This window comes from Taudactylus pleione, unplaced genomic scaffold, assembly GCF_031769625.1.
Source record: "Taudactylus pleione unplaced genomic scaffold, aTauple2 ptg000039l, whole genome shotgun sequence".
In the NCBI taxonomy this organism is placed as follows: domain Eukaryota; kingdom Metazoa; phylum Chordata; class Amphibia; order Anura; family Myobatrachidae; genus Taudactylus; species Taudactylus pleione.
This window is the reverse complement of record NW_028284441.1, coordinates 13166676-13455033: the sequence shown is the minus strand read 5'-3', so window position 1 is coordinate 13455033 and position 288358 is coordinate 13166676. Positions and strand designations below refer to the sequence as shown.

Sequence of the window (288358 nt, the reverse complement as noted above, 5' to 3'; positions counted from 1 at the left end):
GCTAGGCAACCTAGGCGTCAGCCTAGGGCCCGGCAGGTCCCAGGGGGCACATGGCCCCCTGAAATCCGGCCCTGACAATTACAGACAGCCATCAGTCTTGTTGCTATTACTGGCCTAAGCACATTCTGCGATCGCACGGCCAGGCTTAGGGACGCCCTCTATGTCTTAGAGAGCAAAGGCAGAGCGAACGCACACCAGTCTAAAGACACCTCCTTTTCCTTTGCCGCACACGTCATCTCCAGGAAGTGTATGATTAATCAGTAACATCGAGACCATCGGAGCTGCACGCAGCTCTTGAGGTAGACCCTACCCTGCCACAAGCAGGTGACGTGTACAATGACACTGCCATGCTAATTATGCACGGCCAAAGAACAGCATTTTGACGCTCAGAAACGCCAGCGTTCACACATCCACTCCCCCAGTTTCCAGGACATTCCCCTATTACCACCCACAAAATGTGCTATCTGTCACTCAAAGTAGCGCTCAGCCTGTGTACTACGAGCGCACGATTCCTGATTGCAGTGACTGGCTCGAGCACGCGCACGGCGACGCATATGTATGCGCAAACGATCGACAATCACCCATTGCGAGCGATCGCGGCTTAGCGTCCGGTTCTGAATCAGGCCCACTGCCCGAAAGACCACTATCATAACTCTAACCAGGACAACTGCTAAAGAATGAGAAACTGGTGTAAGATTTAATTTATTGAACATTTTACTTACCTTCGTTTCCAATAAGCTGAGCTAACTCCCGCTGGCTCATTGTAGCTGCTGATAAAGTGCCAAATAAGATGAAAGGTACAGTAGGTGCACAAACTAACAATACACAACAAACAGAAAGACAAAGCACAGATGTGATTGTGCGCTGAACTCCAGTAAGTGGTGAGGCGCTGGTAGCGTACACTAGTCTGCAGTTCTCTGCTGTGAGGCCTGTCTCATGCATCAGCAACTGCTTCCGCTCAAGAGTGCCACTGATACTGCTGTGCGCTGGGGTTTTATACCTGGCCATACAGTGGGCACATGTAAATATGGCATGCGAGCGGCAGTTGGTGATGGCTGTGCTTCACATCAGCTCTCTGCCCTATACCCCACATCATCATCTTCCACTGATATCACACAGATACACATCAGGGAAATCAGTGGGAAATGACATCTTAGTGCTGAGGGGTAATTACACCAAGAACAGGGCGGTTTGGGGCCTCTACTGATACCATCTCAGTACTGTTGATGGACCCATTGAGCTCAGCTGTCATTGCTACTGCTATACCAATAAAATTTGCCTCAATTGCGCTAATAAAAATGAGACACTGGAGATCTAATTATGGAAAATCACAATATTTTATATGTGATAAGTAATCCTCTAACTTTTCATATAAAATATATATTGTTACACCAGACATATAAAATGCACAGAAACAACAATACTACACATACAGTCAAAACTCCATGCAAAAATAAAAATAATAAAAAACACTTGTATGAAATCCTGGATCCAGTAATAAGAAAAAGTATCCACAATGATAAAAGATATATATATATATATATATATATACACATATAGAGACCACTAATAGGTCAGATATCACAGTCTGATCCTTGTATTATTGTATTATTGAACAGTCTGTAAATACTCATCCAAATGATATGTGTGACGCGGCACAAAGTATCCTCTACACGGCCCGTACCAATAGGAACAGATCTCCTGTGGCTCATTTTTATTAGCGCAATTAAGGCAAATTTATTGGTATAATTTTCTCTCTACACTTAAATAGTACGGTGTTTGGGAGCTATCACAAGGCACTCAGCTCAATTGCAGCTATTATATTATAGTTACATCTTAAAGATTTTTTAATCTATTCATATGAGCGCCTATATTGCCTATTTTATTGCTGCTGCTTTCTCTGCTCCTCATTTGGTGATCTCTGTGGCCTCATGTAGTACAGAAAAAGTTATATCACCATGAGCAGAGTTAAGATGCCCACACACATACCGACTTTTCATCCAATTTGGCTGATTTTGACGAATCGTGACGACGAATCAGGTAATAAAAGTACAAATCGTGAGTTAATACTCACGAGCACGATGCCGATGCATGTCCCCGCTCGTCGTTCCTCGCATCCTCTGATCTGCCGTACTGTAGGGCAGATTAGCCAACCTGGAACACGATGGGAGCCGATCGTGAGGGGTTTTTCCCTCACAACGAATCGCATGATTCATCGCACAATGCGTAATTTGATTGACAGCTTCCTGTGCATGCCCCATCGCCATCTTGTGCAGCATCGTGTATGGAGGATGATAGATGCACTTTGGGAGCCTGCACACTGGAAGTCTTGTTTTGTTGGAAATATTTGTACAGTTTAAATGCAACCACACTGACCACCAATATGTGCTCCCCCACTGCCCACCAATGTGTGCCCCCAGGTAATAAATGCATGACCCAGCCACCGCCCGCCATATTGAGGCGGGCGGTGGCTGGGTCATGCATTTAAGCTCCCACTGCCCACCAATGTGTGCCCCCAGGTAATAAATGCATGACCCAGCCACCGCCCGCCGTATTAAGGCGGGCGGTGGCTGGGTCATGCATTAAGCTCCCACTGCCCACCAATGTGTGCCCCCTACCTAACCACGTCATGGGGCCACCTAATAATTAATTAGAAAACCAATCAATTTTTTTTTTAATTAATAGACAAAAATATTTAATCCAGATAAACAAATACATTCCAGGAAGATTATTCATATTGAAATAACATATTATATTAATATGTATATTATATTAATAATAAACATGTTTAAAAATCAATTCAATAAAGATAAAATAAAAATAAATAAATAAACATGTATTTAACAAAATAATCACCATACATTACATTTAAAAACACACATTATTTAAAGCTGGGGTCTTCTACCTTTTGGTCTACAGCTGTTGTGGAACTACAGATCCCAGGAAGACCTGTCACCCACCCTTGGGAAATAACAACATGTTAAAACTGTTTTTAGGGCATCCTGGGATCTGTAGTTCTACAACCCTGGATGCCAAAGGTGGAAGACCATGACCAAAGGTGGAAGACAAAGAAAAATATTATATTACCAAGAAATTAACACATGACATTCCTGTAAAAGAAAACACGATTACAATACCATAACAAACCTTTAAAAACCTGTAAAAAAGAAAATATTAAAACATTCAAAATGTTAACTATAACAACATTACATTTTTAAAACCTGTAAAAAAGAAAATATTCTTCATAGATAATGTCCATGGATAGTGACCGTGAATTCGTTACAGGATTCATTGAAATCCTGCACTTGAAAGAGTGCCTGTGGAAGATCAGTTCTCTGAAGTACCACAACAAGTCGCACAAGTTGGCCGCACTAGAGGTACTTCTGGAGTATACGAAAAAGTACATTACTGATGCAGACCTGAAAACTGTACGGCAAAAGATTCAAAATCTCAGGACAGTGTACATCGAAGAAAAAAAGAAGGTGGATGACTCCAAAAAATCAGGAGCGGGCACAGATGAAATATATATTCCTGCGATGTGATACAACCATATGATGTCATTCATCAGTGATCAAGAGCCTCAAAGGGAATCTATCATCTTGATGGCTGAGCGTGAGGGAGAAGAGGAGGTTGCTGAAGTCTTGGTAAGTAGTGACACAGTTTAAACCAAAATCCTTAATGTTTTTGTTGTTAAATCTCAAATGTCCAATTTAGTCAGTAGTTCACAGACAGTCCTCCTACCATGGTACAGCACCTGGTCCATTAAAATAGGTCATGTACTCCTCCCTCAGTTCTTTGGCATGTGCGGTGGATGTTGTTGTAATTGGTGGGGCAGACACATATGTCAAATGTTCAATGTCCTCCAGGGGGTCCTACATCTTATGGTCTAGCTGGGACTGGTCTTCGTTGAGTAGATTTTCTTTGCAGAAAGTTGTGCAGCACACAGCATGCCATCACGACCCAGTCTATCTTCAACACATGTAGATTGATGGTGGTGTGGAAAATGCGGAAGCGGTTGCTCATTATTCCAAACGCATTTTACACAATTCGCCGTGCCCGGGATAGACGGTAGTTGTAGATCCTCTTCTCTCTGGTCAAACCCCTCTGTGCAAATGGCTTCATCACATGTTCATGTAATGCAAAAGCCTCGTCTGTGACGAAAACGTAATTTAGGCCGTGCTTTGTCTGGTCCAGTGAGGGCAAGTTGAGGGTTTTGGTGGCGAGTCTCTGGTAGAAAGCCGTCTTTTTGAAGGACCCACCATCCGAAGCACGGCCATTCTTGCCGACATCCACAAACAGAAATTCGTAGTTGGCATTCACCACTGCCATAAAAACGATGCTGAATAATCCTTTGTAGTTGTAGTAATATGATCCTGTGTTGGCAGGTGGGTTGATGCAGATGTGCTTCCCATCAATGGCTCCTCCGCAGTTAGGGAAATTCCAACATTGTTCAAAATCTTCCGCGATGCTGGTCCACTCCGCCATGATGTTAGGAAACTGTAAAAATAGTAATAAAGGGGTTAAAACATGACTATAATATATATATTTTTTTTCCTATATAGACTCCCACCCAAGACCCTGATTTAGCAGCCACACCGGACCTCAGTCTGCTCGGTGGTGACAGTGAGCCGGAGAATACCACACAAGTGGAAACTCCACTTCCACCTGGACCCTCATCTTCTTAACAACAACCGCAAAAAAAAAAAAAAACAGGAGAGAAAGGAGAACCTTGCTGAATGTGAGGACAATTTTTTTCAAAATGTAGAACGGCTGCTGTAGAAACCCCCTGATGCAATAGATGATTTCACAACTCATGTGGACAGCACATTGAGAAATATGGATACAGATATCCAAAGAAATTTTCTCAGGTTAAACTACGACCTGTTGAGTCGCTGTATGTGCAAAAATATCTCCAATTCTACATACATAGGAGACCCAATGCTATTTTCCCCAGCCCCAAATAGGTATGTCCACCCTCCCCCTTGCCCAGTTAGATATTACTCCCCCACCAAGCACCCAAGCACCAGCACGACCTTGTATAATGCTCTGCTGGATGCAGTGGATGAGTCGCCCCAATATACAGAGATGTAAATTTTTTCTTGCTTTTAATATCACCAAATTTTATTAATTCTAATAGGTGCTTGCTGCATGGGATAGGGTGGTGATGACGACATTTGGACAAGGTCACTACACACATGGCAGAAGTACACATTGCTGGAAGCCGGGGCCACAATCTATGCTTGTGCCATGGGTGTATTGGCCTGTTCAAACTGGCGTTTGACCCACCCTATCACATACAGCTGGCTAGCTATTGGGATTCATAAAATTTGGTGATATTTAATTTTGTTGTTTTTTTTTCTTGCTTTTAATATCACCAAATTTTATGAATTCTAATAGGTGCTTGCTGCATGGGATAGGGTGGTGATGACGCCATTTGGACAAGGTCACTGCACACATGGCACAAATACACATTGCTGGAAGCCGCGGCCACAATGTGTACTTGTGCCATGTGTGTATTGGCCTGTTCAAACTGGCGTCTGACCCACCCTATCACATACAGCCAGCTACCTATTGGGATTCATAAAATTTTTTGATAATGTTCTTTTGTAAAACTGTTATAAAAAAAGGATATTGCACACAGTTTAGTGCACACTTTCAGTTGCCTGCAGGTCAGTGCACATTGTACTGAATGAAGGCTATTTTTTGCTTTATGTTGAGTAAAAAAAAAAAAAATTCTTTACACAAGAAACCAATGTGTGGTGTTTTTTTAACTTATCTTGCAATACTGGTACTGTAGCACTTTAACGATGGCTTTGCAGGTCTCCGAAATGATGACGCCCAAGGACTGAGGTGAGATGAGTGTCCCAAACTTCAGGTCTTCAAATGACCTTCCTGTACCTCAGGGTAGCCACCAGTCTCTCTTCAGCAGGGTTTGCCTCCGCCACCTTGTGTCCTGTCTCTGGATGTGGGGGGTCACCAGATGCAGCAATTCCTGGAAGGTGGCTTCATCCATGCGCAGGTAGTTACGATAGTCGTCCGGGTTGTTCTCCTTGATCTCCATCAGCAGGGACATGTGAGAGCGGGTATCCCTTTGTAGAAGCCACTCCTTGGTCCAGCATGCTCTCGTCCTTCTTCACTGGGCCCTCTTCCTAATCTCCCGGACACCGGCTTAGGTAGGTAGCACACACTTGCAGGTAGAATAAACTTTGTAAAAGGCAAGCCAAATACAAAGAGCACAGTAGCAATGTACAGGATTCAGCAGGAATACACCTAGCCTCATCTAGTAGCAGAGCAGAATGTACACAAGTTTAAAGGGTGCCTGCTTTTTATATTCCCTAGATAGCCCCTCCCATTGTTATGGCTATTTAAATTTACCACCAATAGTCAAGAGCCTGTTTTTGTTTTTTTTTAAACTCACGATTTGTTATGGCCAATCTCACGATGCGTACGATACGATAGATCATGAGATCGTAAAACAGATTGGGTGTCTTTTTTCCAAAATTGTGATCACGACGGCAAGGGAGCTCCCGTGAAAGTTCATGAGGAAATTGGACAAGAAATCGTATCGTGAGCACATCGGTATGTGTGTGGGCACCATTAGTTCAAAATACATGTTAGTAGAATACTCCTTTTGTAGCACCCATTTCTATCTATCTATCTATCTATCTATCTATCTACACAAACAAATTCGGTCAGTCAGCACTCCTCATGTCAGCATATAAAAGATACAAATGCAGGTGCCTTCCAAGCAGGTCTCACAGGAGATATGTACAAATACCATAAAGTACTGTAGACAGCAGCACTCACTGCAATAATGACCTGATTCAGGTTGGTTTGCAAGGCTGTGTTCACACACACACAGCCAGCCAATGTTTGCATTCTGCGCATGCGTATAAGACGCAAATCAACCACAGAAATCGGGAAGCAATCGCAGACAGCACGCAGAGTCTTCACACAGTGAGTGACAGGAAGTGACCGTTTGCGGGTGGTGACAGGGGGTGGTCAGGTAAACACAGGCGTGCCTGGGCCTTTAAACGCTGTTACAGGGGCGTGCATAATTAAGCCCCTGCGGTAGCATATGCTGGCAGAAGTCTAGATGGCGAGAGGAAGTTTAGTAGTTTGTGCGGTAGGGTCAGGTCATTCACAACTGTGCGGATGGTTTCGATGTTACTTCGATGGTACCGATGTTTGCACTGACTTGCGGATGCATGTCATGGGAAGTGGGCGGCTTTATACAGTGGTGGGCGTCTTGGCATAGTGCTTTGGTTGCTGTGCGATTGCATCCATTATCATATTTTCGCAGAGCGCGGTGCATGCAAAATCAACCTTGTGAACCAACCTGAATCAGGCCCTAAAGACAAGTCAGGCAGCAGGGCACTACCAACGTCTCAGTGTCAGGATAGGGCATAGAGTGCTGCCATAAGCTTTATAGGTATAATATATATATATATATAATACATGTGGTCACTGTCAGATGAGCATTATATTCCATTTTTGTTCATTATTATTTGTATGAAGGTCTGTAACTTATGGATTTTTTTCATATATCACAATTTATATTTTGATTCACCTAAAGGGCGCAGTTCTTGAACAGTATATGACGGTGCAGTTATTACTAATTAGTGAAAGAGTAGAGAAAAGCAAGTGGATTTACTGCCCCTAATTTTGTACAATCATTTGTGAACTGCAAAAGTGGAAAACAGCAGCATAAATGTGTGATGTTCTGGGTTGTTTGTGGACCCGGGGTGGTAGCAGGAGTGATCACAGAAGCAGATTTAAAAATAAAACTAGAATTTTTAATAAGTGCTTAAGTAGACAGATAATGGCAGTAAATAAAAGTCCAGGAATATATAATGTGCACAAGAGTTCTGTGGTGGGAGTAAAAGGGTTAATGTCCAAGTAGAAACAATTAAAGCTGACCAGGTGTGCAGGTAGTGAAACTGAAAATAATCAAGCCAGGTTTGCAGGTAGTGAACTGAAAATAAACAAGCCAGGTATACAGGTAGTGAACTGAAGCGCAGGATGTCAGCAGGCTCAGGCACTCAGGTATGGGCAAGGGTGATGGAGGAAGCGGGGTAGTCCAGTGGGAGCTAGGAGCTGACAGGCAGACAGCGAATTCACAGGAACAGGAAAGCACAGAGAACTCCCTCTCAGCTAGGCTGAGATACACGTTGCACTGGCAAAGAAGGAAGGCACTGACCCTTCCTAAATACCCCATGCCGTGCTGTTACTGGCCGGAGGGAACATGTGACTCACCAGGATTGGCCAGCCGCATCACATGGCCAGAAGGCAAGATGGCGGCGCCCATGCCAAATGAAACGGAGACACCGCCAGGCCTCACCAGCGCAGAGTGACAACAGGGCCGCACAACAACGCGCGCAGCCAAAGCCCCCCGCCAGACACCAGCTCCGCCACCAGACAGGCCGCGCCACAACGACCTCACAGGTAACACCCGCCTAGCGCCATGCTGAAATACCCTGGCCGTGACAGTACCCCCCCCTTTTGGGGTGGCCTCAGGACACTCACCAGGCTTCTCCGGATGGGCAGAATGGAATCTCCTGATGAGCGTGGGAGCGTGGACATCACGAGCATCGGTCCAGCAACGTTCCTCTGGACCGTAACCTTTCCAGTCCAACAAATACTGAAGATGACCTCTGCGCAGACGAGAGTCCAAGATCTGGGCGACTTCAAACTCAACTCCTCTCTCCGTCTGGACTCGAGGAGAAGCAGGTAGAGCATTATGGAACTTATTCAGGACTAGGGGCTTTAATAAGGAAACATGGAAGGAATTGGGAATTTTTAGGTATGGGGGTAACTGTAAACGGTAGGCCACTGGATTAATGACTTCTGTTATGGTGAAGGGACCGATGAAGCGGGGTGCGAATTTCATAGACGGAACTCTTAGACGAAGGTTCCGAATGGACAACCAGACCTGGAACTATTCTACGCTTCTTATCGGCCTGGGTCTTATAGCGAGAGGATGCCTTCAACAAATCAGACCGTACTTGAGTCCAGATGGCAGCAAAATTCCGCACCGTGTCCTCCACGGCCGGAACATCGAAAACAGGCAGGCTTCGGAATTCGGGAACATCGAAAACAGGCAGGCTTCGGAATTCGGGAACAGGTTGTATATGAAGGCCATATACAACCTGAAATGGCGTTTGGTTAGTTGACGAGTGGTAGGAAGCATTATGTGCAAACTCAGCCCACGGCAGCAAGGCAGCCCAATTGTCCTGGGAAGATGACATAAAAATTCTTAAGAAAGTCTCTAGATCTTGATTAACTCTCTCGGTGGAGCCATTGCTTTGCGGATGGTAGGCCGTGGAAAAGTTTAACTTCACTTGAAGAACAGAACACAAAGCCCTCCAGAATTTTGCAGTAAACTGCACACCACGGTCAGAGACAATTTCAGCAGGAAGGCCATGTAGACGAAATATGTGTTGGACAAACAACTGTGCCAGGTCAGGGGCAGAAGGTAATTTCTTCAATGGTATATAGTGGACCATCTTAGAAAATCGGTCTATTACAACCCAGATAGTGTTGAAACCTTCAGAGACTGGCAGGTCTGTGACGAAATCCATGGAGAGATGCGTCCATGGACGTGATGGAGTAGGTAATGGAAGCAATTCCCCAGCTGGAGCTTGTCGTGATGATTTATGCTGGGCACAGGAGGAGCAGGAAGAGATAAACTCCATTACATCTGCCTTCATAGAAGGCCACCAATAGTGTCTTTTCAGGAACTCCAAGGTCTTCCGAGTGCCTGAGTGCCCTGCGAAGCGAGAGGAATGTGCCCAAGTGAGAAGCTGCATCCTTAATTCCGGGGCCACAAATGATTTTCCCGTAGGAGGCTGAAGTTGTAATGCGGCGAAAACTCTTGATTCCAAGACAGGGGTATTGCTTTGATTTTCAGATTGATCATCACAGAGGAGAGATCTCGATAGGGCATCAGCCTTCTGATTAAGTGCTCCAGACCGGAAGGTCAGGGTGAACTAAAACCTGGCAAAAAATATTGCCCAGCGGGCCAAACGAGGACTCACACATTGGAGGTTTTTGAGAAATAGGAGATTTCTACGGTCCGTAAATACAGTAAATGGAAACTTGGCGCCTTCTAGCAAATATCTCCATTCCTCCAACGCCAACTTTACAGCTAGTAGTTCTTGCTCACCTATGGCGTAGTTCCTTTCGGCAGGAGAGAATTTTTTAGAAAAGAACCCACACGGATGGACTCGGTTGTCCTCATAATGTTGAGACAAGACTGCTCCCACAGTTTCAGATGATGCGTCTACTTCCAACAAAAAAGGCCTGTCCAGATCGGGTTGTCGAAGAACTGGTGCTGAGATAAAGGCCTGTTTTAGAAGATGAAAGGCAGACTCTGCCTCAGGTGACCATTGGGCAGGATTAGCACCTTTGCGGGTCAAGGCTGTAATGGGAGCCAGCAGTGTAGAAAATCCCTTAATGAAGCGTCTATAATAATTTGCAAAGCCCAACAATCTCTGGATGGCCTTCAGTGTCTGAGGTCGGGTCCAATCCAGAATTATATTGAAAAAATATTACCAACAAAAATCCTCGGGCGCTTAAAGATAAACTAGACCTCAAAAAAATAGTGCAATACATTTAAGATCTCTTTTATATCACAATGACCCCCTTCTTTTTTCAGACTCGTACCAGTAGGGATGGTCTACTATAAAAAGTATTCATACCTTGAAAAAGATACAATAGTATCGAAACGCGTTGGTGGAGGAGCTGAGTGAGGACTTTTTTGGACACTTCCCAGTTGGTCCGTCTAACAACTACCGGGGACGCCTGAGATTTCGGACTTATGCTTTGTTGTCTACTGATTGGGTAGACCAATTCATCTGGTGAGGGTCCATTTATTCCACACTCGCATTTGTTTCATTCTTTATGTTTTAAATCTGTATTTGGAATTAAAAACAGTATTACACTATTTTTGGAATTATTTCTCTCTTTACATATACAACGTTGGAGATTGTGTTTATTAAAAGAAAAAGGAAAACCATTTATTCGGAAGAGAACTTACAAGTTTTAATACATGCTGTTCTGTCTACTTTTTATAGTAGACCATCCCTAATGGTACGAGTCTGAAAAAAGAAGGGGGTCATTGTGATATAAAAGAGATCTTAAATGTATTGCACTATGAAATTTCTTCTGTTTTTTTTTTTTTTTTTTTGAGGTCTAGTTTATCTTTAAGCGCCTGAGGATTATTGTTGGTAATATTTTTTCAATATATTTCTGGTGGAGTGTGAGTGACACTTTTTTACCTTCAACCACGGGTTGCTTTAGGGCGCACGGAATATTTTCCACTATCTTCTGATCCAATCCAGAATTGCCTGTACCTTCTTGGGGTCCATTTCTAAACTGGAGCCAGATATTACATAGCCGAGAAAAGGTACACTGGGCACTCCAAAGACGCACTTCTCCAGTTTGCAGTAAAGGTGGTTTTCTCTCAAACGGGTCAGAACTTCTTTAACATGTTCTTGATGTTTAGCCACCGAGGGTGAAAAAATCAGTATGTCATCCAGATAGACAACAACAGAAACATATAACAGATCCCGGAAAATCTCATTAACGAAACTTTGAAAAACAGCAGGGGCATTACACAATCCAAAAGGCATTACTAAATACTCAAAATGTCCATCTCTGGTATTAAAAGCGGTCTTCCATTCATCGCCAGCTCGGATACGAATGAGGTTGTAAGCCCCTCTTAGATCTAATTTCGAAAAAATGACAGAGCCCTTGACCCTATCAAACAACTCAGTAATCAGGGGAAGAGGGCATCGATTCTTTACAGAAATGTCATTAAGGCCTCGATAATCGATGCATGGTCTTAGACCACCGTCCTTCTTGCCAACGAAGAAAAACCCAGCTCCGGCAGGTGATGTAGAGGGGCGAATGAACCCCTTTGCCAGGTTGTCCCGGATGTATTCGGTCATGGCTTGAGTCTCAGGCAAGGACAGCGGATAGGTACGACCACGAGGTGGTATCTTATCAGGTATCAATTCAATTGGACAGTCCCATTCCCTATGAGGGGGTAAGATATTTGCTTGTTGCTCAGAGAAAACGTCGGCGAACATCTGATATTCCTTGGGAATGGCAGAAGAAACTAATGGAACTGTCTTTCTCACAGGTCGAATTTTTGGAAGACAGGATTTCTGACAGTCCATACCCCATGACAGAATCTGCATAGAACTCCAATCAATCCTGGGATTATGTTGACGTAACCAGGGTAGACCAAGAACAATTTCTTGAGAGGCCTCTGATATCACCAGGAATTTTAAGGGCTCAGAATGAAGTGCCCCAATTCGGACCAATACTGGTTGAGTCTCTTTGGTGACTATCCCGTTAGTTAGAGGGCGTCCGTCTATAGAGGTCAGAGAGATGGCATGGTTGAGAGACAAACAAGGAATCTGAAATTTATCTATGAAACTAGACGTTATGAAATTTCCGGCTGCTCCCGAGTCAAGTAGAGCAGTAGCAAAGACAGGTTTGGGTTTAAGATCCAAGGCTAGGGTAATCGCGAAATCTTGAATTTTTGGAGACGGGTTCATAACTCCTAACTTGATGTCTCCAGGGTCAGTTAGGATTTGGCATTTCCCGGTTTACGCGGCAGGAGATCAGCAGGTGACTGGACTCTCCACAGTACAGACAGAGGTTCTTTTGCATTCTTCTCTGACGTTCTTCTTTAGAGAGGTGTGTATGATTCACCTGCATAGGCTCCTCTTCAATAGGGGAAGGAATGGGACGGGTAGAAATGGAGGGGGTAAATGACCTTTACCGGTCAGTTCTGTTTTTTTCAGCCTGACGTTCCCTGAAGCGTACGTCAACTTTGATACACAACGAAATCATGTCGTTCAGATTAGTAGGAAGCTCTCGAGTGACTAGATCATCCTTTAGTCGGTCTGACAACCCATACCAGAAGGTCGAGGTGAGGGCTTCCTCATTCCATTTGAGCTCTGATGCTAAAATTTTAAATTGCACGGCATATTGACTGACAAGACGGACCCCTTGTCTCAGTGTCATGATGTTTGATGATGCTGATACAGTGCGCCCAGGTTCATCGAAAATCCTCCTGAAGGATGACACAAAGCCTATGTAATTATCCAGCAGCGGATCTGAGCGCTCCCAGAGTGGGGAAGCCCATTCCAAGGCCTGGCCGGATAACAGAGAGACTATATAAGCCACTTTAGTTCTTGCAGTTAGAAAGTTGTCAGGCTGCAGGGTAAAATGTATGTCACACTGATTTAGGAATCCTCGGCAGAGTTTAGGGTTGCCATCAAATTTACTTGGTAAAGGAAGATGTAAGCGGGGAGATGATCTGCCTCCAGGGGTAGAAAAGGAAGTTTGCAAACTATCCTGTCGCTTGGACATCTCTTGCAGAAATTGAGCCATCTGATGCTGCATGTTTTCCAGATTTTCTAAACGACCAGAAATGCACCTGAACAAATCCACTCCTGACTCCTGATCCGTGGCCGGCTCCATGTGGCCAGTGCAAACTGTGATGTTCTGGGTTGTTTGTGGACCCGGGGTGGTAGCAGGAGTGATCAAAGAAGCAGATTTAAAAATAAAACTAGAATTTTTAATAAGTGCTTGAGTAGACAGATAATGGCAGTAAATAAAAGTCCAGCAATATATAATGTGCACAAGAGTTCTGTGGTGGGAGTAAAAGGGTTAATGTCCAAGTAGAAACAATTAAAGCTGTCCAGGTGTGCAGGTAGTGAAACTGAAAATAATCAAGCCAGGTTTGCAGGTAGTGAACTGAAAATAAACAAGCCAGGTATACAGGTAGTGAACTGAAGCGCAGGTTGTCAGCAGGCTCAGGCACTCAGGTATGGGCAAGGGTGATGGAGGAAGCGGGGTAGTCCAGTGGGAGCTAGGAGCTGACAGGCAGACTGGCAGACAGCGAATTCACAGGAACAGGAAAGCACAGAGAACTCCCTCTCAGCTAGGCTGAGATACACGTTGCACTGGCAAAGAAGGAAGGCACTGACCCTTCCTAAATACCCCATGCCGTGCTGTTACTGGCCGGAGGGAACATGTGACTCACCAGGATTGGCCAGCCGCATCACATGGCCAGAAGGCAAGATGGCGGCGCCCATGCCAAACGAAACGGAGACACCGCCAGGCCTCACCAGCGCAGAGTGACAACAGGGCCACACAACAACGCGCGCAGCCAAAGCCCCCCGCCAGACACCAGCTCCGCCACCAGACAGCCCGCGCCACAACGACCTCACAGGTAACACCCGCCTAGCGCCATGCTGATATACCCTGGCCGTCACAAAATGCTCTTTGGTGATGCCAGGCTCCGCTACCTTTCTGCCAGTACACCTACAGTAGTTATACGGGAAAGTGTGTGTATTCTGAGGGCCCTATTCATCATCGGGGGCCATATGGCTCCCGATGATTAAGTATCCACCTTACGGTGGGGCATACTTAAGTATCCACCTCTAAGCAGGGGATACTTATCACTGGAGCAATTCATCATTGCTCCGGTGTGGGGACAGCTGCTCTAAAAAGCAGCTGTTCCCGAAATTAGTAGTGCAGCTACAAAAGTAGCTGTGTTACTTACTTGTCCCGGCTTCTTCGCATGTGTGACCTGAAGTCACCAATGTGCAAAGCCGCCAGGGAGTCAGGGGCCTACTCATCAACCGATAAATGGCCACCCGGTAACCATGCGGAAACGCTAGTTTTTGCATATTTTAGTTACCGGGCCATTCATCATCACGGATCCAAAAAGGTCCCCTGATATTCAGCAAAATCCGAAAACTGAAAGTTTTTGGAGTTTGCTTCCGAGAACAAGCACCATCTTCAGATGGTGCTTGTTCTCGGATCCCTGCTCCTTCCTATGGGAAAGAGTTCTCTCTGCCGCTTACGTACTACCTACATTGGCAACTGTGTGCATGCGTGACCTCGGATCACGCATGCATAGCCGGGACAACAGGGAGGAGGTAAGTAATGCAGCTACTTCTGTAGCTGCGATACTAACCGAGGGGACAGCTGCTTTACGGAGCAGCTGTCCCCCGCACCGGAGCAATGATGATTTGCTCTGATGTAATCTATCCATCGCAGCGAGTTCAATACTTCATCATGGGAGGCCAAACGGCCCTCGATGATGAATAGGCCCCTCAGTGAGGAGGTGGGAGAGGGATACATTTCCTCTTCTTATCCCATAGGAAGGAGCGGGACTACGAGAACAAGCACCATCTGCAGATAGTGCTTATTCTCGTAGGCAAACTCTGACAATTTTCAATTTGTGGAAACGCTAGTTTCCAGGGTTTTCGGGCCATTTAGGTATGATGAATAGGTTCCACAGGCAGAGACGGCAGCACCTTAAATGTTTGCACTGGCTGATGGCATGAGTTAGGTCCAGTTCTTATATTTATTTTGAGCTCCATTAAACCTAGATATAAGTTGATTTATCGGTGAGAGAGAGTTAAATAAAACATTTCTTCTACTACTTACTGAGATGTTTGCTATTGTATTTGTTTATTCTTTTATTTTTACTTCACATAAGGAGGAGACCTGCTGTGTCCTTCAATAGGATTACAAAGGGGACATTCACAGTGTACCGGAAAAAATATGTCTCCTCACAAAACTTACTATTAGTAGTATTTTATACAAGGCAACTTCTAATTTAAGTAAGCCCCTTGTCCTGAGATTCCAATCTCCAAATATGTATAGGGGGAGATCAATATGTATACTTGCAATTATTACAGATGGCTATATATACACTTGTCTTCTCATACAGAGCATACAGTAGTACACAGGGGTTGGTACAGGATGCCTGTCAGGGGCAGAAGTATGGGAGACAATGGAGGCGCCTGCCGCCGGGCGCCAGCACTGAAGGGGCACCTCCTCCATCACCCACAATATATTCACCCCATTTAGGGCTGTAAATATGGGGGATAGGGGGGCACTAAATTATAACTTGCCTCCGGGTGTCTGGGATGAACTTACGCCACTGATGCCGGTGTTCGGGATCCCGGTGGCCAGAATCCCTACACTAGCATCCTGATAGGGGTATCCTAACCCTACTCCTACCCCTACCTCTAAACCTAACCCTCTCTCCCCACTGCCTAAACTTAACCCTCCCACCGCAGACTAAAGCTAACCCCCCCCCCACAGCCTAAATCTAACCTCCTCCCTGGTGCCTAATACTAACCCTTCCACTACTTCGGGGGTCAGGGAATTTTTTTATCTTTTACCCCAAAATATATTTAGATACGCCGATGTTACCCCCTTGATTTGAAAGGAAGGAAATCATATAGTAGTGCCCCCATATAATGCCCCTGTAGTAGTGCCCCTGTAGTAGTGCCCCCATAGTTATGCCCCTGTAGTAGTGCCCCCATAGTTATGCTCCTGTAGTAGTCCCCCCATATAGTGCCCCCATATAATGCCCCTGTAGTAGTGCCCCCATATAATGCCCCTGTAGTGCCGCTTGTACAAAAAAAACACTTACTTTAATCCCCGCTCCTGCATCCGCCGCAGTCCTGTCCGTCTGGCTGCTCCTCGGAACTATGGGAGAGATGTCATGACGTCTCTCCCATAGTGCGCATGGATAGAGCCGGAAGCTGGAGTTCAGAAGAGAACTCCAGCCTCCGGCTAACACGGCGCTGCAGGGAAGGTGCTGGACGCCCGCTGGTAATAACATCTCGGCGGGCGTCCGGCTTAGAGCCTCCCTGTGGCACAGCCGGGCATGCATATGAATCATTCTATATTATAGAATGATTCATATGCATGCCCGGCTGTCCGTCCATTACCCCAAGGAATTTCATTTTTACCCCACGTGGGGTAATTTACCCCTGTTCCCCGACAACTGCACTACTTACTGTCGTGATGCTGGCAGTAGTTATGATGGCGACGGGTTTCTGACTGGAGTTGGAATTTTGGTGCCGGCATTCTGAGTGCCAGCATCCCGACAGTCGGGATTTAAACTACACCCCTTATACAGTATATAATACAGTATTACTAGATAATAATACTCATGATGTATAAAATTTATTCGTAGCATATTAGAAACTGTACAGCATGAACTGGGCCGGTTCTAGACTAAGTGGAGCTGAGGACAAGATTTTCCTTTGGCGACCCTCCTCACTGCCCCCATAGCCTCACACACACACATGCACACTACTACCATAGCCACAAACAGACTGCCCTATAGGCTCACACACACAAACTACCCTCATAGTCACAAACACACTATACCCTCCTAGCCATACATGCCTACCCTCTTGGTTTTCGCAGGAGGCTCCCGATTTTTCAGGTAACCCCCCGCACCCCCGGAAGGGTAGGCATTTCTCCCGCATTCTGCCCACTTCCTAGTGAAGTGGGCAGAATGAGGAGAATTCTGGTGGCGATCGCGGGTCTCCGTGTAGGGGGCGGGGCTTAAGACGTGATTCTACATGAATCATGTTGTTTGGCCCCGCCCCCTATGTAAATTTTAATCAATCGCGGCAATTTTACCGTCACCCCCCCTGCTGCTTCTCTTACCCGGGCTTCTCCCGGGAAGAGCAACTGAAAGGTAGGCAACTATGCTCCTAGCCTCATACACACATACTGTACACAAGCACACGCAAACACACGCACACACACAACAATGCCCTCATAGCTGCACACAACACACACACTGGCCACAAAACCTCACACACAAACTACCCTCATATCCACACAAACACACACTACCCGCATAGCTTCACACACACTGCCCCTATAGCCTAACATCAGAGCCGTAACTAGGGTAGTGCGACCTGTGCAATGGCACAGGGCACCGCAGGGCAGGGGGCGCTGTTTGGCCTGTCAATTTTCCTGTTTATTATCATTCTCACTTGTAGCTTCCTCTTCTTTTATCCCCAGCATCTCCTGGCCTCTCCTATCTCTTCCCTGGCCCTTCCCCATGAGACCATGGCCCTTTTTCAGGTGCACTTATCATATGTCTCTATTTAAAAAAATGGGGGAGGGGCCAATGCTCTCTCTGGCACAGGGCACCAAAAAATATGAGATATGGTAAGAACTTACCCTTGTTATCTCTATTTCTACAAAGTCCATAGGGTTCCACAGGATACCTTGGGGTATAGGTGTGACGTCAGTCGCAGGGCACCAAAGAGTTAAGCTTTCAGCCTCCCAGGATGCACTAGGTCCCCCTCCTATACCCCGCCCCCGAGCCAAGGCACCTCAGTTAGTTACCAAGCCATAGGCCGGAGGAGGAGAAGGAAGAGAGAGAACAAAGATCTGGACACATACAAGAATCACATTCTCACCAGAGGGAGACGGAAAACCGGTGACCAGAGCAAAGCCCATCTGCAGCACAGGTGCGACAGGGCGGGAGTCCTGTGGAACCCTATGGACTTCGTAGAAATAGAGATAACAAGGGTAAGTTCTTACCATATCTCATATTTTCTACTTCAGGGTCCATAGGGTATCCACAGGATACCTTGGGGATGTCCCAAAGCAGTATCCTTGAAGGGTGGGGACGCTCCTGTGCAGAAAGGAGAATCCGCCGCCCGAAGGAAGCATCCTGAGAGGCGAAGGTGTCAAACCTGTAATACCTCACGAAGGTATGGACAGAGGACCATGTAGCAGCCTTGCAGATCTGGACTGCCGAGGCACCATGTCGAGCTGCCCACGAAGGACCCACAGACCTAGTGGAATGAGCCTTCAGAGAAGGCTGAACCGGTAGGCCTTCATGAAGATAAGCTTCAGAAATAGCCATACGGATCCAGGCTGCCAAAGTTTGCTTTGAAGCAGGCCAACCCTTTTTACGGAAGCCATAGAGGACAAACAAAGCGTCCGACTTCCTAAACGAAGAAGTGCGGTCAACATAAGTCCTTAAGGCCCGCACAACATCCAAAGAGGCCTCACCCACGGAAAGACCCGGTGAGTTAAAGGCCGGAACAACGATTTCCTCGTTAACATGAAACTGGGAAACAACTTTGGGAAGAAACTCGGGCCGAGTGCGGAGTACTGCCCTGTTCCCATGAAAAACCAAGAAAGGGGGTCTACAAGAAAGAGCCCCTAACTCAGAAACACGTCTGGCCGAAGCAATAGCCAGAAGGAAAACAGTCTTAGCTGTTAGCCATTTAAGATCCACTGATCCCAGTGGTTCAAACGGCGGTCCTTGGAGAGCCCTCAGGACCACAGCCAAATCCCAAGGCGCCACAGGTGGAACAAAGGGCGGCTGAATGCGGACAACACCTTGCATAAAGGTGCGCACATCCGGGATTGTAGCAATCCTACGGTGAAACCAGACAGACAGGGCCGAAACCTGTACCTTTAAAGAAGCAAGGCGAAGCCCATGATCTAGTCCCGCTTGCAGGAAGGCGAGAATCCGAGACAGACGAAACTCCCGCGGTGCATAACCCTCGGTCGACACCACTGGAAGAACGTATGCCACACGCGATGGTATATCCTCGCGGAAGACGGTTTCCGAGCTCGCAACATGGTACGCACCACAGAGCTAGAAAACCCCCGGGACCTCAGCATGGCCGTCTCAACAGCCACGCCGTCAAAGACAGCCGAGTCAGGTCCGGGTGACGACAAGGACCCTGAGACAGGAGGTCCGGTCGTAGCGGCAACCGCAGAGGACTGTCCACGGACAGACCCTGAAGGTCTGAGAACCAGTGCCGTCTGGGCCACGCGGGAGCTATCAACAGGAGCGTCCCTCCTTCCTGTTTGAATTTCCGGATTACCCGTGGAAGAAGGGAGACCGGAGGGAACAGGTATGCGAACCGGAACGTCCACCGGACGGACAGAGCATCCACCAGAGACGCCCCTTCATCTCTTGTGCGAGACCCATACACCGGCAACTTGTTGTTGTGCCGGGACGCCATGAGGTCGATCTCTGGAAGACCCCATCTGTCCACCAGTAGTTGAAAAACGTCCGGGTGCAGGGACCATTCCCCCGGATGAACATCCTGGCGACTTAGAAAGTCCGCCTCCCAATTGAGCAATCCCGGGATGAAGACCGCTGATATGGCCGGAAGATTGCGCTCCGCCCAAACCAGGATCCGAGACACCTCTACGAGAGCCGCCCGGCTTCGGGTTCCTCCTTGCCTGTTTATGTAGGCCACGGTGGTAGCGTTGTCCGACTGGACCTGTACCGGGTGACCCTGGAGAAACCGATGTGCCTGCTGGAGAGCATTGAAGACCGCACGGAGTTCCAAGATATTGATTGGAAGCTCCGCTTCTGTCGGTGTCCACCTGCCCTGGAACAGATGTGGACCCGAAACTGCTCCCCAGCCCCGAAGACTGGCGTCCGTTGTCAACAGGACCCAATTTGGAACCCAGAACGGACGTCCCTCGCTGAGGTGGGTCGTCTGTAACCACCAAGCAAGGGACAGGCGAACCTCCGGGGTGAACACAATCATCTGGGACTTCAGAGACTGAGGCAGCCCGTTCCACTTTGACAGGATCAGGTGCCGCAGAGGTCTGGAGTGAAACTGGGCATATTCCACCATGTCGAACACCGACACCATGGAGCCCAGTAACCTCATCGCCGAGTGTAGAGACACCCGGCGGCTGTGCAGACAACTGCGCACCCTTGACTGTAAAGCAGAGATCTTTTCCTCCGTCACGAAGATCTTTTGCTGTCCCGAGTCCAATAAGGCTCCAAGATGCAGAATCCTCCGAGACGGGATTAGAGTGGACTTCTGCCAGTTGATTAGCCAGCCGTGCCGTTGCAGCAGGGCAATGGTCAGGTTCAAGTGGCGTAACAGGAGCTCTGGAGATCCCGCCACCAATAACAGGTCGTCCAAGTACGGCAACATGCGGACTCCCTGCAGCCGCAGAGAAGCCGCCATGACCGCATTCACCTTGGTGAAAACACGTGGTGCTGTCGCCAGGCCAAAAGGTAACGCCCGAAACTGGAAGTGGTCGCTGCGGATTGCAAACCTGAGGAACTGTTGATGGCGCAAAAGAATAGGGACATGCAGGTAAGCGTCCTGTATGTCCAATGACACCATGTAGTCCCCAGGTTCCAGTGCCAGAATGATGGACCGTAGGGTCTCCATCCGAAACTTCGGTACCCACAAAGACTTGTTGAGTGCTTTGAGGTTGAGAATCGGACGATACGACCCATTGGGCTTCTGTACCAAAAAAAGATTTGAATAGAAACCCTGGCCCCTCTGGGAGAATGGAACAGGCACTATAACTCCAGCCTGGAGCATAGTGTGCAATACCTCCCGCAGCTCCGTAGCCTTGTTCCGGTCTGATGGTAGACCCGTGGTGAAGAATCGAGCCGGGGGTCTGTGCCGGAAGGAGAGGGCGTACCCGTGGGAGACCACCTCCAGAACCCAAGTGTCTGTCGTAGTGACCGACAAACACCGGGCGAACTGCAGCAGGCGGCCTCCCACCCTGGGATCCCCCAAAGGGAGGCCCGGACCGTCAGGCCACAGGCTTGTCATCTGGCTTGGGGGCCGGACGTCTGGTACTCCATGCCTGTTTCCGGGGCTTGACCGATTTCTTAGGGCCAGCCTGTCGAGGAAACGACTGTGGTTTGGGCCTGCCCTGGGCCCTAGATGACCGAAAGGACGACGGTCCAGAACCAGAAGGAGCAGCGGCCGACGGGAGACAAGCAGATTTGGCTGCCGCCAGCGTGGCCACAATCTTATCCAGATCCGGACCAAAGAGAACTTCTCCGGTAAACGGCAACGCTTCCAGACCCTTCTTGGAATCTGCGTCCGCCTTCCAGGATCGCAGCCACAAGGTGCGACGAGCAGCTACCTCTGCTGAATAAATTCTAGACACCAGAGTACTAATGTCTAGAGCCGCCTCGTTGATGTAGGTGGCCGAATCACGGAGATTGCCAATCAACTCCGCCTGTTCGGCCGAACAGTCGGAATCAAAAGAAGCCTCTAAAGAATCCGCCCAGCGCTCCATCGCTCTAACAACCCAGCAAATGGCCATAGCCGGCCGTGCTGCCGCCCCTGCAAGGGAATAAGCGGACTTCAGGCAGATTTCCACCTTGCGATCCGTAGCATCCTTAAGGGAGGACATGGATGGCATCGGCAATGTGGCACTACGGACAAGACGGGTCACGTGAGAATCCACCTGTGGAGCAGATTCCCACTTAGCAAAATAATTATCCGCGAACAGATAAGTCACCACCAGGCGTCTCTGCGGCTGGTATCTTTTGCCAGGTTGTTTCCACGCCTCCTCTAAATGGTCCACCAACTGACCCGAAAGAGGAAAGACTGTGGCATCGCCCTTCACATCTTTGAAAAAGGCATATTTAGACTTAGCCGCTGGGGGAACTTCGTCCTCAATCACCAAGGCTGTGCGGACCGCCCGAATAAGTCCAGGAATATATACTTTGGACTTAGCATCAGCGTCCTTAGTATGGAGAGGTTCCTGATCATAAGGATCCAGAATCTCCCCATCATCAGACGTCCCTTCGTCATCCTCATAAGGAGCGGACAGAGACGCCACCGGCCGTTTATGAGGCCGCATCACAGACTCCCCTTGCAACACATCCGACAAGTGCTGTACAGAACTCGTCAGGGAGTTAACCCACGCTGGCTCCTGAGAAACCAGGAGCGGGGAAATAGGGAGACTGTGGGGTACCACCAATTGTCGTGGGAACCCCTGCATGGGTGACGACACCACAGACTGCTGGGACAAACCCATCGGAGTAAACGCGGGCTGCGGAGCTAACTGGCCCACTAAAGCTGTTAGCGCCTGAGCGAAACAAGCCCAGGGCGGCTCCTGTACCAGTGCTGTGACCGTAAGAGGCCGCGCCATGGACAAACACTGCCGGCAAAGGCCCTCCACGCTACCCTCCCCCTCCGCTAACGGTACTTTGCACGTGGTACACTGTAGCCGGAGGGGAAAATCACTTTCAGACATGATGGCACCACGTATGTGACCCCTCTCACCAATTATGTATTAAATAGGCGAGAGACCACCCTGCAGCACCGCACCGCAAGGGCTTAGCAGAAAGAACAGGGACAGTAATAAAGCTGACAGTTTTGAGAAGATAAAGTTACAGGCAGCAGCGCTAGCACAGTCACATACAATGCAGAGAAATAACAATTCCTGCACTAACAGCGCTGATCACTCAACTACACAGACACAGTGCCTGGTAGGACACAGCGCTGCATACACAGACCTGAGCCACAGCGGAGGAGAGGTATGCGGGGGGACCCAGACCACGATGCTTCCTTCCAGGCTTCCAGCAGCGTTCACCATGCGTTGCAGAGAAGATGGCCGCCGAGGAGCAGAGAGAAGCTGGCCTGGGGGAGGAGCGCTGACACAGGACCAGTCAGCACAGTGCAGAAAGGGCTGTGTGCAGCGGGGGAGGCGCCGGCTGTGAGACAGGGAAGGCGCGCTCCCCTGGCATGCATTTAACCCCTGGGACGCCGCAGCGCTACCGCTCTGCTGCGGTCCGCTGTCCCAGGGGGTAGTGGAAGCGCAGGTTGGTCGCCTGGCTCCACGCTGCAGCCAGTCCCCAGGGAGCCCCCTGCCTGGGGACTTAGGACCATGTGATCAGCGGGGACCCACCGCGGGACCCCGCTGCTTACCTCTGTCCCCCTTGAATCCGGCCATGGTCCGGAACATCTGGGGTCACCGCTAGCTGTGACCCCAGATGCCCACCAGCATCCCCGGATCAGTACCGGCGTTCTGGTACCGGCGGGGTGTAGGGAAGACAGCATGGACGTCAGGACTGACTGTCCATGCTGTTCATCCAGATGTGCAGCCACAGCTGCATGAAGAAAAAGCTTCAGGGGCTCTTCTAGCCCCCACTCCAACAGGTGCACCCGACTCCGGCCGGGCACCAAACTAAACTGAGGTGCCTTGGCTCGGGGGCGGGGTATAGGAGGGGGACCTAGTGCATCCTGGGAGGCTGAAAGCTTAACTCTTTGGTGCCCTGCGACTGACGTCACACCTATACCCCTGTGGATACCCTATGGACCCTGAAGTAGAAAGTCTAGTTACGGCTCTGCCTCACACACACACTGCCCCCATAGCCTCACATGCACACACAAACACTGTCCTCATGGCCTCACACACACAAACGTTGTCCCCATGGCCTCACACACACAAACGTTGCTCCCATGGTCTCGCACACACACAAATGCTGCCCTTATGGTCTCACACTCACAAACGCTGCCCCCATGAACTCACACTCACAAACGCTGCCCCTATGGCCTTACACGCACAAATGTTGCCCCCATGAACTTACACACACAACACACAAACGTTGTCCCACATGGCCCAGCACTGTGGTACCACCTCATGCAGCTGCTCCGGCCTCAGAGTTCTCACACTTCTATGTGGGGAGCCGCAGCCCACAATACAGAGGAGAAGTGGTGGTTCCAGGCACCATAATTGGGCAATGGAGGGGTTTTGGAGGGTTGAAAGCAGTTGCTGTGCTGCGGTGCATGGAGTTACATGTTCTTGGTGGTCCATCTCATAGCTATGTGAAAGAACAACCGTACAATTGTATGCAGTGGGGATATTGACAAGCATTATGTCAACACAACAGATGTTGGAGCCCTGTTGCCAGGATCGTTGCTGACAACGTTAAAAATGTTACACATGCTGCTCTTACTGCATGTTTATAGTTAGATTATCAATACCGTTAAAATACTTTAAGTCACATTTTAACTTTTTCAGTATACTGGTGTCGGCAACAGCTCCAACATAATTATTGCCGAACTGCCATATGTATTCCCATACAACAACAACAAAATGTACATTCAATAAACAAGGACAAAATAAGTTATCTCTTACCTGCAATTGCCGCCTTGAGAACTGGCTGCAGTTGCCTGTTGCTGTTGTCAGTTCCATTGGGGCTTGTAAATCCTGGTTGTGGGCCTGTCTGGAAAAAAAAATCACCTCTTGAAAAGCTAAACAATAGGGGAATTGGGGATGTAGTTTGTAAGCCGACGGTCTAAATCCCGACGTGGTACTAATGAGGTGTCTAAATCTAGACACTTGTCATTAACCAGACGCCAGAAGACCGACGCCCGGCATCCCAATCAAAGAGATGCTGGGCGCGGACAGCTGCGCGGGGGGGGAGAGTTAGGTTTAGAGCTCCCAGGGGGACTTAGGGGTAGGCACCCCCCGGGAGGGTTAGGGTTAGGCTAGGGGAAAGGGGGTTTAGGTTAGGCTAGGGGAAGGGGGGTTTAGGTTAGGCACCCCCGGGGGGAGGTTAGGGTTAGGCTAGGGGAAAGGGGGGTTAGGGTTAGGCACCCCCCGGGGGAGTTAGGTTTAAGCGGCGGGGAAGGGGGGGTTAGGTTTATGTACTTAGAGGGGGGTTAGGGTTAGGCACTTGGGGGGGAGGTTAGGGTTCGGCACCCCTATGGGAGGGTTAGGGTTAGGGGGTAGAATTAGGTTAGAACATACTTACCTTTTGACAATCAGGATTTTCACCCTTGTCGGGCTGCCGCTGTCGGGATTTGAACCGCCGGACGCATACCTACTACACTCGGGGAATTGAAGTCTGTGGGATGTGCTGCTGCTGCAGAAATATTGGCCATTTACGGTGGTGTTGTCATTGCAAGTTTTTCCTCGCGATGCCATAGGATGCAATGTGCCATTTCAGAACGGCACATTGCTTCCATTGCCCAGAATTATATTCCCCCCAATAAGTGAAAATTCTAGGCCCCCTTCCCGCCAACCAGTCCTTTAATCTCCATCTGCCAACCGACCAAAAGCACTAGCATGCAAAGGTCTATTTCATAGACTACTCCCTCCATATCTCTCATTTCTCCCTCCATATCGCTCACTGCCCATTCATACAGGGGCGTTTTAAGAGAGTAGGGGGCCAGTGTGCAGCCTCCATGTTGGCCAGTGGCAGCTCCAGAGGTGGGGCTGCAGCACAGTTCCAAAATTCAAATAGGGGAGCCCCACCAACTGTCCTTCCAAACATCGCTGGCTGGGACTCACTGGTTCGACTATTTAAATTTGGACTGTGCTGCCGCCCCACCTCTGGAGCCGCCACTGGTTTGGGCCTCCTCCTCTCTGGCAGCCAGTGATGTGCGGTCAGGTGAGGCAGAGCCTTTCCTGTCATGCTTCAGTATACTCTGGAGTTTTGGCTATGAAAACTATAATAAAAATGTAAAGAAAATATTATAATGCCGTAGGCGTAACTAAGGGGGGTCAGACAGGGTGCGGGCTCCTGGCGCCATCGGACTGGCGGCGCGCCGCTGGCCATCTGGCGTCCAGGTCAGTGGATTGTGTGTATGCGGACCGCGCTACACAGTAACAAACACACGACTGCTGGTGCCGAGTAGTACACTCATAATGTTCACTCTAGCTCCGGCGCGAGACAGGGCGCCGGAGCTAGAGAGGGCACGTTCGTGCGCGCGCGACCGAGAAGGGGGCGTGGTCATCAAAAAGGGGACGTGGCTATAAGATGCGTCCCCTTTTCTTCACTCTTGGGGGCACTTATAAACACGCCGGGCAGCCCCCAAGCCCTGCAGACAGGGAGAATAGATGCCGGGCGCATGCGCCCGGCGTCTATTCTCTGGTGGTCACCGAGTCACCGCACATTTCTTCACCCGCGTGACACTGCGACCCGCGGTTGAAGACGGTTCCCGCAGGCTGTTAGAGCAGGGCGCTTTTTGCCCTCCTTCTGGAGGGCAGGGCGCTTTTTGCCTTCCAGAAAGAGGGCAGGGCGCCGCGCCCCGCTAAAACAGCCTAGCGGGAACGCTACACTCATACTACCCGGTGGCGGTGTGTTTGTTTTAGCAGCCAATGAGAGTCAGACAGACTCTAATTGGCTGCTGCACCCAGGGCCGGAGCTCACTCATGAGCTCCACCTTCCGGCTCCCGCACTGAGTGAAGGGAAAGACGTCATAACGTCTCTATCATAGTGCTGACCAAGAGGGAGGACGGAGGAGTGGACAGCGGCAGGCGTGGGGATTCAGGTTAGTGTAACTTTGTCTGTCTGTTTGTGTCTGCGTGTTTTATGTGTAAAGGGCACTGTATATTGGGCACTGCATAGGGGGCACTATATAAGGGGCACTACTGGGGGCACTTCATAAGGGGCACTACTGGGGGAACTATATATTGGGCACTACAGGGGGCAGTGCATAACAGGCACTGTATAAGAGGCACTACTGGGGGGCACTATATATTTGGAACTACTGGGGGCACTATATATTGGGCACTGTAGAAGGGGCACTACTGGAGGCACTGTATAAGGGGCACTACTGGGGACACTGTATAAGGGGCATTACAGGGGGCACTGCATAATGGGCACTGTATTGGGACACTACGGGGGACACTGCATAATGGGCACTGTGTAAGGGACACTACTGGGGGCACTATATATTGGCCACTACTGGGGGCACTGCATAATATGCACTTCAACAGGTGGCATTGCATAAGAGGCACTACTACTGGAGACTATGCATGAGGGGCACTTCTACCAAGGGCATTGTATAATGGTCACTACAACAGGGGACACTTTATAAGGGGCACTACTACTGGGGGCATTAAGGTGCAAATGTAATGGAAAGGAATGCTCCCAAAGTGCTGTGTCATGTTAACACGCCCCCATTTTTCAGTGGCTATGACCCTTGTGGCATGTGGCCACGCCCACTTTTTTGGCACGCGCACATAGGGAGGGGAGCTCCATTTTTCATCTTGTCCTGAGCTCCAAATACCCTAGTTACGCCACTGCCTATAGCAGTCACATTACCACCTGATACCTCTATAGCAGTCTGATTGCCACCTGAGTCCTCCCCACCCCATAGCGGTCACATTGCCACCAGAGTCCCCACCCCTCATAGCAGTCACATTGCGACCTAACTCCCCACTCCCACAGCAGTCACATAGCCACCTGAGTCCCCCCCGCCCCATAGCAGTCACATTGCCACCTGAGTCCTCCCCACCCCATAGCGGTCACATTGGCACCAGAGTCCCCACCCCTCATAGCAGTCACATTGCCACCTGAGTCCTCCCCACCCCATAGCGGTCACATAGCCACCAGAGTCCCCACCGCTCATAGCGGTCACATTGCGACCTAACTCCCCACCCCACAGCAGTCACATTGCCACCTGAGTCCCCCCCGCCCCATAGCAGTTACATTGCCAGCTGAGTCCTCCTGTACACCCATAGTAGTCACATTGCCACTTAAGTCCCCACCCCCATAGCAGTCACTTTGCCGCCTAAGGGCCTGATTCAGACCCGTTCGCTATCTGCGTACGCTCGCTGGATGTGTATGCAAATTTGTCAAAGTGACGCCACGGGAAGCGATCGCTCGCCAAGGCATAAGCACGACCACCATGTCTTAGCGAGCGGCCACTTTCTCTGAGCGTATGCCCAATCGCACAGGCAGAGCCGCCCACCAGCAACACGTCATCTCCAGGAAGTGTATTAAAACATTGGTACATCGAGCACCATCGGATGTGAACGCAGTGCTTGAGGTAGCTTTACCCTGCTGCAAGCATTGCGAGGAAATCAGTGTAAAAAAAAGGCAAGTGACGTGTACTACCATGCTGCCTGTTAATTATGCACGCCTCTAAAACGGCAATGAAACACTCAGGCATGCCTACGTTCGCATCTCCAACTCCCCGTTATTAGTGTCCTGCCCCTGTTACCACCCACAAACGGCCTCTCCTGTCACTCATTACCCTGGGCTGCCTTTGCTGGGCGAGCGAGAGGGATGTGATTGCATTGTGTAGTTCGCGCACGCGCAGAACTAAGCGTGCGCTTGCGCGTACATAGATTATCGGGATGCTTGTGAACGCACAACGCGATCGAGTGGCTCTGAATCGGGCCCTAAGTCCCATCCTCACCCGCATAACAGTCACATTGCCACCTGAGTCCTCCCCACCACCCATAGCAGTCACATTGCCACCTGAGTCCTCCCCACCACCCATAGCAGTCACATTGCCACCTGAGTCCTCCCCACCACCCATAGCAGTCACATTGCCACCTGAGTCCTCCCCACCCCATAGTGGTCACATAGCCACCTGAGTCCCCTCCCCTCATAGCGGTCAGATTGTGACCTAACTCCCCAGCCCCACAGCAGTAACATTGCCACCTGAGTCCCCCTCTACACCCATAGCAGTCACATTGCCACTTAAGTCCCCACCCCCATAGCAGTCACATTGTCACTTAAGTCCCCACCCCCATAGCAGTCACATTGTCACCTAAGTCCCATCTTCACCCCCATAGCAGTCACATTGCCTCCTGAGTTCCCCCCACCACCCATAGCAATAACATTGCCACCTGATACCTTAGGTTCTTACCATTATGCTATGTTCTGACTGTGACAGGCTCCTGTTGCTGCTCCACACTCTGTCCTGGCCCTCTGCAGTTGTTCAGATCCTCAGACAGGAAGAGAACACACATGGGTGTGGCTTCTGATCTGAGGCTGAGCACAGGGGGTGTGCATTCTGGGGTCGGGGCTGATCCCTGATCCTGTCTCAGATCCTGTCTCAGATCATAATAAAGAGAGGATGGGGCACCCCGGGGCAGGGAAAAAGTATCCATCACTGACAGTGGGCTGCAGGCCAGAAGTTCAGCCGGTGCTTGGGGCGCAGGGTTGCGTCCTTCTAGGCTCCGGCACCCCGGGCGACAGCCCTGTCAGCCCAAGACTTGAGCCATCCCTGAGCATGCACTGTGTAAGGAGAGCAATGTGTATAGCTCTGTATGAAGATATATAATACTATAGATGATCTATAGTATTATTTATTAATACTCTATTATACAGCATGCACTGTACTCCATACAAAGGCATCAATGAGAAATTCATTGCATAAACCGCTGGAAGGTGGGCGTGAAGTAGAGATGGAAATTAATTTAATTCTGAAACATTGCTGCCACCCAAACCATTTCCTTACACCGCTGGCTAACTGGAGATAAAAATGGGAACACAACGTGTAAGTGACGCAATAGGGGGCTCTGAAAGAACAGTACTGCGGCAGCAGCGGAAATCCAGCGGTGAGCTGGATAGGCAACTTTATTATGAAAATAGTAGAAAAGAACAATTATAAATGGTGCCTAATCTAATGAAATATTTCACAATGGCACATCCACAGTCAATAAATTTCAATTGTGTCCATTAAATAAAAAAAACTACTCTTAGGGGTATATTCACTAAAATGAGAGTTTTAAGAAGTGGAGGTTTTGCTCATAGTAACCAATCAGATTTTAGCTTTTATCTTCTAGAAGGCGCTAGATAAATGTTAAGTATCTGATTGGTTGCTATGGGCAACATCTTCAATTCTAAAAACTCTCACTTTAGTAAATATACCCCTTACTCTTTAGATAATAGTCTGATGAATGGGATTTGTTGCCTTTTTTATCCGATTTTGTATAATCACTTCTCCTGATGTATCAATTTCTCATTGGGTACCTCGGATAATAAAATTTCAGGTTTTTCACTGTCAAAGGTAAAAAAACAGAAGAACATAGTGCAGAATTGTCTAACACCACAATGTAGGTTTATTTATACATCACACTTACATGATAAAATATTAAACAAGCATAATCATTATCATGTGAGTGTGATGTATAAATAAACCTATATTGTGGTGTTTGACAATATTGCACTTTGTTCTACTGTTTTTTTTACCCCGCCCCCTATATATTTTTTCCTTTGGGTCCAGTTTTCTTCCCTCCCTCACATTTTTATATATTGATTTGTGTCTGGTCATCTCTACTCCCCTCCCCTATATATTTTTTTCATTTGGGTAATTTTAAATATACCATACACTACATTCCTCCACACCATTATTATTATAACATATGCCTGGCACTATATTTAAGTAACATTAAAACACTGGGAATAGTGTGTTAGAATAATCCTTTAGCAGTAGTGATCAGAAGGTGTGTCATATATTACTCTTCCATAGGAAACAGCAAAGGAAAACAACAAATGAACCTCTGCTTTAATGATGACCTTACAATTAGCCTGTGGGGTCAGCAAAAAGTACACTGAGCATAAATAAAATATACCTTTTGTACAAGACAGAAGCAACTGGACATAGCAATGGCCAAATTAAACAAGACTGCTACAGTTGCTGACCTAATTGAATCTTCAGATCTTGTCTGTATTACAGAGACCTGGCTAGACTAAAATGTAGCACCTATCTTGGAAGCAGCAGTTCCAACAAGTTATGGTGCATACACACGATCAGATTTTTCCTTCAGATATGAACGATAACGATTTAAAAATCGTTCAGTCGTTCATATCTGAAGGAAAATCATTCATATCTGACATGCCTGAACGATGAACGATCAACGATGCGCGTTCCCGATGGTCAGATAACGATTTCTGACATCTCATGGGTTTGCAGTCAGACTTGGACGATTCCATTCATTTTAATGCAGTCAAAAATCGTTCAATCGTTCAAATCGTTCAAATCGTTCAAAACTTTGTTAAAATCGTTCAAATCGTTCAGATCGTTTAATCGTTCAATCGTTCATCTGACAAATCTGACAAGTCTGACAAATCTGACCGTGTGTACGCTCCATAACTCTGTCATTCACAACCCAAGACTTAATTAACCACAGGGGAGGTGTGAGTGGCCATCTGCTTTAAAAAACCACTTAAACTTAGCGTCCACCCTATGGAAATTACTCACTCATTTGAGTGCATTGCTGCTCGGAGTTGAACAGAATTAGGATTCAGAGTACTTCTCATTTACCGCCCCCCTGGAGATGGAAAGATATTTCTACAAGAATTTGCAGATATTGTTGCTGGACTAATTCTGGAGCATCAGAGATGGCTCATCCTTGGGGATTTCAATGCATGGGTTGATGATGAGCTCTCACACCTTGGCCAAGACCTCCTGTACACAATGAATGCTCTGGGCCTCACACAAGTCATTCCTTCTGCTACACATATAAGTGGTCACACTCTTGATCTTGTCTTCCAGATTGAATTAGAAGTCTCTGACCTCTAATTCACCCAGTCACGTGGTCAGACCACCACTCAATTCGCTTCTCAGTCGCAACCCCTTGAAATAGAACTGTACCCATGGAGTTGACAAGGTATCATCCAAGGAGGGGCATGACCCCCCAGGCTCTTGCAGCAAACCTGAATCTTTCTGCGGTAATTGGGGCCCATGAAGATAGTTGTTCCCTAGTCCATTACTATAACAGGGATGTGACAGCTGCAATGGATATTATTACTGTGCGTATACGACCCCGCATACCACACCGTCAAGCTCCTTGTTTTGACAATAGTGATAGGGAACTCAAGAAAAGGGGTCGTAGACTTGAAAGACGATGGAGGAAGATGGTAGAGGATAAGGTAACACTAATCAAACATATTGGAGAATATCAATCAACAGTCCCCATGGGAAAACAGATTTCCTTTCAAATGAGATCAAGGCAGCAAACAATAGGCCAGCTCAGCTTTTCTGTACAGTGGAGATGCTTTGCATACCAACATGCCTGCAGCTTGATGAAACCCTCTCCCAGTCATGATGCATTGAGTTTGCAAAATTCTTTGCAGATAAAGCATTCTCCATCCGGGCTGGAATCCCCACAGTGCCATCAAAGGAGTGCCAAAGCCTGCCAAGGTAAGCCAATTGTCTTCATGGAACAGCTTTGACATAGTGGATGTAAAAGACATTGCTAAAATTATCAGAATGTTGCAACCCACCACCTGTGATCTGGACCCTGCCTCGACCAAGCTTCTCATATGGTGTATGGACATGATTGGCCCTGTAATTGCACAAATAGTTAAATACTCTTTGCAAACAGGCATTTTTCCAGAACCACTAAAGGGAGCAATTGTTATACCACTTCTTAAAAATCCTATTTTAGACCCCGACTGCATGACCACCTATAGACCAGTATCAAACCTGCCTTTTCTAGGAAAGATCATTGAGAAAGTGGTGGCAATGCAACTCGAAACCCACCTGTCTACCCATGATATTTATGATCCATTCTTGTCAGGATTCAGGAGAAGACATAGCACTGAAACAGCTCTGGTATGTGTGCTTGATAATCTTCTGATGGCAAGAGACAGAGGTGATTGTTCAATCTTAATCCTTCTAGATTTCTCTCTTCAGTATTTGATACATGGACGACGGGATTCTAATTGAGCACCTGAAAAATTACTGTGGACTGGATGGCACAGTCCTTAGCTGGTTCAAATAATTTCTGACCGGCAGGTCACAGAGAGTTTCTACTGGAGTAAACTCTTCATCACCAGTGCCACTTCCATGCGTGTGTCCCACAGAGTTCTATACTATCTCCCATGCTTTTTGCAGTATACATGCTACCATTGGGTGAAATAATCAGATGTCAATGGCCTGGTCTACCACTGCTATGCAGATGATAAATTACTGTACCTGTTCTTTGCTCCAGGCACAAAGGACCCCATAACAACCCTAAATGGCTGCCTAGCTGAGCTTCAGGAGTGGATGAGTGCCAGATGGCTGCAAATGAACCCTGATAAATTTCCTGACTCATTTGCTATTGTGTTAGGTGAGTTCAATAAAGCAAACTTGCGCAAAGAAGTTAGGAAGTACAGGCAACATGTCACGTGCCCAACTAGAGAGGGACGCATGCTGGACCATTGCTATAGTAAAGGATGCTTATCGTTCTTTACCACGTGCGGCACTGGGGCTCTCTGATCATTGCTTGGTCCATCTTCTCCCGAACTATAGGCAGAAGTTGAAGTGGTTAAGCCTAAGTTAAGTCCGTGAGGAGATGGACTAATGAAGCTAAATCTAATCTTCAGACCTGTTTTGAGTGTACCAATTGGGGTGCTTTTGAGGCAGCAGATATTGACTTGGATCGACGAATCGATGTTGTGACATCATATGTTGACTTTTGTGAGGATCTGTGTGTGCCTACAAGAACTTTTCTTTCCTACAATAATGATGAACCTTGGTTTACTGCGAAACTTTGACAGCTTCGCCGTTCCAAGGAGGAGGCATATAAAAGTGGTGCTAGGGCACAATATAATCAGGCAAGGAACTTGTTAGCCAGAGAAATCAGAGCTGCAAAAAAAAGTATTTTCAGGTAAGCTGACAAAGGAATTCTCTTCCGATGATTCTGTGTCCGTGTGGAGGGGTATGCAGGCTATTACCAACTATAAGTCAGCATCTTCTCTCACTGTCACAGGCCAAAATTTAGTCGTATGCCTGAATGGTTTTTACTGTAGGTTCAAAAGGCCGGGTCTTGCTCTGAAGTCAGGTATAGACACGTCCCTTAGTTCTGCGGAACCTCTTCTTCCTGTCTCACTTGGTACTGGGAGTAGTTTACCAGGGCTGTGGGTCAGTGAGGATGAGGTGGCCAGGTTGTTCAATAGGTTAAGGCCCAGGAGGACTCCTGGTCCGGACAGTGTGTCCCCTCTGTTTTAAAAACCTGTGCTAGCCAACTGGCCCCTGTCTTTACGGGTATTTTTAATAGGTCCCTAGAGGAGTGTGTAGTCCCATCCTGTTTTAAAAACTCAAAAATTGTGCCGGTCCCAAACAAGTCCTCCATAACGGGCTTAAATGACTATAGACCAATTTCTTTAACGTCTGTAGTGATGAAAACCCATGAACGGGTTGCTGAACTATTTGAAGAGGTTGATAGGTTCCCTGCTGCGCCCCATGCAGTTTGCCTATAGAGCAAATTGATTAGTTGAAGATGCTGTAAATATGGGGTTACATTACATTTTACAGCACCTTGACCTAACAGGCACCTATGCTAGGGTGCTGTTTGTGGATTTTAGTTCTGCTTGCAATACCATTATTCCTGAGATTCTGTCCTCTAAAATGGCTAATTTAGGGGTTTATACATCCATGTGTCACTAGATTGTTGTTTTCTAGTGGGCAGGAACCAGTATGTTGAACTGGGGAAGTTTATCTCAAGTACACGGAAGACTAGTATTGGGGCTCCTTTCCCCCCTGTTTTTTCTCCTTGTATACGAACGACTGTATTTCTGGGGATTCATCTGTTAAACTTTTAAAGTTTGCTGATGATGCCACGGTCATAGGCCTGATTAACAGGGAGGGGGGGGGTGAGTCCACCTATAGGAGGGAGGTGGATCAGCTTGCAAAATAATGAGGCAGGAATGACCTGGAGTTAAATCCTATTAAGACAGTAGAGATGATCATCGACTTTAGGAAACAGCCTCTTATTACATCTCATTTGATCCTAGCCGATGTTGCTGTATCGGTGGTGGACTCATTCAAATTCTTGGGTACTACAATCTCCTGAGATTTGAAGTGGGAGAAAAGAACAAGTGTCATTGTAAGAGTGCTCATCAAAGGTTGTATTTCCTTAGACAACTAAGGAAATTTGATGTCCCTAGGGAACTGATGCTGCTCTTTTACTCTGCAATAATTGAGTCTGTTTTGTGTTCCTCGATTGTTGTATGGTATATTGCGGCCAGTGCACGTGATAGGGCCAGGTTACAGAGGTTAGCCAGATCTGCGGAAAAGATTATTGGCGTGGCCTTGCCTTCGATCATTGACCTCTATATGGCGAGGGTTGGGAAACGGTCCATAAATATTGTGGCAGAAGTGGCCCATCCCGGCCATGATCTTTTCCAATTAGTTCTGTCTGGTAGACGATATAGATCTTGCCGGGTTAGGACCTCGAGACATGCAAATAGTTTTTTCCCGCAGGCAATTATGCAGTTAAATCATTGACTAATAATTGTTTGTTTAGGTGGTTTTTTATGTATTTTTATTGTATTATAACTTTTTTTTTTAAGTTCAGTCATATTGATGGTGATATGGTGTTTTGTCATTGGTGTGTAAACTGAGTACTTGGTCAGTGGTTCCGGAGTCAAATTCCATGTATATGTTTTAACTTTGGCAAAATAAAGTCTGATTCTGATTTTAATAAAACAGAGGTCCTTATGATAGGTCACAGGACAAGGCTACAGCCTAGCCAACCAACGCTTGGGGGTTCAGAATTACAAAACACTGAACATGTGCAGAATCTTGGTGTTGGACTGTATAGTACCTTGACACTTAAACATCAGGTATCAGCCACGATCAAATCCTCATTCTTTCAACTGAGGAACATAGCCAGACTCAAGCTCTTAATGCCCTCAGAAGATCGGCCTAAAGTCATACATGCATTTATATCATCACGCCTAGACTACTGCAACACCCTCTACCTTGGTCTCCCAGCAAAAACACTGCACCACTTGCAGATGGTACAAAATGCAGCTGCCAGGCTATTAACCAACCAGTCCCGTTCCTGCCACATAGCACCCATTACCTACTCCCTTAACTGGCTGCCTGTCAGATGACGAATTGTTTTCAAGATTGGCTTACTTAGTTAGTTTTACTAACTTTCAAAGCTCTACATGACCAGGGCCCAAGGTACCTGAAGCAGCTTCTGACTCCTTACTGTCACACTCAATTACTGCGATCCATCGATGAAGGACTATTAACAGTACCTAGAATCTCCCGGAATTCATCTGGAGGTCGAGCTTTCAGCTTTGTGGCTCCAACCTTATGGAACGCACTTCCCCACACAGTTCGAGAGGCCTCCACTCTAGAATCCTTCAAAAAAAGACTCACCTATTCATTCAAGCATTTCACTAATGTATCTTGTTAGGCTTGTTTTGTATTTTGTACTGTAAAGGCAAATGTAAAGCACTTTGAGTCCTTTAGGAGAAAAGCCCTATATAAATAACTATTATTATTATTATTATTATTATTATTATTATTAATAAAATATGATGTTCATCAAAATGAACTACAAATTCCACGAGGAAGACCTTTACTGGCAATTACGTCAAAGTTCAGAGGCACCTGTAATGTTGGATTCCAGGGGGAACAAATTAATATGGTGGGTAGATGATGTAAACACTGATGAGGGTGAGGATGATAATGGCGACAACATCTTGCCTCTGTAGAGCCAGTCTGTACATAGAGATCATTGCCAGCAATGTCAGCTGCCCATTGGTAGCTTGTTTTGTGGGGGCCCAAACAAACCAATCACTTCAGCCGCAAGTGGCAGCCCCTGTCGCTGAAGTGATTGGTTTGTTAACTGTGCATGTCCTGTTTAATATATATAACATAAGGGTGGGTGGGGGCAATTCCGTCTTGCACTTCTTTTCTTTTCATTATTCGCTGTTTGGGGAATTGTTTACTGTCTTTTTGTGTAGATGACAAACACTTTTATAGTTTATTAAACTGCCATCTTGTCTGCCACTGCAGTGCCACACTGTGTCCTAGATGTGCCATGTTGGAAGCTGTACTGCCACAGCCACTAAAATCTTTGACATGCAGTTGCTGAATGCTGAAAATGTCTCTTAATGCTTATGGCAACAGACAGCATCTCCTGCATGCCGCTTTATTTATTTTTTTAATTCGGAACCACCAATTTTATTTTGTGGAAAAAACATGGGACCTGTTCACCCAGTTGTTGTAATACTCTCCCCTTCTCACTCATAAATTTGCTTCAGAATGAAAAAAATCTTATTCAATTTAAAAACTAATCAATTCTTCCTTCCTTTCTCTGCCTTCAACTACATACATACTCCATCTCCCTCAGGCCACTTGAATAATGAAAACATTCTTGTTTTTATTTTTTGGGATCATATAGTTTATTAAACTGTTATCCTGTCTGCCACTGCAGTGCCACTCTGTTTTATAGATGTGCCATGTTGGAAGTTGAACTGCCACATGTTTGTGCCACCCATTGCTGTTGCTAAACTTAGGGAGTCATTCAGACCCACTCGCAAGCAGCAGTACGCTCGCAAGTGTGTCGATGTTCCCCACTGCGCATGGGCATGATGGAGGGAGCTCCGTCGTGCGCATGCGCGAGACCCGGACTGCGACAGCCAAGCTGTCGCTCCGGGTCTCGCACCAAAGGGGGCGTGCTGTCGATGTTGATTGATAGCACGCCCCTTTGGTGGGCGTGCCGGGGGCATGCCTGTCAGACGGAGGCGTTCCCATGGGAACGCCTATCGTCTGAAGCCGGCCCCACTGACATCACTAGTGATGTCAGTGGGAGTGATTTTGGCTCTGATAGAGCCAAAATCACCCCAGGGCTTGTGGCAGGGAGACCCTACCGCAGGGTCTCCGTCGCAAGTCCGATGGTCACGACGGTCAAGACCATCGCGACCATCTTTTTGGACGCTCGTATATGCTGTGGGTGGTGACCCACAGCTATACGAGCGTCCAGGAGGATGCTCCATTTTAATGGAGGAGGACCCCGATTCAGAGCGAGCGCTCTGGTCAGAGCGTCCGGCTCTGAATCAGGCCCTTAGTCAGCCAGCTAGATCGGTGCAACCTTTTGGATAAAACAATATTGTGAGCTGTGAGGTGGTCAAAATTGACTGGAAATCAATGTTATTGATTTTTGTAGGAACAGCACCTTGACTGTAGTCCCCATTGAACTCCAATGCTGACAATATTGTATTGATTCTGAGCTTGACACTTCTACATCTGTGGCAGTATATTTACTTTCAAATGCTAAGGCGACAATCTGTCAAAGTAAGTGGCAAATCTGTGTGCCTGAAAGTGCAAGCCTATCCTGCCTTCTGTTCTTGCATCTGCAGATGCAGCTGTCATCATTAGTATTAGCACCTGCACTGTCCTATGTTAGGTGAAAAAGATCTGTCAGAAACAGGCTTCCCTTACCCATACGCCTGTCTCCGAAGCATGTGGAGATTTAGATGCATGCCCACCGCACTGCCATGACTGTCAGGATGTGGCCTCGGATTGGCCGCTACTCACCTCTGCGCTGGTTTCCTTGGGCTTAGGTGTCCAGATGCTGGGACTGGAGGTTAGTGGTGACTGACTGAGTATTCTCCCTGGCGTCCGCTAGAGCTTCTGTGCATGCGTCCTGGTTTCCGAGGTGCTGGGCATGGGCACAGCCATGTTGGTTCATATCACCTGACTAGTCTCTCCCAATGGTAGTCCTGTTGTCACTCAGCTGATCCTCTGATCCAATGATTAGCTACCCAGGGGTATTTAAGTCTGACTCCAGTAATAGGAAACTGCTGTTCAACTTCGATGTTACAGTGACTTGTGATTCTCACCAGTGTTGCTCTGTGTTTTCCTTTCAGAGTGTTGCTTCAGCCCACTTACAGTTCTCTAGTATTCCTGCATTAGCTTCCATGCTATTTTCTGTCTGAGACTTGGGCCCTGATTCAGAGCCAGACGCTCTGACCAGAGCGCTCGCTCTGAATCAGGGCCCACCTCCATAAATATGGAGCGTCCTCCTGGACGCTCGTATAGCTGTGGGTCACCACCCACAGCATATACGAGCGTGCAGGATGATGGTCGCCATGGTCTTGACCATCGCGACCATCGCTACTGCGAGCAGAAGCCTGCGGTTGAGTTTCTCAACCGCAAGGCCAGGAGTGATTTTGGCTCTATCAGAGCCAAAATCACTCCCACTGACATCACTAGTGATGTCAGTGGGGCCGGCTTCTGATGGTAGGCGTTCCCTTGGGAACGCCTCCGTCTGGCAGGCATGCCCCCAGCACGCCCACCAAAGGGGGCGTGCTGTCAATCAACATCGGCAGCACGCCCCCTTTGATCAGACACTACGAGCAAAGGAAAGTCCTTCGCTCGTCGCGTCTCGCGCATGCGCACGACGGAGCTCCCTCCGTCGTGCACATGCGCAGTGCAGAACATCGACCCACTTGCGAGCGGACAGCCGCTCGCGAGTGGGTCTGAATCAGGGCCTTAGTTCTGTCCCAGTACTCCTGTCTTGTATGTTTCTATGCCTGTGTGTCTTGTAATGTTTTGCCATTTCTTCTGCAATTTCCCTGTGTTACTGAGGTGTCAGATTACCTGCTATTTCTAATTAGCTCCCAGCTGCATTTCTTAGCATTCCCAGTTTGTCCACTCTGCTCTGTGTCTTCTCTGTGCAAATCAGCACCTATATTTCTAGCAATTCCCAGTATATATCTGTATCCACTCTGCTTTGTGTTTGTCTGTGCAAATCAGCACCTGGATTTCTCAGCGATTCTCAGTACATTTTCCAGTATTCTCATGCAATCCTGTGATTAGGATCTCTACAGTGTCCTAGCATTTACGATATGGTTCCGGTCTTCTGCCAGTCCCAGGTACCTGTCCATGGGGCCGCGACCTGCTCACTTGGTGCGGTGAAAACCAAATCCCAATTGGAGGGGTCACTGGAGAAAACCACCAAATGAGTTAGACTCCGCTCCTCTGGGCAGGTCTAGCCAAACCTGGGTTCGGCCGCAACTAGGAGACCTAGCTACACCTGAACCCCCCCAGCTCACCGTCTTCCATAGAGGAACACTTGCACCGAATCATGACAATGACACTCTTATCAGAAACAGCCGCTCCGTGTGATTTGATGCTGGTCACCCAGTTGGCCCCAGAAACGCATACATAATGTTAGTCTCCGCTCACACATAAGGAGTTGGTAGACTCTCTCTCTCCTCACAGACTGTGGGGTCTATTTATCAAGCAGTGAAAAGTGTGGAAAACTGAACTAGTGGAGAAGTTACCCATAGCAACCAATCGACTCCTACAGTACCTATTATTTTATAAACTGTATTTGATAATAGACTGTATTTGATAAATGCTATTTGAAAGCTGATTGGTAGCTAAGGGCAACTTCTCCACTGGTCCACTTTTGCACACTTTTCACTGCTTGATAAATAGAACCCTATATGACTGTGCCATTTGTCTTGTTCCCATAACTTAGTTACCTGGGGAACACATTTGTGAGAATCTGGAATAAAAAGAAAGTTTCAAAACAAAATATATTTTTTTTCTTTTTGAAGTAAAAATTGTATTGTTTTGCTTTCTTGTTAAAACAAACTGTCCCACAGAGCAGACAAGCACAATAATCAAAAATAGAATGGTGATTATATTTCTATTTGCAATGTAATAAAACACTGTATGTTACAAAACAAATCTAATGTACAACTGTAAACATTTTTTTTTGCAATTGTTTGGAGAATGGCCTGTTGCTATTTCTTTTGGGGTTTTTTATATGCATTGTCCAAAGTTATAACACTCTTCCTGCGGGAAGTGTCTGTGACCAGGCAGGAAATGTTTGTACACATATACAAATATTCTCATGTTATATGCTCGCTAAATAGAGCACATCTATTATCACTGATCTGTCATATCAGAATGATAGCGAGCGGGATATTTACATGGCAGTCTTTGCAGTCAAGTGTCTAATGCGTTTGTTCCTAGTTATTAAAACTGATTTGCACTTTTCCATCCATTAACTTTTGAACAGGAAAGAGGACCATCATTTAATCACACTTTCCTACTCCCTCTGGATTCCTGGGAGACCATATTTTGTGGCGTTATACTGGGCTCACGAGAGAGTCGATAATCCTCCTCTGTCCAGCCTGTTTCTCCAGTGAAAATTATGATGATATGATTCATGAAACGACAAGATTTCATTATGGTGATGAAATGATTTGTGTTAAATATTGACACCATGGTCTGGCCCTCCCTACATGCTCTCCATACATAAGGAGAATGATAAAACCTAAATGTTGTAGCTTTATGAGCACCAAAGACACATAAAAATAAATACCAACACAAATCAGCTATATAGAGAGGTTTGGCTAGTTACATTACCAGTGATGGCAAGTTACATTACCAGTGATGGCCAGTTACATTATCAGTGATGGTCAGTTACATTATCAGTGATGGCCAGTTACATTACCAGTGATGGACAGTTACATTATCAGTGATGGCCAGTTACATTACCAGTGATGGCCAGTTACATCACCAGTGATGGCCAGTTACATAATCAGTGATGGCCAGTTACATTACCAGTGATGGCCAGTTATAATACCACTGATGACCAGTTACATTATCAGTGATGGCCAGTTACAATATCAGTGATGGCCGGTTATATTACCAGTGATGGCCAGTTACATTATCAGTGATGGCCAGTTACATTACCAGTGATGGCCAGTTACATTATCAGTGATGGCCAGTTACATTACCAGTGGTGGCCAGTTACATTACCAGTGATGGCCAGTTACATTATCAGTGATGGGCAGTTATATTACCAGTGATGGCCAGTAACATTATCAGTGATGGCCAGTTCCATTACCAGTGGTGGCCAGTTACATTACCAGTGATGGCCAGTTACATTATCAGTCCACCCCACCCGGGAAGCAATCGGGAAGCCGATTGCCTAAATACCAGCAGCCGGCTTCCCGACTGTCATATCACGGCAAGGGTGAAATGCCGGGCGTCTAGATGTAGACGCCCGCATTTCCCCGATGCCGGGAGACCGGCGCCCAGCATCCCGATCGTAGTGATGCCGGGTGCCGCGAGCGGACAGCAGCGGGGGGGGAGGGTTAGGTTTAGGGCTCCCGGGGGGGACTAAGGGTTAGGCACCCCCCCGGGAGGGTTAGGGTTAGGCTAGGGGGAGGGAGGGTTAGGGTTAGGCACCCTCGGGGGGGACTTAGGGTTAGGCACCCCCCCCGGGGGACTTAGGTTTAGGCAGAGGGGAAGGGGGTGGTTAGGGTTAGGCACTTAGAGGGGGTGGTTAGGGTTAGGCACTTGGGGGGGAAGTTAGGGTTAGGCACCCTTAAGGAGGGTTAGGGTTAGGGGGGTTAGGTTAGGTTAGTACATACTTACCTATCCACGATCGGGATTTCCAGCGCTGTCGGGCTTCCGCTGCTTCTAACTCTGCTCTTGTCGGGCTGCCGCGAATCGAACCGCCGGCCATATGGCCGGCGATATTTCATACCCATTGCCCCCACCCCAACCCCCCCTCCCTCCTACCTCACAGCAGCACAGCACACGCTGCTGTGTACTGAGCTGCAGTGGGAGGCTGCCTGCAACAGTCTTCAATCTATGCCTGTGGGGGGGAGAGATCACACTGATCACACCCCTCTTGGCTTTGCACTGGACTGAGGGGCTCACAGTGCCCCCCTTCCCAGCACGCTGCAAAAATGAGTTTTTAATGCTTTTTTATCCTAAGGGGGTTAGGCCATGCCGCTTACAAACGGGCCCGCCACAGCTTTCAAAGAAGTAGTGTTTTTCCCGTGAATCACAAAAATGCTTACAAAAATAGAGCAACTTTGCCCACCGAATCTTTCCATATGCTAACCGAGGTTTACGAGGCAGATGATATGTCATGTGCTATAGTTTTTGAATGGTACATAAATTTTAGTGATGGTCGCGAGGATGATTAACGTCCCGGAAGACCTTGTACATCAAAAACAAACAAAAATGTGGGAAAAATTTAGAAAATTGTTCGAATTGACCTCAGCATCTGAATGATAGCAGAAATGGCAAACATCGACAAAGAAATTGTTAGGCAAATTTTGCATCAAGATCTTAACATGAAAAAAGTTCATGCTAAGATGGTTCCAGAGCTTCTCACTGCCGAGCAGAAAGAAAATCAAAAGCAAATTTGTACAGACATTTTAAAACAAATTCAAGATGATTTTCATTTATTAGATAAAGTTATTACCTGTGATGAAACATGAATCTTCCAGTAGATCCTGAGACAAAACGCCAGTCCATTCACTGGAAAACACCATCATCACCAAGAATCAAGAAAGCACATCAAAGCAAATTCAAATTCAAAGCCTTGTTAATTGTTTTTTTTTTTTATATCAAGCGTGTTATTTTGGAAGACTGGGTTCCAGACAGTTCAACAGTGAATCAACATTACTACAAAAATGTTCTAGTAACTTTCAGGGAAAGAATCAGAAGATAGAGGCCAGAGTTGTGAAAAAATGGTTTCATCCTCCACCAGGACAACGCACCAGCCCACACAGCTCTCGTTGGGCGGGATGTACTAACCTTGCGGTGTACATCCCCTCAGTCATCACAAAATGATTAATCACATATGCGATTAGTATCGCAAAGAACAGCTCTTTCGATAAGAGCTGCCCTTTGAGAAGCAGCTAAAGCCGGGTGAGGGGGTCTCCATGGGTCTCCGCCCCCTCCGAGCCCCGGGAGCTTCCTGCTGGTGACCTGTGCAGAAAGTCCCGGGCTCCTCCTCGATGCACCCGGAAGAAGATTAGGAGGAGAAAGAGGCGGAGGACCAGGACGAATACGGGCCGGCAACCAGAAGTTTGATGTGAGTGGGGGCCAGTGCTGGGTGACTGCAGGACAACATGGCGGCGGCAAAGCATCGGGAACATGATGCGGTAAGAAGCCCATAGGCTTCTATAGAGTAACGCCAGGTTTTTCTGGCATTACCCTCCGCACCGAAAATAATGCGGCCAGGGCTTAATACATATGAAAATGCGGTAAACCCCCCGAAAAAACGGGTTTTTACCGCATTTTTCCTTTAGTACATCCCGCCCTCTTTGAAGTAGTTTTTGGCTGAGAAACAGAATGCAGTGCCAGAACACCGTCCATACTCGCCAAGCCTAGCACATTGTGACTTCTTTATTTTCCCTAAAGTCAAATCTGTACTCAAGGGAACCGTTTTGCATCAGTTACTGAGGTAAAGAAGAAAACAACAGAGCTGTTGAGATAGATAATGAGCTACAGCATGGCTTTGACCAATACAAAATAAGAATGCAGCGATGTGTGGATGCAGAAGGTGAGTAGAATAGAAGGGGAAAGGAGTTAAAATGTGCTTAACATAATTATACATAAATTATAGCATCTGTCTTGTTATTTAATAGCCATACCCTGTATATATATTTATTGTATGATTTTTGTATGCAGTTATTTATAAATTATTCTTGATTAATGCATATTTATGAAACAGCTACACACAATATAATCATTTTATTACTCTGTTCCTGTTATCTACCAGTCGACAGAAAATAGTAATTTTCACTTTTGTAAAATTGAGGCATCGGAGCTATTCAGCAGTGGCAATTCAAGAGATTTCACAAATATCTCCTGCTTATCCTTCATCTCTGATCCTGGTGCTGTCCTGTTACTATAGTATGGGATCTTCAATCATCAAACTCCAAAAGCAAAGTTTTCAGAGTTTGACAGCAGGAATCAACAATACGCCATCTTCAGATGGCGTTTATTCCCTGGGCCTCACCACTTGTTATGGGAAGAGGTCTGGACTGTGAAGAGGGATCCAATTGGATTCCTCTGTCTTGTGTACCCTGCGTCCCGTCCGTAGTGCTCATGTGTGAACTTAGGCCCTGATTCAGAGCCGGACACTCTGACCAGATGATTCTCACCAGTGTTGCTCTATGTTTTCCTTTCAGAGTGTTGCTTCAGCCCACTTACAGTTCTCTAGTATTCCTGCATTAGCTTCCATGCTATTTTCTGTCTGAGACTTGGGCCCTGATTCAGGGCCAGACGCTCTGACCAGAGCGCTCGCTCTGAATCAGGGCCCACCTCCATAATTATGGAGCGTCCTCCTGGACGCTCGTATAGCTGTGGGTCACCACCCACAGCATATACGAGCGTGCAGGATGATGGTCGCGATGGTCTTGACCATCGCGACCATCGCCACTGCGAGCCGAAGCCTGCGGTTGAGTTTCTCAACCGCAAGGCCCGTACTGATTTTGGCTCTATCAGAGCCAAAATCACTCCCACTGACATCACTAGTGATGTCAGTTGGGCCAGCTTCTGACGGTAGGCGTTCCCTTGGGAACGCCCCCGTCTGGGAGGCACGCCCCCGGCACGCCCACCAAAGGGGGCATGCTGTCAATCAACATCGACAGCAGCCCCCTTTGATCAGACACAATGAGCGAAGGAAAGTCCTTCGCTCGTCGCGTCTCGCGCATGCGCAGTGCAGACCATCAACCCACTTGCGAGCGGACAGCCGCTCGCGAGTGGGTCTGAATCAGGCCCTTAGGTCACACATGCACAGGAACGCTGACTGGTGAGACATGTAATATAACATTTTGCCTCTAGTGTTTTAGGGATAGCGAGGCAGCTGATTTGAATTGCACCAGTAATATGATACCCACTCGCGGCAAGTATCAAGGGGCATATGGGGCAATATTAATGACTTTTCCCCTAAATCACATGACATAATAATTCTAATTATTCCTGGGGAACTACAGGACTTTATTTGTAGTATACTGTATGGCATAATTAATACCATATATGGTGTCCCTCCCCGTGGTGACACCCAGTGCGGGGAGGGATGTATTGTGTGCGGCTAAGCCGCGTGCTGACAAAAAGTGGCGTGGCTATGCAGGAAGGATGTGACCACACATGAAGGGGCATGGCCTCATGGCCCAAACCCCTGTTCTTAACACTCGTGGGTGGAGGTGGTAGGGGTGCCGGAGGTGCGGACTGCCTTGTGTGCAGTGCCGGCTCCCTCACTGTGACAGGAGCAGAGTGCTGCACTTAATGATACAGTGCAGCAACCAGCTCCTGTCACTGAGGGGGAGTTGGCACCTTGGTAACATCCCTTGTTGAGTGACACCCGGGTGCAGCCCCCACCCCCCTTGTGACACCACTGTCTTATACTAGTCATGCAATGTCGGACATAACAGGTTTTATCTGCCCAGTACTAAAGATATACCTGCAATTATATATATATATATATATATTTTAGCCCATGTTGCAGTAAGAATCAAGCCAGGGAGCGGAGCTCAGAACCTGGATAGCCCCGACAGCCGTTTCGTGTCTACCTTCATCAAGGGACTTCATGTCTACTGTGCGATAGCCAGTATAAGTACCTGCCAAAATTGGCACGATGACACCTAAAGTGAACTCACCTGGATCCGTTCAGTGAGCGGCGGCGTCCTCCATGGATGCAGCTGCACGTGCACGGTCAGGCGCGGCTCACCCACGCGACACGCGTCGCACCAAAAGTGATGCAACCCATGTAACCAAGGGAACAACATACGCCGTGACCATGACAACGGACCCCAACATCCGGAGGACGGCGCGGCACGCAAAGCGGATCTCAGGGGAAAACACTGAATATAAACAATCAAATACATGAGTGTAAACTTGAACAAACCACCATATTGACATATAGAAATAAATGTCCATAATGACATATAGCAATCACTCATGTTACGTATCATTATTTAAAATAACTGACCTGGATATAGAAATTTCCAAAAGAAGCTAGTAAACCCTTCTAAGATACCAGCCAATAGACTGACAGAATGTATGTTAACTCTATATAAAGCACACAATTAGTATAAATAAGAGCGCATCAAGTGAGTGGAGAGCACGACCTAGCTAATCAAAATTGAAACAATACAAACTACCTCTGCGTTAGCTATCTCAAAGAAAGGCTGAAAACGTGAATTCCTCGTTTAGTCCATTGGGCACCATGGTCCCAAGCTTGTAAATCCAACGACTTTCTTGTTTTAACAACAATTTGTGTCTATCTCCACCTCTTTTGAGAGGAGTTATATGGTCATAGGGCATATAACTAAAATCCAAAATAGAGTGCCCTGCTTGTACAAAATGTCTCGCCACCGGAGGGGTATTGCCTTCTAGTTGATGTGCCGACATCAGTTCCCGTCCTGCTAGCTCTGCAACTTGGTTAACTCCTTCTAAAGGCACATTCAGATGTACAGGTTGTGTGAATTGTAGATTTATGAGAATCAGCAATAGTTTCACACACCCAATTGATGGAACTATATATAATTTACAACATAGAATGTGTTGTGAAACCAAGTTTGTGACATATTTAATTATATGTCCTTGCAATAAAATATACATAGGAAAGACAATCCGCATGTTGAAAGAACGTATATCAATGCATAGATCATCGATCAAAAAAGCTTTTAAACAACTAGAAGGCAATACCCCTCCGGTGGCGAGACATTTTGTTCAAGCAGGGCACTCTATTTTGGATCTGGCTTGATTCTTACTGCAACATGGGCTAAATTTGATAAGTATTGCCTACATAGCTTGTTTTTGATTCCCTTGTGAGCATTTATGAACTTTGTCCTCTTCATGCACTGTCTCAAGGATTAAAAGATTTTATGGTGATTGAATATGACGATGTGTGCTGGTCTGGTCCCTTGTTAGCGTGCTATTTGGGACCTTTTTTTGATATCTGCTATATCAGACCGGGCAACTTCATTTTACTGCAGCAACTGTGTGCGTTCCTGTTTTCTCTCTCTCTCTCTCTCTCTCTTTATATATATATATATATATATATATATTACACAATGTCGCAAATCATACATAAATCAAAGGATCGGATGCCGGATCAAACGTATTGTATAAATCCAAAGTCCAAAAAAGACAATCCGCACTCCATTTTATATGCAAAAAATCATCATGTTTTATGATCAAATATTTTTATCTTGGCATCAGATCCAATAATTCAAAGTACCATAGTGCAAAAAGTGCAAATAGGAGAGAGACAAAGGGCCTGATTCAGACCCACTCGCAAGCGGGTTGATGTTGGCCAAGTGCGCATGTGCACGAGGGAGCTGGCTCCGTCGTGCGCATGCGTGAGACCCGCATAGCGATGGGCAAGCCGTCGCTATGGGTCTTGCTACAAAGGGGGCGTGCTGTCGATGTTGAGTGAAAGCACGCCCCCTTTGGTGGGCGTGCCGGGGGCGTTGCTGCCCAGACGGAGGCGTTCCCATGGGAATGCCTACCGTCTGGGGCCGGCCCCACTGACATCACAAATTATGTCAGTGGGAGTGCTTTTGGCTCTGATAGAGACAAAAGCACTCCAGGGCTTGCGGTAGACGAGACCCTACCACAAGGGTCTCGTCGCAAGCCCAATGGTCGCGATGGTCTTGACCATCGCGACCATCTTTTTGGCTGCTCGCTATAGCTGTGGGTGGTCAAAAAGAGAGGGAGGGTGGGTGGTCAAAAAGAGAGGGAGGGCACTGATTCAGAGCGAGCGCTCTGAAAGAGCGTCCGGCTCTGAATCAGGCCCAGAGTACTTATCATGAGAGTCTAGTCATCATGGGAGGGTCTGTGGCAGAGGACCGGCAGCATGATGACCGACAGCCGTTTCGGTGCTAACAAGCACCTTCTTCCAGGGGCAGAAGAGTGAGAAGAGTTAATGAAATGGAGGTGGGGGGGGGGAGTTTACTAGCAGCCTTAAAATAAAGTTTCTCTCCTTTCTTAGTGAAAGTATAGAATCAATTTCTTTGGCACTCCTAGCTAATGCTGGGTACACACGTAACTGACTTTGTGGCTGTCCGGCCGATTTGGTAAGCTATACACACTTACCAATCAGCCTCTTGATCTGGCCAGACATCACAACTGGACGGTCACCAGTACACACATGCAGATGTAACGATATCGCTGCAAGATATATGAGCATCGGCTGTGCTGCAGGGCTGACCTGATATGTGAATAGCGTCGTTCACAGATACATTCGCCGATCATACGAACAATGGGCCTTATACAGAGTTGTATGCTAATGCAAACGCATATGTGAATTATGCCACTTAGCAACTCCTCTAATATGCTAATGCATCAGACGACAGACTTTGTATTGAGACGCCCACCGGAGTGTACACAAACGCAGATCCAGAAAACATCGACTCCTCGAGTGAGTCTATGGTCACTCAGAATGGCCGTAGTAACTGAGAAACTGGAGCTTTGTTCTCTGCATGCGCGATCGCAGACGCTGGCTATTATATGCCCAAAAAACAGCCCCAACACGCCCACGTTTTGGCCGAAACTCCTCGTAACCGCCTACATATCGGTCTCTTCCTGTCAGTCAGTTGCAAGTGAATCCTCACAGCGAGTACGATCGCAATTAATTCGCAGCACATGTGCAATGCGGCTCTGATGCATGCACAGACCATCGATAATCACTCAACTGCTAAACTCTAAATTAGGCCCAATATATATACAAGTGTGTACCCAGCTATACTTACAATGTGATATAGGGGATTATTCATGATGTTAATTATCGGGATCCAAACGGACCCCGATAATTAACATTCTAACACGCTGTGGCTGCCGGAGCAATTCATCATTGCTCTGGCGCGTTGACAGCTGATGCAAAATCTGCTGTCCCCGTAAGTGGTTTGACTGCTACTCTTCGGAGCAGTGAATGTTTTCACTGCTTCATTTGGAGCAGTGGTGGAAGTGCGCATGCATGACCTAAAGGTCATGCATGCGCACAAGAGCCCGATGTCCGGACAGGGGCGGGGGGATCTGAAAGTATCCCTCTTCGCAACCCGGATCTCCTTCCCATAGAGAAGGAGCGGGTTGTGAGCCCGGAGCAGGAGCATTCACTATCTGAAGATGGCGAATGTTGCCGCACTTAAGCTCCGAAAAAAATATTATATATTCGGAGTTTGATGAATTCTGTTCCCATACTAGTATATGGGGACAGCGGCCATTCCGCAAGAGGAAATTAAGTAGGAGATTTCTGTGATATTTCCTGCTTTATTATGTTTGATTTTGCACAGGCAAAAAGAAAATAAAAAATTCCTTTGTGGGGCACTCTTTATATAGTTGGATCTATGATATGGTTATAGTAGTTGTAACTTTTATTACATGCATACCATGTAAAATAAGATAAATCATGGTAGGTACCGTAAACAAACAATGATATATACACTATGTATCTCATTGTGAGCAAGCCAGATGGCGAAACGCACATAAACTGAAACCGCTTAACACGGACACCATCAGCTGACCAACTGACACGCTCCCGGCATTATCGCTGATTCTGCACTGAGGGGGCCTCCCTCGGTCAGCACGAACAGAACGGCGGCTGGACATAGCTTAAGGGGAGTAAGTTACAGGCAGCTGATAACAGCTGAGAAGGCGGCTGATGTGAGAGAGTGATACCCGGCACAATACTTATATGCAGACAGGTCTCTGTACAGGTACAAGCATTATACTTTTCTCCTTTCTAGGTGGCGACCTGACTGATCTGGGTGAATTTGATCTCTGCAATACCAATGGCATCAGGAACCATCTAACTCCCATATATAAGATCTTTAACAACCCACCTCTATACTTTACTTTCCATGGACACCAGCCCCCCTCCCCACTCTCTCATCAGTTGTCCAATACTAGGCATTGTGTACAACAAGTGAAAGCAGAAGTGGGAGACACTTATATGTCTTACTTTCACTTATTCTAATGCAGTCTAAAAAAACTTTTTGACCTGCCTGCTGAAATGTAAACTTTTTCCTCACAGTAACAGATAAGGACATAAAACCAATGTCCTTAAAATAATTAATATTAGGATTGATATGTCTATGCGAACCTTCATGATTAATGTGTAGTTTGAGAATATTATTTCAAATCCGCTGATGTAATAGTAATTTAAGTGACAAACAACCAGTCATAACTGATAAATGATAGCTAGAAGCTGATTGGTTGCTATGACCAACTTCTCTATTTTATCTCACTCAAATATTTGATACATCTCCCCCCTTCTGTTAGTGGACTTATTGGTCATTTGTGCAGGTAATTTTTCTGTGACCATGGCAGATTTTTATTTACTAGAGAGGTGCGGTTCAACACACCCGTACTTTGGGCTTCTCAGTTGAATCGAGTTAAATCGAGCTTAGGCCCTCATTCAGAGCCGGACACTCTGAGCAGAGCGCACGCTCTGAATGAGGGCCGTCCTCCATAAAAATGGAGCGTCCTCCTGGACGCTCGTATAGCTGTGGGTCACCACCCACAGCCTATACGTGCGTGCAGGTTGATGGTCGCGATGGTCTTGACCATAGCGACCATCGCCACTGCGAGCCGGAGCCTGCGGTCGAGTTTCTCAACCGCAAGGCCCGGAGTGATTTTGGCTCTATCAGAGCCAAAATCACTCCCACTGACATCACTAGTGATGTCAGTGGGCCGGCTTCGGACGGTAGGCATTCCCTTGGGAACGCCCCCGTCCGGGAGGCACGCCCTCGGCATGCCCACCAAAGGGGGCGTGCTGTCAATCAACATCGACAGCACGCCCCCTTTGATCAGACACAACGAGCGAAGGAAAGTCCTTCGCTCGTCGCGTCTCGCGCATGCGCACGACGGAGCTCCCTCCGTCGTGAGCTCCCTCCGTCGTGCGCATGCTCAGTGCACACCATCGACCCACTTGCGAGCGGACAGCCGCTCGCGAGTGGGTCTGAATCAGGGCCTTAGATCACTTGTGGGGTTCTGAATAAACAGAGTCCTGAAGTTCCAAACTTAGATTTAGAAGTCTCAGCTTTTGGATTGCATATAAACAGGTCCAAATTACAACATTTTATCTGTTTTTATCAATTAAAGAAATCCAAAACCAAAACAGAAAAGAACCAAAACACTTGATGGTGGTTTTGACAAAACTAAAATACGGGGGTCCGCGTACATCTCTACTTTTTACTGCATATGGTTCTTAAAACTTAGTTGGTTCAAAGCAAACTCACATTTGTACCTTATCGACATCTAGCTGTTATATAACTTGGAAAATAAAGAAACGCCAACGCTATCATCAGTTGTTTCTTTTTTAACCAGATTTTTCTAGTGATTATTGACATTCTTATAATTATAGCTGTTCTTCTTCAAATTGTAATCATTATCATTTGCTGTGATGTGATGCATGTCATAATCCCTCATTGTAAAGTTCTGTGCATTACGTATGTATTTTCTTTCCTACAGATATGATGGAATGATTTTATAATGTCTACTATTATATACGAAGATTTCATCACACAACACGATAGTCTCAAATGACTAATTTTCCATGACCACAACGCACACCTCTTAATGGAAAACTTTCTTTTAAACTCTCTTAATGAAATGTGTACGTGCTTCAGAAAGCACATGCAGACACTGTGCCTATAAAACCTGGCACAAATATACTGCCTACACACAGGAAACGACTGTAGTTGTATAGGCTCGTTTGTGCTGCAAACCACCATTACACCACTGATTGTTATATCTCCTATGCTGCTACTAAAAATAGATAAATCACTATATTCATACTAAGAATATCACTTTTACCATGAAACCTATAAAAATAGACATTGGGCTGTAGTTCATGCTGCAATACTACATACTAGTCACCATTAGAGAGAGTTGTAGGTAGATGGAGTGAGTGGGAGCATGTAAAAGACTACAGGCACCTTTGTCACTGTGTATATTTGTCAGACACTAGCTGACAGCTGCAATCCAGTGCACACAGGCTCTTGTGTATGTTTGTTAGATTAGAAGTGAACTTGAAGTGAGCTGCACTTACTTACAATTGTTTTTCATAGCTGTGCTACAGTCAGGTGCATAAATATTGGGACATTGACAGAATTTTCATATTTTGGCCTCTATTCACCACCACAATGGCTTTGAAATTAAACAAACAAGATGTGCTTTAAATGCAAACTTTCAGATTTAATTTGAGGGTAATTACAGCCAAATCAGGTGAACGGTGTAGGAATTACAACGGTTTCTATATATGCCTCCCACTTTTTAAGGGGCCAAAAGTAATGGGACAAACTAAACAATCCTAAATCTAACTTTCACTTTTTAATACTTTGTTGCAAATTCTTTGCAGGCAATTACAGCCTGAAGTCTGGAACGCGTAGACATCACCAGACACTGGGTTTCATCCCTGGCGATGCTCTGCCAGTCCTCTACTGCAAATGTCTTCAGTTCCTGCTTGTTCTTGGGGCATTTTCCCTTTAGTTTTGTCTTCATCAAGTGAAATGCATGCTCAATCGGATTCAGGTCAGGGGACTGACTTGGCCATTGCATAACATTCCACTTTTTAGCCTTAAAAACTCTTTGGTTGCTTTTGCAGTATGCTTCTGGTCATTGTCCATCTGCACTGTGAAGCGCCGTCCAATGAGTTCTGAAGCATTTGACTGAATATGAGCATATAATATTGCCCGAAACACTTCAGAATTCATTCTGCTGCCTTTGTCAGCAGTCACATCATCAATAAATACAAGGGAACCAGTTCCATTGGCAGCCATACATGCCCACGCCATGACACTACCACCACCATGCTTCACTGATGAGGTGGTATGTTTTGGATCATGAGCAGTTCCTTTCCTTCTCCATACTCTTCTCTTCCCATCACTCTGGTACAAGTTGATCTTTGTCTCACCTGTCCATAGGATGTTGTTCCAGAACTGTAATGGCTTTTTTAGATGTTGTTTGGCAAACTCTAATCTGGTCTTCCTGTTTTTGAGGCTCACCAATGGTTTACATCTTGTGGTGAACCCTCTATATTCACTCTTGTGAAGTCTTATCTTGATTGTTGACTTTGACACATATACACCTACCTCCTGGAGAGTGTTCTTGATTTGGCCAACTGTTGTGAAGAGGTTTTTCTTCACCAGGGAAATAATTCTTCTGTCATCCACCACAGTTGTTTTAGTTGGTCTTCCGGGTCTTTTGGTGTTGCTGAGCTCTCCGGTGCATTCTTTCTTTTTAAGAATGTGCCAAACAGTTGATTTGGCCACACCTAATGTTTTTGCTATCTCTCTCATGGGTTTGTTTTGATTTTTCAGCCTAATGATGGCTTGCTTCACTGATAGTGACAGCTCTTTGGATCTCATATTGAGAGTCGACAGCAACTGATTCCAAATGCAAATGTCACACCTAGAATCAACTCCAGACCTTTTACCTGCTTAATTGATAATGAAATAACGAGGGAATAGCCCACACCTGTCCATGAAATAGCTTTTGAGTTGATAGTCCCATTACTTTTGGCCCCTTAAAAAGTGGTAGGCACATATAGAAACCGTTGTAATTCCTACACCGTTCACCTGATTTGGATGTAATTACCCTCAAATTAAATCTGAAAGTCTGCAGTTAAAGCACATCTTGTTTGCTTCATTTCAAAGCCATTGTGATGGTGAATAGAGGCCAAAATATGAAAATTCTGTCAATGTCCCAATATTTATGCACCTGACTGTATATTCTTTTACACTACCATGTGTTTGTGCCGCTGCTCTGTCGCTTAGTTTAGCCAGCCAGCTCACTGCAGCCTCTGGTGGTTTTAAAAAGAGCATCCTGGACTCATTGGGGCTAACCTTGGCCTTTCACATGCTTAGTATGGAATTAGCTGCAGCTGTTTGTGCCAATCACAACAGCTGCAGTTAGACTATGAGATACCAAAAGGACCAATCATCAGCAGTCTGCAGATTTGCAACAGCCAATGAGATCAGGTCTACATTGTGAGTTTGATCCAATAGAAGGACAGGAGTGAGGACTGCGGGCAGGATGTACTAAGCCCAAAAATATGGTAAAACACCCAAAAATGCAGTTTTTGGGCGTTTTACCACATTTCTCATACAGTATGTACTAAGCATCCAGAATGCGATGCAATCAAGTGCTTCGACCCGGTGGGTAACATCACCTTTAGATGGCGTTATCCAATAGAAGCCTATGGGCTTTTTTTGGGACACCCCTTGAGAGGGATCCAATCGGATCCCTCCCAGCTCCCCCTGTGGTGCGCATGTCCTTCTGCGCATGCGTAGAAGGACACCACTCCAGAGAGATTTCTGGATCAAAAACCCGGAAGCCCGTCTATCGCAAAGGACAGATGCTACCGGGAGAGCTCTCCTTTGCAATTTTCTAGGTACATACCGGTGATATTGTCGCTGGTATGTATTCGATAATTGTTGGTATGTACGGCATCATGGATGCAATGTTTAGTACATCCCGCCCTGTAGGAGAGAGCACATGGACATACTGTAGAATAGATATGGGAAAAAAAGAGAGCTGAGGTGAAAAATGCTGTTTGTTTGGTTGATGGAGGGGAATTGGGGAGAGAGTCCTTGGGGGAGAAAACAGCTGCTGTTGAAGATTATGCAGTGGAAAATGCGATGAGAGCAGAACTACAAGCCAAGCACAGCAGAAGAAGAAGAAATTGAATCAGCTGAGCTAACAGCATTGGAACAGGTACAGTCTTAAAATTAGTGTGTGCTTTTGTGTCGAGCACAGCAATGTAAACTGTATTTGTAAATAATAAATTAAATACACTATAAGTTTATGTGAATAAGCAGCACTTTCCAACCCAACCGTAATTTATTTTATACTAATACAATTTGACTACAAAATAGTGTCTTTTGCTGGCCTATTGCTGCAAGATTTTTTTTCTGCTTTATAGTAAAATCCAGCATTTGGAAATTCCTCTCTAGAAAGCATATGTTTGCTCCTGGCAGCAGTGAGCATTTATTGGCAGGTGGCCACGCGGTCTCTCTTTTGCATAGCATGGGCTGAGGATCTCTTATTCTCTGTATTGTATGATATCACTAGAAAGCTCTCTCTATTTTTATTGCAGACAATAGAATGCTCTCTGTATTTAATGCCAAACAATAGGGCACTCACTGTATTGCATACCGGTCACTGGGATACTCTCTGTACTGTATTACGGTTACTAGGATTCTCTCAATTTCATGGTTGTCACTATATTGCTTTCTGTATTGTGTAGTGGTCATTTGGATGCTCTATATATTGTACGATGTTCACTGGGATGATTTTTGTATTATATGGAGGTCACTGAGATATAGGGTTATATTTACTAAAGTGCGAATTTACAAAAGTGGAGATGTTGCCCATAGCAACCAATCAGATTCTATATATCAGTTATCTAATACCTTCCAGGAAATGATAGCAAGAATCTAATTGATTGCTATAGGCAACATCTCCACTTTTGTAAACCCACACTTTAGTAAATATACCCCGCTGTCTTTATTCTATGGTGGTCATTCGATCGCTCTTTGTATTCTATGGACGTTTTTAGAATGTTCTCAGTATTATATGGCAGTTACTAGAATTCAATATGTATTTTACATTAGAATACTATCTGTATTATGCATGCTACATGTATTATATTGGTTTAACAAGGATGCAGTCTGTATTATACACAAGGATGATTTCTGTCTTATGTATAATTCACGAGAATGCTTTTTTGAGTGGTATGTTACTAAGGGGAAGATGTATCAAACTTTCTAAAGAGGAAAGGTGGAGAATTGCATATATCAATCAGTTCTAGCTATCATTTTATAGCTATCATTTTATATAATGTACTTGATAAATTATATTTAGATGCTGATTGGTTATTATAAGTAACTTCTCCATTTGCCTCTTTAGAAGGTTTGACACATCTCCCCCTAAGTGTTGAGTACAGGTTGGCAATGAAATTTATTCTTTTCTTGTACACTGCTGGGGAAAATGTATATTTACCCTTCCTACTTGTGTGTTGGCCCAGCCTACATGAGCCCAATTTCACACTTTTTTCCAGAGTCACTTTAAGTTCCTAATCCACCGCTGTACCCAGGCATACAAACAGCTCATGGGCTGAGCCATAGAGAAGAATAGGTCTGTTGCAGAACCATTGCTGACTTATTGTACAATGTTGTATTTCTTTAAGTGATGTGCAGTGAGGTAAGGCAGAGCCTTTCCTGTCATACTTAGGTATACTCCAGAGTTTTTTTGAATATAAAAATTATAGGAAAAATGTAAAAAAAATATTATAAATATCTTCTTTGTATTATTCTAATCATTTTTCTAGTCAAAACTCTGGAGTAAAACATGTATGGCAGGTGAGGCACTGCCTCCCCTGTCTATCTTTTACGCACATCCCAGATCAAAACTCACCAAATTTCCAGCACTAATTAATTTTAAAGCCTACTACAGTATTCATTCTGAGGGCCCCATTTATCAACGATACATAACCCCATTAGCACTCGCTAAAGGAGTTCAGTCAACCTTTCAATATTTAACAAACAGCGCCCCCCTGTTTCTTTACAACCCGTTTCCAGTACCTCATGTTTACATATGTTAGCATAGTGATGATGTTATTCTTTGCTCTTGACATCTAACCTACTGTATATTGTGTAAATTGTACAATGTGAAAGATGTAAACAATCTTCTCCTATCACATGGACTGTGTCGACATTCTGTATGTTTTTATATAAAAATTGGAGAAAAGTACCAATAAATGTAAGTCCAACTTATTAAATATACCCTTAATCAAAGCAGTAAACCAGAGAAGCTTTCCACTTGCATGCTTTATGCATTGAAGTGGTCCGGGGGTTACAGGCTTTGGGATTATTTGCAGTTCAAGCAACATAGTTAGATGTATAGACTTTGCTTCATATAGATAAGATAATTCTGCTACATTTTAACTGTGTAGTTATGCTACATTAGGCCTGGCCTTTCCTAGAAAAATGTACATGCATAGACTTTCTGGGTGTCTTGTGACTGAAATATTAAGTAGGTCTAAGCAGAATGTTCAATTGGAGAGGGCCCCATTTAACTACAAACCTAAATATTACCAACGGCATATTTAGTTTAGTATCGCAGTGATACAAACGAATATGCCACTGGTATTCATCATTACTTACCACACCGGCGAAGTCCAGTGACGTCCTCCTCGTCCACAGGGTCCTACTCTCAGCTGCTGGCAGCCTATTGCTGCCTGCAACAGGCTACTCTGTCATGCACATGTGCGATGGTCAGTGTGTGCATGTGCATGACTGTTTAAGCAGGCAGTGCCTGGAAGGCTTCGCTGAAGCCGGAAAGAATGCTGCCAGATCCCCATTGCTGTCAGTAGTGACCACATCGCTCTCGCCATCTTTTAGTGACAAACATCGGCAACATCAGTACCGCTGTTTGTTGAATACTGAAAGGATGACATAACCCCTTTAGTGAATGCTAAAGCAGTTACGCGCTTTTAAATGGGGCCTAGGCATCCTAGAAAGCGGGCAGAGGTGCAGGACTGCATGGTGTATGTCAGAATATCAGAATGCAAGGTCTGGCAGCCTTAGCTCCAATCAAGGATTAACCCTCACTATGCCACTGCCACCACGACACATACAGGTATCAGTAAATAATTATAGCAACGGAGAGCACTGGGATAAAGAAAACACTTAACAGATCCAAGTGTATATTAACAGTTTTATTGGTACAATATATTGCACTTACACCAGTTGCGATAGAAAAGCATAAACATATATCAAGCTGTACAGTATTCTCTTAAAACATAATTATTTTGTTTTTATGTCCAACAAAAAATGTGTATAATACTAATAGTATCAAGCTGATATGTATGCAATTATTTAGTTGTAATAACTTGTAATCAGTAATAAACTAATAGTAAATAAATGATACACTGTAAAAATAATATAAATATACAGTAGTAAAAGGCATACAATAGTAGTGTAATTATATAAAATTAATAACCACAATAGTCATAATCAACAATCAATATTAAAAGCATTATTCATATTATAGCAAATCAGTCAATTTCCAAAATTATATTAAGATCAAAACCATCATTAAACTACATAGAAAGAAAAAGGGTCAATTCAATAGATCTCCCTCTTTCTGAAAATATCCCTATAAAGTATATATATGTTTTATCTTTATTATGTTGCTGATGTTCATAGATGTCATGATGGCACTAGATGTCCTACATACTGCAACTCACATGTGCAGGATAACAGAAGATTGACAAATAAAGTTGACTTTTATTGGTAAGTAGATTTTTATCTTGCTTCCCATAGATGCGCATTGTGTGGCTGACACTGGCGGGAGTGCGGAGGGAAGGGGTGTACTTATGTAAGCCATGTACAGTAAGGGCATGTTCATGTAAATGCTGACACAGGACCAGCACAATACACCTGTAATTGTTGTTGCCAGATGGCGGATGATTATGGTGCATTGTTTCTTGGTCAAAAATAGTTACAAATAAAAGACTACCCATCATTCATGAATTTAGATTGTCATAACCTGGAAAATAGACACAGGGGATGTACTTGAGACTATTTTACAGTATTTACAGAAAAACATTTCATATGTGAATATAGAGCAAGAGGGCGCTCCATAGTGCTTTAAACGGTTTAATTTGGAAACATATCAAACAAAATGTTCTATAACATTTATATTATACTCGTACCAGAATAAAACAAAGTAAAAGCGTATAGTATCACCCTGGGCCTGATTCAGACCTGTTCGCTAGGATGCATTCAAATGCAGCGTCAGCAGCCAAAGTATGCAAATCCTGCGACCGCTAGCAAAACATTAGCACGCCCACTATGTCATGCCGTGCGATCGTGGTATGTATTAAGACATCCACCAGCCTGTCACAAGACGCCCACTTTCCCTTAGTAACATAGTAACATATGTCATGTCCAGGAAATGTATTAAACAATCGGTAACATCGAGTAACATTGGATTCATACGCAGCACTTGTGGCTGACCATACCCTACCGCAAGCACTGTGAGTGCTGCTGTGTGTAATTCAGCTATGTGACGTGTATGCCGATGAATCGTCTTAATTATGCACACCCCTGAAATGGCGTTCAGATGCACAGACACGCCTGCGTTCGCCTTTCCACACCTCCGTTTCCATCGACCACCCCGTCACCACTCACAACTGACACGTCCTGTCACACATTCTAGCGGAGCGTCTGTATACAGGGTGCGATCGCTTTGCGATCGCATGGACTGGTTCGCGCACGCGCACTGCGTCTTATATGCATGCGCAGATTGCAAACATCGGCAGGCTACATGCGAAAGCAGCCTAGCGAACGGGTCTGAGTCAGGCTCCAAGTCCGCTGTCATCAGTGTCTGCAGGAGGTCCTGAACATGATGTAACCCCTTCAGCCATAACATTAAAACCACTGACAGGTGAACTGAATAATATGATTATCTTATTACAATGGTACCTGTCAAGGAGTGGGATATAATAGGCAGCAAGTGAACACTCAGGGCCTGATTCAGACCCGCTTGCGAGCGCTGAGCGCTCGCAAGCGGGTCGATGTTGGCCCAGTGCGCATGCGCATGACGGAGCCGGCTCCGTCGTGCGCATGCGCGAGACCCGGATAGCGACGGCCAAACCGTCGCTCCGGGTCTCGTACCAAAGGGGGCGTGCTGTCGATGTTGAGTGACAGCACGCCCCCTTTGGTGGGCGTGCCGGGGGCATGGCTGCCCAGACGGAGGCGTTCCCATGGGAACGCCTACCGTCTGGGACCGGCCCCACTGACATCACAAGTGATGTCAGTGGGAGTACTTTCGGCTCTGTTTGAGCCGAAAGCACTCTAGGGCTTGCGGCAACGAGACCCTACCACAAGGGTCTCGTCGCAAGGCCGATGGTCGCGATGGTCTTGACCATTGCAACCATCTTCCTGGCCGCTCGCTATAGCTGTGGGTGGTCAGCCACAGCTATATGAGCGGCCAGGAGGCCGCTCTAAAAATCAAGAAGGACGGCCCTGATTCAGAGCGAGCGCTCTGTCAGAGCGTGCGGCTCTGAATCAGGGCCTCAGTTCATGGAAACCAGTGAACCAGCAATAGAGTCATGGGCGCCCAAGGCTCATTGATGTGCATGGGGAGCGAAGGCACATTTGGTCCAATCCCAAAGAAGAGCTAATGTAGTACAATTTGCTGTAAAAGGTTATGCTGGCTATAATAGAAAGGTGTCAACACACAGTGCATTGCAGCTTGCTGCGTAGGAGACTGCGTAGCTGCAGACCGGTCACAGTGCCCATGCTAACCCCTGTCCATCGCTGAAAGTGCCTACAATGGGCAAATGAACATCAGAACTATACCATGTAGCAATGGAAGAGGGTGGCCTGGTCTGATGATTCACGTTTTCTTTTACATCATGTGGATAGCTGGGTGCATGTGTGACGTTTACCTGGGGAAGAGGTGGCACCAGGATGCACTATGTGAAGAAAGCACGCAGGAGGAAACAGTGTGATGCTCTGGGCAATGTTCTGTTATTCAAGGTGTTGACTTGGCCTCCAAATTATCCTGATATTAAGCTGATCAAGCTTCTGTGGGATGTGCTGGAATAACAAGTCCAAGCCATGGAGGCCCCACCTCTCAACTTACAGGACTTAAAGGATCTGCTGCTAACGTCTTAGTGCCAGATACCACAGGACACCTTCAGAGGTCTTGAGGAATCCATGCCTCGGTAGTTCAGTCTGATGGGTAAATTTACTAAGATTCGTGTTGATCTCGATTTGTCCCATTTTTAAACACTGATAGGATCGTTCAAAAGTGGCCGATTTTTTCACTTAAAAAATCGTGAATTTATCAAGTTTACGGTTTTGACAGGATCGAGTTGTTTGATGGTGTATTTGATCGATCCTGCCCATGTTGAAGCCCCGAGTTCCCTGCCGGACTTTATCTCCTGAACAAGCAACCTGCACATATCAGTGAAATATGTGTAGGCTTGTTGTTTTTGTTTTTCTCATGTTAACGGTTAAATTTATAAAAATAATTTACATGGAGTCCCCCCTCAAAAGCATAACCAGCCCTGGACTGGTCAGCCAGTCCTGGTTCCTAAAATTCCTGGGGAAAAAATGCGCAGGGTTCCCCCGTAATATAGGAACCAGAAGCTGGCTGCAGGGCCAGTCCTTGTTTTAAATATAGGGGGAAAAATGCATATGGGTCCCCCTATATTTAAAACCAGCACTGGACCCAAACCAACCAGGGCGTAATTGCTGTACCTGGAAGAAAGATCTGATACTCACCTCCATCCTTGCGCTGCTCTCTGTAGTATCTCAGTACTTGGCAACATAACAAACCGAGTGTCCCTAAGCCGAACGGACAAGTATTGGTATGTGTTGTCACACATACCAATACTTCATGAATGCCAGCTGACGGGCCACTTCGGACACTCCCACGGCCCGCCAGCCAATCATAGGCCGCTTTACATATAGCTGCGACCCACGTGTAACCAGCCAATGTAATTCCACAAGTGCCAAAGGGCAGGCATGCTGGCACCTGTAATTCCACTGTAAATACAATAGTTTGGAACTATTTAACACATTATTACCCCCGTACTCACTGCTCCAGGGGTGCGGGGAAGAGCCCTGGGCTTCGTCCTCAGCCTGGGGTTTCAGGAGAGGGGGGACCCCTTCTTGGGGGAGTCCCCACCTCCCCTGAGATCCCCGGCTTGGCCTGACCGGCTTGGGGTGTGAATGCTTTGGCCATGGAGACCCGGTGATAGGATCTAATGCCTATGGCATTGCACCCCGGTCGGTTTGGGTCCAGTGCTGGTTGTAAATATAGGGGTACTCCTATGCATTTTTTCCCCCCCATATTTAAAACCAGGTCTGGCCCTGCAGCCAGGTGCTGGTTCCTAAATTATGGAGGAACCCTACAAGTTTTTTTCCCCGGACTTTTAGGAACCTGGTCTGGCTGACCAGTCCGGGGCTGTTATGTCTTTTGGGGGTGGACCACAGGTAATTTTTTTAATAATTAACCCTTAAAACAAAGTGTTCATTATTAAACATACACAAATCACACTGATTTGTGTATGTTTGATGGAATCTCGCAGCTCAGGAGGTGGTGCATTTGCAACTTCTATTTAGTCCCTGATTTGGCTGCAAAAACAGCAGAATAGAGCAAAACAAATAATGGAAAATTCCTGATTTAGGCTGAAGTGAATGAAAAGTACTTCCGATTTGAGCCAATGGTGTATTAATTTCTAGTGATAAACACGGATGAATTTGAGGCATTAACACAACCGATTTCACCTCCAAAAGATGAAAAAAATCACCCGAGTTTAATAATAGTAAATTCCCGATAAGCAAAAAAGTTATATTTTCACCCGAGTTTGCAATCTCTGACCAACACGAATCTTAGTAAATTTACCCCTGAGTGTATATAACTGTGAGTATGGCTGTACTGTCACATTACTACCAAGAAAAACACCCCACTGGTTATGTACTGGGCTGATTATTGACTCAGGGCATCTACTGGTGTGTACATACATTGGCAGCCGCACACACATGTCCCAACAAACACATGTGGAGGTAACGAGCCTGTTAAATCAGGAGTGAATTGGGCTAGGGTGTCTGAAAGTATAGTATTTACTTGTATTATGCTATGCATTGCTTTGGACCCGTGAATAATGAGACTGACAGGTATAGGGTTTAGAGAGTTCCCCATATCAATAGACTGTAGGTTATTTTGTATGTAAACTGTCACTTTTGTCTGAGGGTGAATAATAGGAAATGAGAGGATGCAAGTTAGAAGATTATGGTCAGTAAGATGATAATGATTAAACAGAGCAGAAGCTGGTAAAATTACAAGAAATAAGTGACCACCTTCCTGTGTGAGGAGTAGATAGACTGAGAGAAACTTAAAAGGAATGGTCACATATAGAAGAACTTATGTTGAGTTCATTATATTATATATCATAAACTCAGGCATAATAATACACGCATGAAAAAAGGTGCAATACCCAGTGTATGCTGAGTGGGGCTCATCCCAACATGCACCCAGCTCAACAATAGTATATGCACTAAGCCTACACCAGGAGTAACAATAGAATTGAGATGGCAGCAAATGTTAAGTCACATTATCAAATGTGTACATAATATAATACTGCAAAGTGTCAGGACTGTGGCCCTGATTAAGAGACAATTACCATTTTTTTCTCTACTGCACATACGTTATAAGTCACACCGCGCATTTACCGCAAAGGTCCTGCGATGGCGGAAGCAGTGAGGATTTATGCACAAAGTGATTGACAGGCAAGGACTATTTGTGGGTGGCAACTGGGGGTTGGGGACTCAAACACAGACGAGTCATGACCGGTTCGGAGGCTTGTTATAGCTTGCGATTGTGATCCTGTCTGCTGTAAATATGGCTCCAGTGTCTTACATCTAACAGCCATTCTGTGTGACCATACAGTTATGGGCCCCATCCATCTGCGATGGATTGCCGCGATCCCGCGATGCTGCAACCTGGCATCGCGGGATCGCAGGAATCCAACATGTTGGATTTTGCCGTTTTGCACATCCGCTGCATACGGGAACGCAGCCAAGATGGCATTTGCGGCCGTCTCTGAATCCAGCCCTGTGTTATTTATAAAATGAAAGTCTCATGCATAGGGATATAAAACCGGGACACAGTAGCGAGGATCTTGCCAGCGCAGTCAATCCGCACCACACCATATTACATAATCCTATAATAAGTGAATTATATTGCTGTGAAGGCAAAATATAAACTCTACTGTACATAGAATTTGGTCATGTTTGGATATTTAAAGTACATTTAAGTTCATAATTTATCCTGACTAGGGGTCTGATTCAGTAAGGATCGCTATTGTGATGGCAATAGTGATTACGCACGCAGTCTCACTGTGAAGTTATGCTAATGATTGCAATCACAATGCCATACGCAGCCTACCATAAGGACGCCCACTATACCTTACACACATCCGTAATACTTAGTAAGTTTGTGAAACCATCGGTAACAAGTATCATTGCAGCCTCACGCTCACTTGCACGAGGCCTGACCTTACTCAGAAATTGCAAACTTCATCGCACGTAGTGAAATCCCAAGCTGCGTATGGCATCGCTATAGATAATTTATGCACGCCTTTGCAACAGCGTTCAAACGCACTGGTACGTCTGCATTTTCGACAACTATCCCCCCGTCACCACCCCCAAATGGTACTTCCTGTCAATCACTCTGAAATGGGTCTGTGTAGTCCCAATCGCAGTGGATTGCGCAGAATGCAACAATCGGCTGTTTGCTTGCGTAATCGCAGTTGCGATCAGGTAATGAATCAGGCCCTATATGCATTTTCATTTAAAAAATGTGTCTACTAAACAAATTAAGATATATTTTTAAAAACTTACATAGATGATGTTCCTTCACGTGTATTTTTATCCCTTATACTGCAGGGTAATAGCATATTTTATATTTACTATTTGCAGGAGGCAAAAACAGACTTTATAATACAGTATTTAGTACAGTCTGTGTTGTTGACTCTGGGCCTGATTTATTAAGGATCTCAACTGCAACACATGCAGTTGGCCAATTGTTGCGTACTGCGCATGCACCGCAGTGCGCATGCGCGAAGGACACACTGCGATCACACTGCGATTACGCAGAGTACAGGAAGCCTGAGGAAGCAGACAGATGTTGTGGGAAACACGTTGCTAAGGAATCTATTTACTCTCCATTCGTTCATTTTTTGACTATTTTTTTAATTTTTTCTTTTTACGTTTTAATATTTTTATTGCATTTTATTGAAGTTTATATTTTACATTATTGAAAAATATATGTTGTTATGTATATTTGTGTTATTTGGTGGAATATACCACACCTAATGAAAAATAAACACAGTTTTATTTGGTAACACTTTCCTTTAAGAGTGGTTTTTCCAAGAGCATATAATTTTGATCCAGAAAGTATTTTTGTGATCCACGTATTTGCACATAACACTGACGGACATCGGATTTCAGAAATAAATGTCCAAGGCTTTAATTATATCCCATTCAAGGTGAGTACACTACATACATTCGTAGGACTAAAGCTGGCCACACAATAGACCAACTTTCATCCAACCATCCAACTTGTTGATTGGTTGGAATGAAAATCTGGTAAGGTATGAAAGCAAATGACAATCAGCAATTTTCTCCCAAATGCCGGAAAATGGACAAAAAACAGTTGTTTGAAGAAATTGTTTAGGTTAAACATTTAACAAACTTGTCTGAATGACCATTTTCATCTGTTTTCTGGCATTTAGGAGCAAATTGCTGATTATCATTTACTCTCATACGTTACCAGATTTTAATTCCAACCAATCAACAAGTTGGATGGTTGGATGCAAGTTGGTCTAGTGTGTGGCCAGCTTTACTGTAAATTGTGTATATTGATCGGGTGTGGTATAAGAGATAGACAGTTATTAGATAGACAATATTTAGATAGACCACAGATGTTAGACAGTCAATAGGTCGACAGGTACAAAAGGTTGACACACTAAAGCTAACCGTCAGGGTAGATGCCTTACCCTAACCGTCCTTTCTAGTGCCTAACCCTAACCCTCCTGGTGTGTAAACCTAACCCTCCCTCCTGGTGCCTAACCCTAACCATCGGGGTAGGTCCCTGACCCTAACTGTCCCTTCTAGTGCCTAACCCTAACCCTCCAGTAAGTGCCTAACCCTAACCCTCCCTCCTAGTGCCTAACCCTAACCATCTTGGCAAGTGCCTAACCCTAACCGTGGGGGTAAGTGCCTAACCCTAATCCTACAGTAAGTGCCTAAACCTAACCCTAACACTAAAAACAACAAAAAAATCATGTCGATCATTTTTGTGTTGACCATTTTCATGTTGACCTTTTGACCCTGTCAACCATTTGTACCTGTCGACCTTCTTACATGTCACAATTTAGTGTGTCGACCTATTGATTGTCTAACATCTGGGGTCTATCTAGACATTGTCTAACTAATTACTGTCTAATTACTGCCTATCTTCAGTCCGGAACCCATACTGATCTGCACCATAGAGGCTTGTTATACAGTATGTGTTTCCCCCACTAAATACTTTGGAGCCATTCATCAACAACACTGGCAAGATCTACATTGCATCTGGCAATCACCATAGGACCACGGTGAAAATTGTGTCACTTCAGAAAGGGTGAGTGCATATTCACTTCCTATTTATTTATTACCAGTTATTTATATAGCGCACACATATTCCGCAGTGCTTTACAGAGAATATTTGCCCATTCACATCAGTCCCTACACCAGTGGAGCTTACAATCTATATTCCCTATCACATGCGCGCAGACAAACACACTAGGGTTAATTTGTGTTGGGAGCCAATTGACCTACCAGTATATTTTTGGAGTGTGGGAGGAAACCGGAGTACCCGGAGGAAACCCACGCAAGCACAGGAGAATATACAAACTCTGCACAGAGGTGGGAATCGAACCCATGACCTCAGTGCTGCGAGTAACGCTAATCATTACACCGTCTGTGCTGCCCATGAGAAGCAAGAGTTTTTTTACGTTATTACACTATATTGTTGTGTCTTCTTTTTTCACATAATCAATTGAGAGCAACATCACAATAAAGTCATAATTGAGAATAGACCCAATATAGCGCCGAAACCATTCTTTCATTCCAAAAATCTCCTTTGAAGGGCCCAGTTGAAAAGCTCCTGCTGTTCCTGGCTGCATATCTGGACCTATTTCCATATCTTATAGGATACTAGGATACAAGTGCAAAATATAAGAATAAAGGAAGATATATATATATATATATATATATATATATATATATATATTAGGGATGTGCAGGCTCGGATAGGTTCGAGTTTGCACGTGGAGTTTGGATTTTTCCCTCCAAAAAAACGGAACTCAGAAAGAGGCAAAACGTCATCTTGCATGGACGAACATCATCATTCCTGGACAAAAGTATACAAGAATCTCTCAGTGTACAACAAAGAGTGAGACACAATCTGCCTTTAGCTGAAAGAATCGCTTTACGCGATCTCAGTAAAAATGAGCAAATTACGATTAGAACAGCGGATAAAGGCGGGGCAGTGGTTGTGCTTAACACTACTGATTATGACGCTGAAGTAAGGAGACAGTTGTCAGATACTGGTACTTATCGATTGTTAATTGGTGACCCGATAGTGGGTTTTAAAAACAGATTGGATTTGGTCTTGGATGGTGCGTTAAGAATGGTTGGATTAATGAAGCTGTTTTTGGCTTTTTGACAACGGAATATCCGATATGTCCGATTTTGTATTTACTGCCCAAGATCCATAAATCCCTTGATCATCCGCCTGGACGTCCGATAATTTCGGCACGCAATTCTTTGTTTTTTCCAATTGCCCAGTATCTTGACAGCTTTCTCCAGAAATGTGTCATTAGGACTGACAGCTACCTTAGGGATACACAAGATCTGATTACTAAATTGAGGTCTTTACCTTTAATACATAATGGTTTTTTGGCCAGTCTCGATGTATCGTCGTTGTATACTGTGATTCCCCACACGGAGGGAATGATGGCAGTTAGGATGGCTCTCTTGAATACACATGTGGGATCTCCACCCATTGAGTTTCTAATGGAGTTATTGGAGATGACGTTAACATGTAATTATTTTCGATACGGTGACCGATACTATCTCCAGACGGCGGGGATGGCGATGGGCAGTAATATCGCACCAGCCTATGCAAACATCTATATGGATTCGTACGAAAAAAATTACCTGATTCCGCCGTTTGGAGATAGTATCGGTTTTTACCGTCGATTTATCGATGATATTATTTTGATCTGGAAGGATTCTGAGGATTCTTTATTGAAAATGTTGGAATGTCTTAATCACCTAGATTCGCCAATACGATTTACCATGACTTATGATAGTGTCAAAATTAATTTTTTGGACATTACTATTTTTGTCACTGATGCTGGCTATGGCTACAAACTCTATAGGAAACCCACCGACCGTAATACGCTTTTAAACTACAAAAGTCATCATCCAGTTGCTCTTAAGAGAAATTTGCCAATTTCACAATTCTTACGAGTTTTTCGGAACAATTCTGATCCTGAGATGGCAGATGTCCAGATCGGTGAGATGCGACAACGTTTCCTTGAAAGAGGATATAACTTGAAAAATTTGAATATATGTTTACAAAAGGCCAAAAGGCCAAAGATGGACGTGCATGTCGACTGCCCGATTGATATTAGCTTGATGAGTCAATATATGAAAACTCTGTTAGTTACATCTTCATTTAAATTAATGGGTTATATGGTGACGTATACTTGTTTGTCTGCGTCACCGGGTCCCTAGTGTTCTTGTATATTACTTTGTGATTTGATTGATCCGGGCGCTAGCATCGACGGATGAAGTGCAGGAAGCCTTAACAGCGGTTGTCATGACTGCTGTATTAGCTTGCGTGCCACTTGACAGGAAATGGTACCGACTTGCGTTCCACTTGGTAGGAAGTTTGGGGAATTGACACGCACGCTAGCGGGGGATGCAGCTCGATTATACCTGTAAGGTTTGTTTTTATATATGTGTCTGTTAACATGTTTTTTTTCATTACTTTTAATTTTTTAGTTAATCTTTGATTGGTATTATTGCACAATTACAAATGATGTCTTCATGTCTCTATATGTTTGTATTGTTTGTACTCACATGATTGTGAGGGAGGAGTCTCTTAATTGGACAGGTATATATTGATGCAAAGTACTACTTGGAATTGTACCTTGACAAAGGTCCATGGCTAGGACCGAAACGTCGGAGCTTTACTATGATGCTGTAAAATTTTTTTTAAAAAGATGAAATAAAAACTCATTTTAGAAGACTGGTGAGTGCACCCCCTTTGTTCCTACCCCAGCAATTGGATTTTCAGACGTGAGTGTGGACTAATACTGGACTTTATATATATATATATATATATATATACTGTATACAATTCCACAAACAGACAGGTATCACTTTAACTTTTGCTCCCTTGCAGCCTGCTGTTTGATGAGCGTGACTGAAGATGCTCTGGAGACTACATCTTACAGATATTTCCGGGCGTGGGGAAAGGAATCCCTGAAGAGGTTGAGCCTACTCATCTTGTACTTTATCTAAGAAAACTCTTCACCCAGCCCTACCCCAGGACCCCTGAAGTCCATCTTCTTCTTGACCGTGCTCATCATGCACTACGTCCTCATTCACAAGACCAATCCCAACCTAGGGACGTCATAATCAGAATACATTATTTCACCGCCAAAGAAGCCATAATGAAAGAAGTCCGTAAACTCCAAACGATAACCAACGATAATTCTTCCATACAACTCAGGTCGCTTTCTGAAACTCAATCCCTACTCTCTACTTTGGGTCTCACCTCGGACGGAACCGTGACTTCTGCTTTACCTCCTATACCACAGAGGTCCTCCAGAGCAGACCCCCATCAGCCCCCAAGGTATAAAAGGTCGACCATTCTCATCTCATCCTTGCCACCAGTTCCACCCTCCGGGACTTGACTCTCTGCACCAGGTATATTTACTGTTCCTCCACCTTTTTGTAATTGAGGGATCACTTTTGGTTCTCTGATTCAATACACTGTATTCTGTTTGTTATATTAGGTTGTTCGATATGTTATGTTATTGTTATAATGGCCCTCTGGGTTGCCTTCTCGGCTCCCCCTTGGCCTCCCCACATTTCCTAACCTTTCTTCTGAATGTGTTCTATGTGAGCAATTCACCATATTATCTGTTGGCTTTTTTTGTATTATCACTGTGTTAATTATGTTTCTGTATAATTTTATTACCTTGATATTTATTTTAGTCTATTAGCATTGCCTATGTTTCTCCCTGATTTTTATATACCCTCTCTCCTTACCCCCCCTTTTTTTTCTTTACCCCTCCTTCTCTGTTCCGCACATTCTGTCTCCAGTTTGTTTTCTCAGGTCCCTCAAGAGGGGCCTCTCTCCCTCTCATATATACCATCCACATGTTGCACCTTCCTGCTGCCCAGCCACACCTCCTTAGGGCTTTTAGCCCTTCAGCTGACCTATGTGCTTTGTTGTCACATAGTATCGTTTCCTAATGTCAGCACTGTTGGTCCCGGCCTACCTTGCTGAGTGACCATTTACCCTGTTCCCCCCTCCAAGTCTTCCCCCTTCACATTTTCGCATATACTCTTTACCTGCATTCTCTCCTGTCTTTCTAACCTTTTATTACCCCTTTTAACCTTTTCTGCATTCTCCCCTGCATTCTTACTAGCCCCCACTCTCCACTCTGCTGCCCATGGATCTCTGTATCTTATCTTTTAATGTGAAGGGGCTTAATAGCCCCCAGAAACATGGAAAGCTTATTGCTTCTATTAAACTCCTCCGGGGTGACTTAATCTTCCTAAAAGAAACTAATTTTTTTGCATGGCTCTCACCCAGAACTGCCCACCCTGACACATATCATGCTTGTGATCATGCTACTAAAAAGCGTGGGGTCACGATCTTATTTGCTTGCCATCTCACCTTTGAACTCTCTGACTCATTCACGGATAAGGAAGGCCACTTTCTTATCTTAGTGGGTAAGCTTAACAATAGACTGTGTACTCTTGTAACTGGTTACGCTCCTAACCAGGGTCAACATATATTTTTCTCCAGGCTAGACCCCATCATTTCTCGTTTCCACCAGGGAGAACTCCTTGCTGCTGGGGATTTCAATACGATTCTAATTATTACCTTAGACCATTCTGCTCTTGTGGCCGCGTTTTCTCCTTTTCCGGACTCCTGGCATTCACGAACCCTCCTCAGCCTCATGAAGTCCCAGCTCCTTTATGATTCTTGGAGGATTAAGGAACCATCTGCTCGTGAGTATACATTCTACTCTCACCCACACAATTGATATTCTCGCATTGATATGATCCTGCTCAGCCATGACCTTACTCTTCATATTCATTGAGCCCAGGTTCACCCTCTCATTTGGTCCGACTATGCTCCCATCTCTATTGACATCTCTGGCTTACTACCCCGCCCTCGTCCCATGACTTGACGTCTTAATCACTCTCTACTCCATAACCCAGAAGTACTCTCCTTCATCAAATTTCACATTAAAGATTTTTTTGACCTTAATGATCACCCTAATATTTCCAGAGCTACTCTTTGGACAGCATATAAAACATTATAGCGGGGGCACCTTTATGGCTTCCAGGAACAAAAAAGAATCACTTACTCAGATCAACGAACTCTCTACTGGACTTCACACCTTAGAAACCATAAACAAATCCGCTGCCACTCCTGCAAACTTGACTGCCCTCCAAGAGACCAAATTCAAACTTGAGCTCATTCTCTCTAAACAAGTGGCTAAGCGCCTTATATGGCTTCGCCAAACTTTTTATGAGAAGGGAGACAAAGCGGACAAAATCCTTGCAGCTCGCCTTCGTTCAGCCAGGACCCACAAAAATATTATTTCTATGCGCAACTATTCACAACCCAGCAGCTATTAGGACTGCCTTTCAGTCCTACTATTCTAATCTCTACAACCACACAGCTCCCTCCGATACGCCATTATCCATGCCTACTTCCCAACTAATTTCTGACTTTTTTGCTAAGTCCCAACTCCAATGCTTATCCAGTGGTGCTCTCGAGCACCTCAATGCTGAGATTTCATCTGATGAAACTGAACAAGCTAAACGAACCCAGAAATCTGGTAAGTCCCCCGGCCTGGATGGGTTCATGGCTGTGTATTATAAGAAGTTCTTGGATCTGCTTGGCCCCCACCTGCTCACGCTCTTTAATAAAGCCTTCCAAGGTACCTGTTTCCCCCCTGAAATGTTGGAAGCCAGAATCGTTGTGATCCCTAAGAAGGGTAAAGACCCGTTTAATTGCACCAGCTATAGACCCATTTCCCTCCTTAATCTTCATTTAAAGATTTATGCTAAGATTCTGGCAAACTGACTGAATGCCCTCCTTCCCTCCCTAATCCACTAGGACCAGGTCAATTTTGTCCCTGGTCATCAAGCTAGGGATAACACCCGTTGTGCCATTGACCTTATTCATATCGCAAACACCAGGAGATCTCCTACTATCAAGCTCTCCCTCGATGCCGAAAAAGCGTTAGATAGGATCTCCTGAAGGCTGCCCTCGAGGCGTTTGGCTTCACGGGTGACTTCCCCACAGTGGTCCTAACTTTGTATTCTGCTACTTCTATCACAGTTCTTATCAATGGTACCCCCTATGACCCATTTTTCATTACCCATCAGGGTTGCCCCCTGTCCTCTTTGATTTTTGCCCTTGTGATAGAGCCGCTTGGCTCTCAAATCAGATCCCATCCAGATATATGGGGGGTGCAGGTGAGGCGCACTCACTCCAAGATTTCTCTCTTTGCAGATGATCTTGCTTTCAATAACTCAGCTGTTGATTTCCCTTCCCAACCTTTTCACTGTCCTGCGGCCCTACAGTGCCATTTCTAATTATAAGATTAATTACTAAAAATTAGAAGCCATGCTGCTCCATCTGTCCCCTCAAATTACTTAGACCCTTAAGGCCGATTTCAAATTTAAATGTTAACCTAAACAGATTCGATATCGGGGAATAAATCTCACTTCCCACTATGACCTCCTTTATCATGAGAACTTCCTATCTCTTTTCTCCAAAATGCAAGCTGACCTGACCTCCTAGAACCGCCTCATGATTTCCTCCTGGGCATAATCATCTCAGTTAAAAAATATTATACCCAAGTGGCTCTACTTCTTTCGAACACTTCCTGTGGAGTGACATCCAAAAAGCTCTGGTCCATTTTATTTGGATTCACAGACGCCCCCCAGAGCTTAGCCGCTGTTTTGAAAAGACCAGTAATTGTAGGTGGTATCAAACTTTATTACCTAGCTTCCCACTTCTCACAAATTGTTACCTTTTTCTCACCCCCAGGGTCCACTTCCTGGCTAGATCTAGAAGCTGCCTAAATTACCCTTCCTTATCTAACCCCCATATGGGGCTTATCCCCTGCAAAATGCCCTATCACCTCAAAACTGCTTCCTACCCTTAAATTGAATATCTCCCTTTGGGATCAGTGCTCACTTAAACTAAACCTTACCTCCCCAATTTCCCCCAGGTCTCTTATTTGGTTCAATCCCATGTTTCTCCCTGGGTCCTCTACTAAAAGAGCATATTCGTAGTCTAAGGCAGGCCTTAAATTCCCTGTAGATTTTTCAGACAGGGCCAATGGTTGTCCTTGTCAAAACTTCAACAAGAATGCCCCTCTCAAATACCAAGCCCTTTTGTATTTTTTCAAATCCGTCATTTCTTATGTTCCTTACCCCCTACTTGGGTCCTTAGGGACCTAACGCCTTTTGAACACCTCTGCAAATATCATCCCCTAACTAAAGCCCTGATCTCCCAATGTTATTCTATTTTCCCTGATATAACCCTCTCCTCCCCGAGACTTCATGAGGCTGAATGGGAGAAAGATCTTGGGTCTCCTCCGGATGAGGAGACATGGGAAGAAGTGAGACAAGGGATTGCTAAATGCTCCATCTCTATCAACCTCATATAACCTCATATAAAATGTATTATCATTGGTACTATACCCCCGTGAGACTCCACAAAATATTCCCCTCCTCATCACTTGACTGTTGGTTGGGCTGCGGCCACAGTGGCACTATGCTAGACATCTGGTGGACAAGCCCAAATATTATCCCCTTCTCGGTTCATAGTCTTTTGAACTCCCTTTTGGAATCCTGGGTATTTTTGTTATGCTACCCAACCCCAACCCTTGATACATTTTTTAAAAATATGACTTTTGCATATCCTGTCGGTGGCGAAATCCCTGATAGCCCTCAACTGGAAAACTATTCCTCCACCATCTCAATCTGCACTTAAATGCGAGATTTGGCATGTGGCCATTATGGAGGAGATAACTTATTATCTTCATGATTCAGGCCCTGTGTCCAGAGACTCACAAGTGGCTGTGCTGGCAAAGTGACTGTATAGGTGGCACACTGCACGCTGATGTATGCTGGGCTATACTCTGCTAATTAAGTGGCTGTGTAGGGAGATTCACAAGTGGCTGTGCTGGCAAAGTGACTGTATAGGGGGCACACTGCACGCTGATGTATGCATGCACTGGGAGGCAATCGGGAAGCCGACTGCCTAAATACCGGCAGCCGGCTTCCCGACTGTCTTATCTCGGCAAGGGTGAAATGCCGGGCGTCTAGATGTAGACACCCGCATTTCCCCGATGCCGGGAGACCGGCGCCCGGCATCACGATCGTAGTGATGCCGGGCACCGCGAGCGGACAGCCGCGAGGGGGGAGGGTTAGGTTTAGGGCTCCCGGGGGGGACTTAGGGTTAGGCATCCCCCCGGGAGGGCTAGGGTTAGGCTAGGGGGAGGGAGGGTTAGGGTTAGGCACCCCCGGGGGGGACTTAGGGTTAGGCACCCCCCCGGGGGACTTAGGTTTAGGCAGCGGGGAAGGGGGTGGTTAGGGTTAGGCACTTAGAGGGGGGATTAGGGTTAGGCACTTGGGGGGGAAGTTAGGGTTAGGCACCTCTAAGGAGGGTTAGGGTTAGGGGGGTTAGGTTAGGTTAGTGGATACTTACCTATCCACGATCGGGATTTCCAGCGCTGTCGGGTTTCCGCTGCGTCGCACTCTGCTTCTGTCGGGCTGCCGCTGACGGGAATCGAACCGCCGGCCATGCGGCCGACGTTATTTCATACCAATTCCCATGCACTGTACTCTGCTAATTAAGTGGCTGTGTCCAGCTGTACTGGTAAAGTGACTGTATAGGGGGCATGCTGCGCTATAATCTGCTGATTAAAGTGACTCACAAGTGGCTGTGTGTACAAAAAAAAGTTTAAAAAAGTAAAAAAAACTTTCAAGAAAGTTAAAAGTTTAAAAAGAAAAATAAAAGTATTTTTGGTGCTGTACCCCACTGTGTATACAAGCACCGTGACTCCGTGGGTCTTAGCCCTCTGTGTATATAAGCACCGTGACTCTGTGGGCCTTAGCCCTCTGTGTATACAAGCACCATGACTCCGTCGGCCTTAGCCCTCTGTGTATACAAGCACCGTGACTCCGTGGGCCTTAGCCCACTGTGTATACAAGCACCATGACTGCTTGGGCCTTAGCCCTCTGTATAAAAGCACCGTGACTACTTGGGCCATAGCCCTCTGTGTATAAAAGCACGTGACTCCTTGGGCCGTAGCCCTCTGTGTATACAAGCACCGTTACTCCTTGAGCCTTAGGGCCTGATTCAGAGCCGGACGCTATTTGCGCTCGCTCGTTCAGAAAAAGGGGCTGGCTATTTAAATTGAGCGCTCGCTCTTTGCAGTCTGTTGACGCCTCTATGTCTGAGCGAGCGTCCGAAACATGCGCTCGCTATTTTGTAAAGACACCCCTTGGCCGCTCGCATCATACGTCATCTCCGCTATTTATTAGATTAATCGAGTACATCGAAAGGCGTATGAACTGCTCGCTATTCTTGTGGTAGCATTTTCCTACTGCAATCATGCAAGCAGTTCAGACTAAAAGACAACCAAGTGACGTGGTCGATGACGCTGCTTTGTTAATTATGCACACCCTTAAAACGCCCGTTTTGACCGTTTGGCACGCCTGCGTTCAGATCTTCACTCCCCGTTTTCAAGCACCTTCCCATTACCACCGACAAACGCCTCATCCTGTCACTCAAATTAGCAGGCACTCGCTATTTTGCGAGCACACGATTTCCGACCGCACTTACTGGTTGGCGCATGCGCATTACAACCCATACGCATGCGCAGATGTGTGAACATCGCTCGGAGCGAACGAGCGGCCGCTTACGAGCGGCTCTGAATCAGGCCCACAGCCCACTGTGTATACAAGCACCATGACTCCTTGGGCAGTAGCCCTCTGTGTATAAAAGCACTGTGACTCTTTGGGCCGTTGCCCTCTGTGTATACAAGCACCGTAATTCCTTGGGCCTTAGCCCACAGTGGATACAAGCACCGTGACTCCTTGGACTTAGGGCCTGATTCAGACCCGCTCGCGAGCGCTGAGCGCTCATAAGCGGGTCGATGTTGGCCCAGTGCGCATGACGGACCCGGCTCTGTCGTGCGCATGCGCGAGATCCGGATAGCGACGGGCAAGCCGTCGCTATGGGTCTCGTACCAAAGGGGGCGTGCCATCGATGGTGAGTGACAGCATGCCTCCTTTGGTGGGCGTACTGGGGGCGTGGCTGCCCAGACGGAGGCGTTTCCATGGGAACGCCTACCGTCTGGGGCCGGCCCCACTGACATCACAAGTGATGTCAGTAGGAGTGCCTTCGGCTCTGATAGAGCCTAAAGCACTCCAGGGCTTGCGGCAACGAGACCCTACCACAAGGGTCTCATCGCAAGCCCGATGGTCGCGATGGTCTTGACCATCGGGACCATCTTCCTGGCCGCTCGCTATAGCTGTGGGTGGTCACCCACAGCTATACGAGCGGCCAGGAGGCCGCTCTAAAAATTAAGAAGGACGCCCCGATTCAGAGCAAGCGCTCTGTCAGAGCGTCCGGCTCTGAATCAGAGCCTTAGGGCCTGATTCAGACCCACTCGCGAGCGGCTGTCCGCTCGCAAGTGGGTCGATGTTCTGGACTGAGCATGTGCACGACGGAGGGAGCTCCGTCGTGCGCATGCGCCAGACGCGACGAGCGAAGGAAAGTCCTTCGCTCGTTGTGTCTGATCAAAGGGGGCGTGCTGTCGATGTTGATTGACAGCACGCCCCCTTTGGTAGGCGTGCCGGGGGCGTGCCTCCCTGACGGGGGCGTTCCCACGGGAACGCCTCCCGTCAGAAGCCGGCCCACTGACATCACTAGTGATGTCAGTGGGAGTGATTTTGGCTCTGATAGAGCCAAAATCACTCCGGAGCTTGCGGTTGAAAACCTCAACTGCAGGCTCCGGCTCGCAGTTTCGATGGTCGCGATGGTCAAGACCATCGCGGCCATCAAACTGCACGCTCGTATAGCCTGTGGGTGGTGACCCACAGCTATACGAGCGTCCAGGAGGACGCTCCATTTTCATGGAGGCCGGCCCTCATTCAGAGCGTGCGCTCTGCTCAGAGCGTATGGCTCTGAATGAGGGCCTTAGTCCACTGTATAAACAAGTACTGTGACTCTGCAGGCCGTAGCCCACTGTGTATACAAGCTCTGTGACTCCTTAGGCCGTAGCCCACTGTGTAAACAAGTACTGTGACTGTGCTGTCCTACTGCAATGTGTATACAAGCACTGTGACTCCTTGGGCCGTAGCCCACTATGTATACAAGTACTGTGACTCTGCTGGCCGTAGTCCACTTTCCCAAGGACAATTCCATCTTGCACTACCTTTTATTTCTACCACTGCTGTGTGGCAATGTTTCATACTGTAGATGTGCTTTAAACTGCAGTGTCTGTCGCTTAGTAACCAATTGACTGTAAATGACTGGAAATTAATGTTATTGAGGTTAATAATACGCTAGGAACAAAAAAAACCAAATTATGTGATTTTAGCTTTTTTTGGCAATTTTTGTAAAAAAATCCAAAGACAGCCATGGCAGGTTTGGCAAATCCAAATCCAAAGCCAGACGACGAATCAGAGCCAAATCCAAATCCAGCAAAAATGGTCCGGCGCACATCCCTAGTCTCAATACATTTACAGATGACTGCATGCATTAGCATATTTTCGCACAGCAGCTGCATACGGGATCTAAGAGGGATAATTGATGTTAGTGTCAGACAGACTAGGGAGTTTACTTACTAAGCATTGAGTACTCAAAATTGGCGCTTCTTAACGTGTTTATGCCCAAATTTTAAAAGAGCAATGATTTTACTAGCAAAACACGGATAGTAAAAGCATTGCCCTTTTAAATTTCAGGCATAAACATAATCGGAAGTTGCAGGTTTTAGTACCCAATGCTTACTAAGTAAACCTATAGGATTTGCTTTGATGCTTTATTTATTTTACTGGTTAATAAAATTAGCTGATCTTATTTGTGCCAAACCACTGTACTTTTGTGTTTGACTGGCAATCATGATAGAGTGCAATCATCCGAAGGTTTGTACCGAAGGTTTCATACACTTCCTGGAGATGATGCGCAAGTGGGCGTCTTATAACAGGCTGGCGGGCGTCTGCATACACAAAGCAATCGCACGCCATGACATAGTGGGCGTGCTTATGCCTTGCTGGGTGTGTTCCGGATTTGCATACGCTGGGTGCAAGCAAATGCATCTAACGCGCAGGTCTGAATGAGCGCCTCAGTCAATTGCTTTCATACTTTGGAAATTAGACTCTTTGATAACGCCTCCCTAGAGGTGAAACTGGCCAAAGGACTACTCCCATCTGTCATTTGATACTATTGTACTATGGGCCTGATTCAGACCCGTTCGCAAGCGCTGAGCGCTCGCAACCGGGTCGATGTTTGCCCACTGGGCATGCGCACGACAGAGCCCGCTCCGTCGTGCGCATGAGACCCGGCTAGCGACGGGTGCTCCGTCGCTCCGGGTCTCGCACCAAAGGGGGCGAGCTGTCGATGGTGAGTGACAGCTCGCCCCGTTTGGTGGGCGGGCTGGGGGTGTGGCCGTCCAAACGGAGGCGTTCCCAATGGAACGCTTGCCGTTTGGGGGCGGCCCCACTGACATCACCAGTGATGTCAGTGGGAGAGCTTCCGGCTCTGTTAGAGCCGAAAGCTCTCTGGGGCTTGCAGCCACGAGACCCTACCACAAGGGTCTCGTCGCAAGCCCGATGGTCATCAACCTGGCCGCTTGCTATAGCTGTGGGTGGTGATCTACAGCTATGCGAGCGGCCAGGAAGGCCGCTCAAAAAAAAAAAAAACGCCCTGTTTCAGAGAGAGCGTCCGTCTCTGAATCAGGCCCTATATCTGTGCTGTACACTGGATCCAGAGAATAACCTGTCACCACTTCTGCTGCTGCTGTGAGACTGGTTTGTGTGCTCACATCAGGCTTATCTGTTCCCTTGTGGTGTTAGTACATAGCATATATATATGTGGAGATTGCATTCTGCATGGATTCCCACTACAGCTGGACAGTATACTGGTAATTTGGAATATGTACAAGTACTGTACAATGTTTTGGAGCATACAGTATTTAACCAAAAAGCAGCTATAAGACAGGTGATTTGTCCATTACCTGTGGCAGGTATACGGACAGCTTTTGTGGTGTATACAGACGGAGATTCCATTTACTGATTCTATTAATTTAAACAGCGGTTTATAGTACATCTTATTTTACATATTTATATTTATGTGTGAACTCTATTTGGTATATGTTGTGTAAATTGTGTATTAAATGTGGTGTTTTTGTTTAGTAACTTGTGTGTCCTGATTACATCATTCTGTCATGCCAATACCTTTGTTTTTACATTATGGGGTAGATGTACTAAGCCTTAGAGAAAGATAAAGTGGAGACAGATAAAGCCCCTATACACGGCACAATTTTTTACACAATATGGCAGTTTTTGATGGATCATAACAACCAATCATATAAAAAGTGGTGTTTTCATACACAATTACGATGCCGATGCGCGTCCCCGCCGTCATGTATCGTCATCGTAGTTCAAATGGTTTTGCAGAAAGATTTCGACCGATCGACACGCCGATTTCGACACACATCGTTCGCAGTTTTGCTGATGTACGATGTCCCTGGCCTCTCCCCTCCTCCATTGGAGGGGATGTATTGTGTGGTTATTTGCTGCATACGATACATCTTAAACGATTTGCTATCGTTTAAGATACATCTAATCGTATGGTCGTTTGTACAATTGTTCCTTTTCTTTACACAAATCGTACAGAATGTCAAGAGAAGAATTTTCAAGGGAAATCGTATGCGAGATCGGATCTTATACAAATCGCACCGTGTAAGGGGGCCTTTAAAGTACCAACCATTCTGGTCCTGTCATTTTCAAACACAGCCTGTAAAATGACAGTCGGTTGGTACTTTATCTCTCTCCATTTTATCTCTCTCCAAGGATTAGTACATCTCCCCTTATAAGGGCAGTACCACACTATTGCTTATTTTCTGTCCACTTTTGTTGTTATAAAATGCATTACCTATAACATTCGTTGCGGGGCTGGGGGGTTAAGCAGTGGAGTCATGTTATTATTCACATTTTAAATACATAGACGAATTAGGAGTCTGCAGGAAGTGAGTATACTTGGGTAGTTCCACAATCACTGACTTGCAGAGTAAGCTGTGTGTGGGGGTTTTCTGCACCAATGCACTGGAAGTAGTAAGACTGTGTGGGCTAGACTTTGCATAGTTCACGCACTTGGAGGTGGGAGCACATTTACATATTAGTATTACACGCTTGTAGCTGCTTCATGTTCTTCTAAGAGAGATATTTTGGTAGGAGGATATATATTCCACGAAAGTGTGGGGAGGAGGAGTTGAATGGGTGGGTACATTCTAGCAGTGAAGTGTGTTTACTGGGAAAATGAAGTGTTTTGGCATGCCCTGTGCAGTCTGTATAGCAAACACTATTACTATAGAGGCTGTTGTGCTGTAAAGGACCAGCCGCTCTCAGAATTGTCGTGTTTAGTTCTCTGATTTATCGCATAATATGGGAACACATAACTGTTGTGGATTGCTGATTTTAATGGATTTCCTCATACAAATAGCAGCTAGCAGAGGTGGTGAGTACGATTTGTATGTCCACCAACATACAAGATTGGTATCTGTTGTTGATTGATAAAACAGTGTTTGCGTTTAATTCCAAACCTCAGGCAAGACAATGTAGAAAGAGTTAAAATAGCTGACCTTATGACTAATCTTACACAAGACACATGCGGCATGACTGCTACTTCTGATATCTGATGCATGACTGTACAGGAAAAGCTACAGAGACAGTCTGTATTGCTAATGCATCAGAATAATTGTAAGTTGCTTTTGTGGGGCACATTTAGTGGAAATATATGGTGTTACAAAAAAAATATGTTCTTTATGATTTCCTATAATTACAAAAACCCCAGATAATCACGACTACTGCGCTTTTGATATAAGATGCCTATTCTTAAGCTGGCCATACACCAGACCAACTTTACTCCAACCATCCAACTAGTTGGTTGGAATGAAATCCGTTAATGTATGGGAGCAAATGACAATCAGCAATTTGCTCCCAAGTTGGTGTATGGCCAGATTTAGAGTATGACAAAGGTGGGGTTGGTGCTGAATAAAGGTGCATACACACGTAACGATTTTATAACCAACGATTATCTGTCAGATTTTCCCTCGAAAAGTGAACGATTTTTTGAAGTGTAATGAACGATTTTTACAACGATGAACGAAAAATGTTCCTTCCCTTAATGAAAATCGTTCTGTTGGACAGTCTGAAACTAACTACAAACGGGAGCGCGCTTGAACGATTTTCGTTCATCGTTATAGCTGAGAAACTGAACAATTTTTTGAACGATAACTACATCGTTATAGTTAAATCATTTAAAAAAATCGTTACGTGTGTACGCACCTGTAAGGAGACAAATATTGGCAGGTGGCAGAATTTAGAGGCAAGGTTGCTGGGGTATACATAATTTTGTATAACATTTAGATTTTTTTTTTAGAAAATAACACAAAGTTTAACTTTTTTATTAACCATGCCATTTTTTTTATATACAGTTACATCTACAGTATTTTGCATTTCACTATTTTTTCTTTTTGACTCTTTGGGGACACTCAATAGATAGAACAGGCTTTTACTATTAAGGGGGAGATGTATATATTGTAAATCCAGTGGAGAATCCTTGATTTAAAAAAGAAAAAAACACAAACAAACAAAAAAAAGCACAATGCTTGATAAATAATACCCTGAGATGTACTGTATCAAGCCTTGGAGAGAGATAAAGAGGAAAAGTTGCCCAAAACAACCAATCAGCTTCTAACTGTCATTTCGAAGACCGTGCTAGATAAATGACAGTTTAGAAGATGATTAGTTGCTTTGGGCAACTTTTTCACTTTATCTCTCTCCAAGATTTGATACATCTCAGGGTATTATTTACCAAACATTATTTAATTATTTGTTTTAACTCAAGGATTCTCCACTGGAATTAAAACAGCAATTTGATTAAAGCCAAACTAGCATGTAGCGTTGGATAATATTTATTCACCAAACCATCACTGAAAGTTGACGAATGTTTAATATAATGCTTTCTAAATTATGCCCAATATGTTTCATCATGTTAAATAATGAAAAGAAGCAAAGAGAGGCTCAGATTTCCTGTTGCCGCAGCCAGTTTGCGGTAGTGTGGCTGCTAGGTGCCTAGTGTACAAATTAAGGCCCTCATTCAGAGCCACTCGCTAGCGGCAGTACGCTCGTTCCGAGCGATGTTCGCACATCTGCGCATGCGTACGGTTTTTAGTACGCATGCGTGAACCAGTCAGTGCGGCCGAAAATCATTTGTACGCAATATAGCGAGTGCCTGCTATTTTGAGTGACAGAATGAGGCGTATGTGGGTGGTAACAGGGGAAGGTGCTTGAAAACGGGGAGTGGAGATCCGATCGCAGGCGTGCTTAAAGGTCAAAACGGGCGTTTTATGGGTGTGCATAATTAATACAGCAGCGTCATTGACCACGTCACTTGGTTTTTTTTAACTCAGAACTGCTCGCAAAATAGCGGTTGAAAAAACCAACCACAAGAATAGCGAGCAGTTCATATCCTGTTCGATGTACTCGATTAATCTAATAAATAGCGGACATGACGTATGGTGCGAGCGGCCAGGGGGCGTTTTTATCAAATAAACGAGCGTATGTTTTGCTCGCTCGTTCAGACTTAGAGGTGTGAACAGACTGCAATGTGCGAACGGATCATTTGCATAGCCACCCCTTGTTTTTGAACGAACGAACGCAAATAGCGAACGGCTCTGAATGAGGGCCTAAGTACGATAGCATTTTAGGGTTAGGATGGGATTGGGGAACTTGTGGTTATCCAGCTGTTAACTAAATACAAGTCCCAACAGGGTAAGCACAGAAGTTGCTTTTCTTTGGGTTGTAAGAAATAATAGTAGGGGCCTATTCATGATGTTAATTACCGGGCCCCGATAATTAACATCCTAACTCTCCACGGCTGCAGGAGCAATTCATCATTGCTCCGGCGCGGTGACAGCTGATGCGAAATCAGCTGTCCCCGCGAGCGGCTTCACTGCTCCTTTTTGGAGTAGTGAATCTTTTCACTGCTCCTTTTGGAGTAGTGATGAAACTGCGCATGCGCGACCTACAGGTCACACATGCGCACAAGAGTCCCGACGTCCGGCGGAAGGAGCTGGACAGGGGCGGAGGGATCCGAGAGGCTCCCTCTTCGCAACCCGGAACTACTTCCCACAGGGAAGAAGGGAGTTGCGATCCCGGAGCAGGTGCATTCACCTTCTGAAGATGGCGAATGCTCCCGCAGTATAATATTTTCGGAGCTTGATGAATTCTGTCCCCATACTAGTGTATGGGGACAGTGGGCAATTCCGCAAAAGGAAGGTAAGTAGGAGATATCTGATTTAACTTTGTGATGAATGGCCAGATAACTTTTACAATTGCAGGTGAAAATGCACATTTTGTAAAATTTAAGTGATGATGAATAAAGATAAAATGTATCCTGTAGTGAGTGAGATGTTTAAATTGTCTCAGACATTATGTGGCAAGAGGCAGCCCCGGTAATGTACAGTAAATAAGGAATAATTTGACCAAAGAGTCAGGAAATGAGCTATGGTAATTGTGGTGTATTGTAGTAAAGAGAATCAGGGCTGTGTTACACCAACAGGGGATTATCTGACTCATGGAAAAACTATCTCTGTAATGATGAATTAATTAGCAAAGTAAAACAAGGAAAGGGAGAAAAAAAATACAGTTACCAAAATTTCATAATCATTTCAATGTTGTTGCTGAGCTGGTCACCCAGTATAATTTCAAGGTTAGCCTTGGCACTCAACTGCTGTGGAACTAAAAATTCCAGCATGTCCAGCCACAGTGTTGATGTTAGGGCATGCTAAAACTGTGACAGGGCATGCTGGGATGTGTAGTTCCACAACAGCTTGAGTTCCACAGGTTGCCTACCCCTGATCTAGGTGGGCTGTAATACAACACAAGACGCTGTGATATTTACTGACCTTATAAATAATACACTTTTTAAATTGACATACTCCTTTTCAAAAAATATTCACTTAGAAAGCATACAGAATAGGAACAGATGGTAATAATTATATCTAAGAAGCAATAATCTCTATAAGTGAGGGAGTCTGAATGAGAGAAAATGACACAGAGGCTCCCGATAATTAACATAAAGAATATGCCCCTTAGAGCCGTATTCAGTTTGAGCTGACCCGCAATACTTTTTCGACTCCCGGACTTTCCGCCTACATCGCCTGTTGTGCATGCGGAAAAGTATCGCGCACGTGCCCGCGTATCCCCGTATTCAGTTTGAAAGTATGCGAAAACGGGACCCGGCGAAACTGAAACAAGCAGAAAGTCCTGTCAGATTTGGGGAAATCAGCCTGACACCCCCCAAAAGTTGCTCTGATATGGGGGTTAGCTATGGTTACCCCCGATTTGGCTTGCTGAAGGTATTTGGTGTTTTGAAATGGGCTCAATAGCTGCTAAATAGCGTTTTTGTACAAGCGGTGAAGAATAGTATTCAGGAGGGGTTTTTTTGCAGAAAATAGCTTATCCCAGCAAATTTGGGGTACTTGAAAATGGGGGCCAGCATATTTTAAAATTGCTAAAGTTAAGTTTAAAAAATCGTGAAAAATCCACCTGCTACAAGCCAGTGCAATGAAAAAAACACATGGGGCATACTTGGGGACCACCCCCAGAGTCTAGTTCACTAGTTTTTAACTTTGTCCCCCAACATTTTTTTTTTTCGCTCCCAAAATGAAAGTGATTTTTTGGGGTGTTCTTAAGTGTTTTTTTATTTACATTTTAATGCAGTGTACCTTTGGGGGACTGTCTGAAGGCTGCACGGGGGTTCCCGCAATGTTGCACCCCAAAACCCCAATTCTGCACTTTTTTCCGCCTGCTATTCATAGGTGAAACTTTTTCGCCTATTGCATTGACTTTCCACTTAGGCGGAAAGTCTTTAAAATTGAATACGGCGATACTTTTCCGCCTGGCGAAATGACGTCGTCGGCGAAACTTTTTTGCCGATTCCGGCTTTTCGCTCCAAATTGAATACGGGCCTTAGAGTAAATTCAGCTAAAAGGTACAAATTGTTGCAATACTATGTTGCTCTTTCAAATTAGATGCCCCGCTTAGCCCTTTATTTGTGATGATCACCTGACAATAACACTACAGACATCATAAAAGTGGGCGTCTTAGTACTTGCACATTCAGCCACACAGATGTACATAAGGGAAGGAGTTTGATGACCGAGTATGCACAGTAGCAAGGCTGGGTCTCAAGTCCGGAAGCAAAGTGATCACATTAGCAATAACTGAACTATGTATGTGTGTGTATCTGTATATTGCAGCATTTCCGAAGTATCTGTTATTGCAATGTGGGCTTTATGCAGTGGTGGGTGCTGTTGTGGCATTGGCCGCAAAGTCTCAGGGCCCGGAGAGAGAGCAGGGCCCGGGTGGCAGGGTGTGGATTTGCGCCGGGCCGCCAGTAGGTTGCAACTGGTGCACCAGGAGGCAGGCATGGAGAAGTGAGAACCAGCGCCGGAGGCATTTCGAATATGGTGCTGGCCGTGAGCCAATCGAAGCTTGTGGAACGATAGACAATCAGGAGCGGCCCCACAACTGCTCTTACTGTCCAGTCAAATGCATTTTTGCTTCACCACCACCAAGCATGATTACCAGCTCTGAGAGGGAGAAGGCCCAGCTATATCCTGTCCCGCATGCTGCAGGAGAATAACAACAAGTACTGCACTGACTGAGAGGGTATGGGTCATGAGGCCACAATGGCCCCAACACTGTCCATGCTGCTTGTCACTACTACTGTAACTACAACCCCCCCCCTCTACCTACTGTGATGTCACGTATGCTTCAGCCTGTAGTGACCAGGCCTCCCTAGTGCATACTTGCCAACTCTCCCTTATTGTCAGGGAGACTCCCTGAAATAGTCTCCCACTCCCTGTCTGCAACTTATCACCATTATGAAGCGGCTATATTAAAAAAACATATATACATTCAAATTGGATCATTAGTATCATCTCCCTGCATTGGTTATAAGCAGGCTTGCCTACCCTCCCGATTTGGCCGGGAGCCTCCCGATTTTCGGGTGCCGCTCCCGGCCCCCCGGAAAGGCAGGCAAGTCTCCCGGAAGCCTCCGACCCTCCCGTCCTCCCCCCTGAAAAGATCAGAAACCCCCGCAGCGGGAGAGCCGGTGACACGATTCACGCTGAATCGCGTCATCGCGGCCCCGCCTCCTGCTTCACACTGCCGAAAATAATTGCATTGTGAAGAGGGGCGGAGCCACGATGACGCGATCGTGCGGCTCCGCCCCCGGCTCCACCCCGCAATGTACCACCAACTGACTGGCCCGCCCCCCGCTCCGCCCCCAATAACCGGCCCCACCCCCCCGCTGTTAGCCGACAATCAGCTCCCTCCGTTAAGGCTGGAGCTGATTGTCGGCAAGTATGGTTATAAGGCACAATGATCCCTATGGCTACATGCATTTTCTGAAAAGTATTAGGGGTATATTTACGAAAGGTCAATTTTAATCGTTTTTAATCTATCAAAATCGATCAACATCGATGTTTTGTTTCTGGGGCTAAATCACACATTTACTAATACTTAAAAACGAATTCAAAAGATGACTGTTAATAAATGTGTGATTTAGACCCAGAAACACAACACCGATTTTGATTGATTTTAAATAGATTAAAAATCGACCTTTAGTAAATTATACCCCTTAGTGTGTTTTCATCAGCAAATAGATTTTACTAAGTGCTTTTGGGCTCATTTACATTTGGATGTAAGTCAGTGTATGACGCGTCTCTCAGATGTAGCAGCACACATTACCGCCGCGCTCATAGGTGCTGCTTTCACAATCTCCCTGAAATACTTTTTCAAAAGTAGGAAAGTATGGTATATAACATATGTGGAGCTTAATGGAATTGACTAGAAGCAGCCCCATGTGCAGACGAAGGTGCTAGAAGCACCATGTGCCAGGGCTGTGCTCCCTCAAGCCCTCAACGGGAAGGAGCACTGGTCTTGCGGCTGGGGATATATGCATGAACTGATACTGGATGTAGAGCATAAGTGGGTGATGTCCCTTTATATGGCTAATGTGTCCCCTTGCGGTTTGGTCACGTTACAAATAAAGATGGGAAGGTCTATGTGAATTCAAATAATCAGGTTTACTTCAAACAAGTCTCATAAATGGTCTAAAAACATAAAGTAGCAGGATAAACAACCAATAGGTAAGCAGTTGAACTGGCATAATGCCACATATAAATGAGTCTGCAGCTTGTGTCACTGTAAAGAATGTCTCAATATTAATCGGTGCAAGTGTCAATCTCCTGAGCAAGAAAGGCGGCGTCCTGTTATCCGCTCTAATCAATGTCTAATTAGGTAGAGTCCGTGTACTCTATTCCGTTGCCCAGGATGTCTTCAGGGCAGATATGGAGAGGGGCCACCTGGGTCAGAAGCAGGGACTCTGAACCGGGATGCTGGCATCTAAGCAGTGGACTGAAGGAGCGGCTTACTAAATAGGCCAGAGAGGTGGAGCTGTAGCTGAGGAAGAACTGATGTGACAGAGTGAGGTTGGGGTCCTTAGAGAGGCGCCCACTGCTGAGACAGGCAGAGAAGAATACAGGAGTGACCGGAATTCATGGAGAGGGTGGAGAGCTGGATTGACAACCAATTGAGGACAGGAAGAGGAGTGGGGGGATGTCATGGCTGCCGACACTTGAGACTCCTGGAGGGAGGCAGGCCTACTAGGCACAATAAACTGGGGTGGTCTTAGGTGGTCTTTCCATGAAACTCAGTAGCACAGGATAAAAGTAAAATAGAATTTATTCACAAAAGAATTATAATCAGCAAGGTCTCATATAAAGTCTCAAACAGCACAGAGATTCATATATGCAACAATAAGTATAGGAGAGAATCCCCAAATATATATAAGCAGTCTTTAGCATATAAGAACTAACGTGGTAGGGAACCCCGAGTCCAGTATGAGGCTAACACCTCAGGATGACATTAAGGACCGTTGCCAGGGTAGGACCTTGTAGTAATGGAAATACGGAGCAGAGCAGACCCTGCAGAATAGTATAGTTCCGGGACAGGGCCGAGCCCTATAGTGCAGTGAGAGATGAAGCAAACTTGAGCCTTGTGGTATAGTGAAGACTGAGCAGGGTTAAGCCCTGTAAGGCGATGAGATTCCAGAACAGGGTTGAGCCCTGCGGGGTGGCTAGAGTTCGTAGCGGGGTTGAGCCCCGTAATGCAGAGAAGATTGAAGCAGGGTTGTATCCTGTGATGCGATGGGATTCCGGAACAGGGTTGAGCCCTGCAACATGGCTAGAGTACGGAGCGGGGTTGAGCTCCGTGATGCGAAGATTGTAGCAGGGTTGAGCCCTGTGGTGTGGCTAGCGTACAGAGCGGGGTTGAGCCCCGTGATGCGGAGATGACACTGTAACAGTGCAGTTGACAACTGTAACAAGGACAAGTTCAATATCTACAGTAACGGAAAGACAGCAGGTAAAGTGCAGCAAAATGATGAAAGCACAATGATGGAGCAAAAGCAATACTTAGACAATAGGAATGCTGGGCTCTGTAGTGCAGAGAATAACTAGCATCAGAAATACATCTAGAATATAACAAAGTCCACAGCAATCCATAGGCACAGCGGGGATCTGGCAGGAGTCCAAGAAAAGACCTGAAAGCAACATTGCACAGACACTGAGACACAGTTAGTAACAGGCTTTATACTAGAGGTCTGTGATCCATAGGAAGTTTCAGAACATGTGACCCAAATGGAATCAGGTTTGAAATAATGAGCAATGATACCTGGGAAACAGACGATCACTTTAACACTCTGGGCCTGATTCAGAGCCGGTCGCTCTGACAGAGCGCTCGCTCTGAATCAGGGCCGTCCTTCTTGTTTTTCAGAGCGGCCTCCTGGCCGCTCACATGGCTGTGGGTGACCACCCACAGCTATAGCGAGCGGCCAGGAAGATGGTCACAATGGTCAAGACCATCATGACCATCGGGCTTGCGATGAGACCCTTGCGGTAGGGTCTCGTTGCCGCAAGCCCCAGAGTGCTTTCGGCTCTAACAGAGCAGATGTGGATGTGTTGCCCAGGGGCGGATTGGGCCACCAGGACAGTGGTATAGCTCCCGCTGGGCCAGTCTCATGCACCCCTCTGCCAGGCCGGCTGACACTGCTTGCGTTCACTCTCCCTGTATTTTTTGCATCCAACTCAGAATCAAGCCCTATGAGGAAGGATCCCGACCCCCTCTGCAGACCCTACCCCCTCTGCAGACCCCACCTCCATTAGGGCTGTTTCCATAAATTTCCCGGGCTGGTTTTCCATCCCAATCCGCCCCTGGTGTTGCCTATAGCAACTAATCAGATTCTACTTATCATTTATCTAGCACCTTCTAGAGAAGATAATAGCTGGAATCTGATTGGTTGCTATGGGCAACACCTCCACTTCTATAAACTCTCACTTTACCCCCTTCACTCTGCCCCTCAGTGCAACATTACAAGAGGCTTTTAGGAGCTATAGCAAAATCAATTAGTGAAGAAACAGTAAAGACAGTCCACTAGCTACCAATTCCCTCCCTAATCTAGAAAGTAAAAAAATCACACATTACCTTACTTTGGAGATGCAATTTTTTTGTGTGAAGCACTATTAGCTGGAATAGCCTCAGCATCCCAAAATACATAGACAACTCTGCCTGCATCAACATAACTCTCCAAATTTTATGTTAAAAATCCAGCTCGCACCTTCTTGCGTTTTTTGAAGGTGCAAGTTGGTGCCGGGACTCGCAAATGTAGTAGCCTGCATACTTTTGAGCTCGAGGCTACTACACTATGCAAATGTGTTTGAGTATTTCCTACAGTATGTAAGCTCACACCTTTTAATGCAACTAGCCAGGGGCGTATCTATAATGGGTGTGCGGGGAACACGGGTCCCTGGGTCCAGGGGGGCCCTGCACCGCACACCCTGCACCCATAATATTACTTACCTCTCCGGAGTCCCACGTCGGCATGGCGGTCTGGCGCTGTAAAATGACTGGAAAATGGCGGCAGCGGCTATTTTCCCGTCATTTGCGCATGCGCAGTACAGGGAAAATGGCCGCCACTGCCATTTTCCCGGTGACCTGTGTATACATTATAGACTCTGGGCACACTCTAGTGCCCAGAGTCTATAACTCCGGCGCTGGCCGCACAGTGCGCTGCCGGCTGCCAGGCGGAGAGAAGGGGGCCCGTGTCGGAGACTGCACACGGGCCCCTTCCTCTCTAGAAACGCCCCTGTGACTAGCATTAAAAGATGCGAGTTATACAGAAGCCTTCACAGATCAGTGAGATTCGTGAAGGCTTCTGTCTGTTTAAAAAAAAAGGTGACACTAACATTTAAAAAAAAAATGATGTGTCCCCTCCCACAGAAGCATAACTAGACCCCAGCTCTGTAGAGCCTGTACTGGTTTATAAAATACAGGGGACAAAATGCATAGGGATCCCCTGTATTTTAAGAACCAGCACCGAGCTGTATAAAGTCTGTCCTGGTTCTAAAACTACAGTGTCCAAAATATGTAGGGGACCCCTGAATTTTAAGTACCAGCACATGGCTTTTCTGAGCCGGGCCTGGTTCTGGAAATTCAGGGGACAAAATGAGTAGGGGTTCCCTGTATTTTCAATAACCAGCACCAGAATCTTTCTAGCGTGGGAGTAATGCCACAACCAGGGGAACCCTTTCACTGGGTCCCCTTTCCAAAGCATTACCCCTAACTGCTAGTCAGCCCAGGCCAGGGATCCCTGGGGAGAAGGGAACCCCCCCAATAAAGAGGTCCCCAGCTCCAGGGAGCTATCCCTGGCACCTCTGGCCGGTGGGTGCCGAGTTGATTATGTGTAGTGTAATGTTAAAAATTGCCAAACTAATATTGTCTTTTACTGGCAAACTTCAGGCAGTAATATATGCAAGTGAAGCACTCGCACTCTATTACATTGCCCGAGTTCTATCTTGAGAATGGGAAAACATCTGTATGCGAGATGCTTTTTTGCGAGTTATAGAAAAGGCCAAAAAATTTGAGTTGTACTTTAGTCGCACCCTATTACATTTGCGAGTGAGTAAAAAATGCGAGTTTAGTGCAAAACTCGCATTTTTTACAAATTCGCATTCTATTACATTTAGCCCAACATGTTTTGAATTTAGAACAGTGGAGCAAACAAATGCGTTTTTGGGCATGTATATATATATTTGACAAGACAAAAAATAAGGTGACAGCGACCTCTGTCACTATTGGCTTTGCGTACAGGTCTGAATTAGGCACTTATTAACTGTAATCAGTTTATAATAAGTTTGTGACTATGGGCCGTATTCAATTAGACTGCGAAAACGAGTCACGTCATTTTCGCCATTTCACTTATCCACATATTCAATTTCAAAGACTTTTTGCAGGTGCGAGAAATCTTTGTCAAAAACCGGGGATAAGTTTTCCCCACTGAATAGGTAGCGAAAAAAAGTGCAGAATTGGGGTTTTGGGGTGCAAACTTTGAAAAAAGTACCCTGCACCCCTTGGAATGTCCCCTAAAAGTCATCTTTGTCAAAAAAATTTAAAAAGTTCGATAGGACACTCCAAAAAATGTGGTTTAGTTTTGGAGGACAAACTAAAGAAATTGCGAAATAGACTCAGGGGGGAGGTCCCCAAGTATGCGGCAGGTGTTTTTTTAGAATGCGCTTGGTTACGGCAGGTGGATTTTTAATAATTTTTTAAAAATCACTTTAGGGACTTGCACCCAGTTTTCATGTACCCCAAATTTGATGGGACTAGTTATTTAAAAACAAAAAAATGAAGCTAAATGCTATTCTTCACCACGTCTTTAAATACGCATTAAAGCACCTGTCGCGGCCGTTTAAAAACCCCAAGTACCTTTTGCAGGCCAATTTGGGGGTACCCATAGTGATCCCCCATGTCAGACCATCTTTTGGGTGGTGACAGGCTGATTTCCCAAAAAGTTACAGGACTTTTCGATACTTACCTCTTCGCTGGGTCCCGTTTTCGCCGATTCCTAATTGAATACGGGGATACCCGGTCACGCACCCGATACTTTATCTCCAGGAAAACCTGCAATGACGGCGAAAACTCCAACCTTGGACTTTTCGCCTCAAATTGAATTTGGCTCTATAAATGGAAGGGTAATTACTAAAGAATAGGGAAGTACTTGGTTTCTGAAGAAATCTTGAATTCTAAAACAAATTAATGTTTAGAACGCTGGTGTCACAAAGTAATGTCACATTGCTAAATACTTTCCATAATACTTACCTGTGAATATGGCCCTATAAATAGGAGTGGTAATTACTAAAGAATAGGGAAGTACATGGTTTCCTAAGAAAACCTGTGAAAGGATCCTTTATACAGGCTCTTAAAATAAGAGTTCCTGAAAAATAAAGAAAACATTTTGTTTAAAACTTCTGTCTATTAATATAGATATTGAAAACAGTATTAATGTTTCTTGGTACAAGTTAATTTACACAAAGAGAAAAGTCTGTTTGCGCTAATAAGACACTATTTACTATAAAATAATGAAATAATCAAGGGGTCTGATGTTCACTAAACAACATATATAAATCTATTAATATATTTTATATGCAATGCATATTTATTCAGACTAGAATATGACTAGCCATAATGTAAACATTAATATTTAGACATATAACACATACATAAATACCATCAAATGCTGCATATAAAAATACATACAACCAATAAAACGACTAAAATGATCACAATAACTCCATGGAGATCTCCAAGTCTAATATGTGAATGACACTGTGTTTTCTAAAAGGACTCAGGGCCTGATTCAGACCCGCTCGCTAGCAAGCGATCACTCGAAGGGAACGATGTTTTTCAATTTGCGCATGCATGCAGTAGCGGCTCCAGACACGGGCAAGCCGGTCCGTCGCCCGGAGCGCTACTGTTTCCGGAGGGCACAGGAAACTCCGACCTCCCTCCCAGCGCTATGGGATATATTTAAGCTCAGGGGGGAGGGAGAGGAGGAGCGAAGGGGCGGCAACACAGGACGGCGCTGGGCGCAGCACAGCCTAGCGCCGGCCCTGCATGCATCATATTGTGCGAGCGATCGGGAAGCACTCGCTCGCCAAGCATAGACAGCCCAGCTGAATGAGTGACAGGTCAAGCCGTTTGTGGGTGGTAACAGGGGCAGGCGACTGGAAACGGGGGAGTGGAGGTGCGAACGCAGGCGTGCCTGAGATTCTTAACGCTATTTCAGAGGCGTGCATAATTAACAGGCAGCGTCATAGGACATGTCACTTGGTTGAAATATACACTGAAGTGCTTGTGGTAGGGTATAGTCAACCTCAAGCGCTGTGATCGCATCCGATGGTGCTCGATGTACCAATGGTTTCATGCACTGCCGGGAGATGACGTGCGCAAGTGGGCATCATAAGACAGGTTGATGGGCGTCTACAGTATGTACGAGTGTATTGCTGCATTCTGTGTGGGTATCAGTGCATACTTGCCTACACTCATGGAAGTCGCACCCCTGGAACTGTAGGCACTTCTCCCGCATCCCGCCCACTTTCTAGTGAACTGGGCAGAATGGGGATAAACTTATCTGAAATCCGCAGTCTGTTGTTATGGCGCACATCCACTAGGCGATATTAATGTGCGATTGCACGATTACGCCATCGTAATCATGCAATCGCTCATTAATCATGCACAAATCGTGCACTACAATGTTGGAAATTACCAGCGATGTGCGCTCCCGTTGGTCGTTTCCGACATCAATCATCGCCCGAACATGACGGTCAATCTGACGATAACGACAGATTGTCCATGTTCGAGGATGAGGGAGGGTCCCTGCACTGAACGACTAATCGTTCAGTGTAGGCACTGCAGGGGATGGGGAACGACGATACGATTACGATGTTGTAATTGTACTGTATTTCCCTAGCCGCCTAGTAGATGTGCGGCTTTAGAGGGCGGGGCTTAATGATGCAATTATATGTTAATTGTGTCATTTGGCCCCGTCCATATTAAAATATGCGTAATTTGCGGGGTTTCACCTTGAGGGGACGGGGCCCCATCACTTTCCGACTGATGCTTCTCCCGGGGAGGGCAGATTAAAAGTCGGCAAGTATGCATCTGTATTTCTTTCAAATGTGTGGATATCATTGTATTGCTGCCCTCTAGGTGTACATACGTACACCTATTGGGCAGCACAGACGGTGTAATGATTACCATTACCGCCTCACAGCACTGAGGTCGTGGGTTAGATACCCACTACAGCCCTAACTGTGTGGAGATTGTATATTCTCCCTGTGCATGTGTGGGTTTCCTCCGGGTACTCCGGTTTCCTCCCACACTCCAAAAATATAATGGTAGGTTAATTGGCTACCAACAAAAATTAACCCCATTGTGTGTGTGCATGTGGTAGGGAATATAGATTGTAAGCTCCACTGGGGCAGGGACTGATGTGAATGGCTAAATATTCTCTGTAAAGCACTGCGGAATATGTGTGCGCTATATAAATAACTGGTAATAAATAAATAAATCTGTGTATAGCTGCCCTATGTATGGGTATCTGTGTATTTCTGCTCTGTGTGGGTGTACATATCTACTTTGCTGATCACTGGGTGAGTGGTTGTGTACTGCTTCCCTCCATATGGGTATCTGTGTATAGCTGCCCTCTGTGTGGATGTACGTATCTGTATTACTGACCACTGGGTGGGTAGTTGTGTATTGCTGCCCTCTATATGGGTATCAGTGTATTGCTACCCTCCGTATGGTCATCTGTGTATTGTTGCCCTCTGTATGGTTATCTGTGTATAGCTGCCCTCTGTGTGAGTATTTTTGTACTGCTGCCCACTTTGTGGCTGTACATATCTGTGTATTGCTACTCTCTGCGTGGGTGTACGGACCTCTATTGCTGCTCACTGTGTGGGTATCTGTGTGTTGCTGTTCCCTGTGTGGGTGTACATTTTGGTGCATTGCTGCCTTCTGTGTTTATGCACATATCGATGTACAGTATAAGCATAGTACTGTATGATGGTATGGTAAGTTATGATAAATACACTGTGCAGAGGATCAGTGCTGCTGACAGGCACAAAAGCAGTCTTGCTGCAAGTGTCTATCGCAAGATCTAGACCAGACCACATGGGACATGTAGTCGGCATCCTGGCGGTCGGAACGCCGGCACTCAGGATACCGATGTTGGAATCCCGACACCAGTTGAATCCCGGCGCCAGAATCACGACTGCCGGCATTCCTATGGTAAGTATTAGGGCTAGGGGGAGGGTTAGGCACTAAGGGGAGGGTTAGGGTTAGGCTACAGAGGGGAGTGTTAGAATTACACTGCGAGAGGGGAGGATTAGGGGGAGGGTTAGCATACTTACCTTCAAGGTGTTGGGATTCTGACTGTCGGGATGGCGCTGTCGATATTCTAACCGCAGGCATCCCGATCGCCGGGATCCCGTACCCAACCCCCATATGGTACTAGCATGCCTCCAGTTGCTAATCCACAATCTCCCATGAGGACTGAGGTCAATCGGCAGAACTTTGCAGGACCCATTACAACATTTTGGAGAGGCATAAACCCCAATACTTTCGATGGCAATTTTTTCTTTTATGAATTATTATAATTTATTATAAAGTTAAAGAAAACTACAGAGAGGAACATACTGTAAGATAGTAAGAGACAAAGAGAAGATATACAATAACAAGGGATTAGAGTTAGACACCCAGCAATGGAGTTAGTAGCAGATAAAAGACCTACAAAAAGAAAGCTAGCCTTAGGGTGGGTTTGTATCCGCATCATATTGGCATGTATCGCTCTCCAAACTACCTGATATAGTGGTTTGGAGTGTTATAACTTAAATCAGTGGTGATAGGAGTTTGAAACTGACACCACTTTCAAACTACTCAACTTCAGAACCACAGGTGTGGTAATGCTCTTCTGCCTCTCACCAGACGGATGTCTTTCCCCTTCATTTCTAGTGGTTACAACTGGGATCTCTCACTGCTGTATCATCTATGACTTTGCTAATTTCTCCTTCCCTCTATCATCTTCTCTACTTTAGCTTCTCCCTCCTTCTGTCAACCCTTCAGTATCCCATTGTCACTCCTACAAACCACAACCATGACTCTATTGATCCAATCTTGTTTACTGCTTCCTGGGCTCTCATCTCTCCCATCTCCAGCCTCTCCTGCCCTGAAAAAGCTGTCTCTCTACACAACATCTCACCTCTGCCCTTGAGTCCACTGCTCCAGCTGTTACTCACAGCTTTTGTCCAGAAATGCACATTCACTGCAGATTGGTAACTCTGGAAATTACACTTGCATGATGATTTCTTCAACTTTAAATTCATACTCTCTACCCTTACACATGCTAAACATTCCTATTTTATGTCTCTATTATCTTCCCAATTCTTGCTGCCTCTTTGACACCTTCAACTCTTTCCTTCTCAGTCCTGCTCCTTTTCTGCCCTTGACTTTGCCATCTCCTTTACTTGCAACATTGATACAATCGGCAAGGACATTTCATCCCCCCCCAACCTCCTCCTTTCCCTTTCCTTGCTTCCCCTACCTCCCCTCCCACCTTGTCTTCCTACTCTCATGCCACTGGGGTTGAAGTCCATGTCCTCCTCATCATCTCACACCTCCATTTGACTCCACGACCCTATCCCTTATTACCTCCCTACTCTGTCTCTGCTGCCTGCTCTCTTCTTGCCCATCTCTTCAACATGTCCCACTCATCCATCACTGTCCCCTCCACCCTCAAACAAGCACTTGTTTCACCCATTTCTAAGACACCCTCACTTGACCATGAATCTCCCTCAAACCCATCCTTTTCCTCTCTTTTGCCTCCAAGCTCCTTGATGGAATTGGTTATCTCTGACTCGCCTCATATTCTCCTCAATCCTGTACCCTCTTCAATGTTGTTTCCATCCTCCCCGCTGTACAAAAAACACACTTACTGAGGTCACTAATGACCTTTTGACTGCCAATGCCAACAGACACTTTCCATTTTCATCCTTTCTTGATCTATTTGCTTCCTTTGACACTGTCAATCACCCACTTCTCCTTCAAGCTCTCTATTCCAGTGGTCTCCAAGAATCTCTCATCTCGCTAACTGTTTCTTTTCTATCTCTACCATTACCTATAATTACTCCTCCCCTGTAATGGGAGTGCAAAAATGCTGAAAGCCATGTTTTGTTCAGTGCTTTTATGAATGTGTCAGGCATTAGACAGTGGTCAGACATTAGGTGGTACAAAGTAATGTGAAAAGTAGGCAGGTCTTATATCTCGAAGGCATTGTCTTTAGTATCCATGCATGCGATAGTTTGTTAAAGCTTTCCTATCAGTATTTAGCCAATAGTATAGTTGGTAACAGATTTATACCCATATTTGTAAGTGGTGTCTGGAGCTCACTGGCAGGCTGGTATAAGAGTTCAAGACAAAGGAAATTAATTAGTCTTTCTCTTGATGCTGGACTGCAGACAGTGCAAGATACTAGCTCCACGGATGTTGGAGGGGGCTATATTCTAAGCAGTGGAGATAACAAGCAAGTTAAGTGACTTTTAATAACATATTTTGTTTAACTTTGTAATAAATATCTTTTTAACTGAGATATTTGTTTATTTGGCTTGATTAACATCTTTGTATCCAAGAATCTTAACTTGTTTCACCAAGAACATTACTGGTGTCAGAGTGGGATACAAAGAATTGATAGCTATACATCTGCTTAGGATGTGTAGTCGATGGTTTAAGGGTTGCAAAAACCCATGGTAAATTCCCTTCATGGTTCAGTAGCTTTGGACACTCAGTCTCATTCTAATGAGAGAGGTGTGATCTGATCAATCACAGTGCATGTTGTATATCTCACTATGGGCTCTATTTACTACAATCCGCATATTGAAAGCGGATTGTAGTGTGATATTACCGAGTGAATTCGCATTGCGAATTCAGGCAATATCACAGGGATTTACTATAAATCCCTTGCAGGGACAGAGCTTGCGATAAAGCTCTGTCCCTGCGGATCCCATCCGCACTCTAGTCGCGGTATTTTCGGAAAAAATACCGCGACTAAGAGCCCGCGCATGCGCCGACCCACCGTCGCTGCTTCCCCCCACCGATGCTATGCCCCGCCCCCCATGATCGCGGACCCCCATGACCCCCCCTCCCTCTCCGTAACCCCCCCTCCCTTCATTACCCTTACATGCATCCTCCTGGCCTCCGGTGATCTTCTCCAGGCTTCCCGATCAGGTGATCTCCCATACTGCACTGGGACCCGATCACCTGATGACCGGGCAGCAGTGCACTGTGGGAGACCAGCTGACCAGAGAGGAGCCATCACCGGAGGCACGATCACCGGTCCCTGGATTCAGGTAAGTAGAAAAAAAATGTTTCAATTTTTTTTTTCTTTTTTTTACAGCAATCAGCTTGCGGTCTGTTTAGACCACACAGCTGATCACTGGGGCCGGCTCCCGCCTCTGCTCTCCCCGTTAGAGCAGAGTGGGAGCCCGGTAACTGGGGGAGACCCTGGATAATGCCACCTCCAGGTGGCGTTATTATCACAGGGCTTCCCCCGGTATTTTTTTACAATTTATTTTTAGTAACTCTGGTCAGACCACATTTCCCATTACAATTATGGGAAATGCGATCTGCTTTACTAAAAATAAATGATACCTAGGGGTTGGAGTAGAATTTTACTAATTCTACTCCAATTGCCCTGTAATAACTACAGGTGAAACTAAAATAATGTGAAAAGGGTGTGAAAACACCCTTTTTCACTTTATTTTAGTAAAAATAATGTTAATATATAAAGCCCTATCTGTTTTACTGTCTTTGGCCCTCATTCAGAGCCGCACGTTAACAACAGTACGCTCGTTGCGTTCCGATGTTGACTAACCGCGCATGCGTCGGTGTTACACCGCGCATGTGCGTACAGCAGATTGCGAGCTTTTTTTCTCTCGTTCCTAAAATAGCGTACAGGAAGTGACATGTCAAATGTGATTGACAGAACAGGGCGTTTTTGGGTGTTGACGGGGGTGGAGATGAAAAAACGCAGGCGTGGCGAGGCGTTTTTGGGGCGTACATACATTAGCAGATGCGAACGTCAAATGTGTTCGGACCGTCTCATACGTCACTGAAACATCCGCTTTCCCTTCAAAATGCTCGCACAGCTTAGGGTCAGGATTACTCAACCACATTGGCGATGGCCTTCTCCTCCGTCCCGGGACTCCACGATGGTGCAGCGATTAATCGCGGCTGGTCAGTAAAGTAATTAGTGTTGGATTGAAATCCGGCTTGGTATGTGTTTGGAAAGCAGTTTATTGGGATAGCACAAAAGCGTACGCAGGTGGAAATCAGAGCTGCTAATGTCATGATTACATAATCAATTAGCGTACATTTTTGGGCTTTTATTTTGGCCACAATTTGGTGGTTATGGCCTATTGTAACAATAATGTCATCATCTTTTAATTAGCTCCCCTTTTTTTTGGTTTACTGTGGAATTTGCATCGCTATGTGTTTTTTTAAACGTTCCTTAAAGAGGCCTTTTTTTTTTAAAAAGAGGGTCAGTTTTTGCGTTTAAGGCCAGGATTAAATGTAACCCATTTGTACAATAATGTCACAATACAATGTCAGTGTTTTGTTTTTAATTTATTGTTTACACACAAACAAATTGGCATAATATTGTATTGCCTTTTTTTGTGGCCAAGATATTTGATCAAAAAAAAAAAAAAACATAACTACTAACATAAGCGTAAATACAAAATTTAAAAACATTTCACAAGAAAGGAGAGGGAAGTTTTGACCAGAAAGGAATATGAGCCAAGCACAGAAGGAAAGTTGGAAAAGTCGCCATTGCTGTCACCGTTTTCTCGCCCGTTTGGCTGGGTGAGGGTGGGCGCCAGACCGGGTCCGGGATGCCATCGGGCTGGCCTGTCCAGAGGCAGATGTTGTGGCCTCTGGACTAGGCACAGGGCTAGGCACATTTGGAGGATTGCCTGATGTTGTGCCAGAGGTGGAGGATCTGGATGTTCCGGCAGGAAGGGAGGTCGGCTCCACCATGTGCTGGCGAACGAGCTGCTCCAGGGCATCGGCGATGCGGATGTTGGCCCTGGTATTTTCCGCCAGGGCCTGAGCAATGGTCACGTTGGCCGCAGCATTTTGCTCCAGGGCCTCAGCCACCCGTATCAGACTGGCGTCCATCCTCTGCAGAATCTCCGTATGGCAATCCGATTTAAAATTGAGTTCTGTGAGGAGGCCCACTGCCTGCGAGGGGGCACGCCCTGGACTGGCTTCTGCAGGGTCCTCAGCCGGATGTACTGGTTCCTCCCCTGCAGAGGCAGCAGAAATTCTGCGGCCAAGGCTCCCCTCTGGAGCAGACTCATCCGCCTCTGTCTCTGTTAGGAAATTGGAGAAAAGACTCACATTAGAATCTACATATTGGCACAATAGCATTTCTGAGTTGGTGACATCACAAGACTTACCTTGGCCAACATGAGGAGCCGCAAAGTCTGGCATGTCCGTATCCATGTTGGACACGCCAAACACCTCCACAGCCTGCACACACCCCTGTGCCATCTCTTCTAAGTCTGTCAACTCCAATGACACAGGGGTGGGACCCCCACCTGTCCCCCTTGCATGCCTAGCCCTGTCGGCAAGTTTTTGTTTGAGACGATATTTTAAGTCTGCCCATCTGTGGAATGAATTTGGAACCATTATCCTTTTTTTTTACAATGGGGTTTGTTTATAGGATGGGAAAGTGTTTACTTACCGCCGTTTGACATCCCGGGCTAGACGGACATAATCACCCACCCTATTGACAGCAACGGCGACCTCCTCCCACATTCTCCACTTCTGGCTTTGGCTCATATTCCTGGCTGCCTGGGGCAGGATGTCAACGCACTTCTGGATCAAAACCTCCATCTCCTTGCTTGTGAAATGTGGCTGCCTTTTTTTTTTTGCAGCTTTGGCGGGTTGACTGGGGCCAGCAGTCTCTTCCATGTCATCCTCCTCACCTATTTGGGTAAATATGCAGATTTAGCCACTTCACAACTTGCACAATATTATGTTTTAAAATACTCATTGACACAAAATGCATGAAGGCCTTACCGCCGCAATTTTGACCATTGTTTCCCTGGTTTGAAGCCATGTCTCTGCTTCCAGCATGAAATCATCCAGAAATTCTATGTGATTTCGTGACGTATTTATACATGCGTCGTTAGTTTGCGGCCGCATCATTGATTGTGCGTCCCTATGATTCATCCTTAATTTGTGCGGGAAAATAAACACTATTTATGGCTTGGTGTGTGTGGATTCGAGGTGGGGTTGTTGGAGTGTTGTCGGTTAAGTGGTTTGGATTTGGTTGGTTGGTTGCGTTTGGAGGATTTTGGAGAGTTGTTTTTTTGTTTGTTTTTGCTACATTTCTTTGGTTTTTCCGTTCGCATTTTTTTCATTTTTTCAACATCCTTTCCTGATTTGGTAAGTTTTGTGCATTCAAATTTGTGGCCAATTGGTGTATTCTTCTGTTTTGTGGTTAGTTAATTTGTTTAACACTCATTTCATATTTTTTAGTTTTTTTTTGTTTTCGGACCCAAAGAAGTTTTTTGAGGACATCTTATATATTCGAGTTGGGTAAGTCCATTTTTTGTCTTGCATTTGCGAATGAATTACGGCATTTTTGACTGTTGGTGTAGCGCCTTGCATTTGCGAATGAATTACGGCATTTTTGACTGTTGGTGTAGTGACTTGCATTTGCGAATAATTTACCGCATTTTTGACTGTTGGTGTAGTGACTTGCATTTGCGAATAATTTACCGCATTTTTGACTGTTGGTGTAGTGACTTGCATTTGCGAATAATTTACCGCATTTTTGACTGTTGGTGTAGTGACTTGCATTTGCGAATAATTTACCGCATTTTTGACTGTTGGTGTAGTGACTTGCATTTGCGAATAATTTACCGCATTTTTGACTGTTGGTGTAGTGACTTGCATTTGCGAATAATTTACCGCATTTTTGACTGTTGGTGTAGTGACTTGCATTTGCGAATAATTTACCGCATTTTTGACTGTTGGTGTAGTGACTTGCATTTGCGAATAATTTACCGCATTTTTGACTGTTGGTGTAGTGACTTGCATTTGCGAATAATTTACCGCATTTTTGACGGCTTATTCATCATATAATCCAGTTTTGCTTTTCCCTTTTCCATTTTTTGGGTCCATTTGAACCCTATTTGACGTACGGTGTGCAATGTAGTTTTCATCGATGGCCAAATGTGTTTTTCCGCTATTTTCTGTGTTGGCTTGCAACAATTTTTAAACAAAAAAAACACCCTCTAAATTTTTGAAGTCTCATTGTTGCCTTTTTTACAGTTTATACGTATCATGACAATACCCCGGCATGTAAGCAGCTATGGATGGTATCAGAAAGCTAAGTTGTTTTTTCTTACTTTTGGGGTGGGTCAAAAGCCTTACATTGTAAACTTTGAATTTCAGGTAGATCTGGGGCGAATTGTTCTGGCCCTGCTCCCGGAAGACGACCAACCTCAAACTCGTCCCAGGCGTAGGCATCGTAGGCATGCAAGGCCCCAGATATTTCGAACACGTGTCACCCTTTTTGGAATGCCCGATGATGAGGTTTTAAGACGCTACCGTCTACCTCCCAAAATCATCATAGACACTCTCTCATTAATAGAAAGTGATCTTGAGCGGCAAATTGACAGTCCAACAGCAATACCACCACTGACGCAATTTATGGCGGTGTTACATTTCTGTGCCTCAGGATCGTTTCAAACAACGGTGGGAATAGTGGCGGGCATCTCCCAATCCTCCTTTTCCCGGATCCTGAGGGCAGTGATGGAGGCACTTTTCAAGCACCTCCATCATTTTATTAAAATGCCTTTGGATATGGGTGCCCTTAGTGTGGCCAAGGCCAATTTTTACCAAATAGCTGCCTTCCCACACATCATAGGGGTTGTGGATGGTACTCACATACCACTTCAGCCTCCAGCACGGCTGGAGGCAATATTTAGAAACAGGAAACACTATCACTCCCTGAATGTAATGGTGGTATGTGATGCCTCCCTCCAGATCCTGTCCCTGAATGCTAAATTACCCGGAAGTGCTCATGACTCCTTCGTCATCCGGCAATCAGGGATATGGCAGAAATTAACCAACCTACAAGCTGGTGATGCGTGGCTTCTGGGTAAGTGGAGACCTTTAGTACATAACAATGTTAAGCTTGATACACAGTGTTCCTGATGTGGTCTATTTTTGTTCACAGGAGACAGTGGATACCCTTGCATGTCCTGGCTGCTCACTCCTTATTTGGCTCCCACACCAGGGCCACAAAGTGCGTATAATTCCGCACTTACAGCCACCAGGCAAGTGGTGGAGCGCTGTATCGGCCTTTTAAAAGGCCGATTCAGATGCCTCCACCGCTCTGGTGGCGAGCTCATGTATGTGCCGGATATGGTGTCTAAAATTGTGGTCCTGTGTGGGATATTTCACAACATTGCCATAAGGAGTGGTGTCCCAATGCAGCCAGAGGATGCCTTACCTGAGGATGGCCCCCCCGAGGTTGGTCGAAGGTCAGTATGTGGGGGGGCCATACGCGATGATGTGGTGGCCAGATTTTTTAGGTAAGTTTGTTCAAAACTCCAGTGTTTATACCTAATGTGTTTGTTTTTTTTGGCAAACATCTAATTTATTTTTAATTTTCTCACCATCTTCTGTTTGTTCACATAATCTTTGGCACTCCAACGCTCACTACTTCCTGCTACCCTTACCAAACCTGGATCTGGTCCTTTTGGGCATATATTCTGGAACCCATATCGCAACGCCATGTTTGTGGAATCATGTTGGCATGGTCCTTCGTCAACCAGTTCTTGATTTTGTGTTTTTATTTAATTTTTTCTTGGTATGTGTTGTATTTGAATTTATCACTGTGTATTTTTTTTGGGAGTGACCACTTTGTTTTCTCTGTTATGTGGTGAATAAATGTTTGAAGAGTGAAATGGTCTTCCTTTTTTGGGACGTTAACAGCAAGTGTAACCAGGTTAACACAAGTTACATTTGACTAAGGGGTAAACCAGTACTGACGCCAGTTGAGCAAAACTGAAATATGTTTTCAGCTTTCCAATCCACACCAAAAGGAAGCCTGGCCCAACCTTGGGATTTGTAAGATTGGCCTAAGCAGCTTGCGCACCAAGTAGGAACCTGGAAAATGTAGAAATCTGAAATTGACACTACACCCAAAAAGGGAAATTACATTGTTACTGTTATGTGTTTCTGGTGTCTGTTTGACATACAAAGACAAAACACAATCTAACTTTTAAAAAAGGGAAATCCTTGCAGGAACTTATGTCAGGCTAAACTATCTTGGTTTTGGTTTTTAAAAATGAGCCACAACGTATATTTGTCTTTAAAAATTTATTGGGCAAATACAACAAAAAAAAAAAAACTAATGCCGAAGGAGGCCAGACAGCCGGTCGAGGGCCACCAGAAGGCCGATTACTTGGTGGCGCATCTGCCCCACAACATCCGCCACCTCTTGCCGACGCCTCTGTTCCTCTGTGGGTGAGAAAAGTGTGTGGGTTAATACAACAATAGGGACTCCACAGAAAAACATTAAAAAAAAAACAAATCACTCCTTTTCCCAAAAACATAAATAAAAGGGTGGGCTGGCAAAAATACAAGGCCTAGGTACAAATTCCCACAGGTATGATATGTGTATGCTTAAATCACCAGGAAGAGGTAAAGGCAAACCTTCACAATCAACAAAAGTCAAGCCACAAAAACACGAAGAAAGGCACGACACATGATTACATACAAACAGTTTGTGCTTTAAAAAAAAATAATAAAAAACATACCGGGAAACAAATCGGGAGCTCCGGCAAAACCTCCATGATCCTCCTCGGAGGATCCGTCATTCCTCAAAGAATGGGGCGGAGTTATGCTGGACTCCGGGGAGGGGGTAATTGGAAGAGGGGTGGGTGGAGGAGAGGGGGAAGTGGGACGGAGGGGAAGGAGGCCCGACATTTCCGGGAGAGGGTCTGGGAAGGATGGGGAGGAGTGGGGAATAGGGGAAAGATTTGGGGTGGAGTGTTGGCTGGGGGTTGGGGAGAGTGGGCGGGAACGCCGACGTTGACGGCGGAGTCTTGGCTGTCCCCCTAAAATATGTCAAATAAATTGCGTTTAGTTTATGGACAAATCCGGGCAAACAAACAAAAAAAAAAAAAGAAAAAATAAATAAAACCAAAAAAAATAGCAGTAGAATTAAAAATTCATAAAAAGAGGGAAAACATGCAGACGCAGATATGAGTACAAATAATAAATAGAACAGACTGGAAAACATGCAGACGCAGATATGAGTACAAATAATAAATAGAACAGACAGGAAAACATGCAGACGCAGATATGAGTACAAATAATAAATAGAACAGACAGGAAAACATGCAGACGCAGATATGAGTACAAATAATAAATAGAACAGACAGGAAAACATGCACACGCAGATATGAGTACAAATAATAAATAGAACAGACAGGAAAACATGCACACGCAGATATGAGTACAAATAATAAATAGAACAGACAGGAAAACATGCACACGCAGATATGAGTACAAATAATAAATAGAACAGACAGGAAAACATGCAGACGCAGATATGAGTACAAATAATAAATAGAACAGACAGGAAAACATGCACACGCAGATATGAGTACAAATAATAAATAGAACAGACAGGAAAACATGCACACGCAGATATGAGTACAAATAATAAATAGAACAGACAGGAAAACATGCACACGCAGATATGAGTACAAATAATAAATAGAACAGACAGGAAAACATGCACACGCAGTTTGCCCCACAAACACAAACATTAAAACCACAATACATAACACTTACTTGCCAGGATCTGCATGCGAAAGCATGCCAGCAAGCGGGGCGTTCGCCGTTGCAGGTCGGACCACCTGCGCTCCAGCTGCCCGATGTTGCGGCGTGATCCGAAGGACCGCAGGCGGGACCGTACCTCCGCATACGCGGAGCGCTTCTGCCGGTTGGTCATGGGTTCTGGCTGGCTGGTGATCCGGCGATCCATGACCTCCGTAAGCACCAGCAGCTCACGCCTGGTGAATGCGGAGGCTCTCATGATGGCAATGGTGTTTTTCTTAAAAATCATTTTTGATAAAGTGTGTAAAAATTTTCTGATTGGCTAATGTATTTTGGAAATTAACAGGAGCAATTTTATTGGTTAGTGTATGAGTCATGTGTTCGACAGGGCCAGAAATCTCTGGAGAGTTAGGATAGGCTTGATGCAGTGACATGCGTAAGCAAATTTAAATAAAGAAATGAACCCAGGGAAATATGCGGGGATCCACAGCAATAGTACAATTGTTTAATTGTGGTTCACATGTTTTTTAAACAATAAAAGCGAATGTTTCATCCGTACGTATTCTGCGGGTAAACACAAACACAGACAAGAGTAAAGTTTCTTGCATTGTGTTGAAAAAAAACAAACAATTAAGCTAATTGATACATTGATTGGCATGATACGATTGATGGAGGTAGGCAGAATAAAGGAGCAGGTCATCGACATCTGACAAGGCCACTTCCTGTTTATACTTGTGCGTGCGTTCCTTTCAAGCCATTTCGGGGATGTACGCTCGCTATTTCGTACGCTCGTTAGTTAGAGGAGGGGTCGTCAGAGTTTAGGGAGGAATTTTAGATGCGAACGAAAATACGAGCGAGCCATTGAATTTAAATATTTTTGTACGTACGCCTAACGTACGTGCGCCCGCTTGCGTGCGGCTCTGAATGAGGGCCTTTGTCTTTCTGAACAAATAAGAAAAAAAAATGTCAAGGTTTTTAGAAAATATGCTATTTTGGTAAGGGAAAAATTGGAAACTCAGCTGTCTGATTTTCAGAGAAATGTACGTGGTTATGAAAAAACTCTGCATAATGTGAACAAGCAGTATGTTGTTTGTGAGTTATGAGAGAACAATGAAATGTTGATTTCTAAAGGGATGCCTTCCGAAAATGCTGTCCAATCTGGCTGGTTGGAATGAAAATCTGGTAAAGATTGGGAGCCAATGACAATCGACCATATGATCTTAAACACTGGAAAATGGGCAAAAATTATTGGTCAAATCGGTTAAATTAATTTGATTTAACCAATTTATCTGGATGACAATTTTTGTCTGTTTTTCAGTGTTAATGAGCAAATGGTCGATTGCCATTGGCTCCCATACATTACCAGATTTTCATTCCAACCAGCCAGATTCGACAGATATCTGACAGATAATTGTATAGTGTATTGGTGCATACACACGGTCAGATATGTCAGATGAACTATTCAACTATTTAACAAATGATTCGAACGATTTGAACGATTTCACACAGTATTAAAATGAATGAAATCGACCAAATCTGACTGCAAACACATCAGATGTCAGATATCGTTATCTGACAAACGGGAACGCGCATCGTTCATCGTTGCAGGCTGACATGTCAGATTTTCTTTCAAATATGAACGATTGAACAATTTTTTAAATCGTTATTGTTCAAATCTGAAAGAAAATCTGACCGTATGTTTGCACCATATTCCCAGCATAACTGATAGAGAGAGGAACTTGAAATGTAGAAGAAAAGAGAGAGGTTGTATTTACTAGGCACACAAGAACCACATTAAATAAATCTTCATTTTTAATTGAATATGTTTAAAATTGTTATCCAATTTCCACTGGGTAGGATAAAGTCAACAGTGAACTTATTTAACAGCATACATTGATCCTATTCATTTTTTTATATCCATATGCCTGTACTAAAAGTGTCTATATAAAAAATGAATAGGATCAATGTATGCTGTTAAATAAGTTCAATATACTGTAAATGATTCAGGTGATCCAGTTTTGCAGCTATAAATGATCCTGTGTAAAGGCCCCATACATCAGCAATCTGAAAACCACAATTGAACAATTTAAAGATTTATTGCCCGATTTTAGGATCTCCCAATCTTGCAATCTGCATCCATACATTACAGATCTTTTTCAGTGATTTGCAAATCGATTGCAGTAAACACAGATCTTCCAATCTTGAAAGGCCCATCCTTTTACTAGTAACAGTCTGCAAATCTGCTGATCATGGCCCTGATTCAGAGCCGGACGCTCTGACCAGAGTGCTCGCTCTGAATCAGGGCCCACCTCCATAATTATGGAGCGTCCTCCTGGACGCTCGTATAGCTGTGGGTCACCACCCACAGCTATACGAGCGTGCAGGTTGATGGTCGCGATGGTCTTGACCATCGCGACCATCGCCACCGCGAGCCGGAGCCTGCGTTTGAGTTTCTCAACCGCAAGGCCCGGAGTGATTTTGGCTCTATCAGAGCCAAAATCACTCCCACTGACATCACTAGTGATGTCAGTGGGCCGGCTTCAGACGGTAGGCGTTCCCTTGGGAACGCCCCCGTCTAGCAGCCACGCCCCCGACACGCCCACCAAAGGGGGCGTGCTGTCAATCAACATCGACAGCACGCCCCCTTTGATCAGACACAATGAGCGAAGGAAAGTCCTTCGCTCGTCGCGTCTCGCGCATGCGCACAACGGAGCTCCCTCCGTCGTGCGCATGCTCAGGGCACACCATCGACCCACTTGCGAGCGGAGAGTCGCTCGCGAGTGGGTCTGAATCAGGCCCCATGTCCATACACTAGAAATCCAACATGTTGGACAATCTGATTTAACAATTCCAATCACTTTTTGGTTGCAATCTGCGATCTGTGAAGCCCATACATTGCAGATTTTTATACACAAATGATTGCAAATTGCAAAAAGTTTGCAGATAGAAACATTGAATGAATCAGAAGATTCCTGTGTTATTAGAGAATATCTTGATAGTCACACATTGTTAGAACAAGAGTATGATTCTGAAATATACAGTATGGATATGAATGTGTGCATGGGGCAGTATTGCCAGATTAATTAGAAAATGAGGTTTCTGACAACATGCCATTGGTTTGTGAGATAAATGATGATTCATCTGAATTACCAAGCACTGTCCAGTTTGCTATGTGTGGTAGGGATGGACATCGATGGTCAATGTTTGCCGACCATCGATGTTTTTCATTCGATGCTAGTGTTTTACCATTCGATGGCAGCATTCCGATGTTTGCTGCCATCGAATGGTAATCATTCAATGGTGTTGCGATGGTGGCTTATTTTCTTTCAAAACTAAAAGCTCTCCCTCCCCTGGCTGCTGTGTTCTGTGTCTCCTGCCTCTGATAACCTTCCTGGCTCATGTTGCTGGGATCGTTGGAGGCTGTCTCTCATTGCCTCAGACCTGGCCCTCCCACCCCTCTCTGCTAGCTCTGATTGGCTCTCTGAGACAGCGAGAGCCAGTCAGTGTGCAGTCCTGGCCCTGCAGCTGCTGTCACTCACAGACACACACAGAGGGACAAAAACGTTTTAACAGCAGAGATGGAGAGTGATTTCTCTGCTGGTGCTGTAAGAGGCTAGTTTTCTGTGTGTCATAAGTATGTTTTAAACATGTTTTTACACTTCACTTTCTTGTTGCTTGTTTAAGTGCCCACAGCAGCAGCAGCAGTGTGGCAGTGTTTCCCATTCTCCTCCTCATCCTAAATCAGCTGTGCCTGCCTGTGCCTTGCCTGGGTTTTTTTTTTTTTTACTGTGTCTGAGCCCCTCCCCTAACCCCGCCCCTTTACTATTCATATGAATAGTTTTCACCATTGAATGTTTTTGATGCGATGGTTAGTTACCATCGCATCGAAAGATTCAATGGTGGAAGCACTGCCATCATATGATGGTGGGCTTCCGATGTCCATCCCTAATGTGTGGTGAACTGAACGAGAATCAGGAAGTGCTTGAGTGTCCATTAGAAAGGGTGGGGCCAAGTGGTGATGGGGGAGTGGTTATTATGCCCTGAGTGGAATGTGACTTGTTATAGCTGATAAATGAATGTATGCCTTCCACATAATAAAACCAATGGTGGATTATAATGGGAGTGCAAAAATGGCTGCTGAAACCATGTTTGTTCAGTGCTTTTATGAATATGTCGTGCATTAGATCAGGGTTTCCCAAACACAGTCCTCAAAGCTCCCCAACAGTTCAGGATTTAGAGATATCCATGGTTGAGCACAAGTGACTTAATTAGTACCTCGGTCAGTTCGAGTTAACCACCTGTGCTCAACCATGGATATCTCTAAAACCTGAACTGTTGTGGAGCACGTTTGTGAACCTCTGCATTAAATGGTGTATCAGGCATTAGGTGGTACAAAAAGAAAGTGAAAACTAGACACATCATATATCTCCAAGGCGTTTCCTTTTAGTATTCACACATGCATTAGTTTGTTAAAACGTTCTTATCGGTATTTAACCAATAGTGTAGTTGCAAACAGATTTATACCCATATTTGTAAGGTGTGTTCAGAGCTTACTGGCAGGATGGTACAAAAGTTCAAGACAAAGCAAATTCATCAACCTTTCTCTCGATGCTGACCTGCAGCCAGTGCGAGATTCCAGCTCCACAGATGTTGGAGGGGGCTCCTGGAAATAAACCATTTATATTCTAAGCAGTTTAGCTAACAAGCAAGTTAAATTACTTTTAATAATATACTTTGTTTTAGTTTGTAATAAATATATTTTTAACTGAGATTTTGTTTGTTTGTCTTGATTAATATCTTCTGTATCCAAAAACCTTATCTTGTTCCACTGAGAACATCCCCATTCCTTTACCTGAAGGCATTCCCCAGGAATACAGCCTTGTGCCCTTTTCTTCTCAAAATGGGCTCTATTTACTACAATCCGCATATTGAATGCGGATTGTAGTGTGATATTACCGAGTGAATTCGCATTGCGTATTCAGGCAATATCACAGGGATTTACTATAAATCCCTTGCAGGGACAGAGCTTGCGATAAAGCTCTGTCCCTGCGGATCCCATCCACACTCTAGTCGCTGTATTTTTGGAAAAAACACCGCAACTAAGAGCCCGCGCATGCGCCGACCCGCCGTCACTGCTACCCCCCACAGACACTAAGCCCCGCCCCCACGATCGCGGACCCCCGTGACCCCTGCCCCCCCCACAACCCCTCCCTCCCTTCATTACACTTACCTGCATCTTCCTGGCCTCCGGTGATCTTCTCCGGGCTTCCCGATCAGGTGATCTCCCATACTGCACTGGGGCCCGATCATAGTGCTGGTCTCCCATAGTGCACTGTGGGAGACCAGCTGACCGGAGAGTAGCCATCACCGGAGGCCCGATCACCGGTCCCTGGATTCAGGTAAGGAAAAAAAAAATGTTTCAATTTTTTTTTTTTTTTACAGCAATCAGCTTGCGGTCTGTTTAGACTACATAGCTGATTACTGGTACCGGCTCCCGCCTCTGCTCTCCCCGTTAGAGCAGAGTGGGAGCCCGGTAACCGGGGCAGACCCTGGATAACGCCACCTCCAGGTGGCGTTATTATCACAGGGCTTCCCCCGGTATTTTTTTACAATTTATTTTTAGTAACTCTGGTCAGACCACATTTCCCATTACAATTATGGGAAATGCGATCTGCTTTACTAAAAATAAGTGATACTAGGGGTTGGAGTAGAATTTTACTAATTCTACTCCAATTGCCCTGTAATAACTACAGGTGAAACTAAAATAATGTGAAAAGGGTGTGAAAACACCCTTTTTCACTTTATTTTAGTAAAAATAATGTTAATAAATAGAGCCCTTTATAACTTCCTCTTGGTGAATTAATCAGCTTCTTTGATCTCCAATACTACCTTTAATAGCTTATTTTGTAATGTCACTTCACTATTCTGCATTTGGATCCATTTGGGAGGAGGGATTAATATTTTGCTCCTGGTTATGGGAGGTGCTGAACAGATCTTGTCCGTGTGGTCCCAGCAAAGTAGGAAGCCATTGATTCATAGCCGGCAGAGGAGGACCAATAGAGGAAGCCGGGAAGAGGCTGTTACTGTAAACTAAATGACCAAGGACCTGATTCACTACGGATCGCTATTGCGATAATGCACGCAGACCTGCTGCAAAAATATGCTAATGTTTGCAATTGCAAAGCCAGCATAGAGATGTCCACTACCGCTTTCGAACATCCGTAAGGCCTCGCAGACCTGCGTATACATCGGTACCATAGAGTAACATCGGCCCCTCATGCACAATTACAACAGGTCTGACTGTACTCAGAAATTGCACTGTCGTCGCCAGGGCCGTAGAGAACCCGGCTGGGCCCGGGTAAAGGAGTGGGCGTGGCCTAATCGTGGGAGGTGTGGCAACGCCCCCTTGAAATTTTATTGAATTTTTTGTTAAATCACTTTTACAGTCCGCGTAGCTGCACGCTGGGGAGGGGGCGCTGTAAGCCCCCCAGCCTGGCGCTAAACAGTGGGGGGGCGCGATCAGTGTGATCGCTTCCCCCCACAGCCATAGGAGACTGCTTGCAGCTACTGCAGCAGCCGGAGCAGTCTCGCACTGCAGAATAGCACAAGCTGTGTGCTGAGCTGTTGTGGGGGAGGGGGAGCCCCTTCTAGCAAGCCTGGGCATGGGCAAACTGTACTCGCTACTCCCCCCTCTCGGCACCCATGGTCATCGCACTCAGTGAGTACTCAAGATGCTTATGCCGTAGCAGTGGCTAATTTATGCATGCCTAGGAAATGGAGTTCAAATGGACAGACACGCCTGCATTTATACAACCACTACTCCATCACTACCCCCCAAACACTGACGTTCCGTCGCTCAATCTGCGATGGCTTTGTATCTGCATAAGTGATTGCAGTGCGATCACAATGCTAACTCACACACACGCACTGCGGTGCATACTTATGGTGAGTACACACCATCGGCCGATCTACGTACGCTGTTGCAGTTGTGATCCATAATGGATTGGGCCCCAAGTGCTGCACTATGGCAACAGGCAGTGCGCGCCCTATGCTCCCCCCACCGGCCACCATTCGGCGGGCGGCATAGAGGTGGCTGAGGGGCGAAATGAAAGGGTCCAGATCCAAATGCTTAGCGGGCCACACAGTGGTGTCCCTCCCTGAGGTGATACCCGGTGCGGGGAGGGATGCCATGCGCACGGCGTTGCTGCGTGGTGCCGAAAAGGGGCGTGGCCTCGGGAAAGGGGTGGCCTCGGGAGAGCCTCATGGGCCGAACCTGGTTACCGGTCCGTTGTCAAACTTATCACTGGGGTGGTGGGGGGGGGGCGTCGGCTCCCTCGCTATGACAGGAGCCGACTGCTGTAACTTAATGCTGCAGTGCAGCACCTGGCTTCTGCCACTGAGGGGAAGTCTGCACCTTGGTGCCACCCCCCGGGCATGTGACACCCCGGTGCGGCCTGCACCCTCCTTGTGACACCACTGGGGCCGCATATTGCCTGCAAGCTGTATTTTTCTCACCTCTGTCTTAGCAAGTAAACTCTCTTGGACAGGACCATCTTTCATCATGTTAGTCCCTGTGCTTCCAGTGCACCTTGTTTCTTGTCTGCTTGTCCCATTCATTGACTCTGACACTGTGTGGTCGCCCTTCACTGGGTAAAATCTCCTGGAGTCCTGAACTCACCTCCCTTGCCTGACCAGATGCAGTGAGTTACCCAACCCTCTACCCTTGTCCAAGTCTTAACTAGTTTATTTCTTGTTGCTGTTCCAGCAATAAATCAACATACATTAACTGTACCTATGGTATGACAAAATGTACTGTTAATTTGTATATTTTCTATACAGTGCTGTGGAAACTAAGTGGCACCTTAAAAATAAAATATAATAAAAATTGCATTACAATGTTTAAAAATATATACGATGATCACAAATGCATTTTCCAAGCAGTGAAGTGGAAAATGTATCCAAACAGGGCCGTAACTAGGGGTGTGTGAGTGGTGTGCAGGGCCTTGGAAGCAGCACCATCACTGCCCCATGACACCCGCGTCTAGCTTGCACTGCTGCCAAGCCACCCAGAACATTCAGAGGACGCTCCAGGAAGGAGATTCGTTAGGACAGTGCTTTACTTCCTGAAGCTGACAGCTCTGGCCCCTAGGTGTGATGTCATGATGTCGCTAGTTAAGGGGGCGGGGGCAACACCGGGAGGTATAGAGCCCTGTTCTGGCCTGTGTCCAAATATGTCACCTATTACCATTTAGCCTCATATTATATACAGGAATACTGTATACTATTTTATAAGAGAAAGTAGTTGAACTACATAGTGCAAAACAATAATGAAACATGTTGTACCTATGTTCCATTATGCTATACAAACAGCTTTTCTTTTGTTCTTTGCTTCCTACACAGAATATCTTTCTCCACCAACTGACTTGTCTCTAAAAATGCGTGGGATGTTTTATTTGTTTTGGGAATGGAAACCTCCCAAGGAGAACTGCACATTTAAATATAATAGAAAAATGACTTCATCAAGCAATGTAGACTCATCGGAGGTAATTTGTCTGAAATTTAATTTTTTCTCATTTTATATCATTCTGTCTATAGTATATTAATGGCTTGGAACCATGACTATTTTGTCATGTACCTATGGGCCAGTGCTGTGTGATGCCTCTGTTGCTTTGTTAAGAATTGTGAATATAGTGATTGTTGATCCTTTAGCAGAGATTACCAAACTCAGAGCCTGATTCAGCAGCATACGTAATTGCAATTACGTACGCAGATCGAGCAATTGTTAACCATTGCGTATGCACCAATTACGGAAGCACTGAGGAATCCATCGCAGAGTGAGTGACAGGCTGTGAGCATTTTAGGGGGGGTGACGGGGGAGTGGTTTGAAAAACGCAGGCTTGCCTGTCCGTTTGAACACCGTTTCCTGGGCGTGCATAAATTAGGCACTGCGATTGCATACACAGCTTGTGTACTCACTGCGTGCGACAAGACTTGCAGTTTCTGCGGCTGGTCAGACCTGGTGTGAAGGTTGCGTGACGGGCCGATGTGCGTCAATGGTACCGATGGATACGCAGAGTGCGAGGTTGTACGGATGTGAGAAAGCAGCAGTGGGCGTCTCTATGCCGGCTGAGCTGTGGCAGGCATTAGCATACTTTCGCAGCTGCGTTCCGTGTGAGTTCGCAGCTGCGTACGCAATAGTAAACTCACTAACGTGTATTATTGTGTTACCATATAATACCTTCTTAAATACAATGTAAGTTATCTTCTAAAATAAAGACACAGACAACAGTGTTGGCATTATAAATATTTTGTCAAATTTTTTTTTGACAAGTCATTACATTTTTAGACTACAAGTTAATACTAATAATGGTGACGGCACAAAAGAACGCACAGAACAATAACCACCAAACGGCTCAACACAAACACGCACACACAAGCCAAGCATTGGTGATCAACTCTCCTTTAACTTCAACCACCGGTCCAGGAAGTATAGCCATTTCCCTTCCAGGTCAATTGGCTGTCTCTTTACTCCACTTCAATGAGAGCGCACCCACTAAGCCTACGTATTAACATAAACTAACTCCAAGTGTCATTCCTGTCTGCCAAGCGAGGCCTAAACCGATGCGCCGCCACCATAACTCAACCCTGTAACAAGATACCCTCAATCAGCAGAAAATTAGGCAATCCTGCAGGACTAAAATGCACGCCATCTCCACGAAACAAGTGTGCATCGCGGAATTGCATAAACACAAGCTCCACTATACCACCAGCATTCTCCACTATACCACCAGCATTCTCCACTATACCACCAGCATGCTCCACTATACCACCAGCATGCTCCACTACACCACCACCATTCTCCACTACACCACCACCATTCTCCACTACACCACCATCATTCTCCACTACACCACCATCATTCTCCACTACACAACCACCATTCTCCACTACACCACCACCATTCTCCACTATACCACCAGCAATCTCCACTACACCACCACCATTCTCCACTACACCACCAGCATTCTCCACTATACCACCACCATTCTCCAACATGTATCTACAGTATTTTACCTTCCCCCTAGCCACAACCAACTGCACCAGAACCAACATTCCTCCACACACTCCTGCGGACAATGAAAGAGCACACAACTGGCAGGAAAGCAGGGCTTCTGTTATCTATCAAATGGATCTAATGACAATAGAGTGCAAATACAATGCAGTTTGCAGACTTAAATTAGAGATGAGCGGTTCGGATTCTGTGGAATCCGAACCGCTCCGAACATTGGGGATCCGAGTCCACCCGAACCCTGTTCGGGTGTTCACCGCCTGACTCGGATCCCCGTTCGGGGCCGAACGGCGGCCGCCTGATGTCGGATTCTCACTAGAGAATCCGACATCAGGGCTCCTATTGTGTAGGGCAGAACGCTGTGATAGCGCTCTGCCCTACGCAGACACAAACACACAGCCGTCAGCGGCAGCTGTGTGTTTGTTACAGCAGCCAATGAGAGTCACACACTCTCATTGGCTGCTGTACGGAGGTAGCCGGCTGGAGCTCACACATGAGCTCCGTCTTCCGGCTCCCTCCTCAGCGTGTGACAGCAGAGCTGACGGCGCGGGAGCGGGGATACAGGTAAGTTACTGGGGGGGGGGGCATACTACTGGGGGGGCCTGCTACTGGGGGGGGGCTATACTACTGGGGGGGTCTGCTACTGGGGGGCTATACTAAGGGGGTGGTCTGCTACTGGGGGTCCATACTACTGAGGGGCCATACTACTGGGGGTGGCCAAACTACTGGGGGGGGCATACTACTGGGGGGGTTTACTACTACTGGTGGGGGCTATACTACTGGGGGGGGTCTGCTACTGGGGCGGGTCTGCTACTGGGGGGGCCATACTACTGAGGGGTCTGCTACTGGGGGGGCCATACTACTGAGGGGCCTGCTACTGGGGGGGCCATACTACTGGGGGGCTTACTACTACTGGGGGGGGCTTACTACTACTTGGGGGGGGCTTACTACTACTGGGGGGTGCTTACTACTACTGGGGGGGGCTTACTACTACTGGGGGGGGCTTACTACTACTGGGGGTGCTTACTACTACTGGGGGGGGCTTACTACTACAAGGGGGGCTACTACTGGGGGGGCCATACTACTGGGGGGGCTGCTAATGGGGGGCATACTGCTGGGGGGGCCTGCTAATGGGGGGCATACTACTGGGTGGCATGCTAATGGGGGGCATACTACTGGCGGGGGCCTGCTAATGGGGGGCATACTACTGGGGGGAATTCTACTGGGGGCACTGCATAGGGGACCCTACTACTAAGGGGACTGCATAGGGGACACCGCTACTGTGGGCATTGTGTAAAAGGGGCACTACTGTGGGCATTGTGTAAAAGGGTCACTACTGTGTGTCTTAACATAAATAAGAGACACTACTTTATGGTGTAATGTGAATCAGGCCCTATGTGCGGTGTAATGTGAATAAGATTGTGCACTGTGACTCCTTGGGCCGTAGCCCACTATGTAAACAAGTACTGTGATTCTGCTGGCCGTACCCCACTGGGTGGGTGCACTACTTTTCATTTCTGCCACTGCTGTGTGGCAATGTGTCATAGATGTGCTTTATACTGTGGTGTCTGTGTCGTTGTGCCGCTGCTTTGTCGCTTAGTAACCAGTCAGCTCACTTCAACCTTTGGCCAATAATGTTGAAAACAATATTATAAGCTGTGATATGGTCTAAATTGACTGGAAATTAATGTTATTGAGGTTAATAATACTCTAGGAAGAAAAAAAAGACCAATTTATGTGATTTTAGCTTTTTTTGTCATTTTTGTAAAAAAAATCCAAATCCAAAGCCAGTCACCGCAGTTTGGCAAATCCAAATCCAAATCCAAAGCCGGACGACGAATTAGAACCAAATACAAATCTGGCAAAAATGGTCCGGCGCACATCCCTAACTTAAATCATTCCCAATGAAGGGTAGAGAGGAAAAAATTGTCTGCAATTGTTGCACAGAATTAATTATAACTTTGATTAGTCTTGAAAATATGTATAGAAATTATACAGTCCGTGAAATATTAAAAGAAATTAAAGTGTTATATAGGTAAAAAAAACGTGTAATTAAACTAGTGTCTCAGCACAAAACCGGTGTTTCCAATATTTTTCTGAAATATATGGTAGTATCCTGGATATCTATATATTATCATTCATTAAATCTATTACAATAGTTATTTAAACCGAATGCCACTCTGTCAGTATTATTTCAAACTTGCCCGGCTTGAGCTCTGAAAAAGCCAAACAACGCTGCAAAACATGATAAACTGGTATTTTGTAACCGGGATACCTCCTTGTGCATCAACCATGTCCCATCCCATCGCTCAAAAGTACGCTCCAGCGCCACCGGACATACCGCAGGAATGGGATATGGTTGAAGTGAAGCCAGTGCCTTCTACCAGCCTGGTCCACACCGGAGCACCGTATAAGGCCTAGCATTGCTTCCAGGCATATAAGTTACGTCCCCAATAGTGAGTGGTGGGCAGTGGCGTAACTAAGGGGGGTCGAGCAGGGCGTGTGCCCTGGGCGTCGTAGGACCGGCGGCGGAGGAGGGTGCCGCCGGCCACGTTACCGACCCGCCCTAGTTGGGCAGTGTAGCGCCAACCACAGTGTGTGCGGTCAGTGCTACACATTTACAAAGGACCGGCGCTAGGCTTCCCTCCGCCCAGCGCCGGTCCTTTGCTGCACAGCCGAGACCTTCCCTCCCCCTGAGCGCTTACCCATTAGCACCAGGAGGAGGGTGGGAGGCAGGCGGTCTCAGGCTGTGCAGTAACACACACATCGCCGCCAGTGCGGCAGCGATGTGTGTGTTAACCAGCAACCAATGAGAGTCAGATAGACTCTCATTGACTGCTGAGCTCCCACTGCAATTTCCGGCTCCTGCAGTGGGTAATGGGAGAGACGTCATGATGTCATGACGTCTCTCCCATAATGCAGAGCGCGCCAGCCCGGGAGGACTGACATGCGGCGCCGGGAGCAGAGGCTGGAGCCGGAGCGTGGATTCAGGTAAATGTATTTTTTTAACTTGTGTTGTGTGTCTGCACATCGGGGGGCACCATTACAGGGGGGAGCACTACTGGGGGCACCATTACAGGGGGGGAGCACTACTGGGGGCACCATTACAGGGGGGGAGCACTACTGGGGGGCACCATTAGTGGGGGGGACAACTACTGGGGGTGGGGCACTACTGGGGACTACAACTGGGGGGGACTACTATTGGGGGCACTGCATCGGGAGGGGGAACTACTACTGGGGGCACTATATAAGGGGCTTACTACTAGGGGACTACTACTGGGGGCACTAAATAGGGAGGAAAACTACAGGGAGCACTGTATAAGGGGCACTGGATAGGGGGGATCACTGCTGGGGACCTGCATAAGGAGGACTACTACTGGGGGCACTGCATAAGGGGGGGGACTACTGCTGGGGGCACTATATAAGGGGTTTACTACTAGGGGCACTGCATTGGGGGGACCACTAGGGGCACTAAATAGGGAGGAAAACTACAGGGGGCACTGGATAGGGGGGATCACTGCTGGGGGCCTGCATAAGGGGAACCACTACTGGGGGCACTGCATAGAGGGGGGGACTACTGCTGGGGGCACTATATAAAGGAGCACTGCTTAAAGGGAACCACTACTGGGGGCACTTCATAGGGGGGGGCACTGCATTAGGGAGACCACTACTGGGGTACTGAATAAGGGCAACTAATGAGGGGCTGCATAAGGGGGACCACTACTGGGGGCATTGCATACTGGGGGTACTGTATAAGGGGAACTAATTGGGGGCTGCATAAGGGGGACCACTACTGGGGGTACTGTATAAGGGGCACTACTATGGGCCTGCATAAGAGGAACCACAACTGGGGACATTGCACAACTGGGGGTACTGTATAAGGGACACTACTGGGGTTAAGGTGCATATGGAAAGGAATGTTCAGAGTGATGATAAAGGGGTGTGTCATGTTGACACGCCCCATTTTTAAGTGGTGCGCACACATAGGGGGGGCTCCATTTTTACATTTGCCCTGGGCTCCAAATACCCTAGTTATGCCACTGGTGGTGGGTCAGCCATTTTAAAGGGGGCAACTAATTCTCAGACCCGTTAAGCGTCATGGGAAAAAAACATAATTGAAAACAGCAAGCATACGAAGCTGAAAATAAAAACAAATGGAGGGACCGCATCCAGCAAGTAAAGAAAGCATCATGGACATATCAATGGGACACCTGCAGTCAATCGCTTTAAAGGGTCGCCTGGACCAACCCTCTGCATGCCCCTGAAATTATGAAGGCCCATCATACAACGCAGAGAAAATAGACATGCATGCTAAAATATGCTGTAACACAGCGAGTGAGTGCCCTGGCGAATACAGATCCCAAATAAAAGTCAGCATGACGCTCTGCAAGCTCTTACATGCCTGAGCCACCGAAACCTGAAAAAACTCCCATTCCTGTTTTGTTTTTTTTAGCCAAGCCATCTGCTAACAGCGCAAAGTCTTGGGGCAATGGTTTGTGTACCAGGCACAAGCCTGGCAACAAAATGTACATTAAGCAGCAGGCAACACAGAACAATTTATCCTAGCAAACGAACAACTGGAGAGAGGACGAACTCTCAGGTCAAGTGCGTGCAATGCGTCCAGGGTGCTGCAACAAATTATACTTGCATTACCCAAGAGGTCCCCCTAGAGTTCTAAAGCGACCATAATGGGGAACAGCTCAAGCAACAGCATGTTCTTAGTGAACCCCTATGCAACCCACGTCAACGGCAAAGTGAAGCGCACCATGAACCGTTGCTGTAAGCTAAAAAGCCAGTACGACAGCAGCGTCAGTAAAAATTGGAGCTGAGTGTTACTGCAGGAGCACTCTGCCACCTCCCTATGGGGATATACTAGCTGTAGCCAGCACCACATATGACCAAGGCGTATCGGGGATGCTGTATTAAGGAGATCCGCCGTCGACAGCTAAACGACTGGGGGCAGATCCAGATTCGGCACGGAAGTAAGCCTTTTCTGGTGACACGGGTTTCAGGGGTAGCACCCCGCAAATATAATAAAAACCCGCCTGCCAATTATGGTAGGAGCAATAGGCCTCCTCACCTCAATCGCTGGCCAGCTGCTCAATTGATGACCCAGGCGTGGAAGAATGGGATGCTAGCAAAGGGGTCAAAATGCTGGCCCGAGATGACAGCGTATGGAGTGCAGCAATAGCAGCAGCTGGGTAAGAGGGTGGGGGGGCACAGCCACGGGAGACAATGCACCTGACGCAGATGTAACAAAGCCCAAGGAGTAGCGAGGGTGGTTCCAGTGCTTCATGAAATGGACAGAGGGTGCCATACCGAATTCCGGAAGTCATGGGGTGTTACATAGTATAACGGCCGCCTGTTACTTTTTCTCTGTTAGTTTGCACTAAAACCTAAAGAGGTGGATATTTATTTATTTATTGTTATTTATTAGGAGACCTGGATTAATAATAATGGTGGTAGACAGAACATGAATAGTAGTACTCACATTACTATAGGTGCAATTATATTTTCGAAGTAGGAGCATAGCTAAGAATGTAGCTTAACATAGGTGTTCCCACTCCAGCGAAAGCTGCTTAGGGCAGCAATTGCAGTTATATGCTGTGCACCCTGTGGAATTTTACTATAGCACATGTATTCTGCCAATATAAGTTAAATGCTCAGAATAAATAATACAATCTCTTCCATCAATTGAATCAATGATTCAAAGGAGATAAAAGTCAGATCCCAGGTGCTATACATAAATAAGGCAGTGTCAAAGCAGCTACCCATTAATGTCAGATAGTGCATCACTAAAGCGTTCTATTACACCAAATAGGACTTCAATGCCCAGCAGAAAAAACTGCACCATGGTCCCAACTCTGGTAATAACTGACACAGTGTTGGGCAGCTGACCAGGCAGCACCCTGTATCGGCGGAGCCAGGACTGCCTAGCTCTATGCATGGGAGACTAAATAACTGCTGGTTTAACTGCGTACTGCAGTAGTGGAGAGCCCACTGCTACCGGTCACACACACGCGACCTCTGTGATATATAGGAGGAGCCTGCCTGTGCCTCCTGCTTGGGCAATCCTAACAGCCCTTGTTTGTAATGAGGACAGGGCTCAGTGGCAAATGCGGAATGTCTACAGAGGGGGCTTTCAAGTGCCTGATTTTTAACATGTTAACAGTAAGAGGGCATAATCAGCACTTACACCAGCTATAACAGGCATCATACGAATATAGGAATGAAATAATTCTGGCATATACAGGACCAGCAAACAATTATATGTAGAAGTGGATCCATCTTGCCTGAGCTGAATTATGTTATTTCATATGTGGGCTCCATTACAGATCATCTGAGCAAGTTGGGGAAACTGGGGGAGGGCAGAAAAAGAAACCGTGCACTGCCCTGGACATAGATGTACAGATTGGTCCCCTTATGTACTGGATAGGGTATTATTCAGTATTAATAACTGAACCTATAGATGGGCTATATCAGTGCACCCCGAACAGTACATGTTTTCCAGATGACCTCATTGGTGCACAACTATATTCATTACTGGCTGTCAATTTTACTACTGGCTGACATTTGAAAAATCAACAGGGACTGTAGGTGGCCAGTTATTTAATAAGTGACACTGAGGGGATCCTAATTTTCCATGGCCCCCTATAATCTAGGGCACTACCTGGGAGGGGCTGCCTGCCGCACCTAGCGCAGTATAATGATGGGGAAAGGCCACGCCCCCTTCGCGGCCCCACAACCACCCGCAACATGCAGCTGCAACCCAGCAGCACATAGTTAGCGGTCACGGTGGCAAGCCACGCGCGGCCGCGACTGTGCTCATAGTGGCCAGTAGAGATGGCTAGTGAGTGAGTGTCTCAACACACTGACTCGAATCATTCAGATGAGTGAATGACTCGAGTCACTCAGTGTTTGGTGAGTCGAGACACCCACCTCCCTAGCCTCTCTGCCAGTGGGAGCCAGAGTGAATGGCAGCTCCGCCCCCTACACTGCTGATCCGACCTGATAATACTTCTCTACTGTGTCAGATCAGCAGTGTAGGGGGAGGAGCTGTTAGCGACTGCAGCTACTGCCAGGGCTCAGGGCAGTGCACTAACTCTGCTGAGTCAGTGCAGAGGCTTGAGCTGGGCTGCGGGGGGCGGAGCTGTCAGCGACTCACTGAGTCAGGCAGCTACAGCCAGGGCTCGGGGAGTTCACTGACTCAGGAGAGTGAGTGAGAACCCTGAGCTGTAGTGCTGGTGTGATGTACTGACTGGTTTGTACAGTGCTGCACCACTAGCACCAGGTTCAGGTGTGTTCGGATTGCTTCGGTGGCCGATTTCCCCGTGTTCAGATAGGACACACCGTGACAGAGAGGCAAGCCTGAATTCCCCTTTTGCAGACACAATGACCAGTCAGGAGGGAAGGTGCAACGCAATTTTATTGTTTGTTAATATTTAACAACAAATGATAGGAAATATTTACCATATACAGATGGAATGAAATTAATTACACTATTCCATGACAAGGTATTTATTTATTACCTCCGCGTCATCTACCGGTGACCCCAGCTGGCAAGCATGTGAAACCAACAAGAACCACAATTGCTGCAGAACTTTACTTTACCAAAAAAACAAATGAGAGACCTAAATATGACACCTGCTGGTCTAGTTTGAATCAATGGTGCTCCGGCAGTCTATAGCTGTGTAATACAGTCTGTGTTAATGCTCCCTTTTTGCTGAGAATAACGTGTGAAAAACACATGCAGGTTAGTCTTATATCAGTAGTGCACCAGCAGCCTATAGTTTAAAAATACAGTCTGTGTTAAAGCTCCCTTTTTGCTGAGGAATATCACATGCAGGCCAAGCTTGTACTTGTAGTTTTCCAGCTGTAATGGCTAACAGTTCATGCAGAGTAAATGGCCCAAGCTCAATAAAGCACACGCAAGTTAGGCTGGTACTTGTAGTTCTCCAGCTGTAACGGCTAACAGTCTATGCAGAGTAAGTGGCCCAATCACAATATTGCACATGCAGGTTAAACTGGCGCTTGTAGTTCTCCAGCTGTAACGGCTAACAGTTCATGCAGAGTAAATGGCCCAAGCCCAATAAAGCACATGGAAGTTAGGCTGGTACTTGTAGTTCTCCGGCTGTAACGGCTAACAGTTCATGCAGAGTAAATGGCCCAAGCACAATAAAGCAACTGCAAATTAGGCTGGTACTTGTAGTTCTCCAGCTGTAACGGCTAACAGTTCATGCAGAGTAAATGGCCCAAGCACAATAAAGCAACTTTTACTACCAGAATTGCCAGCCGGGGTTACACAGGGCTAAATAAACAAGTAATGTACATTACATCACCGGAATTGACAACGCAACAGATTCACAGTAAGCATGCACCTTTTGCTAATGAGATGACAGCACAAGTAATATAAATTATATCAGCATGAATCGACTTTGAAATGGATACCGGGCCAAGCAGTTGGTATAAGAGACAATTTACATTAACCCCAATATCAGTAAAGATTAAACAGAGCCAAATACATATCACATGGCATTACATTTACTTTAAAGCTAGACATAAAATACTTTGTACATCACCCACAGTGGCATCGGACATGAGCCGACACCCGTAGGGCACGTCGCCTCCTGGACATGAGCCAGAGGTTCACAGGAAAGAAAATTACCACCAATACAATACTTGGGAAAAAGAGGGGGTGACCTATCTTTTACTTCCCCCCCCTATTTCATCACTACACACACACTTTACCTAATTTAAAACACTATGACCCCTTTCTATACCCAGTTGTGTGGGAGACTAACTCCCCAGTCCCAGCTTTTACACAAAACCTGGTTTCCCAGTCTAATCATGGTTAGCCACAAGGTAAAGGATAATGCAATAGACCCAGGGGACCAAGATAGGATAGGTGTACAGAGGGGCAGGGCCTTAATGGAGGGACAGAGTATAGGGAGATTCTGGTATGATCTCACCCCTGGCAGTGGCTATTCAGCCTCCTCTGATGTCCAGGGCAACTCTGGGATGCACAGCACCGCACCAGAGTTCCCAGCTGCAGACCTCCGGCAGGTATTTTACAAGGAGAAACAGGTGCAAAATCCCTTTCCACAGGGGCTCTGTCCAGCAAACACACACAGCAACAGGAGGAGTAATGAAGCACTCTTCCCCTTGGGCTGTCTTTTCTTCTGCCTGTGCGGGTGCCAGCAGGGTTTTCGTCACTGGCGGGAGCTTTTCCTCAGCTGGGGCTTCATCTGCGACGATGGAGCGATGAGACCTCCTTCCCAGACAGATCCTCTTCTCTCCCAGCTTGCGCAGACTTCCTCATGTGGCTCCTCCTGATAACAGGCACTTAGGAAGGCAGTCCTTTATTCAGAGGGGGCTTCTTCCAAAGCAGGGTGCTCTATGCAAATCCCCAGGCAAGCTTCCTCCAGGGACTCACATCCAGCATCAGAGCACCTCCCCTGGCAGATTGGATAGGTAGCCTTCTGGGCTAATATGAAGTCTGGTAATTGTAATCCAGGGCAACATTAAAGTTATAGCATCCTTATTTTTACAGCTCCAAGGGCAGTCCACTGATTCCTTACAGACAGCACCAGGTGCAGTATTTGTAATCCAGGGTAAATGAGAGGGGCTACTGCTCCCCTATTTATACAGATCCAGGGACACTCCACAGCAACTCATCACCGACAGCATACCAGGTGCAGTATTTGTAATCCAGTTTAAAGGAGAGGGGTTTCTGTACCCCTATTTTATAAATCCAGGGGCACTCCACAGACAAATCCTCCCTGACTCCTTTTCCAGAAATTCTTCCCCAGACTCTTTCTACAGAAATTCCTCGCAGACACAGCACTGACAGCCTAGAGGAAGGTAATTTATAAACTCTCCCTCAATCTCCTCCCTGTCAGTCTGGCATCTATGAGTGGACAGAGGGGACTCAGCAACAGGCCGCCTACAGGGATCTCTGCCTGGACACCCAGTCTACCAATCAATGGGGCAGGATTTTCCCTCCTAAATGGGTCGCTGACCAAGGGGCACTTTCTACCTCCCTGTCTGCTCATGCTCAGTGGGGTTCAGGGAGAGCAAGGTCAGTCAAAGTTCACTATACCTGCCTATTATATGGAATGGGGCTGCAGTATATCTATGTGTACATACATAAAAAAAAATATTGGGGGACCCCTATTTGGGAACAAACTTGGGGGTACCACACTGGGCTGCGGGGGGGCGGAGCTGTCAGTGACTCACTGAGTCGCTGGCTCCCCTGCTGGCTCCAGTGCTTGCTCTATCATGAGGCTCAACTCAGTGCAGTGAATCGATCTGCCCATCCCTAGTGGCCAGGAGACCTCAATATGGAGGCGGAGCCAGCGGCCAGACATCTGGCCGTGGCCCCGCCTGCTGTACTACAGCCGCCACGTGTCTTAATGTGCCGGGGCATAGCGGGACTCAAGACCAGCCGCGACCGCAGCCTGCCACTGGTCCACAAGCACAGAGGAGGAGCCATCGGCAGACTGCTCAGCCGTGGATCCGCCCAAGGATGACCGAGCCACGTCCCCGGGCCTAGTACGGACCCGGGCGCAACGGCTACGCCAGGCAGCAGGCACAGAAAGGGGGATAGGAGCAGCGCGAGCCGCCACCCACCCCATGACCAGGAGGGCCGACGACCATAGCCGCAGTCGCGGCCCTGCTGACTGTATAACGCGCAGCCGCCGGGTCAGCATCAGCACTAGCTGACACTCGGCGGCCGCGAGGGGGAACTGGAGGAGAGCCTGCATCCGTAGAGCTCCCCTCCAGCAGATATACTGCCAGCCGGGCGGGGGGAACAGAAGAGCGGTGCGGGCGGGGGATGCTAGGACCGATGAGGAAAAGAGATTAGGTAGAGGAAAGGGATAGGAGAGATGGCAGGGACAGGGAGGTGAATCAAGCAAGAGTGGGATGAAGAGTAGAAAGCACTAAAATATCTAAAGCTGTAAAAGTACTTCCCTGTCCTGGAAAAAACTGTAACAAAGAAGCAGATTTGCATACAACACTCCATTAAATACTCTTAGACCACTCCCCATGACACATTCATTGGCTGCATAAGACCAGCTAAACTTAAAGGGGCAATATCCAACACGTTATTAAACTGGCAATACTTAAAACACTCGTGGTTTAATGTCCCTTAGGCTTAAATTGACAGCCTTCAGTTTTACTGATCCTCACTGAATCAGACCCTCAGTCCTCAAGGTACTGTATCCAATGGTTCAGGTTTTAAGAAGAGATGTGCGCCAATCCTGTGCTTTGGTTTTGGCTCTAATTCGTCATCAGGTTTTGGTTTTGGATCTGTATTTTAAAAAAATTGGTAAAAACAGCTAAAATCACAAAATTTGGGCCTGTTTTTGTTGATACATTATTATTAACCTCAATATTTCCAGTCATTTGAAGTCAATTTTGACAACCTCACAACTCACAATATTGTTTTCACTTGTTCACCAATATAGGCCAAAGGCTGCGGCGAGCTGGTTGGCTAAACTAAGCAACAGAGCAGTGGCAAAAACGCACTGCAGTTTAAAAGAATATAGGACATCTATGAAACATTGCCACACAGCGGTGGCAGACAGGATGGCAGTTTAATACACAATAAAAATGTTTGTTGTCTACGCAAAAGGACAGTCAGCAATGCCCCAAATGGCACATAATGCAAAGAAAAGAGGTACAAGATGTAATTGTCCTCCCACCCACCCTTATGTTGTATATTACACAAGAAATACACAGTTTAACAAACCAATCACTTCAGCGACAGGGACTGCCACTTGTGGCTGAAGTGATTGGTTGTTTGGGCCCCCACAAAGAAGCTACCAATGGGCAGCTGATATTGCTGGCAATGATCTCTACATACAAACTTGCTCTAAGAGGCAAGATGTCGTCGCCATTATCATACTCACCCTCATCAGTGTGTACATCATTTTCACACAATATTATCTAGTCCCTGCTGGAATCTACCATTACAGGTGCCTCTGGACTTTGACGTAATTGCCAGTAAAGGTCTTCCTCATCGAATTTGTAGTTCATTTTAATGAACATCATCTTTCCACATTTGAGGAAGTAGCCTTCTACACCCATCACTGGCAATGTTCCCGGTCATGCTGAACTATTTCTGAGTACACACTGGAGGGTGGGCAGCTTAACTAAAGCAAAGCCAGTTTGTGCAAGGGCCTCCAAATTGCCTTTTTTTCCCTGCCAGTAGTCAAAGGGACTATCTGACATGCTTATTTGGAAGCTGTCATTGAAATAATCCTCAACCATTCTTTGAATGGTGACCATAACGGATGGAGTCTCAGTGGAGGTGTCACAAATTTTTGGCAATTCTTTTTTTACACAACCAGATGTCAAAATGTTGTGTTGACTCATCAGCATCACCAGTGGGTTCTTAGGAAAGCTGAAGTTTTTCCCGACCGCCTCAGTTGCCGGAGAAACTGAAATAGGAGACGTTGTCATGTCACATGCCACTTGAGCTGACAACTTGCTTTCTAAGAGCACTTTGCATCTCTTAATAGCTGTGTCTGTTGGGAAGAAAGACACAACGTATGACTTAAACCTAGGATCAAGCACAGTCCCCAAAATGTAGTGATCGAATTTCAAGATGCTGACAACCCTTAGATCCTGGCAAAGTGAATAAAGGACTCGATTGGCGGAATTGCTTAATTTCAGCTCCTCCATCAGTTTTTTTCGAGCTGCTTTTCCAAAATTCGAATTAGGGGAATTACCTGACTCAAGCTGGTGGTGTCTGAACTCTTTTCACAGGTGACTTTAGTACTTTGCACAACACAGAAAGTATTTTCCACTGCACTGGAGTAAGGAAGATTCTCCCTATGTCATGACTCATGTATCTTTGGATGGCTTTTTGCTGTTCCTCCATCCGCTGAAATATATAACGGTTGTAATTCCACCTTGTTACTACCTATTGCTAAAGCTGGTGGCAGGGCAAATTAAACTATTTCCGCAGGTGCTGCAATCTTCTACATGCAGCTGCTGACTGCTAAAAATGTCCCAACATTTTTCGGGCCACTGACAGCATCTCCTGCACGGCCCTGTCATTTTTCAAAAAATTCTGCACCACCAAATTGATTGTGTGAGCTAAACATGGGACATGTTTGAAATCACCTAGTTGTAATGCTCTCACAATATTTGTGACATTGTCAGAACTCACAAATCCAGAGGAGAGTCCATGCAGAGTAAGCCATTTGCAATGACATCCCTGAGTTTTTCTAAGAGGTCGACACCAATATGCCTCTTGGTGAAGCCGGTGATACAGAGAGTAGCCGGCCTCTGAATGAGCTGCCGTTGTTTGTTAGATACCGCTGCTGTTGGTGCTGCTGAAGGCAATACACCACCCAGTGGGCTGTCATGTAATCTTTAGCTTGCCCTGTTCTCCTTGTCCACATATCTGTGGTTAAGTGGACAGTGAGTACAATGGCATTTTGGAGGCCACTAATTAAGTTTTTTTTTAACGTCCATGTATATATCGGGAATTTTCTCGTGAAGTGGAATCTAGTTGGGATTTGGTATTGGGGACACAGGACCTCAATTAACTGTCCAAAACCCACTGCATTAATGGCAAAAAGATCTAATACTAGCATAGCTATTATGGCGTCAGTGATCCACTGTGCAACTGGGTGACAGCTGTCATACTTGCTTCCTCTATCAAAGGATTGTTTACAGTCAATTGTTTTTTTTATACTACTACTAGTAGTAGTCTACTTGATCTCCTTCTTGGATGAAGATCCACTGCCAGCAGCAGCAGGCCTAGCACTCAAGAATTCTTCTGAGGAATCTGGGATAGGGGAGTCATCCTTATCAAACTGGATGCAGGACTACTTCCGATCATTTTTGAGGATATTGATGATGATGTTGGTGGTGGAGATTGAAGTTACTTGGATCTAACTGAGAGAAGGGAGCTAGCTGATGCTGGACTGCTTGTTATTACTGTTTTTAGCACGCATTTCTGATTTTGCCAAAAACATTTCATGAATGCGCTGCAAATGATGTAACAGGGAGGAGGTTCCTAGATGGTTAAAGTCCCTACCTCTACTTACTGTCTCTTTACAAATTGTATAGATGGTAAGACAATTGTCAGATTTGGGTAAAAATTAATTCCACACATACATAAGAGGTGGATTTTTTTTTACTTATGCCCAGGCATGATAATGGTCTTCTTATCACTGGCAAGAACTGCTTTCATCATCAACATCCTCATCCTCAACATCATCAATAGCACCGGTGTCAGATACACAAATATCCCCCTCATCCTGTTGCACTTCCACTGTGGCATCCTCAATTTCTAGGTCAGCATCTTATTGACTTGTGCTGCTAATTCCCACATTGGCAGAGGGTGAACAAATGATGGAAGGAAGCTTCTCTAGGAGTACAATATCAGAAAGGTTAGGCTCACACATAGCACTCGTGGACACACTTAGACTTTCCGATGTTTGTGATGTTTCTGAATAACACACAGTTTGTTTTACTGCCTTAGTGTTTTTTTCCACAATATTCCGGTTTTTCATTTTTTTTTACACCTCTTCTAGACTCTTGCATCGTCATGTGAGGCAGAAGAAGATGCCTGGCTGACAGCAGTTGCAGAATCACCACTCAGAAATAAAGTGTGTGATGTATGGCATGTTGGGAATTTGTTATGTTTTTCTACCAGAAACTTTCCCTTAATTAAAGGTGTTTTTTCTTTAGCAATGTAGTAAATACCCTATAGATGGTCTATAGCAGTGCACCAATAACATTGCATGTTTTCCAAATTTCCTAGTTGGTGCACAGGTGTATATATTACTGGCTGACACATTTTAAAAAAATTCACAGGTGGTGCTAATTATTTAATTTGTGATACTGATGAGATTTTAACAACATGCAGCACTAGTAAAATTGTATTATATAATATTATGGCCATGGTGTGGCCAGGCAACCAAAAACCCACTCTGTGTTTGCATATGACATGCCCTGCTTCACAAATTTGGTAATCACGTTATTCTAAAGAGGGAGACAGGGCAAAGATGATGAGATTGCTCCACCGCACCCCCTCTACACCCACTAATGCTAATACCCCCCTTAACCACGCTACTTACCTTCGGGATGCCAGCGGTTGGGATGCCTGCAACGGGATTCTGGCAGGTGCCGGGATTCCGGTGCCTGCATTCTGAACACCTGAATCCCCGTGGTTGGTATTATGACTGCATCCCTTCTGACACACATAGGGCCTGATTCAGACCCGCTCGCCAGCGCTGAGCGCTCGCAAGCGGGTCGATGGTGCCCTAGTGCGCATGACGGAGGGAGCTCAGTCGTGCGCATGCGCGAGACCCGAATAGCGACAGCCAAGCCGTCGCTATGGGTCTCACACCAAAGGGGGCGTGCTGTCGATGGTGACAGCACGCCCCCTTTGCTGCCCAGACGGAGGCATTCCCATGGGAAAACGTACCGTCTGGGGCCGGCCCCACTGATATCACTAGTGATGTCAGTGGGAGTGCTTTTGGCTCTGATAGAGCCAAAAGCACTCCTGGGCTTGCAGCAGCGAGACCCTACCGCAGGGTCTCGTCGCAAGCCCGATGGTCGCGATGGTCTTGACCATCACGACCATCTTATTGGCCGCTCGCATAAGCTGTGGGTGGTCACCCACAGCTATGCGAGCGGCCAGGAGGCTGCTCCAATAATAGGTAGGACGGCCCTGATTCAGAGCGAGCGCTCTTGTCAGAGCGTCCGGCTCTGAATCATTCCCATAGTGTGGCTGTGACTACCTGTGGTCCCATTATACATTTGCAGTGGCATGCTCCTACTGTGGACTTCACAAAGATTTACAATTTATTTAGTTAAATTCACCGCTGGCTCTATGCTGAGAGTAATTTACTTGGACCCATATCTGAGCCTAGTGAAATGTGCTCCATAAAGTCTGTGGGGGCTATTCCTTGTTAATTATCTGGACCCTGACAATTGACAATTAAACTTGCGGCGAGCACCAGAGCAATTCATCATTGCTCCGGCACGGAGACAGCTGATCCAAAAATCATTAGTCTTCCTGAATGCTTTTACTGCTCTTTTCAGAGCAGTGATACTTAGCACTGCTGATCTGACTTGTCAGTGCTAGTGCGCCTGCGTGAACTAGAGTTCAAGCAGGCACACAAGAGCCCCGGAATCCAGTGTTGGTTGTGTATAAAAAAACAAAGAAATTAGTGCCAAAAATTTTTCATAATGTGTTTTCTTTCCAGTGTGTGCGGTGGTATCCCCCCATCATCTGCATCCTAAAACAATTCTCACAAAGACCTGGTCCTCCTAATAATTCTCAAGCATAAAAAAAATAATTTCTTGACTGGTGTCAAAAATAAAACCAATCATGGATTAGTCGATAGAAGAGCAAGAGCAGCAAATCAGTACTAGTGCTGCGGCTGCTGCCAGTCATGATAGTACTTCAACATCTACTAGAGGTGGTCAAGGCAAAATAAGGTTTAAGAAAGGGCACATGAAATCTAAACAATATTTCAAAATGTTAATGAAATAAACATCACCTCTAACAATAACGGGAAAATATACTGCCAAAATACAAAATTGCCAACATACCATGCACCACATGCAGTGGCAAGGGAAGGCTCAGACCATGGCCTTTCTTTGCGAGCGGTGGTTCTGCTACTGCTGTTTCATGCACTAGAATGCCTATTGCAGAAACCAGGGCCAAACAAAATCAGACATCTTCTGAAACCTCACATGCAAGACTTTCTCGCTCTGAGTCTAGTGGTGTCACCTTCAAAACAGGCAAATCAGTGTACAAAAAAGAAACCCACTAAGGTTGAAGAACAAACTGTGTGTTCACAAACTTCACAAATCCCTGAGGACTCTGAGGTTGTCTAAGAGTGTTAGGTGTGAGCTTGATATTTCTGACACTGTAATCCTAGAGAAGCCCCCTTCTACCATTTCTGCACCCTCTGCAAATGTGAGGATGAGTAACAGTAAAAGTAAAGATGGTGACATAAAAATTGAGAATGCTACTGTAGAAGTGCAACAGGATGAGTGAGATATTTGTGCATCTGACACTAACAAGGATGTTTAAGATGAATGTGTTGGACAAAAAGTTGATAAAATTTAGGAGGAGGATGTTGTTTGTGTCAAAGTAAGTTGGCCACTTGTGGCAGTAGTTCTTGCAAGTGATGAGAAGAAGGCAATTGTGATGCCTGGGCATAAGACCACAAATTCCACCTCTTTTGTGTGGAATTATTTTATTCCAAAGTCTGGCAACTTTTGTCAAGCCAAAGTAAGTAGAGGTAGGGACGTTAACCATCTAGGCACCTTCTCCCTGTTACTTCATTTGCACTGAGTTCACGCAAATAGTTGTTATTTTACAGGATTTTTGAGATTTTCACAACAAGCAGTCTAGCATCAGCTAGAAGCAGCACATGTATTCTCCACTGCCAATACCTTCATCATCAATTTCCTAATTAATAATTGGAAGTAATCTTCCTGCATCCACTTTGCGAAGGCTAACTGACTCCTTCCCTATCCAGGATTGGCCAGAAGAATGCTTGAACACTAAGGTTGATGCTGCTACTGCTGGGGGTGATTCTTCATCACCAAAGGGGACCAAGAAGACTAGTAGTTTTAAACCACAATTGACTGTGAAACAATAATTTGCAAGATAAAGCAAGTATGAAAGCAGCCATCCAGTTGCACTGCAGATCAGTGAAGCCATGATGTCTGTGCTAGCATAAGAACTGCATCCAATATCCACCATCAATGTATCTGGTAGACAGTTAAGTGAGGTCTTGTGTCCCCGCTACCAAATTTCATCTCAATTCCATTTTGTATTGGGAAGTTGAAAAAAAACCAAAAAGATATTCTTGGCCTAGAAAATGTCATTGTGCTGAGTATCCACTTAACTACAGATATGTGGGCAAGCTGTACTGGTCAAACTAAGATTACATGACTGTGACAGCCCACCAGGCCCAGCAACAGGGGGTGCAAAGGGGACACTTGTACCGGACCCCAAGATTCCGAGGAGCCCTGAACCCTCAGGAATTTTGTGAGCCCAGTGCACATGTCTCCCTTGTCTCTGCCACCTGCTGTGTAAGCAGGGCACCTGGCATGACAATTGCGGGCTTGCGGCCAGATCCTCACGAGTCCTGGCAGTTACAGGGAGGCTGGCGCAGCGTGCGTGACATCATGATGTTGCGCCGCTGAATCAGAGAGGAGCCTTCGGGTCGGAGCCACAGACACAGGTGCTGGGGTTAGAGGGGGGTATGTGACAGAAACAGGTGCTGGGGAAGAAGGGAAGGTGTGACAGATACAGGTACTGGGGAAAAGGGGGGATGACAGACACAGGTGCTGGGGAAGAGGGGGGGTGTGCAGACACAGGTGCTGGGTAAGAGGGGGAGATGTGACTGACACGGGCTGGGGAAGAGGGGGAGGTGTGACAGACCAATGGCTTGGAAAGAGTGGCAGGTGTGACAGACCAATGGCTTGGAAAGAGGAGGAGGTGTGACAGACCATGGGCTTGGAAAGAGGGGGAGGTGTGACAGACGCAGGGCCATAGCTAGGGTAGTGCGGCCGGTGCCATCGCACAGGGCACCACAGGTCAGGGGGCGCTGTTTGGGCCTGTCAAATTTCTGTTTATTATCATTCTTGCTTGTAGCTTCCTCTTATTTCATCCCCAGCATCTCCTGGCCTCTCCTATCTCTTCCCTGGCCCTTCCCCATGAAGCCATGGCCCTTTTTTGGGTGCATTATGTCCCTTTGAAAAATGAGGGGGGGCGCCAATGCTCTTTCTGGCACAGAGCACCAAAAAGTCTAGTTACGGCTCTGGACAGATGCAGGGGCTGGGGAAGAGGCGTGTGTAACAGACAGTTGCTGGGGAAGAGAGGGTGTGTGACAGACACAGGAGCTGGGGAAGAAGGGGAGGTGTGACAGACACAGGTGTTGGGGAGGAGGGGGGGTGACAGACACAGATGCTGGGGAAGAGGTGTGTGTGAGACAGACACAGGGACTGAGGAAGATGGGGAGATGTGACAGACACAGGTGCTGGGGAAGAGGGGGAAGTGTGACTGACTAGGATAAGGGCTAGGAGAGGGGATAGGGGGGCCCCAAAAACATGAGTGTACCGGGCCCCAAGATTTCTGTTGCCAGCTCTGTAGCCCACTGGGTGGATGTATAGCCTTCAGCAGCAGCAGCATCTAACACAACTGCAAGCTCATTTACAGGCAGGCTGTTCTCTGTTTCACCACATTCACTAACTGACAAACCGGTGTCAACCAGATGGAAAAAAAATCAGGGATGTGATAGTAAAATGGCTTACCCTGCTAAGACTCTCCTCAGGATTTACCATTTCCGATAATGCATGCAGGCTTGGACTGGGTCGTCGGGGATTGGGGGGATTCCCTTGTGGCCACGCTGCTTCCCAGCTGCACCCTCTATCATGGGAGGGCGCGGCCTAGCACTGGTCACCGGTGATAGTTTTTCAGTGAATGACCCGGCGGCAGGTGCGTGTGGGCCGGATCAGCCCCTCTCCCAGAGCCACGTGGATGCAAACTGTGACCAGGCTAGAGACACTGCATCCCCATTTAACACATCCGGCACGATTATCCAGGCTCAGTGTTATTATGACACTGGCTGTAGATCCAGGCACTTCAATGAGTAGAAGGGAGCGGGCTGTACATATGAGGTGCGAAGTGTCTGAGAAGTCTGTCACTAAGAATCTGACAGCCAACACAGGGTCTGATTCAGAGCCGGACGCTATTTGCGCTCACTCGTTAAGAAAAAGGGGGTGGCTATTTAAATTGACCGTTCGCTCTTTGCGGTCTGTTGACGCCTCCATGTCTGAACGAGCGAACAAAACATGCGGACGGTTTTTAGTACAAAACGCCCCCTGGCCGCTCGCATCATACGTCATGTCCGCTATTTATTAGATTAATCGAGCACATCGAACAGCGTATGAACTGCTCGCTATTCTTGTGGTTGGTTTTTCCTACCGCAATATTGCGAGCAGTTCTGGCTAAAAGACACCCAACTGACGTGGTCGATGACGCTGCTTTGTTAATTATGCACACCCTTAAAACGGCCGTTTTGACCTTTAAGCACGCCTTCGTTCTGATTTCCACTCCCTGTTTTCAAGCACCTTCCCCTGTTACCACCCACATACGCCTCATCCTGTCACTCAAAATAGCAGGCATTCGCTATATTGCGAGCAAACGATTTCTGGCCGCACTGACTGGTTCGCGCATGCGTACTAATACCCATATGCATGCGCACATGTGCGAAAATCGCTCGGAACGAACCAGCGGCCGCTTACGAGCGGCTCTGAATAAGACCCACAGTCCAGATCTGGGCTGGGATGCATTAAACGTATGCATCAATCTCTTGGCCGCCGGGCTCCGATGCGGAGGGTAACGCCAGCAAAAAGCCTATGGGCTTCTACCGCATCACGCTACTATGAGGGATCCGATCGGATCCCTCCCAGCATGCTCCGCGGCCGCCGCGTCACTCTGCGCATGCGCAGATGTACTCCCGGGTCATAAGTCCGGAAGTCCACAAGGCGGCAGGGATCACAAAGCTCTTATCGGAAGAGCTGTCCTTTGCTGTACTGATCGCATATGTTAGTGCATATGCGATCTGTACAATTGCGGTGACTGGCGGTAAGTGTTAATGCATCCCGCCCCTGAAGAGAGGTGAGTCCACTGTCTGCGTGTCAGCAGTGTGATCTATACAAATCTATGTGTCAAGCAGTGTGATTCAAGACTGTCTGTAGAAACAGTGGATCAGGAATATGTGCAGTGATTTATAGTGCAGTACGGAGGAGGTGAGTTTGGTTCAGCCTGGACAACTTTTTAAAGCACTGTTTGGAGCTGGGAAGACGTTGAGATATCTCTCCTCAATCAAATGATTAATATATCATTGTAATAATAATTTATATCACTATAAGAAGCAGCAGAAATAAGGGCAAGGAGTCTGAACAATTAGTAGTGGGTATGCTCTTTATAATCACACTAAACTTCCATGCCAGTATATCACTGAGCAACTGTTTTGAATAATCTCTCAATGCTGAGTATATGGCATTTCCATGCAAATACATTGCTGAACCATTCCATCAATATAACACTGCTCAGTCTATTAGATTACTGCTGGCTTGTCACTTCAATAATAATGCCCCCCTATAAAATATATCTGCATATAGGAGTAGCCTCAAATAGATCTACCTAGTAGATAATTAAGTAAACCTATATATACCGGTTACATGCATTTTATAAGGGGTCATGATTGTGCTGCTATGATACTAATGTTTATAAACATTATCTATGTTATTTATAGACCCTCTTAAAGGCTACTAATCAAGTCACACTTTGGGGCCTATTCATCAACACTAAAATAACGTTTTTAAGGACATTTTCCTTAAATAATGTTATTTTGGTATTCATGAACAGACTTAACACAGGAGATATCACAGATATCTCCTTGCTAAGTTCCCCTGCGTTAATTTCCACACTCCCCATACATTAGTATGGGGATGTGGAAATTGTGGTATTCATCAAATTCAGAAAATTATAAATTTTCGGAATTTGATGCAGTTACTATTCGCCACTGTGAGGTGGCGAATAGCAGAATCCACTTACCTGTATCAGCGTGTGCAGGTCCCCGGACGAGTCCCTCCAGCGCTCTGCTCCGTCCTCAGGCTCCGGAGGCTGGTCTGTCATGTGTGCTCCCCAGCAGAGCACAAGAAAGTTTAGAAAAAGAAAAAATTATTATTTTTTTCTTAATCTATCATGTGGTCTGCTGGGAAACCACATGACAGACCAGCAGGACGGAGCCGGAGGCTGCTGCGCGGACAGGTAAGTCGTGGGGGGGGGGGGGAGGGTGAGCGGAGGGGGGTGGGGGGGGTCGGGGGGATTGGTACGAAACTTAACGCATCTGTAGGCAGTGCTGCGCATTCCCTGGTTTTACAGATGTAACAGCGCATGCGCAGCACTGTTTCCAGATGCGATAAGTTAGTGTAGGCAGGGAAAAGTATCTATTTCCCGAAAAGCTGTCATCGCAAAAATGACAGCTGTTCGGAATAGATACTTATGGAGAGGTGGAATGATGAATTCCACCTATAATTAGCTAGAACTCCATGAGAGTTCTAAAGCTAATTATCTCCATTGAATTTTTACGTTTAATGAATAGGCCCCTTTAACTACTAATATTCAAGTGTTTGTACCATTTAAATACTAAAGGTGCGTACACACGGGACGATTTTCTCCCCAAACGAAATCGTCCTGTGTGTCCCCGGCAGGGGTGTGCTCAGTGTTGTTAACGACACTGAGCACAAACACTGAATTAAATGAAGAACAATTTCATTCAGTGCCGGGCTTCCTCAGGTTGGACAGGAGGTTTGGGTGATGAACGGCAACTACCAACTAGAAATGGGAGCGGGCATTGGTAATTATCGTTCATCGTTTTGGGGCTGAAACTGGACAATTTTTGGGATGACTGAACGATAACGACATCGTTATTGTTCAGTCGTCCAAAATATCGACCTGTTTGTATGCACCATTAGGGGTAAATTTACTAACTTCGATTTGCCTTTAGTTTTGTAGATCAATTTATCTCACATCAAACCGACTCAAATCGAAACTTCAAATCCCTCAATTACTAACATTCATTTTGAAAAGCATTTCCCAAATCGAATTCGATTTGGTTCGGTTTGGAACAGTGATTTGCTGTTCGATTTGGCATGTTCATGTACAAATCGAGCAACAAATCCCACTTCAAACCGAACTGCAAATATCCACCTGAATACAACTGATACATGCTTGTTCTCTGTACTTAGACAACCAGTACTGGCTATGAAAAGTCCAGGGCTGGCTCTGTTTTAGGGGGGGACCCCACGTAATTTTTTTTATCTAAATGTAACTATTTATAAGCTTGTTACATTAAGATACATGCATACATCAGTGAGATTCATGCATGTATCTTATTGTAACAATCTTATAAATAGTAAAATTTAGATAAAAAAATGACGTGGGGTCCCCCCTAAAACAGAGCCAGCCCCGGACTTTTCATAGCCAGTACTGGCTGTCTAAGTACAGTACAGAGAAAAAATTGCGTAGGGTTCCACTATACTTAGTACAACCAGCACTGAGCTCTGGGAACCAATCCTGGTTCTGGAATTACAATGGAAAAAATTGCGTAGGGTCCCCCTGTAATTCCCAGAACCAGCACTGGACCCTTTCAAGTGGGGGGCTGATGCCACAGCCAGGGGAGCCCTTTCACCAGGTCCCCCAGCCGCAGCATCAGCCCTAACCACTAGTCAGGCCAGGGCAGGGATCCCTGGGAAGTTGGGGACCCCCCAATAAAGGGGTCCCCCTCTCCAGGGCACCCATGGCCTAGGATGATAGCCCGGGGCTATCCCTGCCACCCCTTGGCGGTGGGTGGCGGGTTGATAGTGTAAGTGTAGTGCATTTTATATAGTTTTAAATATTGTCTTTGACTTTGGAACTGTGGAACTGCAGGTACCAGCAAGCTTCCTCCGCATGCTGGTATTTGGAGAACCACAAGTACCAGCATTCGGGGCATTACAGGCCTGCTGGTACCTGTAGTTCCACTACAAAAGCAATATTAAAAAACGCAGGACACACACACCGTACACAGTATAATTTTATTAAACATACATGCACTCACACATGTAAATACACATGCACACACACATATACTCATACTCACCTATGTATCCCTGTAGCATCGGTCCCCTTGTCCAGTAGAAATTCCATACGGTACCTGTGGAAATTAAAAAATATACCCGCCTTCTCCTATGCGTGGATCTGTCCTCTTCGTTCCAAAGTAGGCATCCATGGTCTTCTTAAAATAAAAAAACGAATAAACGCGATCCACGCAACAGATGATAACCAGGATGGTTGTTATCTCCCGAATGAAGATCTCAGACGCGGCTCTAGCCTTTGTAGAGCCGCATCTGAGCATTCATTGGCTGAGAGAGGTCAGCCCCATCTATCAGCCAGTGAACGTCAATGGAGAGCCGCAGGGTAACTAAAGTTTATTCTGCGGTTCCCACAATTGACTTCAATGGAGGAGCCCAGCAAAGGAATGAAAAAGGTACTAACTGGACCTGTGTGAATCTGTAAAATTGGACTCACCCTGCAGCAGTATTAAAAGAGGTATGCCAGCCCCAAAAATACACAGAAAGAACAAGATAATACTGCGTTGGTGTGTCCCTGTCAAAACAACAAACAATTACACCAATAATAGATAATCACATTAATTTAATAAAATTGAGTAAGTACTAATAGTAGTGTAGTTTTATATTTATTTCTATTAGTACTTGATCAATTTTATTAAATAGATGTGATTACCTATTATTAGTGCAATTATTTGCTGTTTTGACAGGGACACACCAGCGCAGTATTATCTTGTTCTTTCAATGGAGGAGCCGTTCAATGGCTGAGAGAGGTGGGCATGGACCTCTCTCAGCCAATGAACGCTCAGATACGGCTCTACAAAGGCAGAAGCAACATCTGAGCGCTTCATTCGAGAAGTAACAACCATCCTGGTTGTTACATGTTGTGTGGATTAGGATTTTTTTTTTTAAGAAGGCATTGGATGCCTACAGGGACAAGGGGACCACTCCAGGTAATGTAGGTGAGTATGTGTGAGTGTGTATGTAGGGGCCCGGGTCTGGCACCTCTCCCCCTTCCTCTTTCGTCACAGCAGCCCAGCACACGCTGCTGTGTGCTAGGATGCACTGGGAGACTGCTCACGGCTACTAAAGCAGCAACCGGAGCAGTCTACTATGTCTATGGGGTGAGCGATCACACAGCGCCTCCCTCCCCAGCGCGCAGCGCTGCAAAAATTATTTTATTTATTTTTCTAAGGGAGTGTGGCCACGCCTCCCATGATTAGGCCACTCCCACCTGTCACCTGGGCCCGGTGCGGCTGTCGGCGTCCCTGACAGTGTGTGTGTCTTGTGTTTATTTAAACATTTCTTTACAGGTGAACTACAGGTACCAGCTGGCCCTTAATGCCCCACATGCTGGTACTTGTGGTTCCCAAATTTCCAAATTTAACTCTTTCTTAGCTTTTTTACAGTAAGATACATGCATGCATCTCCCTGATGTATGCATGTATCTGTGTCAATCCAACCTGCTCATGCTCAAATCGAAAGCATGAAGCACATCTATTCATTTGGGGATTTGAAGTTCGATTTTGTTTTCGATTTCAAATCGAATGATAGTACATAAGGTATTTGAGTTGTGAGGTGGTCAAAATTGACTGGAAATGACTGAAAATTAATATTATTGAGGTAAATAATACTGTAGGAACAAAAACAGGCCCACACTACATGATTTTATCTGTTTTTAGAATTTTTTCATGAAATCCAAAACCAAAACTTTTGAGGATGATTTTCGCCTAACCATAACACGGGGGCCCAGACACTCTGAGTATGTGTGTGTTAGCTAATTTAGGCTGTAAATCACCAATAGGTCATTGACTGATGTGAATGATATAATTTCTCTGTACAGTTTTATGTAATATGGCAACACTATATAAAAAACAGTAATAATATTTGTATTACCATATAGGAAACCCTGGAAGATGGGCTCACAACAAATTGGACAGTGGATATTGGAAGACATGATCTAAACAGAGTCTTATCACTTCGTGTTCAAGCTGTATGCAATAACAGAAGCAGTGAATGGGTGAATTTTCATACACAGTTGATGCCAGGTAATGATTTATTAAAATTAAATAAAAAAAATATATATAAATATATATATATATATATGCTTTCTGCTACTATGAACTTTACCAAATACTGCTGAAAGATAAGCTGAGCTCTGTTTTTTATCTATATATAAAAAAGTTTTTTTAGAAAAGATTTTTCTAAAAAAAAATGAATTTTTTTCGGAATTTTTAAACTATTCTTTTATTTTTCCCTATATATGTTTTATGTGGAAGCTTAATGTTTTGTTATTTTTACCCTTAATAAATTGCGTGTATTAGTTTATGAACTCATATGAAATTAAATACATGGTTTTATTTTGAAATAATCTGCACAAAGGGCTCTATTTATTAACATTATTTTTACTAAAATAAAGTGCAAAAGGGTGTCGGGGCTTGGCGACGGGGGCTGGGCTTAGCGCCTAGGTGTGTAGCAGCGGCCGCCGGTCGGCGCATGTGCGGGGCACATGTCACGGTATTTTTTTGCAAAAATACCGTGACTAGTGTGCGGAGGGGATTCGCAGGGACAGAGCTTTCTCGCAATCTCTGTCCCTGCAAGGGATTTTTAGTAAATCCCTGTGATATTGCCTGAATTCGCAATGCGAATTCACTCGGTAATATCACACTACAATCTGCATTACCAATGTGGATTGTAGTAAATAGAGCGCTAGGTCACTCTGAGTATCGTTTTTAATGATGCCATATCAGCAAGGGAGCACGCTTGCACTTTATTAACATTGCACAGGTTGCACACTCTCACTTTATAAATTATCAATGGTACACTAACAAGTAAGCTTATTTGCACTTTATTACATAAATATTGTTTATGTCACACATTTTTACCATACAAATTATTCAGAACATTGCACTAATAGGCGCTCGTTGTCAACTACATTGTTTGATTAATTGTTATCTAGGTAGTGGCATCCAACTGCTACCGCTCTGTTGACTGAGCAGACACCTTGTACAAAGGGAGTGCAGCATATACATAAGTATATGCACATACAAGTATACATTTCTTATATATAAGTATAATCTGATTAATCACCCATTAGTGAAAGCACTAAACGCTGGGCAGAGTGGAATATTTGGAGCTGTATTCATTCAATGATTTTTATATATATATATATATATATATATATATATATATATATACATATATATATATATATTCTCTTTTAGTCATGTGTGTGTATATATATATATATATATATATATATATATATATATATATATATAATGAAATGTCCTGACTCACAGACTCATCAATACCTAGTCCACAAACTAGCTGTTGCGATCGGAAATTTCTCTCTCCTTCAACTTGGCCAGGTCGTTAGTTTGAGTGACAGGATGAGGCGTTTGTGGGTGTTAACAGGGGAAGGTGCTTGTGAACGGGGGAGTGGAGATCCGAACGCAGGCGTGCCTGATTATGCAAACAGCGTTTTATGGGAGTGCATAATTAACAAAGTAGCGTCATGGCACATGTGACATGGGAGGTTTTGACACTGACTTGATCGTAGTGCTTAAGAGAGGGTATGGTCAACCTTAAGCTCTACGACCAGCTCCGATGATTCCCGATGGTCTCGATTAATCCTTATATGCCCGGAGATGACGTGTATTGCGAACGAGAAGGGGGCGTCTTTTTAGTCTTACGGCAGCATCCTCCCCTCGCTCGTCCAGCTAAAGATCCCATCTTAACGACGCAACGTGCGAGCGCTTCATTTGCATATCCGGACCCTTTTCCCTTACGACCAAGCAGCCGCAACGACCGACTCTGAATGAGGTCCTAAATTTCTTCATGACCTAACCACCCACTAAATAGGGATTTCTCTAAATTTTACTCCTAAGGGGCTGAAAAGGGGTAACAATGTTCCTCTTGACAAAGGTGATTGGGTGACAAACAACATGGCCCAAGTGCTGGGGGACTGTAAGCTCATTGTCTGGGACAAGTGGCGGCTCAAAGGTGTGGCTGCAGCGCAGTTAGGGGTGCCAATCTGTTTCCAGATGTAAGAAAACAGATTGGCACGGATGCAGTAAGACAGGGGGGCACGGACGGGGAAAGACAGATTGGTGCAGATGAGGGAATACAGACTAGCACAGTTGAGAGACCACACAGCAGTAGGGATTGGGGAAGATAGAGCAGCATGGAGGCATATAGGGGAAGAAAGTGTACATGCATAGACAGAATATTATAGTTTTAGCAATTAGGGAGCTGAATGTATATTCTAAATGAGATAGATGTATGGAGTGAGAAAGATGTTGCAACCCAGTGGGATTATTGTGGTGACCGAATGGGAAGATTGTGGGCACTGAGTGGGATGTGTGTGCCACATAACTGCTCAGACCTCAGTTGCATAGACTGGATGTGTGTATTCCAATGAGCTCACAATTCTGTGAATTAGCAGCTCCACCATTTTGTGAGTGACAGCAATTTCACTCTGTGAGAGTGCTGAATCTGCAGTTAACCACAGGGTGTGATTGCATATCTGTACTGCGCAAGTAACACGTCCATTAAGGCGTCATCCTTAATGATCGTAATTTCATTGCTTTTTTTAATTTGAGTGGCAGAAATTCAGTAGATTTTGTGAAATTTCAAATCATGTCTAAGAAGCCTTAATGGGACATGTGAAGCCATAAGGTTTTTTGTCTATGGAATTTCATTGTTTTTTTATCATTTATTAACCATCAGAGATGGGAGCAGCAAATCGGGCCACCTGCAGGGGAGAAGGGCAACAAAATGGTACACTAGTGCTGATGGTGGAGGGGACAGAACACAGGAGGTGTTTCAGGGGTGCAGAGGGAGAGACGGTTGCGGGAGGCAGGCTACAGGCATGTGGGCCAGTGCACAGGGGCAGCAGAGGGGTGCAGAGCAGTGGTAGCAGCGGGGCAGTGCACAGGGGCAGCAGCGGGGGACAAAGGGGCTCACTGGCACTGATGGTCCCAGCCCTGAACTGCTTCTTAAGGCTCCTACACACAGAACGATGTGCTCACGATGCGATATCGTGAATTATTTCCCTTGAACACTCCCCAGCACTCCAGGACACAATATGGTGCCTAAACAGCACATTTTGACATAAGAACTGTTGTGCAAGGTATAAAGATAGCTGACTGCATGCACAGATCAGTGAGATCTGTGATGCAGGCATCTGTGTTAAAAAAAATTATTCAGAGATCAGTATGATCGGTGTGTGCATGCATCTGAGAAAAAATTTTGTTTTAAAACAAGTGTAATTTTTTTTTTTTAAATGGCGTGTCCCCTCCTCCCTAATGCACTACCAGCCCCGGGATTTTTGCAGCCAGTCCTGGTTGCCAAAATACAGGGGACAAAAGACGTAGCGCAACCAGCACTGGGCTGAGCTGAGCCAGCCCTGATTTTGGAAATACAGGGGACAAAAAGTGTAGGGGTCCCCTGTATTAACTATAACCAGCACCTTTCTAGCGGGGGGGGGTAATGCCACAGCCAGAGGAACCCTTTCACCGGGTCACTCAGCCAAAGCATTACCCCTGACTGCTAGTCAACTGAGGCCAGGGATCCCTGGGGAGGTGGGGACTCCCCCCAATAAAGAGATCCCCCTCTCCAGGGCACCCCAGGCCTAGGCTGATAGCCCGGGGCTATCCCCTGCACCCATGGGTGGTGGGTGCCGGGTTGATTGTGTATAAATGTGGTGCATAAGAGTTAAAATATTATCTTTTGCAGTCGAACTACAGGTCCCAGCAATCCTTCCACGCATGCTGGTACTTGGAGAACCAGAAGTACCAGCAAGCGGGCATTAAAGGCCCGCTGGTACCTATACCCCTGTAAAAGAAATATTAAAACAATCGGTGTTCTGTTTTTATTTGAATATTTTATTTTCCTGAACCTTCACCTGGGGGGCCGCAGCCTTTAAGCTCTTTTACATGTCTACCACCTCCCTCAGGACTTCCACGGCGACTTCACCTGGAGGCCGGTGGCATTTAAGGCTTGCTGGCAACTTTAGTTCCTCAGCAAAAGACAATATTTTTACTAACATCAAATGCACCACTCTATACACAATCAACTCTGCACCCACCGCTCCAGGGGTGCCAGGGATAGTCCCAGACTATCAGCCTGGGGACCCCTTTATTGGGGAGGATCCCCAGGGATCCCCGGCCTGGGCTGACTAGCGGTCAGGAGTGATGCTTCAGCTAGGGGACCGGTGTAAGGGTTTCACTGGCTGTGGCATCACCCCCCACCAGAAAGGGCTGGTTCTGGTAAATACAAGGGAAACATACGCTTTTTTTCCCCTGTATTTCCAGAGCCAGGACCGGCTCAGAGCCCAGTGCTGGTTGTGCTGAATACAGGGGACCCCTACATCATTTGTCCCCTGTATTTAGCATTACCAGTACTGGGTCTCCAGAGCCCGGTGCTGATTGTTCTTTTGGGGGGGACCACGCCATTTTTTTTTTTACACAGGTTACATTTTTTAAACACAGAAGCACAGATAGATCTCGCTGATCCCGTCCGTGCTTCTGTATTTATATATTTATACACAGATGCAGGCATCACAGATCTTCCTGATCCATGCCTGCATCTGCCGCTAAAGCCTGCTGCCTCCCCCGGTTCCTGCGGCCCACACCATTGCCGCCCACACTGCCGCTAACGCCTGCTACCTCCCCCGGGTCCTGCAGCTCGCACCGCCGCTGTTAACGCCCGCTACCTACCCCGGGTCCCAGCCGCAGCTAATGCACGCTTCCTTCCCCCGAGTCCCACCGCTGCTACCGCCCGCAAAGGACAGCCATGTTTGTGCACCCAAGTGAAGCCACAGTGAGTCCATCCCCTGTTGGAGACACCTACTGAGGCTGCGCAACAACATGAAGCTCCCTATCTGTATAATGGCACATTTGTGAGGTAATAGTTTAAAAACTGTAACTTTCTAATTTAGCTGAACCCCAAAAGCACCTACCCTGGAACAAGACCTACCTAATAAAACAAACCCCAAGTCTAAATTCTCCCTGCCCTGACTTATGCCTTCCCAAAAATCCCCCATAGAGAACAGCAGAAAAGTGGTCCTAACTCAGAGTGTCAGAAAAAACTGACAGTTGAAACTTTAGGTTACTCCCAAATACTAATTTTTTGAATGTTTTTAGGTGCATACTCACGTAACGATTTTTTTAACGATTTGTCGTTATCATTCAATCGTTCAAAAAATTGTTCAGTTTCTGAGTTATAACGATGAACGATAATATTTAAAGTGTGCTCCCGTTTGTAGTTTGTAGTTGTTGTTCATTGTCCATTTCAGACTGTCCAACATAACGATTTTCATTAAGGGAAGGAACATTTTTCGTTCATTGTTCATTACACTTCAAAAAAAGGGAAAATCTGACAGAAAATCGTTGGTTACAAATTCGTTACGTGTGTATGCACCTTTTGCCCTGAAATTTGGCATGCAGCACCGAGCAACAGTTCTACCCGCCCGTGCCAAATTTCAGATCGGTAGCTCCAATAGTGTTTGAGGTTTAGCCCCTTAAACACCATGCCCTCCTCAGGACAGGAGTTCTCTATGGGAGAATTTCGTTTTTTCGATTCAGCCTTAATATAAGGGCCCGACTGCGCCCTTATAATAAATAAATATATATTTATATATTAAACATATAGTGACAAAGGCGCTTAACTTTAGTGACCCAAATGAAGAAATAAGTATCCTTTATGGAAGTCTTCTCTCTATGGGCTCTATTTATTAACATTATTTTTACTAAATTAAAGTTTTCACACCCTTTTCACATTATTTTAGTATCACCTACAGTTACTACAGGGCAATTGGAGTAGAATTTGTAAAATTCTACTCCAACCCCTAATTATCACTTATTTTTAGTAGGCAGATCGCATTTCCCATAATTGTAATGGGAAATGTGATCTGGCCAAAGTTACTAAAAATAAATTGTGAAAAAATACCGGGGAAAGCCTTGTGATAACGCCACCTGAAGGTGGCGTTATCCAGGGTCTCTCCCGGTTACCGGACTCCTGCTCTGCTCTAACGGGCAGAGCAGAGCCCGGAACCGGCCCCAGTGATCACACTGATCACTGCTAAAAAAAAAAAGAGGGTCCGGGTGATGTCCTTCCTCCGGTCAGCTGGTCTCCCAGCCTGCACTGGGGCCCGGTCGTCACCTGACTGGGTCCCAGTGCAGTTTGGGATGTCAGCTGACCGGAGCCAGGGAGGACATCACCAGAACACCGATGACTGCAGGTAAGTGTAATTAAGGGAGGGGGGGACGTGGGAAGGGGATGTCACGGGGGGTCCGCGATCATGGGGGAGGGGCTTAGCACCAGGGGCGGGGCTTAGTGATGGCCGGTCGGCGCATGCGTCGACATTTGTCACAGTATTTTTTGCGAAAATACCGTGATAAGTGTGCGGAGGGGATTCGCAGGGACAGAGCTTTATCGCAAGCTCTGTCCCTGCAAGGGATTTGTAGTAAATCCCTGTGATATTGCCTGAATTCGCAATGCGAATTCAGTCGGTAATATCACACTACAATCTGCATTTCAAATGCGGATTGTAGTAAATAGAGCCCTATGTGCACTCCCCGGAACTTCCAGTGGCTTCCACAGGCCAATTCCTATATCCCAATAGGTGAAGATTCTGTGATAAAATAAAGGCAAAGGCGCCTTCTAGTGCATTAAATTTACACTTTCCTAGTGTCATATAAATTCTATAGACTCCACACGTACCATATACAGTAGAAAGCCCAGGGAATACCTTTGGACTATCAGCACTTGTAATAGTAATTAAGGGGTCTATTTACTAAACAGTGTAAGGAGACAGAGTGAAAAGTGATAAGGTGCCAGCCAATCAGCTCCCAACTGTCATTTTTCAAACACAGCCTGTGAGATGACAGTTGGGAGCTGATTGGCTAGCACCTTATCACTTTCTTATCACTTTTTACTAAGTCTCCTAACACTGCTTAGTAAATAGACCCCTAAGGGGCGTATTCATCATACATAAAAAAATCTTGGGAGGTAATTAGGTTTAGAACTCGCATGGAGTTCTACCTAATTACAGGAGGAATTATCATTCCTCCTCTCCATAACTATCTACAGTATTTTGAAAAGCTGTCATTTTTGCGATGACAGCTTTTTGGGAAATAGATAATTTTCCCTCTCTACACTACCTTACCGCAGCTGTAATCTGTGCTGCACATGCTCTGTTACATTCGTAAAACCAGCGCATGCGCAGCACTGCCTGCAGCTGCGGTAATTTTGTGTGTCCCCCCCAACCCCCCCTCCCCCCTTCGCATACCTCCCCCCATCTCCGACTTACCTGCCCGCTGCAGCGCCTCCAGCTCTATGTTCTCCCAGCAGACCACAGTACAGTTTAGAAAAAAACAAAACACTTTTTTTTTCTAAACTTTATTGTGTTCTGCTGGGAGAACACGTGTCAGAGCAGCCACCGGAGCCAGAGGACGGACCAGAGCGCCGGGGGACCTGCACACGCTGACCACAGGTAAGTGTCACCTGCTTTTTGCCACCTCACAGTGGTGGATATAACTCCATGAAATTCAGAAATTACATAATTTTCGGAATTTGATGAATACCATAATTTCCATATTGGAAATTAACGCAGGCGGACTTAACACAGGAGATATCACTGATATCTCCTGGTTAAGTCTCTTCATGAATACTAAAATAACATTAATTAAGAAAAATGTCCTTAAAAACTTTATTTAAGTGTTGATGAATAGGCCCCTAATCCTGGAATCAAATCCCAGCTCCACCAGTGTTCCCAGGGACTTTCACAAGAAGTGCAGATATACAAAATAAAACAATATATATAGTGCAGTATGCTTAAGAAAAAGTGATTTATTTAACAAAAACAATATAAGTTAAGCGTACATAAAAAAATGTGCACAGAGTTTTAATCAATGCAAAAAAGCTTACCTGAGCCAGAGGGAACAGCAGCAAACAATACAGGTCCCAGAGCCGGAGTAAATGACAGCCTCAACGCGTTTCGTCCATCTGTTATTACCAGGACTCCATCACCTGGATTATAAATATAAATATATATATATATAATACAAAAAAGGTTGCACTCACATCAAACATAGTCCAAAGCAGCTGGAGTCCAAAAACTAATCCAATTGACTAGTACAAAAAAGAAGTGAGTGCCCCTCTTTTTTGTAATATATATATATATATATATATATATATATAAAACCAGTACCACACATATACATTCAAACATATAAGGTTATTATGTTTTACACTACTATGATAAAGAAAAGAAACAGTGGAATCAAATGTTCTAATAGCCAGCCTTCATAAGTTATATGGATTTCTTTTAGTGTGATGATAATACTTCTAACAATTTCGGCTATTGCAGTGATTCCCAACCTCGGTCCTCAAGGCACACTAACAGTCCTGGTTTTAGTGATATCCATGCTTATGCACAGATGGTTATATCAAAACAACTGAGGTACTAATTAAGTCACATGTGCTCAAGTATGGCTATACTTAAAACCAGGACTGTTAGTGTGCCTTGAGGACCTTGGTTGGGAAACCCTGGGGTATTGTCTTAGGCATAATGTTTAGGGCCTCATTTACTAACGAGTTTTATTACCAAAACGAGTGATACATTTCACTGTGTATAATAAATGGTGCTCCAGCCAATCAGCTTCCAACTGTCAACTTAATAGAATTAAATGTTCTGCGCTCAAATGAGTAGTAGCAACTCAATAGGGTTAAATATCAATAGGTGTATATAAATGAGTGCTATAATGCATAATAATCATACAAACAAACATATAAAAAAAAGGTTGATGTTTATAGTCTTTTTTACGACTAAATGGAAGTGGTGGCTATAGTTCCACAAAATGTCACAAGTCCGTGGTGTCGGGCTCCACCTAAGCTATCCCAACTTACCACCAGTGGTACCTTCTCCAAAAGGTAGCTTCAGGCATGTCTCGGCCGCTGTAGTTGACGTCAGACGCCGGCCGCCTCACGTGTTTTCGCGGGTAATGTGCCGCTCGGTATGGTCCTTAAGCTCTTCACACTTCCTTCCTTATCCAATGCGTTTCGGACCGCTTCTGGTCCTTTTTCAAGGATTAGGATTGTTCTTTCAAATGGGTGTATTTATACTAAACTTTACTGAAGTAAAAACCGGAAGTCCATTCCTGATTCACTTTCGAATTAAAAGTTTGTATTTGATGATTATTATGCATAGTGAATATGAGAAGTGATCGTAATGTGATTATAAAATATATATAAAAAATATATATAAAAATAAGGAGGCAATTTGTAATAAGAATATAACTATAAAAATTGTGTATATAAAAAATGTACAGTATATATAAAAAATGTATATAAAAAAGGGGAAAGGGTTTTTTTAAGAAAAAGAAGGGGAATTTTTCTAAGAAAGCATTAAGTTCTATATCAATATTTAGTCCATATGGTTCCAGCATTTTCAGGAGGAAGATCCATTTGGTTTAATTTCTTTTCAATAAATGAATCTTATCTTCTCCTCTCCAATTTGGTTTGATTCCTTGAATTCCCAGAAATTTCAGACTTTTTGGCTTCTTATCATGATGGGTCAGAAAATATGTCGATACACTATGAGTGGCGAGTCCTTTTTTGATGTTGTATAGATGTTCTGCTATTCTCACCTTAATTTTTCTTTTCGTCTGTCCAACATATTGGATCCCACAAGGACATTCCAATACATAAATCATTCTTTCCGTTTCGCAGGACAAGAAATCATTGATCTGAAAGATTTTCTTTGTTTGTTGTGATATGAAATAGCCACCACTTCCATTTAGTCGTAAAAAAAAACTATAAACATCAACCTTTTTTTTTATATGTTTATTTGTATGATTATCATGCATTATAGCGCTCATTTATATACACCTCCCAACTGTCAACTGTTAAAAAAATGACAGTTGGGAGGTGATTGGCTGGAGCACCATTTATCATACACAGTGAAATTTTTTACTCGTTTTAGTGATAAAACTCGTTAGTAAATGGGGGCCACAATCTGTTATTGTCAGGTAACACAAGAATTGACTGGATCTTGGAGTATTACAAAAGTGGATTCCAAGGTTTGTTGCACTAGTAAGCAGCAGTAGCAGAAGCCAATACCCTAGATGAGGGATCCAAGGTTAAAGGTCAGAGGAATAATCATACAGTGCAAGACCCAATTCATATAATCATACAGTGCAAGACCCAAATCATATTCAATCCCTAAAGTTTGATTAAAGGGTACTTTCATGATAAACCCATTGCTGTCCTTTCCATATAGAATAATCCACAACTTCCTCTTCTGCAGTAGATGGGGAGTCTGAGGAAATTTTTGGGACAGCTGTGTTTATAAAGTCACATTGAGCACTAAGGCTGGGTACACACACAAATATTTTCTGTCCAACCATCCAACTAGTTGATTGGTCGGAATGAAAATCTGGTAAGGTATGAAAGCAAATGACGATCAGCAATTTGTTCCCAAACGCAGGAAAACTGTTTTTTGAACAAATTGTTTAGATCAAACATTTAACAAACTTATCTGACGACCACTTTCATCTGTTTTCTGGCATTTAGGAGCAAATTGCTGATCATCAGTTACTCCCATACGTTACCAGATTTTCATTCCAATCAATCAACTAGTTGGATGGTTGGACAGAAAATCTTTAGGTGTGTACCCAGCCTTAGAACTAAGGCCCTCATTCAGAGCCGCTCGCAAAAAGCGAACGCTCGCTCTGAATGAGGGCGGCCGCTTTTTTTTTTTTAAAGCCAGCCTCCTGGCCGCTCGCTAGCTGTGGGTGACCACCCACAGCTTTAGCGAGTGGCCAGGTGATGGTCGCGATGGTCTTGACCATCGCGACCATCGGGGCTTGCGATGAGACCCTTGTGGTAGGGTCTCGTCTGCCGCAAGCCCGTGAGCTTTCGGCTCTAATAGAGCCGGAAGCTCACTACTGACATCACTCGTGATGTCAGTAGGGCCGCCCCCAAATGGCAGGCGTTCCTTCGGGAACGCCTCCGTTTCGCCAGCCACCCCCCATCCCTGCCTACAAAATGGGGCGAGCTGTCAATCAACATCGACAGCCGCCCCGTTTGTAGCGAGCCCCGGAGTGAGAGAATTTCTCTCTCGCTCCGGGACTTGAGCACGCGCAGTGCGTGCGCAATGCCTCACCATCGACCCGCTTGCGAGCGCATAGCTTTTACGATCGGGTTTGAATGAGGGCCTAAGTTTTCTGTCAGAGACTGATGACAGACGATACAGTACTGGTTTCTGTCACAGATATAGTGCATTTTTTAGCCTCTGACTGTAGCAGGCTCAATCATACCAAAAATCCTTATAAAGGCTTGTCACTGTGTCATCATCATCATCATCATCATCATCCTTTTCCTCAGGTATTAGTTGTGAGGAAAAAATAATCATTCAGAGGTAAAATGGATTCTGATCATTACGGCCATTTTCTGAGGTAGGCACATGTTCATGACAGATGTTCTCACTAAAAATAAATAAATCCTCACAGGGATGCCAGCTCAGGCACTGACACAAAGTAGGTAAAAACATTTGGAAACCCATTCTCTTAATAAGGGATGATGTGACTGCTGGCCCATCTCAGACATAAACCCCAGTTTTAACCCAGCTCGGACCTTGGACACTGAACACGGGAGTCAGGGTTTCTATATTTATCCCCTTTTACACCTGGGTGATGGACCTGGGTTATTCCCGGGTCATCACCCTTTACACCAGACTTAGGTCTTTCGTCTAGCAGTGGATGCTTGGAGATGAGGTAATCTCCAAGATCTACTGTGCCCACTAATCAAGCCCTTTTAGGTATGAACCAGGTCATCAAGACCTGGGTTATGCCTTTCAGACATAAACCGGGGCACTGACACAGGTTGCAAGTCCTGGGAATGACCCTGGTCGACTGTCAACCCAGGTCAGACTATTTCAGACATAAGCAGGACCAGGGTTGACTTGCCATGCCCTGGCAAATTCCCAGGTTTTCACTTATGTCTGAAAGGAGTAATGCTAACACTTTCCCTTCCTGATAGGTCCCACATTATACTGAATGGGTATCCTAATACCAGATCATATGGGTGGCTCTAGCTGCCAGGACACCCACACCTAACCTATACTACTTACATTGGGCTTTGCACCAGCATTCTGAAGTGAATAAAATTGCTAAACAGGCTTATAAAAAAGTATTAATTCATGCTCAGGAGAGTTATTGGCCTGCCTGATGCACCAACTCTTTTTTCCCAGATATTGACACAGCTCTTAATGCATTACTGGGTGATAAACGGCTGTTTTCACAAATAAGGCACTGAGAAATATTCAATTAAGATTACAGTCACAACAGGTCATCTGCTATATGTCCTTGACTAGACAGAAAAGGAAGGATAATCGGTCTGCTCCCTTAATGCAGTTCCTCACTTCATAATACCAGTGACGTGCGGGGAGGTAAATGCATACTTGCCAACTCTCCCTCATTGTCAGGGAGACTCCCTGAAATAGCAGCAATCTCCCTGTCTCCCTGAAGAGTCTACCAATCTCCCTCATTTCACCTTACCCCCATTATGAAGCTGTTATATAAAAGAAAAAACAGAGATATATACATTCAAATGGGATCATTAGTATAATTTCCCTGCATTGGTTATAAGGCACAATGATCCCAATGCTTACATGTATTTTCTGAGAATTATCAGTGTATTTTCATCAACAAGTAGATCTTACTAACTGCTTTGGGGCTCATTTACATTTGGATGTAAATCAATTTTAAGACACGCCTCTCAGATGTAGCAGTACACGCCCACTTTACCGCCGCGCTCATAGGTGCTGCTTTCACAATCTCCCTGAAATTCTTTTTCAAAAGTAGGCAAGTATGGGTAAATGGCTGGGGAGGCACTGGTTAGTATCAGAGCCAGATTTACAGATACATATATGAACCCGAGGGTTCATGTGGGCATTATACAAAGTTGCAGCAGTATATAGTGCTGGAAATTTGGTGAGTTTTGATCAGGGATGTGCGGAAAAGGTAGACAGGGGAGGCAGTGCCTCACCTGCCATACACGTTTTACTCCAGAGTTTTGACTATAAAAAGGATTAGAATACAAATAAGATATTTATAATATTTTCTATAAATTTTTTAATTTTTATAGTCAAAACTCTGGAGTATACCTAGGTATTACTGGAAAGGCTCTGCCTCACCTCACCACACATCACTGCATAATACTCTCTTCTTAAAATCAGTAGGTCTCTTTATTGTGGGTCAAGCATTTCACTATCCCGACTGTCTAATACCGGCAGAGGTCTAATGACAGGCGCCGAGATCCCGACTCCTGTCATTTTACCTACGCCGAGAGCCCCACGCCCGGCATCATGATTGAATGTAAGCCGGGCGGTGGGCACAGACAGCCGCGCGGAGGGGGTTAGGTTAGGGGCTCCCAGGGAGGGACTTAGGGTTAGCCACCCCCCGAGAGGGTTAGGGTTAGGCTAGAGGAAGGGGGAATTAGGCACCCCCTCGGGAGACTTAGGTTTAGGCTGCAGGGAAGGGGGGTTAGATTTAGGCACATACGGGAGGGGTTAGGCACATGGGGGAGAGGTTAGGGTTAGGCACCCCTATGGGAGGGTTAGGGTTAGGGGGGGTTAGTAAATAGAGAAAATACGTACCTGTCGGGATCTTCACTGCCGGTGTTCCAGCGTCGGTATTCGAACCACCGGACATGCGTCCAGCAGTATTTCATACCGATCCCCCTAAGGGGTATATTTACTAAAGTGCAGGTTTTTAGAAGTGGAGATGTTGCCAAAAGCAACCAATCAGATTCTAGCTCTTATCTTCTAGAACAGTGGTTCTCAAACTCTGTCCTCAGGACCCCACACAGGTCACGTTTTGCAGGTCACCCAGCAGGTGCACAGGTGTATTCATTACTCACTGGCACATTTTAAAAGATCCACAGGTGGAGCTAATTATTTCACTTGTGATTCTGTGAGGAGACCTTGAAAACATGCACTGTTTGGGTTCCTGAGGACCGAGTTTGAGAACCTGTGTTCTAGAAGGTGCTAGATAAATGTGAAGTAAAATCTAATCGGTTGCTATTGAGAACAGTTCCACTTCTAAACACCTGCACTTTAGTAAATATACCCCAAGGTCTCTGGACTATGCTAGTTTCTCACATGCAGATATGTTCAGACCAGGGTTTCTGTCAGAAGTGAGCTCTTGTTATAAGACTCACAGATCCTTTAGATTCTAAAAATTTGAGCTTACAATAAGCACACGAAATCCTTTCTGCAAGGGTTTCGTGTTTCCAGAGCCAAAGGTTAGTAGAAAGAGATTACCACAGACAAACGGTTGCTAAAGACACTACATTTTGGTGTACACTTGCCATTATTTTCATTTCTAATCAAAGCAATATACATTGTTTGAGATGTCTGAATGAAATCTTACAACCAGTACTCGGACCAGCATGTCAGTCATGATGCAGCTAAGTTGGGACTGTGAGTGATCGTGCAGGAGCCATTCTGCACATGTGCAACAATTGGATATGTATGTAAACCATCTGGTTTACGTACATATCTGAATCAGTGTTTTGACCGATGATCTAATGCTGTCTAAAGTCATGCTTGACATGCAATTTCCTGTCAAGTTTTGCCTTAAGTAAATCTCTAAAATGCTAAATTGATGGGATATCGTAGAAAAATATGATATCACCCAAAATCGATCTTTAGTAAATTTACCCCCTACCAGAATACTTTCCACCACCATATATCTAAACTAGAGATGAGCGGTTCTGTGGAATCCGCACCCCTCCGAACATCGGGGATCCGAGTCCACCCTAACCCTGTTCGGGTGTTCCCCGCCTGACTCGGATCACCGTTCGGGGCCGAACGGCGGCCTCCTGATGTCGGATTCTCGTGAGAGCTGAGTATTTGTAATAGCAGCCAATGAGAGTCAGGCAGACTCTCATTGGCTGCAGCACTGAGGGAGCCGGTTTGAGCTCACTCATGAGCTCCGTCCTCCGGCTCCCAACTCGCGCGTAATACAGCAGAGCAGACGGCGGCAGGAACGGGGATTCAGGTAAGTTTTTTGGGGGGGTTTTGTGTGTGTGTGTGTAAGGGGGCGCTACTGGGGGGCACTGCAACTGGGGGGGCATACTACTACTGGGGGCCTGCTAATGGGGGCACTACTGCTGGGGGCCTGCTAATGGTGGAATCGCGTCACCGGCCCCCTTGTTGCCAGGATTTTTATATAAAAGCGCGGGGGGGTGCGGACACATCGCCGGGGCCGGGAGTATTGCCTGCCTTCCCGGGAGGTCGGGAGTGGCACCCGACCAAATCAGGAGGGTAGGCAAGTATGCCGTACCCCACTGGGTGGGTACACTACTTTTCATTTCTGCCACTGCTGTGTGGCAATGTGTCATAGATGTGCTTTATACTGTGGTGTCTGTGCCGCTGCTCTGTCGCTTAGTAACCAGTCAGCTCACTGCAACCTTTGGCCAATAATGTTGAAAACAATACTATAAGCTGTGAGGTGGTCTAAATTAACTGTAAATGACTGGAAATTAATGTTATTGAGGTTAATAGTACTCTAGGAAGAAAAAAAAGACCAATTTATGTGATTTTAGCTTTTTTTTGTCAATTTTTGTAAAAAAATCCAAATCCAAAGCCAGTCACCGCAGTTTGGCAAATCCAAATCCAAATCCAGACGACGAATTAGAACCAAATCCAAATCAGGCAAAAAAGGTCCAGCGCACATCCCTTATCTAAACAACAGAAGGTTACAGTTTTATTGGAAGAGAGAATGGTCAGACACGTCTGCGTTTTTCTAACCACCCCCCCTTTACCTCTTCCAAGCGCTGACTACGTGTCACTCACTTTGCGAGTGAATCCTCTGTGCAAGCGTAATCACAATTCAATTACAGCATGTGGTTACATGCTTGCACAAATCAAAAGTCGCTCAATCTGCGTAAACTTCAGCATTGTGTGTAACTCTGCATCACGCTCTCAGCCAGCAGGCCAACAGCCTCTATAGGTAAGATCCCTACGTTTGAATCCTGACAAAGCGCCACTCCTTCCAGTACATGCTTTTAATAATGGGCACTGACTCCTCCAGAGAAATGGGGAGTAATACAGAGTTCAGCTTTGACTTTCTTGCAAAAGCCGGGAGAAAGTCAGGGTTGCCTACCCTCCCGATATGGCCGAGAGCCTCCCGATAAACGAGTGCAGCTGCCGGTTCCCCGGAAAAGCAGGCAAGCCTCCCGACTGCCGCCGATCCCCCCCCAGCCCCCCCACGCAAATTCATGTTAAATCCCTGCAGCGTCATTTTGGCCCCGCACCCTGCTTCACAATGCCTGTTTTATCAGCATTGTGTAGCGGGGGCGGGGCCAAAATGACTCGATTGTGTGGCCCCGTCACACCCGCAAATTATATCTGCCCACCCAGCCACGCCCCCTTTTTGCCAGCCACGCCCCCTGCCCTGCCGATCTGGCTGCTCCCTCCCGGAAGGAGCAGCCAGATAGTCGGCAAGTATGCACTAAGTTCTCTCAGTGATTTAGCGGTACTAATTGGGACAGTGATAGCCCTCTCTTCGACTATCTTCCAAGTTCCTCCTTTACGCAGGAACTCGCAAGCTCTCTTCAGGTTTTTCCTATAGACCTGTCACTGCTAGCAATGCATGATTTACCTGTCCTCTTATGCCTATTCCAAATAATAGGCCTGTGTAATGGCCCCCATACACCAGCGACTGATTGCCGCGTTCCTGCGATCCAGAGATGCCGGGTTGCAGGATCGGTGAAATCCAACATGTTGGATTCCACTGATTTGCCAATCACGATCAAAATATGATCGTGATTTGCAAATCGATCAAATTTAATATGGAGGATTTCACTGATCCTCCGACAGATCACGGAATATTGATGGCCACCGTTTAGCATTTCCGTCCCCATCGCAGGATCCGGCAATCTGTCGGGATAGCGTATGGGGGCCTTTAAGCACTCCTCTGATTTTAATGATAACATCAGATGTGTCTCCTCTGGGATAGGAAGATTTCTCCCAACACAGAGTAATATGAGGAGAATGGTCAGGGGAAGGAAATATCCTTCATATAAAACTGAGATCGGAAAAAAATAAACTTTTCATTCTCTTTAACCTCCTGAGACACACAATGCTGTAGTTCTTCTCTGGACAACGTGACAGCTATGTCGTACATAAACAGAATGGGGAAAATCTATAAATGTTCCTTTACATCAGGGATGGGGAACCTCAGGCCTGGGGCCATATAAGGCCCGCAGAATCATTTGGTCTGGCCCTCTGAGCTTTTTTCTGCTAGCCTCATCTGGCTAGCAAGGTCCCTGAAATGGCACCCTGTAACCAGAATCTATGCAGCAGTGCCACCTGGAGTGTACTTAGGACGCTTCAGATGGTCACACAGCTGCCCTTACAGCTCCCCAGAGCATCCTGAGGATGCTCCGGCCATTGCTGTAATCACCGGTGATTGTGGTCCCACTGCCGCGTGACGTCACACAGAGGGGGCGTGACCTGCACCTGGCCCGCAAATAATGTTAAATATATCAAAATGGCCCTCGGCAGATAAGGGGTTCCCCACACCTGCTTTACATGGAAGCTTTGGACGTTTGGCAGTAGACCATAAAAAGGAACATAAATCCAAAAGTAATAGATCTGCCAGGAAATATTAACTAATTGGCGGATTCCCTTTCCGCTCTTCTATGACTTCTTTATCAGATATTGGGCCTGATTCTGAGTTACCCGTAATCCCCTCGCATCGCTGATATTCACGCAGTTGAGGTTTTTTTGCAATTGCGCATACATGGAAATTTCTAAAAAACGTGTACAGCGCATAGATCATACAGAGTGTACACACACAGGCGCTGTTGTGGTCCAAATGGACGGTATCAGAAATTATGTGGAAAAGTGCTGGGCGTTCCTGGGCGGTGACTGGGAGATGGCTAATAGTGCACGGAAAAATGGTCCGTTCACTGGGCGTGTTTTGGGAATGTCGCGGGTATATCAGTAAAAGCGGATGCATACACAGAAGTACAGTGCCAGGAATAGCAGACCATAGTTAGATGGAGAAGCTGCACCTGACCATAGGGCTGGTGTAGGGTTTGATACTGGCATCTAAGGACATTCCATTTGGTATTACTGCATGTACAGATACTGAAAGTGGGTGTCTCAGGGGTCTGTGTACTAAGCCTTGGAGAGAGAAAAAGTAGATGGAAATAAAGTACCAGCCAACCAGCTCCTGTCATTTTTCAAACACAGCCTGTAAAGTGACAGGAGCTGATTGGTTGGTCCTTTGTCTCCGTCCACTTTATCTCTCTCCAAGGCTTAGTACACAGACCACTCAATCTTTGTACATGGCATGGACGTACACTAGGGAAGGAGTGTGTAGTGACATTTGTAGAAAATCACAGATGGGCTGCTGCTAATAGACTCTGTTGCGTGCGTTTCTGCATGAGACATAGAATCAGGCCCATTGGATCTATATCTGAGACACCGGCTTTCTTGTTAGCTTAGGTCTTTGCAGCAAGAGGCATTGAGCTTACCTACATACATGTCCCAGTCCCATGGTTTCTCAAACCCCAGGAGGGTACCAAATTATTCTCAAGGCAGGGTCATACTACAATGTCTTTTATGCAGATCCTTTAGTATAAATAGACATAGAAAAAGATGATAAAGAACCAAATCATTGTATCTTGCTTATCTACTTACCTTGCACTTACCCCACTTGTTAGAATATACATAAATTATTTATTACCTGTAGCAAACCTTACTGTACAGCTGAACCCTCTGCCCTTATAGGATACATTGTTTGTTGCATGATATTGATTTTGGCTGGTATTGAGATTTCTTAATTTAAGGTCCTCTCTTTAAATTACTGCATCTAAAGCTGCCTCTAATGGGGCATACACACTAGATGATAAAAGTGAACGATAACGATATCGTTCAGCGATATATCGTTCATATCGTCCAGTGTGTATGCACCAAACGAAAAATGAAGCGCGCTTGCGTGGATCGTTAACGATGTTTGCTGTCCTGCAAACATACAGGCCAATCTGACGATTTCATGTGGCAGGATGACATCACTGAATGATATCGTTAACGATATCGTTCAGTGAGTACACCCAATATCTTTCACCAATATCTTTCAGAACATCGTCTAGTGCAATGGTCTCCAACCCCTGGCTCGCAAGCTACTGGTAGCTCGCAGTCTTAATTTTGGTAGCTCACCTAGCTGCAGTACTGCCGAGTCAGCTAGGTGGAAGTGACCTCTGATACACGCTCCCCTGTGGCATCAACGCCATGGGTGGAGCCACGGGGAAGCGCATCTAGTGATTGCCGTAGCCGGTGGCAATCACCTGATGTGCTTCCCCATGGTTCCACCCACTGCGTCTATACCACGGCAGAGCCGGTAATTAGCAGTGATATGTGCCTGTTCTTAAACTTTATTTACAAATTGCAACAATATTACTGTATTAATTAAATGCATTGTTGTTTTCTATGAAACATTTTTTTAATTTTCATTAAATTACCTTCAATTGTTCGGTTATTAGCCAGATTTTTTTTTTTTCTATAATTTTAGTAGCTCTTCAGGAGGTTTCAATATTCGCGAGTAGCTCACACCCCAATTAAGGTTGGCAACCACTGGTCTAGTGTGTATGCCCCTTAAGTCTTTCCTCTTCAAACTATCATGCATGCAGCAAGCTGCTGGAAGGGAATTTCACCACTAAGAGGGTGCTAGTATAGCAAAACTACATTAATTATTATAATACTATTTAGCTGTATTAAGCACATATATTCATGTATAGTAAATAATGTAAAAAACTGATTTGATTTTTAATTGTTCATGTTGATTGGCAGGTAATGAAAAGATTTCAGTGAGAGATTTCAGCTGTATCTGGTATGATATGGAATATGTGAATTGCATTTGGCAGCCTGGACAAGATAATCCACCTAATTCTCCCTTCATCTTTCATTATTGGTTGGTAAAAATGTCTTTTATATTTACTAAGGATTTACCATTAAGTAGAGCATAATCGGGTTTTTGTCATCCAGTTTACATTACTCATGTCAATGATGATCCTTTTGGTTGCATTGTAGCTATGGCTCCCATAGGTCTAATCCTGGTTTCTCCTACAAATGGGAAAATATAGAAGAAGAACTGAATATGCGCCCCTGAGCCTCTCCGAGAGGAGTGGCACAACGTCTCTTTCTTTAAATGTTACATCTCAGACTCAACAAAACACCGCTCACAGTCCACTAGAGATGTTGGGCTGCGACTTTAAACGCACAGGAATTGGTTTTAAACACCTACAAAGTCGCAGATGAAGCACAACGCATCTTGGCGTGTGAAAAAGCTGCAGCGCCGTAGCACTTTATATACCGATTCAGTCTCATTCGCACACAGATGTGCAAGTGTCGCACATCAAATTGGTCAGTGTAATCTAGCAAAGTAGGTTTGTCGCTCCCAGTTATTTTATTGATGTGAATAAAATGCACATTTTAAATGGGAAAGACGCTCAGCGCACCCAAGTTGCCCGGAACCTGGCACAACTGCAGCCACAGTGAATAAGAACATGTCTGTATGATGATGGCCATTGCAGTTAAGGGGTTCGCCCTCAAATAATTAATTCAGGGCAGAAAAGGGACTGTAGTTGTAGTTAATCAGATGACATTTATTCAAACAAACCTGGAGTGGCTAATTGAGGGTCTCTTTTAGGATTATTTATTGCCCCAACTACCTGGTAATGGGGAGCACGCAGTCCCTTGCTTTGCCTTCTGTATCCTGGTCACATGTAAATAATCTAAATATATTGCTTCTCACGGTGCATTATATTGCATATATTACCAGCGATAAAGCTGATCATAGTACATATGCACATTCAGGACACCGTATAAAAGGAAAACATATATGAAGTTAAGTAAAATTCAAGATAAACTAGTTTTTACAGAAAAAACAATCATATGAGGTAGATCCACAATGAGTCAAAATTTTTGAAAAGCATGAGTGTATATAAGAAAACTGAAAAGCATGAGTGTATATAAGAAAACTGAAAAGCATGAGTGTATATAAGAAAACTGAAAAGCATGAGTGTATATAAGAAAACTGAAAAGCATGAGTATATATAAGAAAACTGAAAAGCATGAGTGTATATAAGAAAACTGAAAAGCATGAGTATATATAAGAAAACTGAAAAGCAGACTGAAAATCACATTTTAAGATTTATTGTAAATGTGCATCTGTTATTTATTAATCCTGTTGGGGTCTGTTTAGTGGGCTTTTCAAATGAACTGGAAGGAAAAAAAATGTGTTATTTATTTATGTAAAATCCAAATATTTAATTATTAGGAAGACAAATTGTCATCTATTTTAAAACTGTTTTTTTAATTTTATGATGTAGGGTACTTGATGATAACTCGGTAACAGAAGCAGATATCGTGTTTTCAACGTAAGTATATTTTTTGTGGGAAATTCAAACATATGTAATTTGCGGATTGTTGCAATTAAAATAAATTACTTTCGTAAAAAATGTTTTTGTTTTTCTATCTTAACATGCAAAAAAATAATACACCAAATTTTGTTGATATATATATATATATATATATATATATATACATACAGGTTGAGTCTCCCATATCCTATATATATATATATATATATATAATATGCAGACCCCCCAACTATACCGATTTGGGCAGTACTGTACCGTTTTTTAATGGTCTGTACCAGCAAAACAGGGGCTGTACCGATGTACCGGATGAGTCCAATCTCCTGAATAATATAGCAGCGCTGCAGGGACACAGACTCCCGCAGCGCTGCTGAATGACAGGTGGCTCCGTCCTCCGTGGTTCTTGGCAATCTGCACTGACGCTGACATAACGACCCACAAGCGCCAGCTGCCTCCAGTCTTCAGTACCCGTGGACACCCCCCTTTATAGATTACCACGCTCCCTTTATCTGTGGCCACGCCCCTGTACCGGCTTTCAACTCAGAGATGTTGGAGGGTATGTATATGTATATCCCATATCATATGCTTGGGACCAAAGGTATTTTGGATATCGGAATATTCAACATTTTGGAATATTTGCATACCATATTGAAATGTCTTAGGAATAGGGTCCACATCTAAACACAGAATGCATTTATGATTCATATACACCTTATACACACAGCCTGAAGGTAATTTTATACAATATTTTCAATAATTTCAAACAAAGTTTGTGTACATACATGAAATTCATTTATGTGTCATATACACCTTATACACACAGCCTATAGGTAATTTTATACTTTATTTTTAATAATTTTGAGCCTTAAACAAAGTTTGTGTACATTGAACCATCAGAATATTCCGTATTTCGGAACCTGTATAATATATATTATATATATTGGTCAGAAATCCACCTCACTCGCCACTCCCAGGTTTGGGGTGCAAACCTGCACTCACCATTCCCAGAACAGGTGTGCGAGTGGCTTGTGAGTGACCACATTGCTTAAACAAGTAAAAACAGGAAACTCAGCAATCACCATTGTTAAATCACTCACAATAATATAGAATTAAATAATGGGGTTTTGGTTCATGGATTGATCAATGTATTTAATCCTGCAACCCTCATCACGGGACCCCACTTCTCTGCATTTCCTACACTATCTGTCATACTTATGGAAACCTGGTAGCTGCTATCACAGAGTTTAAACTGAAAAAATGTTAACTGGTTAAAAGCTCACCTGCCAACTAACTTATGGCTTTTAAAGGCAAGACAGTCACCAAATATAGCCTCTTTAATACTACCAAAGAGGCAGCTGACACAGGTTAACCAAAACCCCATTATTTATGTATTCTTGTGATTTAACAATGGTGAGTGCTGAGTTTTTATATATATATATATATATATATATATATATATATATATATATATATATATATTAGGGGTGTGCACCGGCCACTTTTCGTGTTTTGGATCTGGATCTTTCTTCGTGTTTTGGATCTGGATTGGTTTTGCCAAAACCACCCTTCCGTGTTCTGGGTTTTGTGTTTTGGATCTGTATTTTTTTTTAAAAAAAGCATAAAAACAACTAAAATCACAGAATTTGTGTGTTTTTCTGCTCCTATGCTATTATTAACCTCAATAACCTTAATTTCCACTCATTTCCAGTCTATTCTGAACACCTCACAATAGTGATTTTATATACAAAAGGTTGCACCGAGGTAGCTGGATGACTATGCTAAGAGATACGAGTGGGTGGCACAAACACGTGGTCCATCTAGGAGTGACACTGCAGTGGCAGACAGGATGACAGTTTGAAAAACTAGGCCCCAAACAGTACATAATTCAAAGAAAAAAAAGAGGTGCAAGATGGAATTGTCCTTGGGCCCTCCCACCCACCCTTATGTTGTATAAACAGGACATGCACACTTTAACAAACCAAACATTTCAGCGCCAGGGTCTGCCACACGACTGTGCCTGAAATGATTGGTTCGTTTGGGCCCCCACAAAACAAGCTGGCAATTAATCTGTCCCTGCACAAACTGGCTCTACGGAGGCAAGATGTCGTCCTCATCCTCCTCATCCACCGATTCCTCACCCTCTTCAGTGTTGTGTACATCCTCATCCTCACAGAGTATTAATTAGTCCCCGCTGGAATCCACAACCACAGGTCCCTCTGTACGTTCAGGAGGCTGGTCTCCCTGGAAGAGTTGACAATTCATTTTATGAACATCATCTTCTCCACATTTTGTGGAAGCAACCTCCTACGCCTTTCGCTGACAAGGTTCCCGGCTGCACTAAACACTCTTTCGGAGTACACACTGGAGGGGGGGCAACTCAGGTAAAATAGAGCCAGTTTGTACAGGGACCTCCAAATTGCTTATTTTTCCTGCCAGTACAGGTACGGACTGTCTGACATGCCTACTTGGATGTTGTCACCGATGTAATCCTTTAACAGATGCTTGTCGCTGCTGCTTTAAGGATGCAGGTGCGGCTACAGCCCACACATTTCACAAAGACAGAAAAAAAAAGAAGAATTTTTTTATTGTTTGTGGAGCGCACTTTGAGGGTTACACCACCCTTTAACAGACAGACGCACGCTTGTCGCTGCTGCTTTAAGGATGCAGGTGTGGCTACAGCCCACACATTTCACAAAGACAAAAAAAAAGGAGAATTTTTTTATTGTTTGTGGAGCGCACTTTGAGGGTTACACCACCCTTTAACAGACAGACGCACGCTTGTCGCTGCTGCTTTGAGGATGCAAGTGCGGCTACAGCCCACACAATTCACAAAGACAGAAAAAAAAAGAAGAATATTTTTATTGTTTGTGGAGCGCACTTTGAGGGTTACACCACCCTTTAACAGACAGACGCACGCTTGTTGCTGCTGCTTTGAGGATGCAGGTGGAATCTAGACGGGATTTGGAACCGGGGACACACTACCTCCATCAATTGTCTAAATCCCACTGCACTAATGGCGGATACCGGACGCACGTCTAACACCAACATAGCAGTCAAGGCCTCAGTTATACGTTTTGCTTCAGGATGACTGCTGTCGTACTTCATCCTCATCGCTAGGGACTGTTGGAGGGTCAATTGTTTAGTAAAAGTAGTGGTGTTCCTACTTCCTCTCTGGGATGATGAACAACTCCCAGCAGCAGCAACAGCACTAGGAGGAAGTGGTTCTTGATCTTTCCCTATTTTATTTTTATCGGAGAAAGTTTGGTCCTCCATTTATGTTATATTGATATATACGTGCGGCTAAGGCGCACACAAACACAGAAAATATTTTTTTATTTTTGCTGGAGAGTAGTGCACTTTGTGGGTTACACCACCCTTTAAGAAGTGAGCAAGCCAGCTCTTTACTTATGGGACACAGGCGCACGCTTGGCGCTGCTCCTTTGTTGATGCATGTGCAGCCACAGTGCACACAATTCACAAACACAGAAAATATTTTTTTTTTTGGTTTGGAGTGTACTTTGGGGGTTACAGCACCCTTTAACGGTCAAGCCAGCCGGCCCTTTACTTATGACACAGGCGCACGCTTGGCACTACTTTGTTGATGCACGTGCGGCTACTGCGCACACAATTCACAAACACAGAAAATATTTTTTTATTTGGTTTGGAGTGTACTTTGGGGGTTACAGCACCCTTTAACGGTCAAGCCAGCTGGCCCTTTACTTATGACACAGGCACACGCTTGGCACTACTTTGTTGATGCACGTGCGGCTACTGTGCACACAATTCACAAACACAGAAAAAATATTATTTTTTTTTAGCACTTGGGGGGAGCACCCCTGATGGACAGAGCACCCCCTGGACAACACTACAGCACCCCTTTAGGACTGGGACACTGCACAGGACTTTGGACTGGACACAGCCCCTATGGACAACTGACTGCACAACACAGTCCAGCCAGCCCCTATGGACTTTGAAGTAGTGGACACAGCCCCTATTAACAACAGCAGCACAGCACAACACAGCCAGCCCCTATGGACTTTGAAGTAGTGGACACAGCCCCTATGGACAACAGCAGCACAGCACAGCACAACATTACTCTGCACTACACTACACAGCCCAGCCAGCCCTAACTCCCACCCTCCCTCTTCACTGTCCACAGCCGAGTGAGAAAATGGCGCCGACGCGGGTACCTTATATAGGATCCAAAACCCGCGAGACCCGGAAGGCGGGATGATGACGTTTTGCCTCGATTTCAGATCCGAGTCAGGCGGGAAAAGTCGAGCCTGACTCGGATCGGCCTCGGATCGGGGGGGCTCGGGGGGGTTCGGATTTCAGAAATCCGAACCCGCTCACCCCTAATATATATATATATATATATATATATATAAATATAATATAATATAAGCAGAGAGAATAGTATTCCACCATGCATAAATGTTAGCCCATGTTAGTAAAGCAGGAACAGGTCCCTTCAGTTAGTATCCACAGCCTCTCATACTACATGCAACTGTCCCCTTTGATTTTACCTCCTCCCCAGAAAGTAAGTAACAGATCTAGGCAGGGGTGTAACTAGGTATTTGAAGGCCCCATAGCAAAAGTTTGTAAGGGCTCCTATGTACCACCCAATGGTGAAAAATGTATATAACGTAGGTAACTTTGACAAGAAAGATGCCCACCCCCCAGCTCTGGGCTCCATAGCAGCTGCACCCCTTGCATCTATGGTAGTTACGCCCATGGATTTAGGCAAAATGAAGGAAGAGAGCACTATATAGTGAAGTACAGTTTAAAAAGTATTTAATAATAGCACACAAAAACATACAGAATAAAAAGCATCAGCATCAATGAATTGCCTGTCAGCCGTCAGCGGGTGCTCGAACATGACCTCAATCTGTCTGTCAGTGATTAGGGTTCGGCTTCACATTAGCTCCAAGTCCCCGACTGGTACTGTAGCTGATCCCGCTTCCTGGTTGTGAAGTGATGACGTCACTTACTACTTGCTGAAACGCGTTTCGTCTAATTACTTCGTCAGCGGATATGGGGTAAGTATATTTTTTGGGCAAATTCAATCATTAGTAATATGTAATTTGTGGATTATTAAAATAAATAAATGACTTTCCAAATAAGAAAATTTGTTTTTCTCTCTCCCTCTCTCTATATATAAAGTGTATGTATGTGTATATATATATATATATATATATATATATATGTATATATATATATATATATATATATATATATATATATATATATATATAAAAAAAAAGTCATATGGGCTGGCACTCCACATTCAAGCAATATGTAGCTTTGGCCCAGGTGCCATCCAAAAGTGCTACAGGGAGCAAAGTATTAACAGACAAATGGTAGGCGGCACTCACGGGACTTTTCAAGGAAAGAATCAAACTGACAACTGTGTCAAACCTTGTCCGACGTTTCAGTCAGTGAAGACTTTTATCAAGAACATAAAAGCAATAGTGTAATGACATACCTTTATAACAGAACATCACCGGTGATAGGTGCTGCCTCCGTGTGATGACCGCCAAGCGCATAGGAGATGATGTCATCAGCACGTGTCCTGCGTGGCCGCGACGTTGCGAGGCGACATCAGCCGTCCAGACACACGCCTAAGACATCCTGCCCGATTTGTCAAAACCAGCGCCCCTGCCGTCAGGAGGCTATATTACACCTATATTACAATATGATAATACCATATCAAGCACAAAACGATAGCTCTGTGTAAAAGTGGGAGAGATGAGTGAAATATACCTGAGGGGTGATAAGAGAAGTTTCAAAAGGAACAGTGATAGTGTCAAAAGAAGAAAGAAATCAGTTTAGAATAAAAATGTAGTGCCACCGTGCAGTGACATAACAAAGAAGAGAGAACATGTAAACTCCACAGCAAGACAATTATATAAAGAAAATAAAACAATTACATATAGATACATTAAGGTGAAAAGAATAATACATACAAACACCAATAAAGAATAACCAAAGAATATTAAATGAGAACAAAGCAAACCTTTGTCTGCTAAAGGATGTAGGAAAAAATTGCCCACAAGCATTCCGTTACATCCGTACCCAAAAAAAATGTAAATAGAGAGTGGTACAAAAAAGACTATAAGGTGAAAAGATACACATGGCAGAATGTCAACTTTACCATTACAAAAAAAGAGAAGAAAAAAAGGTTTTAATCTGATTAAAGGATTATATGATCGAAAAGCCTTATGCAATATTGTAGTGGCTCAAGTGTGGTATAAATCAAGAATCAGTAGCAATTGTATCAAAGAAAAAAGATGTGATAGATACACATCTACTAATAATGTAGAGTGTGATGGACAACTTACGCATGGCATCACTTAAGGCCACCAAACCAGTCTTTCCGAAATGGATGATAGAGTATATTACAGAACCTAATCTTCCTAGGTGGTCTCCCTCCCTAGTACTACTTAGGCCCAATACTGCTTGGCTTCCAAGATCAGACGAGTTTGGGCATAGCCAGTATGGTATGTCTGTAACTAAGGACTCATCCATTCGGATATGCTGGTATAAGCCGGTGCCAACATATGTTGCCAATACCATCAAATTGACCACTATAATGAGCCCTACCGTGAAGAAGCGTTAATTCAAAAAGAATAAAAGCGTTAATACAAAAAGAAAAATGAATACTGAAAAAAATGAAAAAATATAAGGTATAACAAAATCAAGAGATATAAAAGAGTAAGAAAAAACAAAACAAAAAATTGTAATGCATAATTAAATCCAAATCAATAATGTTAATCGAATCCAGAGATGTAGCTTCTGCGAAACGGTCTAATGTTCGTATACCAGGAAAACACTCATCATAAATAACATGCAAAAGAAAGAGTCTCATTTAATCCACAAGGGGTAACGGTGTTCAGTTTATGTATCCATTGTGTTTCCAACTGGTAGTTGATTTTTAAATATACAGCTCCCTATTGGTGAAATACTAAGCTTTAGTGACTCTGAAGCGGAAGGGTTATACTTTAAAGATGCCCTCCGTGATACTGCAGGTTCAGACTCTATTGATGATTTATATCAAGGGCTACTCAAACTAAAGAAAAAAGAAGTAGATTTCTTCTTACATGGTGTCACCCTTACTGACTACCATAAGGAACGCAAAATACCCAGAGGCTTTAGGATCAAAAATGTTCCAACTATTGGCCGTAACAATGTTGAATTTTGTAGACGATGGGTTGCAGTACTAAATAAATGTTCACTAGATTTAATACTGTTAGTCATTGAAGAATCTAGCAGAGAACTGGGCAACATACGTGAAAAAATTGTCACTTTTGAGACCACACACAAAACAGACCTAACCAGCGATTCCACACAGAATTAGCTGGAGAAGCTTAACACACAAGTGTCAGAATACAAAAAGGAATTAATCAAGATCAAAAAAGAAAAATTGAATAGGGTCAATTTAGACTACCAGGAACAGAGAGTCTACACTTGGGCCACGGGTAGAACTCCCACACCAAGATTCTCTAGATATAAGCAAGGGTCTTTGAGAGGACAACAGGACAGTGAACCCTCCAGCGGGGCCTACTCTTCCCAGAGTGACCAAGAGACCACCTCCAGTAACGTAACACGGAGACCCCCTTTAGGCGTTACCACCCGGGCATCAAAAGACAGAGGGCCCGTACGAGACGCAGTAAGCAGGGGGAGAGGAAGAAAATCAAACAAGAAGAGAACACAATAATCAATTTGTCTAAAAGAACTATCACTGAAACGGAAAAAAGACTTTTAAACAAAGGCTTGAACTTTGTACCTACCTGCACCTTTAACAGCTTTGAGTGGAAGAAAGAGATGTGGCGGTTTACCCGTAACCTCAAATTAAAAGAATTTTTTTCAAACACTCAGGAGAATACCATTGCATATGAACCAGGTCCAATTAAAAAACATTCTACTTTTGAACCACAGTCCCATAATGCCTCCATCAAGAGTTTTACACGATTATTGGACCACCAAGTTATGGAGGAATCCAAGAAGCAGCATACTAAAGCTCGGAACAACTTAACCAAAGAAGAATTTCAAGCATTGAAAACATTGAGTAAAGACACTACAATTTCTATTTGTCCAGCAGATAAGGGAGGAGCCCTGGTAATACAAGATATGGACAAATACAAAAAAGAAATATACAGACAATTAGGAGATGCCACTGTGTACCTTAAATTGGACAAAGATCCCACTTATTCATACAAGACAGAGCTTGATAATATTCTCAGTGAAGCGCTTACGAGGAATTGGATTACAGAATCCACGAAATCTAGTCTTAGTACTGATAAACCGGTTGTACCTTAGATCTATGCCCTTCCCAAGGTGCACAAATCTTTAACATCACCACCTGGCAGACCCATAATCTCAGCCAGAGGTTCACTTTATAGCTCTATTTCCAAATATTTGGATTTTTATGTCCAACCACTCATTATGCAGCAAAACACATATCTGAAGGACACCAATACCTTGCTCCATAAATTGCATCAGTTACAAAACTTACCTTCCAACTTATTACTGTGTATGATTGATGTAGTGTCACTTTACACCAGCATTCCTCATAAACAAGGGTTGGACTCTGTATATAACTTTTTGTCCTGTAACAATGGGTACACTGGCCCACATTTACCATTCTTCATGACTCTATTAGAGAAAACTCTCTCTAGGAATTATTTTTTATTTGAAAATCAATTCTTCTTACAAAACCGTGGTTGTGCAATGGGGTCTCACATAGCACCTTCATTTGCCAACATATATATGTTCGAAGTTGAGAAAGTCCTATTTTTTGATCATTCTTCTTTCCGGCAACATGTTTTGTTTTTTACAAGATATATCGATGATATCCTGATTCTTTGGTCAGGCTCACGGGAACAATTTGAACACCATATGACATTGGTCAACCAAATGCATGATTTCATAAAATTCACTTATGTATGTGATTTTCAAACAGTGCATTATCTGGATGTGTTGATAGAATGGAAGGGCACAGAATTTGAAACCAAGATCTATCATAAAGCCACCGATTGTAACACTCTGCTACACGCCAATAGCCATCATCCTACCGCCTTGAAGAGGGGACTTCCATTCTCTCAGTTTTTACGGATTAGAAGAATTACTACCAATGATGAGACTGCTGCTCTGGAAATTGATGATATGACCAAAAAGTTCATCTGTAGAGGTTATTCCCCCAGAGATTTAGCTAACATTAAAAGTAAAGTCATGACAATGACACAACAGGAACTTTTTACTTCAAGAGTCAAAAGCCAAAAAAATAAACCTTTATACAAATCAAACATAATGATGCGCCATGAAAGAGGGAAAAATCTTAAGGATTGGCTGGTCCACAATGATGTATCACCACCACCACTCACCCCAGACTCTAACTTTTTGTCCAGAAAACCAGGTTGCTATAGGTGCACCGGATGCACCACTTGCAGCTATATGGAACCCAGCAGGTATATCATTCATCCACATTCTGGCAAAAAAAATCCGATTAAACATATCTTGACCTGCACGAGCAGATATGTCGTATACATGTTAAGATGCCCATGGAGCTTAGTATACATAGGCAAAACCACTCGTACTTTTAAAGAAAGGATGGCACACCATCGGACTGCCATTAGACAAGCCTTAGCAGGGAAAGAGATTGACCAACCTGTCGCCCGCCACTTTAAGGAGAACCGGCATTCCTTGGCTACTTTATCTTATAAAATCATCGACCATGTACCCCCCCTTAGAAGAGGAGGTGACCGAGAGAAACGTTTACTCCAGTTGGAAACACAATGGATACATAAACTGAACACCGTTACACCTTGTGGATTAAATGAGACTCTTTCTTTTGCATGTTATTTATGATGAGTATTTTCCTGGTATACGAACATTAGACCGTTTCGCAGAAGCTACATCTCTGGATTCGATTAACTTTTTTGATTTGGATTTAATTATGCATTACAATTTTTTGTTTTGTTTTTTCTTACTCTTTTATATCTCTTGATTTTGTTATACCTTATATTTTTTCATTTTTTTCAGTATTCATTTTTCTTTTTGTATTAACGCTTTTATTCTTTTTGAATTAACGCTTCTTCACGGTAGGGCTCATTATAGTGGTCAATTTGATGGTATTGGCAACATATGTTGGCACCGGCTTATACCAGCATATCCGAATGGATGAGTCCTTAGTCATGTGTATCTTTTCACCTTATAGTCTTTTTTGTACCACTCTCTATTTAAATTTTTTTTGGGTACGGATGTAACGGAATGCTTGTGGGCAATTTTTTCCTACATCCTTTTAGCAGACAAAGGTTTGCTTTGTTCTCATTTAATATTCTTTGGTTATTCTTTATTGGTGTTTGTATGTATTATTCTTTTCACTTTAATGTATCTATATGTAATTGTTTTATATAATTGTCTTGCTGTGGAGTTTACATGTTCTCTCTTCTTTGTTATGTCACTGCACGGTGGCACTACATTTTTATTCTAAACTGATTTCTTTCTTCTTTTGACACTATCACTGTTCCCTTTGAAACTTCTCTTATCACCCCTCAGGTATATTTCACTCATCTCTCCCACTTTTACACAGAGCTATCGTTTTGTGCTTGATATGGTATTATCATATTGTAATATAGGTGTAATATAGCCTCCTGACGGCAGGGGCGCTGGTTTTGACAAATCGGGCAGGATGTCTTAGGCGTGTGTCTGGACGCCTGATGTCGCCTCGTTGGAGGTGACGTTGCGTTGCAGCCACGCAGGACACGTGCTGATGACGTAATCTCCTATGCGCCTGGCGGTCATCACACGGAGGCAGCACCTATCACCGGTGATGTTCTGTTATAAAGGTATGTCATTACACTATTGCTTTTATGTTCTTGATAAAAGTCTTCACTGACTGAAACGTCGGACAAGGTTTGACACAGTTGTCAGTTTGATTCTTTCCTTGAAAAGTCCCGTGAGTGCTGCCTACCATTTGTCTATATATATATATAGATATATAGATATATTAGGGATGTGTATTCCTGGACAGAAGTCAATGGAAGATAATGTTTGTCCATGAAAGATGATGTTTTGCCTCTTTCTGAGACCCGATTTTTGGCGGGAAAAATCCGAACTTGCCGGGAAAATTCGAACCTATACGAGCCTGCACATCCCTAAAATATATATATATATATTAGAGATGTGCGCCGACCCTCGTGTTTTGGTATTGGTTTTGGATCTGGATCTACCCTGGTTTTGGATCTGGATTGGTTTTGCCAAAACCTCACCTTTTTGTTTTCGTGTTTTGGTTTTGGTCTGGACTTTTTCTTAAAAAATCATAAAAACAGCTAAAATCACATAAAATGGGCCTGTTTTTGTTCCTACAGTATAATTAACCTCAATAACATTTATTTCCTGTAATTTCCAAGCAAGCAATTTTGACCACCTCACAATATTATTTGCTTCATCTAGTTAAGGCCAAAAGGTTGCATCCAGCTAGCTGGCTGACTAAGCTAAGTGACACAGTGGGCGGCACTCACATGTGGCAGTTCAGTTTCTAATTTCCAACATGGATAGAGTGTGTTATACAGTGTGGGTTGGATACACCAATAGTGCACTTACTGTGACAGCAGTGTTGGCAGAGCGGGGTTGCTGATGGTGTCCTCAGTACATGGAATGGCAGTGCTGCGGTGCTGGCAGTGTCCTCAGTGAAGGGTACCAGTGATGACGGCAGTGCGGGGGTGCCCGCGGTGTCTTTAGTGTAGGTTTGCTGGCTGTGTCGGCAGTGCAGGGGTGCCAGCGGTGTCTTTAGTGCAGGTTTGCTGGCTGTGTTGCCAGTGCGGGGGTTCCAGCGGTGTCTTAGTGCGGGTTTGCAGGATGTGTCGGCAGTGCAGGGGTGCCAGCGGTGTCCTCATTGCAGGTTTGCTGATGTGTCGGCAGTGCAGGGGTGTTCTCAATGCATGGTGCCGGCAGAGTGGGGGTGCCAGCGGTGTCCTCAGTGCAGGTTTGCTGACTGTGTCGGCAGTGCAGGGGTGCTGGTGGTGTCCTCATTGTGGGAATGTCGGCAGTGTGGGGGTCGCTGACTGTGTCCTTAGTACGTTGGGCAGCAGTGCAGGAGTGTCGGCAGTGGTGGTGTCGGCAGCAGGGGATGCTGCCAGTGGGGGTGTCGGCAGCGGGGGGTGCCAGCGGTGTCAGGCGGCGGGGGATGATGGGCACCATCTTCTTTTCTTCTTTTGTGCTGTTTTCAATGGGCTTAACGCTGATAGGCTGAGAGCCGTGACAGACGGCTCTCTCAGCCAATTAGCGTTAAGCCCACTGAAAACAAAACCTTGCGACTCGACAGTGGGGTCGGAACCCGCTCATCTCACATTATATATATATATATATATATATATATATATATATATATTAGGGATGTGCAGGCTCGGATAGGTTCGAGTTTGCACGTTGAGTTCGGATTTTTCCCTCCAAAAAAACGGAACTCAGAAAGAGGCTAAACGTCATCTTACATGGACGAACATCATCATTCCCGGACAAAGTCCAGGAATGATGATGTTCGTCCATGTAAGATGACGTTTAGCCTCTTTCTGAGTTCCGTTTTTTTGGAGGGAAAAATCCGAACTCAACGTGCAAACTCGAACCTATCCGAGCCTGCACATCCCTAATATATATATATATATATATATATATATATATAGCACAGATGGTGTAATGGTTAGCATCACTGCCTCACAGCATTGAGGCCGTGGGTTAGATTCCCGCCATGGCCCTAACTGTGTGGAGTTTGTATATTCTCCCTGTGTTTGCATGGGTTTCCTCCGAGTACTCCCAGTTTCCTCCCACACTCCATAAATTTACTGGTAGGCTAATTGGCTCCCAACAAATTAACCCTAGTGTGTATGAGCATGTGATAGGGAATACAGATTGTAAGCTCCACTGGGGCAGGGACTGATGTGAATGACCAAATATTCTCTGTAAAGCGCTGTGGAATATGTCTGTGCTATAAAAGTAACTGGTAATAAATAAATATATAGTGTGTAATTTGTATTGTATTGCAGATTTCAGGACTTATTAGACACTGGGAAGCACTGTGAGAGCTATTTCACTAGTGATGGAGAGAATCTAGGATGCCAGTTCAAAATTAAGAAATATATCTTCCTAAGGTTGTTAGCGGTGATAACAAACGGATCAAAGACAATAAAACCCTTCATCTTCCATACAGAATCCAGAGATATAGGTAAGGTTTAATTAAGATAGATGGGAGATACAGTACTAGCTAGTAATATACATTGATGGTATGGGCAGCATGGTGGCGTAGTGGTTAGCATTATTGCCTTATAGTAGTATATGAGTTAATTTCCTGTACAAGGCCTTATCTATTTGGAGCTTGTGTGTTCTCCCCATTTTTGTGTGTATTTGCTCCTGGTGCTCTGGTTTCCTACAACACTCCAAAAACATACGGGTCAAAAACTGTTGTGTGTGTGTGTGTTGCATACTATGTGTGCACTATACAAATAGTTGTTAATAAATAAGTCAAAAATTGTTCTCATAGACCTTCATGCCTAAGCAAATACAAAATGATTATTGTTTTTATTTACTCCCTTGACAATGCGCTGCTAGTAATCTGTAAATTAAGTTGTTAAGATGAGGAGTCCTTGTACAATAAAAAATCATATCTACACACAAAGATTTTACCATTGATTGATAAGGGGCCTATCCATTACCTGACTTTGTGAACAATCCGACCAAGTCAGGAAATGGATAGCCAGCAAGGACCAATGATGCGCGTGCACACTGGGTCCTTGCCGACCCCGACTATCTACAGGACATGCCTGTCAACCTGACGACGCTCGTCAGGTTCGGCATGTTCGGAGATAGGAGGTTGGGCTTCTTCACTGAATGACGTTCAGTGAACGCTGTTCAGTGCGGGCACAGCACGTCGGCGACCTGAAGGTCTGAACGCTAGACGTTCAGACTTTTCAGGTCGCCTAATGGATAGGCACCTTTACAGTAGCAATCAGATCAGGAAATAAACAAAAGTTTGAGTATCAGGATTAAAAGATCTACACCAACTGGTAGACAGGCAACAGGTCGACAGGTTAAAAGGTTGACACTTTAAAAAGGTCTCCACTGGAATGGTTGACACATAAAAGGTCGACACATGTTTTTTTTTCTAACCCTAATCTTTACTCTTAAACTGCATACACACGGTACGATCTGTACCACCAACGACTTGAAAGATATCTTTGAAAGATATCGTTAAATATCTTCAAAAGATATCTTTCAAAAATATCTTTCAGTGAAGTCCTGCCACATCTCTGAACAGGCAAAGTTGACGATATCGTGCAAGTTGGCCTGCATGTATGGACGATCATAGATATCGTTATCATTCATGCGGGAACACGCTTTGTTGGTCGTTCATTGCATAAAAATGAACGCTCTATCGTTGAAGGATATCGTTATCATTCATCGATATTGTACCATGTGTACCATGTGTACGCACCATTACCCTCCCTTTGGTGCCTAACCCTCCCTCCTGGTGCCTAACCCTAACCATCGGGTAAGTGCCTAGCCCTAACCGTCCCTCCTAGTGCCTAACCCAACTCTCCGGTATGTGCCTAACCCTAACCGTCCCACCTATTGCCTAACCCCAGGGCCGGATTATAGGGGGAGGACAGAGCAGTCGTCCAGAGGCCCCCACATTGTAGCAAACGTACCCTCTCTGTCCGACTTCAAGTCCCGACATCAGTGACAGCACAGTCACTGATGGTCCGTGGCTGATGATAGAAGCCCCGCCCCCTCGCTAACATACTGCAGCGATTCACGGGTGTATGGGTAGGGGACGGAGCCTATTGCCGTGAATTGCCAACCCCCATAAGAAGCCTGCCTGACGCTGCTGCTGCAAGTCTGCAAAAACAGGTTAGTGTGTGTGTGGCTGTGTGCTATCTGTCCCTTCCTCTCTGTCTCTCTCCCTCTCCCTTTCTCTCTTCCCTCCTGTCCTTTCTCCCTCCCTCCCTCTCTCTCCCTCTCCTTCCCTTTTTCTCACCCCCTCTCTGTTTTCTCCCTCTCCATGTCTCACTCACTTCTTCTCTCTCCCTCCCTCTCCCGCCTCGTTTTGCATGCATGCATCCGTTAGCAACCCCCGGGATGCATGACAAACACCACCAAGGACCGCTCTCTCGGTGAGATCGGTCCTTTCCGCTGCAGGGACTTCCGGGTCTATGACCCAGAAGGACACATGCACCGCAGGGGGTGCTGGGAGGAATCCGATTGGATCCCTCTCACAGCACTCTCCCGATAGAAGCCCATAGGCTTCTATAGGGTGACGCCATCTTCGCATCGCATTCCAGGGCTTGGTGCATATGAGAAATGCGGTCAAACCTGCATTTTGGGGGTTTGACCGCATTTCTACCTTTTGATGCGTCCCGCCCCTTGTCTCTACCTCTCTCTCCCCCCTCCCTCCTTCTCTCTCTCTCTAACGCCCCACTCAAAATCTCGCGTTTGCCCCTGGCAGTGTACTAGATCATAAGGACCTACCCTACAGAGGTAACCCGTATGTGGTGGGTAGGCCCATAACCTTGGCCAAGATTTTGCCAAAAACCTCTATATATTGCAGAAATGTATTTATATATATATATAACAGTTAATTTGGAGTTGTGCACTTGTATTCCATTTAGTGTACTAGATCATGTCAGCTATGCTGCCGGCAGTCAGTTCCCAGCAGTGTCGCGGACAGTATGCTGCGACTTAGCAGGTCAGTGGAGAGACCAGATAAAAGGTAAGAGGCATAGAAGTCACTGCGTGAGGCCCCGGGGCCCCCACAAGCCTTAATCCAGCCCTGCCTAACCCACTGGTAAGTGCCTAACCCTCACCGTCTCCCCTAGTGCCTACTCCTAACCATCAGAATAAGTGCCTAACCCTACACTCCGGTGAGTGCCTAACCCTAAAAACAAAAAAAAAATAACATGTGGCGACCATTTGGACCATTCCAATGTATACCCTTTGACAATGTCGACCTGTTGTAACTGTCGATCTGCACCCATGTCAACCTTTTGTACCTGTCAACCTATTGCCTGTCTACCAGTTGGTGTCTACCTAGACACTGTCAACCTTTTCATTATCTATCCATTGACTGCCATCCCCTGATTATAGCTAGGTCCTCTGATGCTGCTAATACCAGCATATAATACATACCAATACCACTTACTGACCTCATAGATAAACTACTGTCATTATTCACACACGAGTTAAGGCTGTGTGTGAATAAAGACTTTTGTATTGATTTGTAAGATTTGTATTGGAGATGTTTGATGCGATCTTACATTTACATGTTTTGCTAATAAAGCATCAATAATTGTATGTGATTTAATTCAAATATCTAATCACCCAAGTCATATAATTTTTGATTGCCCAGTTATCTAATAATGATTTTGTACTGAAAAAAATGAAAGCATTGAAATGCAATAGGTATGAAATAAATAGGATTTACAATGTGATGAATGAAATGTGCAAATGATGTTTGCAAGGGATGTAGTCAGGAAGCCAGCGGTCGAAATGCCGACCACCGGCTTCCCGATAGTGAAAGCCCAGCATGGCACTAATGATAGGCGTCTAAATACCGATGCCTATCATTAGCCCCATGCTGAAATCCCGATGCCTGGCATACCAAATGTAGGTAAACCGGGCGTCGGAAGCTCATAGCCGCGGGGGGGGGGAGGGTTAGGCACCCCCCTAGTGTGAGGGGTGGGTGCGGTGCAGTGCCTGCTGCCGTGCAGGTGTACGTCTGTTCCTTACCTTGCGTCGCACCCTCTCACCTTCAGGCCGTGTGTTGAGCAGACGGTCCTGGAACTTCCAAATAGAACACGGACACGATGACCTAGGGGAAGGAGACGAGGTGAGTACCGTCCTTCCTCACGTCGACCGACGCGCCCTACCGAACCGGGGTATAAATTCAGGTTTTAAGTGAAGATCATCATTGGCACTTTTGGCCTCAGATCCCGAATTTTCACCTATCGGTACTCACGCACCAGGTGAAGATCCGTCCTTGCACCGGGTTGCAAGGTTCACCGTCCGCCCAGAAGGAAGGAGAGATAGATAGTGACAAACAGGGAGAGACAGTACACACAGATATTCCTCACCGTGTCCACTCTTGCTCTTCGTCCGCTCAATCGCCTACAGGTCCCTGTAAGGAGATACACAACACAGCCGCGCAGGGCCTAAACTTATGTCAAGCAACTACACATACTAAAACGGCATCACCCTCAACCTACAAAGTGTGTAGTGCGACAGATATAACAACAACTAAACTTTTGCCCTGCACAGAACACCAATCACAGACCAAATATAAAAGAGCAAAACACGGTACTGTCTCTTTAAATGTCTGCTACCTACCTATCCAGAGTTGGCCAGCTCCTCTTCCCAGTGACTGGAGAATCTCTACCTTATTGATGGGAGCCGTACAGCTCTCCACCACTGCTCACACCTCTGATCATCTATGCGGGGCTACCTAATGGGCTCAGGGCCCTGGGCCTAACGCCCAGGGTCTTACCAGTGGCTCAGGGCTTATGCCTGCCTACTGCAGGGTACTCAAGGGACTTGGGCCTACTGCACAGAGTCCCGTCTCTATTATGCAGCTCAGGCCTAGGGGCCTGCCTAGCGGTGGGCTCTGGTAGTGGCCTGGGCCTAATGCCCAGATCACTTTTTATGGGGCTCAGGCCTATTTGCCTGCCTATCTGTGGGGCTCACTCAGCGGTCTGGGCCTAATGCCCAGACCACTTTATATGGTGGGTGGCTCGGGCAGCTGCCCGCCTATTTTATTGAATAGTGACCTGGGCCTAGTACTCAGGCCACTTACACCTACTTAAGGGGAATTCCTTTTATGGGGCCTAATGCCCGCTACTGTGCCCCGGGCCTTGTGCCCGACTAATTACCCACAGGCCTAGTGCCCGACAATGCTCCACGGGCCTAGCGCCCGACAACCCTGGCGGTCTAGGGAGAGGGGGTATATGGTGGGCCTCACGGAGGGCCTACCTGCTACGTTGGAAGAGGCTGCGGGGGGGAACTTCGTGACGCTCTTTCACTTCAATCCCCCGCAGTCCTTTCCGGTCCTCAGCCGCATTCTTCGGCCGCTGGCCCGTCCTGGCCAGCGGCACTGCCTCTTCCTTTCTTCTTCCAGCCGGCGCCGCCTGTCTTCTTTCTTGACAGCGGCTTCTTCTGGCCTCTTCCGCGGCCGCCGCCCCTGTTGACGTGCCGATCTTCTGCTCTTCGGGAGGTCTTCTCTCCTCCCTCTCCGCCGCCAAACTGACTTTTCCCGCTCGGCGCCGTCTAATACAAGACGGCGCGAGTGGGTGGGGCTATGACGCGGCGAGCCGCGATTGGCTCGTCGCGTCCGCCTCTGATTGGCTGCTGGCCCGCGAGCCAGGTTTGGCTCGCGGCCAGAGCCAAACACCCACCGCAAGGAACGCCGCGCCCAATGCCTGACCGGCGCTGGGAGCAGGTACTCTGTCCCAGCGCCGGCTACCCGCCGCTTCTTGGCTGCCGGGCGCCAAACTCCGCTGAGCTTGCGCCCGGAGCCAAGCTTCTCCCGGTGCCAAAGTACCACCGGCACTGGTGAAAGGGACCAGGCGGTCCCTTCACCAGGTGTACGCGGCGTCTGCACCGACGCTAGGGACATCACTGTCCCAGCGCCGGCAATGGATGTGTCCCGCAGAGGACACATCCCCTCTGCCTGCCCCTGCACCTCTGCTGATGCTGGGATCAAACACGTGATCCCAGCACAGCCTTCCACATTAGGAGGGTTAGGTTTAGGGTGCGGGGAGGGGGGGTTAGGTTTAGGCACCCCTGGGGGGTGGTTGGAGTTAGGCATTAGGGGGGAGGTTAGGGTTAGGCACCACTAAGGGAGGCAGGGGCGTATCTATAATGGGTGCAAAGTGTGCGGGGCACACGGGCCCATGGGGGCCCCGCACCGCACATCCTGCACCCAAAAGGTTACTTATCTCTCCAGAGTCCCATGTCGGCGCAGGGGTCCGGTGCTGAAAAATGACTGGTAAATTACCGCTGCGGCCATTTTCTTGTCGTTTGCGCATGCGCAGTCCAGGGAAAATGGCTGCTGCGGCCATTTTCCCGGTGACCTGCGCATAGTCTATAGACTCTGGGCGCACTCTAGTGCCCAGATTCCATAACTTCGGCGCTGGCCACGCACAGCACAGTGCGCTGCCGGCTGCCGGGCAGAGAGGACGGGGCCCTTGTCGGACACTGCACACTGGCCCCCTCCTCTCCAGAAATGCCCCTGAAGGGAGGGTTAGGGGGGGAGAGGGGAGGGTTAGCGTAAACACTCACCTCAGTCGGGTTATTCATCTGCCGGCCTTCCGGCGTGGGTATTTCATCCATCGGGCTTAGGTCCGGCGGTAATACATACCGATTCCGTTTGTAAATGAATAAGGACACTCACCTGACCTGGAGTGCTGTAGGATACAAATAATACATAGACATTTGCAACATACTTAAGCCCCTTTTATGAAAATGGTAAACGTGATTTTTTTCACGTATGTGATGAAACACGTTGGTGTAGAACAAGTCCACACAGCTCCACATCTGACATCTCAGCGTGTCAAGACACATGTGACGCGGCAACACTGGATACATGAACTCCAGTGTTTGAAGAGAAGCGGTTAGTGGCTGAAGCGAGCCCATCTACAGAGTCACCGCTAGGAACCGCCCAGCAGGAACACTAGCAGAAGAACAAGTGGCCAGTGAGTATCAGCTGCTGAGTTAGCCCATTAATAACTACAGTGCAAGGAGCCATCCAGCGAGCTTACAGGCTGAAAGGAAGCGCGGCCGGTGCCTCCTAATGAGGTGACCTGCCATCCAGGGAATTAGCGCTACGGGAGAATCTGACCACCGCAATCATTAGGCAGAGCCCGATTTAGACGTCATGGGGCCCTAGGCAAGATATTAGTTTGGGGCCCTTCTCCCTCAAACAATCCATAGCACTATATGTGAGTTCCTGATTCATGCCCCTTAAATAATTTTATTGTTTTTCCCTTTTATATTCAGCTTAATAGAATAAATAACCAGGCAGACGAAATTATGTTTATCATGAAACTGATGTGTCTGCCTGGTTATTTATTCTATTAATTAAGACTCCCGGAGTGCCGCCGCTGTTTTGAGATATATATATAATGATGCAATATAGGCGGCACTCCCAGGACTCTCCAAAAAGATGTAAACAAACCATGTTTATTCAATGTTTCGAGGTTCTGGGACCCCTTCTTCAGGAACACAAATCGTAACAAATGCAAAAACAGTGACAATAAATACCTTACTCCTAGTGCCCATAGTGCTGTCTCCAACTGCACTCTGCCGACGCTCAGACTGCACACTTCCCATTGCGGCACCCGAAAACTGGAAGTGACGTCCTTCAGCACCCGGCTGGTTGCCATGGGGACACTGCAAACAAAATAGAATTGCACACTACAATAAAATGACAGACATAAACACATATGTTAATATAGGCAACAAGCGTCTGTGCTGCTTGAAACTAACAAATGCAAAAAAATGCATACATACAGCATACCTCCCACTTTGTCACTTTGGAGGCGTGCCCAGCACTCTCCGAGATGCTGAGCAGCCCCCAGGCAGTCCGTTCACATGACAACAGATGACGTGTGCATGTGCACGGCATCTGTTCTCCTCATGCATACCCGCTGCTCTGCTATGCAGAGCAGCAGTATGTGCTCTCCCCAACTCCCCCCCCCACCGCGGGACACTGCGGCCAGCCGGCGGGACAGCGGGACAGTCCCAGAAAAACGGGACTGTCCCGCTGAATGCGTAACAGTTGAGAGGTATGATACAATAAAGTGCTTTAGCAATATAAAAAGTCAACAAATATAATATACATTTAAAGATCGCCATCTAGCGGTGAAACAATATAACTACATGTAAGACCTGAAAACAAACCTCAGGAGCTAATATAAAGAAAGATACTGTGGAGAACAATATATTTCATGTGATAAAAAATTATTTGGAATATAGATAAAAACAAGGACTATTTGTTGTTCTTATGAAGGATAAATAAAAATGGGCCCATTCAGCCCTTTCTATAAAGTATGTTATATCGCTTCTTAAAAAACACAATTATACCTTTATCATTAATAACAGTTTTTTATAATTACTCTAATCTGGTAATGTGTAGTTTAATTTAAACCTGCAGATGGACCCTTACTAACTATAGTCTCACCTCTAAAAGGTATAAAGGAACCACTACCCTAGCCAAAAGCAATGGTTTGGTAATTACTATCAGTCTCGTAATTTCAACACATAGCAAGACAGATTATATATACCAGGCATATGTAAATAAGAAAGACTCCTCATAAAAAGTTATTGAGACCTAAGGGGCACCAATGTATCTAAACGATAGATCCATTTTGACTCGCATTGTAACAGTTTTTTTAATCTATTTCCTCCCCTCAATGAGACGGGGATGTGATCGACAATGCGATATCTCAGTGTCGCCATACTATGCTTCAACCTAGAAAAGTGGCGTGCTACTGGCTGTTCACTTTGGTCACAAAGCAAGGCTGCCCTGATGGCCGACCTATGCTGGGACATTCTTTCCTTAAATTGGCGTTCTGTCTTGCCCACATAGTGTAACCCACATGGGCAAGACAGAACGTAGATGACAAATTTAGAAGTACATATCAGATTCCACTGGATTTTAAATTTTTTGCCTGTATATGGGTGCAGAATATACTCACCCGCAACTAAGTAGTTGCAGGTTGTACACCCTAGGCATTTGAAACAACCCTTTTTATGCTGTAAAAAACTGGAGGATTCCTTTGTTGTAGTCTTGAATCCTGTGATGTCTGTCTTAACTATCCAATCCCTTATACTTCTACTTCTAGTATAGCTAGGCATAATTCTAGATGCATGTAACAAGGGTAGATCTGGATCTGAGGCTACTAAAGGCCAGAGTTTCTTAGCCACATTGCTGGTACGTTTACTGCCCAGGTTATATTGATTAACCCATGGTACCACTTTATCCATACTCTTGTGTTTGCCTGGCTGTATTTTACATTGTAGGGCTTTCTTTTTAGCATGTATTAATAAATCCAACGGGTACCCCCTCTGTAAAAAAATTTCAACCATTATATTTAGTTGCCTCACTTTCTCTATGGGCTTACTGTTAACTCTGCACACTCTAAAAAACTGAGAGTATGGGAGACCCCTAACTGTGGATGTTGGATGGAAGCTATCAAATTTAAGAAGGGTCCTATCCGTGGGTTTGGTATACAGTGAAGTATGGATCTCATTATTCACAATTTCAATGTTAATATCTAAAAAATGGATGCCGGTGGTACTTTTAGTGGTTGTCAGCTTAATCGGACTACTGGAGTTGTTATGGGTTTCTATAAGGGTATCAAAACTTTCTTCAGATCCCGTCCAGAATATTATGAGGTCATCAATATATCTATAATACAGAAATATTCTATTTGCAACCTCACTTTGGCTAAAAAACAAGTCACATTCAACTCCCCACATGTATGAGTTTGCTAGAGAAGGCGCTACAGCAGAACCCATAGCGCATCCTGTGGTTTGTTTGTAAAACCGGCCATCATATAGGAAATAGTTATGTTCCAGAGTAAACTGTAATAACTCCAAATACAAATCAATGTCTGGGCATTCATATTTAGGATTGCCCAAAGTCAACCTTTTCACTGCCTGCACCCCCGCTTCTTGCAGGATGCACGTATACAGACTCGACACATCAAGAGTTATCAGTATCGTATTATCTGGCACAGATCCCATATCATATAGTTTCTTCAGTAATGTACTGGAATCCTTCAAATGCGTCCTGGTGTTCTGTACACACACCTGTAGATACGTATCAAGAAATATGGAAATAGGTTCACATAGAGACCCCCAGGCAGAGACAATAGGTCGTCCAGGGGGTCTCTGTGCATCCATATGTACCATTGGTATGATGTAAAAGATAGGGACCACAGGAAAATCCACAACCAATTTATCACATATTTCCTAGGTAATAGTACCTGACACAAGGGCTTCATCAAGAATATCATCCAATGCTTTCTTATAGTTAGCTGTAGAATAGCTTTGGATGATATTCTTGTATCCTACATCACTCCAGGTCTGATAAGTGTCCTTATTAATCTACACAAACATCCAGTGGCGTAACTAGGGGGTTTGGCGCCCAGGGCAAGGGAAAAATTTAACCCCCCCTAATTACCCCACGGGTCTAGTGCCCGATAACCTGGTGGTCTAGGTAGGAATTTATGGTGCAGCCTACCTGTCCTCAACCGCAGTCTTCTGCCGCTGACCTATTGTGGCCAGCAGCACCGCCACCGGAGCTCTTCTGTCTCCTTCCCTTTTCCATAGCCGCCAGAGCTCTTCCCGCAAGGTCTGTTTCCTACGCCCGCCGTTGCCGAATTGACTTCTCTGGCCAGTGGTGTCTGACGTCAGACGCTACAGGCGGAGCCAGCCATGATGCGGAAAGCCACGATTGGCTCGCATCAACCGCTTTCTATTGGCTGCCGGTCCACAAGCCATAACTGGTTTGCGTCCAATGCCAAATTCAAATGGACGCTGGTTTGCGAGCTATACACAGCTCGCAGCCAGCGACAAATGTCACCCGCCGCTGGGAACAGTCCGGTGAGATGTGTCTCACCGGGGAAACATCTCACCAGACTGCAGGATCCCAGCACCAGATATTGCAGAGGGGGGTCGCTGGCGGCGCTGCTTTTGGCCGGGGCGCCCAGGGCAAGGTGCCTCACACACACCCTGGTTATGCCACTGCAAACGTCATATGCACATTTCATTCATCACATTGTAAATCCTTTTTATTTCACATTTATATATATATATATATATATATATATATTTAAGCAGGGCTGGCTCCAGGCAGAGCCGTGCCCTGTGTAGACCGAGAATCCGACACCCCTTTACCCTGTGTATGGCTTGGCTGCGTGCGTCCAGAAAGGGGATGTGGCCTAATTACCATACACGACGCCCCTAAATTACGCTATTTGGTATGACACGCCTCCCATTTAACGTCAGGCTGAGAGCAAGCCCAGTGTCACGGCCAGGGTATTTCAGCATGGCTCTAGGCAGGTGTTACCTGTGAGGTCGTTGTGGTGCGAGCTGTCTGGTGGCGGAGCTGGTGTCTGGCGGGGGGCTTTGGCTGCGCGCGTTGTTGTGCGGCCCTGTTGTCACTCTGCGCTGGTGAGGCCTGGCGGCGTCTCGGTTCCGATTGGCATGGGCGCCGCCATCTTGCCTTCTGGCCATGTGATGCGGCTGGCCAATCCTGGTGAGTCACATGTTCCCTCCGGCCAGTAACAGCACGGCATGGGGTATTTAGGAAGGGTCAGTGCCTTCCTTCTTTGCCAGTGCAACGTGTATCTCAGCCTAGCTGAGAGGGAGTTCTCTGTGCTTTCCTGTTCCTGTGAATTCGCTGTCTGCCAGTCTGCCTGTCAGCTCCTAGTTCCCACTGGACTACCCCGCTACCTCCACCACCCTTGCCCATACCTGAGTGCCTGAGCCTGCTGACATCCTGCGCTTCAGTTCACTACCTGCAAACCTGGCTTGATTATTTTCAGTTCACTACCTGCAAACCTGGCTTGATTATTTTCAGTTTCACCACCTGCACACCTGGACAGCTCTAATTGTTTCTACCTGGACATTAACCCTTTTGCTCCCACCACAGAACTCTTGTGCACATGATATATTCCTGGACTTTTATTTACTGCCACATTATATGTCTACTCAAGCACTTATTAAAAATCCTAGTTTTATTTACAAATCTGCTTCTGTGATCACTCCTGTTACCACCCCGGGTCCACAAACAACCCAGAACATAACACCCAGCATGCCTTCAGTAGCTGGGCTGCCCCAGCCCTCTCCCTGCACTGAATGGATTCCATGTGCATCCTCTTCTCTGGGGCCGGCACCGCCGCACAGCTGCGGCGGTGGGGTTGCCCAACCTCCAGACCACCGGTGGGACACTTCGGCACGCAGGTGGAACAGCGGGGCAGTGCACTGAGAAACGGGACTGTCCCGCTGAAAATTGGGATGGTTGGGAGAGGTGCTCCCTCTATGGGGTGGCACCCAGGGCCGGCTCCTGGGTTCGTAGCACCCTGTGCCGGCCCTCAAGATGGCGCCCTTACATCACGCGCCTAAATTTGGGGGCATGGCCTAGTTACCATAGGACACGCCCCCTATGTGACGTTATTTGGAGGCGTGCCCGCATGGCACGCCTCCAAATAACGTCAGGCTGGGGGTAAAGCCCAGCACTCCGTCACTGGCTGGGCTTCCCCCAGCCTCTCCCTCAGTGAATGGTTGCCGTGCGCGCATCCATTCTCTCTCCGGGGGTCGCGAGCCTCCCGATTTGACCACCCGCGGGCCACCGCTGAAATCGGGATGCTAGGGATGGGTGCCGCCCCTCTACGTGTGGCGCCCCTGTGCGACCGCACTGGTCGAACACCCCTAGAGCCGGCCCTGGTGGCACCCCTGTTCGACCTCGAGCCGGCCCTGCCCATGGGGTATCTGAAACATTGAAAGCTGCTCACACTTAGTTTAGATTTTGTGGCCAGATTCAAAGATCATAATGAAAGTCTTTTCAATTTCACAGAGTAAAATATTTTCCATGCAGAATATTCTGTGCCTGTACAGAACAATCAGTGAAAATATCAGAATTTGATAAATTCATGAAATCATTATACTTTGTGGGCAGCTTTAGTCAGTAACAGGACCTTAGTGGCCTGCTTTTGTGGTTGTGGCTGGACTTGAACCTTGGTTATAACTGCAGTGAGTCATTATGAGTAGCTTTAAAATGTGTGCGCGGGGGGGGGGGGTATAAAGATTAAGGGCCAGATTCTGAGTGGGAATTTCCGTTCGGCCACTTGCTAACACAAGAAACTGCCCGTGTACACTAAATATCAGAGGGTCTGCATGTGGAAGACTATACCACCCACTGTTTTTACTTCCGCAGCCTCAACCGTTATCTTTATTATCTAAACTTGCACCTACCCCATGCTGGGTACAGAAGGTCTGAAACAGGTGTCTGCACACTACAAACAAGCAGAGAATTCGGCACACACACCCACAATGCTCCCATGACACTCCCCCGAGACAGAAGAGTACCGGGCACTCACTGCCCATTTATCGCCCATAAACGCCCATTTCACGGATAGTGTGCTATGTCGATGGAAGGACCAATCCATATGCTCTAGAGCAGCGGTTTCCAGGTGTGTCGCTGGAGAAGCATTGGAGAGATCCCGTGCCAGCAGTAAACCTCCTAACTTTGGGTCCTGGTAGTGCTGTGCTCTTCTGGATGGCTCAGCCGCTGCCCAGGCCATGACCAATTGAGACGCGGCGGCATGGCATCAGAGATCACGCCGCCGCGTCGCCGTCCTGCCCGCACAGTGGTCACTGCTGAGCAGTGAGAGGTCCTCCCTTCTTCAACTTGGATCTATCAACAACCGTGAGTTTGACAGGCTGCTGCTGCTCCTGCTTCCGCGACAGAGGGGCAGGGAGCACCTTTCTCTGCCACAGACAGGTAGGGCCAATATAAAATATTTTATTTTCTGTAGAGGCCAGTGTGGTTATGTTTACTTATGTGGGGATAATGTATTGTTTTGCCGACATGCGTTCACTATCCCGGTGGTCTGGATGTCGATGCTTCTATTACCGGCGCCGAAATCCCGATGCCGCTCAGAAGCCCGGCGCCGTCATCCCTACCGCCGGGACAGCGAAGGTAAGTATCGTGGTGTTAGGTTTAGGGTGCAGGGTTAGGGTTAGGCACTAGGGGGAGGGTTAAGGTGCTTAACACACAGTACGATATCTTTAAACGATATGGACGATAACGATATCGTTGAAAGATAAATCGTTCATATCGTTCAGTTTGTATGCATTGAATGACCAGCGATGCGCGCTCCCTCATGGGCGATGACAATATCTATGGTCGTCCGTACATGCAGGCCAACTTGGATGATTTCATCAAGATTTGCCTGTTCAGAGATGTGGCAGGATGACTTCAGTGAGAGACATCTATCATAGATGTCTGTCAGTGTGTACACCCAATATCGTTTGTCCTGCACTACAGAAAGTTCAAGGGAAATCTTTCAGCGATATCGTTCACTGAACAGATCGTACCGCGTGTACGCACCTTTAGGGTTAGGCACTAAATGGGGAGGGTTAGTGTTAGGCACCGGGGAGGGGAAGGTTAGGTTCAGGCACTAGGGGGGGGAGGTTAGGGTTGGGGTAGGGAGAGGGGAATGGTTAGCATGCCGACCAACAGGTGTCAGTATTTTAACCCTTTTGAGATGCCGGCATAGGGATTTCAACAGCCGGGATCCCGAGCGCCAGCATCTCATACCGATTCCATTTTGCCTTCGGGGACAATGCATTGGTTTTTTTAATGTGGGGGCAATGTGATTGGTTTTTATGTGGGGACAATGTATTATTTTTCCTTTTGTGGGGATAATGTATAATGCTTTGCTTCTTCTTCAGGGTCCATAGGCTCCAAAGGGAGACCTTGGGGTTTAGGCGATGGCAAGGACATCCGGACACCACCAGTTAATTTTTTCTTCCAGAATGCACTGGGCCTCTCCCTGTACTCCGTCCCTGGACCAGAGGCACCTCAGTTTCGTTTGGTGCCTGGCCGGAGTCGGGTCACTGCAGCGCAGATTTCTACTGCTGTTTTTACTAGTGGTCAGCGTGGACAGCCCAGTGGGACGTCCGCAGTGCCACTCTATACCCCGCCAACATCGAGCCAGGCAATGGAGCCAGGGCTGGAAACCTGCACTTCCACAATGATAACCTGGGGGCATTTATGCTGGAGCGCAGTAAATATAAAGACTGCGCCACCAGCATCCTAAGGATTAATCGCCGGCCACGGGAGGCAGCCTTCCCTGTTTACAGCCGGCTTCTCCCCGCTGCACAGCGCACCTTTCCACTGTGGTCTGGCTAAGTTGTAGCAGCACTACTCCCATGGAAACGCCCCCTCTGAGGTCTCTGGCAGCCATTTTCTCCCTGGCAAAGTCGCGGATCTCTCGGGAATGCAGAGCCTAGGTCCCCCTACATAACTCTCCTCCTGGTCAGCATATGTAGCGCTATAGCCTACCAGACAGCAAGTCTGGGTAGTTGAATTGTAGTGCCAGCGTGCAGGTGCTATTCTGCATTGTATGTGATTGTATACTAGCGCTGTCTGTCTGTATTTTTCAACTGTCAGCCATTATAACTATACCTTTCTTTTCCTGAACCCTTACAATTACAAGTGTTGTCAGGGTGTTCATTATACCTCACATTTATATATATATATATATATATATATATATATTGTGATAGAAGCACTGGAGAAGTGTGGAATGGCTTCTATGTATGTCCTAGGTTCCTCTCATATGTGTTCTGAAACCCCCAGTAGAAGTCTGTTTGGGAAAAACAGACTAGAAATGTCGGCTTTAGAGAAAAGCCGGTTTGAGTCCTGGGGGTGTGGATGTGAGGAGAGGGCTCCATCCACAGACCACTCCAGGTTTTGAGCCTTTCAGCCTGGTAACTGGCTCATTAGGGTTTGCAGCTGGAAATGGCTAATATAAGCTGGGTCTGTTTGTGGCTGAGGGTCTCACATCTGGGAGAGCAGGCAGACTAGCCTGTTCAGAGAAACTTGGTTACTTTCCTTGTAAGTACTGTGCACGTGTTTTGTTGATGGTGAGGGCAATTGGCCCTACCATTATTATAGAGAGGGAATATGCTGTGTAGCTAGTGCCCAGCCGGGGGTAGGACTTATGTTTATATTAATTTGGCACAATAAAAACTGGCGCCGACCGGTTTGTACGAGAACCCCACACTTGTGTCCTGTCTCTACAGCTGCTGTGTGTGTAAAGAGGGAGTCCATCTACCCCAGGAGAGGGACCCCTACCCTGACTGTGTCACAATATATATATATATATATATATATATATACACATAAATAATAAATAAAATTATATATATATATATATATATTGTGTGGTTTGTCACAAACAAGTGTACACTTCCATTATTGCTATGTCTGAAAGTGGGGATGATGTGCAAGATTCCACTCCAGTCCTGCTCAAGTCATGTAAATCTTGTGCTGCGGAACAAGGTGTAGGGGACTGGGTCTTAGAGGGATTATGTTTCAGATGTCATAATCCTTCTGCCCCTTCTGTAGTCCCAACTACTATGCAAGAGCCTCCTTGGGCGTACTTTGCTCAGGCATTAACTACCATGGCAGGACGATGGGCAGCAACCCCTGTGTTTCCCCAGATGGGGTTCACACAGCAGGCGGTTTTGTCCTCATAGGGCCAGCCCTTACCGATTTCACCCATGTCGGTTCAATCTGTGCCTCCACCATGGAGGGATGCACTACAATGCAGAACCTGACGGATACCTCTGTTACCCTCCAGGCTATGCTGCAGGGGGATAAACCCCTTAGCTGGCCAAATGGCCAATTGCGTCATCACAATCTACACAATATGATGATGATGACACTGATACCAGATGGTAGAGGAGGATGACTCTGAGCCCTCTCAGCGAGAGGAGGAGTCTAAGTAAAAAATCAATATTCCTGCTCTGATACGTGCTGTTCATTCAGCCCTAGTAATAGAGGAGGATGAACCTCCTGCTACCTGGTCCAAACATGCTCTGTTCAAAGGAATAAGGACTACTTCTGCAGTATTTCCTTTATCTGATCAGTTAGTGTAGCATATGGAAGTGGCGTGGAAATCGCCTGGGAAGCAATTTCAGCCTCAGAGGTGCCTGGCTTATGCCTATCCTTTTCCTGAGGAACAGGAACTCACCTTCGGCGGTAGACTCTCATGTGATGCGCTTAATAAAAAGTGTTACTCTACCTATGCCATAAATTTCTTCCTTAAAGGATACCACGGATAGGAAGGTAGAGGCATGTTTAAAGTCAATGTATTCTCTTTCAGGAGCAGTTTCCAGACCAGCAATGGCTATCTCCTGGGTGGCCAAGGCTATACAGTTCTGGGCTGACTCCCTAGAGAAGTCTTCTCCGTTGGATGCTACCACTGCTCAAGTGACTCTGATGGGTAACCTCCATGATTCGGCTACATATATCAATGAGGCTGCTGTGGACATCACCCTTTTATCCTCCAGGATTTCGGCTGCTGCGGTGTCAGCTCGCCGTTCCTTATGGCTGCGCTCTTGGATAGCAGGCGCAGACTCTAAGAAAGGATTAGAGTGTTTGCCTTATAATGGTAAGATCTTGTTTGGTCTAGACCTGGACAAGATTGTGGATACGTTGGCAGCAGCTAAGTCTGCGTATCTGCCTTCAGCATCTGCTTCTTCAGGATCTCGGACCTCGTCCTTTTGGTTTTTTCGGCCCCAGAGTAAGCCTAAGGGTCAGTCCTTTCCTAGACAGTCAGCCCTCAAAAAGACTACCAAGCCCAAGAAGCAGGCCTGGAGTACCAGATGTCCTGTGGCCTAGTCTGATGACAGGTCCTCAGACTGACGGGACAGGCTTCCCGTTGGGGCATCCCAAGGTGGGAGGCCGACGACTTTAGTTCACCCAGTCCCGGTGCCAGACCACAACAGACACTTGGGTAGGAGAAGTGGTCTCTCACGGGTACGCCCTTGCCTTCCGCAGAAGGCCTCCCTAGCAATTCTTTTGCACAAGCCATCTGTCAGACAAAGACAAGGCATTACAAATCCAGAAGGCAATACAATCCTTACTTCAAGCAGGAGTTGTCATCCCGGTCCCATCTCTTCAAAAAGGAATGGGTTATTACTCCAATCTCTTTCTGGTCCAGAAACCGAACGGATCATATCGGCATATCCTCAATCTCAAGTCCCTGAACAGATTCCTCTGGGTACATCGGTTCAGGATGGAAACCCTCCGCTCAATTATACTGGCTATGGAACCGGGGGATTTTATGGAATCGCTGGATATTCAGGATGCATACCTGCATATTCCAATTGCTTCATCTCACCAGCGTTTCCTCAGTTTTGCTATACAGCAACAACATTTCCAGTATTGGGCGCTGCCGTTTGGTCTCTCCCCAGCTTATCGAATGTTTACCAAGGTTATGGCTGTCATGGCAGCCCATCTATGGCATCAGGGGGTTCGACTGTTACCTTACCTGGACGACCTCTTATTGTTGGCAGGGTCTCTAGAAGTATTTAAAAAAAAAAACTATAGCTGACAGTGTCTGTGCTTCAGGCTCACGGATAGTTGATCAATTGGACAAAGACCTCCCTGACTCCATCTCAGAGGATGCTCCATCTGGGAGCTCTGTTGGATTCCCAACAGCAGAGAATCTTTCTGTCCGTAGAAAACAGCCAATAAACAGACATTGGCTAGGTGGATTCTTATGACTATATCTGAGGCTTACACTCTGGAGGGCCTTCCTGTACCGCCTTCTGTTACTGCTCAATCTACTCGGTCTGTGGGTCTATCGTGGGCAGCTCGCCGTGGAGCCTCCGCTGTTCAGCTTTGTAAGGCGGCCACGTGGTCATCTGTCCAGACTTTTTTAAGGTTCTATGCATTTGATACATTTGCTTCTCAGGATGCTTCCTTCAGGCGCCGGATTCTCCTGTCAGATCAGGAGTGTCCCCACCCTTGAAGGACTGCTTTGGGACATCCCCAAGGTCTCCCTGTGGAGCCTATGGACCCTGAAGAAGAAAATGAGAGATATGGTAAGAACTTACCTTTGTTAGCTCTCTTTCTTCGAAGTCCATAGGGTCCACAGGGCACCCACCCTGACGCTCCTTGCTTCAGATGGGCTTCGCTCTGTCACCGGTTTTCCGTCTCCTTATATGTGAGAATGTGATTCTTGAGTGTTCCAGACTTTCTTCTCTCTCTTTTATCCTCCTCTGGCATTTGGCTTGTTATGAACTGAGGTGCCACTGGCACAGGGGGCGGGGTATAGGGAGTGGCCCAGTGTATCCTGGGAGAACAAATAACTGCATGGTGCCCGGATATCCTTGCCATCACCTAAACCCCAAGGTCTCCCTGTGGACCCTATGGACTTCGAAGAAGGAGAGATAGCAAATGTAAGTTCTTACCATATCTCTAATTTTCTGAGGGGGCCAGCCTGATTGTTTTTTTTATGTGAGGGCTAATGAGTAAAATGTTGCTTTCTGTGGAGGCCAGAGTGATTTTTTTTTTTTAAGAGGGGGCCAATGTGTTTTATTTTTGTTTTCTTTGGGGCCCAATATGTTTATTTTGTTTTCAATGGATGCCAACGTGTTTTATTTTTATGGGGGCCAATGTAATTGTTTTCTTCTGTGGGGGCCAGTGTATGTGTCATTCCATCCTGTCCCCCAATGGGTCCCAATGTGCGTGCTTTTCTCTGTGGGGGACTTATGGTGTGCCTTGGAAATTTTAAAATTGAGTTCAGTGCGCCGCGAGTTGAAAAAGGTTGAAAATCACTGCTCTAGAGGACTCCTAAATTAGGCGTATGCTCAAAGATTTCTTTCTTTGGCTCATGCGCTACAGTATATGCAGAAAATCGGCGAGATCCATGTACATTGAGACTTTCATGGGACTTTAATGGGACTCTGATTCAGCCGCTAATTCTGGAGACCTAAATTGCTAACATGAAATCTGTTCTTTCATTCTTTCAGTAAAATACGCACCTCCGAACATAACTGAAGTGTATAGGACTTCAAACCGAAGCATATACATGCAATGGAATGTATCACAGCAATATGAGCGAATGGAATTTGAAGTACAAGTGAAAATGTCATCCAATGAAATAGGAACAAGCTATGGGGTAAGACACCGTTTCTGTAAAAACTGTTACATTTAAGTAAAGAAACCCTACGTGATGTTTGAAAAATACATAAACCCCCCCGTACACTGCTGCATCAATGTATGGACTATTATGCATTTGTAGGAGGAACATAGTGGGCCTGATTCAGCGATCGCTAGTAATGCAGCCGCAGTCACAGCCGCTCTCGCAATAGCAGTTGCGGGAATATGCAAATGCTAATGTCAGTCTTCCCTTTGGGCTCCATGGTGCGATGGAGAGTACGAGCGGTGAGACGCCCATTTTCAGGCTCCTTGGTTTCTACATTTGCAATGGAAATTGTAAACACTCCAACATCAGTGCAACACCGGTCGCACCATCGACATTTGCGGTAGCCTAGTGTTACTCTAGCTCAGGCATGTCAAATTCAAAATACCAACCGGGCACTCTTAGACCTTGAGTATTCAAGGTCTAAGAGTGCGTTGGCCGCAATAAAAAGAAAAGTCTAATATGCAATTTTGAAAGGTTTATTATTAATAAAAACCAATGCAGTGCCCCCTGTAGTAGTGCACCTAATGCAATTCCCTCCTGTATTAGAGCCCCTTATGCAATTTCCCCGGAATTTGTGCCCATTATGCAATGCCCCTTATGTAGTGCCCTAGTAGTGCCCATTATGCAGTGCCTCCGTAATTCCCCTAGAAGTGCACCTTATGCAGTGCCCTCAGTAATGCCCCGTATGCAGAGCCCTCAGTAATGCCCCCTATGCAGAGCCCCCAGTAATGTCCTTAGTAGTGCCCCTTATGCATTGCCCCAGTAATGCCCCTAGAAGTGCACCTTATGCAGAGCCCCCAGTAACACTTCTTATGCAGAGCCCCCCTTAATGTCCCTAGTAGTGCACCTTATGCAGTGCACCCAGTAATGCCCTTTATGCAGAGCCCCCAGTAATACTCCTTATGCAGAGCCCCCTTAATGTCCCTAGTAGTGCACCTTATGCAGTGCACCCAGTAATGCCCTTTATGCAGAGCCCCCAGTAATACCCCTTATGCAGAGCCCCCCTTAATGTCCCTAGTAGTGCACCTTATGCAGTGCACCCAGTAATGCCCTTTATGCAGAGCCCCCAGTAATACTCCTTATGCAGAGCCCCCCTTAATGTCCCTGGTAGTGCACCTTATGCAGTGCACCCAGTAATGTCCTTTATGCAGAGCCCCCAGTAATACTCCTTATGCAGAGCCCCCCTTAATGTCCCTAGTAGTGCCCCTTATGCAGTGCCCCCAGTAATGCCCCTTATGCAGAGCCCCCAGTAATGCCCCTAATGCAGAGAACCTTATATTGTGCCCCCGCCCAGTATAGAACAGACCCCACTCACCTATGCACTACTTACCTTTCTTCACGATGGCCGCTGGGCAACTCTCCAGTCAGCGCCATCATTGCTCCCACAGTCCCGCGTAGACGTTGCCACTGGATCTAATTAGACCTAGAGCGGCAGGCGCAAGTTCCTCTCATTGCGGGAGGCGCAGGTGACAACATAACGTCACCCGCGCGCTGCATCACTGGGAACCCTGGCCTCTGAAGCGATCAGAGGCTTCTGATTGCTCAGAGACCAGAGTTGCCAGCTTTAAAAGAAGTAAACACTTAGTGATGCCATGCGCAATTGCAACAGCATAGAACACTTGGTTTCACACGTGCGCAGTAAGGGATTTCTGGACTTTCTGCACAAGCGCAGTGGCGCATTACTCAACTGCGTAAACTTTGGCACTGTGCCTGTCTCTGAACCACTCCCTATGTTTGGTCTAACTAAGAACTAAGCTCTACTATACACTTTTTACTTTAAAAGAAAAACAAAGGCACACAAAGCAGCTTGCAGGCTTTTACTTAAAGTCTTTATGATTTCTTGCACTATGGGCCTGATTTAGAGCAGTACACGGACCCGATGGTTTGCACACTACTCCGACTGTGAGAGAGCTGCACATGCGTGGGTCTCCGGGAAAATGGCGCCCACGCCTTATTCTCAGGGACATCTTTTCTATGCATGCGCGAGTCACCGGGAAAATGCCTGCCACCATTTTCCTTTGCCGGTGCTGCAGAGCAGCACTCTGAAGACTGCAGAAAGGTAAGTATAAACTAAATATGGGTGCAGGGTGTGCACAATCTGCACCCACTAAAAAATGCCCCTGACTTTCAGGGTGCCATCCTAAACTGATGGTGATAGGTACAGAGAAGACATTTTGGGTATTGTGATTTGTCTCTCTAGCCTAGTGAAGTATTGTGTGATCTCAGAGAAAGCCTTTTTTGCTTTTTGTTGAGGATTTGTGTTTAGTGGGTAATATAGTTGAAAGAAGTGAGTTACGATTTAAAAGCTTCTCGTTTTACAGTAGTTCTTCTGTGTGTGATATTTACTTTTGGTTGCTGCTATTTCCAAGTTGGAGAAAGGACCTCTGTGACGTAGACACCACGTGACCACTGCAGGAGGCTGGACAGCTCCTGCGTTACCATCCACTAGGGCATAGAGGGGGAATAAATATCTGTGGCGAGCGCAGCGAGCCACCGTGCCCGAAGCGTGGCGAGCGGAGCGTGCCCGCGAGGGAACACTTTTGGTCCCCCGTTACCATCCCCGCCCCTCCCCCTTTCAGGCCGAGTCACGTGGGTGTGACGTCACAGGGCCATCAGCCCTCTATAGTCTAGACCTAACCATTTACTTTTGTCTCATGCCTAGTAATTTGGCTGTTCCTTAATGTGTGTTCTCACAAGTCGCCATTAGGTGGAGCAGGTGTTCCACAATATAAAATATAGCAGAACTAGAATCATGAAAATTGTTCAGCTACAGTTCTATATTTTAAATTTTTAACTGTGTAAGGGGCCTATTCATGATGGTGAATGCTCCCGCAGTCGAGCTCCAAAAATATTATATTTTCGGAGCTTGATGAATTGTGTCCCCATACTAGTGTATGGGGACAGCGGGACATTCTGCAAGAGGAAGGTAAGTAGGCAATATCTGTGACATCTCCTGCTTTACAGAATACATTGGGGGAGGGGCCCTAGATTGCACACCCCAAGCACAATGTGAGGTGCTACCTGCTGAGACTTGTAGTGCTGCAAGCAGACAATCAGAAACAAATGCAAGTGCACACTCTAACTATGCTGAACCTAATAATAATACTGCTAAATTGCATCCAAGAGGTTCTTACCATAATGATGGCCATAATTATGGGCCTGCCCACTATATCCAGGTGACCTCCATCAGGCAGGTCCCTAAAGGTGCCCACAGACATAACGATCAGCACACGATCCCATGATGTGTACGATTTCCTCTGAACCCTCCCCCAGCAGCTCCCCGGCAATCCTACATACGATTTGGAGTAAAAAATGTCCAGTCTGACTTAAGATCTATTGTGCATCCAGTGCGTTGTGTCCCAGATTGGCAAATCTGCCCTACAGCACGGCAGATCTGAAGATGCGATGTACGACGAGCGGGGACGCGCATTGGCATCGTAATCATGAGTGGAAACTCACGATTTGGGCATATTTTTCATGATTCGTCGAAAACAGCCTAATCGGGTAAAAAGTCGCTATGTGTGTGTGGCCAGCATTACACTCCTATGGAACAAATACAGGGCACAGGACCCCCCAGGCCAACCCAGCAGAACCGCCCCATGGCATCACACTAGTGTGAGATTTAAAGTGAAGGTTAGAGAATAATAAAGAAATGCCTATATGTTAAGTCCTACATAAGTAGGAGGTTATAATTAAAAGTGTATAAAGTGCTATATGTATAAAAAACAAACTAAAGAAGTGAAAAAGTGTACATTATGATGCCATGAAACAGTCCAGCCACACCAGCCCAGATAGCCCCGCACCCCAATACCAGTCCCAAAACTAACACACAGTATACATATATATAGTAGGTCTTACCCTCAGTGTGCCCTGTTAGATGTGCAGTCTTGCGAGGAGACCCTGTGGTAGGGTCTCAGCTCTCGCAAGCCCGAGTGGACTGCCTGCTCTAATACAGCAGAAAGTCCACTACTGACATCACTAGTGATGTCAGTAGGGCCGCCCACAAACGCCCGGCGTTCCTAAGGAACCGCCTGCATTTGTGCAGCCACCCCCCCTCCCCGCCTACAAAACGGGGCGAGCTGTCAATCAACATCGACAGCCGCCCCGTCTTGTAGCGAGACCTGTAGCGCTGGATGTGTCTTGCGCATGCCGGAGGCAGCGCATAACCCCCCCCTTCCCCGAGTAATCTCCCTCCCTCCCCCCTCCGCACAACAAGGGCCCGGGGCCCCCCCACCCACTACTTTTTCCCTGCTAAATTTACACTCAGACAGGCTCAGCCGGGGGTCCGCTTCTACCAGTGCGTAGCCACCTGTGCCCACTACTATATCCTCTCCCTACCTCTCCAACCGCCCGCCGCTGCTGTGGTGTTTATGGCTGCCTGTGGGAGGCAGGCAGAGAGGATGCTCCCGGCTGCTCGATTGTGTTATAGGCTAGCAGCACAGAGCAGGCTGGGAGCATCCACTCTGCCTGCCTCCCACAGCCAGCCATATACAAAGCAGCGACGGGCGTTTGGAGAGATAATGAGAGGATATACTGTAGGAGTGGGCGCGGGTGGCCGCAGACCCCCGGCCGAGCCTGTCAGTGAACGTAAGTTTAGCAGGGTGGAAGTAGTGGACAGACGGTAGGTCAAGCGGGCAGGCCCCCAGAGTGTCCGGGCCTGGGGCTCCAGGCCCGGCAGTCCCCCCTGATGGCTGCCCTGGACGTCGCTGGACCTCGACGGAGGGATAAGTACTATTACATGCAAATGACATATTTGTTGCAATTACTGTGATACTAAATAAAATATGCCGCTGGCAATAAGATTTGTTGTTATATGGGGCCCAAAGTACCAACCACTCAGCTTCTACTTGTAATTTTACAGGCTGTACTAGAAAAATGACAGAGGATGGTTGCTATGAGCAATTTCCCCACTTTTTCGGAGATTTATCAAAGCTTGGAGAGAGATAAAGTGAGGAGAGATAAAGTACCAACCAATCAGCACCTAACTGTCATTTTTCAAACACAGGGGGTGATTCAGCTTAGGACGGAATTGCAAAGCTGCACGCAGGCAGCTTTGCAATTCCATCCTTGCTAGTATGACCATTGCTACCAACCGATAATCTGGAATCTGCGTTCAGCATTGCACATACGTGCATTGCTGAATCAGCCCCAGAGTCTGTAAAATGACAATTGGAAGCTGATTGGTTGGTACTTTATTTCTCTCCAAGCTTTGATAAATCTTCCCCATAGTCTCTCTCCAAGATTTGATAAATCTCCTCCTATATTTGCATAAATAGATATTGACGGGTACTAATGTTTTCTGATAAATTAATTTCCCTATGTTTTTTTCACATATAAATAATCCTGTTATGCCTAGAGAATATATGTTTGTGACAAAGAAATACACAATACTCTGCCTGACATCACATACATAGTCTCAGTACGCGCAAGACTTAACGAATACTACAAAGGTAACCAAGCTCACTGGAGTGACTGGAGTGAGGAAAAGACGCTCCCAGGTAAGTCGTGAGAATATATATATGTGAATATATATGATTGTTTATGATATTTTATTATACCTTAGTGCGTTTATGTGATATTTAATACACAAGTGGAATGAAATTTGATGAGAATACTATACACTACATACATTTGAAATTATTGGCTTAGAATGAGATTCGTACTTGGAGCATCTTTTTTCTAGATGAAAAACCCGGGTCTGAGCAGGGAAATTCCTGGCTCGTATGTCTGCAATAAGTATAAGTCACTTTTCCTGCCTGCACTTGTGCTGTGATTATGGAGCATATTTATCACAATCCTCATTTCAGATGCGGATGGGATGTGATAATATTGCCCATATTCGCAATGCGATATTTGAATATTGAATCGTAAGGATGTATCAAATATCGCTTGGAAGAAAGCTCTGTCCCTGCGAATACTCTCCCTGCGCACCTCTCAGGATATCTACTTCATAAGCTGACACCTGCATGGTGATTGGTGATCTCCTTTATGACTCCGGTCAGCTGAACGCCGGGCTCCTGCTCCGTGACCCCAGTCAGCTGCTCTGTGCTGTGAGCTGGCGTCTCAGGTTACAGCATGGACCAGGAGCCCAATGATAAGTTGACCAGAGTCGCGGAGGGGCTCACCGATCACTAGCCTCTAGTGCAGATAAGTGATGATGTTATTTTTTATTTTATTTTTTTATTCAATTTTTTTTTCTTTGTAATCAGCCTGTGGTCTATCAGAAACACATGGCTGATTATAGAAGTCTTCTTTGGGCACTGCTTTCCCTATCAGCAGGCAGGGAATGAGTGTAGGACACTTGGGTTCTCTCTGCAATGAGTCTGTAAAGTACACAAGTACCCAGATTTTTTTTTTTATGAAAACTGCTCCAAAAGCCCTTTAATACATTTACAGTAAGTAATCAACTGCGATTTCACAAAATTGCAGTTTGTCCGCAAAAAGGGTAATTTTATCCAAAGTGAGGTGAGTGGGCAAAATGGCAGCACCTCCTGACCATCTCCTCTGCAATGTTGGCAAGAATGTAAGTGCATTCTTGTCTGCTCAGGTACATGTGTAATGTGTAGCTATGAGTAAAGGTGCATACACACACAACAATTTTTTGAACGATTATCGATAACGATATCGTTTATCGTTCAATCATTGAAAAAATCGATGGAGTTAAAACGATGAACGATTATAATTCATGCCCGTTCACGTTTGTAGTTTGTAGTTCAGTCAGACTGACCAACTCAACGATTTTCAGTAAGGGAATATGTAAAAATTGTTTGTAGTTAAAAAAAATCGTTCATTACATTTAGTAAACGATTTTCGTTCATTTTTCCCTTGAAAAAATGAATGAAAATCGTTTACTAAAACCGTTCATTACTAAATCTTGTGTGTGTATGCAGCTTAAGAGGCAGCTACTCAGGTAGTTTGTACAGGTGTGCTAGGATTACACTTATACTAAATAGCACTATCACTCAGACACATTTCTAACCTGGCTATTTCTTATTGTTTTTCAGGAACAAGTAATGGTATAACTACATCTACTGTTTTGCTAGTTGTAATTCCAGTTTTTGTAGCTGTTGTTGTAATCATTCTACTTATCTACCTGAAAAGGTAAATACTTTATTGTCATTCCCTAAGTTTATTTAACAGTTTATCATCACTCTTAACCTAATAGTAGGTTTTTGAAATGTAGTGAATTATTTATTTGTCATGTACAGTATCTTTTTGCTAGCCAGTATGTATGGGAGTCACACGTTAATAAATAACAGTAATGTGAGGAAAATGTTTTGGTTAGCTAATTTTTAATTTGCTTATTTATTATATATACAAAATTAATACATGATTATGAAACTGCAACATCGCTGTATAACATGTTCAAGTACTGGGGATGTCCCACATGACAATCCAACCCCACTTTGAAAGGTATGCAGTCGTGATGCCGACGGTGTAAATGCCGAACGTCGGCATCCCAACTGTCTAATCCCAGCAAGGGTCTAATGACAGGCGTCGAAATCCCAACGCCTGTCATTTTACCTACGCCGGGAGCCCGACGCCCGGCATCCCGATCGAAGGTAAGCCGGGCACCGGGCGTGGACAGAGGTTTAGGTTAGGGGCTCCTGGTGGGGAATTAGGGTCAGGCACCCCACGGGAGGGTTAGGCTAGGGGAAGGGAGGGTTAGGGTTAGGCCCCTACGGGGGAGGTTAGAGTTAGGCACCCCCCCGGGAGACTTAGGTTTAGGCTGCGGGGTAGGTGGGGTTATGTTTAGGCACTTGGGGGGGAAGGTTAGGGTTAGGCACCCCTAAGGGAGGGTTAGGGGGGGTAGGTTAGTTAGTACTTACTTTAGCTGCTGTCTGGATTTTCACTGGTGCCAGTCTACCGGCGTCGGGCAGTATTTCATACCGATCCCCTCTGAGATGGTGCCACCCTTCCTGCTCACACACTTTGATTCACACCCCCCTCCCCACCAGATTGTGTCTGATCCCATGCTGCATTTTATCTCTGGTACTGGGAATGTGGTGCTTTGCTGTGACTTCATTGCCAAGTATTGTACTCACAGCTGCGTAACACTAACATTTAGGAACAGTAGCTGGCAGCTTCTCATGGCTGCTTCTCCTTCATTTCTGTCTATTAACTGGGTCTTTCAGTGGTAATGCCAGGGCCGTAAGTAGGAGTGTGCGACCGATGCCACCGCACAGAGCACTGGGCTCTGTGGGCAGCACTGTCGCTCCCCACGGCCCTTGCTTTTGGCTAGCAAGGTGAACGACACCTTGCAGCCAGTATCTCTGCAGCAGGGTTGCCATTAGTGTCCTTTGAATGTTACAGGCAGGCACCCTGCCTTGTGTACAGGTGCATTGCTGCACTTCCGGGACATGGCGCACCCGCCTCCCTATGCATGGTGTCATGATGCCATGCGCAGAGGGGGCAGGGCCAGCAAAGGGCTTTGTTAAGCCCTGTTACAACCCTGCGCACTTAAACACCAGGCAAAGCATTTGACATGTACACGAAAGCAATGTAAGTTAAAGTATCAGATTATCAATCCACAAAGCCTGAGTTAGTTACTGAGCTAGTTACTGCAACAGTATTGCTGGGTGATGAACAACATAGGTACTTGTTGCTGCATGCACAAGACTATTAAAGGCTGGTTACACTATAACTGGAAAACCTGCAGCATCGGATACTCCAGTCACAGTTAGGCACAGCCCCAGTCAGGCCTATCAAGGCATCCTGTGGGCCTCCGATGATGATGTGTGGTCATGGCCAATCTTGGGGGTGTGGCCACATCTCGCTTTGCATATTCTCCATCTATACTAATCTATATTAATACAATAGTGATCAAGCTGAGTGCAAAAATGCGTGGGTCCCAAGGACCCCTCACTTTAAGAAGTTGGGGTCCTACTCCATAGTTTCTGGGTCCCATCACCATACCTTCCAACTGTCCCGCATTCAGCGGGACAGTCCCGTTTTTGTGGGACTGTCCCGCGGGCCACAGTGTCCCGCGGTGGGGTGGAAGTTGGGGAGAGCACATAGCAGAGCAGCGGGTGTGCAGAAGGTGAACAGATGCCGTGCACATCGCACAGCATCTGTTCACTAGCGCAGGGAGAGCCTGGGGGGCTGCCCAGCATCTCGGAGAGTGCTGGGCACGCCCCCCATAGTGACGAGGCTCCACCCCTTTTACGAAAGCTCCGCCCCTTTTGAAAGCCCCACCCCTTTTGGAAGTAGTAAAATAGGAAGTAGTATACTATTTCCTATTTTTGCAGACTACACATGACTGTGCAGGTACCCTTCTATCCCCTCTGGTGGCAGATTGACTGATCTGGGGTGCATTTGAGGTTCTGCAAAGCTTATGTAACAGAGCCCACCTAACACCCTACAGATCCTTAACATATACCACTACCCTGTTGTTTCTATGGACACTATACTCCCCACTCTCTCATCACTCGGCTCGCACTTATTCTGAGTGAAAGCAGAAGTGGAGAGCTATCTCATGTGCCTACTTTCCTTTTTTCAGCTACTAAAAATTATTTTCTTGTACCAAGCATAAATGTGATCATCAGATATATGGTTGATATTTGGAAATTATATCCACTTTGAACAGCAAACAAGTGATGATCTTTAATGCTGTTTACACTAATGTTAAAGCCTAAGAATCACTCTTTCTTAATTTGTATTGAATACTTTGTGTTACTGACTGCATATTGGTTGCAAGGTTTAAAGTGAGTAGCTTGTTAGCACTTGATTGTGATCCACGAATTTAAGACACTGAGGCATTATAACCTATTACTCAGAAATCAGTGGACTTATTATGTGATCACGTTACAATACTGGTCTAACAACACAGGTGTATATGCTGGATATTAGGGCTGTATGTGGTTATCATTGGCAAGGAACACCTGGGTTTTTTTGCTAATTATTTATCCATATTTACCTTGCCTGCGGCTGCCAGCCATCTCTATCTTTCTTTGAGAGGTAGGTTATATTTTCGCCCATTATTTTCCTGCAATAAGAATTGATTGGATTCTTTAGACAGGATCTACCATTTTGTATTGTTATATGTTTATGTTTGTCTTTTGTCTTGTCATTCAACTCAGTGTTTTCAGTGCTTTCAGCACTAATATTTTAACAAGTGAATTAAAATTGTTATTTTATTATTCATTCATCATATCATTAATTTTTCATATTATTACTAAAGAGTGCCCCAGCAAAGAGTCTACTTGACCTGCCTGTGCAGGGAATATTCTTTATGCTTAAAATACTTGACTGTTGGGAGCAGCGCCAACCACTTTAATTAATAGAAGTTTTCACTTCAATAGTTGGCAATTTACATTTACATCTAATGTATTTTTCTCTTGTGCAGAATCCTCTTTCCCAGATTCCCTTTTCCCTCATTCTATATATACTAATCCAGAAATAGCCTGGTATGTGAAATGCAGGCTACTAAATGGGACAGTGAGGGAGTGTGAAAACCTGAGCAGAGATCTAGTAACCAATGGTAATGGCAGAGTAATGTGGTACTCCTGGTGTCAGAATCATGAGAGGGATCTCCCAGTTATAAGCTCCCCAGTACCAATAAAACTCCTGCATATACCAAAGAAATAAGAGAAAAAGGAGGAAAAACAGCACCGGGTCTGCAAATGACACGACTCACCCCTCTGATGTGAAATCACAGTGCAGGGGGGAACATTGTATGAGGCGGTGCAGCCGGGATGTCCCTCAAAATCATAGATACCTGATACAGTGAATAGCGGTATGGCAGCAGTAATGTCCAGACAGCAGGAGTCTCCACGAGAACTCTGGAGACTACCCGGTAGCAAGACGCGTGTTTCACCTGACTCGGCTTCGTCAGTTAGGCTCCGTTACATCACGGAGGCTGGCCATCTATATAGGTAGTGACGGCCAATCGGATGCACATCAGTGCGTGCAATAAACCAATCCTAATCTCTAGTAGGCGGGTTCAAGATTATCTAGGTGATCAATCTCTAGTATAGTAACGAGAAACTGTAATGTCACCAAACATAGTAAGAAGCATAGTGGTAGAGGAATTATATACTCCAAGGAAACCACTAATAGTATATTTTAACACAAATAGGAAAAACAATATTGTTGCAAATAAATTAAATAAAATAAACATAATATTTCGATGAAACATCATAATTTATCAATAAAATATCATTGAAATAAATATGAAATAGAGTTGGAGAAAAATTAAATTAAATAGTGTTATATTGTATATAAAATGTATGGTGCTAGTGAGTGAGTGAAAGTGCAAATTGATAAGGAGGTGAAAGAAAAATTTAAATGATTTAAATTTTAAACTATATTTTTAATGTGAACAAAGGGTCTTGTATACACAAAATTATTGGATGAAATTTAATAAGACTCTAGTGCGATAAAGTATAATGACATACAAAGTACATTTACAGTATAGGTGTCATGAAAAATTTAGAAATATAGATATGAAAAATTACAGAAATAAAATAATGTGATAAAATAATATTGATTAGGTAAAATAAAATTAAGATATAAACTGAAATAGAAAAAATAATAAGAAAAAAAGAATAAAGAATAGGAATAAACACAATAATATTAAATGAATTGACAGCAAATATAAATATAGGTATAGTAAAGAAACAAAATGTGTTCCTAATGAAAATATAAGAGAATAAAGCATGAAAACATTTACATCCTAATGTAAGTACCAAAAGGTGTCTTAGATGCAGAAATAAAGGTTGGTTACCCAAGGAAAGCTGTATAGTTGATGTATTCATTAAGACCAAAAGGGTTCACAGTTTGAAGTCTAAAAGTCCACTGACTCTCTTTCTGTAGGAGAACCCTGGTCAGGTCTCATCCTCTGATCCCCAATCTCACATGTTCTAGGCTGAAGGCTTTGAGATTCATAGGGGAACCCCCATGTTTTTCCAAAAAGTGCCTGGCCTCTGATGTTTGAAGTTTCTTCATTTTTTGAGAATCACCTGAGGCGTTTCTGATGTTGCCCACATGTTCAAGTAATCTATGTTTGAATTGTCGTGTGGTCATCCCCACATATCTTTTGTTACAAGGGCATTCCAAACAATAAGCTATCCCTATGGCATTATAATTAAAAAATTGTCTAATTTCCAGGGTATTGTGATATCTGTCCTTTATTGTGTGCATCCTGGTCATATATTGACAGGCCTTACACTTCCCACAAGGGAAGGTGCCCTGAATGTTACTAGTCTTCCTGGGATTAGAATTGAAATGACTCATAGTCAGGTTATCCTTCAGGTTTGCTGATCTCCGCCAACTGAAGGATGCTTGTTGTTCCAGTTCATCCTTCAAATCTGAATCTAATAGTAGAACATGCCAGTGTCTATTCACAATTTCCTGTAACTGCCGCCATTCATGGCAGAAGTTCCCCACAAATCGTATATTGTTAGTATTGGGGTCATTCTTTTTACTGGAGAAGATAAGATTTTCTCTCTCCATCTTGGATACCTGATATTGGGTATGTTTAATGGAATGCTTACTATAGCCTCTGCTGATAAGTTTTTGGGATAACTCCACACTTTTTTCTCTGTACGTATTTCTCTTAGAGCAATTCCTCCGTAATCTTAAAAATTCTCCCTTAGGGATATTCCTCACAGTTGGGGGAAAATGTGAGCTGTTATGGTGGAGGACACTATTTGTGGAAGTGTCTTTCCAATAGAGTTCAGTCACAATGCAACCCTCATCGTCGATGATGATATTAAGATCTAAGAAATTTACCAATTTTTTGCTGATATTTCTTGTCAGTTTTAAATTGAGATTGTTATGATTTAAAGTATCAATGAATAGATGTAAATCCACTTCTGTCCCCTGCCAGATCATGAAGATATCATTGATATATCGTTGCCAAGTTGGCATATGGCATGTGTAAAGCTAATTTTTTTCATTGAAGACATGCTCCTCCTCCCACCATCCTAAAAATAAATTGGCGTACGTGGGTGCACAAGCTGCGCCCTTTGCAGTACCACGTGTCTGCAGGAAAAATTTATCATTGAACATGAAGTAATTTCTATTAAGAATAAACTCTAGAAGTACCAATAAAAATTTATGAAATGGGTTGAAACCTTCTATTTTAAGGAAATATTTCACAGCTTCTATGCCCTGTAGATGGTCTATACTGGTAAATAGTGATTCTACATCCAGTGTAACAAGGTAGTTGTTATCCTCCAATTGGACATCGTTGAGTTTTCTCAGTAAATCTGATGTATCTTGAAGATATGATGGGAGACTGGTAACATGATGTCTTAGATGTTTGTCCAAAAATATACTACCTTGCTCAAGTAAGCTGGAAATTCCTGAGACTATGGGCCTCCCTGGTGGCTTGACTTTATTCTTATGTATTTTAGGCAACAAATAAAAGGTGGGTGTTTTTGGATGCTCCACCTGTAGGAGGATATTCTCATCCTTTGTGATGGTTCCTTTGTCATACGCTTCTATAATCATCCTATTGTAGAAATATAAGTAATTGTCAGTAGGATTAAAAAGGAGTTGTTTGTAGCATGTTTTGTCATTATGTTGCCTGTAGCCTTCTTGTATATACATATCAACAGGCCAAATGACAATATTACCCCCTTTGTCGGATGGTTTAATGACACCCTCGTTCCATTCTCTCAGTTGTTTCATGGCTTTTCTTTCATCTTGATTCAAGTTGTTATTATGTAAAAAGTTTGCTTTTTTATTAGAGTAAAGTTGATCCATATATTTTCCTATTTGTGTTAAAATATACTATTAGTGGTTTCCTTGGAGTATATAATTCCTCTACCACTATGCTTCTTACTATATTTGTTGACATTACAGTTCCTCATTACTATACTAGAGATCGATCACCTAGGTAATATTGAACCCGCCTACTAGAGATTAGGATTGGTTTATTGCACGCACTGATGTGCATCTGATTGGCCATCACTACCTATATAGATGGCCAGCCTCCGCGATATCACGGAGCCTAACTGACGAAGCCAAGTCAGGTGAAACGCACGTCTTGCTACCGGGTAGTCTCCGGAGTGCACGTGGAGACTCCCGCTGTCTGGACATTACTGCTGCCATAATGCTATTCACTGTATCAGGTATCTATGATTTTGAGGGACACCCGGGCTGCACCGCCTCATACAATGTTCCACCTGCACTGTGATTTAACATCAGAGGGGTGAGTTGTGTCATTTGCAGACCCGGTGCTGTTTTTCCTCCTTTTTCTCTTATTTCTTTGGTATATGCAGGAGTTTTATTGGTACTGGTGAGCTTATAACTGGGAGATCCCTCTCATGATTCTGACACCAGGAGTACCACATTACTCTGCCATTACCATTGGTTACTAGATCTCTGCTCAGGTTTTCACACTCCCTCACTGTCCCATTTAGTAGCCTGCATTTCACATACCAGGCTATTTCTGGATTAGACAAGGGAGTTTTTTGGATACCTACTAAACTATATTTCTTACCCTCATGGTACATGTGGTAGGTCCGCTCATGTTCCATTCACAACATTCTGTACATGGGACACAGCAGCCACCTACCCCTTACTGTTAAGTGAGCGGTTACTTTGTTTTCATTATTTTATCTACTTTAATTAAATACCTGATTTACCATATGTTCCTTTTCTGTCTCAAACCACCACAGAGTTTTTCATATTCATAATACTCGGATATTTTATGTGATGTGGTTTTCTGACAAACTATTGTGTGCACAGATCATTTACTCTGATACTTTATGATGTGTTAGGATATATTATGTTGCAATTGCTTTGGGCAACAAATGTTTCTGAGCATATTGGTACATAGTCTGGTTGGTAGATACATTCTACCTCAGTGTATAGCTGTAGCAGCATTTTGTTTCAGCATCTTAATTTGATATATATCATTCTGATTTTCACATAACTATCCATATGAGATTTTTTTCATCCAGGCTTAGATTTTTTCACCTAGGCTATTATCATATATAATTATGAGTATGTATACATTTATGATGTGATGTTATTATTAGAGACCAACTGGACGCTATAGAGATCCACTACGAACCAAGAGTATTATCAGTTGTAAACTATGATTAATTTTTGATTCCCTATGATCTCTAACGTTTGAATACTCTTGTATGAGATTCACACTTACTTCATTGGATGGTCTCGTTTCCTGATGTATGAGATCCCTTGTACATACTTATATGTTTATGATTTGCTTGCAGGTTACCATCAGATGGTAATATTACTTTCCGATTTATCTAGTTTATCCCTTTTATAATAGGTATCCTGCATATTTGTTTATATGTTGTCTGCCCTTTTTGTCTGTCCTGAGATATATTTTATTGATATTTCCAATAAATGTTAAGTTTTATTCTACTACAAACAGAGATTTGTGCCCCTACAATAGAGAGTACTTCCCGATTACAATGCAACCTGGATCATACAAGCAGTCCCCCACCAGAGTTAGCTTACCTGAGAGGAGAGAGGCAGCAGTCCCCGGCGGCAGTCCGCGATAACCTCTTAGCAGCCGCCAGATGAGGGGTAGGAGGCAGAGGGAGGTGGTCGGCAGGGCTCGGGCGGCGAATGGATGAGAAAACTGCCGGCTGTGATTGGGAAGACTTTGAGGACTTATTAACTGGCAGCGGCAGCGCGTCCTGCGGGACCCACTCATTTTTAAAAACTGAGTCCCACAGTGCCTGCAGCGCATAAAAACATGCTATAGCGAGTATTTTGCGAACCCTGCATATTCTCCATCTATTCTAAAGCTTTGCAGCGCCGATAGGGTATGTTGCTCTGCTTCCCCGGCTGATGCAAGCCACCCAGACAGGCCCAGGCCCGAGTGATCAGTACCCGCACACCCACCCTCTCAGCGCGCCAGGCCTCAGGATATTTTGCATGGGACTGAATTCTCAAGGGGATTCAGATCTGAAAAAAAAAAAATGTAGACTATTAGGAAAACGCTGACCTTTCATTCCAAAGCCCTTGGTGGTGGGTGTTAGGGTAATTATTTTAAAATGTAGAACCTGGCATTCATGGGTATGCTGACACATCTAGTTCTACCAGGGCCAAAATAGTTTCTAGGTACTGCTGGGGCCAGGAGTGCCACATATTAAAGTATTGCTTCTTCAGATTTTACAATAAATACTCCAACAGTCACCACCCAAGGGTGTTGAGACAAGTTGTTTTTTATAGATGGTGTAGGCCTCGTTGAAAAAGCTGCGGGCCTGATTCAGAGCCGCTTGCTAGATGCGATCGCTCGCACGATGTGTATGCAAATTGCGTAGGCAGTGCTACCGCACAGCAATGCATTAGCACACCCAGTATTTCTCAGAGAGCGATCACATAGTGTATGCAGACACCCACCAGCCTGTTTTAAGTCCCCCACTTGTGCACGTCATGTCCAGGAAGTGTATGCAACCATCGGTACATCGGATGCTATCACAGCGCTTGAGGTTGACTATACCCTACTGTAAGCACTGAGAGCACTTCAGTGTAAAAACAAGCCAGGTGACGTGTACTATGATACTGTCTTATAATTATGCACACCTCTAAAACGCCGTTCAGATGCTCAGGCACGCCTGCGTTTGCACCTCCACTCCGTTTTTAATGGCCAGCCCCTATTACCACCTACAAACGGCTTCCCCTGTCACTCACTCTGCGGGGCTGTCTATGTGCAGCGAGCGAGTGCATTGTGAACTTCAGCTAAGGTATACACATGCGCACTGCGATGCATACACAATGCAAACCATCGATAGCAGTGAGAGTATGCATCTTAGTGAGCGGGTCTGAATCAGGCCCTGTGTCCTTTAATGTAAGATAGGGGGACCCAACGTCGCGGGCTTCCTTGATATCTTGTGACCAGTCTAGCCTGTCATAGCCTAATGGTGCATACACACGATCAGATTTTTCCTTCAGATATGAACGATAACGATTTAAAAATCATTCAGTCGTTCATATCTGAAGGAAAATCGTTCATATCTGACATGCCTGAACGATGGACGATCAACGATGCGCGTTCCCGTTTGTCAGATAACGATATCTGACATCTGATGGGTTTGCAGTCAGACTTGGACGATTCCATTCATTTTAATGTAGTCAAAAATCGTTCAAATCGTTCAAAACTTTGGTAAAATCGTTCAAATCGTTTAATCGTTCAATCGTTCATCTGACAAATCTGACAAGTCTGACAAATCTGACCGTGTGTACGCTCCATAATACAGCCAGGTTACCGCTTTTCCTGGGGGACTCAACTCCATCCTCCCCTACTTTAATTGTAACAAACCTAGGCTATGGGCCTGATTCAGAGCCACTCGTAAGTGGCAGCTCGTTCGCTCCGAGCGATGTTTGCCCAACTGCGCATGCGTACGGATCGTAATACGCATGCGCGAACCAGTCAGTGCGGCCGAAATTCATGTGCTCGCAAAATAGCGAATGCCTGATAATTTGAGTGACAGAAAGAAGCGTATGTGGGTGGTAACAGGGGAAGGTGCTTGAAAACGGGGAGTGGAGATCCGATCGCAGGCGTGCTTAAAGGTCAAAACGGGCATTTTATGGGTGTGCATATTTAAAACAGCAGCGTCATTGACCACGTCACTGGGTTCTTTTATAGCCAGAACTGCTCGCAAAATTGTGGTAGCAAAAACCAACCACAAGAATAGCGAGCAGTTCATACCCTGGTTGATGTACTCGATTAATCTAATAAATAGCGGACATGACGTAGGATGCGAGCGGCCAGGGGGCGTATTTTTCCAAAAAACGAACGCAAGTTTTGTTCGCTCGTTCAGACCTAGAGGCGTGAACAGACCGCAAACAGCGAACGGTTCATTTGAATAGCCACCCCTTGTTTTAGAACGAACGACCGCAAATAGCGAGTGGCTCTGAATGAGGGCCTATGAGCGCTGGTGCCTGGTTCACTCTTTTAGTGGGGCGGCAATTGTTATCAGCTGCTGGGCACAGAGATACACCTGGTAGCAATGTAACTTTTTTATGTTAAATCCCCAAATACAAGTAATCTGTGTAATACAACCAATTTCTAAAACTGCTCTAAAATTAGGATTTTTTTCTGCGGTTGTTACTAACCTAATTGCTTCAAATCCAGAAATGTGTAAAATGTATTCATTCTTGTTGTGATTAACTCCTCCTGTTTCCCGTAGGTTAAAGATTCTTATTTGTCCTTCAATTCCTGACCCTAGAAGGGTTTTCCCCAAAGATTTGCAGGTAATTATGAATCTCATAATAACACACCTGGGCAATCATTTAAACATAAAAAAAATACAGTATGTATTTAACATGTTTTATTTCCATCATTAAAGATACTGAGGGTTTTATCAGTTATGTTACTTACCAGCAGAGCCATAACTAGACTGTTTGGTGCCCTGTGCCAGAGAGAGCATTGGCGTCCCCACCACCCCATTTTTTAAATAGGGACATAAGATAGTGCACCTGAAAAAGGGCCATGGCCTCATGGGGAAGGGCCAGGGAAGAGATAGGGAAGGCCAGGAGATGCTGGGGATAAAAGAAGAGGAAGCTACAAGTGAGAATGATAATAAATAGGAAAATTGACAGGCCCAAACAGCACCCCCTACCCTGCGGTTCCCTGTGCCATGGCACTGGTCGCACTACCCTAGAGCCCAGTCAGCCCACTGGCGCTGGAACACATTAGTTTTTAGAATCACTCTTACTACTGGAGAGAGCTTATATCAATCGCTCCAAGTTGGTTTTAATTCTTAAATTAATTAACTCTTAAAAGGCAGTAGAGAAAATAATTAGTCTGTTAGTTGCTTTCAGCACATTTTTATCCTTTGCATGACCTCTTCCCAATGTAGTTTTTGATGCATTGCAATTCCAAAAAATTATATTTCAGTTACACATTTGGAGCATATTATACAGTTGCACAATCCCCCCATTGGCTGTGCGATGGGCTGAGGGGCACAAAGCGCCCCCCACCCCAGCGCGCAGCGCAAATTATTTTTATTTATTTCTAAGGGGGTGTGACGCCTCCCGCGATTTGGCCACGCTCCGTCACCTGGGCCCGGCGCAGCTGTCGGCGGCCGTGAAGCGAGAGAGGTCTGAAATCACATGGATACGTCTGCACACGCTCTCCACTAAGCACTAATGCTGGCTATACACTAGCGCGATTTTGTGCCGATTACATTGTGTGCAAATCGTGCCGTATTTAGGTCTAAATACGATCTGATGCATGCTCCCGCTGCTCTTATATCGTATCTTATGGTCAGACATGCAGCCCATATTATCCGTCGTAATCGTATGCAGATCGTGCTGTGTATTTGCGCATTCGATGCATCATGCATCCTACCGTACGAGCAGCGTCATTTGAGTGACATTTTCCTCTATTTTTAATCTATTATGATCGCATATTTTTAGTGAGGCACACGATTGATCATATCACGACCCGCCGTATAGGGGCGAATGATCGTACGTGAGATCGTATGTACATCGTATGTCAAAAAGCGGGGAACACAGGCCCCTGGGTCCAGGGGGGCCCCGCACTGCACACCATGCACCCATAGTATTACTTACCTCTCCAGAGTCCCATGTCGGCATGGGGGTCCGGTGCTGTATAGGTGACTGGAAAATGGCCGCCGCAGCCATTTTCCCATCGTTTGCGCATGTGCAGTACAGGGAAAATGGCCGCCGTCTATAACTCTGGCACTGGCCGCGCACAGCTCAGTTCGCTGCCGTCCGCCAGACAGAGAGGAGGGGGCCCATGTTGGAGAATGCACACGGGCCCCCTCCTCTCTAGAAATACCCCTGGCTGAATCGCATCTTATGCTGGTCGTACTAGTGTATGGCCAGCATTACCCTACAGCTGCTACCAGGGCTGTTCACTAGCACTCGCAGAGGGGTTTTTGAGTACCCAAAAAAACTCCACCTCTAACAGACTCAGGAGCAGGCACCATTTTATTAAGCCCCACCCCTTGCTGAAAAATGCTGCGATTTGCGGGTCAATAGGGATGAAACTTAGCCAAATTGATGAGATTCCATTAGAATCAAGCCATTTGGCCCCCAGCCCCTCTTGATTGACCCGTGAATAGCGGCATTTTGCCACTAGTGGAGGGGCCTAGCGACATGATGCCAGCCTGCCAGGTCCAGTCCTCATCAGAAAGATCTACAGTTCAGCATGTATGTTTCTGTGTGTATGGTATGTGTGCCAAATGTATGTGCAAATGTACAGTATGTGTGTACATGTATGTATATCTATATGCATGTGTGTATGAATATCTATATATGCATACAACTATATATTTAAAATGTAGAAACAGCGGTTTTGCAGCGTTTTTGGCCTTAGTAAATCTGCAGATAGCAAAACCGCCACCAAACCGCAGTCAACACACATTTTAGAATAGAATAGAACAGGGCTGTCATTTAGAAACCACTGCAAAACCACCATCAAACCCCAGGGTTTAGAACAGAATAGAACCCGCCACCAAATCGCTGGGGTTTAGAATAGAATAGAACCCGCCGTCAAACCGCTGCTTAGTAAATTTGCCCTTTGTGCCTTTTACATGGGATATAGGGCAAAATTTACTAAGCGGCAGTTTTGCCGTCGGTTTCTATTCTATTCTAAACCCCGGCGGTTTGGTGGCGGGTTCTATACTGTTCTAAACCCCGGCGGTTTGGTGGCGGGTTCTATTCTGTTCTAAACCCCGGGGGTTTGGTGGCGGGTTTGCAGTGGTTTCTAAATCACAGCCCTGTTCTATTCTATTCTAAAATGTGTTTTGATGGCAGTTTTGCAGCGGTTTTGGCCTTAGTATATCTGCAGATAACAAAACCACCGCCAACCACAGTCAAAACACATTTTAGAATAGAATAGACCAGGGCTGTGATTTAGAAACCGCTGCAAAACCGCCACCAAACCCCCAGGGTTTAGAACAGAATAGAACCCGCTACCAAACCCCGGGGTTTAGAATAGAATAGAACCCACCACCAAACCACCGCTTAGTAAATTTTGCCCTTTGTGCCTTTTACATGGGTTTGTAGTCACAATCCCGGCACATGGAATGCTGGTGCTTAGAATACCGGCACCGGAATCCCGACACTTGTCAGAATCCCGCCACCGGCATCGCATACCCAACCCCTTTTACATGCCTTTCATCTAAAGTATCAATTTCCACAGAATGAAGTTATAATGTAGTGGAATTTTGACCTTATTAGTTAATTTTTTCATATATTGTGTTTGTCTCCTCACAGGAATGGTTAAAGAGCGAGAGACCAAATTTACACAACAAACTGGAGAAGGTGGAGGTTTGCCCTGTGTCTCTGCTGGGAAACACATCACCTTTATCCCAAAACGACTGAGACTTTGTTCGTCTATCAGAGCAGATAATTATTTTCCTTCACATTGCTCCTTTATTTGGAGATGTAAGGACAAATGGCGCTCATCAGGGGGGAATTACCTAATAAAGCTGAAGAAGAGGTTCTATTTCTTAGCCCGTTTCTGTGTACAACATCTGCATAGTAAATGTGACCATGCAGTGACTGACAGGGAAAATGTGTCTGACCTGCTCAACATAGGGCTCCAAACAGTACTGGACTAGGACTAGGTAACATGGATGGCCCACGTTTTGTGTCTGCATCTAAATCAGTCTAATGATATCAGTCAATTCACTGGTAGTATTTATATATTACCAGTTAGACCATCAACATTGAGTGTGACAACAGAGGGGCAATTGAAGTCCCACAGCACCAAGAACCATGGACAGTCTAGTATTTCGTTATATGCATACTTGTCCACTCACCTGGGACCTGCGGGAGGCTCAAGATTTTTCGGGTAACCCGCCCCCTAATTAAATATGCGGCATTCACGTCAAATTCCAATGAGGCGGGCCTTAATGACACAACCCATCTAGTCCCGCCTCCAACGCCGCCTACCTGCTTCTCCTCCCCGCTCTTCTCCCGGGAAAGAAAATTCAGAAGTCAGCAGATATGTTTATGATTTTTATTAATAAATGTGATTTTTTTTTTTGATTTTTTTTTTTTTTACTTAAGCACTGAAATATCATTTGCACTTCAATTAGTGGTTTGATAGATGACCATTTCTGATTAATTTGTGGAGAAGAAGTCTGTCAGTGTGACCTTTGTGTTAAGTGAAGATAATGTCGCTGATATGTTGACAAAGGGACTGACGTCACAACTCTTAAATGTGTTCCAGAGGAAATGCGGACTGGAATATATTTTATATGTTGATATGTTTTCATTGTTTGATTTATTGCATAACCTCTGCACAGCACTTAGTTCCTCCGGGTGAGACCCTGTCCCACTGAGATAGACACCGTAGCGACCACCGCTGTTTACCCCTGCATTACTGCTATATTGCTGTTACCTGTGTGTTTACCTGCTGTTACCAATAGACCTGCAAGCCTGGTTAAGGACATTCTGTGTGGCCTAACATCCACTTTCACATTCCACTGACACCTATTTTGATCACCCAGGTTTCACCAATAGGTCACATCAATAGTTTCATCTAAAGGCCTCCATACACTTGCGACACATTGCCGCAGTTCCCAGATCGCCAGATACCGAGGTCGGGGCATCTGTGAAATCCAACATGTTGGATTTCACTGATTGCCAATCAAAATATGATCGTTATCAGCAGTTTGGAGAATTTTAACATGTAGAATTTCACTGATTCCCCAACCGATCGGTGAACATCGATGGGCAGAACGGGGATTCAAAGAATTTGCCGGCAATTGTAAGGGGACCTTAATTGTGTAGTGGTTATAAGCTGATAGAAGCTATAAGTGCATCCTCTGTGAATCTCAGGGAAAGAAAGATGATAGAATGCTTACAGAAAAATAAATCTCTGTACAGTACGTTTATTTTTTGTTTTGCTGTTTCTGAGGCCTCAGCATAATGTAAAGAGAACCATGGGTTTCTGCCACAGGGAACCCAGTATTTTGTGACTCAAGCATCTGTGACATGTTCATTTTATCTGGATCACTGTCCAGAATGTTTTTCTGAGCGTGCAGCGAGAAATGAAGTTGTCTATGGAATATCCTGGATAGAACTCTGGATTATACTCGAGATTTTTATTAGAATATAAACTTTTGAAATTGATGCTCCACCCAATTCCTTTTCTATGCTTGTGTACTATACTTCGTATAATGTCCAGGGCCCTTAGAGCATTGGCGTATCTGCAGTATAATGGGTGCAGGGTGTGCGGTGCACATGGGCCCACAATGTGCACCCTGCACTCATATACTTTTTATACTTACGTCTCTGGAGTCCACTGCTGGCAACCATTTTCCCGGTGATTTGCGCAAGGGCCCTAGAGATGTCTTCAGGAACATAGCACAGGCGCCATGTTCTCGGAGACCTGCACATGCGCAGTAGACTATGGCGCAAAACCAGAGTCTACAGCGCTTCCAAAGAGGAGGGTGCCAGCACGTAGGCTGCACACAGGCCGGCTTCTGTCTAAAACCGCCCCTGCCTAAGAGATTGGTCGAGCCCCAGTTCTGGGGTGGTGTGGATAAGTCTGGTGACATCATGCCCTGTCGGATGACTACTGCACAAGCTCATCTGCCGCTACACCGCACAAGACAATTCGGTGCCCGGGTACTGTGTATCCCTTCTCTCTGCAACTCTGGTAGTGCCAGCTGTCAACGCTAGGCAGAGAGGGAAAAAAAACTTCAACAGCTACGGCTGTGTTACTGCGGCATGTTTTATATTTTTCTTCTCATGACTCAACAGATCGTATATATAATTATAATGCAAATTGTTGTTAATATTGTCTCCTTTACTAAATGCAAACATTTTAGATTTTCATAACTAAACCTTCCCTTTCATTTTAAATAAACAGCAAACAGTCTGAAACGATCACATTGAAAGAAACGATCCCCTTTAGGTGGTAAGCTCTCACAATGCAGGGCCCTCTTCCCTTGTGTGCTATGCCTGCCCTCACTAATGAAGCATACACACAGAGTGATCGGACAGCGATAACGATATCACTGTCTGATCATCCTGCACCTTCCTGGTGAGCTGGATGATCGATATCAATCATCCAGCACACCACCAATGACTAGAGACCCGCGATCAACGATCACGTGTCCCTATAGTAACCTGGTCGATATCGACCAGGTTGGCCTGCATGCACGGGCGATGGACGATATCGTTATCGTCCATACGTGCCCATGCATTGCAGGTCGTAGGCACTTAAAAATGCACGATATGAACGATAACGATATGATCGATATCGTTCATATCGTCCATTTTAATGGTGCCGTGTACGCACCATTGTACAATCATCTCCTCCCTACTGCATACAACGGCACCTTTCCCTTGGGTATTATGACTGCTGATACTCCAATGTTTATAAACTATGTCAGGCAATGTTCTGTTCTGTAAGTGACTTTGGGCCTGATTCAGACCCACTCGCGAGCGGCTGTCCGCTCGCAAGTGGGTCGATGTTATGGACTGAGCATGCGCACGACGGAGGGAGCTCCGTCGTGCGCATGCGCCAGACGCGACAAGCGAAGGAAAGTCCTTCGCTCGTTGTGTCCGATCAAAGGGGGCGTGCTGTCAATGTTGATTGACAGCACGCCCCCTTTGGTGGGCGTGCCGGGGGCGTGCCTCCCTGACGGGGGCGTTCCCACGGGAACGCCTCCCGTCAGAAGCCGGCCCACTGACATCACTAGTGATGTCAGTGGGAGTGATTTTGGCTCTGATAGAGCCAAAATCACTCCGGAGCTTGCGGTTGAAAACCTCAACCGCAGGCTCCGGCTCGCAAAGTCGATGGTCGCGATGGTCTCGACCATCGCGACCATCACAATGCACGCTCGTATAGCCTGTGGGTGGTGACCCACAGCTATACGAGCGTCCAGGAGGACGCTCCATGAAAATGGAGCCCGGCCCTCATTCAGAGCGTGCGCTCTGCTCAGAGCGTACGGCTCTGAATGAGGGCCTTTGTTCTTGTTTTATTAATACTGTTTATGTCTATGTACTTTTTAAGGGGCTGCAAACCTCATGTGGTGCTGTCAGGATTACTCACGGTAGACCCTCCCAAAATAATATTGTTCTCAAAACGCATAACATTGCAAAGTCTATTCTGTATGATATATGATGTTCTGTCCTTTTATGTTCTGTATTAAATATATTTCCAAATTGTATGTTCTATGATCATTTGATATTCTTTATGAACATGGTATCTGCAAGATGTGTGTCAATTGCTATTTTGTGTGCATGACAGGAAAGACTGTGATTGGCAAGAATGGTAAATGTAATCTAGTGGACAACTCTCAGATAACAAAAAGAATGTCTATACCTTACAGTATGAGGTCATGTGCAAAGAACAATTAGCTCTCTCCATTTTATGACCCCTGGGGATATATTTACTAAAGTGAGAGTTTTTAGAAATGGAGATGTTTCCCATAGCAACCAATCAGATTCTAGCGATTATCTTCTAGAAGATACTAGTAAAATGTTAAGTAGAATCTGATTGGTTGCTCTGGGCAACATCTCCAATTCTAAAAACTCTCACTTTAGTAAATATACTCCCTGGAGTCAGTGTCCTGGGGCGAGAAGCACCAATAATGTTTTAAGTGAAAAATAACAGTTAACGGCTACTGATTTATATAAAATCACATATCGCATATGCAGCAATGTGGTTTGTCTAATCGCCAGCGCAAAGTTTACCGTGAGTAGCCAATCCCTGTGAATTCTTCTCAGCACTGCGATCTCCCATGTTATCCAATGGCGCCTCCCATTTCCGGATATGCGTCATTGGTGACGTCGATAAGTCCTCGGCAGTGAAAGGCAGTTAAAGTACGCCCTCTTGCTGTGGCGGAGTTTACTTCTGTCCTCTTTATAGTATTATACACAGCCTTAATAGAAGTTACAGCTGATTGTCACATATTAAAAATAAAGGTATTTAACTTGATGCACATGTGATATCCTATTAAAATAAGATTATTCTACAAAAGGGCATAGAGGCTAATGCCATTTTGAATAAAGTTTATTTAAATAAAAAAACAAAACAGCAGTTTGAGGAGTGACAGTTGGAGCCATTGTGAGGGGAGAGCTGATGATGCCATGGAGCAGAGATGAGCAGATGACAGAGAGTAAGCAGAAGGGAGAGACACAGCAGTGGGAGAGCAACATAAGTAAAATAGAGTCAAATTAAGAACTGTAAGGTGTCATATCGTGATCCTGCTGACACCCTCAGTTAAGAGAGCGCACAGCATGTGTCAGAGACAAGACTTTCAGGGGTATTCAATATGGGAGCGATAACATCGTTTTTGCGTTACTATCGCAATTATGACGTCATTATCGCAGGTTTTACTTTTACACCCTATTCAATTTCAAAGACTTATTCAGTTTTGACAAGTCTTTGATAAAAAACGGTGATAAGTTTTCACCATTGAATAGGTGTCGAAAAAAAGTGCAGAATTGGGGTTTAGGGGTGCAGGCTTAAAAAAAATAGCCTGCACCCCTGAGATTGACATTTAAAAAAGAACTGTGTCAAAAAAAGTAAAAAAAAAAAAAATAGGGACACCCCAAAAAATTAACTTAAAAATTGGGGTGCAAAAAAAAAAATGGGGAAAAATTGTTAAACAATAGGGAAATAGGTTCAGGGCTATTCTGCAAGTATGCGGCAGGTGTTTTCTAGAATAGATTTATAGCGGCAGGAGCACGAATGCAGAATTTTTAAAAACTGACTATAGGGACATCAAAATATGCTAGAACCCATTTTCATGTACCCCAAATTTGATGGGACCACTTAAAAAAACAAAAAAAATAACCTAAGTGCTCTTCTGCATCACTTCAATGTCGGGTAAAAAACACCTGCTGCGGCTATTTAAATCCCCGACTTTCAATTAAAGGCTAAAACGGGGGTACCCATAGTGATCCCCCATGTTTTTACAACTTTAGGGGGTCTTACAATTATTTTAAGGAAAAATTCGTAACTTTACGCAAATCCAACTTCGGAGTTTCCCGTTTTCGTTAATTTTATATTGAATACGGGGATAAGCGGGAGCGCGCACCAGACTTAACGCAGAAAAAAACTCCGATATGAAACGTTAACTTCGACAGTGAAGTTAACGTTTCATATTGAATACCCCTCTTTATACATTTCACCTTCATCTGAGGGGACACTGGCTCAGCAACGTTCATTGGACTGGGTGAGATAAATCCTTTAAATTAGGGGTGAGCGGGTTCGGATTTCTGAAATCCGAACCCCCCCGATCCGAGGCCGATCCGAATCAGGCTCGACTTTTCCCGCCTGACTCGGATCTGAAATCGAGGCAAAACGTCATCATCCCGCCTTCCGGGTCTCGCGCGTTTTGGATCCTATATAAGGTACCCGCGTCGGCGCCATTTTCTCACTCGGCTGTGGACAGTGAAGAGGGAGGGTGGGAGTTAGGGCTGGCTGGGCTGTGTAGTGTAGTGTAGTGTAGTGCAGAGTAGTGTTGTGCTGTGCTGTGCTGCTGTTGTCCATAGGGGCTGTGTCCACTACTTCAAAGTCCATAGGGGCTGGCTGTGTTGTGCTGTGCTGCTGTTGTTAATAGGGGCTGTGTCCACTACTTCAAAGTCCATAGGGGCTGGCTGGACTGTGTTGTGCAGTCAGTTCTCCATAGGGGCTGTGTCCACTCCAAAGTCCTGTGCAGTGTCCCAGTCCTAAAGGGGTGCTGTAGTGTTGTCCAGGGGGTGCTCTGTCCATCAGGGGTGCTCCCCCCAAGTGCTAAAAAAATAATATTTTTTCTGTGTTTGTGAATTGTGTGCTCAGTAGCCGCACGTGCATCAACAAAGTAGTGCCAAGCGTGCGCCTGTGTCATAAGTAAAGGGCCGGCTGGCTTGACCGTTAAAGGGTGCTGTAACCCCCAAAGTACACTCCAGTCCAAACCAAAAAACTAAATATTTTCTGTGTTTGTGAATTGTGTGCGCAGTAGCCGCACGTGCATCAACACAGTAGTGCCAAGCGTGCGCCTGTGTCATAAGTAAAGGGCCGGCTGGCTTGACCGTTAAAGGGTGCTGTAACCCCCAAAGTACACTCCAGTCCAAACCAAAAAAATATATATTTTCTGTGTTTGTGAATTGTGTGCGCAGTAGCTGCACGTGCATCAACACAGTAGTGCCAAGCGTGCGCCTGTGTCATAAGTAAAGGGCTGGCTGGCTTGACCGTTAAAAGGTGCTGTAACCCCCAAAGTACACTCCAGTCCAAACCAAAACAAAATATTTTTTCTGTGTTTGTGAATTGTGTGCGCAGTAGCCGCACGTGCATCAACAAAGGAGCAGCGCCAAGCGTGCGCCTGTGTCCCATAAGTAAAGAGCCGGCTGGCTCATTTCTTAAAGGGTGGTGTAACCCACAAAGTGCACTACTCTCCAGCAAAAATAAAAAAATATTTTCTGTGTTTGTGTGCGCCTTAGCCGCACGTATATATCAATATAACATAAATGGAGGACCAAACTTTCTCCAATAAAAATAAAATAGGGAAAGATCAAGAACCACTTCCTCATAGTGCTGTTGCTGCTGCTGGGAGTTCTTCATCATCCCAGAGAGGAAGTAGGAACATCACTACTTTTACTAAACAATTGACCCTCCAACAGTCCCTAGCGATGAGGATGAAGTACGACAGCAGTCATCCTGAAGCAAAACGTATAACTGAGGCCTTGACTGCTATGTTGGTGTTAGATGTGCGTCCGGTAACCACCATTGGTGCAGTGGGATTTAGACAATTGATGGAGGTAGTGTGTCCCCGGTTCCAAATCCCGTCTAGATTCCACCTGCATCCTCAAAGCAGCAGCGACAAGCGTGCGTCTGTCTGTTAAAGGGTGGTGACACCCTCAAAGTGTGCTACACAAACAATAAAAATATTGTTCTTTTTTTTTCTGTCTTTGTGAAATGTGTGGGCTGTAGCCGCACCTGCATCCTTAAAGCAGCAGCGACAAGCCTGTGTCTGTCTGTTAAAGGGTGGTGACACCCTCAAAGTGTGCTACACAAACAATAAAAATATTGTTCTCTTTTTTTCTGTCTTTGTGAAATGTGTGGGCTGTAGCCGCACCTGCATCCTTAAAGCAGCAGCGACAAGCGTGCGTCTGTCTGTTAAAGGGTGGTGACACCCTCAAAGTGTGCTACACAAACAATAAAAATAGTGTTCTTTTTTTTCTGTCTTTGTGAATTGTGTGGGCTGTAGCCGCACTTGCATCCTCAAAGCAGCAGCGACAAGCGTGCGTCTGTCTGTTAAAGGGTGGTGACACCCTCAAAGTGTGCTACACAAACAATAAAAATATTGTTCTTTTTTTTTCTGTCTTTGTGAATTGTGTGGGCTGTTGCCGCACTTGCATCCTCAAAGCAGCAGCGACAAGCGTGCGTCTGTCTGTTAAAGGGTGGTGACACCCTCAAAGTGTGCTACACAAACAATAAAAATATTCTTCTTTTTTCTGTCTTTGTGAATTGTGTGGGCTGTAGCCGCACTTGCATCCTCAAAGCAGCAGCGACAAGCGTGCGTCTGTCTGTTAAAGGGTGGTGTAACCCTCAAAGTGCTCCAAAAAATAAAAAAAAATTTTTTTAATGTGTTTGTGACTTGTGTGCGATGTAGCCGCACGTGCATCAACATAGTAGCAGCGCCAAGCGTGCGCCTGTGTCATAAGTCAAGGGCTGGTTTGGACATCTGGTCCGGACTGAAGGACGTGCCAACAATTTCTGACAAGTCTACTGTCACTGCATATGATACTGTCCTCAAAGCAGCAGCGACAAGCGTGTGTCTGTCTGTTAAAGGGTGGTGACACCCTCAAAGTGTGCTACACAAACAATAAAAATATTGTTCTTTTTTTTTCTGTCTTTGTGAATTGTGTGGGCTGTAGCCGCACTTGCATCCTCAAAGCAGCAGTGACAAGCGTGCGTCTGTCTGTTAAAGGGTGGTGTAACTCTCAAAGTGCTCCAAAAAATAAAAACTATTTTTTTAATGTGTTTGTGACTTGTGTGCAATGTAGCCGCACTTGCATCCTCAAAGCAGCAGCGACAAGCGTGCGTCTGTCTGTTAAAGGGTGGTGACACCCTCAAAGTGTGCTACACAAACAATAAAAATATTGTTCTTTTTTTTTCTGTCTTTGTGAATTGTGTGGGCTGTTGCCGCACTTGCATCCTCAAAGCAGCAGCGACAAGCCTGCGTCTGTCTGTTAAAGGGTGGTGACACCCTCAAAGTGTGCTACACAAACAATAAAAATATTGTTCTTTTTTTTTCTGTCTTTGTGAATTGTGTGGGCTGTAGCTGCACTTGCATCCTCAAAGCAGCAGCGACAAGCCTGCATCTGTCTGTTAAAGGGTGGTGACACCCTCAAAGTGTGCTACACAAACAATAAAAATATTGTTCTTTTTTTTCTGTCTTTGTGAATTGTGTGGGCTGTAGCTGCACTTGCATCCTCAAAGCAGCAGCGACAAGCCTGCGTCTGTCTGTTAAAGGGTGGTGACACCCTCAAAGTGTGCTACACAAACAATAAAAATATTCTTCTTCTTTTTTCTGTCTTTGTGAATTGTGTGGGCTGTAGCCGCACTTGCATCCTCAAAGCAGCAGCGACAAGCGTGCGTCTGTCTGTTAAAGGATTACATCGGTGACAGCATCCAAGTAGGCATGTCAGACAGTCCGTACCTGTACTGGCAGGAAAAAGAAGCAATTTGGAGGTCCCTGTACAAACTGGCTCTATTTTACCTGAGTTGCCCCCCCTCCAGTGTGTACTCCAAAAGAGTGTTTAGTGCAGCCGGGAACCTTGTCAGCGAAAGGCGTAGGAGGTTGCTTCCACAAAATGTGGAGAAGATGATGTTCATAAAATGAATTATCAACTCTTCCAGGGAGACCAGCCTCCAGAACGTACAGAGGGACCTGTGGTTGTGGATTCAAGCGGGGACGAATTAATACTCTGTGAGGATGAGGATGTACACAACACTGAAGAGGGTGAGGAATCGGTGGATGAGGAGGATGAGGACGACATCTTGCCTCCGTAGAGCCAGTTTGTGCAGGGACAGATTAATTGCCAGCTTGTTTTGTGGGGGCCCAAACGAACCAATCATTTCAGCCACAGTCGTTTGGCAGACCCTGGCGCTGAAATGTTTGGTTTGTTAAAGTGTGCATGTCCTGTTTATACAACATAAGGGTGGGTGGGAGGGCTCAAAGACAATTCCATCTTGCACCTCTTTTTTTTTCTTTGCATTATGTATAGTTTGGGGCCTAGTTTTTCAAACTGCCATCCTGTCTGCCACTGCAGTGTCACTCCTAGATGGACCACGTGTTTGTGCCGCCCACTCGTATCTCTTAGCATAGTCATCCAGCTACCTCGGTGCAACCTTTTGGACATAAAAACACTATTGTGAGGTGTTCAGAATAGACTGGAAATGAGTGGAAATTAAGGTTATTGAGGTTAATAATAGCATAGGAGCAGAAAAACCCACAAATTCTGTGATTTTAGCTGTTTTTATGCTTTTTTTCAAAAAAATACAGATCCAAAACACAAAACCCAGAACCCAAAACACGGAAGGGTGGTTTTGGCAAAACCAATCCAGATCCAAAACACGAAGAAAGATCCAGATCCAAAACCAAAACACAAAACACGAAAAGTGGCCGGTGCACACCCCTACTTTAAATATATATATTTAGAAATCTGCTCCACTGCACAGGACTTTATCCTATAGAGGCTATACGTACACAGCAGATTCCACAGGAAGCAGTTCCAGTTTGTTTGATAGAACCATCTTCAGGGGAGGATTGGGCATTACTTTTTGCGGGGAAAATCCCGGTGGGCCGATTGGTTGCGCGGCCGCTTGTTATTTGAGGCCCCGCCCCCCGATTCGCGTCACCCAGCCGGTTCCTGTGTGTTTTACACAAGCAGCCTGGCTGCCTATCAGTACTGCCTGGCCGCACCTTAGCCTCTCTCGCGAGAAGAGAGGCCAGCGGCCAGCATCCTGTCAAGGCTCCACCCAGCCGTCGGAGTGAGGTGAAGTGGCGCAGGACCGCGCGTGACAGCGTGGCCGCGGTGAGGGTAAGTTGTGGCGGGAATGGGGGGCCGCCGGCCGGTCACAGCAATCTTTCAGCCTGATCACATCCTCTCCACTCTCCCCTCCCCAGGCTGTGAAGTGTCATGTTTAAGTTTCATTTCACAGCCTGGGGAGGGGGAAGAGTGGAGAGGAGACAATCGGGTCTGGCTGCAGTCTAGGGGGTGGTGATCTGTCTGTGGGGGATGGGGGGTCTGATATACTAGGGGTGGGGCTGGAGAGATGATGATCTGTCTGTGGGGGAGGGGGTGGTCTGATATAAAAATAGGAAAGAGGGCAATGTAAATAAATTAAGCATAATAAACATAAAACATAACATTGATGTTTATAGTCTTATGTGACTAATTGGGAGGAAGGTCAGAGCCCGGTCCAGATGGTGGTCTGCCTGTGCCCGTACTAATTGTCCCTACCTTACCGCCGATCTTCTTTGGAATTGCCTCCGTCAGGGGTCTGATATATTAAGGGCGGGGGAGATGATCTGTCTGGGGGAGGGGGGTCTGCTATATTAGGGGCGGGGGAGATGATCTGTCTGTGGGGAGGGGATGCTCTGCTATACTATGGGTGGGGGAGATGATGATCTGTCTGGGGGAGGGGGAGTCTGCTATACTAAGGGCAGGGGAGATGATCTGTCTGTGGGAAGGGGGGTCTGCTATACTAGGGGTGAGGGAGATGATCTGTCTGGGAAGGGGGGTCTGCTATACTAGGGGTGGGGGCGATGATGATCTATCTGGGGAAGGGGGGTCTGCTATACTAAGGGCGGGGGAGATGATCTGTCTGTGAGGAGGGGGTCTGCTATACCAGGGGTGGGGGAGATGATGATCTGTCTGGGGGAGGGGGGGTCTGCTATACTAAGGGCTGGGGAGATGATGATCTGTCTGGGGATGGGGGTCTGCTACACTAGGGGTAGGGGAGATGATCTGTCTGGGGGAGGGGGGGTCTGCTATACTAAGGGCGGGGGAAATGATGATCTGTCTGTGGGGACGGGGGGTTGATCTGTCTGTGGGGAGGGGGGTATTCTGTGCTAAGGGGAGATGATCTGTGTGTGAGAAAGAAGGGCTATTCTGTGCTAGGGCAGGAGGACGCCACTGAGGAGATGCAGGAGGATGGCGCCCAGGAGACGCAGGAGGATGGCATGGTGGGTGGATGGTGCCAGAGAGAATTGGGGGTGGCACTGGAGAGGCGCAGGGAGATAGCGCTGAAGAAACACATGAGAGGAGATAGGCTGGAGACACACTGAGGCGATGGTGCTGGAGACACACATACAGTATAGGATGGTAGGACTGCTGATACTATTAGAAGAAAACACTGGGGCACAGTAATCTTCAGTAAGATAACAATTCTAAGGAAACCATATTACTGATGCAAATGGTACCAAAGGAGCAAATATATTTTATTAATATAAAATTGTTTGATATGGTAAGCCCACATTTATTATCTGGTTGAACCTCTGTTGCATGATAATGACATTGGTTTTATTGGGACACATACAGGGGGCTTCCAGACCATGGGATCTCATGCATGAATAGCAAATACCAACTCAAGACACTGCCTGTCCAGGGAGGATCAATTTCTTCAGAGATTCCCTGTTGCAGAGAAATCATATAGGTAAGAAAATGCTCATTCACATGCTCGCTGTGCTTATTCACTGGAGAGAGGGACTGTGGGCATGGCTATCAGCTCCTGGAGCGGTAGGCATGCCGCCAGTATGACTACGACTGAAACAGGGGGAGTGACTTTCAGGCATGGTGTTTCGCATTAGGCCACACCCCTTTCCACAAGGCCACACCCACTTTTTCGGAGCGCGCCGAAGACGCGCACACCGAGGGCCGCTTTCACGTTTTTTTCCAGGGCCACTTTCATTTCCCAATCTGCCCCTGACCATCTTTAATACATGTGCTGCAATATTTTCCTCAATGCTACAAGGAGTTTTACATCCTGAATCCTACAGCATAACAAGATAATTGGGCCCCAACGTGCCCACGTGGACTTTACTAATGTCTATGCATAGATTGATTATATTGGTTTATTTCAGTAATGTAGTATTAAGCTAAAATGTTGTTATATATTTTCCATATGTGTGATGACCTTAATATGTATAAACTGTCTGTGATTTCATTAGATTGTGTGAGTTAAATAAGCTGAATCCATTCTCTCTCCTTTTCACCATAACCAATTCCTATTCCTAGTTATGGAATAAACTGTTTTATTCTTTTATGCAAAGCTCTGTCTACCCTTCTCTGTGTCTGCCTGGGAAATGCTTGCCTCTCTGCCGGGATAGTGTTTAGGGAAAAGCTGCTGTCAAAGGAAGAATACCCTACCAAGGTAACTCTGACCTGTACCTACACCACATCATTTGCACCCTTTTCACACCAGGGTATTACACACATGGTTTTTTTTAATGTAAATTTGCCATTAGGGATCTGTTCTATATGTTCTATATTAAATCTGCCTAATTTCCCCCTGTTGCTTGTCCCCTTGCCCCTGAACTCTCTTGCACACCATTTATCCTCACCCTTCTGCCTCTTTTTACATCTTTTCGGTCAGAAAAAACATTGCGACTGACTTTAATAGCCAATTAGCTTAATTAACTTACCTCAAACACGCTCCACTCTTATCTGTGACAGCCGTCCTGTGAGAAATGGCGCCAATGACAGAGCGGTGCTTAGACATTCGGGTAAATGCTGTGCACATGACAGAAACTGGACTTTGGCGCAAGCGCACTGGCAACAAATGCCTACCCAGCAGACTTTGCATTAAGACCCTGTTACCGCAAAGACCCGATTAAGGCATGGACAATAGTGCATACCGGCGGAGGTAAAATGTTTTTAGTTTTTCAAAAAAATGCGGTATACGCCGTAAATTAACACATTAAAAAAATTATGAATGGGGGGGCGTGACCTTTCTGAGCACTGAAGTGGACGTGCTTCCCGTGGGCTCCGTCTGAAGGGCACAAAAAAGGCATTTATTCTAGCCCCTTCCTATTGCTGACCCTCCCCGAGGGGTCCCCTCCGAATTACCGGCTCCCGGAGACCATGCTGCATTGATCGCGGGACCTCCGCTGCCTGATCACCGCAGTGGCCTATACCAAACATGAAGCTGCGGTTTTAATTTAGACTCCATCCCCGGGGAGCCGTTGCCACTGGCAACAATGCGGCCTTACCTCTAGCCCCGGCTCTCGCTCCGCTCCGTTTGGGGGTCCTCTCCTGGGGCTGTGAGACCCCCGCTGACAACTGCCTGAGGCTGGCATCTCCGAGTGGAGCCTCTGGCATGCCGAATTGGATGCAGCACGCCCTTCTGCTAACTGACGCCCGGTACTCTAGTAACCACCGGCTGCCGCTACCGCATTCCTCCACTTGGGTGGCCCGCCTTGGAGTATATCTGAGGGCCATCGCTGCCTGCAACAGAGGATACAAAGGTGCTTTCCCCTCCTTGCACCTCAGGCTGCTGTGTGGTGTGTCCCCTGCATACTGGACCACTGCATTGGACCCAGAAGGTAGGACAGATAGTCCTAATTAATCGCAGGTCTGATTCCCCAGGGTTTTGCCTGCCTTTGTGGAATTGCCGGTGTTTTCACCCTCATTGCAGCCTTGGCAGCATACAGCCTTCTCCCAGCTTGGGCTGCACTCAGTGGGCATTACACCTATACTGTGGGTAACACAAATACAAAAAGGTAAAGGAGACCAGCCATAAGATTTGTGCCTTTTGAATTTTTTCTGATTCCTGGACTGTGCTTATAGTTTTATATCATATCATCATTGCTTGGAGAGCATTACATCATTTCTATACTGTAAATAGCAATTCTCTAGTCCAGTGACTCTGCGCCATCTTGTGGATACTTTGCATTATTACAAGTTGAAAGTTTCCTCGGGATTTGTATAACTCCCTAATATTGGATTTCTGCCTTGCTGTATTTCTACAATTCGATGGCTGCACCCAGGAAGCGAACCATGTTCTGAGGTCGTAATAATACTGTCCACCCGGGCCTCCGATTGAATTACAGTACCTGATCGGTTTATATTTATACTTGCTACACAAAATGCATCGAAATGCTAAAAGAGGGAAGAAAAACACACAACAAGGTATATTTCCACATTTATCTCGCTCTGATTCCTGCCAAACCTCAGTGTCTCCCCCGATATCTCCTGGGGATCCACTCGCTACTGCTAAACCTATAGATGCTGTATACGCTACTAAAAATGACATTCAAGTTATGTTGGTGAAACTTAATAAAAAACTCACTTCAAACTTCCAACAACTCTCTGCAGACCTCCGCAACGAACTTGCTTCTTTATCTAAACGCTCTTCAGCAGTGGAAGCCAAGGCGGAATCACTCTCTAGGGGTTTGACTGACGCATCACATGACATAGACTTTCTGCACCGTGGAGTCTCTCAGAGACAAAAATGAGGACCTTGAAAACCGGGAAAGGCGGAATAACTTGACAATCTGCAATATTCCTCAAACTGTTTTTCCCCAGTCTCTTGAATCGTATCTGAAATGTTTTTTTCTGCTGCTGGTACCCTCTCTCCCTGAGCAATCACTGCTTATAGAATGGGCCCACAGAGCTCTCATACCAAAACCAAAAGAAGATGCTCCTCCGAGAGACGTTATCCTAAAGTTTTTGTCGTTTAAAATTAAGGACCAAATTGTTGCTGCCAGTAGATCTACTCCACAGATCTTTTTTGTGGGTTCTCACTTACAAATTTTTCAAGATTTAGCCTAATCAACTATCCTTAAACGTAGAGATCTGCACAACGTTACCAAGGTGTTACAGGACAATGAGTACAAATACAGGTGGGGCTTTCCCTTTCGATTGATTGTGGAGGTAAATAGCAGACAACTCTCCATGCATGACGCTAAGGAAGGTAGAGAACTTTTGCATAAACTCCAACTGTCTGATACCAACACCCATACTTTTCCTGATGGGCAAGATGATTCCCCTCCTTGAGTTATGGGCTGAGATGCAGTTCCGCTCCTGTCTTTTCTATGCTTTCCTCAAAGGTTATATTAACATGTTATTTGTTCCCTCTTCTAGGATACCTGGACTGTTATAATGTGTGCTAAAATTGTGTTGCATATGTTTATTTTTTATTATTTTCCTTGAACTGGTATTGTATATGGTTTAACTGAATTGTTTGATAGTACCGGGTGGACAGTATCTCGTCCACTCGTTCTCATACCATCCCCCCACCACCACGTGGGACTAACGAGAGGTACCTCTCACCAATCATTAGTTATCCTTAGAAAAAATTTTGCCCTCCCAAACATAATGCCCACTGGAAGTTCTTCTATTTTGTAGTACTTCCTACCTTTATTTTTCTAAAGGGGGTACCAATTGTGAACTTCATCCTCTATTTTTTGGGGGGATAGAATTGTTAACTTTTCTATTCTTCTCTCTCCCTCCTCCTTTTTTTTCTTTTTTATTATTCCTATCCCTGTCTTAGGCAAAATTATTGGCTTCTAATAATAATAACAGGTTAATTGTTTTGAATCATGACGCTAACTGTGTTATTGCTTAATGTAAAGGGCCTTAATACTCCCCACAAAAGGTCTCTTTTATTTAATACAATTTACTCTCAACTTTGTGACAGGTTTTTTTTGCAAGAGACCCACTTCAAAAAGACCTCTCATCCTTCTCTAGTATCAAAATGATACCCAAATGTTTTCCATTCTACCCACAGCTCTAAAAACTGGGGGTGGCTATTATGGTCCGTTCATCGGTCCCTTTTCAGCTTCTGTCCTCTAAGAGTGACTAGGAAGGGAGATACCATATTTTGGTTGCGCAACTAGGCCATCAAATTTTAACTATTGTGAATTTCTACGCTCCCAATGCAGATCAAGCCCGGTTTTTTCGCGCTCTGTTAGCAGAAATCTCCAAAGTCCGCAGAGGCCTGCTATTAATGGGATGGTATTTCAATGCTATATTGTCTCCTGATTTGGATAAAAGCACTCCAAAACACACCCACCCTCCTCATTTACCTATGGCACTCTTTGCAGGAGAATAACCGAGGCTGGTCTTTTTGATACTTGGAGGGCCCATAACCCGACTTCAAGGGATTATACATTTTATTCGACCCCGCATGACTCCTATTCTAGGATAGATATGATTTTGGGTTGTAGTGGGATACTGAAAATGCTAGTCAAAGTTGAGATTGTACCTATTGTGTGGCCAGACCATTCCATGGTTGTAGCTGGACTTATTACTCTCTGGACGAGGTTGCCCTTCATTGAAATTAAATGAGACACTCCTCCATATCCCTAAATTTAAAGATGACCTCCACAACCACATTAGAGAATATTTTGATCTTAATGTCAGCCAAGAAGTCCCTTACCCCACAGTGTGGGAAGCAAATAAAGCTGTTATCAGGGGGGAGATAATTAAATACACTTCACACAGAAAAAAAAAAACTAAAAAAATGTATGACTTAAATGTGCAACTAGAGCAGCTGGAACATTCCCATAAGCATTCCCACTCCCCCTCGGTGCTCAGGCAACTGCAAAGTGTCAGAGATGAACTGCAATCTGTATTGGCTGAGCAGACAGAGAAATCGTTAAGGTGGGCAAACCAAAAATTTTACGAAGAAAGTAACAAATCTGATACTCTGCTGGCATCACAGTTGAAGGCCAAAAGAGCTTCTCAAACTATAGCAGCTATTCAAAACCATCAGGGAGCTATTACCTACGATCCCTTAGAAATTAACCGCTCTTTTTATGATTACTATAAGGCTTTATATAACCTCCAATGTCCCAACCGGGCATTGCTCCTCCCTTCTTCGGTCGCACAGGAGTATCTTGATTCATGTAGACTTTGTAAACTCTCTGACACCACCAGGGCAGACTTGAACGCACCCGTCACCGGGGAGGAGTTGGAAATAGCTCTGAAATCACAGAAACCCTCTAAGGCTCCTGGCCCTGATGGCTTACCTTCAGTGTACTATAAGTCATTCTCTGCATTGCTTTCTCCTCATCTGATTGCAGTTTATAATAGGATATTGGAGGGGAAACATTTTCATCCTGACTCTCTCAAATCCGTTATTATAGTACTTCCCAAATCACAGAAAGATCCCACTTGTCGGACTAACTACAGGCTGACATTAAGCTGTTCGCAAAGATCCTGGCCAATAGACTGAACTTGTACTAGTTACAACTGATTGATGCTGGCCCAGTTGGTTTTGTTCCAAAGAGACAGGCTCTAGCCAACACCAGACGGATGATTAATTTGATCTCCTACATAGATAAACATAAGATACCAGCAGTAGTATTGTCACTTGATGCAGAAAAGGCCTTTGATATAGGTTATCTTGGCCTTTTATGTTTCAAGCTCTACAAAGTATGCTTTTTGTGGTAGTTTTTTGTCGGCCATCAAGGCTCTATACTGCAAACCATCGGCTATAGTATCAACTAATGGCCTCTCCTCACCGTGTTTTGCCTTGGGTAATGGTACGAGACAGGATGCCCACTTTCGCCTTTGCTCTATGCCCTGAGTATAGAACCTCTTGCAGCTAAAACTCGGAGTAATCCTGATATTAAGGGGGTGTCTGGGCCTGATTCTGACCCGCTCGCGAGCGCTGTTCGCTCGCAAGCGGGTCGATGGTGCGCACGACGGAGGCAGCTCCGTCGTGCGCATGCGCGAGACCCGGCGAGTGACGAGGAAGTCGTCGCTCCGGGTCTCGCACCAAAGGGGGCGTGCTGTCGATGGTGAGTGACAGCACGCCCCCTACCGCAGGGGGCATCGCAAGCCCGATGGTCGCGATGGTCTTGACCATCGCGACCATCATCATGGACGCTCGCTATAGCTGTGGGTGGTAACCCACAGCTATGCGAGTGTCCATGAGGCCGCTCCAAAATGAGGTAGGAGGGCCCTGATTCAGAGCGAGCGCTCTGGTCAGAGCATTCGTCTCTGAATCAGGCCCTCTGTGCGAAGATCACAATACAAAATATCTGTTTACAGACTATTTACTGCTTACTATGACATCACCTATGGCTTCGCTCCCTAATTTACAGGATGTATTAACCGCTTATGGTAAATGCTCGGGGCATAAAGTAAATAGCACCAAATTGGAAGCTTTGGCATTCAACCTCCCTCCTCCATCACAGAAGCTTCTAGAGACTAACTTTGAATACATTTGGAGACCTAAATCCTTCAAATATCTAGGGATTACTATTACTAAGAAATATGAACACTTATTTCAGGCTAACAATATCCCTCTACTGCAATTGATTAAACAGGATCTGTCCAGATGGGCTCCACTCCACTCATGGACAGGTCGTGTTAATGCAGTTAAGATGTCCATCCTTCCTAGGTTACTATACATATTTCAAACACTCCCAATTGTGGTACCAACCTCTTATCTTTGCAAGGCTCAATCAATATGTGGTCCTTTCGCATGGTCAGGTAAGAAAACAAGACTTAGTAGAACCTGCTTGTCCAAATCGACGATTAATGGTGGTTTGGGCCTTCCCATCTTTGATAGATACTTTACTTCTCCGCAGAACAATTGAGCCATATTACATCATGGCATTCGGAAGAGGGGAGTAGAAAATGGGTACTACTTGAAAGTGAACTGGTGGGCACCCATCCGGCTAGTTACCTTCCTTGGCTACCCCCTAATTTGAGACCAGCCTCAATTCGAGAAGTTCCTTGTGTAAGAGCTTCCTACAAGTTTGGGATACACTGAATAAACGCCTACAACTGGCACCATATCCATCCCCCCTGACTCCACAATGGCACCATCCTCACTTCCCATTGGGGTACGTGTACTCTTATATGTATCCTTGGATATTGGCTGGGTTAACTAGACATATGCACATTCTAAGTGATTATGCCCCCCAAAATTTTGCAGATCTGAGCGAAAAACTTGGTTTATCGCCTAATTTTCAATTTGCATACTTACAAATCTGTAGTTTCATTCGCTCACTCAGCAAGCCTCATAAATTACGACAACTTGCTACATTTGAGCGCAAATGCATTTACAACCCTGGCTGCAAGGGATCGGTATCTACTTTGTATTCGATGTTAGCCCCCTTATCCCTTGAATTTAGGGGACCATTTTAACAGACCTAGGGAACAAGACCTAGGGATTAGGTTGGAGGACGACGATTGGGCAGATATCAGGCAATGGGTGGCTAAGTCCTCCATTAACACTAATATAAAGGAAAATGCCTTCAAAGTTTATTTTCGCTGATATATGGTTCCTGCAAAACTACATCAGATTTTCCCAGGGTCTTCGGACCTACAGTATGTTGGTGACAATGTGGCCAAATAGGTTCCTATTTACATGTATGGTGGGGACTGCCCTGCGATATCCAAATATTGGGATGAAGTCACATCTTTGGTGTCCAAGGTGCTCAATGTTTCTACCCCTAGAGACGCTCTACATATGCTTTTATGCAAACCCACTGGCTCCCTCTCTAAACCCCAGAACAAACTCTGTGTCCATATCTATAATGCTGCTAAACTGTTGATTGCCACAAACTGGAAGCAAACTGAAGCACCTGCAATAGCCTCATTGTTGAATAAAATATGGTAACTGACTTCTATGGAATACATCACTGCACTCCTACATGATTCAATGAATACGTTTCATGCTACCTGGGGTCCTTGGTACCCTGCATTTCACAGACAGTTGCCCGGAATGGAGTGATTTTGGCTTTTTGTGAGTGATATGCTATACCGTAGTTTGTCTTTCTTTAATCCCCCCCCCTTTTTTCTCTTCTTTTTATTTTCTCTTCTTATTGTTTTATATGTTTTTGTTACAAATCAAAATTCGATTGCTGTGTATTTTCTGTGTAGTTTTATTTTCTGGATATATTTGATATATTTGAGTTGTAGATTATTCAAATAAGTTTTGTGTATGTTATGGTGATGCATTCACTATTAAAATTATAAATAAAGAGATTACAAAAAAAAAAGAAGATTATTGGTGCATCTCGCCCCTGGAGTTTAAAGTCCAAAACCAGACCTCTTTTTAAAGCAAGGCCCAGTACTCCACTTCTAGAAGAATCCTGTCTGCATCTATGCAGGGCCGGCTCTTGGGGTGTTCAACCAGTGCGGTCGAAAAGGGGCGCCACCCATAGAGGGCGCACCCAGGCCCGCCAAGAGCCGCGGCAGGCCGGGTAACAGGGGACATGGCCTAATCACGGGAGGCGTGGCCACGCCCCCTTCCCGAAAAAGAAAAAAAAGTTTTGCAGCGCTGGGGAGGGGGAGCGCTCTGAGCCCCCTCAGCCCGGCTCAAAGCCAGGGGGGGGCACGATCAGTGTGATCGCTCCCCCTCCACAGGCATAGGAGACTGCTGTGGCTGCTGCTCAGCAGCCACGAGCAGTCTCCCACTGCAGCTCAGAACACGCTGTGTGCTGGGCTGCTGTGAGGGAGGGGGGGCGGCACCAGACCCGGCCCCCTGCCAGGCCCCTCAGGAAGCCCGGGCCTGGATAATCTATACCCGCTCCCCCCCCCTCTAAGCGATCCTGGGCGCACCCCTCCCCAACAACTCAATTTCAGTGGGACAGTACTGTCCCGCTGTTCCACCCGTGGGCCTAAGTAGCCTGCGGGTGGTCAAATCAGGAGGTTGGGGACCCCCACTGCTGCAGTGGTGCTGGACCTCGGAGTCTGAATGGATGCTGCGCGCATGCGAGTGGCATCCATTCAGTGACAGGACAGGGCTGGGGAAGCCCAGCTAGTGAGACTCCCCCCAGCCTGACGTTATTTGGCGGCGTGCCATGCGGACACGCCTCCAAATAATGTCACATAGGGGGCATGGTCTATGGTAATTAGGTAGGCCATGCCCGCAATGTTGGGGCGCACTGTAGATAGCCGGCACAGGGTTCTCCGACCCCTGGAGCCAGCCCTGCATCTATGTTATGGTATAGAAGCTGAGATGAGGACTGTATGAGATTTGAAGAGGGAGTTATGTAGTCACACATCTTTATGGCAGGAACCCTGTTGGTTTGGCCAGGTAACCCTGTATTGATCTCAAGCCATGCTAACCTGATAGGGAGAACCTGTTTAAGTAGAAACAAAGAATTAGAGATCTAGAAAAAGAAATGCTCCCCCAGCATTCAATGTCCATTTCCGGGCAGCTGCCTACTGGTTGAGATGCACCAAAACTAACTTTCTTGTGAGCTCCTGCTCACAGAGATATATGTCTTACTGTAAGTTCTGTATTTGTATCTGTATCTGAATCCTCCCTTTTATTTGATTTTAGAAATGATTTGCATATATAATATAATCTGTGTGTCATTTTTTAAATATTTTTTGTAACTAAGCCTTGGAAATATTTTCGGATTAAACACATTTAATCTAGCATATTCTCAGTGATTCTTATTGAACCTGTGAGCCTGTGAGGCCCATGCTATATACCTGTGTGTAACTGAAGGTGACTTATTAATAATTTGTTCGTGAAAAGCAAAGGGCCTGTTAACCTTTTCGTGGTGGCAGTGAAATCGTGTATTTTGGTAAGTGATCGAGGTGCGCCAGCGTCACAATGAGCTGGTCCAGATTGCTGTATCTGAGAGTCAGCCCGGGTTTGTGTCAAGCACCAAATAAATAAAGGAAAATAATAACAATAATAATTATATTTGTAATTATTATTTTCATACCTTTGTACATTGATTCCATAAAGCATATTGTATAGGTGTTTTCAATATAAAGTGCATCAGTTGTGCAATTATTTTTTGAAATATATGTTATTGGAATATTAACAAAAAAGTATATAGCATTTATAAACACGAGTATTAAAGTGAGCAGTATATGCTATAAGTCAAAAGTAATATAATAAAGCACATTACACACAATAGAATAAATAAATAATGCAATAGAACTGGATGGCGAGAGCAGGACACCCCCTCCCCCATAAAAGTGTAAAAAAAAATGAGAGCAAAGGAGTAGCCTACAGGCCAGTTGTTAGGTCAGTGTCTAGGATAATTGGAGGGTCATCCATGCATAGTCTAGTTTCGTACCACGTGGTATTTTTGAAGCAGACATTAAGTTGATGTCGGATCATTGGAGGTAAAAAAGAACCATAACTCTCCCAGGTAGTAAAAAATGTGTCCACAAAAGATTCCTTATGAAGGGAAGTCTCAATCCAATCCATTTGGAAGACGAAGTAAAGCTTGTTAACAAAAATAGTGGGAGGAGGTGGGCCATCCTGTATCCAGACTGCAAGATACATTTACGCTATACTGGAGATACTATTAAAAAGTTTCTGACATCCCAAGGTGATCAGCAGAGTGGGGTTGAGTTTATCCAAGACCACCCCGTCAGGGCTAAAGGGAACATATTCCACTAAATGTGTGTACATATAGATTTGAATAAAGTGCCAAAAGGATTTAATGAATAGACAATCCCACATACAATGCAAAAAAGACACATTAGAGTGTCCACAATCCGGACAGTCACCTGAATCCGAAAGACCTATAATAAAGTGGCAATTGGGTAATAAAAATCCACGGTGATAAATATTTAGAAACATTTTCTTGTAAGATCTGGTGGTCAAAGTTTTGCAAGAGTTAGCTAACGATATACAGCTGGTCCAGGGATAGAGGGAGGAAAATCTGAAGCCAATAAGACAAACCTGTGGAAATCTTAGTATAATCAAGAGAGACACGCATGGAACGATAGTATCATGATATCAGTTTATTGCCCACAGAGGGACGACAGAGTAGGGATTCAAGGCTGTTTGACCAATCCGCCACCAAAAAAGATGCCAGAATTGAATGGGCATAATGGAGGACCTGGTGCACAGTAAAGGTATGAGTAGAAGGCAAGTAAAATTTATCAAGCACCTGTCATGGGGCCGCACCTGGGGACATCCACAATAGACCATAGATTAGTGAATCCATGAGCAGGCCAGGAGGAGAAGGAATATGAGGCAGTACTGTCTTGGAGGGCAGGGTTGGAAAAAAATGGGAGAAAAACAGAGGATGAAATAGAAAGGGTAAGAATTTTAAGAAGACGTCGCCAATTGGTCATTGTTATTGTGGACATCAGGATTGTCCAATACATCCTGGGAGAGGGAGGACCTACCAAAGTGCAAAAAGGAAACGAGGTATCTAACAAGGAGAAAACAGTTGTGAATTTTGAAAAATCAGTACAGCCTAAGTAACAGCCTCATTGCAATGTGCAGTTGTTATTACACATATATTACTGGGAAATACCTTCTACAAATGTGTGTATCCCTCTGTGGCACAAATGGCATAATTTATATGAAATGTTGGCATGGGCAGACATCTTACTGACAGTGGTCCCAGTTGATCATGCACAGATAATGGGGAAGACGCTATGCCAGTTTGTGTAGTGTATATCTTGCGTGACTTCGCTCTGCATATGCTCAGGAAGTGAAGGCAACAAATGTGCCTCTGCAGACTTGGATATTAACAGCCAGGATATTATTTGCATTTACCTCTTTTATGTGTGCTTTTGTCTGTAATTTGTGTTCTTTGGCAAAACTTTCTAGATGCATCGAAGACTATTTTCTCTGTACTGGAGTTTGTTGTGTATTCTAGATTGAACTTATTCTTATTTATTTACAGTATAGCTTGAATTCCTCTTATTTTTCTTGTGTGCCACTTCAGATGAAGAAGACATCATCTATATATCTTCTCCAAATTTTGATGTTCTCTAAAAATGGGTTGTTTGTCCAAATCTGTAGGTCTTCCCATCACCCCACAATCAGGTTGGCGTAGCTGGGAGCAAAAATATTGATATAGAACTTTAAGGTTTTTTTTATAATTCCCCCTTTTTATATAACCTCCATACTGCAAATATTTCATATTTCCAAAACAAATTTTTTTCAAAAACATTTTTATTATGACTCTTTAGCACACAAAAAAGAAATAATATACAATTTTGTACAGTTATATAAGTAAAACATATAACATTCCCGTACAGCATATATTAAAATTTTGATACCATACAAAATTCCAGCAATAAAACATAACACATAACCGTGACAGTTTCAAATCGTTTTTTTTTTTTTTTGTGTAGTTTCCTTACTAGCAGATTACTATTATTAAATCTTGCCTCCATGCGGATAGGGGCCCCCCCTTTACATCAATATCGGTGGATCATTATCCACCATTCTTAGTTCGAACCATGATGTAGAAGAAAAGCATTTGTGAAGTAGTTGCCTTGTACTCAATGGCAGAGTGGTCACATAGCTCTCCCACATTTCAAAAAATCTACCAACCCTACTCTCCCTCTCCAAGGATGCCTCTATCCAGTCCATCCTGAAAAGATAAAACAACTTCTCTCGAAACAGACTAAAAGGAGGGGTTTCTGGTTGAATCCACATCTGAAGGATAGTTTTCTTTGCTGCGGCACTTATTGCCAAAAGAAGTTTCCACCCTCCCCTAGATATCCTCTGATCTGCTGGTAATATGCCCAATATGGCCCACTCCGCAGTAAAGGGTAAAAAATTCACTAAGTGGTCAATTGCAAATTTCCTGACACCCAACCAGAAGATTCTCACTAGAGGACATGCCCAGAGACAGTGAAATATATCTGCATTATCTTCCTGGCATCTATAACATCTGTGTGAAGAGGAAGACCCCATTAAAAAGCTTGTGTGAGGGCTTATATATGTCCTATGAAATATATTCAAAAATAATTCTCTGTAAGAGCTAGCAGGTATGAGGTAACAAGATTTTTCTAATGCATTAAGTAAATCATCAGTTGACAGTTCCGGAAAATGGTCCAACCAACGAGATAGCCCTGTTTGAATATTCTCATAATCAAGCTTTACTCGTAGAAAATTATAGTGAATAGAGATGGCCTTAGAAATGGGTGGAGGATTAGCCAATAAGGGGTCTAAAGAATTGGACCAATCTTGTGTAGAAAAAAACCTAATAGTTTCACTAACGTAATGTTGGGCTTGATAGTATGCAAATGGAAAAGATAAGAGAAAGTCATATTTCCCCACCGCCTGTTGGAACGTGAGAGGCCTCTTTGTATTATAGTCTAAAAAACATCCAACTGATCCAAGACCGTTTGACGCCCATATGGTAAATGGGTGGCCAGCCTGACCCCGCTGAAATTCAGGATTAAGCACAAAAGAGTTAAAGGTTGATCTGTTAGCATTTAAATTTGATTTGTGTCTCAAAATACACCACAGTTTGCGAGTGCTCCATAGAAGAGGATTTTCCCTCAAGTTGGGAAGAATATCATGGTCTGACATATGTAGGAAAGATACCAAGTTACAATCAGGGAGGAAGCCACCCTCCAAATTAGAGTTCGTATATGTGTCTGTGCCATGCAGCCAATCTCGGAGATGACGCAAAATGGCCACGTGGTTATATAACATTAGGGAAGTTTATGCCTCCATTCGATTTCAATTGTTGTAAACGAACAAGGCCTATTCTACGACGCCCCTTATTCCAAATAAAATTTACAAACTCTGTATTTATCTTCTTGGTATCCTCTAAAGACAGCAGGAGAGGAAGGGACTGCAGGAGATACATTATCCTAGGAAAGGACACCATTTTTAGTAGACTAGCCCTGCCCAAGTAGGAGAGCTGGAGATGACCCCACCCTCCCAGCTCTCTGCAGAGTCCCGTTAGAGCTCTAGTAATGTTCACAATATAAAGAGATGCAGGATTTTTGGTGATCTGAACTCCCAAATACATAAAGCTCTTTTTTGCCCACACAAAAGGGGTATTAGCATGCCAAGAGGGGCGCATGTATCCCGGCCGAAGATATAAGGCAGTCGATTTTTCTGAGTTAATCTGTAAACCCGACACAATTCCAAAGTCTTGAAGCAAATTCAGTAGATGGTGTAAAGAAGAAGAGGGTCTAGAGATATATAACAATATATCATCTGCAAAAGCAGTAATTTTCAATTCACGATTGCCTATCAAAATACCCTGAATATCTAAATTTTGTTCAGTGAGCCGTAATAGTGGATCAAGGGATAGATTAAAGAGAAGGGGGGATAGGGGGCAACCCTGACGGGTTCCCCTAAACATTTCCACCATTCCCCCACGCACCCCATTTACTAGTAATGAAGTCTTAGGAGATGAATAAAAGTAGTGAATTAAATCTATGAATTCCTGGCCAAAAGCTCGTCATGCCAAGACTCCACAAAGGTGAGGCCAGAGAACAGTGTCAAACGCCTTATGACAATCTAGGCTGAGGAGCATATTATTGGAAGATGGGTTACCAGAGGAGACTATTGTAGCTGCTATCGCTGCTCTTATGCCCTTTACGGAATGCCTACCCTGTACAAAGCCTAGCTGGTGAGGAGTAAGGAGATCAGGAAGTATACTCTGCAATCGTGTGGCCATTATTTTGGCCAATATTTTGAAATCAACGTTAAGCAACGTAATTGGTCTATAAGAGGCCACTAACTGGGGATCTTTATGCGGCTTAGGTAGGAAAATAGTATATGCTGAATTAAAAGTATCATATAAAAGGAGCATGCTTGTGTATACGCCTATAAAGTTCCAATAGTGTGGGGGCTATATTATGTTGCAGTAGTTTGTAGTATTCTCCTGAAAGACCATCTGGGCCCGGAGTCTTGTGATTTTTAAGGCTTGAGATAGTATCATTGATCTCAGTAGGAGATATGTCTCTATCCAGCCTATCTTTCTGCTCTCTGGTCAGTCTAGGGAGGCGCGCTTCACTCAGTAGTCTATCTTGAAGACTTAAGTCAATAGGTCTGTCTTCATAAAGGTGTTCATAATATTTCTGAAATTGATTAGAGATTAAATCTGTCTGAGAATATGAGATCCCAGAGGTTGGATCCCTAATCATATGTATGAAGCTCCTCCCACCTCTAGCCCTGGACATGGTAGCTAGCAGTTTTCCTGGTCTATCTCCCCATTGAAAATATTTGTTTTTGGCGTAGTCTAATTTACATTTGGCTTGGATAAGTAAGAAGGATTCCATCAGTTTACGTGCCTGTTTATAGATCTTGAAAGTCTCTCTAACTGGATTAGAAATATAGAGTTGGAAGGCTGAGGACATGGCCGCTTGTAAAGAGTTAAGTTGAATATTAGCTTCTTTACGTTTTCTAGAGACATAATCAATAATATGGCCCCGCATCACCGCCTTTGACGCCTCCCAAAAGAGCACAGGGTCATCCCAATGCTCTATATTGTCATCAAGATATTCATTCCACTTCGTTGTTAAGAAATTACGAAAATCTTCTGATTTAGACAAGTATGTGGGGAAGCGCCAAAGGCGGGAGGCAGCTACCAGAGATGTATTATACAGAGAAATACTGATTGGGGCATGATCAGAAATGACTATATCACCTAAGTTTACGTTTTGTATTTTTGAAAATAATGCATCCGCCACCAAAATATAGTCAATACGGGATAGAGTTCTGTGGGCTGCCGATAGATGCGTATCTATCAGTAGGATTTAGGATCCTCCATGGGTCAATTAAGCCATGGAGAGATTCAAATCGTGCCAGATGTTGCCAATAAACAGAGTGAGGTCTCACCGGAGGGGTAGATCTATCCAATATTGCATCCGCAACTGTATTGAAATCACCTCCCGCTATTAAATTCGGAGTATATCTTGTCACTAGAAACTGAGAAAGATCATTTATAAAGTCGGCCGGAGTGTTGGGTGCATAAAGATTCAGTAGAGTATATTTAGTCTGTGAGATAGAGATGTCTAGAAGAATAAAACGCCCCCCTGGATCCAAGTATTTATCATGGATCACATATGGTAAGGCCCGGTGTATTAATATTGCTACCCCTCGTGATTTATTTCTAAAGGGAGCAGATATACACTCTTTTATCCAGGAATCTCTCAACATGGAATCGTCTCCAGCCCTCCAGTGCGTCTCCTGCAAAAACACTACAGAAGGTTTAAGCTTTTTAAGAAATGTAGTAACCCTCTTTCTTTTAATAGGCGTATTGAGGCCTCCCACGTTCCAAGAAATTATCTTCAAAGCATTATCTATCTGAGGAGTTGAAAGCAAAGGTGACGTCATCAACCTATACCTTTAGGGGGGAATACAAACAAAAAATACAATTTAAGAAAAACAAACATCTCCCCGTCCCAGCCTTCGAGGAGATAGCGTTGAGGGGGGCCATCCGCACGGCAGACCAAACATTTGCAAAAATACATCACATTCAATATAAACAAAACAAAAAAAAATTTGCTGCACATTACAATCAAAAAACAAATAAGTATATGTGCCTTTGAGTCATCATTTTTTCCTTTTCTCCTTCCAAAAACTTTTGTACATTCTCCAAAACAGGGAAATGTACCGAAAAAAAATAGCAATAGAAATGAAGATTACCAATAATATCAGTTTACATCATTTCCGCAGACCAATAAGGAACGCCAGTAATAGTCAGCGAACGCGGGGACCAGCCGCAAGTTAATCCAAACAATTATTAACCCAATATATCCTTCATACTTCTCTAAGGTCTTTGATTTGGAGACCTCGAAGGAGAGCGCCTATTTAGAAAATGAGCCTTGGCCTTATCAGGATCATCAAAGAACATAGTACGGCCATCTACTTCTACACGCAACTTCGCAGGGAACATGAGGGCAAAACGTTGATTATTCTCCACCAGGAAACTGCAAACTGGAGAAAAGGCTTTCCGTTTTTGAGCCACAGAAGCTGAAAAGTCCTGGAAAATCAAAATTCTGGTATCATCTACTTGTAACTGAGGAGACTTTCGATAGGCCATGAGAATTTGTTCCTTGACTCTAAAGTCCAAGAATCGGGCAATGACCGGCCTTGGGCGAGCTGCAGCATCATCTCTCTCCGATCCAATCCTGTGGGCCCTTTCTATTTGTGGTGGGGGCAGGTCAGGAGATAGTTTGAGAGCCCGTGGCAGGGTGGTAGAAAGATATTCCATCAGACGTTGACCTTTCACCGTTTCAGGAACTCCGATAAATCTCAGGTTGTTGCGCCTATTTCTGTTCTCGAGATCATCCAATTTCTCCACCAGTGCCCGAGAGGAGCAAGAGCAGGCATCAAGGCTAACTTGCAAAGAATGAATTGTGTCCTCCGCATCGCTCAACCTCTGCTCCATTCCAGAGATACGGGAGGTATTGGCATCAGTCTTTGCTAAAGCTGAGTCGAGGGATGTTTGCATGACATCAAATTTTTTGTCAATCTGGGGTAAAAGGTTCTGGAAATTGCCTCGATCATATCAGCAATAGACGTCTGGGCTACTATAACCCCCTGCTCGGGACAGGAAATGTCCGGTGGGCCCGACGGGGTCTCTGAGGATTCATGTGGCGTGGAGGAGGACTTGCTCCCCGCTGGTCTATTTCTACCCATCTTAGAAGTATTAGGTTGTGAAGAGTCTCACGATTGTGGTGGTCTACCCAAATATCTGTCCATCACCCGACAGTCAAAAATTAAGAAAAAGGCTCACAGAAAAATAGTAGTGGGTATTACAATATGCAATATTCTACGAGTAGATTACACCCAGTGGAGTATATACACTAAAAACCTGCGGCTAGGTCCCCTTGCACACCGAAAATAATCACATATATCCACAAAAGTCACCCATTAAGAATATACTGCCACAAGATTCCGATTAAAGAAAACTACCACTAGGTGGCAACAGTACTTAAAATATAACAGCAGAAAATGGTATCACACAGTTTGAGATTTCTAATCAGAAGCTAGCAATGTTAACAGATAATATAAGACTTAATCCACGTTATGAAACAGAATTAAGCAGTTGTAGATAAAATTGTATTTAAGTGAAAAGGAGTGACTCAGTTAAATAGCCACAGGGTGATCAAAATAAACAGATAGAATTAGTTTGTCACATAAAGTTTGCAGTGTCCTACAAATTGGTATTCATTTAGAGCGTCCCCATACACTCTTATTAATTAAAGGTGACTGTATAGTTGCAAAGATAGGGGAGTGAACAAGGAGAAGGTAAAGAGACTGGGAACGGTATAGGTGGGGAATGGAATGAAGAATGGGACATACAATAGGAGGGGGCGGAACCAAGAAAGGAGATGGAAACAGGGATGAGTCAGAGACAGATTATTAAGAGAGGGGAAAAAATAAGATGACATATACAAAATTAGTACCGGGGGTAGCAATGTAGATCAGCAAGTTCACAGTCTGACTGAGAGACAACTCCAGGAGTCAGCGTTCTCTCCTTCCTTTTGTTCAAGGCAAGATCAGCTGTCTGCAGTAAACAGGAGTCGAGGTATTGAAGCAGGGAGGACAAGTGTATAGGGAAGCAGCCACTGGGTGACTGAGAAGCCAGCCGGCGATCTCCTCCGTCTAACCTTAAAGGGAAGCCACACACCTCAGCTCACACAGGTAGGGAGGAAGAAAAAAAATAAAAAAAAAAAATAAAATAAAATAACACCAGGCAGCTGGCTCTCAGCAACGGGAAGTATCCAGCCTCTATAGAGAGAAAAATTCAGCCGCTCGGGGCCATGCAAAGCAGCTTCAATCGGCAGATAGCAGCAAGCGTCAAGGCACACAGCTCCCTTCCACAGCAACCTCCGCAGGAGAAGTAAGTAAAGCAGGCTCCCAGCTTTGTTAGACAGGGCACCTCCAGCCAGAGACACCACGCGGGGGCACAGCTATCAGCCGCAGTTAGGGATACTCTGTAGCAGTGGTCATAAGGAAGTGTAGATGAGCAGCTTCAAAGGTCAGCGTCCCCTCACCAGCCAGCGCGAGTCGCCCCCACCGAGCAAGACATGCAGGGAGGACAGTCAGTGAATGGAAGCAGCCGCCAGGCATCCACACAGCGGATCTGCGGTCACCACTAGCAATCCCCAAGGGGGGTCCCCCCGCACAGGGAAGCGGAGAATACCTCAGACGGCTGGCACTCTATGGGGGAGAAGCCCAGTCTCAGCGGGGATTAGAAGTTTACAGCCGCACAGGGCTATGCAGGACAGGTTCCTCCAGCAGACAACAGCGAACAGCGGGGTTCACAGTTCCCCCCCACACCGAGTCCCAGCAAAGGATTGCCGCCCGGCAGTTCAATCGCCCAGGGATTTCCAATATCAGAAGGCCACGGAGGACGCCGCCTCCGGGGGACACAGAAGGGTCAGTAGCAGGTAACTCCACCGTGTAGAGGGTGGGCAGGCCGGGACACCAGCTCCAATAGATAGTTCTCGCTCAGGTAGAGACACTGCAAGGGGTCCTGAGCAGCAACTGTGGCGATAATAAAGGAGTAGGTTCCCTTAAAACAGCTACGGCACCAAATTTGCGCGCCAAAACTCAACAGGACTCCGGGGTTAAAATGATGGGCTCCTCTGCTGCCCACAAGAATATATTTTGGGATCTGCAGAATTCCAATAGCCAAATCCGCTGTTCCTGTCTCGAATTAGAGCCTTTAGTGGCTGGATGGCCACAGATTGTAAGAGGACAGAGAAGAGCCTCAGTAAGATGTGGCCATCTTGGATGCCCCGCCCCCGGAAGTCTCTACCTTTTTTCTTTATTTACTTAATTTTCTTAACTTTGAAAACATAAATTTAATATATATTTTTATAAATTTAAGATTCCAATTAGAAGCATGTGCTTCCCACCAATTTAGAAAGCACTTCCTGCTTTTAACATCCTGTTTGAATGATAAATGTTCAGCATATATACCCCTCAAAGGGACACTAATAAATATCCTTGATAAAGCACCCATGTGTGTGAAGCGCATTGGTTTGAAGAGCGGAGGCATCATCTCTATTAGAAACATCAAGCTAATATACCCAGAGCCGCGACATTACACTTGCCCGGCATCTGATGTCATTATTGGGCGCCGTGGATGTGAAGCATACTTGAGCAGAGCCGGAGACACAACACAGGACACTGCCAGGCCACTACACTGCATCTACTAAAAGCAAGGACCGGACGTGGTCTAGCGGTAAGTGAGGGATAGTTAGGGATAGCAGTGTGCTCTGTCTATGTGCGGCAACAAGGACTTTTTTTATATATTAGGTTTTTATATATTAGTTTGACTCCTCATTTAGCCACACCTGAATGTACCTTGTAAACTCCACATTAAGGATCACTCCTCTATATTTGCCCTCTCTGTCACTTTTGACTCCCTGTGCACCCATCACTACATTAGCCCTGGGCTTGTTCATCACACTCCCCTTTTCTGTCATGCTAGGGGCGAGTCCAGGACTCTGGGAGCTGCTGGGCAGCCTCGTCCGGCACTAAATGGACTCTGCGTACAGTGACAGAAACTAACCAAACCCCCTCCCCCCATGGGAGACTGTGGTCTGCGGGCAGGATGATGGGACAGTGCCTAAAAAAACGGCACAGTTGTCATCTCTTTCTCACCACCTTTCCCTTTACAAGGTGGGGACCTGAAAGCCTCTGGGCCCTATTCATCATACCTAAAATGGCCTAAAAACAGTTGTCATCTCTTTCTCCGTGGGGACCCAAAAGCCCCTGGGCCCTATTCATCATGCCTAAAATGGCCCATTAACCATGCGGAAACGCTAGTTTCCTCATATTTAAGTTAATGGGCCATTCATCATCAGCGGTCCAAATAGGACCACGTGATATCCAGCAAACTCTGAAAACTTGCAGTTTTTGGAGTTTGCCTGCGAGAACAAGCTCCACCTTCAGATGGTGCTTGTTATCGCAGCCCCGCTCCTTCCTATGTGTAGGAGTTCCGGGGATGCGAAGAGGGATCTGAGAGGATCCCTCTGCCACCTCTTCACTGACTCCCCGGTGGTTTTGCACATGCGTGACCTCAGGTCACACATGCGAAGAAGGCGGCGATGGGGACAGGTAAGTAACATGCTACTAATCGCGGGGTCAGCTGCCTTTTGGAGCAGCTGTCCCCACAACTGAGCAATGATGAATTGCTCCGGTGATAAATATACCCTGCTGAGAGGTAGATGCTTAATCCTCAAAGGCTGTACAGCCCCAATGATGAATAGGCCCTTCTATCTTTGTCCCTCAGCTTTTGTTGCTGTACATCCTCTTCCTTGCTTCTTTAAATTAAAGTACCTCCTCTGTACTGATAATTAGAATTGTAGCCTCTCCTCCCCTGACCTCTCCCATTATTTCCTTTCTACACCATCCAGTTGTTTCTCTGCCATTTCTTCATGGATATCCCTATACTACCTGTGTGTTTAAGATTGAGGTCATCTTCCCACCTTCTAAAGTCCCTGATCCCCTCTGTCTCTCTCACCATGGACAACGTGGCACCCTTCTCTATTACTCATGCTCGATGTGTTTGTGTCATCCTTTTTCTCCACCACCTCCTTCACTCCCTATACCCAGTTTCTCTTCCAGTCCTGCTGCTTCCAGCTTCAAAATATCTCCCGAATTTGACTTTTTCTCCAAATCACTCTGTCACTCTAGAATTATTTCCCTTCTTGACTGCTGTAACCTGCTCCTCTGTGGCTCCCTTGTAACTCATCTCTGCCTTTCACAATCTATCCACAGTGCTACACCGAACCTGATTTCAGCAGCTCCACTTTATTTTACCTCTTCTGTTAACCCTGACACCCTGTTCCCTACAGAGTCCAATTAACTCCCATCCTTCACTTATAAAGCCCTCAGCTCCTCCATATACATCCCCATATAAATTGCTATTGACTGGTACCTCAATCCTCCACTGAAACCATCCCATACCCGCCTCCAAGACTTCTCCCATGCCACTCCCCATGTATGGAATACACTTCCACAACCAATCAGACTGCCCACCAGCCTCCAAAGTTTTAAGTGCTGCTTAAAACCTACCTCTTGATCTAAGTCTACCAGTATCCCACCTGCATCCACTTTAGCTGGACCCTCCTGTCCACTTCTTCACTCCCTATTGTTCCCCTTTTTCACCCCTCCCCATTAGATTTTAAACTTTCATGAGCAGGACCCTCATTCCTTCAGTCTTTTTTTTTTACTTCACTACCCCATCCACCTATGAGTCCCTGTATGATGCCTCTTCCACTATGCTTTATATTTGTTCTATACCTTGCATTTTACATATTATTTCCTTTTCCTGTTATTATTATAGTTAGGATATATAGCTGGTGCCTTAAGGGTCGTGTGGGTAAATAAGACTGCAGCCTTGGGGAGAGAAGGAGCTACCAAAATAGCTCCTGAGGGAAAATGCAAATAACAAACTATCTGCCCGCTAAACCCTAATAAATGGCAAATCTTAAACCAACTCTGGAACATCATTTTACTCCCATAGGGCCTGATTCTGAGTGGCATGTAATGTCGATGTTCACGTAGTTAAGTGATTTTATGCTACATATGTGTAGAAATTCCTAAAACATTGTAAAGTGCATGCATTACCCAGAGTGTACACAGTACAGAGGCGCTGTTGTCATGGAGATGTCCAGTATCAGAAATGCCTTGGAAAAGTGATGGACTTTTCTAGGCGGTAACAGGGAGGTGGCTTAGCACACACACAGAGATGGTCCATCTTCTGGGAGTGTTATGGGAGTGTCACAAGCGTGTCGGTGAAAGTGGTCGTGTACACAGATGTTCAGCCACTCACACAGGAGGCTATACAGGAACAAAGATACTGCACCTGCCATAGGCCCGTTGCAAGTTTCAATGGTGTGACCAATGATGCGTCTAAAGTAGGGGTGTTCAATTAGTGGCCTCCCAGCTGTTGTAGAACCACACATCCCAGCATGCCCTGCCACAGTTTTGTTATTTGGCCATGCTAAAACTGCTGCAAGGCATGCTGGGATGTGTAGTTCAGCAACAGCTGGAGGACCGCCTACTGCCCACCCCTGGTCTAAAGAAACACCAATCGATATTCCAGCATCTATGACAGGGTTGCCGATATTCTGGCTGCTCCATCTGGGAGGGAGAAGCCAGATCGACATAACAGGTGCGTGGCCAACACAAGGGGGTGGGGCCGGATAGATTAACGGTATTTGTGGGCAGAGTGGGGGCATGGGCACACGATCACATCATTTTGATCCCGCCTCCGCTACACAATGGCGAGATTACTGGCATTGTGAAGCAGGGGACGGAGCCAAAATGATGCGATTCAGCGTGAAGATGTTTCTCTATTAACGCGGGGGAAGGGGGGCGGCCCCTGGGAGGCTTGCCTGCCTTTCCGGGGAGCAAGGAGTGGCACCCAATTTTCGGGAGGCTCCTGGCCGAATCGGGAGGGTAGAAGGGTAGCACCTGAATGATAAAGGGACATATTTATCACAATCCGCATCTTAGATGCTGATTGGCTGTGATATATTCACCCAATATCGCACTGCGATATTCGAATACATCACAAGGATATATCAAAACTCGCATGCAGGGACAGAGGGCCTGATTCAGAGCCGCTCGTAAGCGGCCGCTCGTTCGTTCCGAACGATGTTTGGCCAACTGCGCATGCGTACGGATCGTTATACGCATGCGCGAACCAGTCAGTGCGGCTGAAAATCGTTTGTTCGCTAAATAGCGAATGCCTGCTATTTTGAGTGACAGGAGGAGGTGTATGTGGGTGGTAACATTGGAAGGTGCTTGAAAACGGGGAGTGGAGATCCGAAAGCAGGCGTGCTTAAAGGTCAAAACGGGCGTTTTATGGGTGTGCATAATTAATGCAGCAGCGTCATTGACCACGTCACTGGGTTATTTTATAGTCAGAACTGCTCGCAAGATAGGAAAATGCTACCACAAGAATAGCGAGCAGTTCATACGCTGGTCGATGTACTCGATTAATCTAATAAATAGCGGACATGACGTAGGATGCGTGCGGCCAGGGGGCGTAGTTTTCCAAAAAACGACCGCAAGTTTTGTTCGCTCTTTCAGACCTAGAGGCGTGAACAGACCGCAAAGAGCGAACGGTTCATTTGAATAGCCACCCCTTTTCCCTGAACGTACGACCGCAAATAGCGTCCGGCTCTGAATGAGGTCCAGAGCTTGTGATACAGCTCTGTCCCTGCGAATCCACTTCACACACTTTTCACTGTATATTCTCAAAAAATGCAGTATGTCCCCGCGCATGTGCCACCACTGGCTCACCAACCCCCCATGATCGCCCCCCCTCCAGCACGATTCCTCCAATGCGATCTGCTCACTAAAACTATGTGAATTGAAGGGATTGGAGCAGTTCTTCATGGAAACTTCTCCAATTGCCCTTTAATAAATGTATGTGATACTCAAATAATGTGAAAAAGACGTGAAAACACCCATTTTCACATTATTTTAGTAAAAATAATGGCCCTCATTCAGAGCCGTACGCTCTGAGCAGAGCGCACGCTCTGAATGAGGGCCGTCCTCCATAACTATGGAGCGTCCTCCTGGACGCTCGTATAGCTGTGGGTCACCACCCACAGCCTATACGAGCGTGCAGTTTGATGGCCGCGATGGTCTTGACCATCGCGACCATCGAAACTGCGAGCCGGAGCCTGCGGTTGAGGTTTTCAACCGCAAGGCCCGGAGTGATTTTGGCTCTATCAGAGCCAAAATCACTCCCACTGACATCACTAGTGATGTCAGTGGGACGGCTTCTGACGGTAGGCGTTCCCTTAGGAGCGCCCCCGGCAGGGAGGCACGCCCCCGGCACGCCCATCAAAGGGGGCGTGCTGTCAATCAACATCGACAGCATGCCCCCTTTGATCAGACACAACGAGCGAAGGAAAGTCCTTCGCTCGTCGCGTCTGGCGCATGCGCACGATGGAGCTCCCTCCGTCGTGTGCATGCTCAGTGCAGAACATCGACCCACTTGCGAGCGGACAGCCGCTCGCGAGTGGGTCTGAATCAGGCCCAATGTTAATAAATATGCCCAAAAATAACATACTGGCCATATGTAATAGGGTGACACTTTCTCACACTTTTTAAACTCGGCCAATGTAATAGAGTACGAGAAAAAAGCAACAGAGCAAACTCGCATGTTTTTCAGACTCAAAAAACTCTCAATTTAAAATCTCATCCAGATGTTTTTCCATTTTGAAGATAAAACTGGACCTTTGTGAGAGATTACTGCTAAACTCTCACGTTTTCTAAACTCTCACCCTATTACATTTTGCCATTAGATATATACATAATAACCTTTAGACTCTGCCTGAGGAAGCGGACTGAGGGCCTGATTCAGCATGGATCACAACTGCGATTATGCACACAATCGGCCCATTGTTGCGCTTAGACTCCACTGTGATTGGAACTGCGATCGCAATGGATACGTAGACCCATCGCAGAGTGATTGACAAGAATTGCCACTTGGGGGTGGTGATAGGGGGGTGGTCGGCGAAATGGAGGCGTGCTGTTGCAGGGGTGTGAATAAATCAGCCACTGCGATACCATACGCAGCTTGGGCTTTCACTGAGTGCGATGAGGTTAGCAATTCCTGACCTTGTGCAAGTGTGCGTGAGTTTGCGATGGTACTTGATGTTACATATGGTTTTGCAGTCTTGCAAAGTATTACGGATGTGTGTAAGGTAAGTTGGGTGCCCTTATGTTGTGCTGCGACGGCAAAGCGATCACAGTGGATTAGCATATCTTCATAGTGAGACTGTGTGCGTAATCGCTATTGCAATCGCGGTTGCGATCCGTACTGAATCAGACCCTGAGATCTGCAATAAGCATTGCTTTTGGACACCACGTGGTGAGATTATTACTGATTTAAAATTTTATTTTATGTTTTAATTTTGTTTTAATTTCTTTTTGTTTTAAGTCTGATGATGATAACTATTAGCAAATCAGGCGTACACATAAGGGGCGACTTCATCCTGTCATGCGTACAACTCCCAGTTTCACAATTCTTAGGCACAAATTAATTCTAGGGATACTGTTCACACAAATATAAAGTAAAATAATAGTAAACACAAAAAATATAAATATATATAGAGCCACCAGCAGAAATTGTACAAAAAATTCCTATCACGTTCATGGATACTGGTAAAGACAATATCCAAGGTATATTGTGTGCTCTGCAGACTTTAGGTATATAATACCAACCACAAAAATAGCAGCTGCACCTATGGTAGTTATGCCCATGGCTGGGAGACTGATGATCATTTCCTCCATGAACCACTCTGTTGTGCTCTGCTGGAGGGGGAGGGGTAAGTGACTTGGGGGGATGGGTGGTACTCTTATAGCCATAAAGAGACTAATAGATACAAGGGGGCGGGAAGTTAATTTCACAAGGTAGATTGTTGCCACTTACTATTAATACCTACATTATTGCCACTGGGGGGAGGGGTGGAGAGGGAACTTCAATAGGGACCTACAGACACTAAGGTGGTTGGGCCAACACCAGTGTGTAGGTCCCCCTTGTACTACCAAAACAGCTCTGAACCATCGGGGCATGGACTCCACAATATCTCTGAAGGTATCCTGTGTTATCTGGCACCGAGATGTTTGCAGCAGATAGTCCTGGCCTTTGTGAGGTGAGGCCTCCATGGCTCTAACTTGTTTTTCCAGCATATCCCGCAGATAGTTGATCGGATTGAGATCTGGAGAATTTAGAGGTGAAATCAACCCCATGACCTCTTTGTTATGTTCCTCAAACCATTCCTGAGCAATTATTGCAGCGTGGCAGGGTGCATTATGATGCCATCAAGAAATACCATTACCATGAAGGGGTGTACTTAATCTGCAACAATGTTTAGGTTGGTGTTATGTATACAGATACGAATACAGATACAGGATTGTCCCGTAATTGAAATGAACATTCTGTGCATCATATTGATTCAATACAGGATGCAATTTGTCCCATTTTTAGCTTTGGTGGCTTGTGTCTTGTGCCAGACCCCGGCAGTGACTGTGTGTGAGGCGGAGTCCACAGTGCTTGCATCGTCAGTGTGACTGGGTCAAGCTGCACGGCCATGCAGTAGCGCAGAGGCTGAACGTGAGCAGCCGGAAGCTTATCCAGAACCGCTTTGCGGCCTTGCCTTTACCACCATTGGACCTCTTTTATTTTGTTTACCTTACTACTTCCTTGGCATCCGCTCCTTTCCTGGCCCTGCAGGCAGCAGCAGAGCTGGATTATTCACAAGACAGTGTAGATGGGTGCCTAGGGCCCGGTGGGTCCTAGGGGCCCGCATGACACTCACCATCGGCATTACCAGACAAGTGGTCTGAACTGGGGGAGAGGCCCCTGTGCCGGCACTCTGATCACCAAAGTGATCTGCAGCCCTCTACAAACTCACAGTATCTTCTTCCATTGCTCCATGGTCTAGTTCTGATGCTCCCATGCCCTTTGTAGGCACTTTCAACGATGGACAGTGGTCAGCATGGGCACTTTGACTGGTCAGCAAGTAGTGATGCACTATGTGTTCTGATACCTTTCTATCATAACCAGCATTAACTTTTGCAGCAATATGTGCTATAATAGCATTTCTGTGGGATAAGACCAGACGGGCTAGCCTTCACTCCCCATGCACATCAATGAGCCTTAGGTGCCCATAACCCTGTTGCCGTTTCACCAGTTGTCTTTCCTTGGACCACTTTTGGTAGGTACTACTAACCACTGCATACTGGGAACACCCCACTAGACCTGCTGTTTTGGAGATGCTCTGATCCAATTGTAATGCCATCAAAATTGGCTCTTGTCAAAGTCACCCAGGGCCTGATTCAGAGCCGGACGCTCTGACCAGAGCACTCGCTCTGAATCAGGGCCCTCCTACTTAAAAATGGAGTGGCCTCTTGGACGCTCGCATAGCTGTGGGTGACCACCCACAGCTTATGCGAGCGTCCATGATGATGGTCGCGATGGTCAAGACCATCGTGACCATCGGGCTTGCGACGAGACCCTGCGGTAGGGTCTTGCTGCCGCAAGCCCAGGAGTGCTTTTGGCTCTATCAGAGCCAAAAGCACTCCCACCGACATCACTAGTGATGTCAGTGGGGCCGGCTCCAGATGGAAGGCGCTCCCATGGGAACACCTCCGTGTGGGCAGCAACGCTCCCGGCACGCCCACCAAAGGGGGCGTGCTGTCAATCACCATCCACAGCACGCCCCCTTTGGTGCGAGACCCATAGCGACAGCTTGGCTGTCGCTATGTGGGTCTCGCGCATGCGCACGACGGAGCTCCCTCCGTCGTGCGCATGCGCATTAGGGCACCATCGACCCGCTTGCGAGCGTCCTGCGCTCGCGAGCGGTTCTGAATTAGGCCCTCAGATCCTTACACTTGTCCGTTTTTCCTGCTCCCAACGTATCAACTTCAAGAACTGATAGTCTTTACTTGCTGCCTGGTATGGTATATACCACCCCTTGACAGGTGCCATAGTAACAAGATGATCAATGTTATTCACTTCACCTGTGAAATATTTATACACACAATGCACTAACACAAATTATACTGGTAGGAAACATGCTGTTCTGATTTAAAAAAAACCAAATGAAAACACATTTCATGAGAGAGCTGATCATCACACCCAATTCCAGATCCTCACACCCAATTCCAGATCCTCACACCTAGGGGTATATTTACTAAAGTGCCCATAGCAACCAATCAGATTCTACTTATCATTTATCTAGCACCTTCTAGAAGATAATAGCTAGAGTCTGATTGGTTACTATGGGCAACATGTCCACTTCTAAAAACCTGCACTTTAGTAAAAATACCCCCTAATATCCATTGCATATACTAACTGGTACAGCTGTAGATGTAATCAGTATACTTTATAGATATAAATGTATTATATTAATAGCCCTTGTCTTCAGAGGAGATTAATGTTTCCAACAGATGTTGGATTTTGCATTGCTTGTCTTTGAACTTACAGTTTTCCAATATAGCCATGAGGCTTTCACATATAAATCATGCCTAGTACGTGCAAACCCACAGCAACAGAAGTGTATGCTAATGCCCAATTGTCTTCACATCTGGGGATATGAGAAAAGTCTCTGCAGTCTCCAGTAACCAGGGAACACCCCTATAAATGTGTCATCTTCAATTCATATTAAATATGAAAAAAATTAAAGAAAGCAGACACGCGGTTTTATATTAAAATGAGCCTTGTTACCTCCAACATGTATAACGTAGCATGCTTACATTTTTTGAATTGACATGTTTGTCGCACTCCTTTGTTACTTTTATTTTCTTATGAACATAGGCGTGTATTTTATTAGGTTGTGCACCACAAGAGGGGCGTGAGAAATCTTATATTAAGCAATCCACATAAGACTCCATCTTGTGACAAGATGGAGTGTGCTTTTAAGATATTTACAACTTTAAATACAGAAAATGATTTTTGCTAGCCTTTGAGTTTCAGAGAACCTTGAAATGGGCAAATGTGCAGATGGGTTCACACCAGATAATGTTATGAATAAGACTGTGTATTCTAACCTCCCTAAGGTTTGGTCTGGGCATAACTTCGGCGCAAATCTGGTCCTATGGCGGCGCTATATAGACGACGTGTTTTTCGTCTGGGAGGGGGACGAGGAATTATTGACAGAATTGTGAGACATATCAACAACAACTACAACCTAATATTTACAACTACCTACAGTCACAATAGTTCTAATCTAATTCTCTGCACTAAATGAAATAAGTAAAGAAAATATGGCTAAAAATAAATATATAATTATACAAAATAATTTAATATTAAAAAGACAATGACATGATATAGCAATTTGACCGGTCAAAATAAAAAATAAAAATACATAGACAATAAAATAATAAAACAAAAAACATCAAGTTATCATATATATTATAAAAGTTGTAAGAAATCACAGAATTATCCTTCAATATATCTAAAGGAGGTGTATCCTACATAGTCTGGTAAATACCAGTACTAAAAGATACTCAATAATTGTAGTCCACACCTGCAGTATGACAAGTCTCATTCAGATTCAACGTTACTCGATACACTGTAGTATATCTCTGTATACCATATATATTTGTAGAATGGATAAGTTTCCAAACGGAATTACATGTAATCATACATAAGGGAGAGACAAAGGAGAGATGTAATGCAATAATCACTTCTCTGGTGGGAAATATCAGGCAACAGTTCTTTATGTACATACATCAAACTGGTAGACGTGAATAGTTCTATTTTGTCTAGTAGTGGACACCATCACAATTGGCTTAAGAGTATCCCGATTAGCCAATTCACCAGAATAAGACGCAACTGTACCCAAATACAAGAATATAGAACACAAAGTCAAAATCTGAAGGAACAATTTCTTGCTAAACAGTATGATGCTCAGATAGTGGAGGAAGCATACCAGAGAATAGAGAATACGGAAAGACAGACTCTACTCTCATACAAAAATAAGAACACCAATGAGATTAATCCCTTTAAGACTGCCTTCATCACGAGGTTCAGCAAAGACACTAAACAACTCCAAAAAATCCTAAACTGCATATTCTCAAAGATGATATCCTGTCAGACCTTTTACCAGCCAGACCACAAATAATATATAAAAAAGCCCCTGACCTAAAACAGAAATTGGTTAAAAATCATATCAAGACCAACTCCTCAAGACAAACCACTTTAGAGAATACACGCATTAAGAAAGGTTTTTATTTTTGCGGACTATGTAAGAACTGTAAAGAGAGACGTATGATCACAAAAAGAATTGAACAATAATTCATGTCCAATACCACCAAAATGACATATAAAGTACAACAACATATCACTTGTAACAGTACAGGGGTTATATACCTGATTCAATGCCCCTGCGTCCAATATGTTGGACGAACAAAACGCAGTTTGAAAACACGAATATCAGAACACCATTGCAACATTAAGAAAGGACTAGAGACACATAGCCTATGCTTACACTTCAAAGAAACACACAATCAGGACCCTAAATGGATAAGATATATGGGAATTGCCTGCATTGAGAAAAATTGGAGAGGAGGAGATTTTGACGGTACACTGAATAGGGAGGAATTAAAATGGATCTATGCTCTAAAAACATTTAAACCGCAGGGCCTTAATGTGGATAACGAGGTCAAATCAGTTATTACACAATAAACATGCCCATTGAATCAATCCACCCCATTCACTATGTCCCTATCCACTTCCCTTGAAGCATATGCAGACTATAGATAACTATGATTAAATTAAGGTACTGACAATTATCAATACCTGAATAGATGGATAGTATATGCACATATATATGATCTGAATTCAATACACTATGTGTGATAATGATTACCAACACACTATAAGTACTATGGGCCTGATTCAGAGCCACTCGTAAGGGGCAGCTCGTTCGCTCTGAGCGATGTTTGCCCAACTGCGCATGCGTACGGATCATTATACGCATGCGCGAACCAGTCAGTGCGGCCGAAATTCATGTGCTCGCAAAATAGCGAATGCCTGCTAATTTGAGTGACAGAAAGAGGCGTATGTGGGTGGTAACAGGGGAAGGTGCTTGAAAACGGGGAGTGGAGATCCGATCGCAGGCGTGCTTAAAGGTCAAAACGGGCGTTTTATGGGTGTGCATATTTAAAACAGCAGCGTCATTGACCACGTCACTGGGTTATTTTATAGCCAGAACTGCTCGAAAAATTGTGGTAGCAAAAACCAACCACAAGAATAGCGAGCAGTTCATACGCTGGTCGATGTACTCGATTAATCTAATAAATAGCGGACATGACGTAGGATGCGAGCGGCCAGGGGGCGTAGTTTCCCAAAAAACGACCGCAAGTTTTGTACGCTCATTCAGACCTAGAGGCGTGAACAGACCGCAAACAGCGAACGGTTCATTTGAATAGCCACCCCTATTTTCTGGACGAGCGAGCGCTAATTGCGTCCGGCTCTGAATCAGGCCCTATATCACATAGGTTTCATATGCCCCTAACAAAGATGGCCAACACTCTAGGATGATCTCATGAGACCTCAACCAAGATGGCGGTTACATCAGACTACTCAAGACTACTCAATAAATAGCCACACACAAGATGGCACACACTTATCTCTGAGGAAGGCTGAATAGCCTATACGCATTGGAGAAAAACACGTGCTGACATCCCAAAGACTCATACACTGCCGGGTCCCACTCCTCTAGCCTCCTTGCGGCACCGAGTTGAGCCACCGCGACATACCTGCTGAGCCCAGAGAACTGCGCGATCTCGCGAGAGCACAGCTACCCGGAAGTCTCGCAGGACACCGGTGAGGACGCTGCATCCCAGTCAGCGTGCGACTTGCACATGCGCGTTGTCATCTATAGCGGAGCAGAGGACCGGAGACCATGACGAGGATGGAGAAAAGGACACCGCTCACCTGGAGGTGATCAAGAAAGGACGCCGAGGGTAAGTTTGTGCACCTGGGGGATACGGGACGCCGCCCCGCCAGACACATATTAAGACACCCTGCGTACAGGACTGTGTACACACCAGCAAAATACCACAGTGGACTGCTGGTGTCTTACATCAGAGGAACTATAGAAACATTTGTGCTGTAAACACTGGTTTATCTATCTGACTATACCAGGATCAATACACACATTCACTATTTGTTGCTATTATTAATAATCAGATCAATATAAAGGCATCCACATTCAATCTTACCCACCTACCCCACATCACCTGTTAGATCACAGGGGCACTGTGACCCCAAGTTTTATACAATAAAAACCAAGTGATTTCAAACAATATTGTGCAGTACATTATATTAAGTAGGAAAAAACTTTGGTGCGCTTATCTCTCAAATACTGTTTAGTGTAGACACCTGCTGCTGACACCAGAGGGATTTCTGCAGAGTACCCCCACAAAAACGTGTGAATATAGAAAAAAGTGTCTGCGCATTGAATCCATTGTCCTTACCCCCAGAGGGGCAGACAGATATCGTAGACTTTTTATGCGGGAGGCTTTTTGGATACACACATTACATGTGTATCCAGAGGGCCTCAACGAGACAATATAAATAGATTTTGAATAATAGAGGGGGTTATCTACTAATTTTCTATATAATTTTTTATAAAAAAATGTATTTATCTATTTATTTACATATTTTTTTATTTGTATTATTTTTTATTTATTTTATTATATTATTATTTTTTTATATACATTTTATATATACTTTATTTTTATTTTTGATTATATCTCCATTTTCTATAGTTAAATTTTTGATGGAGTATAGGAGACACCCATATATCTATATATTCAATGAGTCCCTTTGTGGTATTAACCTGTGTAGATATTTCAGTGGGATGAATAGGATTTAAGTATGGGTTAATATATTTTTTATATATTTTTTTTGTAGGTTGGTTATTTAGGAATATTGTGATTGTTCCAGTCATAGATTCATTTGGATATATATCTATCATCCTAGATTAGATTCTCATTTATTTCCTTTTGTATCTTCATTATATTTTTATTTGATATCCATAAGGCTGTTTTAATTTGTAACCTTATTATGGTACGACAAGTAGTGGCAGCTACATGGGTGTATCTAATTGTAACTAATTGATTGATCAGATGCAGGATAAATAGACTGCCTTTTCTGAAAAGTGTTACTTCATTACCTTTTGAAAAAACTCCTGTTATAGGAGAGAAACGCATCAAGGATCATAGTGGACTGCTTTCTACTTCAATATCCCCTTTCCAACTTGCGTGATACCAGCATCATTTAAATATCACCTCTATCAGCGCTTGTACCTGTGTCAGTCGTTACTGAGCCATCCATTGCAGGCACCATCCCCCCACCCTAAACCACTCCAATCAGCAGTACGGTGTGCTGTACCAGCAGCCGGACTTTGTTTCTTCCCTTCACATGCCGCAATCGCTGGAGCGGCGCAACCTTGGGGTCTACACTACATACGTTCCCCCTCTCATGTGAGGAGCCGCTGGAGCGGCGCGACCTTGGGGTCTACACTACATACGTTCCCCCTCTCATGTGAGGAGCCGCTGGAGCGGCGCGACCTTGGGGTCTACACTACATACGTTCCCCCTCTCATGTGAGGAGCTGCTGGAGCGGCATACATCTAGGGAACTATACAGTGTTTATTTCACCGCCAGAAGGGAGACCTTCCCTTATTTAGCTCACAGCAATAGCGCTGTGAACACACACAGCTTGGATATTGGGGAAGCTACCCTCTGCCTTTGGGGTCCCAATTGGTGACTATATACTTCTGAAGCATTATTTGAAGTCTATACTATATATCATTGCATTTAATACCCTAATAACACCAAGATGGGATTAATGATCCACATTTATTCTTAACATCTGTTTTGGGACAATTTGCATGATTGCATTAGAATTCAGTTATATTCTGCCAATGTTTGTACCCCAGAGTTATTTAATATGTGATGACTAAATATGTTTTTATATTGAACTGCAGTTCATTTATTTATGTGTAATACATTTATATGATTAAATATTTAACAGCCTTGGGATTTGTGTACTGATACTTGCGCAGACACCATTTTCTATATTCACATTCTATTAAGTGTAGCGCCGACCTCCAAGACAAGCTATATACTCCCCAGGGCCGGCTCCAGGGGTCCGCATGGCACGCCTCCAAGTAATGTCAGGCTGGGGGTAAAGCCCAACCCTCCGTCACTGGCTGGGCTTCCCCCAGCCCTCTCCCATCTGTGAATGGATGCCGCGCGCATGCACGCTGCATCCATTCACACTCCGGGAGTCCGGTACCACCACACAGCTGCGGCGGTGGGGGTCCCCAACTTCCTGATTTCTCCACCTGCGGGCCACTTGGGCACACGGGTGGAACAGCGGAACAATATTGTCCTGCTGAAATCGGGATGTTGGGTAGGGGTGCACCCTCTATGGGTGGTGTCCCTGTACGACCGCACTGGTCGAACACCCCTAGAGCCCTGATACTCCCTAAACAGTTCACTCCTTCGTGTATAGATAATAATGTAATGAATACTAACAATGAGTGCTGTATTAAGATGTAGTGTGAAAATACTAATATGTTGCAATGTGAGAACACTGCTTTATATTATTGTATGACACGTAATTATAGTCAGAGGAATCTTGAAACACATGACTGGTGGATGTGTCTTAATTTACCTCTCCGGAGTACTGTATTACAAGGGTCTGGCACACAATAAATGTGCTTCGGCTGGTAATTAATTACAGAAGAATTAATTACAATCTATCAGGCGTGTCTAGCACTATTTTACAATTAATAACAGATGACATATGGCATAATGTAATAGGGTTGTGTATGGGACCCCGGCGGTCGGGATGCCGCCGGTCAGAATACCGACAGCGGCATCCTGACAGTCACAATCCAGGCACCCTTATATAAGTAAGCTAAGACTAACTCATACCCATACCCCTGTCCCTATAACTCCATCCCCGGTACCTAAACCTAACCTACCCTTCCCTGGTAGCTAAACCTAACCCTCATCCTAGTGCCTAACCCTAGCCCCTAATCCTAAACTTAACTCTCCCCATAACCCCTGATACTTACCTTTGGGATGCCGGCAGTCAGGGATTCTGGAGCCGACACCAGTATTTCGACCATCTGCATCCCGCACGCCGGGATGCTGACTACATCCCAATCTAATATCTCCCTAATTCATAATAATACATGTAGATATAATATATACCAGACCAGATAAATACAACATATTAAAAAAACATAATCCCCACAGAACCATATTATACATAATATGCCATAGAAAGACCACTTGAAACAAGATGCACATAAGTTACACAATAATACATTGCACACAAGATACACACTAATAGAGTGATGCAGTCATCTTAGGCAGTACTTGCTGTCTGTATGTTTGACTTCAGTATCTATTCTATTATCTGTTATTTATGTGTATCTAAACATGGGTACACACCAGGTTGACAGATCAGCCGATCCGCCATAGTATCTGATGATTGGTAAGTACATACGCACTCATCAATTGTCAACCCGATGCATCGTGACTGACATCACAACTGGGCAGGCATTAACATGACAATCACATATCTGCAGATATATTGGGCATATCATCTGTACACACTGGCCGACGCACACACGATATATCGCCCGTTCAGTTGAACATCCGATATATCAGCCAGTGTGTACCCAGCATTGCTCTCTTTTCTAATTAAGATGCAGAGCATATAACTCTTAGAAATAAGACAGGGCAGAAGCTGAGGGTTATGTGGATTTGAAGTGTCAATCTATTATTTTTTGTCATTTATATAATTTATAGTATAATATTATAACATGATATACAGTAAATGACAAAATAGAATAGATTCAAATTCATATAACTCTTAGCCCGCATGTTTATCTGTATAATGAGTGAGAAAGCATGTCTGTCTGTCTGTCTGTTTGTCCTTTATGCACTTCCAGAGTTTTGGACTTAGGGCCTGATTCAGACCCGCTCGCTAGGATGCGTTCGCACGGAAGCGTCAGCTGCCAAAGTATGCAAATTCCACGCTCATTATCAAGACATTACCATGCCCACTAAGTCTTGCCGTGCGATCGCGGTATGTATTTAGATGCCCACCAGCCTGACACAAGACGCCCACTTTCCCTTCGTAACATACATCATCTCCAGGAAGTGTATGAAACAATCGGTAACATCGGACACATACACAGCACTTGTGGCTGACCATACCCTACTGCAAGCACTGCGAGTGCTGCTGTGTGTAAATCAGCCATGTGAAGTGTATTCTGACGATGCATCATTATGTACGAACCTGAAATAGCATCAAGATGCACAGATACGCCTGCGTTAGCACCACCACACACCCATTACCATCGACCACCCCGTCACCACCCACAAACAGCACGTCCTGTCACTCATGCTACCGGTGCGTCTACAGGGTGCGAATGCTTCCCGATCGCATGGACTGGTTTGCGCACGCGCATTGCATCTTGTACGCATGCGCAGATTGCAAACATTGGCAGGCTACGGGCGAATGCATCCTAGCGAGCGGGTCTGAATCAGGCCCTTAGCTCCACCAAATTTGGCATGGTGGTGTAGTTTGACCAGGATTAAGTTTTTGCCAAGGTTTGCACTTCATCAGAGCCACAGACTGTCACACAATCCCCAGTGATATCATAAAGGGGGTGCAGGCCACACCCAGGTGTCACCCGCCATCAGTGCTGCCGAAAGCCTCACCAGGCCCCCTCCTTAGAAAGCATAGAACATTAACCTGTGCACGCCGTACGGGAGGGGGCGCCGGTGTCAGAGACCGGATGGGGGTGAAAGGCGAAGTGGGGGCCGCAAGTGAGCGCTCCTTCCCTGCACATTACTGTGTCAGAGGGAGATAGCACTGAGGACCTCATTCAGAGTCGGTCGTTGTGGCTGCACGGTCGTATGCAGCCGATATTCGCTAAACTGCGCATGCGTAAAATTCGCAGTACGCAAACTAGCTGTTACAATCAGAAATTTCTCTCTCCTTGAACACAGCCAGGTCGTTAGTTTGAGTGACAGAATGAACCGTTTGTGGGTGGTAACAGGGGAAGGTGCTTGAAAACGGGGAGTGGAGATCCAAACACAGGCGTGCCTGACTATGCGAACGGCGTTTAATGGGAGTGCATAATTAACAAAGTAGTGTCATGGTACATGTGACATGGGAGGTTTGTACACTGACTTGATCGTAGTGCTTAAGAGAGGGTATGGTCAACCTTAAGCTCTACGACCAGCTCCGATGGTCTCGATTACTCCTTATATGCCCAAAGATGACGTGTATTGTGAACGAGAAGGGGGCGTGATTTAGTCTTACGGCCACATCCTCCCCTCGCTCATCCAGCTAACGATCCCTTCCTAACTACGCAACTTGCGAGCGCTTCATTTGAATATCCGGCCCCTTTTCCCTTACGACCGTGCGGCCGCAACGACCGACTCTGAATGAGGTCTTGATTGCTGCTGCAGCAGCCTCTCTCCCCAGCCCAGCGCACAGCAGTGTGTGCTGGGCTGGGGAGAGAGGCTGCTGCAGCAGAAGTCAGTGCTCTCTCCCTGCCCTGGCTGCTACATTTGTTACGTGGGCGGGACTACAGGACCCGGACCCCCGCAGGGCCTGTCCAACAAGCGGACAGAGTACCTGCTGCCCCCCTCTCGGCACCCCTGACCGCCATAGTATTACAGGCAGCACTGGGCTCCTGACACAGTATGGGAGCCGGCACTGCAAACAGACTGGCCCCCTGTGGCAGTCCGCATCTCCCAGGCCCCCTGAGTGACATAAAACAGGGGGGTTCGGGGTGCGAGGTCATGCACCCTACCCACGAGGCCACATCACCTACCCATGAGGACAGCCATTTTTGCCAGCGTGCGGCTCCACCACACACATTACAAGCCTGACCGCCCCTGCTTGCACTGGGTCTCACAAGAGGGAGGGAGACAACTGACAATCCTTAAAAATGGGGACAGTCTTAAAATACACAGGTTCCAGGACTGGCTCCAATGGAAATTGGCAGTCTGCCAAAAACCTGTGAGAAAGCTACAAAAGTATAATTTTAACCTCAGTCTGACAAACTTGATAACTCATGCAAGTTCATATTAAATCCAGAGTGTTTGCATGGTGTAACTAGAACTTTGTGGGCCACATAGCAAAATCTTAAAAGGGCCCCTCCACAGTTAAAAAAACAACATACATTTGCCCCCACACACACCAAATTCAGGTTATGCCACACAGTAGTACCCCTTATACCACGCAGTAGTATTGCCCCTTATACATTATGCCACAGTAATGCCCCTTACATATTATACCACATAGTAATGCCCTTTACAGATTATGCCACATAGTAGTAGTGCCCCATACAACATTATTCCACACAATAGTAGTGCCCCTTACACATTATGCCTCCCCCATCAACTCGCCTCCCCGTGTCCCTCCAGCAGACTCTCGCCTCCCCATCAGCAGTAAGCAGGTGTGGTTTTGGGGCCAGGCCGCCAGCTAATTCCAGCTGGAGCTCTGGCAGGCATTGGCAGACATAGACAGACAGCGCTGGTGCCATTTGAATCTGCCAGTCCATGAGCTATGATTGCCTTGCGACCAGTGGCGCTGTCTCTCCATGACTGCCTGCCAGTGTGCCAGCTGTAAACAGCTGGCAGGCCGGCACCACATCAACATCACTGACACTTCTCCCTCTCGACAGCCCTGACTGGACCGGCCCACCTTGGGTTTGCGTGACTGGGTGCAGGGGGAGCAGTGGGCCACAGAGGCAGCTTGGGCACCATACCAGCCGCACCCCTTGCACCCACAGTAGTTACGCCACAGTTTGCATGCATGTTAGCAATGGAATGAGGATATAGGTGAGGACAATGTAAACAAAGAAAGGCTGCAGGTGTACTTCAGGGTCCAGTCTTCAACCCGGGTATAACAGCTCGTATAAAATGTGTGTTTTATCCTAGACCATACCATGCACAGAAAAGGTGAATACACTATTGTCAAATTTCTCATCCGACATATCCTAGAGCCCTATCCTGACCCATCTGACCCCTAGCTGCCCCCAGTGGTGGCTTCGGAGGTGGGGCTGTAGCACAGTACAAAGCTCAAATACAGGAGCCACACCAACTGCCAGTGAGTCTTGGTCAGCGATGTTTGGTAGGGTTTGGGGTAGCAGTTGTTGTAGCTCCCTATATGAATATTAGACTGCGCTGCTGCCCCACCTCTGGAGCCTCCACTGGCTACCACTGTGTCTCACTCTGAGAGGTTCCGGCATGTGTAGGCTAGCACTGGGGGATGCCTGACCTTAGGGTGTGCAAGTGCACACAAGGCACACCCCATGTGCACGCCTATGCTTATGAGGGGATCCAGTCAAGATGCCGACGGACGGGATGCCGGACATCAGGATATCGACGCCTGAATTCCAATGCCCATCAGAATGCCGATGTTGGGCATCCCGAAGGGATCAAGATACCGACGTCGGCATCCTGATTGCCGGCATCCCGAAGGTAAGTATGCGGGTTAGGCTTAGGGCTAGGCCGGGGATGGGGGGGTTAGGTTTAGGAACCTGCTGGGATGGGTTAGGGTTAGGCACCGACCGGGGAGGGTGAGGGTAGGTTGCAGGGAGGGGGGAGGTTAAGGTTAGGCATCGCCCAGGGAGGAATAGGTTTAGGGCAGGGGAAGGGGGGGGATCAGGTTTAGGCACCACCCACCGGTAGAGGTTAGGGTTAGGCACCACAGGGGGGAAGTTAGGGTTAGGCACCAACGGGGGAGGGTTAGGGGGGGAGTGGGGGAGGGTTTGGTTACTTACCGGTCCCTGCTGGGATCTTCACCATCGGCATCCCGTCCGCTGGAAAATCATACTGATTCCCTTATGAGGATGACTTACCAGATTGTTTCTTTATTTAATTTAAACTGACAGCGCAACTCACATGGTTTATCGTTTTGAAAAGTCAACTTTGGGGTGTTGGGTTATCTTTTCAGTGATACAACAACAAGGTTTATGGTAAAGTATTATTTACTATTACTATTTAAATCACCTAAATTTGTATATGTCACCCTATATATGGGGAATTTGATATCCCAACTAATCAGTTTTTTAAAATGAAAAAGAAAGTGAATTGATAAATAATGTTTAAAAATCTCTAAATATTCACATCCATTTTAATTTGCCAATTTATTTCAATTAAAGCACTAACATGTGACTGTCCCTAAAACGTAGTAGTGAATCATGATATATAATCCTTTATCTGTGTGTACTACACCGTACATTACTTGATTTTGATAATATGTCCTTGGTTTCAGCCCTGCTGCCAAATCGTCCTTGCCTACTTTTGAAAAAGCATTTCAGGGAGATTGCGAAAGCAACACCTATGAGCGCGCCGATAAAGTGAACTGCTTAGAGATGAGCGGGTCCTGTTCTCAGAGAACCCAACCCACCCGAACTTCATGCTCCGGGCCGGGATCTGAGTCCGGCTCAGGTTTAACCAACTAACTCGGATCCCAAAACGAGGCAAAATGTCATCCTACCGCTGTCGGATTCTAGCGGGATTTGGATACTATAAAAGGTACCCGGTCATCAGCGCCATTTCACTCTGGCTGTGGAGAGTGAAGTGAGCAGACGTGCTGTGTCTGTCCAGGGGTGCTGTGTCTGTCCAGGGGTGCTGTGTCTGTCCAGGGGTGCTGTGTCTGTCCAGAGGTGCTGTGTATGTCTAGGGGTGCTGTGTATGCAGGGCCGGTTCTATGGTTACGCATGGTACGGGGCCGCGTAAGGCGCCACATAGTGAAGGGCGCCGCGGCCGCGACCATGCAGATTTCAGAGGCTTACAGCGGTGCAGACTGTGTCTCTGTGACACAGCTGCACCGCGCGCATAGCGCTGACCGGACGGAGTTCGGTCAGTGCTACACAGTGCCAAACACACAGCCACCGGTGCCGGCAGCTGTGTGTTTGTTTCAGCAGCTGATGAGAGTCTGTCAGACTCTCATCGGCTGCTGCTGCTGCTCCCACTGCGGGAGCCATCTTCCGGCTTCCGCAGTGGGTAATGGGAGAGACTTCATGACGTCATGAAGTCTCTCCGATAATGCAAAGCGGCCCTGGAGAAAGGCCGGGAGTAGCTGATAGCGGCGGCGGGAGCAGGAGCGATGGGGGTTCAGGTAAGTGTTTTGTTTTGTTTTTATTACGTGTGTCTCTACTGGGGGGGGGCTGCAAGGGGTGATTACTACTGGGGGTACTTGAAGGAGGGATTACTACTGGGGGCACTTGAAGGGTGGATTACTACTGGGGGCACTTGAAGGGGGGATTACTACTGGGGGCACTTGAAGGGGGGATTACTACTGGGGGCACTTGAAGGGGGGATTACTACTGGGGGCACTTAAAGGGGGGATTACTACTGGGGGCACTTGAAGGGAGGATTACTACTGGGGGCACTAGAATAGGGGATTACTACTGGGGGTACTTGAAAGGAGGATTACTACTGGGGGAAACCTCCACTGGGGGCACAACAATGGGGGGGCTACTACAAGGGGGGACTACTAGGGGCACTACAAGAGGGGGGATTACTACTAGGGACACTACAAGGGGGACCACTACTGGGGCACTGCATGGGGGGGACTACTACTGGGGGCACTATATAAACTTACTAATGGGGGCACAAGGAGCACTGCACAGGGGGGACCACTACCGCGGGCACTGCATAGGGGGGGTGCCAAAAAACCTACTCGCTTACCAAAGAATTTGGGCTAGGGCCGGCCCTGTGTGTATGTCCAGGGCAGGGGCTGCTGTGTCCATCAGGGGTTGCTGTGTCCATTCAGGGGCAGTGGCCCTCATTCAGAGCCACTCGCAAACAGCAGTACGCTCGTTGCGTTCCGATGTTGACTAACCACGCATGCGTCGGTGTTACACTGCGCATGTGCGTACGGCAGATTGCGAGCTTTTTATCTGTCGTTCCTAAAATAGCGTACAGGAAGTGATATGTCAAATGTGATTGACAGAACAGGGCGTTTTTGGGTGTTGACGGGGGTGGAGATGGAAAAACGCAGGCGTGGCGAGGCGTTTTTGGGGCGTACATACATTAGCAGATGCGAGCGTAAAATGTGTTCGGACCGTCACATACGTCACTGGAACATCCTCTTTCCCTTCAAAATGCTCGCACAGTTTAGGGTCTGGATTACTCGACCACATTGGCGATGGCCTTCTCCTCCGTCCCGGGACTCCACGATGTTGCTGCGATTAATCGCGGGTGGTCACAAAAGCAATTAGTGTTGTATTGAAAACCGGCTTGGTATGTGTTTGGAAAGCAGTTTATTGGGATAGCACAAAACCGTACGCAGGTGGAAATCATACCTGCTAATGTCAGGATTACACAATCAATTGGCGTACATGTTTTGGGGGTTTTTTTTGCCTCAATTTGTTGTTTATGGCCTATTGTGACAATAATGTCATCATGTTTTAATTAGCTCCCCCTTTTTTTTTTTAATGTGCAATTTGCATCGTTATGTGTTTTTTTAAACGTTCCTTCAAGAAGCCTTTTTTTTAGACAAATGAAATGGTTTTTGGTGTCCTTTTTTGCCTTTAGGGCCAGGATTAAATGTAACCCATTTGTCCAATAATGTCACAATACAATGTCAGATTTTTGGCATAAATTTATTGTTTAAACACAAACCAATTGGCATAATATTTTTTTGTAGTTTTTCTGCCAAAGATACTTTTTATCCAAAAAAAAAAAACAATAACTGATAACATAAACGTACAAAAATAACTTAAAAACATTTCACAAGAAAGGAGAGGGAAGTTTTGACCAGAAAGGAATATGAGCCAAGCACAGAAGGAGTGTGGGAAAAGTCGCCATTGCTGTCACCGTTTTTTCGCCCGTTTGGATGGGGGAGGGTGGGCGCCAGACCGGGTCCGGGATGCCATCGGGCTGGACTATCCAGAGGCAGATGTTGTGGCCTCTGGACTAGGCACAGGGCTAGGCACATTTGGAGGATTGGCTGATGTTGTGCCAGAGGTGGAGGATCCTGATGTTCCGGCAGGAAGGGAGGTCGGCTCCACCATGTGCTGGCGAACGAGCTGCTCCAGGGCATCGGCGATGCGGATGTTGGCCCTGGTATTTTCCGCCAGGGCCTGACCAATGGTCACGTTGGCCGCAGCATTTTGCTCCAGGGCCTCAGCCACCCGTAGCAGACTGGCGTCCATCCTCTGCAGAATCTCCGTATGGAAATCCGATTTGAAATTGAGTTCTGTGAGGAGGCCCACTGCCTGCGAGGGGGCACGCCCTGGACTGGCTTCTGCAGGGTCCTCAGCCGGATGTACTGGTTCCTCCCCTGCAGAGCCAGCAGAAATTCTGCGGCCAAGGCTTCCCTCTGGAGCAGACTCATCCGCCTGTGTCTCTGTTTGAAAAATGAGAAAAGAGTCAGATTAGAATCTACATATTGGCACAATAGCATTTCAGAGTTGGTGACATCACAATACTTACCTGGGCCAACATGAGGAGCCGCAAAGTCTGGCATGTCCGTATCCATGTTGGACACGCCAAACACCTCCACAGGCTGCACACACCCCTGTGCCAGCTCTTCTAAATCGGTCAACTCCAATGACACAGGGGTGGGACCCCCACCTGTCCCCCTTGCATGCCTAGCCCTGTCCGCGAGTTTTTGCTTTAGGCGATATTTGAAGTCGCCCCATCTGTGGGAAAAAATGGAAGCCATTATCCTTTGGTTTAAAATGGGGTTTGTTTTTAGGGGGGGCAAGGGTTTACTTACCGCCGTTTGACATCCCGGGCTAGACGGACATAATCACCCACCGTATTGACAGCAACGGCTACCTCTTCCCACATTCTCCACTTCTGGCTTAGACTCATATTCCTGTCTGCCTGTGGCAGGATGTCCACACACTTCTGGATCAAAACCTCCATCTCCTTTCTTGTGAAATGTGGCTGCCTTTTTTTTTTGGCCGCTTTGGCCGGAATACTGGGCCCAGCAGCCTCTTCCATGTCATCCTCCTCACCTATTTGTGTAAAATTACAGAATTCACAAAATCACAACTTGCCTCATCTTATGGTTCAAATTAATCGTTGATAGAAAATGCATGAAAGACTTACCGCCTGACTCTTGGGCATTTTTTCCCTGGTCTGTCGCCATGTCTGCGGTCCAAACAAGAAATACACCAGAATTTGAATGTGTTTTCGTGACGTATTTATACATGCGTCCTTATTTTGCGGCCGCATCATTGATTGTGCGGCCCTATGATCCCTCCTTAATTTGTGCGGGAAACGAAACACTATTTATGGCTTGGTGTGTCTCAAGTCGAGGTGGCGTTTTTGGATTGTTGGAGGTTATCTTGGCTGGAGTGTATTGATTGTGTAGAAAGGAGTTGGAGGTTGTTGAATCGTTTGTTGGTTAGATTTGCGTTTTTTTTCCCGTTATCTTTGTTGGTTTATATTTTTTGGACCTCGTTTGTTGATTTGGTAAGTTATGTGAAGTCTAACTTTTGTTCAATTGTTGTTTCATTGTTTCGTATATTTTGTAATTTTTGGATACCTAATTTATTCTATTTTAGATTTTGTTTTTTTTCGACCCCAAAGACCTTTTGATTTTGCATCTTAGATATTTGCTCTTGGTAAGTCCATTTTTTATCTTGTATTAGCGAACTAATTAGCGCATTTTTAGTAGTTACTCTTGGGACTTGTATTAGCGAACTAATTAGCGCATTTTTAGTAGTTACTCTTGGGACTTGAATTAGCGAACTAATTAGCGCATTTTTAGTAGTTACTCTTGGGACTTGTATTAGCGAACTAATTAGCGCATTTTTAGTAGTTACTCTTGGGACTTGTATTAGCGAACTAATTAGCGCATTTTTAGTAGTTACTCTTGGGACTTGTATTAGCGAACTAATAAGCACATTTTAAACAGCTTAATAATCATTCTAACTTTTGGATGGTTTAGCTTTCGCATTTTTAAGCCAACATTTCGACCCGTTTTGATGTACTGTGTTAAATGTCGCTTTGCGGTTTTGCTAAATGGGTGTTTGGCATATTTGAACTTTGGTCTAGCACAAAATGTATCCACAAAAATGCACAGAGTGAAATGTGTCAAGTAATTTTGTTGTTTATTTTCAGTTTGGACGTATCATGACAATACCCCGGCATGTAAGCAGCAATGGATGCTATCATCAAGCTAAGTTGTTTTAATATAGTTTTGGGGTGGGTCAAAAGCCTTACTTTAAAATTTTGGATTTTCAGGTTGATCTGGGGAGGATTGTTCTGGCCATGCTCCCGGAAGCCGACCAACCTCAATCTCATCCCAGGCGTAGGCATCGTAGGCATGCAAGGCCCCAGATATTTCGAACACGTGTCACCCTTTTTGGAATGCCCGATGATGAGGTTTTAAGACGCTACCGTCTACCTCCCAAAATCATCATAGACACTCTCTCATTAATAGAAAGTGATCTTGAGCGGCAAATTGACAGTCCAACAGCAATACCACCACTGACGCAATTTATGGCGGTGTTACATTTCTGTGCCTCAGGATCGTTTCAAACAACGGTTGGAATAGTGGCGGGCATCTCCCAATCCTCCTTTTCCCGGATCCTGAGGGCAGTGATGGAGGCACTTTTCAAGCACCTCCATCATTTTATTCAAATGCCTTTGGATATGGGTGCCCTTAGTGTGGCCAAGGCCAATTTTTACCAAATAGCTGGCTTCCCACACATCATAGGGGTTGTGGATGGTACTCACATACCACTTCAGCCTCCAGCACGGCTGGAGGCAATATTTAGAAACAGGAAACACTATCACTCCCTGAATGTAATGGTGGTATGTGATGCCTCCCTCCAGATCCTGTCCCTGAATGCTAAGTTACCAGGAAGTGCACATGACTCCTTCGTCATCCGGCAATCAGGGATATGGCAGAAATTAACCAACCTACAAGCTGGTGATGCGTGGCTTCTGGGTAAGTGGAGACCTTTAGTACATAACAATGTTAAGCTTGATACACAGTGTTCCTGATGTTGTCTCTTATTTTTCACAGGAGACAGTGGATACCCTTGCATGTCCTGGCTGCTCACTCCTTATTTGGCTCCCACACCAGGCCCACAAAGTGAGTATAATTCCGCACTTATAGCCACAAGGCAAGTGGTGGAGCGCTGTATCGGCCTTTTAAAAGGCCGATTCAGATGCCTCCACCGCTCTGGTGGCGAGCTCATGTATTTGCCGGATATGGTGTCGAAAATTGTGGTCCTGTGTGGGATATTTCACAACATCGCCATAAGGAGTGGTGTCCCAATGCAGCCAGAGGATGCCTTACCTGAGGATGGCCCCCCCGAGGTTGGTCGGAGGTCAGTATGTGGGGGGGCCATACGCGATGATGTGGTGGCCAGATTTTTTAGGTAAGTTTGACCCAAACTACAGTGTTTATACCTAATGTGTTTGTGTTTGTTTGCGAACATCTAATTTATTTTTATTTTTGCACCATCTTCTGTTTGTTCACATAATCTTTGCCACTCCAACGCTCACTACTTCCTGCTACCCTTACCAAACCTGGATCTGGTGATTTTGGCCATATATTCTGGAACCCATATCGCAACGCCATGTTTGTGGAATCATGTTGGCATGGTCCTTCGTCAACCAGTTCTTGATTGTTTTTTTAAATTAAATATTTTATTTGTATGTGTTGGATTTGAGATTATCAGTGTTTTTTGGTTTTGGGACTGACCACTTTGATTTCTCATTTAAGTTGTGAATAAATGTTTGGAGAGTGAAATGGTCTTCCTTTTTTGGGACGTTAACAGCAAGTGTAACCAGGTTAACACACCTTACAATTGACTAAGGGGTAATCCAGTACTGACACCAGTTGATGTAAACTGAAATATGTTTGCAGGTTCCCAACCCACACCAAAAGGAAGCCTGTCCAAACCTTTGGATTTTGAAGATTGGCCTAAGCATCTTGCACACCAACTAGGAACCTGTAAAATGGCGAAAGATCTAATTGACACTACACCCAAAAAGGGAAATGACATTGTTACTGTTATGTGTTTCTTGTGGCTGTTTAACATACAAATACAAATACAATCTAACTTTTAAAAAATGGAAATCCGTGCAGGAACAGTCTACTTATGTCAGGGAAAACTATTTGTGTTTTCGAAAAAAAGAATGAGCCAGAACGTATATTAGAACTACAAAATTTATTTACAAAACGAATCCAAAAAAAAAAAACTACTGGCGAAGGATGCCAGACAGCCGGTCAAGGGCCACAAGAAGGCCAATTACATGTTGCCGCAACTGGCCAACACAAGCCTCCAACTCTTGACGACGCCTCTGTTCCTCTGTGGGTGAGAAAAGTGTGTGGATTAATAAAACAATAGGGAATCCACATTAAAAAAACAAAAACACAACGAAATCACTCCTAAACCGAAAAAATAAAATCCAAAACAAAAAGGGGGTGCTGGCAAAAATACAAGGCCTATGTACAAATTCACACAGGTGTGATATGTGTATGTTGAAATCAGCAGGAAGAGGTAAAGGCAAACTGCTAAATCAACAAAAGTAAACCAAACAAGCACGAATAAAGGCACGACACATGATTACATACAAACAGTTTGTGGTTAAAAAAAATGAGAAAGAAAAACATACCGGGAGCCAAAACGGGAGCTCCGGAAGTCCATCCATGTTCCTCCTCGGAGGAGCCTTCATTCCCCAAAGAACGGGGAGGGGTAATGATGGACTCCGGGGAGGGGGTAATTGGAAGAGGGGTGGGAGGAGGAGAGGGGGAAGTGGGACGGAGGGGAAGGAGGCCCGACAGTTCCGGGAGAGGGTCTGGGAAGGCTGGGGAGGAGTGGGGTATAGGGGAAATATTTGGGGCGGAGTGTTGGCTGGGGGTTGGGGATAGTGGCCGGGAACGCCGTCTGGCCGGACGGTGACGGCGTAGTCTTGGCTGTCCTCCTAAAATATGTAATACAAATTGAGGTTAGTTTCTGGGCAAATCCGGGGCCCAAATTTAAAAAAAAAAAACAGCAACAAAAAACATGCAAAAAGGAGTAGAATGAAAAAGACAGAAATAGAGGGAAAACATGCACACGCAGATATGAGGACAAATAATTAATAGGACAGACAGGAAAACATGCACACGCAGATATGAGGACAAATAATTAATAGGACAGACAGGAAAACATGCACACGCAGATATGAGGACAAATAATTAATAGGACAGACAGGAAAACATGCACACGCAGATATGAGGACAAATAATTAATAGGACAGACAGGAAAACATGCACACGCAGATATGAGGACAAATAATTAATAGGACAGACAGGAAAACATGCACACGCAGATATGAGGACAAATAATTAATAGGACAGACAGGAAAACATGCACACGCAGTTTGCCCCACAAACACAAACATGAAAACCACAATACATAACACTTACTTTCCAGGATCTGCATGCGAAAGCATGCCAGCAAGCGGGGCGTTCGCCGTTGCAGGTCTGACCACCTGCGCTCAAGCTGCCCGATGTTGCGGCGTGAACCCATCGACCGCAGGCGGGACCGTGCCTCCGCATACGCGGAGCGCTTCTGCCGGTTGGTGATGGGTGGAGGCTGGCTGGTGATCCGCCTATCCATCACCTCCGTAAGCACCAGCAGCTCGCGCCTGGTGAATGCGGAGGCTCTCATGATGGCAATGGAGTTTTTCATACAAAATATTTTTGATAAAGTGTGGCCCAAATTTCTGATTGGCTAATGTATTTTAGAAATTAACAGGAGCAATTTTATTGGTTAGTGTATGAGTCATGTGTTCAACAGGGCCAGAAATCTCTGGAGAGTTATGATAGGCTTGATGCAGTGACATGCGTTTGCAAATTTAAATAAAGAAATGAACCCAGGAAAATATGCGGGGATCCACAGCAATAGAACAATTGTTTAATTGTGGTTCACATGTTTTTTGAACAATAAAAGCGAATGTTCCATCCGTACGTATTCTGCGGGTAAACACAAACACGGACAAGAGTAAAGTTTCTTGCATTTTGTTGAAAAAAAAAAAAAAATGAGCTAACTGATACATTGATTGGCATGATACGATTGAGGGAGGTAGGCAGAATAAAGGAGCAGGTAATCGACATCTGACAAGGCCACTTCCGGTTTCACTTGTGCGTGCGTTCCCTTCAAGCCATTTCGGGGATGTACGCTCGCTATTTCGCACGCTCGTTAGTTAGAGGAGGGGTCGCCTGAGTTTAGGGAGGAATTTTAGATGCGAACGAAAATACGAGCGAGCCATTGAATTTAAATAATTTTGTACGTACGCCTAACGTACGTGCGCCCGCTTGCGAGTGGGTCTGAATGAGGGCCAGTGTCTGCTGTATCCATCCAGGGTCTGCTGTGTCTCCTACCAGGGTCAGTGGCTGCTGTGTCCATCCAGGACAGGGGCTGCTGTGTCCATCTAGGGGTTGCTGTGTTCATCCAGGGAAGGGGTTGCTCTGTTCATCCAGGGGTTGTTGTGTCCATCCAGGGGCTGCTGTATCCATCCAGGACAGGGGCTGCTGTGTCCATCCAGGGTCTGCTGTGTCCTACCAGGGTCAGTGGCTGCTGTGTCCATCCAGGACAGGGGCTGCTGTGTCCATCTAGGGGTTGCTGTGTTCATCCAGGGAAAGGGTTGCTCTGTTCATCCAGGGGTTGTTGTGTCCATCCAGGGGCTGCTGTATCCATCCAGGACAGGGGCTGCTGTGTCCATCCAGAGGCTGCGGTGTCCATCCAGGGGCAGTGGCTGCTGTGTCCATCCAGGGGCTGCTGTGTCCATCCAGGGGTGCTCTGTCCATCCAAGGGTGCCCAGTGTAAAAAAATATAAGTGGTAGTGCAGTGTATTCATAAAAAATATTATGACATTTTAAGTGGTAGCGCAGTGTATTCATAAAAAATATTGTGATACTGTAAGTGTTAACGCAGTGTTTCACTCATAAAAAATCTTGTGACACCGAGTGGTAGAGCAGTGTTTAACTCTTAAAAAATCTTGTGACACTAAGTGGTAGCGCAGTGTGTTATTTTCTTATTCATAAGAAATGTTGTGACACTGTAAGTGGCAGCGCAGTGTGTTATTCTTTTCTTATTCATAAAAAATCTTGTGACACTGTAAGTGGTAGCGCAGTATTTTCCACTTAAAAAATCTTGTGACACTGTAAGCAGTAGCAGTGTGTTACTCTTTTCTCTTTTTTTCTTTTTTATATTGAAGCATGATATAATGATACAAATGAGAGGGAATAGCCATATCATAGATTAGATATTGGTATCAAAAATTGTTGTTACAAGTGATATGCATCTGATATTATATAGAAAAAAACATATACATAAAAAAATGAGAGGTTAAGTGAACAGAGTGAAAAAGGAAGAGAGACAAAACAAAATTACAGCGGAGGAGTTGCCATAATCCTGATAGAAAAAAATAAACAATATGGGAGCAGCTAAATAGAAGGGAAAAGTGGAAAGGAAGCGATACACTACATTACTGCAGACCACCTTTGAAAAATGAATAACAAACCAAACAAGTAAGGGTAATAAACCGTTCTATGATACTAGCCGTGCAGAATTTGAAAATTAGTTAGACCAGGGGTGGGGAACCTTTTTTCTGCCGAGGGCCATTTTGATATATATATATAACATTATTAGCGGGCCTGATGCAGGCCACGCCCCCTCCATGTGATGTCACACGGGGACAGGACCACAATCATCGGTGATTACAGCAGCGGTGTGACCGTATGAAGCGTCCAAAGGATGCTCCAGGTGGCACTGCTGAATAGATTCTGGCTGCATGGTGCCATTCAAGGCACCCTGCTAGCCAGATGAGGCTAGTAGAAAAAAGCTCAGAGAGCCACAACAAATGATTCTGGGGTCCTTATACGGTCCCCGGGCCTGAGGATCCGCATCTCTGAGTTAGACGATTACCCTTATCATAGCGAAATAAATATGTAGTGTTTTCAGAATAAAGTAAAGAAATATAATCCGCGTTTAGCTACACTACGAAAACATATATAAAGTACACAAGTATAAGGGGCCTTAGGCAGACACATGTACTAAGAGAATACTGACATGTAACGTAACTAGTTGTTACTAATTTTATCCATTCAAGCTACTGTAGCTCTTCACCAAAAAAAGGCTGAAAAGCAACATTTAAACAGGATAACTACAAAACTTAAATTAGGTTGAACAGGGGAGAAAGATAAATAGAATGCATTGCAGAACCAATAAGGATGTTTGATATCAATTGCCAAAGTCGTAATAATCAGTGTAAATCTAATTCAAATAGAACAATAAAGTAGAACTAAATAACCAGCTATTTAAGTAACAGCACATAGGGGGCCTTGGAATAGAGGTGGTATATATACAGTGCGGGTACGTTCAGGTATAAGATTGATATAGGAGGTCAGTTCCAAAGAACTAATATTATCCAAAAGATTTGTTGGCTCAAGCCAAGGAATATCTGCACCTCCCAACCCATCATAGCTCGCACAAACTACACTGTGAAATTGGGGAACTTGTCTCACAGTTACTACATCTAGGACACCAGATAAATCTGTTCCCATAGTCTGAGATAATAGTGACTTTACGGGAGCTCTCGATGTCCCCGTGTGGTTAAAGGAACTCTGGTTTTGCTGGTAATGAGGAATGTCAACCTCCGCAATCAGGGGTAAAAGGTTCTTGGTCTGTTGCATGTAAAATTGTTGAGGAAGAATGGCCCGGGCTCACAGACCACGGGAAACAGCAGCAACCGTGGTTACACAAATGCAAATTGGATGGTACAATATGGAAAGTTAAATACCTCTCTTGGGTTATGGTATCTCTAAAGGTAAATACCGTACAATGAAAAAGGTACCTAATATCAAAGAACTGAACAAACTATTAGGATTGAGCTGCCTCAAGGAGAGCCAGACGTAGTACAATTACAATGACCACTGGATGTCCCCGTATATTATGGAATCAATACTATACATGCAACACAGAAATATAAAAAGAACAAAAAAGGGAAAAAATATATATAATAATACATTTTAAACCTGGAAGAGGGCACCTGGAGGTGAGGATAAAGGACCAGGAGACGAACTCCAAGAACCACTATGACCAAAGGGTCCACAGTGCACAGTGTGTCAGTGTCCAGATGTATGACTCACAGTTATAGTTTAGCCTGCAATCAGGTGACAGCAAGCAGGCAAGCTGTGTCCACAGACTCCTAAAGTCAAGATGTAGGGTTCAATTGGTACTCACCAGGAGACACTGTATCCAGAGGGTAAACAGGAGAGTCCCCGGCAGTATCAAAGAGGTCACTACAGCTCAGGTTTCGCACTACGGGCCACCTAGTGAGCCTATTCAGACAGATGACTGTTCAGGGAGTTCAAGGGATATGTAGGGGCAGCCGGAGTGGTCAAATATTGAGATGAGCCAATACCAGAAGCAGGTCCTGGAGGCGAGTCCAACTCAAGGCAGCAGATAAGGTCTGCATGCGAAGGGTCTGCAGAAACTCAAGGGTCGGCTGGCCAGGGAATCACAGCCAAAGATGGTGGAGGGTGGTCACGAACACCTGAAAACTTGCAGGCTAGGATCCGGTGGAAAGACAAACTCCAACCCCCTGGGGTATAGCAAATGAAAACAAACTCCATCCCCCTGGGGTATAGCAAATGTGTTAGAGGTGGCAATGTGTGCTCAGTATCAGAGACAGTAAGTTTCAAGCCCAGGGCACACTTTTGAAAAGCAAGTAGTACATCCAGGAATTGGAGCTTCTGTAAAACATAGCCACTCTAGGTGCCCCATCCACCGGAAGTCTGTGTTATTCTTTTCTTATTCATAAATAATATTGTGAAACTGTAGGTCATTGATACCGCAGTATATTATTTATTATTGGTACAAATTGACGTGTGTGCTGTACCCCACTTCATTCATGTTTGTTGATATGGAGAACGATCAGTTGAGAGGAGAGCATACTAGTGCTGGAGCTGCTGCCTGTGCCACCAGTCATGACAATACTAGTCTGTCTACATCATCTACTAAAGCCGATGCAAAAGTGCATACAGGGCTTAAGTCAGGGCATCTAAAATCAAAGAACCAATCTTTTACAGTGGCAAAGAAAAAAACATCAATGGGAAAGTTAGCTGCAGAAAGACATAAAATTGGCGATATGCCTTTCACCACACGAAGGTGCAAGGAATGGCCAATGCTTTGGCCTTTATTTATGACTGATGGTTCTGCCTCTTATGATGATGTAAGCCCTTCTCTCTGTAGACATTTAAAAAAAATTTAATTCGTTAAGGCACAGGAACCAACTGTGCGCTCAGAAATGTCACAAATCCCTGGGAAGAGTCTAAGTGTGTTGGCAGGTGCCACGTGTGAGCCTGACCTTTCCAATACTGTACTCACAGAGGAGCCTCCTTCCAGCACTTGTGCATCCTCTGCAAATGTGGGGATGAGCTGCACAAGTCAACATGCTGACATACAAATTGAGGATGCTTCTGTGGAAGTGCACCAGGATGAGGAGGATATTTGTGTAGATGATGCTAATAAGGATGCTGATGATGAGGATGTTGTTGAGGATTATGTTTGTGTAAATCAGGCCCCAGTTGAAACAGTTGTTGCCCATGGTAAAGAAAAGCCCATTGTCATGCCTCGGCATAAAACAAAAAATCCACTTCTTATGTGTGGAATAATTTCTTCCCAAATCTGGACAACAATTGTCAAGCCATCTGTACCCGTTGTCATGCCAGAGTAAGTAGAGGTAGGGACCCTAACCATCTAGGCACCTCCTCCCTGTTATGTCTACTACAGCGCATCCATCAAAAGTGTTTACAAAATTCAGAAACTTTGGCGAACAAAGTAACAACAAGCAGTCCAGCGTCAACTAGCTCCCTTCTCTCTGCTAGATCCTGGCATCTTCACCACCAATACCTTCATTAACAATATCCTCAATCATGATCGGAAGTAGTACTGCATCCAATTTGATTAGGCTATCTCAGTCCTCCCCTATCCTAGATTCCTCAGAAAAATACTTGAGTGCTACACCTGCTGCTGCTGCTGCTGCTGGGAGTGGATCTTCATCCCAGAACCGGACCAAGAAGACTACTAGTAGTAGTTATAAAAACAATTGACTGTTAAACAATCCTTTCCAAGGGGGAGCAAGTATGACAGCAGGCACCCAGTTGCACAGTGGATCACTGACACCATAATATCTATGCTGGTATTAGATGTACGTCCGATATCCGCCATTAGTGCAGTGGGTTTTAGACAATTAATTGAGGTCCTGTGTCAAAATCCAATCTACGTTCCATTTCACTAGAAAAGCAATTCCCAGCCTGTACAGGAATGTTAAAAATAACTTAATTAGTGTCCTCCAAAATGCAGTTGTATCCACTGTCCACTTAACCACAGATATGTGGACTAGTGGAACAGGACAAATGTAAGAATACATGACTGTAACAGCCCACTGGGTGGGTGTATTGCCTTCAGAGCCACCAAGAACAGCAGCAGCATCTAAGAAACAGCAGCTCATTCAAAGGAAGGCTACTCTGTGTATCACCGGTTTCACTAAGAGGCATACTGCTGACAACCTCTTAGGGAACTCAGGGAAGTCATTGCAAAATGACTTACCCCACTTGGACTCTCCTCGGGATCTGTGATTTCTGACAATGCCACCATGTTTTGCTCACACAATCAACTTGGTCGTGCAAATGTTTTTTAAAAAATGACAGGACCATGCAGGAGATGCTCTCTGTGGCCCGCAAAATGTCTGGACATTTTCGCCATTCAGCAGATGCATGTAGAAGATTGCAGCACCTGCAAGAAATGTTGAATTTGCCCTGTCACCAGCTGAAGCAAGAGGTAGTTACAAGGTAGAACACCACCCTTAATATGCTTCAGCCAATGGAGGAACAGCAAAAAGCCATCCAAAGCTACACAACGAACTATGGGCCTGATTCAGAGCCGGACACTCTGACAGAGCGCTCTCTCTGAATCAGGGCCGGGCATTTTTTTTTCAGAACGGCCTCCTGGCTGCTCACATAGCTGTGGGGGACCACCCACAGCTATAGCGAGCGGCCATGATAATGGTCGCGATGGTCAAGACCATCGCGACCATCGGGCTTGCGACGAGACCCTTGTGGTAGGGTCTCGTTGCCGCAAGCCCCAGAGAGTTTTCGGCTCTAACAGAGCCGGAAGCTCTCCCACTAAGATCACTTGTGATGTCAGTGGGGCCGGCCCCAGACGGTAGGCGTTCTCATGGAAACGCCTCCGTCTGGGCAGCCATGCCCCTGGCCCGCCCACCAAAGGGGGCGTGCTGTCACTCAACATTGACAGCACGCCCCCTTTGGTACGAGACACGGAGCGACGGAGTGCCCGTCGCTATCCGGGTCTCGCGCATGCGCACTGGCCTACCATCGACCCAGTTGCGACCAGGTCTGAATCAGGCCCTATGACATAGGAAGAGGAGGGAGGTTGTATCTTACTCAAGCTCAGTGGAAAATACTTTCCGTGTTGTGCAAAGAGCTGAAACCCTTCAAAGTAGTCACCTGTGAAGTGAGTTCGGGCACTGCCAGCTTGAGTCAGGTAATTCCCCTAATTAGAAATTTTACAGGAAATAGTTTTGGGCTCTTAACCTTACAAATGAATTTTAGATCAAATGAACGATCTTTTTACTCCTACACCTATAATTGGATATGGTAGAAACTATAAGCAAGGTGCCAGTTTTTGGAATAAAAATTACTTTATAAATTATTGTCCTAAAAATACATTTAGACTTACAACAAGTAAATCACAACATAAAAATGCATATAATACGTTAATACGTTGTTAATATACTTTTACTGATCATCCACTTTAAAACTTCCTGTATGTTATTTTGCATGAGACAAAATAAAACAATGGCCACTTGTGTATATATATCTCACTCCTACTAGAAGATGTGAATTATTCACTTTAAGAAACACCTCTCATGCACCAATTTCAGAATGTATATGCAGATTTTTTGTTGGTTATAAGGCTCCAAGTTGTATCCACATGTAAGATGCCTGTTTATCATTGGTCACTCTTATGGGTCACAGTATTAGGAGACCACAGGAGATGTACTCTCCACTGTGCAACTCCAGAGATTCTGGGGTTTCTAGCACAATACGAAAGTCCATCAAAAAGAGTGACAGCACAGCGGCGTACAGCAATAAATGATCCACAGCTCTGGGTACGTACTTCCCAGCTTTGCAGTCCTGCCACTGCTAGCGAGCCTCGTATAGCTGCTGCTCCTGCTGGAATAGATCCTTCCAATTAAGCCAGGCAAAAAAGATTGAGCGGTGCAGCTTATATTAGACAGAGGCCCTGATTCAGGCTCACTCTGAATCAGGGCAGGAGCTTCTTTTTTTAGTTGCGGCCTCCTGGCCTCTCGCATAGCTGTGGGTTACCACCCACAGCTTGTGCAAGTGGCCAGGTGATGGTCACGATGGTCAAGACCATCGCGACCATCGGACTTGCAACGAGACCATTGCGGTAGGGTCTCATTGCCGCAAGCCACAGTGGTCTTCCTGCTCTAATAGAGCAGGAAATCCACCTACTGACATCACGAGTGATGTCAGTAGGGCCGCCCTCAAACATCAGGCATTCCTGTAGGAATGCCTCCATTTGCCCAGCCACCCCCCCGCCCTCCAAACGGGGTGAGCTGCCGATCAACATTGACAGCCACCCCTTTTGGATGTGAGCGCTGATGCGAGTGCTTTATGCGCTCGCTCCGGGGCTCACGCGTGCGCACTTCCTAACAATCGACCCACTTGCGAGCACATAGCGCTTGCGAGCGGGTCTGAATCAGGCCCAGAGTCCAATCTCCGTCTTTTTAGAGGATGTTCCTCCAAGATATTGGCCGTTGTAGAGGATAAATGGAAGTAGATTTAGACTGGTCAGCCATCCATATAAATCTAGTATTATCAGCAAAAAAGTCTCTGTCTTTGACGCGTTTCGCATCCACCTGGGAAGCTTTATCAAATTTCCCTAATTAGACTGTTGGAAAAGCAGCTTGATAAACTGAAGGAGGAGCTAATACAAAGCAATTCTGCTAAGCATGTCGGACTTGTAGATCAAGTACTTTATTTACTTTGCCAGGATCCAAGGGTTGTCAGAATCCTACAATTGGATCAATACATTTTGGTGACCATGCTGGATCCTAGGTTTAATTCATATGTCATGTCTTTCTTCCCAGGGGACACAGATCTGAAGAGATCAAAGAGCTGTTGGTAAGGAAATTGTCAGCTGAAGCGGCACGTGATGCAGCAATGGCTCCTCCTTCAGTTTCTCCAGCAAGTGCCAGGAAAAAACTAAACTTTCCCAAAAAAAGACCCACTGGTGATGCAGATATGAGTCATCACAACCAAGTTTTGACATCTGGTTGGGTCTAAAAGAATTGCCTCTA

The 288358-nt window shown here is 45.3% G+C and overlaps 1 protein-coding gene and 1 pseudogene across 2 annotated transcripts; one reads left to right on the top strand and one right to left on the bottom strand.

Annotated features, from left to right (window-relative positions):
* Positions 1 to 81289: 81289 nt before the first annotated feature.
* LOC148538625 (interleukin-13 receptor subunit alpha-1-like) lies at positions 81290 to 221951 on the top strand. 2 transcript variants are annotated; one of them, XM_088453073.1, is made up of 11 exons: positions 81290 to 81509; positions 115285 to 115427; positions 142527 to 142671; positions 162495 to 162615; positions 164036 to 164083; positions 177124 to 177302; positions 196685 to 196833; positions 202217 to 202358; positions 203865 to 203961; positions 214980 to 215043; positions 218038 to 221951. In XM_088453073.1, the coding sequence occupies exons 1-11, from the start codon at positions 81437 to 81439 to the stop codon at positions 218143 to 218145; spliced, it is 1269 nt and encodes a 422-aa protein (XP_088309199.1). In that variant the 5' UTR covers positions 81290 to 81436; the 3' UTR covers positions 218146 to 221951. The 2 variants fall into 2 exon arrangements, with proteins under 2 accessions (XP_088309199.1, XP_088309200.1); XM_088453074.1 differs by lacking the exon at positions 115285 to 115427.
* LOC148538626 (5S ribosomal RNA) lies at positions 170479 to 170597 on the bottom strand (annotated as a pseudogene).
* Positions 221952 to 288358: the final 66407 nt, after the last annotated feature.

What these genes read in the sequence shown, in the direction of transcription:
- LOC148538625 (XM_088453073.1), top strand. Translation starts at nt 81,437, where the DNA reads ATGGGAACACATAACTGTTGTGGATTGCTGATTTTAATGGATTTCCTC. An exon ending in GCAATGTAGACTCATCGGAG is followed by an intron (nt 115,428 to 142,526) that starts GTAATTTGTCTG and finishes ATTACCATATAG; the next exon opens with GAAACCCTGGAAGATGGGCT. An exon ending in TACAGAATCCAGAGATATAG is followed by an intron (nt 177,303 to 196,684) that starts GTAAGGTTTAAT and finishes TCATTCTTTCAG; the next exon opens with TAAAATACGCACCTCCGAAC.